The sequence below is a fragment of the Diorhabda sublineata genome, chromosome 1 (assembly GCF_026230105.1).
Source record: "Diorhabda sublineata isolate icDioSubl1.1 chromosome 1, icDioSubl1.1, whole genome shotgun sequence".
NCBI lineage: Eukaryota > Metazoa > Arthropoda > Insecta > Coleoptera > Chrysomelidae > Diorhabda > Diorhabda sublineata.
This window is the reverse complement of record NC_079474.1, coordinates 22,855,086-23,143,443: the sequence shown is the minus strand read 5'-3', so window position 1 is coordinate 23,143,443 and position 288,358 is coordinate 22,855,086. Positions and strand designations below refer to the sequence as shown.

The 288,358-nt window shown below is 32.1% G+C and overlaps 7 protein-coding genes across 16 annotated transcripts; 3 read left to right on the top strand and 4 right to left on the bottom strand.

Moving 5' to 3' along the window:
- The first annotated feature begins 26,055 nt into the window (after positions 1–26,055).
- Positions 26,056–26,939, top strand: LOC130443388 (39S ribosomal protein L43, mitochondrial). Its single transcript, XM_056777963.1, has 3 exons — positions 26,056–26,255; positions 26,309–26,415; positions 26,474–26,939. The coding sequence occupies exons 1-3, from the start codon at positions 26,119–26,121 to the stop codon at positions 26,782–26,784; spliced, it is 555 nt and encodes a 184-aa protein (XP_056633941.1). The 5' UTR covers positions 26,056–26,118; the 3' UTR covers positions 26,785–26,939.
- Positions 26,940–32,527: 5,588 nt separating this feature from the next.
- On the bottom strand, positions 32,528–121,732 carry LOC130452380 (glycerol-3-phosphate acyltransferase 4). Of its 4 annotated transcripts, none has more exons than XM_056791625.1 (9): positions 121,411–121,732; positions 104,468–104,701; positions 99,897–100,142; positions 68,588–68,821; positions 50,369–50,484; positions 48,224–48,406; positions 42,555–42,722; positions 40,070–40,166; positions 32,528–39,310 (listed from the first exon to the last, which is right to left on the bottom strand). In XM_056791625.1, the coding sequence occupies exons 1-8, from the start codon at positions 121,561–121,563 to the stop codon at positions 40,079–40,081; spliced, it is 1,422 nt and encodes a 473-aa protein (XP_056647603.1). In that variant the 5' UTR covers positions 121,564–121,732; the 3' UTR covers positions 32,528–39,310; positions 40,070–40,078. The 4 variants fall into 4 exon arrangements, with proteins under 4 accessions (XP_056647603.1, XP_056647601.1, XP_056647602.1 ...); XM_056791623.1 differs by lacking the exon at positions 68,588–68,821 and adding an exon at positions 97,876–98,112 and having other exon boundaries at positions 121,411–121,676; XM_056791624.1 differs by having other exon boundaries at positions 32,528–40,166.
- Positions 121,733–121,951: 219 nt separating this feature from the next.
- Positions 121,952–122,650, top strand: LOC130442510 (ATP synthase subunit e, mitochondrial). Its single transcript, XM_056776677.1, has 2 exons — positions 121,952–122,119; positions 122,259–122,650. The coding sequence occupies exons 1-2, from the start codon at positions 122,075–122,077 to the stop codon at positions 122,448–122,450; spliced, it is 237 nt and encodes a 78-aa protein (XP_056632655.1). The 5' UTR covers positions 121,952–122,074; the 3' UTR covers positions 122,451–122,650.
- Positions 122,651–128,191: 5,541 nt separating this feature from the next.
- Positions 128,192–131,272, bottom strand: LOC130449783 (tubulin alpha-1 chain). The gene is made up of 2 exons (XM_056787789.1): positions 131,030–131,272; positions 128,192–129,672 (listed from the first exon to the last, which is right to left on the bottom strand). The coding sequence occupies exons 1-2, from the start codon at positions 131,030–131,032 to the stop codon at positions 128,323–128,325; spliced, it is 1,353 nt and encodes a 450-aa protein (XP_056643767.1). The 5' UTR covers positions 131,033–131,272; the 3' UTR covers positions 128,192–128,322.
- A 17,334-nt stretch (positions 131,273–148,606) lies between these two features.
- On the bottom strand, positions 148,607–170,400 carry LOC130444179 (NHL repeat-containing protein 2). Of its 2 annotated transcripts, XM_056779237.1 has the most exons (7): positions 170,018–170,344; positions 168,002–168,168; positions 165,883–166,501; positions 164,152–164,385; positions 163,858–164,069; positions 158,632–159,031; positions 148,607–158,563 (listed from the first exon to the last, which is right to left on the bottom strand). In XM_056779237.1, exons 1-7 carry the CDS (start codon positions 170,148–170,150, stop codon positions 158,520–158,522), a joined length of 1,809 nt encoding a protein of 602 aa, XP_056635215.1. In that variant the 5' UTR covers positions 170,151–170,344; the 3' UTR covers positions 148,607–158,519. The 2 variants fall into 2 exon arrangements, with proteins under 2 accessions (XP_056635215.1, XP_056635205.1); XM_056779227.1 differs by having other exon boundaries at positions 148,607–159,031; positions 170,018–170,400.
- Positions 170,401–170,420: 20 nt separating this feature from the next.
- On the top strand, positions 170,421–190,224 carry LOC130444163 (uncharacterized). Of its 3 annotated transcripts, none has more exons than XR_008909920.1 (5): positions 170,421–170,587; positions 186,448–186,839; positions 188,267–189,123; positions 189,250–189,479; positions 189,600–190,224. XR_008909920.1 is itself a non-coding variant. In XM_056779212.1 (3 exons), exons 1-3 carry the CDS (start codon positions 189,074–189,076, stop codon positions 189,692–189,694), a joined length of 375 nt encoding a protein of 124 aa, XP_056635190.1. In that variant the 5' UTR covers positions 187,565–189,073; the 3' UTR covers positions 189,695–190,224. The 3 variants fall into 3 exon arrangements, 1 of the variants encoding a protein (XP_056635190.1); XR_008909921.1 differs by having other exon boundaries at positions 170,476–170,587; positions 189,691–190,224; XM_056779212.1 differs by lacking the exons at positions 170,421–170,587; positions 186,448–186,839 and having other exon boundaries at positions 187,565–189,123.
- LOC130444137 (scoloptoxin SSD552-like) lies at positions 183,788–287,140 on the bottom strand. 4 transcript variants are annotated; one of them, XM_056779199.1, is made up of 8 exons: positions 287,054–287,140; positions 232,328–232,458; positions 230,783–230,904; positions 212,666–212,750; positions 210,147–210,316; positions 202,922–203,022; positions 199,522–199,616; positions 183,788–184,772 (listed from the first exon to the last, which is right to left on the bottom strand). In XM_056779199.1, exons 2-8 carry the CDS (start codon positions 232,443–232,445, stop codon positions 184,693–184,695), a joined length of 771 nt encoding a protein of 256 aa, XP_056635177.1. In that variant the 5' UTR covers positions 232,446–232,458; positions 287,054–287,140; the 3' UTR covers positions 183,788–184,692. The 4 variants fall into 4 exon arrangements, with proteins under 4 accessions (XP_056635177.1, XP_056635162.1, XP_056635170.1 ...); XM_056779184.1 differs by lacking the exon at positions 287,054–287,140 and adding an exon at positions 270,714–270,876; XM_056779192.1 differs by lacking the exon at positions 287,054–287,140 and adding an exon at positions 268,845–268,849.
- Positions 287,141–288,358: the final 1,218 nt, after the last annotated feature.

Here is a 288,358-nt window from a genome sequence, read left to right as displayed (position 1 = left end):
AGACCGGCGTAAGGCCGGTCATGACATATGCATAGAAACCAGAGCGGAGAACACAACCACTAAACGGCTCCTAAGAACAACAGAAATGAGATCAATAACAGGACATACGTTACTCGATCGGAAGAGAAATGAAGAAATAAGGAACATGTGCGATATTCAGGATGTAGTAAGATGGGCAAGGAGCCGCAGAAGAGAATGGAGAGACCATGTTGACAGAATGCCAAATAAACGATTAGCAAAAATTGCAAAGGAAAAGAAGTCTACGAAGGATATTATCTTGAATTTGGAAAAGCATTTCAGATTCTACCTTATAGCGTCACAAACACAGTAAATTCTCTCGATGTTTTGTTTTGTATTTAATTCAGGGGAACGTGGTGGCTATGCAAATGGACCTCCCTGATCAATCCACCTATTATTATTATTATTATTATCAAAAAAATATGGACCTACTAAATCATTACCCACTATTTCTGCTCACACATTAACAAAATAGATGTTGATTTTTTGTTTGAATTGTACCGTGAGAACTTTCATCTTCCCATAAATGTAAATTATGCTATGAATAGTTGTCGTTATCACGTTAAATTGTAGTAGCATTTTGTGTACGCTAGTTGAAGGATCAACATCAACCAACTGCATCTCATGCATTTTGCTCCTAAGCTGATGTTCGTATATTTCGTTGTTGACCTTCGCCACCTTTTTTGGTAAGATTAAAAAAATACTTTATGAAAAATAATGGAAACTAGTTTACTTAATTTATGGATACAGATCTGTTTCCAAGTAATGTTTGATTGTGTTTTGTACCTTCTCCTTTTGGGAATATCTTGAAAGTTTGGTATATGCCACACCGGTAAACACAAGGAATGATTGATATAATAGATTCCCATTGTGACGCTATAAGACAGAATAATGCTCTTCTAAGTTCAAAGAATTATCCTTTTTAGACCACACCATCTGAAAGTTATTCGTTCTGTATTCATTTACATACCCAAAGTTGCGTTTTGAGAGTTCCATGCAGTTAAAGCGACAGTTCCGTACTGCAAAATACTCTGGAGTAGACAACTTTAACTTCCTTTAATATGACTCTAGCCATTTCAATGTGGACAGTTTCACTTCGATGATTTTGCATTATCTTAAATTTTTAATTTTCTGAAATTATTTGTTTTATCCGAAGGTTTGTTTTAATTAATGAATAACAATGAATGATGATGAAAAAGAAAACATCAGCGATGAAGAGTTACTCAATTCGTTCTCAATTCGTTGCCGGATACATCTGGTGCAAGGTACTAAAAACAGTATGAGCTCTTTATGAAGTGGTGTCACCAGAAAAAATTATAAATAAAATATTTATAATTCTCTATTATTTATTTTCTCTCCTCATTGCAATTAAAAAAGTTTTGGATCTTATGCGTCGTCTAAAAAATGTTGTGTACGCCGCGGCTGAAATACTACATTGTTGGACTCGTCTGTTGCTCGCCTCGCTTCGCTCGTCTCGAAATTTTCAGACTGATCCAACAAAGCCTAATTCGAACATTTATTATAGTTTTATTATATTTTTTTTTTATTTGAAAGTTGTAGATGCTAACCAACTAAATTTTTCTACATTTCAATTTTTTCCTTATGTAAATAACAAGATGTTCGATAGAATGCAGTACAATTAGAACTGCATTGGCATGTACAACGATCTAAAATTTACACATCTCCTAAACCATAACTTTCATCTAGTTGAACAAGGAATACCTTTTTGTTAAAAACTGAACTGTTAACCATTAAACATTCGCCGCTCCTGGCCGTCAAATACTAGTGTAGAATTATTTATTCTTTTATTCACAAATCATTTAATCATCCATCAAAAATTCATAATATTCGAATGTATAATTTGGAAAATATATTTGAATATAAGTTCTAGTTTCGCAACTTTGAAGGCCTACAACTCAAAAACGAGGGGTCGTATAAGAATTTTTTTTCATGTCATCTACTCACTCACTTACCGAGTTTTTTGTATCAAGTTCCGGAACACCCTGTATATGTATACAATATACGAGTACATGTATTCAATAACATTACAGTAATTATATAATAATCTAGTTATTCAGTTGATACGTCAAGTTTCAATTATTCTGTTATGAATTGTTCTCCGTGGAATTTGTATTATCTGTAATAGTGTATAGTAGTGCATCTCTAATTAGTATTTGACTAAACTGTTTGTTAATTAGATTCCTATTATACTTGCGATTCCGTTATAACAGATAATGTACAATTGAAAGTGATTTCGCGTATGAAATGAGACTATTTGAATGTAATACGTTTACAGACTATATTCAATAAATAAAACAAATTGACTCTTCGGTATTAGCTGAAGACAATCAAATAATTATCTAATAGCACCAGAATAGTACATGAGTTTTGTAATCTAAAGTAGTTAAACGATCCTGCCCAAAATAAGTAATGAGAATTACAAAGGTAGCTTCATAGATACTTAGTCTGACCCAAAGATAGCAGTAGTTGTTTGGAAAATAATCTATGAAGCATATCTTTCGAGTTTTAAGATACCAACTTTCTCAGAATTTGTTAGGCGGGCAACAATAGTGAACTTTTTCAGTGGATTTGAAAGAATATGGAAAATTAGTCCTCATTATGTGATACAATATTGTTACTTGAGAGGCTCAACCAATGTCGTATCTTTCATTTACAAAATAAAATATTGAGTAGAAAACTTTAAACGAGGCCGAGTCCACTACCGAATGGGTGAAGAAAACACACAAAGCGATATTGGTCTAGCAGACATAGAATGTATTTAAAAAATTGCAGGAAATTGTATATTATCTGAAAATTTTGACACCAGAAAGCTGAGTGCCACGTTTGCTTACCATTGCCAAAAACAGCGTAATGAATATATTTCGATTTAATTTCTAAGGAAGTTTCACGGTAGCAGTAGGTCAAAGCAGACGTCTTTTTTTGTTTCATAGACACGAATACGTTACACATTCAAGAAAAAAGTCAAAAGAATGGATTGGAAATAAAGATCAAAAGAAACATGAAGACCGTTTCATCTACAGGCAAGTTCATGGTATGGATTCAAGAGAATCAAACACAAACTCCTGAGCGAAAACGGCCGCATATGGATAAAACGAAAGTCTCACTGTTATTACTTTGTTCGATATTGATTAATTGAAATTTGAATTTCTGTATGATAGAGCTATTCTTCAGATTTATTCCTATTGAATCCATATCTGTTTAAAAAGTGCAAAGAATAAGTATTGCTATTTAATTAGCGAAACAGCTCATATTAAAACAATTCATAAAACATCCCCAGAAAAAGTATGTGAAGATGGAAATCTTTGTGTTTTCTCAATTGAGAGCTTACTTCTGGGACCATCGTAAGATAGCCAGAGCCAATAGAACGGGTTCTTGTAACCCACACAAATGACATATAGGTGAAAAAATTAAGATTGAGGCTTATTTTAAGTAGAATTTTTTCCATTTCCTTCTTACTAATACTTACAGTTCCACTGTAAATATTGCATTAATAAACATAACCACAAATTTTGTCATTGAGTGAGGTTACTGTAGTTTCAAGTTCACTGAAAGTGACAATCTCAGTAAACAATTAAATTGACCTAGGAACAAATACTCTTCTACAATTAATTGTTACAACTATCGAAACGAATATATACATGAAATTTGCAGCTTCATCCTACAACACTTCAAATAACTGGTGTAATGTATGCCAATATGACATGTTGTGTCTGAAAACACCTATGCTATGCTTAAATAGATTTAACAAGATAGATTAAGATACCGTTTGGCAGCATTAGCACCAACAATATATTACATAATAATTTGGCTGTAAGAAAAATTTCATTTAGCTGGAATCTTCACAGATGATGAATCATGAATATCCGCATATAATCCTGAATCATAGCAGCATAAATATGAATCTTTCAAGTCAAAATAAAAATCCAAAAAAGTCGTTCGTCAAAGAACCAGATCAAAGCAAATGGTTTCCTGTTACCTTAGCATTATCCGTCATATGACTACAGTGAGGTTGAAACAACTTGAAATGGACATCTTCAAATAGAACACCACCATTAGTTTTCTACAAGCCATTTGGAAAACAGCAAAAAGAAAGCGAATCATTCTTCGTCCTAACAATATAAGCCAATAGACCGCTGCTCAAAAATTGGATTTTCAACTTGCCAGAGGATCGCATTCGTGGGCTATCCTTCATAATTATCATTTTTTTTTCGCACATTATTTAAAATTTATAAAAGAGATATTTTATTAACAATAAAAATATCAGGAATACTTATTTTATCATGGTTAGTACCCAAATATAAATAGCAACCCTTGTACTGAAAGATTAGTATATCCGCTAAGATAAGTTTTTCATTCAATAACATGAAGCACTTATAACTTGAAATGAAAAGTGACATTAGTGGCCACAACCCGAAACCAACACACGAAGTTGATTAGCACAAGCAAATCAATCAAAATTATCCGAAAATATCTACCTGATCCATAATAATTCCTGACTATAATTTGGATAACAAAAATGGTTAAGAATTGATTGAGCTGATGTAACTGACCAATAAAAAAAGGTCTGTGTAGCTTCTTAAGAATGACTCAAGAAAAATAAGTAATTTAATTGAATTAATTTGAATAAAATTTACGGAAATTTAAATTTTATATATCAGTATCAAACTATTAAGGATCTAACAATGAGACGAATTTTCCTGTGTAGAAATCAAAGCAGCAGTTCCTTTCGAAAGTATATGTGCTTTATTTTCCAAATAATTGTAATGATGTAAAATATAATTACATTGTACGGGCTGGAAATAAGCGCAAAAATGATTGATAAAAAGTAAACGTACACTGTAACAAAAGCAAACCAAATAATATGTTCAAATTGTTCTCCACTGTATAATTAACAATTACTAACTACTGACAAAAACTTATTCAATCTATTTTCCACTTTTAGTTCTGAAGACAGCGGATTGAATAATTTTTTGGCATCGAAGATGAATGAATTTTTTTACCAGATCAGAAGGGTAATTATGAATGGGTCCCTCAGTTGAGTTGTGAAAGTCTTTGCGAACCAAACAAACGGATTCTAAAATTAAAAGAGCGGGGAGAGTTGAAATTTTCTAATTTTACTCAAACCATACATGTAACCATTAGCTGTTTTTTGTAATTTGAAGATAGATTCGAAGAGGTCCAAACTCCAAGACCTCTAAAAAGTCAAACCATAGTGAATATGCGAGTTGTTTAGACACAAATTGAATGGGAAAGCAAGCAGATGATAATTTTCTGCCAAGATCGTATTAAGTCATTGTTTAGTTTTAGAGGTTGTAAAACTCTTTTGTAGGATAAAACTAAGTTTTCTCAGTGGTCAAACAAAGCCCGTTCGCGTCAGATCAGAACTTGATAGTAATGAGATTATTGCCGATGGTAGAATGTAAGGCTTGTATATCTGAACCACTCCACATAAAGTGAATTTACTATTAATTCATTAGTCTGTAACAATTAATGAATACCAAAAAAAGAATTGGACCTACAACTGAACCCTGCGGTACACCACAGCCAACTGCTAAGTTACTCGAAACTTCAAAATAAGCTCGTTCCCGTTTTTTTATATATATACTCCATTTTGTTAATCAGAATTTCATGATCAACACAATCAAAGGCCTTAGCGAAATCACAAAAACCGAAGCCATGAAAAATGTATTATAAGTGCGATATATATTTCATTAAGAACAGATAATAATGCAAAAGGACAATAGTTACTAGTGTTTTTTTTTCACCACCCTTGTGCAGCGGAACAATTATAGATGTTTTGAAACAACTAGGGAAAAGCCCCTTTTAAAAAGATTCGTTGATTAGACGACGTAAAATGTAAATCATCACTTCTGGGAAATTTAAGAATAACTTAGTTGATAAACCCATCGATGCCGCAGGAATGCTGAGTATGATTTGCTCCAGCTCAAATCTACCTACAGGTCCAAGAAACGAGGAAAGAAAGAGCATCACGAATTGGAGATATTTTATAGCTAATATTCTTACTAACGTTCACGAAATAATTGTTAAGTTCATCTGGGTCGAGGTCTATAGTGTTTGATGAACGCGTTTTGTTCCTCAAATTATTGATAATAGTTCAAGTTTTTTTCGAGGAATTCTCAGCTCTAGAGATGCGATTGTTGAGTTTTAATAGTTTTCCGTTACGATACAATAATTTTGATTGATTATCAATATAATTGAGTATTTGAGGATAGTCTGTGAAGTTACATTGAATTAAATCGGGTGATCAGTCCACTGTTCCTCTTCTTCCGTTCTTGATTTAGAAATTTTCTTTCGAAAAAATTGGACTTAATTTCGTTTATAAGACATGTCAGTTCAAAGCATCTTCCTCACCTAATTTTGTATAATTTTGGTAATCACATTTTAGTGCTATCATAATCATCTAAAATTAATTCAAGGTTAAGACACGCTTTATATGTATTGTATTTTTTTTTCAATATTTGATACCTATTAATACCCAAATTTTTAAAGCTAGATAATCCCTGCTTTGTTTAATTTAATTTAATTGTTTAATCAATTAAGGTAAACCGCTGCATCTCAGAAACTGATGATGACACCATCGATTTATGAATTTTAAACTGTTTATCTCTTATATGTTTGTGTTATTATTAATTAATTGAAGGTAGTTATTTCATTATGCAGGAATATTGTCTTTCCTCGAGTTATATATTTTGTTTTATCGATTTTTTACAAAAAACCATAGATAGTTCGAAGAAACTTGTTTCATATTCGCAGCCTCAAAATGTTTATAGATTTTTGAATGCCCAACAAGCTCAATACGATCTTAAAATACCCTTTAACCGTTTTCAAGAAAAGGTAGCATCCGCTTAGTCGGCTTCAATACTCTAAAACTAATTATTGTAGATATTGAGTTCATATATACAGCCACCCAAAGAATCTATTGTGTCTCCCTTCCTCCCTGGGATATTGGGGAATCCAGTGTTCACAATTGATCCTCTTAGAAATCTTCGTCTCCTATTTCATACACTCCCAGGTCTTCAAGTGTTCAATGATAGGACTCCTGTTAGTATACGTAGGTTTTTTTTTACTTAGATTGATGCATTCAGCAGATCTTCTCTTGTTATAGTTTCCCATGTCTTTGTCTGTCTTAGACCCTGTAGGTCTAAGACAGACCAATTAAAAAAGTTTAATTTGCTTCTTCAAATTCACTACGATTATTTAAATTTGCAAAGTGTTCGTTAATATATTTGTAGAAGAAATAATTATTCCTATACCGGATTTCATAAAATGAGATCAACTATTGCGACATTTCAAGCCGTTAAAGAGAAAGCAAGAATGAAATTTATCGACACAATAGATTCTGAGCTCAATATTAAAATAATTTCCCTGGTAAATAATTGTGTAACTTCTTGTAACTTACCCTCAAACTAGATGATATGTGGGAATTGACAGAAGAGCAAATGGTAACGTAAAAATTAACAATGAAAAATAAGTGTATGTACATAGAAAGAGCGTATAATGTGGAAGAGAATCACAATTCGATAATTATTGTAGAATCAACCATTGTTGTCATTATAAGCAAATATCTATTGTGTATGCTATGTTCAATAATAAACTATGTATAACTATCTAAAACAGTTCTTTAACTAAAGTACGTGTATATTATGTTAACTACAGTAAAATTGGAATATAGTGATGGAAGTAACAATAACTCAAAATTTTACATTGAAAAAAAAACTATAACCGACTGGGCTATTGACGTGCGACAACTTTTCGAGTTGTATTCATTGTCATTTATTCTTTTAAGTTAAGCACAAACATTTCCAAAGCTGGGACTCATAAAAAAACTCCATATTTCGTTTCTTAAAGCTTTTATTTAAACTATTTGATCATAAAATGTGAATTACCCAAAGGTTATTTATCTTTAGATATCAATTCAAAAGTTATAGAACTTATTAAAAATATCGAAAAAGCATTTAATAAATTTATTTACCAATTGAACGCGATATATATTCTCACAAACCGAAACTCATGACTCGAAGTCCTAAATCAAACTCTTTCCAGATTATCCAGGGATGTTATTATTCATTCAATAAACTACAAATTAAGTGGGGTCATGCAACCCGTTGTTCAGGAGTATACTTCGTAATATAAAATGAAATCTAAACAATTTCCATAACTAGATACCAACAAGTTTCAGCAAGTTAGAAATCAGAACAAAGATTTGATTAAATCAGTTTAATTAAAACAGACTCAATATTAATAAATAGGCTAGGACTAGAGGTAATGAAACGAAAATTGCGACATTAGAAATGAGTTTTCTGATCTACTGATATTATGTCACATGATTTTCCCTTGTTCTATATAGCCAGGGCTTGGCCCACCATCGCCTGGGTGCTTTTTCCTGCCCATCAGATTCCAAAAGCAATGCAGCAGCCGACTACTTTTTCTTATTCACTTTACCTACCTTTATTATTTTAATTTTCAAACCACCCACAAAATACAAAATAAAATTTGAGGTTAGGAAATTATTTACTTTTTCTTATGGAATTTCGAGTCTTGCGTAATATCTAGCAACGTACAATATTCGTTAATGCAATATTTTGATCTGCATGCAATTACTTGCTTGTTGAAGATATTGGCGCTCCAGAGCCCCCTAAAAATGAGGGCTCTTAGTAAAGGCTTATTCAACTTAAGTCAGAGCGAGGTACTACTACCTAAGTAGGATGCGTTAAATAATATATCGTAATCAGAGACATTCACCGTTTATAAGGAATTGTGTGTTTTTAACAATATTAGTAAATTAATAATAATTATATGACTACATCTTCCACAAATTGATGCTCGATTTCAAACACCCACTGATTTTAACTGCTTTCTATAGCTCACCCGTTTAATCTTCATTCGCAAATGATGTCTCTTAACTATGTCGTACGATAGTGCTGTGAAAGCAATATCAAAATAACCTTTGTTCCCAAGTAATATAATGTGATATTGAGACATTGGTGTAAGGAGGAGATGTAAAAATTCAATCGCGGTACTTCAAGAGACCTCTATAAGATAAATTCGCATAAATTTCATATTGCATGAACATTCGGCTGTCAAAAATATTTGTTCGCGTTGGAAACTGCAGAATTTGACAACTGCTTAAAAAAAACTCGCGTCGATTGGTGTAAAGGTGAAAAAATTCAATTGCGGCGCTTTCAAAGACATTTATAAAATCGTAACAAGAGACAAATCATGAATAAAGCCAATAAACCCGAAGCTAAACAACAATCGCCTGAATGAGTCTTCTAAAGATGAGCCAAATCCAACAAAAGTTATTCGCCCACGAAGCACTTCGAAGCCAATGGTCGCCTGTTTTTTCGGAAAGACATGTCTCCACCGCTTGATTTAAGCAACGTAGAACGGTGAATTCTGAATGGTACACCAGCATTTGTTCACCAGGTGTGAAGTGCTGAAGAAAAAATCAGGAAAACCAATAGCAGAAGACGAATTATTCTCTAACAAAAGTTATGTGTTAAAATAAGTTCAAATAAAAATATTTTTGAACAATCCAAACGTCAAATTGTAATGTCAACGTTTTTCTAGGCCTGTAGAAGCGGTTGATTCGTTCAATTCACATGTTTTGGAGGTACCTCAATCAAAATCAATAAAACTATATAGAATTAGTGGCATACTGCAAAAAAGTGGCAATTAATGATAGAAGCATGAAAATTGGTATGTTGGGCAGTAATGCCAAAAAAAAATTTTACATATTTTGACCCTCCGGAACAAGAATATGTCATCACTTTCGAGACCCGAACTTGAGAAGTGTCCCAAATTTTAAATTGAAAATCTCTCCAATTGCCGATTTTTGTCAAAATTACGTCAAAATTGCGGTTTTTCTTCAATAGACCGAATACATTTTTCAAGATCGAATTTTCAATACGATATTCGAGTAGTAGAGGTCAAATATGTTATTTTAAGTTTTTTGAATATTTTCTTCTCTGTACAAAATGTGAGGAATTTTGAAGCATTACAAATAGTAGATATAGTGACTAGAGAACTCGAACAATGAGCCTATTCGTTATTGAGCCTTGTACTACATTTTGTTTAGCATTTAAGGAGCCATAATTTTTGCTTTTTTTTAGAGCATATTTAACGAATCTTCAGTATTGGGATCGATTTCAAAATTTCCATCGTAATAACCTGTTCTTAAAAGAATAATTTATTGTGTAGGTGTAGTATTATACTGAAGCGAGGTCCTTTTGATCACTCTGCAGGGGCGCGGGGAAAACAAATTTGGAAATAAAATTTGAATGTTTACGAACGAACGTTTATTCAAATTTATTCCCTTCCCTTTCAGAAAATTGACCCCTGCGTCGATCCCTAAGTTTAAAAGCTTCACATTTACAAGCTTGAGACTGAATTAAATTTAATAAATTCCCTGAAAAAAAAAATAAGATATATGTAGGTAATATTGTGTAAATACCGAAGAAAAAGCTTATCATGAGGTATGAATAGATACGAATATAACTATGAAACATACTTTTATATACAACCGGAAATGGCAAATTGCACAAAGAGTGGTACAATACAGATTATCCTTAGCACAACCGCGTTCATTCCTTGTCTTGAAGAAGGAATGATGGGAGAAGGAATCGATCCCAATACTGAAGATTCGTCGAATATGCTCAAAAAACAAAAATTCTGTCTCCTTAAATGTTCAGGAGGGTCAAAATATGTAAAATCGACCCTATGAACGTCAAAATTGATAACTCTGATAATATATATGAATAACTGACTTTTTCACGGGGGGGTGAAACCACAAAAATCGACGCCCTGCCCCTCCTATGGCAAATTTCGAGGGGCTTCCGATCTCTAAAATTTTCTTTTGGCATCACTACCCAACATACCAAATTTCATGCTTTTATCATTAATTGCCACATTTTCTTTAAAATTCACTGTTTGCCACTGCAGTAAATTATAAATATATATTTTCATTTGTCTATCTCAAAACTTAAGTAACAATACTCGTATTGGATATAGATTCACGCTAGAAAATAACAAATCTTATTCAGTAAAAGTTAATATTAAGATCAGATTGGTAAAAGCTGATATTTGTTTTCTTAAATCATGCCACAGGTTAAGTGCTATTCCAGGTTTTATCAGTAGACGTGAGCAAGAGTATAGTTTCAGATAGGGTTCGTGAGTTTGCAAAAAGGAAATGGCTGGATCTAGAAATCAAATATATATACAGTATTCTTAAAACAGACTTCACAAAAAACTAACACATAAATTAAGCGATTTGAAATTTGAAAACTGGTGTAAGTTTCAAAGAAACATGTTCAGAGTCATTGATTCAAAATTTAAGAAGAAGATGTCTGTTTTAAATAAGATATTGAAACCACAGCCCAAGAATATTTCTTTAAAGCCTATCAACATTACTGAAAAACTTTTTCTCCAGACGTTTGACATAAAAGAGATGGAATTATTGAATAAGCTTTTGGGTTTTGCTGTTACTAGCGATGGCGATCTGGACAAATTGATTGGATATATCGAAAGTTCTATTCAGTATCTTCCTTATAACGACATAGAGTAAGATCCGAGGGCGATCAGACAAGAGGATTTTTGTAATGGATGAAACCTTAGGTTCTTAGTAGTGTCTTGTACTTAAAATACCAGTGTGTTTATGGAGTTTGCCGAGTGACACCTGGGCAGGTACCAGGTGGGAAAGGTAACTAAAAATTAGAGTTATTTGACGTAAATTTTAATGGCTCATATTTATATATATATATATATATATATATATATATATATATATATATATATATATTTTGTAGAATATTATTCTAAACTAGTATCATGAAGTCTCAGACACTTTTCATGGACCAAGACTCTTGTCAGACGCTTTAAAGCTCCACAAAAATTAAATGAATTTTATTTATTTTTTAATGTCTGACTTTGATGTATGTTATTAACGTAACTACTACAAAGTTATATTTCATCAATCAGACAAATTTAAATGACCAAACATCCCCTAAATAAAAATATTATTCAACCGGGAGTGCGAGCGCGAGAGCACTATGCGCATGCGTTTCAAAGTAAAAAATTCAAATGTATTAAAGATACTTACTGCTTTCAATCCAAAATTTTTGCATTTTTACTTCAGTAAAGTGATCTTTAATGTTAAATTAATAATTGATAAATATTGAACTAAATTTATTTATTACATGTATTTGAAATAATGAATAGATTAGGAACTATTTTGTTTTATAAGACATTATTTTTATTTTATTGTAAAAAAGATACCAGTTAGAATAATTTTAAGAAAAAAAAAACATAATTATGATTAATTACAGCCATATCTGTGGATGATGTCGATTTTATTACGGCTACTTATCAAGCTTTTTAAAGCCATTCCAAGCTTAATATGCTTTGACGTTTTATATTTACCATTTAAGATAGAATACACAGCATCCTGGCTCAAATATTCAACTACTCGAACACACCTAAAATTGTTTTTTCTTTTACTTTTATTTCCTCCAATAAATTTATGTCTTTTTGTCTTTTGGTCACAATATATACATGTCTGGACTTTGTCAGTTGTCATATCACGTTCAAATAAATTATTATGAGTGAAGGAATTACTATCACACGCAAAAGTCGCACAAGGTTCCTCGGAAATCTGTGATACCGGCTGAACTGATTCAGATTCAACACTAGGTTCAATACTTGGCTCAGGTATTGCATTAGGTTCAGACATAGTATTAGCTGGACTTGAGTTTGATACTACATCTGAATCTAAAGCTGTAGAATTATTTGTTTGATTTGAGGTATATTGTACACATGGATCATTATTAATACTAAGGTTACTTGGTAGCCTTGATGTCTATGTTAATGGTGTTTTCTTAGAATCACTCGATAAATTTTTTTTAGTACTTTTTGGATATTCAGGAGTGTCAGAATATTATTTTTTTGGTAAAGCAGTGAAATTTTTATAGCACTCTCGATGATAACCATTGTTATACAAATCCTCTGGTAATTTTAAGTCTTTGAATTTTAGGTTATGGATTATTCGCTGTTTTAAAACTTGTTTACATTTTTTAAAAATTTCATTGGTAAATAATATTAACTTGTCATGAGATTGTTTGCAAAATATACATGTCAATTTATCTTCTTCCATGGTTTTCACTATCACAAATCATTTAATATCAGTAACAAATTACACGACATAAACAACAAAAACATGTGCTCTTACAGACTCAAACTGCACTGTATACTCTAAGTCGTGCGCAATAGGCACACATACACACACAGTAGAGTGGAGCAGATTGACTTAAATGCATTCATAGTGCTCTCGCGATCGCACTCCCGGTTGAATAATATTTTTATTTAGGGGATGTTTGGTCATTTAAATTTATCCCAGGTGTCACTCGGCAAACTCCATAAACACACTGGTATTTTAAGTACATGAGACACTACTAAGAACCTATCCATTACAAAAACCCTCTTGTCTGATCGCCCTCGGATCTTGGACTAATAGAAGTTGTGTCCGCAAAGCGTGCAGAAGTCAGATCTCGAAAAATATGTCTATTAAGAATAGAAATCCATCGGTGAACAAAAGAGATTTGAATACTGTCAAGAGTTTGAGGACGAAATATTGTTTTTACTTAAAAGCATATAAAGGAAACAAGGTTGTTAAAATGGATAAGGAGGACTATTTCGTGAAAGTGGACGGCCTAATCTAAACAGGACCAAACACCAAAATTTCAAATGATCCGCTAAATAAAATGATCACACAAATGTGGGGGAAACACGTAAAAATTATAAGAACCTTGTCAACGACACACTCAGGTATAAGTTACCCGTAAGTAACCCAACGCTGTCAAAGCTTTCTTGCCTTCCTAAAATTCACAAACCTGGGAAAGCAATGAGACCTACTTCTTCAACAGCCTGTACACCTAGTTATAATTTTTCCAGAGTTTGAAAACCTAATTTTAATCTCCTATAATATAAGTTCATTATTTCCCAGCTTGCCGATCCCGTAGACCTAGGAGTACCTTAAGGACTTAGTGAGATCTAATAATCTGGAAGCTGATGTAATCGAAGAATATTTACAGTTAACGTAAATAGATCAATTCAATTGACCGTCATAAGTTTAAGGAATCTTTATGTAAAACCACTTTTATCCAAAATCAAAATGCAAAACAAGAAAAAATTGCCCTAGTACTTTTCAATCCTGAGATTGATAGGAATATTTAACAAATTGGTATATAAATCTAATAATACAATAAAACAATTGTTGGATAATCCTAAGGATACAAGACAAATTTGAAAAAGAGTGGTATATATGAAATTTGCTGTGGTGATTGTTGCTGGAAGTATATTGGGCAGAATAAGAGATCCGCTATTGTCTGATTTAAAGAGCACATAGCTCATTTAAAATATGGACAGACCAAAAAATCGGGTATTGCCGATCACGCTGCCAGTCATAATCATGACATGAGTATTAATAATGTAATGTAAAATTGTTAAAAAATGTATCCAAGCTAATTACTTACAACCTACTATAGTTTAGTAGTATAAATGTGAAGATTCCCGCCAAGGAGGATTTCCCGCTGGAATTAATTAATTTCGCGGGAGAAGATTTAGTGGTAGAAAAATTCAGTATAAAACAGATAAGTCAAGTTATTATATTTCAGCACTTTTATTTTACCTTCATTCTCTGAAGACGATAACTTGGTTATCGAAACGCGCGTCAGACAGTGTAATTGTGAATGTTGGTGTAATGTTAGTGTAAACAGTTTGTACAGTCTATTCAAATGTGTCTATAGTTTAATCTCTAATTCGATAAAGTCACGTGTTAGTTTCGAAATGGGTCGTGACGAGAAACAAGCAGTGCGTAAATACTTACGTTTGAGAAAACACAATTTCATGAAGATTTAGTGGATTCGTTAAGAGAATCAGCAGTATAAGACATGGTGAAAAAGTCGTATTATGTGTTTAAATCAGGTAGATAGTCGTGTACGTACAAGCCAGCATTCAGGAGTTCCACAACCTCTAACACAGGAAAATTCTGAAAAATCCATGTTCTCTTGCTGCAACATCGACATATGACTATTAAACAAATAATTGATATACTATATAGTACCTAGATAATATATTTACTACCAAAATTAACATGAAAAAAAATGCACGATATGTACCACGAATGTTAACAGATGCAAACAAGCAAACTTTAAGAGATATTCGCACTGTTTTTTTAAAGCAGTATAGACAACACAAAGAAGATTAGTAACAATAGATGGGACATGAATAAATCACTACCGGAAAAATTCAAATGTATTTTGGGAAAAGTAATGTTAATATATTGTTTGTAAAAATGAGCTATAATTACAGTTGCCGATAATACCAAATTTGTTTCAAAATTATGTAGGGTTGTGAAAGAAAAACGTGGGGTAAAGTTGAACGAAAGTATATTCTACATAAGGATAACGTACTCAGTCAGAGGTCCGCCATTGCAACTGCTGTAAAAGCCCAAACAGTCTGCCAATTAGTTTGGCATTTACCAAATTCTCCAGATTTGCCACCAGTGATTTATGTGTTCCCAAAAGTTGAAGAGAATTTGTGTGGTAAGCGATTTTCTTTGAAAAATGTGAGCGGTTATCAGTGGTTTGCAGATTGTTCATCTTTATTCTGACACGCATTATAAACAGTACAAAAATGGGAGAGTGTACCAATTTTAATATAGACTATATTGGATACATTTATCAAACAAATCATAATTTTCAGAGGGTACATGAATATTGTCTTAAGTATATCCTACTTAAGTAAAAGCCATTTTTATGAGAAGAAATTGTCCTAACTTAGCGTAGCTATCATTTTTTTGTACATATATCACATATGTTTGAATGAAAAGAGATTCTCGTACTTGCGAATCTTCTCCATAGGGTTTTCGAAGAGTATTGCTACGTCGATGATAGTGATTTGGTGGCTAGCTTTATATCAAGATCACTATATAAAGATGCAAGATTCCTGCCTCACCGATTGTGCCGATACATTTGGCGGATTTCACTTACCTGTCTTAGATATACCCCGTGTTTTTGTATGTGTTAACTTCAACGGAGACTCGTTAGTTTCTCTGTTGGGTAAACAAATTTAAATTTTAAAATTATCTAATTATAATAAACACATTTAATTAATAACAAAAAACCAACTACTTTTCCTTTTTTTAATAATTTCCATTTTAAACGGCTCTAGCTGTGAAACTATTGTAAACACTGAAAATTTATACAGGGTGTACTGTTTATGAAATATTGACAAAGTTATTTAGGAGTATGGGTTCACTCTGTATACTTGAATTGACTTATGCAACTGGCCCAATATTCAAGAACTTATATTCAATATTTCATGTGAACCAAACAAAAATAGAAACATTAGCAAGATACTATGAATTTTGAACAAACTGTATAATATTATTTTTGTCGAATAAGTACATAAACTAAAATTAGGGAAATACCCCTAAGTAACCTACAAATTGTCTTGCAATAACAGCATCCCCAACCATGTCTCACGGCAGCACTACAAGCACTACAAAGCATTCAAGGAACAGAATATGATTGGGCATCTACGAATGTTAAAGGTAAGTGAGGTGTTCATAGATATAATGAATAAGTCGACTGCAATCAACACAACTACCGCAATGCAATGCCAAGATATTCATCCTATCTAAAAACTAGTATGGGAATGCATCGAATTTTTCAACTCTCTACGAGCAATCAGCAAAGTTACTTTAATATGGGTACCTGGAAACGACATGAACAAACTCAAACAACTTCTTTTATATGACCATAACCTTCAATATGTTTCCCAAAAAGCCATCCAGTGACGATCATAAAAAAGTTGGGAAACGAGGAGAAATCAGAAACATGGAGTTAGACCTCTAGTCTGAAACAATAGGAGGGATTTTTATCTGTGTCAAGCAAAGTTACTGGTCTACTCACTGGACACATCCGATGAACTACCATCTAATGAAAAGCGTGGTAATTCTATACAGCTCTTGTGAATGCAGGGATGTCCATTCACAAAGGTTACGTACTAACTACTTCTTAAAGCTAGAAAATTTAGGCCGCAAGCCTCCAGGCAGGTAGTTCAGTTTGCAGAGTCGTTGCTAAGTACAAAATAAAGAATTTATATGAATTAGAATAGTGTCATTGTAACATTATTGAAGATTTGAGTTTGGCGAAATAGAAATTCGCTTATACCAATTTTCTTCAGGTAGGTATCTACAATCGTTATAAACTTCCAAAAAGTCAAATTTCAAGTATAAAGTTCAAAAACATGTACACCACAGTTGCACAGGTAAAGTAATTCCATTGCCAATTGATTGTTCACTATCAAAAAATTTTTAGAAGCATTTCCATGTTCAACTGACAGAACAGCTTCGAATATTTGTCCCTAAACACACACAAGGAAAATAACACTCACAAACTCGGTCGTCTGATATCGATCTTTCCGCTTCGATGTTTCGGTTATTAAATAAGCTAACCGATGGAATGTTAAAATGGTTATAATTTGTCCAAATAGACGTAAATTACCAAACAAATAAGTTTTGGCATAATGTATCAATGATAGAAAAAATATACATCAACTATTATTTGAAATTCATTTCATTTCTAACGTGGCAGTGATTGATAGTTGGTTGAGAATATCTTGCCGGTATTGAGGCTTATATTCGGGCCAACACCGAATTAACAACCGACACTAACCTTGGGTGACGTTGGAGCTTATGTTAGGAGTTAACCGACCATTATCGGTTTTTTGGAAAAGAACAAAAGTGCCTCGTCTTTCATCTCGTTGGTTGGATATTCGGTCTCATTAGATTTCAAGGCATTTGAGCATGCGAGGTGAATAATTATTGAAAATGCTTTTATATTAGATAAATGAACATAGAGAAACCAATTTTATGGAATTCGCGAATTTCTCAACATAAGACATTGATACTGTGGTAGACTTAAGGCAGCATGTAGAAGTGAAATATCAAATTGCAATTACTACTACTACTACTACTACTACTACTACTACTACTACTACTGTGGCTACTCAAATCCAAGTTGATTTTTGGCCAACAAGTTACCTCCATAATTTTGTATCCTCAGACATGTCTACTTCTCCACCAAGTCTCCTTAGATCTTACACCTCAGCTCCATACAATAAATCTGGCTGTATTATGACTGTGTATATTCTTATTTTCGTATTTTTTGACAGCAGTTTACTTTCAAGTAATCTCGATAGGCTCCAAAAACATATACTGCCTTCATTTGATCTCATCTGTATTTCTTCTTCTATTTTATTGTTACCGTTCATAGTAAACAGGTGCGCTGTCCTACTTCGGCGTATAAGGAACGGCCCTAGGGTGGCAGATAGGGGAACGGTCGGTGGATCTGCTAAGGCAGTGCTCCCGGCTAGGTCCGATGGACCCGCTGACCACAAGTAGGTGCTGCCCTCCATTCAGATTGGGGGTTGATCATAGGGCTTGTAAAAAGACATGGTTACGAAACACCATCAACAAAATGCGTCGGATAGGGATGGATTATATAGAATAATATTGCAATTACCGAACTTAAAAAAAAGTCATTGATGTCCACTTATAAAATATTCAGCTAACAACTAAAGGAATTCATTTTATATGGTGCATCCACAGATGAGCTGTATTGTTACTGACTCGTCCACGACATGGACCGTGAAGTCGGTTTTGTTCGATTATGTCAATGGATTCTAAAGCTTGCTGAACTCCCTGGGTATAAATTTCCAATAATGGTAATAAAGCAGCAAAGTTTTGAATTGTTTTTACAACTTATTTACACTATGCTATGGCCGTTTTTATAGAATCAATATTTAGGAAAGCCTTTTTATTTGTTTACATTCTAGAACCGAACTATTGAGAAATCCGTTTTGTATAAATGGGCACTTGTTTATTAGTGAGGAAGTCAGTAATTTATTTGATGTCATCCCAAACACATCTAAATAGAAAAGTAAACGGTGTGGTTAAGCAAATTAACACCTCAAGCATAAGATAAGTGTTTAGTAATAAGTCTTAGTGTATAATTTAGTGAATAGTTAATAGTTTAGTGTACTTAGTGTTAGTCAATAAATAAATTAAGTAAATGAGCTAAATTCACCACAAAATTAGTTTGTATTCCACACAAAACATTTCCTCTTCTGACATCTGATGTATGAAGCAATATATTGACATCATTGTGCGGATACTCTATTAAAACCCATTCTGAACATAGTCAAATTGCTTCAAACGTTATGCTCTACATTTATGCCAATCTGTGAAGCCGGCATTAGCGTGTCGAAAGGTGCATTATTATATATATTAAAGTTTTTTTCTTCATCTGTAAAAAATCAGCTTTCAACCACTATTGATACACTTATAACAGATAATTACTTTGAGGGTGAACTTTTGACATGATATAAACAGATCTCTAATAAGGTAAAATCTATTGTTTCAGTGTATATCTCTATTTATCTTATCAAAAATTTCATTGTAGAAATATATGTCATTATTTCTCCACCAATCATTTCAGTGATGATTTAGTCTGTCATCGGTGGCACGGGAGCAAAACGTCTGTACGTGAAAAGAATAATGAGGCCAGATCAGTTATTACAAAATTCGCAGCTCAGAGAATGATTTTCAAATAGGGAACCATTCACTTTCACACAAGATAGAGCTCGACGTCACACAACTCAATCTCGATGCTGGGTAATAGCCCCGATATGAACCCAATTGAAAATGTGTGGGAGTTGATGAAAAGAGAAGTGGATAGAGAGGCGATTACCAACAAAACCTAGCTCGTAGAAATCACCATCCTGATGATGGTTATGCTAGACAGTTAAATCTGGCATTGATAGGTACAGAATTGAAGCTTCAATAGGGGCTAAAGGCGTGTAAATGTATGGTGTAAATTAATATTTTCCTAATAATTTGGCCAGGGACTGTATATCTTTAACCTTAAGACGATTATGGTCCAGTACAATTTCGTGAACTTATTCGATAATATGACTTGTTGTCGCAATTCCCGAACGCTATCTATCAGTCAAGCTGATATGGCCACGTTTGAATTCAGATGCCTGTAATTTTACGGTCGTAAAATCGTGACTATTTGACAAACAGAAAATAAGCATTCAAATTGGCTTAAATTAAAATAAGAATCTCTCAACACATACGCGAATATATTTCCCAATGCTTATATCTTGAGGTTGGTGTCGGAAAACTCTCGTAAGAGTTTAGTTGGTTATAAATTCATTTCACTGTACGTTTTCAATTGAGACCTGATTGTCAGTGCACAGCTAAATTACTATTTTAGTAATAAGAGTAATTATATTCGTTAATTGCCTCTCTGTATATCTAGTGAACGAATTTGATCAATTTAATGATCTTTGTCCTTAAAATTCTTAATAGGTAACAAAAACAGTCAGTGAATTAACTACGAACAATATGAAAAGTGGGATCGCGCAATTCACGCGTCGTTAGCCAACCGTTAATGCAAGAGGCCAACCCAGACGGATGGGTATGGTTCAGATGGGTTATCTAATGGGTGTATGGACCGGAAGTTAATGGATTTAATTGAATTGCTACCGTCAGTTTTATTGTTATAGTTGATGTGTTTTATTTTCATTGAAACACTAACTATGCCTTTTTGACGTAACTGATCTAAAAATACATTGCATGAGGGCTAGTTGATAAATGACTTACATAACAAAGCAACTAACATAAAGCAACTGAATTTCATTTACATATATTTGTGAATAGAATTCGCGATTTTTCTTTTACGATCTACGTCTTATTATTCAATGTATTTACTTACTTATATTGACGATAAGCGATCAATTTCAACAAGATATTTGGAACAAAATAGATGTTTTATAATATGTATTTTCACAATACTAATACTAGGAGAGTGATGAAGTTTTTTCATGATTTCTTATTTATTGCCCTAAGCCCGAGTAAGAGAATATGATACTAAAGGTAAGTCTCATATTTAGGTTGAAATAACATTATGTTTAAAACAGTTGTAGCATGTTTCAGATAAGATAGATACGACCCAAGCACGAAAAAGGAATGTGCTTTAATAGGAAAAACAACAATGAGTATTACATGCTGAAATATAAAATTTGTCGAAAGATAACGAAATAATTACATAAATAAACACAATATAGACATGAACTGATGACAAAGAAACTACAGAATGAAATTAATTTAAAGATATTCTTTCGGTCGGAGGCTACTGGAGTAATGGTGCATGAAAAATTAATGTTAATATAGTTATCGAAAACAAAGAATTAGGAACAGATTAGTGAAAATAAAATCGGGAATAAACTGCAGTAAGAGTTACACTCATGTTATCCGCCTCGAAATAGGATGACAAAAAATAAAATTATGTAGTTATTGAGATCAGTGAATCAAGCAGTTTATCGGAATTTATTTTCGAATTCGAACAAATCAAAAACTTGTGCGATATTATTTAATTCAGTATAAAGGTAAAAAATGGATTCACACAATCAATTTTCATTATCTATAAGAAAGTCTATTAGTACCTGCGACTCTAGAAACATGTGCTGTAGCAGAAGATATATATGGGAACATCTGAGAGCATCGAGGTACGTGATGTCACGTAATTTCGAGCGATGTATCTCTGGTGTGTACACCTACTAATATGTTCAATAATAATAAACAGCTCACGTAAGTTCACGTTATATGACGGCAACTTTTACACATGTCATCAATTTTTACACACCTGACATGCAAACTGCAAAGATATATATAATCGATCAAGGCCAATGGTACGAATTGAAAAAAATTAAATATATAAACCAAAATATAAAAATTGCAACTAGAATGAATGGTAAAAAGTTATGGATATAATACTGTATTATTCCTGCATTTTTCAATCTTGCACACAATCCCAAATGTTTAAAAAGAGCATTCTACATAAGCACATCTTTCAAACTGAATTTTTTAATTGCAATTATATTTTGCCTCCCCTCTTCTTCGTGTGCTGTGTCATTTGTCCATCATATTAACTCTCATTGCTTGAGAGAGATTGACGAAGATTTTTTTACCATGATGTTGTGCGCCAACCTATACTTTGTCTACCCATTACCATTTTGTCTTGGATTACCAAGTGAAGAAGATCGCACTTCACAGGGCTGCATATGTCCAAAGTAATCTAATTCACTTCTTGGTATAGTGTTGACTATTTCTAAAGTTTTGTTCATGCGCTCAAGAGCCTCGGTGTTACTAACTCTATCAACCCAACTTATCTTTCAAATAATGCTATAAATCCATATCTCTCTATAGTATCGACTATATCCAAAATTTTGCTCAAGAACCTAAAATGTTTGTAGCTCTATCCTCCAACTTATCTTTAAAATACGGTGACAAATCCACATTTCAAACACTTCTAAACCTAGCCATCTAAAAGCACAGGAAAGACATCCTTATGATAGTACTATCCTCATATGCAGATCAAGGTTAGGATCATGGCTGCTTCCCAGGTCCGTTAATTTTTCTACTTGGTATATGAATACCCTTTATTGTTTCGTTATGACCATATATTCAGTCTTCTTTCTACTAAATTTTAGTCCGTTATTCTGGCAAGCTATAACAGGACGGCCTATGAGCCTCTATAGATCTTCAAACGAGCTGGCTGTTTAAAGAGTCTCATCAGTCTCCTGTATGTAGGCAGAAAAACGGACTGGTTTTGCGCGAAGACTTATGTTCCAGAGGAGTCAAAAATTATTCAATGTTGATTTAAGAAAGTTTTATATACAAGAAGTGTTTTCATCCAAGGTTTCCAATATATTAATAATGTTGCTATTCAATTATTTACTTTTCTTACTGTTATATTACCTCTAACATTTGGGAGATGTCGCCACTTTTTATATAGATACTATAGTGTCACGTAAACAATTTAAACACAATATTCATCAGATACGTTAAGGAGGCTCTAAACTATCAAGCGGTTTGATCAAATGCTGGAGGCTCCAATTGATGAGCGCTTCAAACCGCTTGATAGGGTAGGGTCTACTTTAAATCAATTTATTTAGTTTCTATAATAGTCGATTGTGCAATTATAATGAGAGCCTTGTAAAGAAACTTAAGTTTAAAATTAAAAACAAAAACACAGGTAAACTCCAGTCATCGAGACGAGTGATCGTTCCAAAGACGAGTTCAACAAATGTAGAATTAAAATCCCATTAAAGTCATTAATATAAAAACAGGTGAGAAATTCAATTACAAATTTAGTTTGCTGATAACCGGTTTATAACTGTCTGATTTTTCTATGTATTATAATATTTATGTTAGAATACCAACAAAATGAAACAACAAGCAATTGTTAAATGTTCAACAGTATTTAATCACAGGAATACTGGACTTGAAACAGATAAAATGATTTTGACCTCCAATAAACATGCAAAAAGAAAATACTTTGCGTCAACACCTAACGATGCCGATACAAAAAATCATTGTTACAGAAAAAATAGATGGTCTTCATTGTGGAGGTGATTTTGGGGAAATTCTTGATCTGTACGAATTAAGTTGCAAGCGTTTTCAGGAAATTATTTATTCTGCTATCAACCATACAGTCACTAAGAACCGAGATGAAGATCCTAAGAAGAATAACAATATACGTACTTACGAAGGGTCAAAAAGATAATAGAAAACAGAATATACACACCAAGTATTACAGTAGGTAGCTCGGTCCAATCTAATAATCCAATATATTAGAAGCATAACTGTCCTTTTGATGAATTGAAATTGAAAAAAAAAACTTACTCGCTCCAGAGTTGAACAGCTTTGCTTCCACAGTATCATTTTCCTTTCCACTCAATATATTTATACTATATACTTTCACGCTAAAGTATATTTATCTAAGAAACAAAGTGAACCAAATTAATGATCAGTGTGTGATCAGCACGTGAACATCCAGGGCAAAACGTGGTGCGGCATCGATCCAAATCAGAGGCGATGGGACCGTTTTTATTTGTCTATTGCGTAATTTTCTTAAACATATCTGACACGGAAACTGATGATTAAGTTGTTGAAATTAGCTATACTCCGCCGAAAAAAAGAGCTTCATTTTAACGCTTGCTAAAAACAAATGATTGTGAATATTTAAAAAATGAAATGCAAGAAAAGATGACAAGACTGTTGATGACGTTACATCCAAAAAGGGAAATATTTCGGCAGTGTCTTCTTTAAGTTTCTACCTAATCACTCGTGAGTACATTTTTCTCCAAAAATGAGATACATAAAGTGGACAAAGTTCTTAGAGTAGTTATAGAAGGTATGGACTTATCGGATTTTAAAAGATCACCATTTTATAATTTATTAGAAGAAATTGGTTTTCAATACAAAAAACGACGTAGGAACAGTCTACAAAAACATGGCTGAGCATACTAAAGATAAGGTTTGGGTGGACTCTTCCATATAATTGTCAAGCAAGCATTTTTGGATGGACTTTCCGCCGAATTAAAAAACCCATCAGGTAGGCAATATTTATTTAAGCTTTTATTTAGTATCAAATGTCTGTGTATGTATGTGTGTAATCAAATCTAAAAAGTTCATTTTGATCGACTTCCATCGATAGCACTATATTTTCTCTTCTTATGTGATCAAAGGTTATCTCCAAAACTATAAGCATAAATGAAGTTTCATTCAAATTAAAGCTTATTTCTAAAGAGATTTTTTCACTAATATTTATTATTAAGTTGACTTAGATAATTTCCATATTCATTACAATTGAAGAAAGCTCAATTAATAGCACATTTTACGTTTGGTTGTATTCATTTCAATTTAGGAAAAGGACAGAGAATAATAATTTGTCGCGCTGGTAGTGAAGATGGTTTTATGCCAGATGCTTTATGGGTATTTGAATCCAAAAAACCGGATACTATCACGAGGAAAGGGTTTTCGAAAACTCTACCCAAGCTTGAAAAGAATTGTGTTGTCGTATTAGACAATGCTTCGTATAACACGAGGAAAATTAATAAGATTCCAACAATTACAACAAGGGAAGCAGGTATCCAGGAATAGCTTACTTCTAAAAATATCGATTTTGATGAAACGATGGTTAAGGCAGAACTGTTAGGTATTGTCACAGAGCATAAAAATAAAAGTATTTTACGATTACCGCCCCACCATTGTGAACTCAATCCCATTGAGTTGATCTGGGCAGATGTGAAACAATATGTTGCAGCAGAAAATAAAACATTTGAATTTTCTGATGTTAAAAATATTTTTCACAAAGACACGAAGGCAATTACACCTGATAAGTGTATTCAACATATCCACGAAAAGGTTGAAACCAAAATGTGGTATGAGGTGGAATATTGAGGTAAAAAATGAAAATTTTTTTTCATTGTTTCAAAACGAAAATTTGGTAGTTTTCAAATGAATGAATAAAATATTATTTATAATTTATATTATTAATCTGCTTATGAAACCGCAAATTATTTCTTAAATGCAGTCCTGTTACAGGCTCGGCTTTGGCGCTTTCAGCCCTGATCAAGTGCTCTATGCATGAATATGTTTTGATTTAATGTTTTTCTTCGATAAATAGACTTTAGTCCTAATCTACCTTTTTTTATTTTACATTAACTATTTCTATTTGTTGTTCTCTTATTGTCCCTACTATATTTTATTTGTTAGATTTCAATAAATTCGAATACTGAATGATTTACTCATTTTTTTCTAGAATCAGTGTACTAATTAGTTTACTACTATTACAAAATACAATTACATTTTCTAGACACTGACCTTCAATTTCCTTAGATTAGTCTAAATATATTTCTATTTCAAACTGACTGAGCCACCTATCCGAGAAAAGCTGAAATAGCAGTTGGTGATTAAAAGAACTCTATGTTAGAGTTCACATAATTTTAAAAATAGATTTCTACTTGGTGTAAAACCACATAGTGTTAACAAATGATATTAACATCATAAATATAAATTTAGAAAAAAGAAGAATAAGGTTAATTGGGTTGTCTAGAAAATTTATTTAATTTATAAAAGAATTTTATAAAATGTCTAACAGTACAATATTTTTAAAATCTGGTTTTATAAATGTTCCTCTTCAAAATGGTATGCGCAGATATGTAGGACAACTCCAAAGAGTTGTATTGAAATTTTGTAAAAATCATGGATCTAGCAGGGGAATGAGGTATATAGTATAATAAAAAATTCGTCAAATATAACTTATCCGTTCAATTTCAGGGAATTTATTGAAACAGATTTGGTCGACTTTGCTAAAAATAACCCTGGAATTGTAGTATACTTAAAACCTAGAAGACATCGCACAGCAGTTATGAAAGCAGAATATTGTATTTTTATAAAGCTTTTCCAATTTCTATCTTTGTTCTTACTTTTTAACTTTTTTAGTAAACGGAGAAACACAGTGGTTGAGCTGTAGAAATTTCACCAGAGAGGAAGTATATAAGTGGCTTGAATTATTTAAAAAGCAACAAAAGGTGCATGAAGGTACAAGAATTAGAAAATTATGGCATACCGAAAATCCTTCCATTCAAGGTCCTTGGACTCCTTTCACATTTAGAGATCCAAAATTGAATTTGGTAACATTTCCAATTGAACTGTCTAAATGTGAAAATATTAGTTTTGCTCAAGATGAGTTAGTGGAGTTGTTTAAAAAACAAAAAATTCAAGAATCAGAAATAGTGACAGCTTCAAATTAGTCAATGTATAGTACTGTATTTAGTTATTAATTAAAAACATAGTTCTATAAAATATATTTTACTCTTAGTTTATAGTCATTCACATATAAGTAAAATCAGTAGAATAACTAGAAGGAATCACATATACTGTGAATTTCCTCTATTCCCACTTAACACCACCCTAATTTATTAATTCCCCTTGCACCGGTAAGATGGGGTATCACATACCCCAACTATAAAATGCTATAACAATCTGCTAATATACACAAGTTTTGCGAGTCCATGAGTATCTTTCATTTTATACTTGTTAACATGCTTATTTCAGTATACAGAGGACTGTTGTCGGAGATATATGTATGTTATTATCATGTCTACCTCATACTCCACTGTAGGTTTGGTGTTTTTTAAGGTTTTTATGCCATACCCCACCATACCTTCTATTCATCATCTATTAGCAAGTATTTTTTTATTTAGTATTTCCTATGAAGAGGAACAAAAGTGTCTATTGAAATTATGGGAAGAAACAGAACATTATTTAGATATAGAATCGGGCTCAGAAGCAGAAGAAGACATGTAAATGAGAGATCTGCAGGCTCAGACACCCAACAAGAATTAACTGAAGACATGGATACAACTGAATCAGAGGAATATGATAATGATTTTATTGGCATAGATGGCTCTACGAAATACAAAAACTATAAACAAGACCTGAAAATATAATTACTGATTTGCCAGGTGTGAAACGTCCTTTTTGAGATCCCAAAGAACAGATTGAGTGGTGGCATTTCATTTTTACAGATGCTATGCTATCAGATATTACTACTACTACCAAAAACTAGGCAAAAAGCTCTAAACTGTGATTGTGCAGACTCACAACATTTGGTAAAGGATACGACCTCTCAGGAGCTAAAAGCTTAGCTGGTGCTCTGAAATCCAGGAGGAAAATTGGATGATTTGTGGTCCACTGATGGCTTGAGAGCTGATATTTTCAAAGCAACAATGTGCCAATAGAGGTTCAGTATATTACTGCAATGTTTATAATTTGATAACAACGAAAGCTGAAAGGAAACATTTGGATAAGCTTGCCCCAATAAGAGCAATATGTGACATGTTTGTGGAAAATCGCCTAGAGCTTTAAAATCCAAGTGAATAACTTACAATTGATGAAAAATTTGAAGCATTTAGAGGACGTTGCCGGCCAAGTATGACATCAAAATATTTGAGATAGTTGATGCAAAAACATTTTATGTTTAAAATCAAGAAGTTTATGTTGGTAAACAACCAGACCAGTAATTCAATTTTAGTAATAAACCAGAGGACATAGTTATGAGACTCAGTAAACCATTTAAAAATTCTTGTTGTGATATAACTTTCGTTAACTGGTTTACAAGTTATCCCCTTGTTACCAGATTGCTCTGTGAACATAAGATAACATTAGTGTATACACCATGAAAGAATAAACAGGAAATTCTATCACAGCTTTTAGAAACAAGTAAATGAGATGTAAATAGTTCTATGTTCGCCATTCAAACAGATGTAACTCTCGTTCCTAAAAAAGGGGGAAATGTATTGCTTCTTCAACATTACATCATTCAGATAAAATTGAGAGATCTTCAGGATATAAATGCTTACAAGAAATTATTACTTTTTATAACTTAACAAAAGGTCGGGTTTATGTAGTTGATGAGCTTTCCAGCAATTACAACGCCTTTGTAGTTGTCATTTCCAATTCAGAAGCAACCTCGAACTGACGCAAATTTGTGGTGAAATTGAGAAGAGATCTAGTTCTTCAACATTTAAAACTTCGACAAATGAATTTAAGACTTCCTGTCATTTTAAGAAGAAAAATCGTTTTACCACTGTGTTCAATGTAAAACATTTGTTTGCTTAGACCGCTTAGAGCATTCAATTATTACTTCTAATACATGTTTCTCAATTCATGAATGAACAATAAAACTTTTCAAATATCTGCTCAGCATATCTACTTATTTGTTTCTACTTTCTACATCATACCACTACTCTACTTTCAAAACAAATACAATCGCATACCTCCCGTATAGTAAAAAAATGTTACTCTGCCGATGCCGGTTAATACAAAGTTTTATGTAGAGATTACATCTATGCTCAGAATAACCTTTTATTACATGTTTTACAATGTGCCTCGTTGGCGTTATGCAATAAAGCTTAATAAACAATATTCATTAATGCAACTCCCACCATGTCTGAAAAACACCATAATATAAAATTTTTCAATTCCCTTTGGTACTATTTGAATACCCTGTAATGGCTGGTCATTTTGAAAATTCAGTGTGTTATAGTTCTTCCAATATCAATTGCAGAAGATAGTTATGCAAGGAACAATAAATATTTCATAAATACGCTCTTCACTCATACAAATTAAGAAATGAAAAATAATGTTTACTCCCCATATAAAATTCTGTAAACTTCTAAGAAACCGTCAGTCCCCGTGGACTCATCAACTAGGAATTATTGAAATTACCAAAACATCGATACTTATTTAAAACCATCGATAACTGCAAAACATCGAAAGAAAATCATCGATTGAAAAAACATCGATGTTTTGATAACATCAAACCATCGATACCCATCCCTGTGATATCTAGAACTATTCACGATAATGTTGTAACTACAATGTTGTGCGTAGACCTACGATTCTCCTAGCTATTATTTTGCCTTAGATTACTAAGTAAAGAAAATCATACTTTACAGGGTTGTGCATCACATTACCAAAGCATTTTAATTTACCTATATAGTGCTGACTATTTCTAAAAATTTGTTCATGCGCTCAAGAACCTCGGTGTTAGTAACTTTATCGACCCAATTTATCTTTAAAATACGCAGATCCAGATCAAGGTTAAGATCATTGCCACACAGGATTTTAGTAGTTTCATAAAACTTGCTCTCGATTTGGCTAATATTGCTAGGATTCCATTTATCGATTATTACGTTTACAGTTACGTTGATTGTTCTACTTGATCTATTTATACATTAGTAACCATGATTTCTCCTTGTCGTACATTCTATTGTTTAGGTATGACCATATATTCAGACTTCTTTGTATTAAGCTTTAATCCGTAATTCTGGCAGACTATAACGAGATGGTCTATGAGCCCCTAAAGTTTTTGAAACGACTAGATATTAATATAGTATCATCAGTGTAGTGTATATTGTTGATATGTTTTCTATTACCAAGACACCTTCATGAGCATTCTTAAAACTTCGAAGAATATATCTCCAGAATATAAATTTGAAAGCAATGAAGATAGAATACACCCTTGTCTTATTTCAACCCCAATTCATTTCGGAAATTAAATTGAGTATTTTTGATCTCCTTTCAAGTTTTTCATACACTTTGTTATAGATTATTCTTAAATTTTTTTTTAAAACTTGGCTCATGAGGCTTATAATTATAAAGTCATTGCATTTTGTTGCCTTATGCTTATTCTGAATAACTACATAAGTGGACTTCAACTAATCTTGTGGAATAATGCCAATTTCCTAAACATTAACAAGATTTTTGAAACTTCTATACCATCTTCACCGAGCAGCTTAAGCAATCCACGTTCCAAGTCAGAGAACATCGCTTCCCTGTGTGCCACCAATTCAAATATCATAGGGCCTTGATAACTGAAGATAATGACGTGACAACGGAGATCAAGGCAAGAGTTGCTGCGGGTAACAGATCCTTCTAGGCAGTCCAGAGAATGCTCAAGTTTAGAGGGCTCTCACGTAGGTGAAAGCTCACAATTTACAAGACAATAATCCGTAGTCACATACAGATGCGAGAGATAGACTATGATAACAAAAAATGAGCGGATTTTGAACTGCTGGGAACTTAAGATCCTACGAAAGATTTTTGCCCTATTTACGAGAACGGTACGTGAAGGATCCGGAGGAATGCTGAACTGAGACAGATGTATGGCGTTCATCTAGGGATCGCGTCGGAAGTGGCTGGGACACGGAGAGAGGATGCCTTCTGATCGATACCCACGCAGAGTTATTTAATGGAGTTCCCGAAGGACGGCGACTGAGAGGAAGACCGCTCCTTGGCTGGTTGGAGGACATTGAGGCGGACCTGATCCAGCTAGAAGTTCAACGTTGGAGGCACCATGCTCAGGACAGAAAGGATTGGAAGTCGATTGTTGAGAAGGCGCTGGTTCTCAAAGGACCGTGGCGCTGGTTCTCAAAGGACCGTGGCGCCGGTTGAAGAAGAAGAAAGAAAAACAAACTTGAGCTTCTTATGTAAGAATCGTAATTGTTTCCAAACCGATCTATTACTGCACACTCTTGTATATACCATGCTGCCCTGGCTTCCCTGGATTTTTTCTTATTATTCTCCTGTATTCTATCTTATTGCCCTCCACTTTCTTGCCAATTTTATCAGATAAGGGTATGGGCAACATGCTAGTAAAAGATTATCAACCATTTTCAAATATTTGCATTGCGCAAATAACAATGATTTGAATTCCGCTGACAAATTTTCTAAATTGCGCCCTCTTATGGATAAATTGAATCAAAAGTTTATTTTACACTTTGTGCCTGAACGTGATTTGATTCGGAATATGAAATATGGAGTATTAATACAAAGAGCGGTTACCTTGTAAACTTTCTCTGCATATCAAGGAGTCGACCCCTACATTGATGTTAATTTGTCGCCAGTCCACATCTCCTTTTATTTCTATGTAGGAAGAAAGTATATAAAAAAAACTCCGTCGTTCTGTATTTTTTGACAATTTGTTTACCGGATTTAATCTTCTGTATTATTTAAAGCAAATTGGATATTCACATTCAGCCACCAGTACAATAAGGGAAAACAGAATTCCAAAAAGTTGCCCTTTAGCATCAAAAGCTATTATGACGAAAATGCCAAGAGCTACATATGACTCAGCTCTTGAGAAAGACAATGGCGTAAAAAAAGAATTGTGCACATAGAAAGGCCACATCTTATTGCAAGGTATAATACTTCAATGGGCGGTACCGATTTCGGATATCGGATAGCATTATGTGGCAAGAAATGGTGGTTCTGTTTAGTCACCTGGTTTGAAGATGCTACTATCCAGAATAACCGGTTTTTATCCAAAAAACAAGAAACCATCTAACACAGCTTCAATGTAGAAGAGAAATTGTAAAAACCTATTTAGAGAGAGCTCGAAATCCCTCAAAGCCTGGAGGCCGTCCACGTATAAGTAATTCTAGCAGGTCTTTTTGTAGAATATCAGATTAATAATACTGGGCATTTCAAATGAAAAGAAGCAGCGTTGTGCTGGAAAAGATTGCAATTCAATAATGCTTACTATGTGCATTAAATGCAATGTAGGTCTCTGCAAAAATTGTAATATTCATTTTCATTCCCAATTTTAAACTTTCTGTGTTGCTATGTTATAAGTAAATAATAGTTCTCTAAAAGTGAATATTATACTACATTAGACAGATATCAAATATTGTGATTAAGCTAAAGACTAGCGTTGCCCTATGGCAACATAAAGAAACTAAGGATATGTATGTTTTATTTTGTTATATTTATGTTATTTTTGGTTTATATTGAACAAAACTGCAAAAAGTCATTAATTACTTAAAAACAAAAAAGTCCGTCCTTTAAGTAAATTCAACGCCCACAGCAACCTTTCAGATTACTTTGGAAGCGCTCTGTTCACACGATTATGATTATAGGATCAAATACTCGAATCATGCACCATATTTATAAATAAAAATAACAGGTTAATGCCTATTATTAAAACAACTATTGCAGTTTGACAAAATTTTATTATACACAATACAAAACTAGAAAGAATTATCTTATATACATTTTAATAATAAATACTAAAAGCCCAGTTATAAAAAAATTATTGTAAGGAGACTATTTGCTAAAAAAAGACTCGTGCCACATCCAAATAATACAAAATAAATGCCTTCATCAGTTTTAATTTTCATTAGCCTATGCTTTTTCATTTTTCCTCCGCCTTTCTCATTCGTTGAAATGTATATTATATAATATCCATGTCTTTTGTTATTTGAGTGAAAATTTTATCTCCTAAATAAGAAATGACCATATGTAGATTAGATATATATTTTCTAGATATTTGGTATACAAATACAAAAATTATAATATAATGTTTTATGTAGAACTATTACATGATATGAGTTGTGATTATTTTCTACTGCATAGAAGCATCTCTTTTTATCTTAATGTGAACTGAAAATCCGATTTCATTTCACTTTTGCTCATACTACAGAAAAAGGTAATCAATTCGGGAAAATTGGGCTTTTATGAATTATTTGGTGAAAAATAACCTAATACATTTTACTGGTATGTATTAATAGGTAGTAAATAGTTAAATGATTTCTTCTTGATATGTATATGGAAGATAACAAATGCAAATGTGGGCATGGTTTTCCACGAATAGTGAATGTTCAATTTCCTTTACCATTATTTCAATAAATATTATTTCGCTGTTTTCAAAAATAAGTCGACGTAAAATAATTGGCGCAGTTGGTAGGGATGTCCGACAAATAATAAAAAATTTTCTTCTCGGTTAATTTCAATCAATAACAGTCAGCAATAGTGAATTTTTCTATTACTCCATATTTTCTCTAATTGTGTAGTATACGGTAAATATCAGAAGTATCAAAATATTTACAAGACAAAAGCACCAGTGATTTTGAAGACTGACAATAAATATGAGCTCAACACCACATGAATTTTTATAAACATTGACAAATATCATGAAAATATATATATATATTTGCAGATGACTACTTATTATAAAGTGGTAGATGAGAGACGAAACTTACAAAATGCACAATCCAGCACTAATGTTGTGAGAAGACCATTATTTATCATAAAACTTCCAAATAACACATTGTGTTGAAATAGTTTTTCACATAGGTATATTTGAGCAATCAAAAACCTACGTATTTTCTAATTATCAATGACTAAAGTGTTATTCTCATAGTAATCACAAATCCATTTCTCAGCATCTAAGTGCAGGATTCTATATCAATAAATTATGAGTAGATCAGAAATTATCTTGTGACTTTTGATTCCTTGTTTTGTATACAATTTGCATTTGTGATTATTGGTAACAAATGACTAGTAGTTGTTCATATATAACAAATTTAAACATAAATAATTATTAATAAAATACAAATTTCTACAATTACAAAAACATAATGAATCAGTTGCCGCAAGGTATGAATGATCGATAAAATTATGAATAATATATACCTAAAATTACAAAAAATTCACAAGTCATAAAAATAATTGATGCGGATATATAAGAAAAAAAGGAACTTAATCCTCCTTGTCACATTTATCCAACAATCATTGATTTCAAAAAAAAGATAAGTATGTACAATGTGAGTTGATATGACTATTAGAGCAAAACTCCAATACAGATACAAAAACGTCTATTATAAAGCATACACCATTCTAATTTCCCCCCAGTCATTAAATATAATTAAATATGTAATAAGTAATTTGAACTGATGTTAATATGAAAAAACTCTTTAATTAAGAATAATATGTCACCTCTACATAATTTTTCACATCTATTTACACCTCAAGACAAGGTATATTCGTGAAGAAAGTTCCGTTTCAGTCTCCACGGCAACACAGCTGGGCGGCAATCGCTCTATCTTTAGCATGTATGCATTGGAATAATCGGGTTGATTAGAAATACCGACAGTGGAATTCGTTTTCTAAATGCGAGAATCATTGAATCAAGTGAAATTCATAGACAAACTATGGGGTGTACGACCACACATGAGTAGAAGTACAAATTTACCACTAGGAAGTTGAAACTTCAGCTTATCCCACAATGATCCTCACGTTAATTCCGTTGAACACGTGTGTGTGTGACAATATAGGTTGTATACTCTTCAACTGTAAGTATTCATTAAGACTAGCCGAAATATGGGACCATACAAATTAGAAACCTGATTTTAAATTAACCTCAATAATGTGAAGCAGTAAGGTAGTAGGAGACAATATACATTATTAAAGAGTGTAGCAATTCATTTATATGATTCATAAATAACTTTGTTGGGTTTTTTATATAGGGTCACGGGGCAAACGGTGGCTCACGCACGAAATTCACACGACTAGCGCTGCGGCTTTTCCCAGCACATACATCCCCCCGCATGTAATCCCCTCTCGATCAGTTCTCGCGTTACTACTCTCACATGTTGACGTACTACATCTGCTTTTGTTGTGATGTCACGAAAATATTTTAAAAAAGTAAGTTGGTACTTTGTTTATAATTGATTAGTTACATCAATTATTCAGACCATTTTATTTCCTAACTCTAATCATGTTTTCTTCGCTGGAAATAACACAAATTGTTGCCTCAGCCTCAGTGAGTCACGATCCACTGTATAATTGTCAAAGAGATGTCATTAATACATTTGTAATTATTAATTTATCAAAGAATGGGCAGAAGCAAAAAGGTAAGAAAAATAGGAATTTATTCAGAAGAGTAAATGAAGAAGGCGATAATGCGATAAAGGCCGGCTCAAATATCAAAAAAATATTCCATTCTTTTCTCTTCATTACAAAGGTATAGCAGGAAGTAAAATATAACCGTCAGACGCCCAACTATTCCATTAGAAAAATATTACGGCTGAACATGAGGATAAAAAATGCGCTTTAATGTTTAATGGTCCCGCAAACTGTAGTTTGGTAAGGGCATCAACATTCATAAAAGAAAGTCAAAATATTTTTTTTGTTAATATTTAAAATGTCTTCAATCGCAGTCTAGCATTTGCAGATGGTACTCTCATTTATGATGTGAATGAAACTGCTACTGGTACTGTAAAAAAAATCGAGAGTATTAGCTCCAAAGAGGCGAAGGAATACATGTATGTATACATGCACAAGTGACCAGCGGTGAAAAAAGTACCTTCGTTACTACATGTAACCTTAAAAGTGCAGGTGGTGTTACACTGTCTACTGCATTAGTCTTCCCACGTGCGAAAATAAATCCTCGTATGAAAATTGAAACATCACCATGTTTTCTTATTCTCGCTTCTCCATCAGGGTGGATGAATTGTTTCTTATTATTAAATAAATAATTTCTATTTTAGTATCTGAAATACCTAGACCCATTGTTAACCATAGGGTGCTCCATTGTTCAGCCACCAATTTTTAAAAAATCTCATTCACTTCGCTCTCTATTATTAGTATCAAATGCATTAAGATTATTCTTTCAGAGAAATAATCATTTAATCGAGATACTAAATTTGAGGTCAATCAGATTCATCATTTTTGAGTGATGAGGAATAAAAAAAGTGACCCATCGTTTACCCGATAACCTTACACTATATTTTTAATAAGGTTCATAAATATGCTAAAAAACATATTCATTTAAAAATATTCAAAAATAATTATTTCTACCATTAGGTTTGAAAAAAAAGAGTTTTATGAATAGTAGAATTATGTGTTAATTTTTCGAGTAAGTTGTAGGAGTATTTGCAGAAATACAGTAGAATAACTTTTGTAAACACAATACCATTTACTGAGAAATGGATTCCAAAATGAAAAAAATCATTGGTATTAAAATAAAACTAACCTTATATGTAATAATATCATTACCAACTTTTTTACTAAAATAAAATAGGCTGCACTGTAAGTTACAGAAATTATGTATTCATAGGAAATCTGATTGTAATAGTTAAAATAAGAATCAATGCAATACATTAGAAGATCAACATTAAACGATAATAAACAATGTAGTGGTACACTTATTGAAAGAGAACAATGTGAAAGGAAACTGTATGTGTTAGTAGGAACGTCATTAGCTCTCACTAGATGTCACTAGAAAGAAGTTTAATTAAAGACATCGAGAAAAATGGGAACAGTTATAAGTGAGAAACAAATAGATTGTGTATAAAATATTTGGAAATATCAATATTTTAAATATGGAAAACTTATTATTTCCACAGAATAGTGTCATTGTCAAAATCCTAATAGAATTAATTTTTTAACCACGTTTAACACTTAGTATGAGGTATGATCAAAAGATATTCAATCTATTTAGTTTTTGGTGCCATATCCTGAATAATAAAACTATGAATAGTTCTGCAAGTAGAATAATTGCCTATGTTAATTTATCAGCTTATAAAAATATTTGCATATCAAGAAAGCAAGCTTCAGTTATGTAAATATACATATACCTACTTCTTAAATTAAAGTAGTTTTCACTTTAGAATACAATAATTATACACATTGTACATACTAAAAAATCTGTTGTCAAAATATCACGAAATATTTTATTTAGAATGAGGAGACTAGATTTAATAATTTCAAGGGCGGATTTAAGTGACTATTTTAATATTATTAAAACAAGAGAAGAAAATGCAGTGAATATACTACAAATTATTCTTAATTATTTTTATCAGAAAAACTTTCAATTTCCGTTTTTTGATTGGTGAAATGTTTAATCTACAATACTTGTTATTATAAGTTGCAGGGTATCTCAAAATTAACGTAACATTTGAATTTGTCGCCTTATTTTACATAAATTATTGACAACCCAGAACAAGGACAACTCACATTTTAGGATTAGTACAAACGAAGCATGAGACGATACGACATGTTTTCATTATTGTGAAAATCTCAAACATAATGAAAATTTGGCGGCTTTACTTCAAAACTTTTAGAAAAAATTATGATCAGAACAATATTGCCACGAACGTGTCTCCACCCTGGACCGGTCCTGTCTAGTAGTGAAATTCTAACAATCGGCAAAAGAGAACGGAGCCTTTGACATACATTTTATAAGCCGCGGAATCCGTTTGATGTTTGTTTTTATTATAGCAGGCGGTTTATTTAGAATGATTTTTTTAAATAATTTTAATAATTTTTAATAATTAGTTTATAATGAATAGTCGTAGTGAACAGAACGAAATACAAAGTAATCGAAGAATTTAAATAAATTATTAAGTTAATAAAGTGATAGTGCTAAGTGAATTATTATGAATTAGTGTATTGTATAATGTTTAAATAAATTGAGAATGTAAGATGCAATGTCTATTAATTCACCTCACGAATATAAATCGTATAAAGTAGAAAAACATAACAGTATTTCTGTTTATTTTGGTAAAAAATATGCAAATTCAATGGCACTTACACTGTTTTGACCAATTTTATAATTTTAAGTACTTTTTAAACAATCTTTCTTTCATAATTAAAAACTTTTTAATATTAATATATAATAATAATTTAATAAATTAAATTCGATGAAAATTAAAACGTTTATTGTCTCTCCTGTAAAATCAATAATCTGAGACTTGCAATGGTTGGACACCATAAAAATATCATATAAACTATAAAATGATTCAATTATTGCATGAAACATTTCCTGGTAGTATACTCTCAGAGTTTGATAATCAGAATTAGCCCTTTAGATGGCGTGATTCAAGACCATTAGATTTTATGGAATTATCTTGATCCAAATGTCTATATCACCAAACTCACACAACCAAGCATTAGAGGAGAAAATATCAACATTTCATCAATGAAATTTATCCACAAAAGTGTCATGGAAACTTTAGACAAAAGAGTTGTATGTCAGCAAAGCCCCAGATGCAATTTATCTGGTGTGTTATGAGAATCTAAAAACTAAACATAGCGATATTCATTGAATTCGAATCTTGCGTTGATTTTGGAATACCCATTTATTTCCATTTTCCAGGCATCTTGAAATCGCATCTAATAAGTCGAAAACTTATATGGTTTATCATAGAATGCCCTTGTTTTCATAATCAATTGCATTAAAAAATTATTTTCAACACATAGTTATCATTTTTGATAATTTTTAAAATATTCTAAAATAATCAAAGGTAATTAGAAGTTATATTTATCCTAAGTAATAGATTAATAAATATTTTTTAACGTTTTCTGTCTATCGACAACCATGCAATTTATTTTCTCCCCTTAATAATTTATTGAAAAATTCAGTTCAAATTCAATTTATTTGTTTCACCTTATTTTCTATTATATTATTTATTTGTATTAGTGAAATTGGTATAAAATCATCTATCTAAAAGTATGAAATGAAAAATCATATGTAAGAAAAATATCATGAAGCGATCGAAAATTACCATTTTTACTTCTAACAATCATTTACTTTAACCTTGATCATTCACCTTTTTATAGAAATATACAGGATGTCTGTAAATATAATTTTTTCTTTCATTCACAAACTAAATAATATAATGAAAAAACACAATCACAATAATGTCTTACAGCTACGTACATTAAAAATGTGTATGCTGAAAAATGATAAACTTTATTATTTTTATATTGAATTGAAGCTTCATTCAGTTCATTAAGTCACCATTTATTTTCATTATACATTGAATTGATTGTAAAATATTGTATTATTAACACTAAAATCACAACCTTGGTTAGTTATTATAAACATCACAAATTATTGTCTTACATCGTAACTAAGTTAGTATTTTGAAACTGAATGCACTGTACTACCAGGTCACCAATAATCACTTATCATGAATATGAACCAGCAACCTATGGAAAGCAGAGAGAATGGTTGTAAGATTTGGTAAAGTGGTAGTGAATCATGTGTCCAGTTTACATTATAAAAATTAATTTTGAAAATATGGTTGCGAGATTTAAATGTTTTTCTCTTTAATGAAATTTTCCTTCTTTTAAATATGATTCCTGTGATTTTCACTAACATAAAAATAAATCTGCGTTTTGTTGTGTTTTAATCTCGCACGTTTTAAAGACAAACCAGGTTTAAATGTAATTTTTCTATGTTTTAAACTATCATACTATTTAACAGAAACCAGAGACACTCTTGCAATATCTAGGACAAAGGTATCGTCGTTCGAACACAAAAAACTTTGCATAACTAGTGCATAATTTTAATTTTTCACTCTCCTGTTTTTGTTCAACAACAATTTGTCTTTAAAGGTGTGATATATTATTATTTCAACTAGTAATTATTTTCAAAAGAGGTTAAACAATGTTTTAACATATGGTTTATCTATGAGATTTTCAATTAATTGGTTATGTTATTTAATTGGCAGTAAGTACTAGAAAAGATAATCTCAATTAAATGAATAGAATAATAACAAAAATCCTGTCAACATTCATAAATAAATAAAAAATAGCTAGAATTGTAATTAATTTTTTTTTGTAATATGTATCATATTTCTTTAATTCCGCCCTTGACTGGCTAAGAAGGAAAACTGACGAATAAAAGTAACATGTAAACTGTTGTTATGCAATTTAAATATAATTTGTAAAATTATTTAAACAGACTTAGTTTGTTTAATCAGCCTGCAATCTTCTAGAAAATTCTTCTTGCTGCCTCTCTTTCCACTCTTTCTTCGCTTTTACCCTCTTCAGTTGACCATCCCTTAAAAACATATTTATTAATACCAAATCAACTTTCAACTTTAGAGTAAACAAACTGATTAATGTCAAAATGACCTTGTGTGACATTTTCTTGGAAATCGTAGCTTTTGAAAGGAGAAGAAAGGTTATTATAATTGCTTGAAATACATTAAGAGGAAAGGAAATCAAAATAGTATATAAGTCTTTCCAATGTCACTATTAGAGATAATTGCCAAACATAAACCAGTATTCCAATTGTTTTTATGCATATAATTAATATTGTACTTTTTCAGGATGAATAGTTTTTTTAAATTCCATGAATTTTTCTTTATTTAACAGTATCTTTCTGCCTTTTACCTATATGCGAGATTGAAATGTTTCAACGAACCAAGCTATGTAACTTCTCTCAGTTCAATAACAGTATATAAACTATTATATAAACAATTGCGGAAAAATAAATAGACATTCATCGGGAATTTTTGTATTTTGAATGAATAATTAGATAATGGGGTAACAGAAGTTCAGACTGGAAACAAACATTATTTTGTTTTTGATAATCTACCTAAATAAAACTTGGTACGGCACCAATGATACACCCGGTAAAGGACTAGAACTAGTTTGAATAGTACTATATTGTTTCCTTTTAATAGAAGAAAGCCCACTTCGCATTTTACAATTTTTTTAATTAATTTATATGCTATGAACCCCAAAAATATAATAGAATATTTTCGATATAAACTGGTAATTCTCAAAACGGGTTATCAGTATCATATTTTGAAAAAGACTGAAATAGGTCGAAACATCAATTTTTATCTTAACCAAAAGATCAAAGCCGCAAGCATTCCAACAAACATGAGTCTGGAGAATTGTTTAATAAAGTAAGATATGTCTCCAAAGATTCAAAACTACGCACCCAAGTAATAAAAAATGAATAGGGTGAAATTATAAACAACGACAATGGTATAGCGGAAGTTTGAAAGTATATTGTTAAAAACTTTACGAAGGTAATTTAGAACAACTGACAGAAGAAATAACTACCCCTCAAGAGCCTGATATACTAAGATCAGAAGTTGAAAATGCCTTAAAACTTCTCTGAAACAAAAAATTACCAGGTGCGGATCAAATGACGGAAGAGGTCTTAAAGTCTCTGGACAAGGAGAGAATAGAAGTATTTGACAAAATCTATAACCTTATATGGAAAACAAGACAATGGCCTGAAGATTGGGGAGAGTCGCTGTTTATTCAAGTATTCAACAAAGGTTCGCCCTTGCTGTGCAGCAACTACAGAACCGTTTCTCTTATCTCTCACACTAGTATGCATATCTTACATAACCGCCTCAAATCATTTCTTTTGTCACTGCTTTTAGAGGAGTAAGCAGATTTTGTACCAGGAAAAGGAACTATGGAACAAATATTAAATGTCAGGCAACTTATTGAAAAAGCTAGAAAATTTTATATTTCCCTGTATCTTTGTTTTGTAGATTATCCAAAAGCGTTTGATAAAGTTAACTAGAGCTATCTTTGGATCATAATGAAGGAAATGGAAACTCCAAAATACGAAAGTCAGAATCAACGGGGTTTACTCGGGGACCTTCAGAACGGCCGCAGGAGTCAGACTGCGTTTATAGCGAATACGTCATGAGAGAGGTTCTAAATGAGTGGCAAGATGGAATGTCGGTTGGTGGAAAAAGGATCAATAACCTGCACTAAGCCAACGACACACTGATCATAGCGTCAACCATACTAGCAATAACAGAAATTATGAGCAGTCTGTCAGTTATTAGCGGAAAATATGGCTTAAAAATAAATAAATCCAAAAAGTAAATAATGATAGTTAATATACAACAATTCTCCATAAACATCAGAAATTGCATGCTACAAAGTGGTAAACAATTAATGCTGCAACAGTTGAAATTTTGTTCTCGATTTAGAATTTTTCCATTTTTTTCTTATGCCGCTCACTGTATAAATATATCGAAAACCAGAAAAATTTACACTTGATTTAAAGTTGATTTTTAACAACCACCGTTTTCTGTTGATAGACTACTTCTGTTTATAGATTACTCTTGCGAGTATCATGGACAGAACCAACGTATCCATATTACAAGAAATTGGTCTACGTACAAGACTGCTAACCAAAATAAACCGTATGTATCTGCAGTGTCGGGAAATATAGCTAGAAGATCAGGGGAAATAGAAGGCAAACGCCCAAGAGGCAGATCTCCAACTTGATGGGTAGACCAAACAAAACCCTTATCAAATATGAGACTGCATTATGCCGAAAATATTGCACAGGATAGGCAAGCATGGAAACAGTTGCTGAATCAAATATAAATGGTGTCACTTCATCCTTTGGAGGATAATGGAATGGTTAATATAAACTTTATATGAGGTAGTTTGGTTAACTTACCACATTAAATCTACTAATCCTCCTTGTTTTGCAATTACACTTTTCACCCTATTTGCAAAGTTTATAGCCGATTCATCTTCTCGTTGATACATAGGAGGCAGATACCAAACATCACATACTATGGCCCAGCTGGTCATCATCATATATAAGTACTGTACCATTGAGTACCTGTTAAATAATAACAATTTAGAGTTCATAGTACGTTTCCGATTTTCCAATAACTTTTATACAAATTAAGTCACAGGGAACTTTATATAGTCTTACCATAAGTAGAACCAGCCCCTATCATGTGGCTACGAAAATGTGTCTACTACTTTACTATAATTAATTTGTGAAAATGAACATAAATTTTAAGTAGCATAACACGTTGGCGTTGCGGGTTAGTGCTGAAAACTTTAATGAGTTACTTTCACTTATACAGAGCTCGATTCAGTGCCAAGACACTCTGATGAGAGATGCATTAACAGCAAATAAATAAAATTAGAAGTAACAGTATTGTTCTTAGCAACAGAAATGAATTATCTCAGAAACATTCCCGCTCTCTATAAAATTATACGAATTTTAATATATCCTCTTTGTAGAATTTTTTCGGTAATTTGTGGCAGAATATTTATCTACAAATATATAAAAAAAATTCCCACCAAGTTTGAGCTCTTAATATTAATTTTAAGTACTTACAATTTGAATATAGTTTTAACATTTAACACAATTGATAAATGCAATTTTTTACAGATTTTAAAGTTTCTTCAACATACCCTTCAGATATAAAATTATTGCGGAGAACATCCTCAACATGTTGACATTTTTCCGTATTATTTTTGACATATAGCTCTTATCAAATGGTAAACAGATTCTTACGTTTCAAATGAAAAGCCGTGAAATGGATTAACCGCATAAAAATATTAGGGTAAATCATTTCCGAAAAAAATGTTCATCTTTATATATTACTTTACATATATAAAAAAAATTCTCACCAAGTTTGAACTCCTAATATCAATTTTAAGTTTTTACAATTTAAGTATAAAGTTTTTCCATTTTGAAATGCATGCAAAAATTATTTTTTCAAATTTCTAATATTCACTTTTTATAATAATACAAATCAGTTTGATAAACAAGGTGGGGAATTTTATGCTCTTCTAAAACGCTTTAGAGATTTTTTGCACTGGTTTACCAATAGGAGAAAAAAAATTTTTTCAAAAACTGTGCTTTAACGACTCCTACTGATGAACCAGTCCGAGTTACACAAACAACCTCTAAAGCGATTTCGAATTATTGTAAAAAGTGAATATTAGAAATTTGAAAAAATTATTTTTGCTTGAATTTTAAATGGAAAAACTTGATATTCGAATTGTAAGATTTTCACCACCAGGCAGAAGTATCCATGAAAAGAAAACGTAATAAATATATGACAACAGATTTTGTTAATTCAATCCAAGTAGCAAATTGAGGAAAGGAAAACTTTATTAATTTAGAAATAAATAAATTCTATGAATGGAAAGATTCTTCATGGTCACAAATAAAAAAACATCCCATACCTTATTTAAACGATTTAACATTTATTTCTTTTAAAAAAGCAACGCCTTTCATAATATCCATAGATAATTCAGCCCCCGACAGAATTTTAAAATTAAAAATTGAATGAAATTGAGTGATAATATAAAACCACGTGAAACTGCAAGGAGAATAAATAACCACAGATAAAAAAGAGAACATTTTTAAAGAACTGTGTCCCTTAATGTAAAAAGGGAAAGCAAGAGTTTTGGTTCAATTTGGATCCAATGACAATTTATTATTTTGAATAAGTTTATTGTATGATCTATTCCTGTTTACAATATTTTTCTCTGTATTGTTTGCAGCTTTAAGTACTATAACAAATCTTTATTAAAAAATTTGGAGATTTTAATTGTTTGTCATCTGATTTGATATTTATTTGCATTGAAAAATTACAATTATTGATTTAAAATGTCAAGTTTTTATATTTTCTGGGTAAATATCATTTTTAAACAATGTAAAAAATCATCTAGAATATATGTCACACAGAAAATAAATAAAAACTAAGACGTGCAGAGCCAGGAGCGAGGTGATAAGGGCGATAGAAAAACTAAAAATAGAATAGATAAAATGAATACGGAAATGCTGAAGTACTAAGGAAATAAGGGAAAGAACTTATTATACAGAATATTACAGGTAGTATAGAGAATATGCAAACAATTCCAGAGTAGTGGAAAATAGCAATAATAGCAGCTATCCACAAAAAAGGAAGATATATAGGCAGCATTTAGAACCAATATATCAACACAAGATAGTTTATTCACTTTGAGGCAAATATGGGGATTTATGTTGCAGCAATCGATTTAGAGAAAGCCTTCGATAGTATAAACAGAGAAAATATATGGGAAATAATGAGGAATAGAAAAGTTAGTAAACAACTGATAAACATAATTAAGAATATACAGTGCTTTTCAGTTAAAGTATCCACCTTTAATAACTTTTGTAATACTGGTATTTAGAAAAAATCCAAAAACACGTCAATTTATGTTGGAAGGGGCAAGCATTATGGCATATTTAAACTTACTGGAAAAGCCACCCCCTCACCCCTAGCAGCATTCCCTTTATTTTTTTAAATTACTTGTCATATTTTTTATGTAAAATTTGGATACTCCTCTTTGAGCTGATTTCAAAAATGTATAATACTTGTAGGTTAAAGTGGTTAGTTTATGAGATAAACAATTTTTCTTTTAAGAGCACAAATTTTACTTATTATTTACTCTCATCTTATTTGCCTGTACTAAAATGGGTTGTACAACAGTTTAAACTCTTTAATCTTTTTAACTGTGCTATTTATTATGAAGTTACAATAAGTGTTCAAAATGAGTACCATTCACTTCCATACAATGGTATAATCTATTTTGAAATGCCTCTCTGACATTGCTTAATACGGCTGGATTTAATTGTCGACATTCATTTTCTATCCTCTCTCGTAAATCATCCAGAGATTCTGGTTGGGTAGCATAAACTTTTGTTTTTAAATACCCCCATAAAAAGAAGTCTAGGGGTGTTAAATCCGGTGACCTAGGTGGCCACTCCATCATCTGCCCCCTTCTACCTATCCAAAGAGCGGGGAATGTTTCGTTTAAAAATTGTCGGACAGGCATAGCATAGTGTGGGGGAGCTCCGTCTTGTTGAAATACCAGTAAATCTTCGGAAAGTTATCATCATTTTCTATTATTGTTGTAATACGTGGGTCAACCCCTTCCCTGAGTAACTCAAGATATGATTCACCATTTAAATTTCCGTTGATGAAGAAAGGTCCGACAATGTGGTCACCTAGGATACCACACCAAACGTTTAATTTTTGGGGATGTTGTGTATGGAATTCACGCATAATATGTGGATCACTTTCAGCCCAATATCTACAATTATGCCTACTTACTAAGCCATTTAATTACTATGAGCATTCATCAGAAAAGCAAATATTGTTTAACAATTGCGGATTGTTATTGATAATTTGCGTCATTGATTCGCAAAACTCTAGACGACGATCAAAATCATCTTCATTCAACTCGTGCACCAACTTAACTTTGTATGGGTGGTACTTGAATTTATGTAGAACTCGGAAAACTGTAGAAGATGAAACACCGATCGCTCTACTTATTGTTGACAACGATTGGGGTTGTTGAGCCTCTAAGCTGACTTGCCCTAAAATTGCCACTTGGATTGCTTCGTTATTTACGAGTCCCTCTCGCTTATGCACTTTATTGCAAACAGACCCTGTTGTGGTAAATTTCTCCATCAGTTGAATTACATACTTATGAGTTGCATGTCTTCCGTCATGTAATTCGTTAAATATTCTAGCAGCAGCTCTTGCACAATTATTATTTTGGTAGTATAAACCTACAATTTCAATTCTTTCTTGCAAAGAGTAAATCATTTCAGAGAAACAAAATAAATAATGTATCAAATTACACTATCAATAGTGACTACAAATTCTAGTTGACAATGTCAAACTTTAATTTGGTTTTTTGTTGTTTGGATTTTTTAAGTAGAATAAATAGCACAGTTAAAAAGATTAAAGAGTTTGAACTGTTGTACAACCCATTTTAGTACAGGCAAATAAGGTGAAAGTAAATAATAAGTAAAATTTGTGCTCTTAAAAGAAAAATTGTTTATCTCATAAACTAACCACTTTAACCTACAAGTATTATACATTTTTGAAATCAGCTCAAAGAGGAGTATCCAAATTTTACATAAAAAATATGACAAGTAATTTAAAAAAATAAAGGGGATGCTGCTAGGGGTGAGGGGGTGGCTTTTCCAGTAAGTTTAAATATGCCATAATGCTTGCCCCTTCCAACATAAATTGACGTGTTTTTGGATTTTTTCTAAATACCAGTATTACAAAAGTTATTAAAGGTGGATACTTTTATCTGAAAAGCACTGTATATGAGAAAACAGAGAATGTAGTACTAGTTAGCGGGAAGACGACAAGCAGATCTATTACATAAAGAGGAGTAAAAATATCTGAAGAAATAAACAAAGAAAGAAAAAAAACACACAGAGGATAAAACAGATTGGGACCAATCTAACTAAATGAACTAATGTATGTGGACGACCTACTAATCTTCGTTACCACAAAAGAAGAGCTACAAAATAGAATACAGAAGTATTGAGTATTGAGATGAAGCAATATTTGTACATAAAGATACAAAAGACAGACATAACAAACCAGAAGAAATAACTGTGCAAATACAAGAATTCGAAAAGTAGAGTGTCGAGGTACAATTATAAGACCAGATGGAAGAATTGACGAAGAGGTAGCCAATAGGGTATATAGGACAATATCCACCCTGTAGTGGTGTAGGAGTATTATTTAGCAAAAAATAATAAAACATACGAAAACGAGAATTTACGAATTAGTACTAGTGCCTATGCTGATCTATGGATGCGAATCCTGGGTGTTAACCAACAAATTAAAGCAAAACATAACAACATGTGAAATGAAAATACTGAGAAAAATAGCGGGGGTGGAGAGACTCGATAAAATAAGGAACGACATAATCAGACGCAAATTAAACGTAGTGAGTGCATAGCAAAAAATCGAACAACAGTTGAAATGGTTCGAACATATGGTGAGAATGAAGGAGAACAGAAAAGTTGAAGCGATATGGGAAACGGAAACAAACAAAAAGAAGGAAGGAAATGGAATGGAAAAATAGCAAAAAAATGGAAAAAAGGAGACTGAAGTGCACATTTTATTGATCAGTTAGTAGTGCATTGAAGCTTTTAAGTTATCTCATCTTCAACTGAATCATTTCCTTTGGCTGTAAAGCATATTAATGAATAGTTTTATTTAAACGCAAAAATATAGAAGGCAAATTTGAGTTAATCAACATTATGATAAATAGCAGCGGATCAAAAATTTTATGAGAAGGAAATCAGATTGGTGACGTAAGAATAAAACTAAAACAAAACGATGTAAGAGTCATAATTTAGTATAAAAGAACCAAAAAGTATTATGTATATATTATTTATATATATATATATATATATATATATATATATATATATATATATATATATATATATTATATTATGGACGCACTGTATATATCTATAAACCCTGGAAGAATTGAAATTATTTTTATTATTGTACAAAAAAGTTTAATCACCTGCTGCTATTCCAAAAGGCATCTCCAAACCTGGGGTCGTATTTTATGGCTACTGGATAAATAACACTGCCGACTTCAAAACTTCCCTTTTTAAATTGCATGACTGATGTATTATTAATACAAGTTCCTTCTGGGAATATGAGAATAGGTGGATTTTTGGGATTGCTCACGTGTTCTCTTAACCTGAAAAATTAAATTAAAGCAACAATTTACAAGCACCAAGTCAATTTGCAAATATTCTGATTGAGGAATAATGCTTCACAATCGCCTATAAAAAAAATTATTTAATTTCAATTTTTTTAGACAATGTTTTCTGTTAAGTATATAGAAAACTTAATTATTTACATTAGAGTAAACAGATCATTCAATAAGTCGTGTGACTAACTAAGAGAAACACATTTTTTTGTCAAAAATCGATTTCATTCATCAACGTAATCTCCTTCAAGAGCAATACAATAATTCCGAAGCTTCTCTAACTTCTCAATGCCTTGCTTGAAGGAGAATTGGTCTATACCTCGAAATAAGCTTTAGTTTCAGCAATTGCTTCTTCATTTGAGCTTCTTACCGATGAGAACTTTTTTGTGATCAGCAAATAGCCAGTAGTCACTGGGGGCCAGATCTGGACTATACGTTAGATGAGGAAGCGATTCAAAGTGTAAGTTTTTCCTTGATTTTTATATTCAAACGATCCAACAACTCTATTTAGTATTCGCTATTGATTGTCTCTCCCTTTTGGAAGTAGTCGATGAACAATATTTCATGCGCATCCCAAAATACTAAACCCATAACTTTCCCAGCTAATTGTTGTGCCTTTGGAAGCTTTGGACGTCGTTCCCCGGTAGCAGTCCACTCAGATGATGATTCCGGAGTGAAGTGATAGATCAATATTTCATCCATTGTCACATATCCAGAATTACCCGATTGTTGGCAAAAGTTTTTGGGAGTTTTAGACGAAAGATGTGGCCGAGAGAAAGATTTGAGCTTCGTTAGTGTAGAGCTTTGACGTGAAGAATCGCCATCATAATATGAGAATAATTGAGACGGATTAGCAGCAGAAGTTTCGTAATAAAAATATAAGCTATTGGAAAGATTGAAGTAACCTTCTTTTTACAACGAAATATCGTTGACCATTAACTCCTATTCAAGATATACAATCACCGTAAACGATTCTAGCGACAGTCGTTTGAAACAGCTTGTGGTATTTGTACATTGTTCATGGAAATAGGGGGGCACTGGTCTTTTCTTAGAGTGAAAGTCACTTGGATGAATTTTGTTTGCTCAGCCACGTTTGGATATCATTTAAATATGCTCTACTATGGTGTGATGAGGTCTTCACCAGTGACAAGTCCTCTTTATCCGTTTTGTAGGTCTCCTGGCCAATTTGTTTTTAGTCTTCTACCACCTTGTTATTTTATAAATGGATGGAGTAACGTGTTTCCATAGTTAGCCAGTTCAAGATGTTTCGTGCTTCCTTCTTTCATGACATCTTTGACAAAACCCACACTTAAGTTTTTATGTAAGGTTAGGTTCGACCCATGCCATGTTGCATCAGCTATCATGAGAAGTATTATGGAGTGTTAATTTGGATTTTCTACCAATTAGTCAGTATAACTCTATTACTTTCAGTTCGATTTGCTTGCGCTTTTTAATGATATGGTCTTTCCATGTAAGCCTTGTGTCTAGTTGCATGCCTAAGTACTTCGTGTTAGTAGCTTGTGGTATTTGTACATTGTTCATGTAAACAGGGGGGCACTGGTCTTTTTTTAGAGTTAATGTCACTTGGGCGGATTTCGGACCATTATTGGTAGTATTATGAACTTGATTATGGCATTAGTTATTCAAGCACCACGTTTCATTGCTTTGAGAACTGTACTCAAGCCACAACGTTGTCTTTTAACGATGATATAAGACAGATTAGCGACAGGATGGATATTATTGGGGAATAATTTATTCAATGTAAGGATACTGCAGCGAGTTGGATTGAATCCTCTCATTACCACTTAACTGGGTGTTGAGAAATATAAAAGCAATTATACTATCTGAATATACGCAGAATTAGACCTTCTATTATAAACTCTATAAATGAATTTGTTATAGAATATATTGTTCTGAAATATTGTAACGAATGCAAAAATTATGACATACCTATTGGCAACAGCACTTCTATCCCTAGTTTCAGATCTTTCAAACCAGATATGCGGGGAGGCTCTTGCTAATGCTCTTTGGAATATTCCCAAGAAGCCACCGTGGCGTTGACCTATCTATTGAACGTTAGTAAATAATATTAATTTTTTCGAACTTATATTTAATATAGAGCTTTTCTTCCACTTTATAAACTTTTTTCTTTGTGCATCTTGAATGGAGAAAGGAATACATTTATTAGTCCCGTCAAATTAGACCAAAAAATAAGAGTGAAGCTACATAAATTCCTACCAAGCTGAAAATCAGTACAATTGTTTAAAATATAATTTAAAATAAAATTTGAAAGTTCCCTATCATTCCCATGTATGGAAAAAATGTTATTCAAGGTCAAAAATGTTGTAAAAGCTATACCTAAAGATGGCAGTGGATTCTTAGATCTCAAGAAAAATTAAGGGAATATTTAGTCGTCCCCAAATCAAGGATACAAACTTTGAAGGAAAGATGAATTATCTGGAAAAAGTCGCCTGGAAATGTTTTCCTAAATTTCCTAGGAAACTATAAAGCGGAAAATTACGACTCAATGAATGAGCTTATAACTTCATAAAAAGCTTTGCGATGTAATATGTCTTTAAAAATCAGTGGCGTAGCGTGCTTTGGAGGGGCCCTGTATCAAAATTAGTTGGGGGCCCAAATGAAGGGTGAAATTTGATCACAAAATAAACAAAAATGCTTGGTTTAAATTAAAATAAATATTTATTGATTATAAGTTATCGCTTCCTCCTAGAAATTGAGTTAGACCAACAATTCAAATTGAATGTACACTTTTCTTGCCTTTTTTCGGCATATCGATTTATTAAATCATCTATAGCTGAAGACGATTTCAGTTTTTCTAACATTTCTGCCTCTATAGACAATAGTGACAAGTCTGATATCCGTTCCTACCTCATCGAAGTCCTTGGATAATTTTTTATCAGTTTTAATTTTAAAAAACTTTCATCTGTTGCGGTAAATTTTATCAGCAAAAATTCCATGAGTTCCTTAATGGAATGAATTTTTTGAATTTCAGATTTTCAGCATGTTTTCATAGCAATTAATTGTTCATAAAGATTAACTAAGAGATGTCTTTACTGTATTTAGTCGACAGTTTTTCGGAAGCATTTTTTATCTCTTCGTTTGAAGAAGATAGGAGTTTCTCCGGTTGTAATACCTTAGAGGCTTCTGTAGCCCGGGAGCCACGTATCATTGATACAGCTGATATGGCGGTAGCTACGCTCCTGTTAAAAATACATATCCTGCACTCTCATCTGGATTTATTCCCCAAGAATTTGGATGCTGTGATTGATGAACAAGGCATCAACACATTTCCTTAATAGAAAAGTCCAGGAATGCTAGCAGAATACTGTTGAAGACTTAAAAGGAACCTACCAGAATCCAAACATTCACAAAAAATATAGGGGTATTTATTGTACATTAAGGGAGTTTTTTATAAAAATATATGTCACAAAGAAACATTTTGATGTGACAAAAAATTTTAAATTTTGTTGACCAGTGTTATTTAATCGTATTTTCGAAGTACTTCAACAGGTACATTATAATACTGTGTAATAATTCTTAGCAAAATATGCCCTTTGATTTGTAATCGGAACCATTTGGTTTTATTGGTGTATTTCATGAGCAAACTAGAGAGATTACATTTCATATGTATTGAGAAAGTAGCAAAATCATTATATGAAGTCCTCTAATATATTTTTATATATATTTTAATATAATAGCGACGGAATTAATAGCATGTAATTATTCTTCATTCATTTTTGTCAACATGTACATGGTATATCAGGATAATTTGGGTCCTATGTATATTGAAAACTGTTGTAAATATTTATCTGAACATTTGTGTAGGGCTCTTTTCAGTTAAAATATTTTTCTACAAGAAAAATTTCGACATATCAAAATTTGTGTAATTTTTCAAATAGCAACCCCATTTTTGTTAAATATCAGTGTATTCTGAAATGAGGGAAGTTTATGCTTATAACTATGTATTCAAATTAAAAGGTTCTTGTAGATACTTGAAAAAACAAAAATATTTGATATCTGAATCATTAGTAGGTCTTTTTGATATATTAATAAAAAAACGAACGCTCAAGTGCCAACAAATAATATTTAATTATAGGGTTGGTAACTAAGAACTTTGTCACGTGATACTGTCACATTGATGTAACTTTAGAAGCAAGTAGAACGTCAGTTTAGTTGTGGGTTAATTTTAAATGGAGTGCAGAAACGAACATTTTCGGCATATTGTACTTATATGTGAAGTTTATGGTGCTGATTGCTCAACAAAGCGCACTCGTCAGAATTGGTATAAAACATTCCGTTCTAGAGATTTTTACCTCAAAGATGAGCAACGTTCTGGTCGGCCTACTGGAGTTGATGATGACCAAATCAAAGTTTTAATTGAAGAGGATCGTCATATAACTGTTCGAGAGGTTGCGAAGAGGCTACATGTATCGCACGCAACAATTCAAAAACACTTGGGCTAGTTAAGAAGCTTGATATTTAGGTACCTCACGGATTGAAAGAAATTTATTTAAAACAAAGAATCTACATTTGCGATATGCACCTCAAACGAAATGAAACCGACCCTTTCTTGAAAAGCAATCTTTTTCTATTGTTAACAACGCTGGATAGATATTTTGTATACGACTCTTAAAGAAAAAGTCTATTGTAGTGATATCGACGAATAGAAAGGCCATGGATGGGAACCATTGTTCGCCATCCAACAATCCTCAAAAAATCTTTTGCACAGGTGCAATCTTATGGTCTGGGACTTCTTAATGTTTATGCTGCAACTGATTCCAGTTGAAATCTAATCGATTCAAAACAATTTTCTACAATTTTGAGATAAATTTGAACAAAAATAAACAGAAAATAGATTTTTTAAACAACAGCCTATCATCTGTAAGATTACCATTTAAATTTTTGTCATAAAAATGCACCACAACAACACAGACATGTGATGCCATTTGAATTTATATATAATTCTCAATATATTTTAATTCGACGCTAATTTTTGAATCCCCTATATATATATTTTAATTTCCAATAATTTAGAAAGCTTCATACAGGCGTTATACAGGCAAGACTTGGTAATTTTTGACTTGGCTCTCTTTGTTTCCCGAAAATTAATTTGTTTATGAACAGCTGCACTCATCGAAATTTTCAAAAAAAAATTGAAATAACTCAAAACTGGAATTCTTTATACACGTTTCGAATTGATTTATATTAAAATGCACTGTCAATTCTGAAAATACAATAAACAATAGAGCACTGCTTCTAGATAAAAAAAAATCAAATAGCATCTGTAAAGTCCTTCAGACAAATTATCAGAAAAATATTACTGGTAGTTTTCGATATACATGTCAACTCAAATAGTTGTCTATCGTGAATAAATTTATGAAAAGAACTTAGAATTAGATCGATGTCATTCACATGTATTTGCAATAAATTATTGAGAGGGATAAATGTTAAGAATACGTTTAAGAAGTAGAAAAAAAGCTTCATGCCTATTTTCTGTTGTAGAATTAATTCCACTAATTCATTTATGCCATCAAAAAGTATATACTTATTTAAGATTTTAGATTTCAAGAATTTGAACAAACAATTCAATTGTTTTAAGTCAAGCTCCGGGTATTTTTTTGCAACATTCTAAAAAATGGATTTTTTTTTGGAATATGTTCAGGGGTGTTCCCTGATTGTAAATTCAAGTGGGCTTCATGGAGGCCGCCATCTTGAAAAACACGTTTTATGGAAAATCTCGCGAACAGCGAAATTTCATATAAATGTTAATTGAAGAAAATTCCAAACGACCCAAAATATATACACTAGAATCCCGCTAATCCGTACCCCGTTAATCCGATTTTTCGGATAATCCGAACTGTCTATCGGTAATCAATTATTTTCATTTTCACGCTTCTCGGCGGTTTACTGCAGCAGCTATGCTCTCGTCGGCAAGCTTCCCGTAGGTGTAGGGATCTTGTGCCCTCCACTCATCGATGACTGAGTCGTTTGGTTTCCCACAACCGGGAATTCCTCTCACCATTTGAAGCAAAGGACCATGGTTATAACTGTCATCTGGTGAGTCAATAAAGTAAAGGGAAGTCCACAGTTATAAGTAACTGTATTCCATCTTTCACTGTCACTTTCTTGATTTTTTCCATTAAAGTTAAGTGTAGAACCTCCTTCCATAAGTGTACGGAGAAATGTCTTAAGATTGGCTATGTTCATTGCCTGGAGGCCATTGGCTATATCAGAGCTGAAGCATTGGGTGAGAGGAATACAGTATTGATTTCGCCACTTGAGTAGGTGCTATCTCAATGAACAAAATTGCCTTATATGGCAAGTCCTCTTCTTTATTGAAACGGTCAACAGCCTTGACTACCTCGTTGTGGAACCAGAGTTTAAATAGTCCATGTCCATCCACGCTCGTGTTTGATTCGTGTAGTAGACCGGTAGGTACTTTATTTACCTACCATCATTAATGGTAATTTATGGTTTCCGGCGGTATTACTACATGCCATCAATGTTACTCGTTCCTTGCTTATTTTAAGCCCGGGGCCAGGTTTCCTGCTATAAAGCTCAACTTTTTTTGTCAACGCCTTGAAATTTAAGCTGGTTTCGTCAGCATTGTAAACATACTGAGGAGAATATCCTCCTTCAATAATAATAGCAGTAAACTCAACCAGATAAGCTTATGCCGCAGCTTTATTTGAAGATAATTGCTCTCCAGTTATTGTCAACTGGCGGACGCCATGAAGAACTTTCCAACAGTTCAACCACCTATTGCTTGCAGTAAACAATTGATCTCCATTCATTAAATTGTTCAGTTGCACAGTTTTTTCTTGTACAAGATATCCACTTACGGGTGTGTCTTTTTCTTTATCTTGGACAAACCATAAATAGAGAGCTCCATCGACTTTGTAGAACTTAGAAGTTTTGGATGTTTGGCTAGACGATGATGCTGTGTAGAACTGTTCTAGCTTGGTACGGTTTTCATAGAGAAAGAATATGTAGTCAACCCTCGAACACTACAATAAAAACTGGTGTAAGTAAACACGGTTAGATAACATTCGAATACTGTAACTAAAACAGTCGCAGATAAACCAGCTATAAAAAAATGGAAAGGAGGAAAAATGCGCGCGACACACCGTCGATGACTCAACGCATCGTCTATCGTCAGAAATACTTAGTTACATGCCACGTTTTGTCAATTCTTTCCGTTTTTCCGTTCGTCGAATTCATTCCTACGCATGTTTTTGGAATGCGAAGAATTATAATTATAAATGTGTACAAAAACAACTTTTAATCAGAAACTTTTCCCAATGAAAACGATTGTTCGGTTAATCGGAATTTTTGGAAATTCGCACCGGCCCCTGTCCCAATTAGTTTTGATTAGCGGGGTTCTAGTGTACTACAACTTATAATATCGTGGGCATTTTGCGTGCACTCGATATTTACAGCGTTACAGCTCCTAAAATATAAATGTTACGGGAAAAAGTTTCTAATAAAATTTATAGGAAATTTCATACTCTACAAATTCAGATACCGGCATTTTTAATTTATCATGAACCGTTAACTATATATTTACCAAAACCCATGTTGCAAAAAGTTTGGAGCGCTATAAATAAAAACCTTTACGTTATAAAAAAAGTTCCAAATAAAAAAGATGGTAAAAATTCTTCCACAATTTTCGTAGCACAATGCGCGGTACGCGCAATATTCGTAAAACGTGTTTTTCAAGATGGCGGCTGACGTGGGCGCCCCTCATGACGCCCACTTGGATTACATTCAGGAGACACCCCTGAACATATTCCAAAAAAAAATCTGTTCTCTAAAACTTTTCACTATGAACTTACATTTTTTACTCTGGCGCTTGGCCTAGCTGTAATATCCTATAAAAAACATTTAGGGTTGCAAACTTTATAAACAATAATCATGTTTTGGGACCTAAGTTGAGAAGATGGTTTAATGAAGCTAAAAAAATATATTAACTTTCTATTTCTCAGTAAAATACCAAAAGTATGGTATGAGTAACTAACTTAGAATATATAGTCATTATATACAATCGAACAATAAGTCCTCGGTCTACCAGATAGTGGTCAGCACAAATCACATTTTTAAATTTTCCCTTGAAGTAGCATTTTACAAACGACAGATGTGATATTTGAGATCATTTCCTCCAATAATCACATATATATTAAAATCATCAGATGAAGAAACTGCCAAAAATTTTTAGGCAAATTTCCACATTTGCAAGTTGCATTAATTTTTTACACGCAGAAATTCAATGTTTTAAGGAACTCAAGTATACAAATAATCATTATAATGCAATATTTGGTTGTTCAAATAAATACCAAAAAAAGGAACCACTTAAATTTTTTTCGGTAAGTTTTCATCTTCATTTAGCAGATAATATATAAATAAAGACATTTACTGTACCCAAAAATCGAAAGTTTATAAAAGTCTGGTTGCAGATGTGAGGCGTGAAAATTTCATCTTATCATGAGAGCCATGTTGTTCCTTCCTTCATTGACTCATTGATTACCTATGAGAGAGGAAATTTTTGCAGGATAAGCTATTAGAAGAAGGTGATGCAAAAGACTTGGATGAAGACACATTTTTTATACATAATAATAAACTTATTAATTTTGTGTGATATAAAAATATCAATCTCATTTATACACAAGTATTTTTTCCTTTTTTCGTCTTTTAGTAGAGTTTAAATCCAGTAGTATCCTGCCATCTTGTTTCTACTTTATTGCTAAAATGTTAAGTACTCATTTCTTTCATTCTTTATACCTTAAGAATGCAAAATAAACAGATCGACCAAAAATCATTGGAAATATTTTATTTTTAGTTTTAAAGTCAAACGGCGCGACGCTTTTACATGGAGTTTTTCAACGAATAAACGCTACTCCTAAAAACTCATTTTAACATTATCGTACACCTTGATGTAACTTGAAAACCACTTGGTTTATCAAAAAAATATATCCTCTATAAACGCTATGCATTGAAAATTAAGGAGCCCATTGCGTTTTTGAAAATTCATTTTTAGTGGAAACCGCGGTCACCAGCAGAGCTGCGAGAAAGGCTTAGATTTGCGTGGGTGGCCAGTCATTAAACGACTCAGTGGTTCCGACGAGCGCTTAGGATCATATTAGCTTCCGGTACACTTAAGCTGAGGCAAGGAATTTATGAGGGAAGCTCAAATCATGATTATAACAATATTATTAATATCGATAAATATTTAATAAGTATTAGTCTTTTAATAAGGTGACCATATTTTTTTATTTCAAATTCGGGACGGGTACTTGTAGCGGAGGGAGTAGTATTCAATAACTTGAATATATTTTTCGAATTTTTTTAACGAAAATTATTCATAACAAATCAAATTTTTTTAATCAGAATTACTGAGTACAAAAATATATATTTTTCTGTACTATGGATCTTTTTCAGTGGGTCCTTTCGCTTTGAAGCATTGTATAAAATCGTGTGCAATTTTTTTCATAATTAACTTTAGTCATTTTTTTATACAATAATAATCTTTTTGTATCTCACCATTGAATGTACATTTTCTTTTTTTAGAACCATTTTTATAAAAAATCATTCACTATTTCATTTATGAAAAAAAATTAATTGATTAACTTGCCTTACAACAAAAGCAAATAAAAATCACAAACTAAATATTAACTTAACCTTAAACTTATAAACTTAAGCTGACAAAAACATGACTAAGCATAATATCCAACTATTACGATTCTTCGTTTCCTCTTCCTCCTAACGCTCTGATACACGATGTGCTTACGCAGGCATTTCACTAAGCACTCACGACAATCATGTTTATGACCACGATCTTTCAAATTCCACTTAGCCTAGAGCGTAATAATCGTAAACCCAAGTGGAATGGTTTAAGAGGCGTTTTAAGCTTTGAGATGAATATTAACGAATAGCAAAACGGAAAATATAAAGCAAAAGCTTTAAGAAGTTATGTTGTAATTTGTAAGTGAATTTTTTAGTGAAGTGCTTAACTGATTTAAATCAAAGTAAAATCAAAATTTCTTCTGCGGCGATAGTAAAATAGTCACAAGAATGCTTCAAAAGTAGTTATAATATGCCATACCGCATCAAATGATGAGATAGCTTTCCATGGTTGCAATCTATGTTGCTTGAGTTTTGAATTCCGCTAATTCTTTCAACGCCCACTTCGATCCACTTCTTGACAAGGGTCTTCGTGAACGTTACTAATGACATCATGAGGGACGCTCCTGCCGCGATCACAACGGAATCGAATGCACCCTTGGTGATTCTGACGGGAGCTTATGATCGTTTTACTGTGGCCTGGAATGCCAAATTGTTGTTTTAATCTGACTTAAGTGCTTGGATTTTCAAGTGAATATTATTTCGGTTTGACTGAGTAAGGTCCAAATTTAAACCCTTTCTCGTTCTCGTTTTAAGTACTTAATAGAACGTGTGTATAATTTGGGGGTGAGAAATATCTATAATATTAGTTATAATTTATATCCTAATGTTAGATATTTACAGATTTATTTAATAATGGATATTAAAAGCACTACTAGTTCCGATAGCAAACTTGAGCCTAAAAATGAAAGAAATGTTTTAAATTTTCAATTATGTCTAATATGCAAACATGAGTTGTCCGATGTTTCTTGCGCTAGTCGGAATTATATCTACCCCGACGAAATTATCATAAGGTGATTGTAATACATGTCACATTTTTAATGGAATGGCATTGGTTCCTGGTCTGGGCAAACCAGTTAAAACTGAAACTTTTGGAGGCTAAGCAAACATCTCAAAATTCATTGTATTTACAAATGTGTATAACGCTAATTCAATAAAGAGTTGTACCAGACGGAAAAAAAGCTTCAAGGAAACACTAGAGCAAGGCCATTGAGAATCCAGATACATTATTACCTAAGTACTGGCATTTGTTTATTCAATATTCAATAAAAAACAACTCACAAATTTTCTAAGAAAACAGTCGATCATTCAATAATTCAAAAATTAAGATTCTTAATAGGGTACTTGCATTTTTTAAAAAGTATTTATTTTTCTTTTTACTTTGTAAGTTCTTGATATCAAATAATGTCATAAAATAAAATATTTAATTAAAAGTGAAAAAATAATGTCTTTCATTGGTTTTCAATTGTGATGTCATATGTTTAATAAAAACATTGCATTGTTGTCTGCTTGCTGATCACGAGGTTATCGATGCCGGCAACGTAGCGTGTAATGTTATAAAACAGTTTTTATTTAAATGTTAAGTATAAATAAAACATTTTTTTATAAAGTGAATAAACCTTTTATATGTTAAGTTCTTACATTATTACATAATCACGTTAAAAAGCCCAATAGACTCAATTACTCTAAAAATATTAAATTAAGTTGAATTTGAATCTTACTTCCATTGAAATGATCCTAACAACAAAAATAATTATATCTCGCAGGATAGTCCAAACGACCAACACTTTCAAACCATTTTTGTTGTTCTATGTTCAAATTTCTTGGCATTATAAAAAAAACTTTATCAGGTGTTTTAGTCGTGGTATTTTTATATCCCGGCACAAAACACGATTTATATACCATCTTTCCATTTTCAGATTAATCAAAATTTAATAATAACGCTTATTTTAGAATAACCGAGATAATAACTGTCGTTTTTACTTTGTATTAAATGTTTAGTATTCATTTTATACCTGTGACGTTACGCAATATGACGGCCTTACTGAAATATTTAAACTACCTACAAAATTTTTTAATGTTCAATAATTTTTTTTCTCTATGAATATTTATCGAAAAATTAAAAAAAATTATAATAAAAGTTGTATATCCAAAACTATTTTTTTCTCAAACCATGCAAGTATCCTATTATCATTTACAAGATACATTGTTGGAAGCATCGCACGAAGAAGCTGATACAAGAATAATATTTTATTTGTTAAAACAGACGGATATTGTGGATTGTAAAGATATGGAAGTTATAGTTCTACTAGCATATATCAAAGGTTTTTCTGTCCCATTATCATCTCCTAGCTAGAGTATTTATATATGACGAGGTTATTCATAATGTTGTTGAATTTGTAATTTGGTTATATACAACAAACTATAATATAAAAAATTATAAATACGCCCAGAGGAATATTGCCTCGTCTAAACCAAATTGCCCCCATCTTTGGAAAGCCTGAAGCAACATTGCCGACGTGTTCATTATCAAACTAAGATATGGCTGAACAGCACTACACCTACCCTAATTTTACTAAATTTTTATAATTTTGTTCCTGTAGAAAAAAAAATGAATTGTATTGGTTCCTCCAAATGTATACCTCAATCTACATGTGGGAAGGGTGAAATAATTAATCCTGAACAAAATATCCTTGAAGATCATATATATGATAATGAAAGTTTGGGCTAAATAATCACAGTAATAGTTAATAATTAATATATATATATATATATATATATATATATATATATATATATATATATATATATATATTAATTAATTAATTCTTCGCCGTCTTCCGATTCCCAGCTTCCATTTTTCTCGATCTTCCCAAAGATCTTCTTCCAATCCTCTCTCTCGAATATCCTTCTCGATACCTTCTCTCCAACTTAATCTTGGTCTTCCTCTCTTTCTTCTTCCTTGTGGTGCCCAATTTAAAATTTGTTTGGGTATGCGGTCTTAAGGCATTCTTTGGACATGTCCGTACCATCATAACTGATTCACCCTAATGTCTTCCGTAATCGTGTGTTGCACCTTCTTGATCTCCCTGATTCTGTCGTTTCTTATTTTTTCCAGTCTTGATATTCCTGCCGCGCGTCTCCAATAATCCATTTCTGTGGCTTCAAGCATTTTGACTGTTTTTTCTTTTAGAGGCCAGACTTCGCTACTATATGTTGTTATACTTTTTATTATGCTATTGTATATTCGATGTTTGTTTTCCTTGGATAATTGTTTGTCCCACAATATACTATTTAGTTGTCTTATTGCTTGTCTTCCTTGGTTATTTCTTTGTGCTATTGCTTCATCTAATCTTCCATCATTAGTGATGATCATGCCTAGGTATTTGTATTTTGTACAATGACTTATTTTTTGTTGTGTTTCTTCAAGTATTAAATTTTGTTGTTCTCCCGTTAATAAAGTTAATAAACGTAGAGGTAATTTTATCATAGATTCAGATGTTATTATATTCACGGAAAATGATAATAATTTATAAAAATTTGTAGAATGATTGTCAGAAATCACTCTTTTAATTTTTTTTCTTATTTTGTGAGGCTGCTTCATTCTAAAAGCAGTTATGGTATAGTATACAAATAATTAGTATTTTTTATATAATTATTAATTTTATATTCTGTAATTAATACTAAATAGGTGGTAGTGCTGGAAACATGATATAATTGATGTTAAATACAAAAAAAATAACGAATCATTAAAAACAAGGTGACCGGATTGGTTGGGACAGCTCCGGATTTCCACCTTGCGTCCCGGATGTTTCTAGAAGCAATATTTGCCCCGGATTATTCCGAATTTTTGAAAAGCTTTTTTTTCAATATTTATTTTAAATATATTTCAATAAGAATTATTTTTACAAAATTTGAATCGAAGAAATTGTGCATATTAAAATACACGACACGCTTTGAACCGTTTGAAGCATACAATGAATTCTCGAATTTGCGCATCCTAACGCTAAGAGTCACGATGTGTAGCATATAGCATAGAAAAAGATCCATGCTTCAGAAAAATATAAAAAAAAATTTGTACTCATAATTCTTTTTAAAAAAATTTAATTCTTTAAAAAATACTGATTTTCATTATATCCTTAAATAGTATTTATGAATAATTTTCGTTAAAAAAATTCAAAAAATATATTCAAGTTATTTAACTACTCCCTCAGCTACAAGTACACGTCCCGAATTTGAAATAAAAAAAATGTGTGTGTCAGCTCCGACGCACGACTGGAGTTTACTCCTCAAGTTCGATAGTCTAACCAGACGCAAAAAGAGTTTATTTAACTTAAAAAAGATTGGTTGATTGCCAAAATATTTTGGGCTTCCTTCATTAATTTTTTTTTAATCTGTAAGCTCGCTGTCTCTCGGCTGGAGTTTTTGGAGGTTTAGATTTTTTCCTAGTCAAAAAATATTAGAAAATTAGAAAATTTATAAATGCATAATTATAAAAATTTTAACCGACTTTAAGAAAATTGATAAAAAAAGGTTTTTATAAACATTTTTTTTTAAATTATTATAATTAATTTTTTACTTAAAATATAATATTATCTTAATAATAATCAAAAATGGTTATAAAAAGATAATTATGTCACTAAATCCTTTACATACATAAGCTAAAAAATAAATCATATAAAAACATTATTATAATGAAAAAATATTGTCGATTTTTCTGATAATATTATCGAATTATTGACTACAGTTGTTAATATTTAAAAATTATTTATAAAATAAATCATAATAACGTGGAAGAATTTATAGACATCGACAAAAAAATTAATTTTTGGTTAGGTTAGAAATTTTCTATTTTATGTGGATGCGCTCGATAATTCATATTGGGTTGATTATCTAATTTTATGTGTTGTTTTCAAATATATATTTATATGAACTACATCGATAATTATTAAAATTTATTTAATAAATACAAATTGCACATGCTCATATATATAATACATGAATTATAACGTACTTTGCAACCACGTGTTTGTTAGATGTTCCGGCAATATCATCTACACCTCTTGCTGCCATAGTTATTTGAAAATACTTTCAGTTCACTTTAGCGGGACACAATGATAATAAAACTTCACAATGACAGTAATATAAGTATGTTGACACTGACAAATTAGAAAGTTGCGCATCATAGGGTGCGCACCAAAAACGTAACGAGGTCATTCATCGATAGATTTTACTTCTCACATTTTTCTCATACCGGGCTCCTTATATATGCAAATAGATTCTTAAGGAGTAAACTCCAAAAAATAGCTTTAAAAAGTAGCTCCTATGGAAGTGTAAAAAGTGTAAAAATATATTCAAGTTATTGAATACTACTCCCTCCGCTACAAGTACCCGTCCCGAATTTGAAATAAAAAAATATGGTCCCCTTATTAAAAGACTAATACTTATTAAATATTTATCGATATTAATAATATTGTTATAATCATGATTTGAGCTTCCCTCATAAATTCCTTGCATCAGCTTAAGTGTACTGGAAGCTAATATGATCCTAAGCGCTCGTCGGAACCACTGAGTCGTTTAATGACTGGCCACCCAAGCAAATCTAAGCCTTCCTCGCAGCTCTGCTGGTGACCGCGATTTTCACATTATTTTACATTTTTCTAGTTAAAAAAAAATATTCATTAAAAAAATTTTTTCAAAAACGCAATGGGTTTCCATAGCGTTTATAGAGGATATATTTTTTGATAAACCAAGTGGCACCATAACGTTAAAATGAGTATTCAGGAGAACCGTTTATTCGTTAAAGAAACTCTTTAACTGTTCTAACATCAAATTATTACAGGCCGCCCCATGTTGCTCTTAGTTAACAGAGTTAACAGTTAGTATTGTAAGTCCATGACAGTGTGTTAGAGTTTTTTAGAATGAACAAATTGAACATTTGTTTAACAATGGAAAACATTAATTCCTTGTTTTGAGTAAGTTTCATTTTTCAACCTACAAAAATACTAAACGTGAATGTACCAGCTCCACGATCAGGTCGTTCAAACTAGGCGGTTACACCATAAAACATAAAATATAATTCGTAATGGAAAAGTACTAAAGATAAATTGAGAGGTAGTAGACATCACGAAGATATCATATAAAAGACATGAAAACCACGTTTCCTCAAAATAAACAACGAATTAATAATTTATTTGAGTAATGGAGTGTTTATATAAAATATTTTTTTGGTTCAATATGTGACCTGGATTCTTTACTACACATCTGACTATTTGGAAAAGAGAGAAATAATTATCAGTGACTATTACTGTACACTCTGTCTCATTTTGGGACACTTACTCGTGAAACTTTCAAAGCCACAAACAGAATTATACCAACTACTTTTGTTCCTGAAATATAAGGCGAAAACAAAAATGTTCACTTTTGGTGATGTTATTATTTCTCAGGTCCTGAAAAAAAATTAAAACTCTACTTATAATAGATATTTTTACATAAAAGACAGTGACGTATTTAAAAGGTTTTTAGAGCATTATTTTTAACATTGGCAAACACTTGCTATTTTTTAAATAGAGCACCCTGTATATTTTAATTTTAAATCATTTTTCTAAATACATTGATGTATAACAACCTAATGTTCAATAAATTTCATTTCTATATTTATGTTTGTTTATTCAATAGTAGACCATGAATCTTTTAATTTATGGCTGCTATTCAAAATCCTCCATTTTTAAAGAAATAAGAAGTAAGACCCAAAACTTCCCGAAAAATAGAGGACGAGGTGGGAATTTCAAAATCATAAGTGCAAAAAATTTTAAAAAAGCATAAATTTAAATCGTATAAGGTAAATATTGTTCTAGCATTGCATCCTGATGATCCATGTAAACGATTGGAATTTTCAAATTGATTTTTAATCAAAAGTAATGAAGATTCGGATTTGGCGAAAAAGGTAATATGGTCTAGTGAATCCCATACAAGCAGCAGACAAAATACAAGGAATTAGTATGAAGCTGAATAGACTACCACTACAACAACACCAACTGTGATTATTGGTGTAGTGGTGGTGTAAACAGTGTATTCAGTATGAATATCACCAATGATTCCTGAAACTCCAACTAAATTGGTATCAAGAAAACCAACTTATTACTTTTGAACGACAGCGACAAGGCCGATTTGGTGTTAGTGTTTCATGTTTTGTATTGGGCACTCAAATTGTATATACAATTTTTGAGGATAGCTTAACTGCCCAACGATACCTAAATATATTACAAAATAATTATGCCAGCGTTGCGGGAGGACATACCTTTGGAACGGCGACATCAGATATATTTCCAGCACCTGCTCATAATTCAAGGGTAGTTAGAGAATATTTAATTACTTATTTTGGTAGACGCTGGATTGACACTCACGGGCCAATCAGATGGCCCTCGAGGTCATCGGATTTAAGTATTATAGACTTCTTTATATGGTCATATGTACTTTATAAGATTTATACACATCAACATAATAATATCGATAACTCCGAGCCTTAACCGAAGTAGCATTCAGAAACTTACAAAGGCAACCCTTATGATTTTAAATGCCTTAAGGCGAATTGAAACTTTATGTGGTTTAAGTATAACACAAAATGGACGACAGTTTGAATAATTGTATTAGATTTATATGTTTTTTTTTTGGTTTTTGTAATTCACTTTCTAATTTGATTCTTATAATTGTAATTTTTAATGTTGAATATGTACCGATAAATTTTTGTTTTGAAGATTCTCAAGTTCATGTTAAAGAGTGATATTTTGAGTTTGTGTTTAAAATATAATTAAATAAATAGGTTTAAATCACATGGCGTTTTAAGAAAGTAATAATTAAATGCATATGTGAAAGAATTCATGGCATACTATTAAATAAATACATAAATATTTTTCTGATTTTTGAAGCTGAAATTTATTGAAGGTTAGATTGTGATATATCAATGTATTCAGAAAAAATTTACAGTGTGTTCCATTTAAAAAGTACCAAGTTTGGGCCCAATCTTAAAAACAGTGCTCTCAAAAATTGTTTGAATACGTCACTGACTTATGTAAAAATATCTATTATAAGCAGTTTTCATATTTTTTCTATCTTATTCAGGACCTGAGAAATAATAACATCTCCAAAAGTGAACATTTTTGTTTTCGCTTTGTATTTCAGGAACAAAAGTGGTTTGAATATTTCTGTTTGTGGCTTTAAAAGTTTTACAAAAAAGTGATAGAGGGTCGCTAAAACGGCATGTCTATATCTTTAATAATAGCTGAGATACAGTGCAGTCTCAACCAAAATGGAACATAATGTACATATCGGACCAATTAAAAAGGAAATCACAAACTATTAGTCATTTGACATTTTTTATGGTAAACGTACTCAGAACTTGTTGTCAGAGCTTATTGACTTGTTTACTTGAAACCATCATCATGATATGAAATGGAATTAAGCTGCGAACATTTTCTTTTGATGATTTTCTACGACTTTTGACGTGGATTTAATCAACAGTAGTGTGCTAATCAAATCGTTTCGACTTCTGGTGATAAAGCACCTCCTTCAACTTCGTGTTTCGGTGGTTTTCCGCATTCAATCGTGGTGGCACTTTACTAAAGGATGAATTTCGTGAAAGTCATCAAAAATCGGCTGTTACGCCAGAAAACATCGATGCTGTGAGTAAACTAATATTGCACGATTGTCATATGACATATCGTGAGATTAAGGTATACTTGGGCATTAGTTCCACTCGCCTACATTCATTTGGTTGTCAAAAAAAGTTCTTCACGTCATTTGACAATCGCTCGATAAAAAACTTGAGTCGATTGGTACAAAGATATGCTGAATATATTTAATTGCGTTCATGTCGTCACCGTTCCATTAGAGAAAGTTAGAACGATCAATTCTGAAAAGTTGTTTGGTCGAAAAAATTAGGAAAACCAATCACAGAAAACGAATGCGTGCTACGACATATCAGTTCAAACAAAAACGTTTTTGAACAGTGAAAACCTCGAATTGATGGTTATCCGCCATACAGTCCTTATTTGGCACCCAATGATTTTTCCTTATTCCTGCATATAAAAACTTTTGCGACGTCAACGTCACCTAAAGAAGCGGTTGATGTGTTCAAATGACACGTTTTGGATGTACCTCAATCGGAATTGAAAAAATGCTTCGACAATTGGTTCAAACGCATGCAAAAATGTATGCTCTTAATGGAGAGTATTTAAAACATTATAATTATTTGTTTATATTTATCTATCTAAAAACTTGAATAGTAACCCTCGTTTACTGCAATACAAAGTTTCTGCAATTCCCTAGAAATCTACACGAAATAAAGATTTTTGTCTATAAGGCCGTTACTTTTTGATTTATTTTTTTAATCGATCCAATAGAGTACTAATAGTCAATGTTCATTAATTTGCTTTTTCCAAATAGTCAATGATTCCTTCATCGTGCCCAGTCTGCACAGACAGTGGCCTTGTGTGTTGTGGTGAATCTACAACACGGTTTCTCTTAACTTCTCCTGAATCACATGCAGAAAAAAACATTCTCTGTTACCAAGAAATGTACTAATCGTTAAAAATGATAATCAAAATCACAGAATTAAACTTTCAAAACCACTACATAGTCCAGATTTGGTATCCAGTGACTATTACTTGCATTTAGATCTGAAAAAAATTCTCTAATGAATTAAATATCAATGAAACGACTATTTTCAGGCACAAAAATTGCTTTATAATAATTAAAAAAAAAAAAGAATCATTATATCACTCTGAGAGTAAACTATCTTTATGAATTTCGCTAAGAAGCTGTTTTGTTTCCTAAACCGGGGACTTATTGAACGATATTTTAATAAGAAACCTCAAAATTTGAACAAATGACGATTTCAATAGTTTTCATAGTATATTTTACTGAGCCAATCAAGTAAATGAGGCCCTAAAGGTCCCGAGAAAGCTATACGTAGTAAACTAGTGGGTTTATGCAGTAAAATACAAACATTGAGTGTTTTATTTCCCATGTCCTTTCCCGTTTCTAGAAAAATTCACAAGAAATAAAATGTATGTTTTCCAGAAAAAATTGAAAATTTGAAATTATCGATATCAAAATAACTTAGTGATTGTATAACTATACAAGAAATAATTGATTTGATAAGTGATTGATACAAAAAGGTCCTTCAACTTAATTCCTTAAAGCCACCACCAACATAGTTTTGTATCTGGAATTTCATTTATCTATTGCTAAGAGTTTATCTATTATTATCTTTATGTCATCAAGTTAAAAGCCCTGTTGGTTATTACTGAAATAGCAATATTGAGCTAATTAGTTAGCAATTACAGTAGATTTATTGCTACTAGTTTACGATTTAGATTCAATCAAGTAAAATAATCAAAAATCAATAAGTATATGTACAAATTTGATGGTAAAATGTGAAAAATGATAAACTTTGACACAAAAACATACCAAAGAATAACAATTATCACACATGAGTATAAGCACATCAATGGGAGACGTATGATTCGCTACACAAATCCCATTCTTCGGCTTATTTTCTTCATTATGATAAGTGATAACAGACGAAATAGCTCTTGATAATATTCCAAAGCACATAATGGACACGTACTTGTTGAGCATAGTCTTGAAGTCACTAGGCTTCACGTAACCAACCAAAGCGGTGCACAAGGTAAGCCAAAATACCTGCGAATATTGCAAAATAAGCGTGACCAAAAAAAAATAATTTAAACATAAAATAACAACACATAGCAGTCATCAAAGTAATCATCGAACACATATTTAAAAATCTTTGTCAAATCAATTGTCGAGTGTAATTTATATAAAATCCGCCAGGTCGACCTGGGTCAGTAATGGCGAGTACTTTTTTCACAAACGTTCATATTATACAGTGTGGAGCACCTAAGCGGAAAACGTTACAACTACCAAATAAGGTAATCGAAGTTATAGAGGAATTCGTCGAGTTTCTCAGTCATTTAATGAAAATTTTGTTCTCAAATTTATTTTAAAAATTGATATTAAATATTCTGTTTAATAATATTGAAACAAGATAAATAATGCTTTCAATATATTTATGCACAACGTCGTCCAACTACCCGACTGTATAATAATAAATACATATTTTTTCACTTACGGCATATTCTATTCATAGAAATAGAACTTTGAGCAAAAGAAAATATTATTCAAATACAAGAAAAACAAGTTGAAATATATAGATATCTCGGTGTAATAATAGAAAGACATAAATACAGGGTGTTTTTGAATTAATGCGACAAAATTCAGGAGTTGATTGCTCGTATGAAATTAAGATTGGTCTTTCCTACAACAACATTTTCTCAGCCTTTCCTTTCCGAGATATGACCCTTAAAAGGGAGTGAAGTTAAGTTTTTTGTTTTCCAAAATTTCAGTATAGCTAGAAACTAACCACGGGTATTTTATGAATATTCCTGTTACATTATGTATGGTGAAATTAGCAACCCCAAAATTTTTTTTCTACTATCGTGCGTAAAGTACGTAATTTAGAAACACGAGTGCGTAAAACTTTACGCACCAGTGCATAAAGAAACTTATTTTAAGCAGTAGTGCGGAAAATACAATTATTTATGCCACAAGTGAGTAACTAAGTTGGAACTTCTGTAACCGTTGGTGATATTCATTCTGAATAAACTGTTTACACTACCCCTACACCAACCATTGACAATTACAATGTCTGACGCGCATTTCGATAACCAAGTTATCATCTTCAGAGATTGAATGTAAACAGTGTAATTGTGTTAGTGTAGTGGTGGTATAAACAGTGTATCCAACAAGTGAGTAAAGTAATACTTTTTTTCACGAGTAGGATGGTTGGACCACGGCAATTCCTACCAGTTAAACTTTAGTTACTTTACACACAAGTTTCATACTAAATTTTTTCAACGTACAAATTCGAAAAAACAATTATCAATTTTCATTGCGTAATAGTAATATTAAAAGTACAACAGCGAGCGTTCACAGCCCATTATTTTGATAAAACAATTTTATAATTGTGTTAAAAAAATGACACGTTACGGCACTTTTTTTAATGCAAAAGCGTGAAAAAATGTGTCGCTACGGTACTTTTCACGCTTTTTGACTGATTCAGAAATTACATTCTTTATGAATGAAAAAAAAACGTGAATATTATAACGGACGTAGAAAAACGTATTATTAATGTCCCAGGTTCAAGGTGCCGAAGAGAAGAGTTCACAAATTTAATAACACAAATTCGTCTATTGTTTTGTTATCTTCATCAAAATAATATATATATAAAGGGGGCAAAGGGGAGAAAAGGAATAAGTAAACTAAAAATAAGAAGGCATGAAGAAACAAAATATGTCGTAATCCCTATTCAAGCAGTCATACACTAAACGATAATTAATAATCTCAGACTATGGATACCGCTTTTAAACTTCTGCACTTGTAAATGTAAATATCTGTATCAAACAGTTCCGCTTCACTAAATATAGTGCTTTTTGAATCCTATGATCCTGGATCATATAGATCACCTGTAGATTGCAGATTAATTAACTAGAATGATCATCAAATTCAAGCCTCGAAGCGACGTACAAGACCTTTAATTTTTATGTGTCTAGAACTAATTTTTTAATCAAATTGCATATAACTTTGAATTAACCTATTGAATTTCTGCATACTTTTTAACCATGGATAACAATATGTAATTCTATATAATATATAATTGAATAAAAATTTGGTGAAATATTGAATATCGCTTAAAATAATTGGAATGTTATATGAAGCATAATGTTCTATTTTGCATTTATGTTATTTTATTGTGGAGCAGCGCAAAATTTAAAATCAATTTACACATATTTTAAACAAAATTGTAGTAAGATCTTTATTATCATGGTTGTTCTAATAAATTGTCATTAATCATCAAAATGTATTTTGATAAAGACCGAAATATATCGAAACGTTCAAAACGTTCAAAAACCAATTTCCAATTAAAAGAGATCTAAATCAAGGCGTATCATCATCCAAAAACTAAAATCTAATTACACTATTAAATTTCGTTAGTTGGTACTAAGTGTATTATTGAAAATGAAATATTTATCAAAATTGCAAGCTTCATATTAATTAAAACAATCGCCCTCTCCATTTAGATATAAATAATATTGATTTATTTACTTTGGAAGAGTTTGAAAGAGTTCTTCTCGTCAACTTCGTATATTGATAAAGCTTTTCTTATTGACGAAAAATACTATTGAAGCCAATGCTTGGTTTAATAAACATTATTCGTACTTTATGTCAGAAAAATAAACAGTGGAAAAGTGGTTTGCTGAGTTAAACCAGTCGAAGTAAGCACTGATAACGATGCACAAAGTGGACGTCCTAAAGAGGCTGTTTAGTTTCATATGTTAATTTTTTTTTGACATTGTATGTTTATATCTCCAGTTTTTCTGTATTTATAGATCTTTATTCAGTTCTATAATAGATTCTAGATGTTTAATGATTATTATTGAGAAGTTATCAACGTTTTAAGCACTCATCCGGATTTTACACTAAAATTTAATAGCAATTAAGCTATTTTTATATTGAAATGTAAAAAGTATGGTAACCCGTCAATCACGATTCGAAGAATTAATTATAGATAACCATATAAAATATAATTTATTGATTATCACGAGAGCTCGAGTCCTAAAAACAAAAGTAAACAAAAATAAACAAATATATTTCAAAACATAAATACAAATTAATTAATATTAATTGATAAAAAAATAAATTTATTTAAAAAAAATCAATACATAAAATCAAACAACATTTTTTTGTTATTTATTTTAATTTTAGCCATTTTGTCAAGACAGTTTGCTTGTGCTAAGTATACTTTGAGTGCGCCTTAAAAAGAATAAACAGCTCTATTTCAATCGCGAAAATACTACTTATCTCGCATGAGTAATAAAAATAAATAAATTAGTTGAATTTCAATTAAAAAACAAAACAACCCGTTAGTTGAGCAGCTTCAATCTCTTAAAAAGTATCTAATCATATGAATATGACCCTATCAGTTCTATCATTTACGAATGATAAAAGTGGACGTGATCTGAAAAACTTTCGAAACATTTAGATCATGATCGGAAAAACCGGGTCATAATTTTCAAAAGGATCTTGCGTAAACAAAATTTGTTGTGGTTACGTGAAAAAAGAAAAACATTTTAGTCCATAATGAGCGGAAAATATCGTATTGGAAGCCCGATTCAGACTCTCAATAAAACTTATCGAGGGAACGCGAGTGCGAGAGTGTGGACGCCTTTCTATTGCTCCAGTTTTCGGACTCGAGTCAAATGAATAAAAATAAAGACTTTTTACTACCAACTTCGACTGAAGTTTCGAAAACGGAAACCAAGCGAGTGGCTTCAAATTTTTACCCTAGATGATTGTACCCAAAAGGATTTTTGGCGTTTCACAAGGGAAGGGGGTATATCGAATAATGATTCTTGTGAATAATTATGAATTTATCTATTTGTTTCAGCTAAAAGTCTATTTCGTTTAATAATACAGCATCAGGAAGGTCAATTGCCTGTTCTTTTGGGTCACAACTGAATTTATTATTACAGTTTATCTGCTATTGTTTAAGGTAAGTAAACTCTCAGCTCAACACTTTTTCTTCGTGACTTTACTATAGTTCAGAATATGGTTTAAGACACATTAATGAAGCTTCAAGTGCAAATTTAATCAAAATATGGATTAAGCGTTTTGAAGAGCCGGTTCCACGTTTAAACTGGACGAACAACAGGACTCAATACGAGGAAATCCGTATGTGTCTGCTCGGAAGCGATCGGCGGCTTTGAACTTATCGAAACAAAGTTTACAGCGAATTTTGTTGGATCTTAAACTGCATCCTTATAAGTTCCAGTTAACACATGAATTAAAAGATACCGACTTTGGAGCAAGCAATTATTGTTCCTTTCTTCTTTGAAGATTACGAGGACGAGACATCCCCGTTAACACCAGCCGCTATGTTGCGATGTTAGAGGGATATTTGACACCAGAACTTGCGAGATCATGAATAGCGAATACTAGAACTTGGTTCCAACAAGACGGAGCTACCTGTCACACATCAAATGACTCTATTGCGGCTTTTTCCTGCAAGACTAATTTCCAGAAGAGGTGATATCCCTTGACCCCCACCTAGCCCGGACACCTCAAACTTCACGTCTACATGAACAATCCGAGTCACATCAGTCAGCTAAAGGAGAATATCCGCCAGAAAATGGCAGCAATCCCCCCCAAATTTATTGACAAGAGTTTTCATAAATCTGCGTTCGCGTTTAGAGGAGTGCCGTTCATTTAGAATTATGTTATTTTTAAAAAATAAACTTCATTAATTACCTAATCATTATATCTTTTATTTTAACAATACCTTATGTATTTATTTAACTTATATAATAAATAGACGTTCTATTGCGCCACCCTGTATTCCAAATATCTTCAAAATTTATGTGTAATAAAAAATGGAGAGATATAATTTATTTACATTAGAAAAGAAATTCAAAAATCGAGGAAGTACTCTACTTTGGTGTAAGGAAAACGGATTTTTATCAGTAACTGAAAATACGTGGTAACACCAAAAATCTTTTTAGATAAAATAATCCAGTGTGTGGTGCAGTATCTGATAAACATTTGAAATCAACCGGTGGGTTCCAGTTTTCGGACTCCCACCCAGTCCCAACTTCGACAGGAAGTCATGCCTCTGGAAGCGGATTTTGGCATTAAAAGTCAAAATCGAAGTAGAAAAAATAATAAGAAAACTGTTCAAAAGTGTATAGATACCGATGGAGATATTATTAAAATTAATCAAAATATTTCGGATAATAAGTTAATATTAATTAGTTTTTTTATTATTATTATTAGGTCAGAAATAGGTATATGTCGGAAGCACCTAAAATTTATATTTTTAGTTATCTTTCCTCCTCACAATATCAATTTTATATCAAAATAGGAAATATTCTATGATTTATATGATCAATGTAATCCATCTATTCAATCCACACTGTATAATTTTATATTGAAATGCGTCGTAAGTTTTTTCTTTTAATTCATATAAAAACTAATTTGCTTTTTACATATTTCATGTGGAGTTTTTTGTTGTATACGTTTTATAAATTTTAATTGAAAAAATAATGTGCTAGATGACGTATATTGAACCAAAAATATAGAGGTAATTGTTTCAGTTTAAATATACGTCGAACGGTTGAAAACAGTGACGCGGACGGTATTTTGATATTCTTGCATAAACTTCCCAAAAGCTGAATTTTTACATTATACTAATGAAATTTTGAAAAGTTTTTATCAATCGCATATATGCCAAAAAAAAATTCCAAGAAGTGAAGAAAACCAAAAATAAATTCTGTTTTTTTTAGCGAAGCATTTGTACCCCCGCCCCCGTCCCGTTTCAATGGACACAATTATTAAAATTTTCAATTTTACTGAAAATAAATTTCTTATTTATTAATCAATGACATACAGGTCTATTTAAATCCATACACTTTTCCATTGATTGATCCTCTAACTTTTTCATCCTTTCAATAGTTGCAGTCTCTCTCCTTCAACTTAAACAGGAAAACTTACCGTGAATTCGTGAATTTTAGCCATGGCCATCGCAGAAGTTGATCGCACAATGTTGAAGATAGTCCACAAAGCCTGGTAAATGTTCATTCGAATGCGCTTTTGGCTCAAAGTCAGCACTACACGCTCAGATAGCGTACGTATGCATAATTCTTCTATCAGTATAAGGCAAATGCGTTCTTTTGACATACCGATAGCTTTTTCTATTTCTTTTACCTCAATCAGACATTCATCTAGAACCATTTGATGAACTTTTTCGATGATATTGCTGGTTGTCGCAGTTAATGGCCGTTCCGAATGTCTAGCTCCTTTTTCATTTGCGTAGGCGTGATGTTTTTCAAAACCAAATTTTTAATGACAGCTCTGTACTCAATTTTTTCCATTTTCAGAAAAATATTCCTATCGACCATCTTAAACACTGAGGTTGAGGTGGGAAATTGTAGAGACTACCTTCTTATTATAATGAAGAATTGTACACATATTGTGCGAAAAATAGGTGGAGGAAAAATATTGGTACAATCTTTGTAGTTTCCTTTGAACTATTTTTTCATGTTTGGTAACCTTAAAGTGGAACATGGAGATACCAGTTATGCAAAAGTAAAAGTTTACTTCGACCGGGTATTACATGTTACCAAATCTATCTAAATTATTGCGCGATAGAGATAACGAAATACGGACGCGCATTTGTGATCCTCAATCCGTTCTATCAGGTAGTTATAACCGCCATTTTACTTTACCATTTGTAATATACATTCTATATGGTCGACACAAGTAACATTGAGCTTAACTGAATAATAAAAAGTTCATGGGTTGGCGTCATTTTAGGAACCGTCCAATCGATATGTTAATGTTTGTTTAAACATCCATGATTGCCAAAAAAATGTTATCGTTAACTAAATAATAATTAATAATAAATTTTTTCCACAGATTCCAGGTATGCTACACCCCCTTGGAACCGCGAACAGAGAAATAAAGTTGGGCCCTCCACAACTGTCTCTCAAAAATAGGCTTTAACATCATTTAATAACGTCACTGGTTCTTCTTAAATCTAAACGAATTCTCTCGAGAACAAGGACAAATTTAGAGAAACCACTGAACTTAATTTCTCTAAGTAAACATAACTAATAATAGCAGCCGCTATTTTCAGAGAGTAAAACTTTAGAATCGGTGCACTCGATGTTTTTTCTATATAGCATATTATTAGGAAATTTCCGCATTCAATGCTTACGAGGATGTATTGAAAAATTCTTAGCCTACTATAGAACCAAAGAAAATTTCAAGGACAAAAAATTTTATTACTCAACATATTCTCCTCTTAATTGGATACATTTATTACAGCGAACCTACAACGTTTCTAGACCTTTCAAAAAAAAAATCTTTCTTCTTGCTCCGCGAACCACCATAGCTTTTATTACCTCCTCGTTGGAAAAAAATTTACGAACTTTTAAACTTTTTTCATTTGAGGAAAGAGATGGTAGTCGGACGGAGCCAAATCTGGTGAATAAGGGGGTGTTTTAGTAATTCAAACCGTAAATCACGAATTTTTTGCATGGCAACATGAGATTTGTGTGCAAGGGCGTTGTCCTGCAAGAACAAAACACCTTTGGATAGCTTTCCGCGTCTTTTCTCTTTAATTTTTTCCCGTAGAGTGGTCAATAATGTCGAATAGTAATCTCCAGTTATTGTTCTGCCCTCATACAAAAAATCAATCATGATTACTCCATGGCAATCCCAACAAACTGAAGAAAGAACTTTTCCAGCAGATTTTTGGACACGAAACTTCTTACGTCTTGGAGAACCAGAGTGTCGCAATTCCATCGAATGTTGCTTTGTTTCTGGATGTACCCAAGTCTCATCCATAGTAACAATTCGCTTTAAGAAGTCTATATCGTTTTCAAATGCTTCTACCCTTGCACCCTTTTAGTCAACATTTAAACATTTGGGGATCCATTTTGCAGCAATCTTTTGTCCAAATTGACATCAATTATATGATGAGCGGGTTCGTATGAAATATTCAGTGCTTCAGATATGTTTCCAATTCGACGGTCTGATAAAACCATGTAATGAACTGCATCGATATTTTCGGGGACTGACACAGAAACTGGCCTTACCGATCGGTCATCATCTTTAATGGAAAATTTACCTCTTTTCAAGCTTGCAGTCCAATTTTTCACGGTCGCATATGAAGGACGATGATCACCAAGGGTATTAAGCATATATTCGTAAATCTGCTTACCTCTTAACCCTTTTACATACAGGTACTTGATGATGTCTCCATACTCCAATTGTTCGATTTTCACAATTTCGGTGGACATCTTTTTTCTTTTAAATTATTGCGTACTTTTTTGACGTCAAACTTTACCACTGATAAATATTGTTCGTTTCTATGGTAACGCAATATTTTGTTTATGTATGGAACTGGTCTAGGCTAGGCTAAATATCAATGCACCCTCGTATCGGAATGTCAAAAAATTTAATTAGCTGCGATTATCCCAAATAACTAAACGGCAACCGAAAGTGTCTGAATTTAGAGACGTTATTATTAATTCATAATACGAAATTTAATATTCGACGGCTGGTCAGTAAGTGCGAGACTTCTCAATTTTCTAGCTTAACTGAAAGGACATCAATGCTCCTATTGCTTGTTGGCTAGGCAGAAACAGATTTGACTACAACAATGAAATGAGCTGTTTATTTAAAAGGTTTATCATTTTTCTTTGTCCTTGGTTACATTTACAATTCAAAATTATGTCAGTGAAGCATTTGGGGATTACTATATTCAGAATACATAAATCATACTGTACACACAGAAAAAAATCCGAAGAAAAATTACCGTATAGAATACCTGCTGGTTCACCGGTAATGTGTAAAATAAATAAATCTTAAGACTAAACTAATGATAGGTAAGCCGGTTAATATCAATAAATCTTAACAGACTTACTTATCAAATAGCGGACAAATAAAACATGTTGTATTTACTTGAAATAAATTTTATTATCAACTTTAAAATCACAAAAAAATAACAGGAAACTTAAAATTCTTTTGTTTGTAACATAAAATTACAAGTATCTTTTAACATAATATAAGTAATTTTGTAATTGAACTTCACAAACAAAACAATTCTCTTTATAACAAAAAGTAGGTCTAATAGGCATTCACAATTTTAAGTAAAACTAGGTTTTATTTATTCTTACACGACAAACTATTTGAAGAGCACAGAGCCTTACTTTTGACACAGGAACACTTTTTAGAGTCACAGTTTTTTTTGCAGCTACATTTCACAAAGCCCTGTCCTGTCCCCGTAGATTGAAAAGTCGCAATTGTACGGAGTTTCGTTTCCAGATTGGGGACGTTTTCTTCTTGCAGTAATTTCTGATGGCAAACAGTGAACTGTTGTCTTGAATACAATGTCTTGACAACGCCTTGCTTTGTGCCTAGTTGATATAGATCGTCATCAGTTTTGTGTAATACTACAGCCAGTATATTGCGAGCATCACTACGACCTCTATCGACTTCTGGAACAGGAATGCGTACAGAGTACAGAATTTTTTTTCAGAAGTTTTAAGCATTTTCTGAGCTTGTACTATCAAATTCTCTTTGGCTCTGATACGGTTTTCTATCGAAAAGGCGTTTTTTGCGCATAAAGGACAAGCAACTTTGGATCCAAAACCTTCTGCAATATTTTCTTCCGGAGCAGCACAAATAGTATGAATAGGCATATTGCACATTCTGCACGAATGACCACCTGTTGTCTCCTCGGAACAAACACAGCATATAAGTGCACAACTCAATGACTCCTCTCGTACTGATATCAAATTCGGATCATGTAACGCTTGATCATTTACCTCACAAGGAAGATTTTCGACATTCGTAGGCTCAACAACATTCTTAATAGTATTTGGGATAGCCATGTGTTCATCATGCGCACTTTGGACATTTGAAGCTTCCTTACCGATGTTAAAACTATCGAGTGCAGCGTTGTTGATTTGGTGCCTGTAGAGGTTGAGTGTCAGCTGTTTCAGTTTCTGATGTCTCAGCCGCATCTATTACAGATTCTGAAGATGACTTCATCACTTTTTCTAAATCTTCTTCGCTCTCCAGGTTGTGAGTATCCTCAAAAGGTAAAGATATGCCAACTTTTATTTTCGACCCAAAAAGAGCTTTATAAGGTGTTCTTTTGATTCCTGAGTGAAACGACCTATTCTTCATGAGTTGTACAAATCGTAGACCATCACTCCAACGTTCGCTATCGTTATCTTGCATCCAAGTTGTAAGCATGTTTTCAATGTCCCAATCAGTGTAAAAATATCCAGTAAATTGTACGCTACTTCCTCAGCGCGTTTTGTTTTCAGGGCTCTTAATATGACAAACTTTGTGAGATGATCCTGATAGACCATTTTGAATTTATAATCCCGGTCTGGATGAGATTGATAGTCTATCAAATCTACTTGACAGCGAGAATTAAATTCTGTTGAAAGTATGGGCTTCAAGACAATCCCTTTTTTTATTCCTTTTTGTTTTTACTGGCAGGGTTCGCAAAGTTGCAAAAATAGTTCAACATCGTGGCGAGTTATATTCTTATATCTTGAAGAAAGCTCCTTCAGCATTCTGTCTCGTCCTTCATGGCCGATACTTTGATGTGCGTCGTGAAGTATTTGAAATAATTCAGTATCAGCAACGTAGTATATAATATTGTTATTTGCAGTAGCATCCACAGGAAAAATCAACTTATCTTTCTGACCAACAGTTATAACATCATAATGCTTCAATAACCAGTAATCCCGAGAAGCCTTTTTTTCAGCCGTTTTTGCATTTTTTGTTTCTTCTATCAATTGTTCATAACGATTTTTTTCAATAAACCTGCGTTCATCTCAGCTATTCGTTGTTCGGCCGCCATTTTTTAATAAATTAAATTACTTTCCTACCTGACGAAAATTAGCAAACATAATAACTATGACGCAAATAGCTCAATACACGTGTTAACAATATCATCGCACGTCGCGAAATGAAATGGAGAAATGCGGCTGTTTGCTTAAATAGTGTCGCGGTATCCTTTTTCTCAAGTGGCGGCGGCGGCTCCTTTGACCTGACCGGCCAGCCGGCCCGCCGCGCCCGCGCCGTCACTTGTCAAAGGATTTAATTTTATTTGCAAAGGATACCCGCATGCGGCGTACACTCGCGAGTGAACGGTCATGCTAAAACGATTCACTTCCATTAATGCTTGAAATGGCGCCTCTAGGAAGGGTGTCAGGGTTCTATGAATCTTACCGTACTTATTTGTTTGTAATAAGCACAATTGCGTTCGAGTGTTACATTACCTGCTGCAAGTTTGGCATTGTATAGAATAGCTAGGTAAAGTGTAAAATAAATTCTATTTCATACTTTACCTGCCCGTTTTAGGTATTCTATACATTGCCTAGGTATTGTATACAATACCGGATTATACACATTGCCGGTAACAAATACAATAATGAAAGTAGTAAGGTTATGAAAGAAAGGAAATTTGGAATTCCAAGAAAACACTTTGGAATTTAAGGGATCAGCCTTCAGTTGGATGACACATAAATATTGTTTTAATAAGATACTTATGCAAGGAAACAGTCAAAGGATGAAAAAGGTCGTGAATTTTTGTATGCGCGGGTGGAAATACACATGGCGTGGTGACCATAATACCACTTTTTGATGTCACAGGTCATAATAGCCTCCCAACGAACTGCAATTCATCATAAAACATTCTATGATTAGATTATTTATCGGTCGCTATAGGAGTTTGAATTGAGAAAGAAGAAAACTTCGTATCCATTACTGACAAGTGTTGTGCCATACTGCAATTCAGGAGGTACAAGTTTGTATCCATACCAACGTCACGATTTTGAATATGCTTCAACTTTTGGAATGTTTCATATCTTTTAGTGTTGTGATTTCGCGACGTATTCGATTCAAATGAAAGTTGTCCGATACAATTTGGTCACAAACAAATTGTCAGAATGTGATCGGCCCAATTGCAAGTCGTATTTGGTTCTACTCACAATCTGTGACCGATTCAACCACAAAAAGTTTAACACTGTTTTAGTTTTCGATAATTTCATATAATATATACGGGGGCAGTTTGACCGTAGAATAAATAGCCTTTACCATAATCTCTTTATTTATCAGAAAGTGCTTTGCATAGTTCAACAAACTTTTCTGCAATAATAGTTCGGCATCAAAACGTGTCAGCAAATCTAACAATTTTCTTAAAAATAAAGATTACATATTTGTAATCACAAAACACAGTGCCCAGAAAGAGTTTATTCTTACTTGGGAATACATTATTCCTTTGATTTGCGTGATTCCTTGTTTCTGGGATATAATGTTTCAACTGCTGTTACATATTGGCGGAAAAGTTGACTTGCGGATATGTTTCAATTGTTAATGCGAGCGCATTTTTGACAAGCACTAATCAATCGTTAAACTTACTTTGTAAATTGCTTTTTCATATTAAAGCTTTGAAAATATTGCAGATTTATCAACCATTTTTGGAGTGGTTACAGGAAATGATGGCCACGGACGTTCAACATCTTCCGTGTTGATACGGCCACTTTTAAAAGCAAACAACCACTTACAAATGTAAACAAACATGTACCAGAAGATGTTGTTTGTCGTGAATTCAGGAAACTGCGAAATTCGAACTGGGTGGAAATGATTAACAGAATACAGTAGATATTCTGTGTTGTAAATTTAAAAAAAAACGCGAAAATAAATTAGTTCAGGCACGTACCGTCGAGGGCACTGGCATCGAAAATCTGCCGTGTTGAATCTACTGAATAACAACTAAGTTTGCATTTCTTCTTAGGGTATGTTCTGCGGCGTTAACAAAGTAGTAGTAGTAGCAAATAAACATCTTTAATTATAAAAATAGTCCTTGTAAATTAATTGGATCCAAAAGAGAATTTTTACCCTATACTAAATGGTTTGGAAAAGTAACTGGAATTGAATAGATTTCTGATTCTTACCACGTTCCTATATAATTTGTAAATTTCATTACTTTGAATCAATAATACGAAAGTCTTTCTTATTCAAGTCATGTCATTTTATAATAATGCATTATTATTCAAAGCATTATTTGGTAGGTAGTTAGATACAATACTGTCAAATGTATAAACTACATTTTTTACCGTTGGAATATTTATTTTTTGATAAACAGATAAGATGCAACTATTACATATTACAGTTTTAAGTAATGACAATAAGTAAGTATGTACTTCTGAAAATACATGGCAGAGATTAGAGCTGGATTAATTATTTTGAAACCAAAATAAAAACATAATAAATCCCTCTCTTGTTCAACACTAATAATAAATAATCTTTATTGGATAATTGTAAGGAAAATAAGTTTTTTTCTCTTTAAGCCTTTCCTTCATGTTATTGCCGTTAGTTGTACTCGAATTTTTCTATTTCTAGTGAATTCAAATGTGAGAGAAAAGAAAAAATATTTGTTATGAAGCCTGAAATTTCTCTAAGTTCTAAACAAGTTTCACAGAAGTACCTGGCCCAAAAAGGAGAAAATATTAAAATTTTGGAAAAAACATACTTATTTTTCAACGATATATCCATGTTCTATAAGTTCGATACCCTCTTTATGATAAGACTCGCCAAGTTCTTCAAGATAGCCATTAACTGCTTACATCCCCCTTTTCACCTTGTTGGTAAATCTTTGATCAGCAAGACTGCGATTAGAAAATAATCCGAGGGAGCTAAATCTGGCGAATAGGTTGCCAATTCAACTTCTTTTCATTGATTTTGGTCATTACAATAACGGATGTTTGAGCTGGTGGATTGGTAGATTGTCTTGATGAAACAACACTGTCTTCTTAGCCAAATGCGGCCGTTTTTACTTAATTTATTCACTCTAACGTTGCAAAAGTTCGCGTAATACACGCCGTCAGTAGTTGTTCCTTTTTCAAGATAGTCAATGAAAATTATCCCAAAAAACCGACGCCATGACCTTGCCTGCAGATGGAACCGTCTTTGCTCTTTTTGGAGCCCATTATTTTGATTGTTCTTTTGTTTCGGGTGTGATAAATGCACATTTCATCCATGGTTATGAAACGGCGCATTTCCATTTCTGAGGAACATTGCCAAACACTGAATGGAAACATCTTCACGACGTTGTTTTTGTTCCATTGTGATCAAACGCGACACCCATCTTACGCTCAGCCTTCTCATGTCCAAATTTTCAGTTAATACGCGATGTACCACACTTTTTATATCTGCTAGCTCACGCATGTACAGTCGATGATCATCGAGAACCGCTTTGTGGATTTCCTTCAACATTTTCGGAGTCTTCACCTCTATATGATCGATCACTGCGGTGCTGGTCTTCGCAGGTCGTACGGCCTCTTTCAAACTCTAATATCCGATAGCTAAGGAGTAATCTCACCCAGAATAGGATCTAGTTCAGCTTTTACATTAGTTGTATGTAAATAAAAGTATTGTATCACATAACGATTTCCATGTTCACTGAAAACGTTCACTATTGATAGATGCCAAACAAATACTAAACAACGTGGCGTCCTCAAACTTAAAACATATGCTATGTGTACTTTCTATACAATGGTATTTTTGAAGCAACTTCCGCCATCTCTAGGTTAGTCTAGGTACTTCTGGGACCTCGTATTAGAAGGCTCCCTGACCTTAATATCTTTGAAATTCATCCAAATTATGTCTGTATTTTCTCAACAACCACGCCACCACTTTATCAATATTGTATATTATCCAAACAAATTCTTGAGCATTTGTGTTGAGGTTTACTTTTTTAAATACCGACACTATCCATTTTTATGCCATATTGACTCTTTGGAAATTCAGTTCTTAGGCGTCTATATTAGGTGACAATGATGATGATAAACAATTTTTTTGTTTATGAATGGCTCAGATATCAGTCATAGGATATTCAAATCTAGAAAATGAAAAGCTTCCAAAAAATAGTAAACTATATAGGGTATCTTGCTTTAAAAAAATGTAGGTGTATTCAATATGATATCCACCCTATACAGATTTCATTTAGGGAATTGGTATCTCGAAACAATTCAGTTCATTTAACGCAACTTTTGCATAAAACATTTTCATGGATTTCTATTTGCAACTGAGTTGAATGAGAAAAATAATAGTGAAAAATCTAGTACATAAAAATTCATAAATCAACTATCTAATAATGAATATAATTTTTATTGATAATTGTTTTTCTCTAAATCCTGATTCTCAAAAATTACGCAGGTAATGTTTTGATATTTATACGGGAGTTGTTCGATCTCTATCTGCACTTATCAATGTAAATTGATTAATTGAAAGATTTTGGCCATTTCGGACACAAAAAGAAAAAAGAAAAACGGCAATTATTATTTGAAAGAGTTAAAAGGGACACAGCGTCGCTGAAACAGTGTATAGACTAAACATGTTAAAACTGTTAAAAATAAAAATGATTATGGAAAAAATGTCTTGGACATACTTTTCCAATGATATAGTTCGATCCAATTCAACTTTATAAACTAACCACAAAAAAATTTCCTCGTGATATTTTTTTTAATAATATTACTTTCGAGGACATTAAGTAAATTGATTCTAATAACAAATACTTATTCCAGCTAATCACTCTTTAATTTGATCTTGAATGATATACTGAGGAAAGTATTATTGCGCTATTAAGAAATGATTGCAATCGTTACCTCATAATTTTTAAAATTGAACCTATTATGATAACATGTTTCAATCAACGTATTAAAAAAACATATTTTTCTTAAATGACTTCTTACTTTTAACTTTCATTCATTTGACGATAAACAACCAATATCCCCTATTTATATCAACTCTATTGAAGTTAGATTTTTGTTTTATTATTATAAATATCAATATTAGAAATTTAAATTTCCGAAATTATAAAAATAAACTGATAAATAATTATCTGCTGTGTAACATTTTGTTAAATTTCCATCTAAGTTTCCACTAGTCGATACTGCATCTATCTGTATTTTTTATGATACTAATAATGCTAAGGGGATATGAAATCCATGGGATTATAAAAAATTAGGTATAATTAAAGTAAGTATAATTACTTTTTTGATGAAAAGAATTTTAGAAATATGTAGCTGCCAGCTCTCAAGGTTCTCGGGTATCAACTTTGACAAACAAACCTATAACCCGATCCAGAAAATCCATAAGTTTCTGCATATGGTTTCAGCAACATGGATCAATGCCAAATCACCAAATTAATGTCCGGTAGTACCTGAACTAAATTTTTTCCCATTCGTTGGCGCGGATCGATAGAATGGCCAGCACGACCTCATGATCTGACACCATAAGACATTTTTGTGGAGATACGTCAAAAGTATTGTATACAAAACTAAACCCCTAACTTAGATGACTTAAAAAGACGAATCGCACTGATGATTAGATCAGTTACTCCTGAAATATTGAGTAACGTTGGAAGACATTCCTATACCAGTTTAGATTATTGCCAAGACATTCGCGGCTAAAAATATTAAACATCTCCTACATTAACAACAATGTTTCTTGTGTTTTTTTACATTAAGGAATAATCGTACGAATTTATGAAATATATTTGTTTTAATTTCAATTTTTGTAATAAATCTGAAAAAACTTGATATATCGGAAACAGTTGGATTTATGTAGGGAGGTGGTAGGCAAATTTATTAGCCAAATAACCAAAATGTTAACATTACAACAATTTAAAAAAAACATGAGAGCCAAATCAGATTGTTTAGTTAACTCTATTACACTAAATGAAACTAAACTTCATACTTAATAAATATATATTAGTGCGAACTATGAGCTTATATCTTCTGGGAAAGTTTGTGTAAGTCAGGTTTGTACGTTGTTGTTTTTAACGGTATGATTCCAAGTTCTCATCAATAAGACGATTTCTCAGTTTTCTCTTGATAATTTTCATGCTTGATGATGATTGTTCGCATATATGAATATATAGAACCAAAATAACCAGGAATACTATTCCAAGCGTTAAAAATGATCATGTCTTCCTTCTCCAGATCATTCAAAGGAAACCACTTGTGTTGTGAACTAAGGTCACATTTATTTTATCCAATATTTCCAATTCAACACAAAGATGTTTGTATTTAAAGAACCATACATCCTTGTTTTCAAATTCACCAATTTTATTTCAAAGCTACCAATGTCAATTTCAAAAAAGAAAATTTCAATTCGGTTTACGTAGCATTTCGAGGATTCGACTGAGAAATGCTTCCTTCATATTCAAAATTATTGTTTTGAAATGGTGTTTATCAAAAGATTAATTATTATCTTGGGAATTCATAAGGTCGGAAAGTGAAACAATGTTTTTCTTTGAAATCCTGGATAATTCCTTCTCGAATGTTATTACTTTTTTTAATATTGAAAAAATTAAGTTTCCTATCCATACCTATCTTTCAACTTGAAGATATGTTCATAAATTAAAATTCTTCTATAAATCGAGAACATGTATCATCAAAATAAGATATAATTTTATCATCATCTCAAGATATTATTACAGTTTACGTAGATATTTGTGACAGAGCACATGCGGCTCTGGAGCCGCACTTTGCCGACCAATTATGCGCATTTAAGAATAAACATCGACGGGTTCAAGCGCGAAAGTCGAATTTTTCGTCGAATGAAGAATTTAACTAATACACAAACAAATATTTCCATAAAATGAATTTCTTGGAAATGATATCAATTCTCAATCTTATTTCTTTATATGAAAAATTTGCTATTCCTCAATAACTTTTCATTTCACAAGTTAACTCTCTCTCTTGAATGAAAATTCATAATTTCAAAAGACCCGGGGTGGTCTCGAACCCTCTTGTTCAATTCCAATTGACAACAAAGAAAAAATTGTCGTAATGACAAGAAATTTCAAAAATGGGAAGTAAAAAAAATCACCCTAGCAACGATCATACTCATATTATTCATTAAATACGAGGCGGTCCAGTTCAACGTTTTGTGCTAGAAGAACTGAAGAAGAAAACTTTGAACTTGAGAAAGACAATTCTTCAACATCACCCCTACTTGCATGCGAAGTTCGGACCCTCTAGTTAAATTTTTTCTGGTCGAAAAATAAGAACAAAAATGACCATAAAATGGAGAGGGGTGGAGATGGAAAGTTTCGACCTTAGAGAGGAAATCATCTCGCAACTAATTGAACCTACATGTGAAATTTCATTTTTCAGTCGCTTTTCGTTTGACCTGCAGAGGTGAACAAAGGTCAAAAACCACTTTTTTGCACTGCGACCCCTCGAAATATTCATTTGTTTTCAACCAAACTCTAATAACATCAATCCGCCGCCAAAAAAGCCATGTATGCTAATTTTGAACCAAATCGGACCCACAGCAATTGCTCGAGAGACGAAAATAAGAATTGTAGCTTAAACAGATATATATATATATATATATATATATATATATATATATATATATATATATATATAAACTACAGACACTTGGAAAACCATCATAACCGTGTTCGGGAGGTCTCAAAACATGGGAAAAATGATGTGCCCCCCATTTTTCTTCTAGTCACGCCTACCGTAATTTTTCCTTTAAAAATTCGACCAAAAACAATAATTCAATACAGAACTGAATTCATGTTAAAATGTAATGTTTAAACTTGGGAACAAGTTCTCGAGCTGGTGAAAGTACATTAAATTCCTTAAAAAAGCAAATCGAATTCAATCGCGATTAATTCGAAACATTTTTGAATAGATGAGATGATGAGAACTTTATATAATACAGTGCTTTTCAGATAAAAGTATCCACCTTTAATAACTTTTGTAATACTGGTATTTAGAAAAAATCCAAAAACACGTCAATTTATGTTGGAAGGGGCAAGCATTATGGCTTATTTAAACTTACTGGAAAAGCCACCCCCTCACCCCTAGCAGCATCCCCTTTATTTTTTTAAATTACTTGTCATATTTTTTATGTAAAATTTGGATACTCCTCTTTGAGCTGATTTCAAAAATGTATAATACTTGTAGGTTAAAGTGGTTAGTTTATGAGATAAACAATTTTTCTTTTAAGAGCACAAATTTTACTTATTATTTACTTTCACCTTATTTGCCTTTACTAAAATGGGTTGTACAACAGTTCAAACTCTTTAATCTTTTTAACTGTGCTATTTATTCTACTTAAAAAATCCAAACAACAAAAAACCAAATTAAAGTTTGACATTGTCAACTAGAATTTGTAGTCACTATTGATAGTGTAATTTGATACATTATTTATTTTGTTTCTCTGAAATGGTTTACTCTTTGCAAGAATGAATTGAAATTGTAGGTTTATACTACCAAAATAATAATTGTGCAAGAGCTGCTGCTAGAATATTTAACGAATTACATGACGGAAGACATGCAACTCATAAGTATGTAAATCAACTGATGGAGAAATTTACCACAACAGGGTCTGTTTGCAACAAAGTGCATAAGCGAGAGGGACTCGTAAATAACGAAGCAATCCAAGTGGCAATTTTAGGGAAAGTCAGCTTAGAGGCTCAACAACCCCAATCGTTGTCAACAATAAGTAGAGCGATCGGTGTTTCATCTTCTACAGTTTTCCGAGTTCTACATAAATTCAAGTACCACCCATACAAAGTTAAGTTGGTGCACGAGTTGAATGAAGATGATTTTGATCGTCGTCTAGAGTTTTGTCATTTATCAATAACAATCCACAATTGTTAAACAATATTTGCTTTTCTGATGAATGCTCATGGTCATTAAATGGCTTAGTAAGTAGGCATAATTGTAGATATTGGGCTGAAAGTGATCCACATATTATGCGTGAATTCCATACACAACATCCCCAAAAGTTAAACGTTTGGTGTGGTATCCTAGGTGACCACATTGTCGGACCTTTCTTCATCAACGGAAATTTAAATGGTGAATCATATCTTGAGTTACTCAGGGAAGGGGTTGACCCACGTATTACAACAATAATAGAAAATGATGATAACCTTTCCGAAGATTTACTGGTATTTCAACAAGACGGAGCTCCCCCACACTATGCTATGCCTGTCCGACAATTTTTAAACGAAACATTCCCCGCTCGTTGGATAGGTAGAAGGGGGCAGATGATGGTGTGGCCACCTATGTCACCGGATTTAACACCCCTAGACTTCTTTTTATGGGGGTATTTAAAAACAAAAGTTTATGCTACCCAACCAGAATCTCTGGATGATTTACGAGAGAGGATAGAAAATGAATGTCGACAATTAAATCCAGCCGTATTAAGCAATGTCAGAGAGGCATTTCAAAATAGATTATACCATTGTATGGAAGTGAATGGTACTCATTTTGAACACTTATTGTAACTTCATAATAAATAGCACAGTTAAAAAGATTAACGAGTTTGAACTGTTGTACAACCCATTTTAGTACAGGCAAATAAGGTGAAAGTAAATAATAAGTAAAATTTGTGCTCTTAAAAGAAAAATTGTTTATCTCATAAACTAACCACTTTAACCTACAAGTATTATACATTTTTGAAATCAGCTCAAAGAGGAATATCCAAATTTTACATAAAAAATATGACAAGTAATTTAAAAAAATAAAGGGGATGCTGCTAGGGGTGAGAGGGTGGCTTTTCCAGTAAGTTTAAATAAGCCATAATGCTTGCCCCTTCCAACATAAATTGACGTGTTTTTAGATTTTTTCTAAATACCAGTATTACAAAAGTTATTAAAGGTGGATACTTTTATCTGAAAAGCACTGTATTATATAAAGTTCTCATCATCTCATCTATTCAAAAATGTTTCGAATTAATCGCGATTGAATTCGATTTTCTTTTTTAAGGAATTTAATGGGTAGCATAAACTTTTGTTTTTAAATACCCCCATAAAAAGAAGTCTAGGGGTGTTAAATCCGGTGACATAGGTGGCCACACTATCATCTGCCCCCTTCTACCTATCCAACGAGCGGGGAATGTTTCGTTTAAAAATTGTCGGACAGGCATAGCATAGTGTGGGGGAGCTCCGTCTTGTTGAAATACCAGTAAATCTTCGGAAAGGTTATCATCATTTTCTATTATTGTTGTAATACGTGGGTCAACCCCTTCCCTGAGTAACTCAAGATATGATTCACCATTTAAATTTCCGTTGATGAAGAAAGGTCCGACAATGTGGTCACCTAGGATACCACACCAAACGTTTAACTTTTGGGGATGTTGTGTATGGAATTCACGCATAATATGTGGATCACTTTCAGCCCAATATCTACAATTATGCCTACTTACTAAGCCATTTAATGACCATGAGCATTCATCAGAAAAGCAAATATTGTTTAACAATTGTGGATTGTTATTGATAAATGACAAAACTCTAGACGACGATCAAAATCATCTTCATTCAACTCGTGCACCAACTTAACTTTGTATGGGTGGTACTTGAATTTATGTAGAACTCGGAAAACTGTAGAAGATGAAACACCGATCGCTCTACTTATTGTTGACAACGATTGGGGTTGTTGAGCCTCTAAGCTGACTTTCCCTAAAATTGCCACTTGGATTGCTTCGTTATTTACGAGTCCCTCTCGCTTATGCACTTTGTTGCAAACAGACCCTGTTGTGGTAAATTTCTCCATCAGTTGATTTACATACTTATGAGTTGCATGTCTTCCGTCATGTAATTCGTTAAATATTCTAGCAGCAGCTCTTGCACAATTATTATTTTGGTAGTATAAACCTACAATTTCAATTCATTCTTGCAAAGAGTAAACCATTTCAGAGAAACAAAATAAATAATGTATCAAATTACACTATCAATAGTGACTACAAATTCTAGTTGACAATGTCAAACTTTAATAAAAAGTAGAGTTTTTTGTTGTTTGGATTTTTTAAGTAGAATAAATAGCACAGTTGAAAAGATTAAAGAGTTTGAACTGTTGTACAACCCATTTTAGTACAGGCAAATAAGGTGAAAGTAAATAATAAGTAAAATTTGTGCTCTTAAAAGAAAAATTGTTTATCTCATAAACTAACCACTTTAACCTACAAGTATTATACATTTTTGAAATCAGCTCAAAGAGGAGTATCCAAATTTTACATAAAAAATATGAAAAGTAATTTAAAAAAATAAAGGGGATGCTGCTAGGGGTGAGGGGGTGGCTTTTCCAGTAAGTTTAAATAAGCCATAATGCTTGCCCCTTCCAACATAAATTGACGTGTTTTTGGATTTTTTCTAAATACCAGTATTACAAAAGTTATTAAAGGTGGATACTTTTATCTGAAAAGCACTGTATATATAAAAATTGAATATATTACATTCGCCTCTTTCACCGCATTCGTTATCGCAAACAATTCCTATCACTAAAAGGTATAATTATATTTTATCAATTTCGATAGAAGAATCAATACAAATGAAAGATTCAATTATTCACAAAGGTTTAACAAAAGGACCACAAACAACCTATTTTATAGACGTTTCATGCAGATGCTTTAAGGTTGAATTATTTTTGAAATTCAAGTTCAGAATCCTAGATGGATCTTCAGCAAAACTATACAGAGTGAGTTTTATGTATGGAACGCCTCAATTATCTCGGAAACGGCTTGTACCAGTTTTATAAATTTTTGTATACAAGCGTCTTGTGATACGACCGGTATTATGGTGGTATTTACATTGTTGTCAGATCTTTCCTTTCTCCAGAAAAATAATTAACTTTGTTATTTCAAATGAATATTTTTCGCTTTTCGAAATCCTTAAGAAATACTTATATAGTAAGTAAAAATAATACATTTAGGTGGATGGCTATGACTGCTACAACAACAAATTTGACGTTTCAATAAATTATTATTGTTGGAGCTTCATTGATATTTTAATGATAATAGTATATGGTGATGGCGTAGAACATCATTCAACACCATAACACACAACTCCATAACAAGGTCTACTGTCAGTAAAACTAGTAAAACGTTTAACGAAACTGGTTCATTGAAAGATTTATCTAAATCAGGGCACAGAAAAACTGCATCAACTGAAAACAAATCTTTAGATATTTGTGTCCTGCTAGAAGACGATCCCCACATGAGTACTAGGCAAATATCCTGGTAACTTGATATTTCGCAAACATCCGTAATGGAAATTTTACGTGATACTAAATTCCATCCATACAAAGTAATGTTGGTTCAAGAGTTGTCAGAAGAGTTTGCAGACCAAATAATGAAAAATGTTACAATCAACACGATCCAAATTGTTATGTTTTGCGAGTATGAGTATTAATGGAAACGTAGTGGAAAGTGTAGATACTGGACACGTAACAATCCTCGTTGGATGCGTGAATCTCACACCCAATATCTAGAAAAACTGAATGTGTATAGGCTGAAATAATAGGCGAGAAAACACCAGTTTCATTAAACTTACCATAATACCGGCCGTATCACAAGACGCTTGTGATACGACAAAAATTTATAATAAAGCCGTTTCCGAGATAATAAAACTGATAGTATATCAAGTTGACGAATTTGAGACCAAACTTTTATTACTGTTGGTTTTGCTCGTGTTTTTGTGTCCTTTTGATTATGTATAGTGTTAAGCTTGGTTTATGCAGCCAAAATTAGAACTAAATTAAAATTAATATTAAACTAAACTGTCTTGTTGTTAATTTTTTGGTTTATGCAGTGAATTAAGGATTATTATAAATTACTGGTCAACCAATAGAAATTCCCTGTATGGGTCCTTTTTTTTTATACAAATGTCGAAAACTCCTGACACTATCTATCAGTGTTCCATCGTCTAAAAGATATTGCTACCTTTCAGACATTACCTTTTTATATTTTTTTGGTATCAGTTTAAAAAATAAAACACCGCGGCCGAAAGCGGCCAATAACGCCATAACCAAACGAAAAAGGATGTTATAAACAAAACAATACCACCAATACAGACTGATCGAACTTATTCTGTGCTCATAACCTCACATAATTAAAGATTTGAAAAGTTGGCAAACTCTTAGTTTAATTTTAATGTACTGTTAATTTTCTGCATAGACCACAAGGACCATTTCAGTATCTTTCAACAAGTACTGACAAATTTAAATTTGCCAGTATTTCATGAAGGATGTTATATCAGTAGTTCAAGTAGAGACCCCCAATGGACGGCAATTTGGTTAGAGCAAATAACATTGTTGTGATCCATCTGAATATAGGTGATCAGGTGATCTACCCTATAATTTGAGCATGATCATGGGGCCCGTCAATTGGCCGCCTAGATCGTATGATTTAACGCCTTTGGACTATTTCTTGTGGGGCCATGTTAAGGCTAATGTCTACAGGGATAATCCCGCAACGGTTGACGCACTAGGATCCAATATTAAAGCATTTATTCGTGAAATACCTGCCGATATGTTGGAGAGAATTTGCCAAAATTGAACCTATCTAAAGCGGAGCCGCGGCCAACATTTGCATGAAATCATCTTCAAATATTAAATTATACTGATCGTTCTATCGATTCCAATAAAGATTTCATCAATTTTTTCTATCGTTTTTTCAAAATCAAATTCCCTCATGTAACTGATTACTATTAATTCTCATGAGCAGCGTAATTGATAGCTTACTGAGGTTTGAGTTTTTATATCTTTGGGAATTTCAGAAGAAAAAAAATAACTTATTGGTATTAAACTGCGTGAGTGGGTAAATTGTTGATAACTGCTCAATAATACTTATTAAACATCTAGAATCTATTATACAACTAAATAAATATCTTGGAAGAATTAACATACAAAAAAATAATAGAAATCAAAAGTTTTTGTAGTTCATGTTTTATATTTGAAATTTCCATCAAAAATGAACGCGACGTTCGGAAACTAATCCAAATATCGTACTGGGTTAAGATTCGCCATCAGCTGATAGGTGATCTACCTGACCTCAGATCATAGTCATAGTCCTGACATAATTTATAATATCAGACGTGAATCAAGAACGACATACGGTAAAACCTTTGATTTGATTTATTTATTGGCAGATCGAATCGATATATATTTATAAAAAGGATTACAGGAGGAGAAAAGGAGACATTACTGTACTACAGATCAAAAAATCCAAATAGATGTTTCAAAAAAATCGTCTTTTACTTCTTCTTCTTCTTCTACTTCTTGGAGATCTGTCGATCTGTTAATTCTGAAGGCCTTGAGTCGGACGGGTTGTTTTCTAGGGCTATTCTCGGAAGTCTGTTCTCGTCCATCCGCCTTGCATGGTTGTACCACTGCCTCTTATGTTGTATTCCCCATCTCACAATGTCTTGTATCCCGCATTGCTCTTTGACATCTGTATTTCTTACCCTGTCTCTTCTTGTTTTCCCCACTATTGTTCTCAGTGTTTTCATCTTGTTGGTGTCCTCGCGGACTTCCGTGCCGCACGTCATGATGGGTCTGATACAAGTCTCGTAGATTCTAATTTTGCTATCTTTGAGCATGTATAGGTTGGATCAGACTATATCTCGTAGGCATCCTGATAGTGCGGATGCTTTTACTTGCATTGAATAAAACATTTTCTTTGGTTTTTCGGATCTTTCGTATAGTTCGTGATTGTATTGTGTTAAAAATTATTATTAATGAATTATGAATGAATAAATTCTTTGTTGAAGTAATGGTGAGGTTTTGTTTTTAGATATATTTTAGGCATTTATACAGTAAATTTCATTGTATAAAAAAAGAAACTATATTTACGAAACTACTAATTAAAAAAAAATAGACGGAGATTTTACTGAAACCGAGGGAAAATTTTAAATACCGTTATAAAAGAGGCTTCCAGAAGAACTGAAAACATGACATTTACTAGATGAGCTTTTTGATTTATTGATGATAACTGACCCATCGATTTATTTAAAAAATTGGGATTGATTGAAAAACGTTTGTTAATAATTTCTTTTGACGTTACCATGTACTTAATTCTGTCAGATCAAAATTATTCAATTTTCCGATCATAGAAATAAAACTTTTGAAAATTTACAAGTATTCCAATAAAAAACCTATTAATTTCCCTCATCCCCTAAAATTTATGCACTACTAAGCTTTGTACAAAACATTAACAAAATTCAATTATAACCACACAACATTTTCCAAAAACTTTCTAAAACACAGAATAATACCGATTATAATGGGTGAGTAATTTATAATGGAATAAACCTGTATCTATTACATACAATCACATTAATAGCATGAAGTAGTTCGTTTTGATGGCTCCAAAGCTCCCTAAGCTCAATAGTTGAATACTGGACATCTCTATTAAAATAGCTTTCGGAAGGGAAAAAATTAAAACGATTAACTTAAAAATAGGAAATTGTGTGCAGACACTGAACTCTATAATAGCAAAATTAGTAAAAATTAACAGGGGGAAAATTGAGAGATGAAATCTTTTTAGGAAAACAAGCTTTCAATTCTACCTCTGGTTGATTGTTGTTTGTATTAACCTTGTTTATGAACCTTAAAGATATAATAATTAAAGTCTGATAAGGACAAATTTTGTTTTTTGTTTCTCTAAAGGAAGACTTTACGGGGATGGTTCCAGAAGTACCTGGCCTGATCTAGAGATGGCGGTAGTTGCTTGAAAAGTATTATATGTATTAGAAAATACACAATCTATACAGTAAATTTTGCATGTTTGAAAACGCCACGTTGTTTAGTATTTGTTCGGTAGCCATCAATAGTAAACGTTTTCAGTGAATTTGTAAACATGGAAATAATTGGTCATCGTTATGTGATACAATACTGTTATTTGGAAGGCCTTATCCCAGCCAATATAAAAGCTGAACTAGATCCTATTCTGGGTGAGATTGCTCCTTCGTTATCGGATATCAGAGTTTAAAGGAGGCCGTACGAAATGCGAAGACCAGCATCGCACTGGTCGATTATTTGAGGTGAAGATTCCGGAAATGTTGAAGGAAATCCACAAATACTGGATGAACATCAACTGAACGTGCACTAGCTAGCAGATATAGTAGGTATTTCAAAAAAAGTATGTTACATCGTGTATTAACTGAAAATTTTTGCGCCGTTTCATAACCATGGATGGAATGTGGATTAATCACTTCACACCCGAAACAAAAGAACAATCAAAACAATGGGCCCCAAAAAGAGCAAAGACGGTTCCATCTGCAGGCAAGGTCATGGCGACGGTTTTTTGGTATGGGCGTAGGATCAATTATTTCATTGACTAAAAAGGAGAAACTATCAACAGCGAGTATTATACGAACTTGTTCGTTTGAGCGAAGGAATTAAGCAAAAACCGACGAATTTAGTTGAGAAGAAAATGTTGTTTCATCATGGACTAGCTCACATATCAGTTATTGCAATGACCAAAATTAATGAAATCAAGTTTAAATTGATACCTCATGCACCCTATTCGGCAGATTTAGCCGCTTCGGATTATTTTCTGTTTTCAGACTTAAAAAAATGCCTCGGTGGTAAAAGATTTTTCAACAAAGAAGAGGTGATGACGGCAGTTAAGGGCTATTTTGAAGAGCTTGTAGATTCTTATTGTAAAAAGGGTGTAGAACTTATTGAACATGGCTGGGAAAAATAGGTTACGTTGAAAAATGATTTTTTTTTGTGTTGGCTTTGTTGTGCCAGGTACTTTTGGAACCATCTTCGTTAATTGAAACGAACTAATGTAAAGGGCCAATTTTCAAACATTCTTGTTGGCTTTCAAGTGCTTCTGGTTTATCTGGTTCCAAATGCTCAAATGTCTCTGGTTTCTCCGTGTAAACAGGTGACTTCACTAAAGCCTTAAATAAAATTATCCAGTGCAGGGCCGGATCAAGATTTATAAGGCCCGGGGCTAAAATAATGACGGGGTCCCCTTAAAGAATTCGGAAACCCGAAAAAATTCACAAAATAATATCAATACGTTAGATTTGTTGTATGAACACATCAAAAAATACAGAATGATTTCCAAATGATGGGGCCCTCTTGGACATGGGGCCCGGGGCTATAGCCCCCCCAAGTCCCTAGCGTAATCCGGCCCTGATCCAGTGGTATCAAGTCGTTGGGACGAGATGGCTAATTAACAGGACCATTTCGTGAAATTGATCGATGTCAAATGTTTCTTTAAGTAAATTGATTGTTTCGCACGCCGTGTGGCATGTGACTCTAACCTACTGAAACTACATACCTGCAACATTAAATGCCTTCTAACTGAGACACAAATCGGGTAGTGATTATGTCTATGTAGCGTTCACCATTCACTGTGTCATTTTAAGGTTTGTTCCAACCTGCTAGTCGGAACCGTACTTGGAACGGTTTTGGGAAGCGTTTATAGATATTTTCTGCGCAATTTCCGGTTCTTGCAACAGTAAATGCTATCAACCAAGAAAACACCGTCCCAGAAACGGTTCACAAACGATTGGAACACAAAACAGAATCGTTCGTATAACGGTAACCGCCCGGTTGGAACATGTACCATGGATCGTGTTTTGATGGGGATCAGCGTATATAAAGATACTAAGTGGCAATTATGCCATCGGCCCATAAATCGCTGGGTGTAATGGTATTTCGAAAATAGCTTGCGGATTCATCGTCCAAAATTCGCAATCTAAAAATGATCAGATCACTGAGCAATATTTTAAAAGGAAATTATGGATCTATGGCAATATTTTCTTCTACTGTTCAAATAATGGATCATCGTCGACGGCAATCGCTGTTTTCAGCTTCTTACGGGATGCACACTGTAGATTAGAGTGAACGTATAGCGATTATCAACATTTTTTTTTAATTAATCGCTCTGATTACTACGAAACTCGGGTAACGCGCGATTAATCGATTGCTAATTGCTCCAAATTTAGACTAATCATGATGAGCCAGATCAAAATAGCTTTAAAATGGATATGACCTGCCAAATTGATTGTTACAAAGAATGATGGCGCCAAATTAAGCTCCGCGCCTCTAGAAAAACATCCATAATTAACGTCTAGTGGTTCACCTACAAGTATGCAAATAATTTCTAGGTTTGTTTGAAAGCAATTTTTTTTCATGAGATATATTTTTCAGTCGAACAACTATTTGGGTACGAAATTTGATACAAACTATAACGAGCCCACATATTCGTTACCATAGACAAATACTCTTTTATTGCAAACCGTCGACATTGCCTGTTTTAAAACTCACCAACGCATAACAGTTATCCGTCGATAAAATCATAATGTCAATTGGGGATGTATGATTTGCTACACAAACCGACCCCCTAGCAGGTCGCCATTGTTTGTTGTGTACTGTTATTATTGCTGTAACACTTTGAGAAAGAATACGAAAACACATCTTGTAAAATTTTTCGTTCAACCACCTTTTCAGAGATCCACCTCGAAGTATCGACATAGAAAATGTTGATATAAGTAGTATGGCGATCTAAAATGTTACTAAATGGAAGGTGGCGTGTTTGACTATTGTTAAAAAATCATAAATAATTCTGCAAATGTCAAATTATATCAGATTGTCGTAGTTTTTTTGGAAAATTTCTGGCGCTTACTTGATTTTTCATAACTTAAATTATGTTAGAAATAAGTCGTCTGTTAAGAAGGGCAGAACTTCACAAAAAATTGAAACGCAGATTTTTTTATCGTTTTACAATCAGTCCGTTAGGACGTTGTTTTTACATTTCCAATACTGTAATACTGAACATACTGTTTACGCTACCACGACGTTTGTGCATGGAAACTAGGGGCCCGTAATTAGTACATCACCAAACGGCATTTCTGGCACTCTGTACAGGTCGGATATGAAAATGCGAAAAATGGGCTGGAAAACCTCATATGGTACACAAGTGAAAACTCTGTACGCTCTGAACGCTCTGAACGCCGTAATAACGCCAGAAGTTTTGGAAGTCGAAAAATCCCCGCCAGAAAGGACCGAAAGTGCCGGAAAATTCGTCCGAAAAACCTGATGTGGTACACGAGTGAAGCATTGTGGAACGTGAGGTCGGACTCTAAACTAGAAGTGGTGTAATAGCGCCAGAAGTTTTGCAGGTCGGGAAACCCTCACCAGAAGTGACCGAAAGTGCCGGAAAATTCATCCGAAAAACCTGATGTGGTACACGAGTGAAGCATTGTGGAACGTGAGTTCGGACTCTAAACTAGAAGTGGTGTAATAGCGCCAGAAGTTTTGCAGGTCGGGAAACCCTCACCAGAAGTGACCGAAAGTGCCGGAAAATTCATCCGAAAAACCTGATGTGGTACACGAGTGAAGCATTGTGGAACGTGAGTTCGGACTCTAAACTAGTAGCGGTGTAATAGCGCCAGAAGTTTTAGAGGTCGAAAAATCCCCGCCAGAAAAGACCGAAAGTGCCGGAAAATTCATCCGAAAAACCTCATGACATACTTTCGGTTTTGGCTCAAATAAAAATTATTTTTGCTGGCTTCATCGAAACTAACTGTTTGTGCTTCCCAAATTTATTTATATTGTAGAAATGTACCATTTGTGACTATATGTTCCTATGATGGCACATGAACTCCAATTTAGATTAAATGGAATTATGACATTGATTTTCTTGATTGAAGTCAAATATCTATCATTTCTTAAAGAATTAAGCTGCCTGAATGAGCTGATGAAAAGAAATTTAAAAATATCCCTCTCGATTTCAAATATTTGGAATTTTCTTCGAAGGTGCCATCACAGGCACATTTATACTATAGACTAACGACTATTTTGGAGAAAAATTATTTTGGAAAGAAAATGTCTTGTTTCTTAAAACTTTTCAGACAACTTTCGTATTATTATTCTGCAACTAACTTCCCTAAAGTACAAATGTGAATAGTTTTTTTTCTCTGTTATTGATTTTACCGATGCGGCAACCAAAATCAGGGAACCTTAATATCACTAGTACATTTGTGAATATATTTCTCATTTAGTGAGATAATAAAGTGTACTAATAATTAACACGACAGTCGAGCACCTATAATCTAACTAAAAATGGATTAGGTTGACTCAGTTTCAGTATTAATTCTAATTTACTAATACCACATGTCCATTTTCTAAGCTGTAGTATGACAACCTGTATTTAACATTTGCAGTGTTATTTTTGAAATAATTTGAAATTATAATAATCAAATTTACTAAACTAATAAAAAAATAAGTGTGTTCAGCCGATGATATAATAATTCATATTAAGACAAAACATCAAATTTATTACTTACCCCGAAACAGCAAATAATCAGTCTTAATGGAAATAAGAAGAAATATCTTATGAAAAATCCACCCAGCCAAAGGAACGTTAGTTTCCATGATATGAATTCGTAGCCCCTATTTGTGCGAATCAACAGATTCCAATTTTTCAGTTCCTCGGCCTCGAACCTTGAAGTCACTTGATCTTCAATTATCGCTTCAACTCCAGCCTTTACATATTCAAATACATTTGACAGATCGAAGTCCTTATACTTCTCCTAAAACAATGTGTGTATAACTGAACATTGACCAATTGCTTCAACAACCTTGTGATGCAATGATTATATTCGACAATGTTATTCAATTCATTTTACTGGAACACTAATCGTGTTTTTAGAATTTATTGCTTTCAACATTTTCAAATGGAACTAGCGAGGACACTAAAAATTTGAAATTATTTTTGGTACACGAAATACTTTTAAATATCAAATACTGATAGTATTAAAAATTCATCACAAATAATTAAATATCGTAATGAGGGAAAATAGGTTATTCGTCTTTCCCTTTAGCTTATCCTTTTTCTATTTGATTACACAAATACACTGGTCTGCAAAAAAATTTAATGAAGCATCTGCACGTCCTGAATTCAAATATAACTGCTGTGTTCTTCCATCACCAACGATTTTCGGGGGAGCCCCGCACGTCTATTTTTACCACTTTTCTATAATAATAATAAACTTAGGGACATTGATTTATTTAAAGGGTAAAAAGAACTATTTCAGCCGGAAATCATTATAAATAATAAAGATATGTGCCATTATTTGATGCTTGCTTTCCTTTTATACTCTGAGGTACAGCTATCTCGTCCCATAAACCAGTACTCCGTCAACATACTTGCATTCCACTTCCCTAAAAATCTCTTCTTATCTTAGCCATGTTTGATAAAACCGTTCTCCGTGTTCATCGGAGACTGCTCCTAAATTTTCAGGGAATAAATCCAGGTGAGAGTGAAGGAAGTGTACTTTAAGACACATACTACATCCCATGGTCTTGTACGCTAACAGCAATTCCTCGTTGTCAGCGACTTAATCATCGCTTTTGTATTTACCCACATACACACACGTTTTGAAATGCAAACCAAGGACGTTTTTGATTTTTTACTACTACCACTGGCCCTCAAAAATCCTTGGCTTCGTCCACCACAAACCTCCAGTCACGGTCCAACGCTCGGTGTCTCCACCTCCTCAAACTTAGCTCCTGAAGATTCTCTCCGACATCATCCAACCATCATTTGCGCGGTCGCCCAGGCAGTCGCCGGCCCTCGGGTTTCTGTCGGTATGCTTTGAGCATCCCCGCTTCTCAGGTATACGCTCTAAGTAGCCTAGCCATCTGCAACTGGCCCTCTTGACTTCTGTCACCAGGCTGGAGTCTACATAGAGCCGATAAAGCTCGGTGTTTGTATGGCAGCGTCACACGCTCAGTTCACGCTCCCTTCGACTGAGTAGATCAAACTCATACTCAAAGAGCAGAAAAAGTGAATGATTGTGCAGATATTGTAGAAAATTCAGTTATAACTTCAAAATTCTTTGACAAATTTCTCTGGATTACATTATTTGGAAATCGGAATTTGGAAGAAAAATTAGTGCCACGATTGGTATATTTATTTGATGCTGATATCCCGATAAGAGACACTTGATTTCATGAAAATTGTGCCCTTCCCATTTTTGGGAGACCTAATTGAGAATATCTCGATGCTGTATTCTCAGGCAGATAGAATTAACTCGAAAATATCAGATCTCAATCTTTTTTGAACTTTTTAATGGGGTTCTTCGAAAGCACAATTTTTAAGACAAAACTGTCAGATATAAAGGAGGCAAGGCACGAATAAGAAAATTCTATAACTTTCTTTATGTTATTAAATAGTCAATGGATATTATCAGTTTCTTCTGAAAACTTCCAAAAGATCCACCAGAATCAGCATTAGTGGGGCGTACATATGTTTTATCATCCTACTGAGAGCAACGTACGAGGATGATTTCAGAAGTACTTGGCCTGATATAGAGATGGCGGTAGTTGCTTGAAATATACCACAGTATTAGAAAGTACACAATCTATACGGCATATGTTTCAAGTTTGAAAACGCCACGTTGTTTAGTATTTGTTTCGTAGCTATCAATAGTGAACGTTTTCAGTGAATTTGTAAACATGGAAAAAATTTGTCATCGTTAAGTAATACAATACTTTTATTTGAAGGCGTTAGATCATCCATTATAAAAGCTGAACCAGATTCTACTCTGGGTGAGACTGCTCCTTCGTTATTAACAGTAAAAAATTGGGTAATTTCAAGGCCGCAAGACCTGCGAAGACTAGCATGATCAGTGGTCCATCAAATAGGGTAACTGCTTCCAGAAATGTTGAGAAAATCCACTGGTACTGGATGATTGTTGACTGAAAGTGCACGAGCCAGCAGACATAGTTGGCATTTCAAAAAGTGCGGTACATCGCATATTAACTGTAAATTTATACAAGAGAAAGCTGTGTGCAAGATGGGTGGCGCGTTTGCTCACAATGGAACGGAAACAGCATCGTGAAGATGTTTCCATCGAGTGTTTTGCAATGTTTCACAGAAATAAACTCACAGAATTTTTCACCGTTTTATAACTGTGGATGAAAGGTGGATTAATCATTTCACACCCGAAACAAAAGAACAATCAAAACAATGGACTGAAAAGGAAGAATCGGCAAAGAACGTTCCATCTGCAGGTAAGGTCAAGGCGTCGGTTTTTTGGAATGCGTGTAGGATAATTTTGAGTGACTATCTTGAAAAAGGAGAAACAGCGAGTTTATGCTTAGTTACTGCAACGTTTGGGCGAAGAAATCAAGAACAAACGGCCGCATTTATGTTGAAAAAAGTGTTGTTTCATCAAGAAAATGTACCAGCTCACACATCCGTTATTGCAATGGCCAAAATTAATTAATTAAAGTTTAAATTTCTACCTTATACACCTTATTCGCCAGATTTAGCCCCCTCGGTTTATTTTCTGTTCCAAGACTTGAAAACATGGCTCGGTATTTAAAGATTCTTCAATAATAAAAAGGTGATGTAGGCAGTTAACGGCTATTTCGAGGAGCTTGGCGATTCTTATTATAAAAAAGGTATATTTTTTTCCAAAATTTTTGTGTTTTCGTTGTTGGGCCAGGTGCTTCTGGGACAATCCTCATACTTATGTATGTAGAAATGCCATATCCGTTACCAACAACTGTATCAATTGTTGGTAACTGTTTGTAAATTTATGAGCTTTGTAAGAACTGTTTTAAAGATATGAAATATATGGGTTTAATTATATAAATTCTTTAATGACAAAAGTAACATTATCTTGAATATGTATATTGTATAAGAGATATTTTTTATTTAAAATTAAATATGGAATGGTTCATTGATACAAGTATACAATATGAATAAACAGTAACACAATTTTTCTATAGTTTGTGGTAAAGTTGTACATTTTTGAGAAACTGAGGTAATTTGTTCAGAGTTGTTAAGGACTTAATTGTAATTTAGGCTAAGCTGAAACTGTTGTCTTTCGAAGGTATATTTGCGACACTCGGTCAAAATGTGCCTGTTGGTCTGCCTTCGATGCCAATGTGGGAAGGTAACCAAATTAAAGTAACTTGGACAATAGGATGTTCGGTAAATATATTTTGGATGGATAAAATAGAGGCAAGTGAGTCTGTGCATATGGCGACGAGCTTATAAGGTGGAGAGATTGAATTGATGGCCTGTAGAATGCTGAATAGTTCGCCTGTGTGAACGTTACAAGTTGATGAGATTAGGGAAGATTTTATGGCAATTTGTGACGTTGTAACATATTTCATTTGTGGATGCATCAGTGTATAACACTAAATCATAGTGGTTATTCGTTATTATAGCATTACAATTGTATCGTATCTCATAAGGGATGTGTTGAATTTAGGAATGTTGATAGTCCGTGGGGGAGTAGAGGGACAACTAACCTTTCTATGAGTATATCTCTATTATATGAAATAGATTATCCACGGCATGCAAGTTATTATTTCAAATCAAATTCAGTTTTGCTTCAGATATATTATCTTCTGTTTTTATTATGTATAAATAACGTTAATATGGAAAACAAAACATATGTACCGCCCGTGTGCTATCTCTATTGGATCTTTATTAAGACTTTAGAGGAAATAAAATATCAGTGGCCTCAGCATAAAACCAAGTTTATTCAAAATCTGTTCAGTTACAGTGGTAAATTGAGAAAATATTGAATCACGTCCCCACTATTTTATTTTAATAGTTGATCAGTAGACAAAAAGTGTTGCCAAAGTTATTAAAATAATAGTTTTGATACATTTAATATGTGAATTACTGGGTATGAAGGCTTTAAAACTACAAGATGATGTTAACAGTATTTCTTTTTAATAAAGTTTGGTACCGCAAGTCTCTATGTCGAATAGTTTTACCAAAAGTTCTCTCAAAAGTACAAATAAAACAACTTAATGTCGAGAAAACTATTAGGATGCAATTCTTGAAATCTAAAATATATCAAAAATAGTTGAGAAAAATCGATAAACTCACTTTGTGCTCTTTAATGGCCTCTTCAGTCTTAGTTGTAGGTGGTTCGGGTACGAAAATTAATCCTTCATCCCTGCTAATTAGATTATTCCTTCCACCATTCACAAAACCATTTGTTAATGGAGGATTTACTAATTTTTCTGATGAAGTTATTTCTTCACTATACCCTTCATCTATATCCTCCAGTGATTCCTTTTTTCTATGCTTTAAAGAAGATTCTATGTCTTTTCTGCCATACTGGAAAAAAAGTTTAAATCAAGTTTATAGAACCAAACGTGTTGGAATGTTTCACCAAAAATATTTTCATACAACAAGTTCACGTCTTTGTTGATAATACAAAATTGATCTATAAATATAGACGATAATCAAAAAAGAAATAGTTGATTCAATCTTCATCATACTTTTTCCCTCTCGATAAAAACTCGCTTTATACTAAACAGCGGATGTAATTCGAATATAACTAATGAAGCCACAACAATAATTTAAGTTTGGTGTACTTAGATATGGGGGAAGAGTTCAATTTAACAGGACGTTTTAAGGGATCTAAACATCTGCTACTACAAATCATTAATAAAAATATTGTAACTGCAATAAGAATTCGAAAATTTTGAGTATTCTAGAAAATAGGACAATTAATAGAAATTCATTGACACCAACTACATATTTACTGTATCCGGATAATCAACCCCTGCTTTGTTAAAGACTAATTTTGTAACTAATTGTAGATGACAAGATGTGGAAGAAGATTATTGATATCGAAAGAGTAAATACCAATAATTACCACAGAAAAGTTACTATAGAAATTCAGAACAAAGCAAAATATATTGAGAACAACATAGAAATAATTGAGATGGGGAAATACAAGGTAAAATCGAATTTGGTAAGTGTTAAATTTTATAAGTTTTCTTGCAACAAAATTTGTGATTTAAAGTGACAAACAGGGTATTGTAATGTACCGTCGAAGAAGATTAAAGAATAGATGAGCCTTCGAAAACTTTATTTCGCTACCAAGTTGATGTTAAATGTTAAAAGAACACGGGCGTGCCAATAACCTCTTACAGTTGAAAAGAAACGAGTAGTAATCATGAAAAAATAAGGTTTCAATATTTTAGGAATATATTCATTTATTTTGTATTTGTAAAAATTGAAGATTTGAATAAAAAAAACTTGCAAGCCGAGAGCTTTAATCGTTTTATCGAGGAATAAAAATTTTCACTGGGGTTCTTCTGTTACGTGCCAAAACAACACTCAGCAAATGTTATTAATTTTTTAAGCATGCCAGTTAAGAACAATCTGTCAATCATAAGCCTTAAAAAGTGTGAAGAAAATTCAATTATTTAAAATAATGAGATTTTATTGTAACACATTATATGGATAATTCTCATGAAATCTTGAAACTTCTGTACTAGCAATTTTTAGAATAAACCTAACCGACTTAAGGTGTTTTCTTTTCGAAAGAGCATCATCAAGGCTAAAAATGTTGGTTATAAATTTGGGATCCTATGAGCATTTGTGAGGAATAAAAAATATGTAGTACTCTGAGAATCATTCCCTCACTATGTCTCAATATCCAGATTATAAGGTTGTCTAAAGTTTTTATTTAATAGTTTTTCAAAAATATGTTTGGAACTACGACTTGGAAATACAACAAAATTTCAAAATTTCTCACATAAGTAGGTATTGAGGACTTTGGTAATATCCGCATTAGTTTTTGACAGTTGGTAGTACGGTTACTTGTTTGGAATGGCGAATTAACTTCAAGTTTATTAGAGTTATCGTTTATGTTGAGAGATTTGCAGGTTATGATATATTTTTTCACACCCACACCGTCATTTTCTCATTTTGAATAAAAGTGAGGGGATGATGATTTATGAGGTAATGGCTTCTACTAGATCCACTCGTTTTTACATTTTTGCTTATTGAAACTTTTTAATTAACTTTTTTTTTTTATTTCATAATTTGAAACTTAATATAACCTAGCCGAACTTTAAGTATATTTGAAAAATAAATAATACGATTTCATGAAAATTAAATATAATTATCATTTCCTACCCTCACTCGTCATTCCCTCACATTTAAATCGTCGAAACTCATTTATTATGGGTTTCTTATTGGGAACGTGGCAATGAAACACCAAAGTGGACTAACTTTAATATATTTTCTGAGCTTTCGAATACTTATGTATTCGTGGTGGTGGTTTTGAAGTTTTAAAATTCAATATTCAAATTGACGTTGATAGAAATATTCCTATTTCTAGAAGATCAGGAACAATGGAACGATTAATCATAGAAGGCAAACGCCCAAGAGGCAGATCTCCAACTAGATGGATAGACCAAACAAAACCCTTAATAAATATGAAACTGCATCACGCCGAAAAGATTGCACAGGCATGAAGCAACTGCTAAATCATATATAAATGGTGTCACTTCATGCTTTGGAGTATAATGGAAAGAGGAGGAGTATTCTGTTTAAATTTGGCAGACTCCGTCTACTACAATCGGTGTGATTTTCTTATTGGCCTGGAATGTGTGTCATTTAGCGTGTGCTGTCACCAACGGTTTCAGAAAGTCTAACTTATTATTATTTTTCACTTTTGTTCCAATACTAATTTTTAATTCGAAGCATGTTACGAATTGGTTTAATGTTTGATTTCTAATACAAATTATTATCAATTTTATTGTCGTATAAATATTGCTTATAAAAATTTTTGCGTGTATATTTTAAAAGGTAATTTTGTTATTCATTGTAATTTTTTTGTGTATACTTTATATTTGGATTTCATTTTAATTGTGTCTGTATTTAGTTATTTGTATGGTTGTTTCATGGTTTTTCACAAGATTTTGTCTACAAATTGTGAACCAATTTTTTGACAATAAAGCATTTCTCTCACTCTCCCAAAATGTTGCTTAAAAAACAAAAAGGAATTTAGAAGTAAAACACATTTACAGAGAATTTATAAATCAAACACAATTTATCCGTACAAAATCAAAACTTTTCACACTTTAGAAGGTGTCGATGAAAGGCAATTAGAATTGTGTTTGTTTTAAGTGAAGCCAATTTGAAAGAAAAAAAAAACAAGAATTTAGATAAATTTATAAATAATTATTCGTCGATATGAATGCAGAAAATCAAAAAAGTAAATGTTTGGTATGCCGTATCATACAATCTAGGAATCTTTATTAAAGTAACGTTAAATTATTTGGGACAATGAGTTTGGCATATTGAGAACAATAATTTCATCTCATTATCAGCAAATGTAAAACAGTCGAAAATATATTATGCCATACTCCCAAAATTATAATGACTACCAAAACTACATAAACTTGGCATATCTATTCCTTTTATCATATTAATTAATCGTTTTCTATATTCTATATCAAAATAAATAATTAATATGCGTAAAATTTTCCCAAATTCCCAATAAATATGAAATATTTTCATGAAATATACTTTGTTTATACATAAATAATGCAATTACAAATAAAAGCAATTTCTACAATAAGCTTACAACAATAATGAAAAATACTGGGATTATTGTTAAAAACGCTCTCAATGTGTGAGGGATATGGAATAAAATGCCCCAAGCTTTACAAACTATTTTTTAGTTTCATATGCTTTGAAACCACGTTTTTTTTTAATAATATTTATTTAATTATATAATACTTCCCTCGTATAATGGCTTCGCTATAAACAAAACTTGTACCGAGCAGTAACGTCTCTCAATCCAAAAGTCAGTTACAAATAAACAACCTGACAAACAAATAAACTCAGAAACAGGTAAAGCTAATATAAGCGTGTTGAAAAATACGGCGGGTGTAATTTGGGCGCTAACCATCCTTCTTTACCTGTCTGACCAAGAAGGGTAGATAATCCGACATGTATTTTCGGCGCTAAGAAGTGCAGGTAGGTCGAGTCATAAAATAAGCCAATAGAGGGAAAGTTGATAGATTTTTAAGTAGGTTAGGTTAGGTTAGGTTATGTAAATCTCTTATTTTATATGTAATATGTACTTAAGTACTAAATAAAAATATAAAGAAATATAAAATTTACTTTATTCTGTAGAGTGTTACAAAAATGTTGTGAGGAAATTTTATTAAGGGCAGATTTTTCATTTAAAAAAAGTGCAAAGTAGCCCCCTAAACGGTAAATAAATTTTTTCAGACCTTAAGTGATAATAGGTCATTTCTCTTATAGGAAAATCTAAAAATACAAAAATATATCTTATTATAAATGTCGGTGATTTAATAAATAACTGTCTTGGCGCCTAGTTTACATGTTGTAAAAAGTACATTAATCCTTTAGCGCCCAAATTACATCCGCCCGAAAAATTGGATAAGATTCAAAAACTTAGAAACTTAATAGTTGTGCTATCGAAAATCTTGAAAAAATTGTCTTATAAAAAATCGTACTCTATTATTTTTCAGTTACGTGGATGTCTTAATGTAATAATTATACTTTAATATATTAGATGCACCTCGTATAGCAACGAAGGTTTTTTCTCGTGAATAATCTTTAGGTCTATTGTAATAAAAATACAATATTTATTAAAATAGATCTAATAATAAATAGAATCTAAAATACGATAAGATAATAGGAATATCATCAACGACTGTCTCTAGGTTAGTTACAACGGTTAACCTCGAAATCTCATTTTTATTTATAAATTTGAAGTAGATATCGCGAGTAGTCTTGAGTCTCAGAATTCTGCATGCTGTATACGAGTGTTCTTACTTTTTTTCCAAAATATTGACTATACACTTTTAGACGAGAAGGAACCCTTGAATGTACTTGTCTATTCATAAAATTATAGCTCTAGAAGAGAGATTCTAATTTTCCTTGTTAGCCACTTAGAAATCATTAGTGGTTTCAGAGGATCCTCTGCTGCTGTAGTTCTACCATAATCCCAACACTCGTCAATAAATTTGAAGATCAGATTTAACGATTTATAAACATAATTAATTCGCAATTAATAAATATGTGTTTTGGGGGACCATTGCAAATGACAGTTCGTGATAATCTATAGCGGAAATGACAGCTAAAGACAACAAAAGTTGAAATATTACATAAAATTTATGAAAAATGTAGTTATTAAGTATTCCTGAAAATTTTCGAGTAAAAAAGATGACAATACCACTTTAAATCATTCAATTAGTTTCTTTTAGATATTTTAAAACGCATTTTTTCTTTCTTACATTTTCCTATAGTCTATTTTTATGTTGGTAACAGTAATAAAACCCAATTTCTAATCCAAATCTTAGTACGATCATTTTAAATATTATTACAGAATAGTCTACGAGGGCTTTACTTAAGTTTTGAGATAGACAAATAATTATAATTGGATGCGTCTAGTAAAAATTTAAAATAAAATTTCCGACTGTCTCCTGGTTTTTCCAGGTTGGTTTTCACATTTTCCTGATTTAAATGTCACGAATTAACTACACTTTAATGATGTTTAGTTATTTTGGAAAATACAAGTATAATAAAACAGCCAAGTTATTTTTTTAATTTAACTGAATTTTGCTACAAGCTGTTTTCAGAGTCTTCGTATTAGTTAGGCAACCATAGATACGTGAACCCATAAGAGTGCAGTTACGAGGGAGGTTCAATATGTTGTTTCGATTGGATGATGCGATTTTCGAGATCATTCGGAAGGTTTTAGATCTATACCAACACCAACATGCTATGCCTGGTTGCCTCACTCAAAATTACCGAAAATCCCAGGTTTACCAGAAAATTCCCGTCGAATCCACGATTTTTCCCGGCTCTGCGAAATACCCGTCTTTTTCCCGGTTTTCAAGGCTTCTAGACATCCTGATATAGCTTTATTGTTTTTCAAAATATTCTTCTTTAAGATCAATACACTTTTTAATTAGTTTGACTCAGTTGGCGAATCATTTTTTCAATTCCAATTGAGGTACCTTCAAAAGATGTAATTTGAACGCATCAACCTCTACTGGTGCAGGAAAACGTGATCTCGCAATTGATTTTTGATCTGCGGGAATGAGAAGAAATCATTCAGTACTATTCGTATTCTCCAATTGGTATCTCTGATTTTTTTCTCACAATTCTGGCAAATAAATGCTGGTGTACCATTTAGAATTGACCGTTCTACGTTTGTCATATAGAACTCTGGCGACATGTTCAGTTATTTCGAGAAAACAAGCGAAGTGCTTCGTGTGCGAACATTTTTTGTTGGATTTGGCTCATCCAGAAAGACCCATACAGCCGATGGTGATTAGTTCCGAATTCATATTTATCGATCCATGATACGTCACCTGTCACGATTTTATAGACGTCTTTCCAAGCACTGCGATTGAATTTTTTCCGCATTTTTTGGCACCATTCGACACGACCTTTTTTTGAGCTTTTGTCAAATTATGCGGTATCCAACCCGAACAAATCTTTTTGATAACCGAATAATCATGCAATTATGAATGTATACGAGTATAACTAATGCCCAAGTATGTCTTAATCTTACGGACCAATGTCATAGAAAAACATTGCATGAAAAAGTTCGCGATTTAACTCCATTTTTTGAACAAGATCAATGTTTTAAGTATCTGGAAACAACTCAAATAGCACTCGTTTGTCAAACTTTATGATAGCAAGTAATCGTCTTCAGGAACTGAATGTGTGATTGTGAGTGTTGGTTTAGTGGTAGTGTAAACAGTGTGTTTAGTAGGTATCTTTTTGTTAATAAAGGTTAGAAATTTTGTTCTCTTTCCAATAATCTCTTCCCAACAAATTTCACCTAAAATAAGATTGTGAGTTTCCATTTAGTGAGGAGGTCTAAGTTGTATATTCTTAACAGTTTAGTATAGTTGCAGCTTGGAAGTTGCAGACTATTGTGAATTCTAGTGTCATTATGGAAAATTTGAATGGACCGCGTAAACGCAGTAAATGTAGAAACATCAATATATAATTATTGTTTTAAATAATTTACAAATATTTTGAAAAGTGTTGTTGACACAGTGGAAGTGAAAACTGGGAAAAGGCAGTAAATCATACGATTAAAGAAGAGAAAATTTTCTTATTTTAAAATACTTGTTGCGACAGTTCACCTGCTGATTTCGATTCTGATTTGGATTTATGGGAAGTAATTTTATTTATACTGATGAGTTTTTATATTACTATTATTTATGAACGTAACGTTGTTTTAAAGTCAAAGCTTAAACCATTATACCTTTATAACACTATGTTCTTAATATAACTTTTGGAAAAAAATAATTTAGAAAAAATTGCACTTTTTTACCTTCTGCTATATTATAAGCAGGTAATTAGAAAAAATATAAGTGAACACCGAGTGTATTCATTATAAAGGGTTTTCCAATAAGAGGTGTTATTTTGAACAGCCCGCTATTTCGGTAAATGTCACTTTTGAAGCTGTCATTTTTTGACATTTGACAAGTAGAAACTACGCCATTAATGAAAATGGAACGATACACGCTTCAACAACGCATTGAAATTATTAAAATTCACTATAAAAATGGTGAAAGTTTGGCAGAGACGGTTCGTTAAACTAAAACATTTTTGCGTCGACGTGAAGCACCTTCTCGGACCGCAATACAGAAATTGGTGGAAAAATTTGAGCTGTTGGAACAAGTTTGTGATGTGAAGAATAAAACCCGTGCACGTCACTCAAAAATAACTGAGAATATTGCTGCTGTAGCCCAAAGTATTGAATAAAACCCAGGTTTGTCCAATCCTCGTCGTTCTTTGGAATTAGCCATTCCACAAACGTCATTACACCGTATTTTGCATAAAGACTTGGGTCTTAAGGCCTATAAAGTTCAGTTAACACAAGAACTCAAGCTGGCCGATCATCAACAACGTCGAGTCTTTGCTGATTGGGTCCTTGAAATGCATGAAAATGATCCAGAATTTCATCGAAAAATCATCTTAACTGATGAGGCCCATTTCCACCTTGGTGGTTACGTCAATAAACAAAATTATCGAATCTGGGGCTCGGAAAACCCAAGAGTTATTGTTGAAAATCCTCTCCATCCTCAACGCGTGACTGTTTGGTGCGGTTTATGGTCTGGCAGTGTCTTACTGGCGTTACATTTTCGAAAATGAGGCTGGAGCAACAGTTACGGTGAATGGATTGCGCTATCAAGAGATGATTAAGGATTTTTTATGGCCGTTTACTTTCAACAAGACGGCGCTACGTGCCACACAAGCAACGAAACCATCGATCTTTTACGGGAAAAATTTCCGGACCGTGTTATCTCTCGAAGAGGTGATCACAATTGGCCACCGAGATCTTGAGATTTAACACCTTGCGACTTTTTCCTTTGGGGCCAACAAAGAAAGATAAGGTCTACGCCAACAGTCCAGCATCGATTCAAGAACTCAAAGATGGAATTCGTGAGGCTATCGAGGACATAGGCAGCCGCTTTGCAATTTGGTTACGGAAATTTTCATGAAAAGGATATGGTCCTGTATCTCAAAAAATGGCTATTTATACAAATGTCATTTCATTCGAAAGCACTTGAAGTATTATTTGAAAAAACTGTCTACTAGGGATGTGATACGTCTATGGATTAAGAATGCTTTATAATTCAGTTACTCTCTCATTCATTAAAACAGACTATAGAAGGTGGAATATTTCTAAAAGTGAATAAAAAAGCAAAAAATACACATGGAACTACAACAAAATACTAACTCCTTAGAGAGAGACTGACAGATTCACTAGCTAAGTGAACATTATTCATATATTAGAAATATTGCGAAGTTTAGTATTCAAGTGAATTTTAATTTCCCATATTAATTTTAAAGTAAAATTTTTTTTTATAATTTTCATATTGATAAAAGATATAAGCACACCATGATTTGGATTGAAAATGTCTCTCTTAGCATTAACAATAGAAAGCATAAACACTACTTGAGTTTAAATATAATCTGTACCAATTTTTTTATATACCCTCTACAGTCCACGTGATATATGTAGTAATATTCACGGTCGAAGAGTCTGTGATCATTATTTTATTGACTGCTGTTTAATGAAGGTCATCGAACATGAACTGGATTCAGATAATAAAATTATCTGTTTCGAGTGATTTATATATAATGTGCTTTAGATTATTGACATGAATTAATAGTACATTTACCTGGATAAATGAAACCAAAAGAAGTGTCATTGATGTTCTATGTATTTTTATACAGTATTATACAGAGTGTTCCGGAACTTGATGCAAAAAATTTAGGAGTGCATAGATGACGTGAGAATAAAATTTACTCACACTATAAAGTTGTAAAATCCGAACTTATATTTAACCATATTTTCTAAATTATAGAATGGAACATTGTGAATTTTCAATGGATGATTACGTATGATCTTGTAGTATCGGAATAAATAATTCTACACCACTACCTGAAGGCATTGCCCTATGTTTAACAATTGGTAACTTTCACAGGGACAACTGTGCCTCTATGACTTCCGACGTGGGTTAATCCTGCTACTGGATTAACCCACGTCGGAAGTCATAGAGGCAAAAGGCAAAATGTCTTTAAAAAAAATAACAGAACCCCATCATGCAAAAAATATTTAGTTGCAAAGCGCCTTTCTTTGATAGCGGCATTTCTCCGAAATATTGTTTTCTTATTATTACAACATTACCAAAATAGTGCGTTGAGCGTTCGGACGAATATGGCGGCGTAAAAAAGATAATAAATAGGTAATAATAAAGCCGCTTGCCGCAAAAACGACAGAATATATTAATAGGTACTAATAAGCGGATACCCTAAGCTCGGCCCTGAGTAGCAGTATGCCGATCAACTCCCTTCGACTTTAGGTGATAAAGCACCATCTCTATCCACCGTGTTTCATTTGTGTTGCCAGAAAACGTCGATAATATGCATAAAATGGTATTGCAAGATCGTCATGTGACATACCGTGATATTAAGGCATACATAGGCATTAGTTTCACTCGAATACTCTCAATATTGCATGAACATTTGACTGTCAAAAACATTTGTTCGCGTTAGATTCTGCATAATTTGACAATCGCTCAAAAAAAGTTTGTGTCGATTGGTGCAAAAAAATGCTAAGAAAATTCAATCGCGGTGCTTCTGAAGACGTCTGTAGGATCGTGACAGACAACGAGTCATAAATATATGAATATGAATCCGAAACTAAACAACAATCGACTGTATGGCTCTTACAAGACGAGCCAATTCCAATCAAAGTTTTTCGCGAAACAGCTCGGAGCAAATGATCGCCTGTTTTTTTGGAAGACAATGCAAGCCCTTTCACTCAAAGAAAAACGTTTTTAAACAGTCAAAACATCTAATTAATTGGTCATCCACCGTACAGTCCATATTTGGCACCCACAAATCACAAATTACGAGGACAACGTTTTTCTACACTTGAAGAAGCTGTTGATGCGTTCAAATTACATGTACGGAGGTACCTCAATCGGAATGGAAAAAAAGCAAAAATGTATTGATTTTAATGGAGAATATTTTGAAATCAAAGTCCAACATGACCCTGGTACATTACTATATAATACCCTTGTATTCAGCTTGAAATTTCATTTACGGTTCAGGAAATATTGGAGATTGCTTAACAATACACTCTTCAACTAATTTATTGCAAAAAATTACAAAGTTTAATGCAATTTTTTACAACCGGTTGGACGAGTCTTCATTTTCCGGTAGCATTTAGTCAAAACGTACCACGTATTAACCATAGCACAAAAATTTGGACTGTTGATTAGTTCGTGACTAAACGCAGTACTTTATGGTCGAAAGCGGCAACAGATTGTCCTCACATTACAGACGGCTCAAATTAGATAAGATGCCAATATAACATCAAAAGCACATTCGACAGAAAAGCGAGAGTAACAGATGTACAAAAGATTTGAACTGTTTTGATGTATTTATTTAATTAATTATGTGTACAACTCATTATCAATTTTGTTTGCTTGAACCTACTTAAAATTTTAAAATAAATAATACCAAATTACTCTCCACTTCAAGGTCGATAGTAAAAAAAATTGCTTCAAATGGATTGAGCTTTATTCGCAACTAACTCACTATCAAAAAAAATTTTACCAAGGTAAGTAGTGTTGTCAAACTTTCTCTCTTTTCTAAATATGTATTGGTTTACACGGTTTGTTAATTAGTTGGGGAAAAATTACAAGGTACGGGCTTGAATCGGTTTGATTGTAAAAACCTAGTTATGCAATAGCTTCTCAACAAATTATGTAAATACATTCGTAAGTAATTTGTACTGCACGTCACTGGTATTCTAATAATTCAAAAAATATTTTGTTACATCTTGGTATGTCACTATGGATATTTTTTTAATATCGAAGATTTTACTATAGAAGAGCGATAGGCAATGACTGTTCTAGCTTTAGGAAATAAAGCCAATAATCCTGAGTTTATACTCCTCTTTTGCAAAATATAGGTATCGAGCAAACTTTGAACTCTTAGATGAATTTTTCTCAAAATAACACTCCTGTAACAGATTGTATGACAAATAATTGGCCTGAGCTAAATGCTCAAAGTCTGTTGACAATAAATTCAAACAATTTTTAGACCTAGTCAATTGCAATCACGAACAATTTGGTTCCTCCGAATTCGTAATCAGCAAATGTTTATTGAAACTAAAACATGTTAGAACAACATATTCCTGTTCGGAAATGCCACGGCTAGGATATTTTTTTGTAACTTACTACAATAGCCAGAAGAAATCCCGGAGTGGCATGAGGCAGCAAAGAATGCTTCCAATGGGGTCATTAAAAGAAAAAAAGGAAACATAATTTGACAAGTAACGTGAACAATCATATATTTTATTCCAAAGGGCAGTTTATCAAATTATATAAGTTGTAAAATAAATTGATGGCACAAAACGTATCGTATTTTTGACTTATTGTTAAAATTCTATATATTAAAGATAGAAATATGTGCCAAGAATTGCTGATACCAGAGGATAATTGGTTTTAGAGACCATAGAATGTTATTTGAACCATGGAAATTTATGGCTGCAGCTCAACAATATTAAATCAATCAAATTTATGATGGGAAGAAATCACCAGGAAAATTTATCACATTAGATTTTTCATATTTTCATTCCATTTTAATATTTTTTATACTCACTTCTAGACGGATTGTTAGTAGAATTAGGCTTGTAGTAAAATTCTAAAATTCGCCGGAAACGCGGCGCCTTTGAGGTACATTGGGAATACCCGGAATTCGTTTGATGTTTGTTTTATATAAGTTTTTTATATATCACAAAACTATTGACCCCCCCCCATGCCCCTTGTCACACGATGTCACACTTCGATGATACCCTCCCTCCCCATTAACGTGTGACGTACTTTATGGATGGCCCCATATCTCAAACGGTTTAAAAATTGTGGCTATGTAAAATGATTCTACTCGGTTTTAAATGTTGATGAAATATAACACCATATACTTTGTTATTAAATGTTTTTGAATAATTGAATTAAAAAGTGCATTTTTGAGAATTTTCAAAATTTCTCTGTAAACAGATTATACGTTGTGATTCTGAAAATAGTAAACATTTAGATGTGGGCTCCACCCCAAACTTACTCCAAAAATTTTTTCCCACATATAGGATTGTTTTTTAGTGCTCCGAAGGTACTGTAAAGGTGAGAGAGCACATATTTACCGTTCTTTTACTTTTTACCGTATTTCCTTTATTTAATATTACTGGTTTCAAGCACTTGACAATTAGTAATTTCGTGGATCCTGATTTCGGTGCATACACCCAAAACGTAGAGCGAATGCGACGTGATGCACATTATAAATTACCAAAATATGACCGCCATGATTATCACATGTGTGATTACATAGCGTAATTTCTGTTTAGATTTAGATTATGCTAACCACACTGATCACTTACATACATTGGCTACAACAATTCGCAATTTTCATATTAAATGTATTTGTTAATTATTCTGTAATTGTTGATAATTCGTAATAAAAAATAAAAAAAACCTTTAAATGATGTATAAAGAAATCATGAAACAGTAAACAAAAATTATGTTAAAGATGAAAAATAATTTTTTTCCGATGACCCCTTAAAGAATATGTTTCCCCCACCTTAACTTATTTTACCCAATAAAAGGATCTGAATGCAAGAAAAAATTTTTGAAGTAATTTTGGGGTGGCGCCCTACTTAAGTATTTACCCTTAAAATTTGGTGAGAGGCTGCTGGGAATTGAATAATAATTTTTAAAAAGGTTTTATGAAACTATTAGACTACTTACTAAAGATTTCTTCACCAAATTACATAAATCATGAACTTAAAATTAAATATTTAATATTACATTTTGAGCGAAAATTACTCATAACTCGATGATTTGAAAAGTTTTTACTTCTTTGTATATCTCTGACAGTTATGAGCCAGTCTGTAACTAGTGTCTTTAGAGTTAACAGTGTTATGAGCAGTGGTGATTATAAGTGGTGTTTACCTTTCTTTGGATTCATTATATTGTGTGTGTCTGACTGTTGATTTAAGTTTTTGAATCCAAAGGCCTCTTCAAGGACAAATACTGACTGCAACTACCTTTTACAACTTCTGTAAATCAAACATATCAAAAATAAATTTCTTTTTTATTTCTAAAGAATCAGCAGAAACATTCGCCAACATGTTGAAACACGCATTGAAAACCTGTATACTCTTCCAGGTACCAGAGGTTTTCACAACTTTAGACACTTGGACTCTTCTGGAACATTAGAAACAAGTCGAATCAATACTGATGAACATCCTAGCCTAACGTACAATTTAAAGAGAGGATGGACTTTAAATGTGAAAGAAGAAGACTTTAACCACTAATTGCTATGAGGACAGCCTTCATACCTAATTTCGTTAAATTCTGTGGGGGTCAGGTTTATACTCCGCGTTGATTGTTAAAATAAGTTGTATTAAAACTCTTAATAAATAAAAATTTTAAAATATTAGTAAATAATTCCAAAAGTTATCTTTTCATATACTTATAAACGACATTACACCTTTTATATATTAAACATAAATATTTTAATAAAACTATTTACATTTATGTTTATTATGCAGTATTTTGATATTCTGTATTTGTGTACTTTTCAAGTATATTTTGATTATACATCAGCGTTTTTCTGTATATCACCAATTGATTATACAAAAATAATCACTACTATATGTGAATAAATTTAAAAAACAAAGATATGTCTAAATAAATCAAGTGTTAAATTTTCAGTTGCAGGTTGAAAATCTTGAATTTATATGATACTTTATCTCTTGTGTTTACATACTTTTTACAAACAGAATGGTATTTTTTCATAATAAAGAATAAGTGGGATTACTGTTATCATGATATTAGTCAATTTCAATCTTTGGAAACTACCTTTGACAATAATTCTATATCACTAAAGTTAGCAGAGCAATATGAGCAGACAGAAAAAACAATAGTTTTTGAAAAATTGGCTGTTCTATTAGAAAAAAGTCATTTTTATCGGGACATCTGCGAAAAAATAATTGTTTCTACAGCATTTAATTAGTATTCATCGATAATTTAATTATACAGGCATTAACGAGGCCACACGAGTCTATAAGCTTCTGAAACTCGGAAAGTCATTTGTTTCGTGACGTCCAAGAATAGGAGAAATGTTTTTTACAAAAATTTTTTGTTATCATTGAGCAACAGAGTATTTAATTGGCATTTAATTATGCGAGCATTCTACTTAAATTATCTATTAATTTTGCACATTTAACTTAATTCTTCTATGTGTGACACTCACACTGGTATATGAATAAGTAAATATATTCTACCACTAATAGATTGTTGCTTTGTATTTAATTGTATTTCAGTAATTTATAAACATGTAAATATTGAATATTTAATTTCATATCCTCAAAATGCTTAAATGAAGAATAATCATGATCATATTTATTAGTTTAGGTAAATTAATTAAGAACTCTTGATATATCACTTCAGCTTAGACAAAATATTGATTCATTGATTGGAATTATTGTATTGTATTATCTAGACCATAAATTGTGATTATAAAAAATTACTTTGTTTCATTATCATAATATCTACCATATCAATGACAGGACAAACTCCAATGATCAACTTTGTTGATGACATTCAGTGTTGGAACAATTAAACAATAAGCTAATAAATATTATTCAATACATTCCAATTAATCTTAAGGCGTGGAAAAACCCCTGGTGCTTTAAACTGAATGAAGGGATTACTCACAGTACACATGGGAATGACCTTTGAGAATTCAAATAACAACTTTTTCAAATACCTATGTATGAACTTGTGAGAATGTAATAAAACAAAACAAACGAATATCTATTTCTTCTATTTTTAAAAAACAAACTGGATAAACTATTCAATAAGAAAACAGTCAGGGAATATTTAAACAACTAATCAAAGAAAATATAAACCATAGAATTCTGCCAAAACCAAGAGCAGATATAGCACTAGCAGTCAATTATCTAAACAATCAAATACAGGATCACTCCAGAAAATCCACACCTGAAATACCGGCACAATGACAACAACAAAACTGTCCAATTAAAATTAAACAAAAAATTGCTGAAAAAAAAATTGAGTACAACATGGCGACAAACTAGATATCCACACGATTAAACACAATAAAAAACTGCCCCCTGCGAACTAAAAAAACTTATTAGTGACCTGAAAAACAAATAATTCAAATAATCCTTATAAATCCTGTCCAGCACTACTAAGCTCGACTATTCATTATGAAAAGCTAACAAAAAATATCTTAAAGAGCCAATTTCCCTAATCGTAAAAGCAGACAAATCGTGGGGCTCGGACAGATGAATTTGCAAAACGTTTAGAGAAAGTCTTCCGACCATTTCCATTACACTTAAGTCAAACAGAGGACATAGAACTTCCTAGGAAAGGTATTTTTAATACAATGACACATCTTGGATACGCCCCCTTAAAGAACCTGGGTATCCAGTAAGACAAAGGACTCACCTGGAAAACACATATCCTTACTAAAAGGAAACAGTTAGGAATTGAATTTAGCAAACACTATTGGCTGCTAGGACGTAAATTCAAATTCTCCTTGAAAAATAAAATCATAGTTTATTCCAGTAAATCTCACCTCGAGATTATAGAGGGGTTTCAGTTTCATCCATTGGACTTGCCTTATCATTTACTATTTCTCATAATATATATATATATATATATATATTCAATATATATATATATATATATATATATATATATATATATATATCAATATATATATATATATATATATATATATATATATATATATATATATATACAGAAAAAAATGTTTTCAATAAAATATTATTTTATCCACTCACAATGAAAGAATACAGAAAATTACAAATTTATAAATAGTAGTGCATATGTCAACAGTTTTTGTGAGGACTGTATTAAAAAAATACAGGAAGTGAAAAACCCCTTGAAATTGATGTTAAAAATAAGAGTTTATTTTTAGAATACCTTCAATATTGTTTAAAAGACATACAGAACCTACCACATAATTATTCAAACCAGTTCGTTGTTGTTGAAAAAGAATTTGTAAACATAAAAATATAATGAAATTATTCAAGGTAAACTAAAATCATCAGGTACTTTAAATAAACAGTCTGGACACAACTAGACAAAAAAATTTCCAATGAAACTCAAAATATATCAGTATTAATATTATAAATGAGACTACTTTTAAAACACAACTTTACCAAGGAAGTGTTCATAACTCTAAGTATCACAAGTAACAGTATTGATGAAATACCTAGAAGTTTATTACATTCAGTACATATTCATAAATCGCGTTTTAAGTTGAAGGGAATAAATTTTTAGAGCCGGTATAGGAAATTGTCATCAACTAATCTAATTCATTTAGTTTTACATAATAGAACTGCTATTTTGAACTAACTAACATGGTGCGAAGATAAGTATTTGTATGTTACTCACCTCAAAAATCATCAACAATGTTTTTACATACAATCTTCTCACCCCTAAGCTTTTACCGATAGATGCTAGAAATATAATACACACTAACAGCATCAAAAAGGGTGTCAAAAGGATAGATCCTGTTATCGACACTATAGTTAACATTAGAGCCATTGTTCTTATAAATGGATTTTAATTTTCCGGGAACTATATAATGTCAACGAGTGCTTCTCAACTCGATCACTAACCTAACCGCATCTTATCAGAAATTTAATTGAACATAATTATATTCTCTTACGTGAGCATGCGTTTCATTAAAACTGATTTTTGACATAACATTGACATGTAATCTTTATGCATGTGTCAAATGTTTCTAGCGAATAGATGAAAATAATAGTAAATGAAGTACAATATATTTGTTGAATAAGTATATCCATTTTTATTCTTTCATACCCTGTTAATTTCACGTATTCCTCTGATATTCAATTTTTAGTTTCTTTTTTCTAATGACGTGTAGATGTATAAACAACAAGGTGAAAGGCTCATTATGTATAACTGACATTTAGAACAAGCCTCGGTGGTTGTCTACCCTCCAGTCTAAATTCACTTAAATTGATTTGTCAAAATTTGAGTATTTGACTAGTCGAATATTTTTTTTTCTAAATTTTGAAAAGTAACAATTAAAATGTCTGCTTTACCTGCTCCAGTTCGTGTATCGCCGTTGATTAAGGTAATATAGTTTATACAGTTTAAGTGTTATAAATAATAAAAATTCATACAGTTTATTACATAATTAACCTTAACCTAACTTTTTGCGAATTATCAAGTTACAAATGGAAAACTAACACATACTATTGTTATTTTTCCAGTTTGGAAGATGGAGTTTTCTTGCCTTTGGCATTGCATATGGGGCCTTCCACCAAAATAGGCTGTCGAAGAAAGAAGCTGCCATTAGGGAAGTAGAATCTAAAATTAAAGCAGACCGTGATGCCAAACTAGCTGCAGAAAAGAAAATTGCAGCTGAAAAAGAAATTAAAGAACTAGAGGCATTGGCTAAATAAATATTTACATAGGTTTATTATTTTGTTCTATCAAAATAAATAGAAGTTTTATTTAAATTTCCTTTATATTCATTTAAAAATATATTATGTAAACCAATATGACTAGGTCAATAAGATGGCTTTGGTAAGATGATGAAATCCATAATTCTGTTTTATAATGTAGCTCTTAAATTATTCATATTAATAAAAATCATCATGTTTTGAACTGAAGAATTTCATTATGGATTCCTCATAAAAACTATATTGGAAGCTAATTTGCTAACAGGGAAGTATTAATAATAAGGTACTGCCTGCTTTGAAGAAATTTTACAATCAATATTTAACAAACTTGTAATGAATTCATTCATTGACTTGATTTTCACTTTTTTACTTGATTCTGTTGACGACCCTGATAAAAAAATGCAATGAACAATTTAGTATTCAGTGATAATTCATTGAACTATTATTACTAAGGGATAATATTAAAATAGTTTGTACATTTCACTTAGTGGGGGCCCGTGACTTATATAAGGGCAAAGTCGTTAGATGCACAATGGCAAAGAAAAGTCTCAAAAGTAAAAAAATAGTAACAAACAACATTGTTAAAATATAATTTATGATGATAGAAAATCAGCAAGGAATGCAAGTTATTACATTTTTTTTTATTTTCACTCTGAACCGAATTTTTCTGAAATTATATATACTCCAAATGAGAATATGCATTTATTTGATCGAATCATTCTTATGATTTCTCACGTAGAGGCCTCTCTTACATGATAATGTATTTGTTCTTCATTTGAGACTATTGTTGGTTAGTCCGCCGCAATTTGTTCTTACCGAACTCACTGTTTACACCAACACTCACAATTACACTACCTGACACGCGTTTTGATAACAAAGTTATCATCTTCAGAGACTGAAGGTAAGACATTAACTTGGTTATCGAAAAGCACGTCAGACAGTGTAATTGTGAGTGTTGGTGTAGTGGTAGTGTAAACAGTGTATTCAGTATGAATATCACCAACGAATCCAGAAATTCCAACTTACAAGTTGTTCCTTTTATCTTTATATCATGGTCCTATCTTAGGTCTTCTCCTGCGACTTTTAATGTCTCGTGGACACCATATTGTATTCTTTGTGGTGTTGTGGTTTTGATTCTGTTATTTTATCAAATACTTAACATGAATTGAGTAAACTCAAACAGATCCGACTTGAAATTTGACTTCCTCTTTATTAAGTGCTGCATCGATCGCGATTCCAACTGATGCACGATCGATAATTAACTTATATATGTGCTACACGCAAGCTTGGAAGTGATCCTTTTCCTCTTAAGGTACGTTTTGCTCGGTGCGATTTATACAATGATCGTTTAACGATAATCGTGGTACGATTAAACGTTGAACGATCATTCTTGTTAACAATTTTGCTCGGAGCGTATGTGATTCGTTAATTTTTCACTGGGCGCATATTTTAATACGCGGTCACATTAAATATTATGTTGAAAGTTAAAATCAAAAAATTAAAGTGAAGATTTTTCGTGGCCTTCCCATAGTTCTATCGAGTGGTGAGTTGTCTCGTGCTATCCTTACTATTCTTTCCTCGCTCATTCTACTTATGTGTTCGTCCCATTCGCGCTTTCTGCTCAATACCCATTCGTTAATATTTTCCAATCTGCATTTTTGCCTTATGTCGTCAGTACGTTCCCTGTCTAAGAGCGTTGTTCAAGTAATTTTTCGTAGGACTTCCATTTCTCTTGTTTCCAGAAGCCTTTTTGTTTTTGCTGTATCAGGCCGAGTTTCTGCTGTGTACGTCATTATGGGTCTGATTACAGTTTTGTAGGCTCTTGATTTGGCCTCAATACTTATGTATTTGTTTTTCCATATAGTGTCGTTCAGACATCTGGCTGCTCTTGCTGCATTTATTGTTTGCTGCCTTACCTTTGTCTCGATATCACCATATCCGGATAGTTCTATACCCAGATATTTGAATTTCATTTCTTGCTGGATTATTTTGTCATCTACGACCAGCTTGCATCTAAAAGGCATTTTTGATGTTGTCGGGCTTTTTGTTTTGGAGGCAGAATCCATCATATTTAGAGATTTTGTTGTGCAATTAAAGCGATATAGCAGCCTTGGGGAGCACAGCATCGCACAGTATCGTAATATTGCGGGCACCTATTTTGTATCCGTTCAATCTGCGTATTTGCATTATTATTTCATTCATAATCATGTTAAAAAGGAGTGGACTCAGTGAGTCACCCTGTCGTATTCCTCTTTCGACGGGGATTGGTTCGGTGAGATCTCTGTCGATCTTGGCCTGAATTTTGTTCGCGCTGTATAGATTCTCTATGAGTTTGATTTAGGTATGGGGTACTTGTCTGTGGTAGAGTAAATGTACAACATCCTCTAACTAAACCCGGTCAAACGCTTTTTGCAGATCTATGAAACACATTTAGACTGGTATTTTGTTGTATTCGAACGACTTCTCTACAATCTGTCTTATAACAAACACTGCATCAGTGCATGATCTTCCCGTTCTAAATAGCGATAGTCGTTCGGAGCAAAACAGCTCCATAAGAAATACAAAAAAATAATGCTCAACGATAATCGTAACAATCGTAACGTACAAAACATACCTTTAGATCTTCCATCACCTCTGCGTACCATCTTTTCCTTAGTCTTCCCTTTTTTCTTGTTCCATCGTGTTTTATGTCCATCATTTTTTTGTTGCTGTAAAATCTGGAATTCTCTGAATGTTGTCCAGCCACTCTAATCTTTTGGATCTTATTATTTTGTTTAGTTTTGCTTCTACAAATAAATTCCATATTTCTTTATTTGCTCTTCTCAGTCTCTCTTCTCCCTTCTTTTTCACCCCTTAATATCCACCTGAGCATTTTCCTTTCTCTTCATCTGCTTTATTTGAATCCACGTTTCGTCTCCGTAGCTCACTGTTGGTATTATTATTGCTTTATGCGGATATAGCTTCGCTTTATTGAAAACATTCAGGGCTTCAATTTTTACTTTTACTTCCTTCATTCACTTAAGGAAATCAAAATCAGCTAAAACTTTTTCAAATGTAATGTACTAGTTTTAACTTAAATATTGATTATACAAGGATATATTGAAAAGTTCACAAAAAAAAATGTTTCTTCTTGCTCTGCAAACCAGACCTCTACAGCTTTTATTACCTCCTCGTTGGGAGAAAATTTACGACCTTTTGAACTTTTTTTCAGTCGAGGAAAGAGATGATAGTCGGACGGAGCCAAATCTGGTGAATAAGTGGGTGGGTTTTATAAATTTAATAAGCAGAATTAATTATTGTAACACACAGAATTATTCAAGTTATAGATCATTGGAATACATTTCTACTAGAGATTTTACTCCCATTTCCAATTCAACATTTTCTATATCAATTAATTGGAATCCAAACAATAATGTAGTCATAGGCCCTCACTCTTTTTCCTCGGCTCCATTGAAAGATTACCTATTAACTAGAATAAAAAATGTCATTGGCAGCTCTTAAATCAACATCAATTTTTAAGGACTGGAATTGAATCTGTAAACAAAATTCACTCTTATTCTACTAGACTATATCAGTATAATTGCTTATTTATTTACATTTTGAATGCATGGTATATAGATTTTATTATTATTATTTATTATAAATTATATCGAGTAAAAAATTAGTGTGTGGATTACATTGGTTCACTCACTATCCATTGGATTTTAAATATACATTTCATTTAAATTTTTGAACAAGCCGAGCACAATGAATTTTCACGGCCGTACCATCCTTTTCTCGAATCAGTTCAGCCCATTTTCGAGCTCCTTTAACTTCGTTGTAGATTAAACTAGAAGCCTCTATTTCTAGTAATCAATCAAGCATTGTAAAAATAGAGAATATTTCAAATTTCATTCAATTTGAATCAGTAGTTTAAGAATATACGAGTAACAAGTGAAAGTTCTTAATTTTGTCACTCACCAATTGACCGAATCAAAACTCAAGCAATTCTAGTAGACATAGACAAGCTGCAAATTTTGAATACAATTAGTGTTTAGTATATAAAGCACGTAAAAACTGAAATATTTCTCAATTTAAGTCCAGTAGATGTAATAGGCCAGTACGACTATAGATATAGTGAAATGAATGAATGGGAGAGAGATAGTGTGATGTCACAGTGACGCAGTGTGATACACCAACTGCATAAATATTTTTATAGTTCCATATGATATGATATATAAAAAATAAAATAAATGATTAAAGATTAATGGTTCTATCGGTATAGTGAAAAAATAGAGGTTGATCCGAAAAATATACATTACATGTTTACGAGTTCGGTCCGGTTTAAACTAAATTTGATATTAATAATAGAACTTATGTTTACCGCGAAGAATTTCCCTTATGTATAGCATTTGCTATAACTATACACAAAAGTTAGGGTGACCAGATTTGCCTCACAGAAATAGAAGTGAAAAAATATGACTTTTAATTATTATGACAGGTACAGAAACGAGCGATTTTTAATAATTTTTAACATTACACTTATTTATTATTATTATTGACCATTCCACAACAAAAACACCCTCAAAAACATTGGCCGTGAGCAAAACAAAGCAGAAATTGTAGGTTATGATCGTATTCTTCTTAACCTGCTTGAGACTGAGCCATGCAGCCAGAACCATAGACTCCAAATTTGTAAATAAAGGTATATCATATTCTGTGTAGAAAACATAGAATATAAATTTTGGAGTAGAATGGTAATGTCGATTCTGTAATTTTTACCTTGTGACTTCGTACTTTAACCAAGGCACAAAAAAGAGGACAGTAAGGCAATATTTGCAAAAAAGAAAGAGGACGCGAAATTGGCCTCAAAAAAAGAGGACGTCTGGTCAACCTACCTAAGTCACAATAATGCGCTGATGGATATCGGTTCTGCAGTATTCACATCAGTTCAATTTTACATTAATTAATTAATGTCGACTTTGGAAGTATTAAAGCGCAGGAATCATTAATTGGTGAATGCAATAGACTAAGAAGCATTTACCGTCCAAATTTATCAAAAATTATAATATCAAAGCCTCCGAGAAAAACCCCGAAACAGGAGTGGGCTTTAAGGAACTAGGAACACTGTAGCTGAGGCTAAAGTAGTACCGAAAAAGAAAAACTCTAAGACTTTAAGAAAATTCGTTGTTGGTATTTAAGAAATAGAGAGAAGTAAGATGCAATCAAAAACAAAACTTGTAAATAACCAAGTCCCGCAACTCAGTTTTAGAGTAACAAAATTTAACTCGCAAGCATTACGTATTATAGTAAATAAGTTTATATTGATACGATATTAATATGAACAAAATTTTGTAAACCCAATCATTTCCTCGATAACATTTTACTTGTTACAATAATTTAAATTCATTGTTTTTGAAATCAACAAGTATTACGGATTTGAACTCAAACAATTTAAAACTAACTGTAAATTGTTTTTTTGAATAAACTGAAACTTCTTCAGAAAGTACTTTCAAGATTATTTTTACATTTGAAATAACAATATTTTTTGTCAACAGATTAAATACATTATTTTTAGAATTATTCCTCCTAACATGATTTTAAGCAAAATAGTTATCTACTTCAAAATAATTTATTAGAACTGCATACCTTACACTGCAGTGTATTGCTTCAAAACGTTTTTACCTATTTCAGTTTTCTTCTATTTTACTAGTTTGAGAATGAAATAAATTATATTTAAAACCAAATAATAAAACACATGATGCTTGTAAAAAATCTGTAATTAAATAAATCAGACTTGAATTATCGTTTCAAAAAAACAGAAAATGGAAATATAAAAAAGGAAATTTAGCTTTCTTGTTGTAAATCAAAGTCAAGTTCAGAGTGTAGCTTTCTAATATTCTTCAGCGCCTTCTCCCTCTCCTTCTCCAGAGTCCATACCAACTTCTTCATAATCTTTTTCAAGTGCAGCCAAATCTTCACGAGCTTCTGAAAATTCACCTTCTTCCATACCCTCACCAACATACCAGTGGACGAAAGCTCTCTTGGCATACATAAGATCGAATTTGTGGTCCAATCTTGCCCAAGCTTCAGCAATAGCAGTGGTATTGGACAACATGCACACAGCACGTTGTACTTTAGCCAAATCACCTCCTGGCACGACAGTAGGTGGTTGGTAGTTGATACCTACTTTGAAACCAGTAGGACACCAATCGACGAATTGGATGGTACGTTTAGTCTTGATAGTAGCAATAGCAGCATTAACATCCTTTGGTACTACATCACCTCTGTATAACATACAACAAGCCATATATTTACCATGTCTTGGATCACATTTAACCATTTGATTAGCTGGTTCAAAACAGGCGTTGGTAATTTCAGCTACAGAAAGTTGTTCATGGTAGGCTTTTTCCGCAGAGATGACTGGGGCATATGTTACCAGAGGGAAATGGATACGAGGGTAAGGAACCAAGTTAGTTTGGAATTCTGTCAAATCGACGTTAAGGGCTCCATCGAATCTCAAAGAAGCAGTGATTGAAGAGACAATTTGACCAATCAATCTGTTCAAGTTGGTGTAAGTGGGGCGCTCGATGTCCAAGTTACGTCTGCAGATGTCGTAGATTGCTTCATTGTCGACCATAAAGGCACAGTCAGAATGTTCAAGAGTGGTGTGGGTGGTCAAGATGGAGTTGTAGGGTTCCACTACTGCAGTTGATACTTGTGGTGCTGGGTAAATTGCAAATTCTAATTTTGACTTTTTGCCATAGTCCACGGATAAACGTTCCATTAACAAAGATGTGAATCCAGAACCAGTACCCCCACCAAACGAGTGGAAGATCAAGAAACCTTGGAGTCCAGTACATTGATCGGCCAATTTACGAATTCTGTCCAAAACCAAATCAACTATTTCTTTGCCAATTGTATAGTGACCTCTAGCGTAATTGTTGGCAGCATCTTCTTTACCAGTGATGAGTTGTTCTGGATGGAACAATTGGCGGTATGTGCCAGTACGTACTTCATCCACTACTGTTGGTTCCAAATCTACGAAAACAGCTCTTGGAACATGTTTGCCGGCACCAGTTTCACTAAAGAAAGTGTTGAAACTGTCATCGCCTCCTCCAACAGTTTTGTCTGATGGCATCTGACCATCAGGTTGAATACCATGTTCCAGGCAGTACAATTCCCAACAGGCATTTCCAATTTGGACTCCAGCTTGGCCAACATGGACTGAGATACATTCACGCTGAAATAAAAAAATCATATAAAAGTCTAGAATTATGTAGATTCATTTATAGAGCTGATAATATAAACAAAAATAAGAGTACTTTTTGTAATATTGAATAACAAGGGAGATACAACAACTTGAAGGGACAAATTGACCATTGAAAGATAAGTATTGCACATTTCATGATTGGATAATTTTTCTAGTCACTTTGCATATAAAAAGTGTCGCTCATATGCCTTCCTCTATGAGAGTATATATTTATATATGCTGTACGTGTTATACAGGATATATAAAATTTGATAATGTTATCAAAAGACAATTCAAAAAACATGGTTTGCAAATTCTATTGGAAAGAGTTGATACAGAAAATTCAACAAAACAGATGATTGAAGAAGTGGATCATACGCAGCCATACCAACCATTTCAAACGAAATCAGTAAAAAGCTAATTTGGAATTACATCAAGTTCTATTTCCATTTACAGCATAATTTGCAAGTTAAAAGTTTGCCATTTTTTACACATATTTTAGAAGAGCAAACAGTACCTGGATCATCAAAAAAAATTAATAACTATTCTTAAAAACCCTCTTCCTTCAAATATCTGCTGAACAGTTTTGATAAGACAGTTAATATTTTTAAATATATAATTTAGGTAGTTTTGAATAGTATTCATGGGGTTTTAAAAACTTTTTGATAATTTGGGGAAATTATTTTTAAAATCGTTTCTTCAGTCTTTTCTATACAAAAAGAAGTTATTGTAAAAATTTGATAGATATTACATTTTTGTAATAACCCTCACCCACCTTTATATCCCTTATATTATAGAAGAGTACACGTACAAAATAACAGTAGCAAAAAATTATTCTTAATAAAAGATAAAAAGTTGATTTCAAAAGCAGATAATAGCATTATCTTTCTACCACAAAATTTTATGTAAATTTTGCACAATAAGTGTAATCTATTTGAGCTAATTATCGAATACTTATTTGAGAGATGATAGAATACGAATAACTCTAGACGTCATTCAGACACATACAATACTAGAAAGAAAATTTAGCGTCTTTTGTAAGTTTTTTCAAGCTCCTCGATAGAAAAACGCCGTAAGGTGGGCTCAGCATCGGTACATATTTTTTTCAATGAAAATTTTATATCAAAAAACTTGATGAATTGAAGCCCTAGAACCGGAAGCAAAGTCTGCAATTGACGTTCATGAAGGAATTTGTAAAAAAAATCGTTAAGCGAAATGCCGGCATACAAAATGGCGTAGCCACGTCATGCTTGTACACCTTTTATTGATTAAAAAGGTTTCTTCCAATGAAAAATTTACTTCAAAACGAAAAATTATATAATAAATAATAATTTATGTAAAGACTTACCATTTTGAGAGAGTTTTATGTTTTTCACCACAAATGAAATAAAATTCAACAGACGTTTAGATGAGCTAGTAATGCAGCTTTCCAAACGAACTTGAGAAAATTTCTGTTACAGTTGCTATTTATACGACAACTGACGTCACTAGCCAACGCAGTGCCAACGCCTAATTCTCGTTGCTTTGATTGGCCAAGAGTTGTCATGTGAACGTAACGGATAAAAGGGTCGTTATTTTCTATCCTTCTTTGATTCGGAACGTGAATATTAAAGATTGTGTCTAAGATGACGCGGTACAGCAGAACTAGAATATAAATTTAGAAATTGTCTAAATTTTTATAGTAGAACATCTTATTACTCAAAATTTATCGAAAAAAGAGTATACATGAAAGTAGATAATAACTTGATTACACAGTAATGGGTAATTTTGTTTTGTTTGTATATATATTTTCACTAAATGTCAAGAACAGCACTTGATATAAATTAGCTCATTGCTGCTAAATTTATTAACTAAGAAACTGATAAAAAAGCTTTTTAAGATAACATCCCCTTAATATTTTCTGGTTATGTTATATGTCTTTCTAAGTTAGTATATTTGTGCAAAACTGAAAAAACCGAGTTCTGAAGTTTCCTTTAAAGTTATCAATCAATTTTATGCCATAATGCTACTACGGGCTAATAGAAGATCTTACAAAAAACGTATAAATATTTTACTATCCGGCATTTGTCGCCGTAGCCATATTCATAATTTATTGAATTTCAATTTCCTCTAGAATCCGCAATGAATCATCGCAGCTGTGAGAGGATATAGGAATATCAAATAATTAAAAAAAAATCAACCAATTTTCAATGTCTTAAAAAACAACACTTGAGAAAACATTGACAATAATGTTAGGTTTTCAGACAAAATCATTGCTTTGATAAATTCCACAAGGTTTTTGACCACGATGTTTATTCTTGCGTGACTAAAGAAAAGCCCCTGTGTGTTTATTTATAGAATTTTATAATAGAACAGGCTGTAACTATCACCGTAGAAAAGCTTTCTCTTCAATATTATATACCGTTATTATCACTCATAATACCGGTAAAATTGTGTATAACCTTTATTAAATGTATTTTAATTTTAAAACATATCTAAGTATTTTATTGTTCCAAATGAACACACGTTTCTAGTTCACTTAACTAGATAACTATATATACCATTTATTCCTAATGAAAGAATGCAATCTACTAGATATACTCGTATGAATACCTACCAATAGAATTACCATTATGGGTATCTTCTATAATGATATATTCAACTTTACTGCAAGTAGGTTTTTGAAATGGATGGCTAATAGGTATTGTTAGTTCTTATATTGTTCTTTTCATCTACTTACAGTTTGAGGTTTAAAAAAATTTTTTTTTCATTATAGGTATCGATTTGTATAAATAATAATCTCTATATAAAAGTAATTTAATTAAATCAATCCGATCAAAATATAATGTAAATGTAGAGTGGGAAAAGGACTAAAGTTTAGGCACATTCACTAGAATTATAAGCACACAATTTATATAGTAAGAGTAGTGACAACGTGTTTTATAAATTTTTACGATTTGTGGAATCCAAAACTAGCTATATCTGATAATAGTTTGAGATATGTTAATACAGATCAACAACTTGAAAATGTGTGTTTATCGTAGCAATGTATGTAAAGGTGCTATGATAACGTAATAATTTTCCTTAAATGTCCCGTTCTGTAAAATGTATAAATACGGTTATGATTAAACTAAATTGTTCTGGCGGAGGAGCACAATAAAGTCACATTATAATGTTTATTGTAAATAAGTTCGGCTTGACGATTTCCTTTTAGATTGCGTTGTTCTGTGAGGTACACCAAAGTTGTTATACAATATATATATATATATATATATATATATATATATATATATATATATATATATATATATATATATATATATATATAAGGTTACAACTGATATCACCGCCTTATATGGATAAACTTGTCATGTAAAAGTGAGGTCATCTTGTTAGTTAAGCAATTATATTTAAAATACAAACAAGGAGCAGCCTCCTCCTCCTACCTTTTTATTAAATCTAAAGATTAACTTTAAGTGGGTTTACCAATTTCTCGGTTGGTGTACTTCATATATACATCATGGGAGTGTTTTTTGTCTTCTTGAATACTCACAATCATATGGTATTATTTAATTATTATACAGAGTGTTATCAAATTATGTCAACTATTTGGTTCCATGAAAATATTGCTTGTGCAATCGGTCTATAGAATAAATAAGAAAATTCCTGTAATATACATAGGATGGTATGAATGGTAATTTTAATCTCAAACCTTGTTATTTGGAAAGTTTTACTTCATGTGTCAAGGGACACACAGTCGCTATGTCTTTAGTAGGGTTCCGAGTCTATTTCTGATTACTTCAATTACATACAACCATAACATACTACAGATATGGATTGCTGACTGTGTTTTGGCCAGATCAGAGAGAAATTGTATTCGTCGAAAGAAATGCAAACTGTATGTACAAATCGTGCGTTTGTTAGGACCTAGGAGTGAATTAAAAAAAACAACCGATCAAGGTGTAGAACATGAAATTGGAAATACTTGGTGTTCGAAGTGAGAGTGAATGAGAATGAGAAAGAGACTATGAATGCTTAGTTCAGTACTTGTTAAACCAAATCAATCCAGAAAACCAAACGCTGAAGAAACATTATATGCCTCAGAAAACTGAAATTCCCATCAGTAGGAGAAGATATTTTAGAAAGCATGGTCAGGGAAGCGAATGTTGAAGTTAGTGACCTGCTCCACTACAAGGTGGTTTCAACGAGTAAAAAGTAGAATGGAGAAGTACAAAATTACACGGGAATGCTGATGTTCTTTCAAGAAGATATTGCAATACTGATTGTATTCATTTTTACCGGCCATAACAAAAAGATATCGTGATGTACAACAAAATTGTAGAACAGCTAGTATGGAGTCAGAAAGTGCTCAAGGATGAAGAACTTGATGATAAAGACATCGGATCAGTTCTGGGTTTAAAGGAAGTGGACAATGTCTCAAAAGGCAAAATATTTTTCCGCAAACTCTTGCTTTGGTATGTTACTGAGAACGATGCGATTCTTTGGCTGTGCAGAATGGAATATTGGAGAGTATATGAGTAGATGGTGCTTATACCAGGAGGAAGAGTTGCGCTCAAGGAGAATCATGGTAGTACTATTGAAGTGCACTTTAGAGTGAGTAAAAATATTGAGAAATTGAAGAAAATATTTTATTTTGTTGGATACAACGATGATGTAGCAGATTGGTGTCCTAGATATATCGAGTGCTCATTCAGTAAAGGACCCAGAACTTGATCACGGCGAACCATGAGGCAGTAAAATGTGGGCTACCTTTCGAAGTGATAGAGATTTATATGGCAGGATTTTTTCTACGAATGAGGAGAGATGATGGTTATAACTTGAAGGGGTCTTTTCAGTGAATAACTGGAAATGTACGCACCTATCAATCAGGAGACAATAACAGTGAGCGTAGACTTTGTGGAGAGCTTGTTTAGTCGATTCGGTGTATCTTTGGAACTACACTCCGATTAAGGGAGGAATTTTGCGGGGCAAGTGATCTAGAGTGATAATTTTCTCGATGAAGTCTTATCCGAGAAACGTTACAATATATTGAAGATGATAAGCGAACATTTTTAATCCGGATCTTTAGTTCCGGAACGCTTTCCTGTCCAAAAAGGAAGTACCGGAACGACGTTCCGGAGCGTTCCGGCTCGACAACACCACTCTATATCATTATTACAAATATCGGCAGAACGGTGTATTCTACAACTAACTAAGATGGATATTATCCACAACGATTCAAATGAAGACACGGGTCTCAGGCGAGCGTTGTAATCATCCGAGTAAATAATTGCTATTACCCATATGCTCTACCATTATTCAAAGATTATTAAAAGTTCTTGGATCCTTATCTTTCGGAGTATTTCATTGGAAGTATTTAATTTATTTGTCATATATAACTTTAAGTAGTTATCTATTTGTTTTTCCATATATCAAAATTTATTAATACGAATTTTTCGTATGGTCTTGGCACATAGTTGGACGAAAGTCAGCATATATCTTGTATGTCACAGTAAATTATCTAATAGTTTTTCTTTTAGTGTTGGGTATGAATGTATTACTATTCCATTGAGTGCATTTTATTACTACGACAAGCACGCATTATCCCATTATCAATGCAACCAAAAAAGTTGCACTTGCGACTATTTTTCTATATTAGTTTCATTATTAAATCTTAACATTGACTATAGCTTCCACTAACCTAATCTAACCACAATGACGAAGATTTATGGTCTTTGGAAAGCTTTTGTAGAAAAGGCCAAGAGAAAGTTTTCATAGAAAAGTTACTTTATAAATATTCCTCCACTCCACATTTTTCGGATAATAAATGGAAATATATTGCTTTTACAATTCTCACTTTCACTTCTATCTGAATTCATTCTGAAAAGAAATTATACAAACTTATAATGCAAGATAAAAGCAATTAATATTTGACTTGTTTAACGGTTGGTAATCTCATTCAGACGATCGTGCAGGGCCAGTGGATTCCAAAAATACGAAGAATTTTATTGGCCGTGGATTCCGAAATGCAATCCCAGGTGTGTAAAATTAAAATCTTTCTTCAATCAATATCTAATAGGAATGTTTATATTATTCCATAGACTTGGTGAAGAGAATTTTAAGGAACTTTTATGAATACTTCAACCTGGCAGCACATCTGTAGATAATATTGTTAAATAGTTCTGTAAAAACAAATATTAACATTTAGATTTTTTTATAGCTCGTTACTTATATTGTTTTGATTGTTGGCGTTCTTTATTTATAAGAGTTTGAACGAAGATAAAATTAAAAACCGATAACGTTAATTAGCTAACTTTTCTTCCAAACATCCTTCTGAATTTTGCTATATTATGAAACCGCGATAAAATCATTATGATATTATTTAACCTTGATCTTGTGTATTCCATGTCATTCAAATATAATGTCGTCGTGTATATTGAATTTATTTTGAATAGCCGTGTAATATTTATTTATAGAAAATGAAATTAATATATTTTTTTCAAATAGAATTTTTTATAGATTACAAATTTCATTGAAAAACTTAATAAACTTATTGATTTTTGATATCATCTTAAGGAGGATTTATATGCGCCGGATCTAGAAAGAAAGCAGAGGAACGTGCCCTAACGATGACCTCTTGGTTGATCTCCGCGTCCGTGTTAATTCAAACGTTAATTTGTGATTCTAAACTAATCAAATTAGTTATTTCGTTGTCTTTAATAGTTCTCTACTTTCTTAGTATCAACAAAATAAGAAATTCGGGTATAACGACGAATAAGGGACAAATTTAATTTCGTCGTTAAACGCAAAGGTAAATAAATATACATGGTTTATAGTAATTTATTGATAAACATATGTTTTTCACACTGTCTCTTCTCGGAATATTTGTAACTTAACCATTTTAACTTTGAAACTTTCACACTTACTTACCTAATAACTATAAACTAATAGTAAAGACAATGTAAACAACGTCGTTATAGCCAAATAGTATCTACAAGTAATTCCACTGTATTTATTGATGATAAAATTGAAGAAAAAATACCTTTTTTAAAAACAAGCTTTTAATATTTGTTAATAAAATGAACTAAAAAGTTGAAAATAAACTAACTCTAATAAGTTCATAATTATATATTTTATTTTCAGCTTTTTAGTATTTTTTATTTGGGATTTACTGTTTTTTCTAATTGCTTTTATTAAAAATCTCCTGTCGTTTCAATTTCGCCTTCTCTAAACGTCGTTTTCTTTGTGTCCTAATTTCTTTTGTGTTCATGTTGTACCCACAGTCCATCCCCCCAGAGGTCCACTCTAGACGGATAAGGGCTTCAGTACAACAGGACTCAACCTGGTCGCAACGTTAGTGATATCAAATGTTTATATACCCTCATACGAACTTTTTTTTTTTAAATTTGTTGGAGTTGCATATTCACGCCAACCAAGATACTCGTCAATACGAATCAAACGAGCGAGTCGATGGGGTTGTGTTGTTTATTGATTACGGAGCTCCTATAGCCACTTTCACCATCTTCAGGGCCTTGTTACCATCTAGTAACAAAGTACTCATGAAAATGAATCAAACTCTATGGTCTTCTTCCCCATCATCAGACCCTGGTTACCATCTAGTAACAAAGTACTTGTAAAGAAGAATCGAATGAGTCCAAACTCTATGGGATTGCGTCGTTTATTTGATTACGGAGCTCCTTTGGCCATCTTCCCCATTATAAGATCCTGGTTACCATCTAGTAAAAAAGTAATCGACAAGGCGAATCAAATGACCCATGAATCTCGATGGTTGATGGATGAACTCGATTGGTATGCGACGTTTTTTAATACGGAGTTTCTATGCCCATCCTCCTAATCATCATCAGATCAGCTCGATCTCACAATAATGTTGCATTGTCATCCGATTTATACATACATGTAAAATTTCAGTTCAATCGGAGACCGGCGAGTGGGTCAAATTTAACTTGCAAGATTCGATTACACACAGCGAGAAAGGTGAAACTAAGTAAAAGCATGTGATATAATAAAAAATGGCGAGTTAAGGCGAAATCAATTTAATGTATTTAGAAGAACCGTCTTCTATTGTGAATAATTTTACTGGTCTATTTCTCACAAGCGCGGTCCTAGCTTTGGGCAGTCCTTGGGACTCCTTGACCATTACCCAAATGTTGCGAAAACCAAAACAATAATAGAAATCTGATTGTAGAAAAAGTATTATTTTTTTTTATTGTTAAGTTTGAACAATTAGCTCATCAATTATCAATAATTGTATAATAAATATTATAATTTTATAATCTTATTCGGTATAATATATATAAACGGTATATATAAACAATTCATGATTGCACTGGGGTTGCATTCACCGCCTCTAACGGCGGGGGCTCTGTTACTGTGAATAATAATTAGATTTAGACAAAATTTTCGTGTGAGATCTGACGATATAATAAATGGAGTGCAAAAACTTATTGAAATAAAATAAAAAAACTTTTCCTCAAGTTCCTGCTTGCTCCTGCTCAAGGCCGGCTCTGATATGTCACATTTCGAAATGACTTTGAAGTCATTAAGAGTTCGAAGCAAAATGGAACCTTATAATTATAGTTTATATCTTTCTCTAACGATAGAAAATGTCCGAGATGAACACTGTCGGCGCCATTAATTAAGTGGTTCTTTTCTTGTAAAGTAACCGACATCCTATAAGTCTACGAGTGTTATTACTCAAGTATTGGGATATGGCAACACTGATGTGAATATAGGTTTGTTCCAACCTGCTAGTGGGAACCGTACTTGGAACGGTCATCAGATGTGTTTATAGATATTTTCTGCGCAATTTCCGGCTATGCTCGGTTCTTGTAACAGTACTTGCAATCAACCAAGTATCGAAAAGACCCTCTCGGAGACGGTTCACAAACGATACCTAAGTCGGTTGGAACACAAATAAGAATCTTTCGTATAACGGTAACCGCCTGCTTGGAACACATAATCTCTATTGCGCAGAATCGTCACCGTACCAAGGACGGTTTTTTGATGGGTTCGTACGAACCTTATGTCAAATCTGACAATGTCATCAAAAAATTTTTAATTGTGAATGTACCAGAATGTGTTATCATTCGAGTGCTATTTAAGTTATTCACATATACTTGAAACATTCATTTTAGTTAAAACATGTAATTAAATGGCCAACATTTTCGTGCGATTATTTTCCATGACTTTCGACGTGGATTGAAACAACATCAGAGTGATTAACTCGAGTCGACTTTTGGTGATGTAGCACCATCTCGAGCCATCGTGTTCCATTGGTTTTCCGAATTCTATCGAGGTCGTACTTCGCTACAGGACGAATTTCGTGAAGGTCGTCTACAATGGACTGTTGTGCAAGTCGATGCTGTGCGTAAACTGATATTGCAAGATCATCAAGTGTCATACCGTCAGATTGAGACAAACTTGGACATTAGTTCCACTCGTATATATTCAATATTGCATAAACATTTGCCAGTAATAAAGATTTATTCGCATAAGATACCGCATAATTTGAAAATCGTTTAGAAAACTCTTGTGTCGATTGGTGCAAAGAAATGCTGAAAAAATTCAATCGCGGTACTTCAAAAGATGTTTATAAGATTGTGACAGGCGACGAATCATGGAGCATATGAACCCGAAACTAAACAATAATCCACTGTATGGGTCTTTCATAACGAGTAAATTCCTACAAAAGTAGTCTGCGCACGAAGCACTTCGAAGTAAATGGTGGTTTGTTTTTTCGGAATAGCTGGACTGTTTGCCACTGTTCTATCAGCGCAACGTGAAACGGTTAATTTTCAACGGTACACCAGCATTTGTTTGCCAAAAGTGATCGGAAAAATCTAGGAAACCAATCGCAGAAGACGAATCATTCTACACCACGACAATGTGATCTCTCACACATTAGCTCGAGTAAAACCGTTTTTGAACAGTCAAAACATCGAATTTATGGGTTATCCGCCTTACAGTTCTTGTTTGACACCCAATGATTTTTTATTATTCACGCAGATCAAACAAATTGTGAGGTCAACGTTTTTCTACACCCGAAGAAGCGGTTGATGCGTTCAAATCACAATTCTACTTCACTTAAAAGAGCAATTACCAGGTTTACACATTTTTATACATAATTAATTAACTTGTCATTAATCTTTTCCATTTTTTCAACGAATAGCCTATTTCTGTAGAAGTTGAGTCTATGTCATGGAAGTATGAAAGCAGAAAATGAGCACTTGAGCCGTAGAGAGAAGCGTGAAGTATGATTAGATAAAACAGAACGTACTAGTCTTGATCTAGTCTTGGTACAGATCACATCTTTTAAAAATACATTTAACGATATGTTTTCAACTTAAAAATGGTTCAGTGTTCAGTTTGAGTGTGTTTTAGTAATGGTGCAAAAAAAATAAATAAGAAAATTGCTCAATTATTCGTTTAAATTCAAAGCCCGGAAAAGTTACTGAATAGTAAGGGCCGTAATTTTACTTATTTATTTATTTTTACCTATTATAATTTATATTTTTTCTCAATGTAAGTACGGATCTGTTTTCGAGGAGGGAGTTGCGAACATAGAGATATTATATCTCTATGGTTGCGAAGTGGCGCTTGCCTTACCGGACTACAGACTTCACTTGCACGCGCCTATAAGCTCACTTATGCGCGTTAAAGTGTAAATCAGCTAAGAAAAGGCCAGACGCGTCATAACTGACAAAGTCCGCAATAATTTCCTTCTCTCTTAGGCCCATTCCATTTATGTGACAGTGGCGTTTTTTACGATTGTAATAGACTGGCAACGCTGCACGTCTGCCACATGGTCCAAATCAGAATTCGAAGGGAAGTCGTCGCGTAACCATGGATCTCTTACCATTGCGAGTCCCTCTTCGATGTTGCCAAGCCTTTACTTAGGAAGGAAAGTATGGTAATATTATAAATAATTTGAGCTTATGGATGCGCAGATGCATAACCGACCGAACATCGGACATTCAGCATTTAGTATTGTTCGTTGTTCACTAGATAGTGTGATTTATTGTGTTCGGTGTTATTTTTAGTCTGTGCCATAGTTTATTCTACAGATAGCGCTGTTTTTGAACATTAGGGGCAAAATCGTTTTAAATAATGTCCGCAAAAAAAGTTTGAAAGCAAGGTCTTACTATACGCAGCCAAGGACGAGAAATCATAAGCAATATTATTAATTTCATGAAAAAAGAGGCAGATGAAGGAGTTACTATTCCTTTGAAAAATTACAGGTATGTAGCAAGATTTTCAATCGCCGAAAAAAATACGTTACACTAAAAAAAGAAAGCTGGATCGTATCTAGCCAGATCAGATAAAATCTATAAGAGATATTATATAATTGTTTTTATTAGTATTATAAAGTCATGTACCTACTTAGTTTAAGGTTTATTGTTTTTACTATTCAATTTAAAAGAGCAAACGTGCAATGCTAAATTATAATGAAATTACAGGTTTTTTGCAGAAAATTAATGACCGGCAAATCTTGACAGAAGCAATAAGTGTAAGCAGCTTGAATCGGCTCCTTAAAAAAATTGGTTTCGGGTAATAATTTTGATTTTAAGTTGTCCATTATTACGATAATTAAAACCTTGATGTCTATCACAGTGATCCTACTGTAATATATGTTTAAATCTTTAAAATATATTTTTTAATCTAATAAACGTTGCTGCATTAATTTTCATTTAAATAAAAACCTACGCCACTGGTATATCAGTCTGAAGAGACAGAGAGGGAATATTCGAGGGAAGTGAGGCAGACGATTACTAGTCGATGACGCCTGTGGCTTTTTCTTAGTTGATTCGTACTTTACCTATCTACCTATTACCATGGGCTGTGTAATATATCTTGTACCTTTACATATTTTTTATTGGAGTTTACTTCTTAAAAATCGATTTGCATATATAAGGGGCCCGGTATGAGAAAAATGTGAGGAGTAAAATCTATCGATGAATGACCTCGTTACGTTTTTGGTGCGCACCCTATGATGCGCAACTTTCTAATTTGTCAGTGTCAACATACTTATATTGCTGTCATTGTGAAGTTTTATTATCATTGTGTTTCGCTAAAGTGAACTGAAAGTATTTTCAAATAACTATGGCAGAAAGAGGTGTAGATGATATTGCCGGAACATCTAACAAATACGTGGTTGCAAGGTACGTTATAATTCATGTATTATATGTATGAGCATGTGCAATTTGTATTTATTAAATATTTTGATAATTATCGATGTAGTTCATATAAATATATATTGAAAACAACACATGAAATTAGATAATCAACCCAATATGAATTATCGAGATTATTGACTATTGTAAAAAGTTTAATGTAAAATATTTCGTCGATTAGTTATAATAAATGTATATGAAATGAATAATTGAATAAATATATACTTTTATGCAGTATCAATCTTTTTTAAGTTAAATAAACTCTTTTTGCGTAAACTCCAGTCGTGCGTCGGAGCTGACACACACAATTTTTTATTTTGATTGGACTTGAACATCATTCTACCAATCAAAAAAGAAATTGTCGCTTCAGACTGAATAAAGGAAGGTTGTACTTCACCGTAAAAAATAGAAGAATTAGTGACACAATTGGCTAATTTGTAAATGAATGAGGGCAGTTTTATCGATTGTGTATGCTATGAATCTTTATATATAAGCTCTATACCAACTATAGTTCGATATTCATCAATAAATGAGTGCTTTTATCTATTTAATTTTTAAATTGGATAGTGATGTTTTTTTTATACTATTTCAACACGAATGCTCTATATGTAGTAGGGAAAAGAATGGATAATTTTGTTGTTCCATCTGTATTCTCTATTGTCACAAACTTGCTGATAGTGAAGCAAGTCATGTCCTAATACGTTAATCGAAGTTAAAGTTTTATTGATGCGCCAGCTGTTCAGATTTTTTGTGGCGGTCATTTATTTGTAATTTTTTGTGATCTATTAACACGTTGATCTTTATATAAAGTCGATTTCTAAGAACGTTTTATTTGTTTGTTTACGACAAATTATATATTTCGAGTAATCAAATATTCTAGAATAGATAGAAACCGGAAAAATATTGGGGGTGTGCTCAGTAAAAAAATTTCGTCACGCCATCCGTATCCAAAATAATAGAGGGCGATGGTTCGTTCGGGTTCGTACCAAGTAGTATCGAATCTCAACTTTTTCAATATTAAATTTATTAAATTTCAAGTGACCTCAACATAATTTTACAACAAACTTACTGTGGATAAAACTCAATACTGTGTACCATTTTCGGAATATTTTGATTGAAAATTATGAAGTAATAACCGATCCTGGTATGAAGTAATGACGATTGTATTAATTAAACAAAAAATCCCAAGATGAAAATTTAGAAAAAAGCTACTAACATAAAATAGAATTCAATTAAAGTTAGTGTTCCAAATGTTCTCCGTTTTCACGAATACACCTTTTTTCTAAAGAATCCATTAATCTTCTAAGCGCTTGGGAGTCAGCCTTGAGGTCATTAATGTGACGTTGAATTCTGTATTTCAATACTTGAGGTCAAATTACCTCTGTAGCATGAACTTGTTCTTAAAGATTCCACCAAACTGTGTAATCCTAGGGATACAAATCGAGGCCAATGAATCGGAGCATCTGCACCTCTACCAATCCATCGATTAGGAAAATGGTTACTTAAGCAATGACAAATCCTTCTATCAAATATGCGGTGGAGTTCCATCGTGCATAAAAAATAGAGATCTTCGCTTGTTTAGCGTTAAATCCAGGTACATGTCACCGTTTAAATGTACAGGTAGAATGTGATTTGTTACCTAAAGTTGCTGTCCAAACATTAACTTTAAATTAGTGTTGGTAATGTAATTACCACCAATTACCCTTTTGACATGTGGATTTTCATCACAACAGTTGCGTGTATTATGGTAGATAAACATACCTTGTCGCGTAAAAGTGACTTAAAAAGCGTAAAAAGTATACATTTTAAAAAATTTGTATATCCTTTCTTGTAATGTTTGACAAAATCCACTCTAACCGGTAGATCGTCTGGCAAGAGCTCTGTAATGATAAGGATGTACCTGTTGCTCTTTAAGTATCCTCCAAGTACTTGAAGAAGACGTATTTGTTTGTCTTGCCACATTCCTTACGCTAACTGTTGGATTTTGATCAACTAAATTTGAAATCATATTTTCTTTTCAATGGTTCTTGGCCTACAATAGAGTTTCCTAACACATGACAGTTTTCCATGGCAACATTAGAGAAAATGCTATTGCCATGTAAAATTGAAAGTTAAATAATTATGGGTACTCAGCCATTGGGGGCTTTAGTATGAAACAAACAACAGTTTGAGTCCGGGAACCGCAATACATGATCATGAAACTGTTGTTTGTTTCATACTAAGGCCCCCAATAGGTCAGGGCCGATACTTACTGAACTTTGAAAAACAAGATCTTATATTGATTAGACTGGATATTTGTGAAACGTTACAAGAAACTAAGCCCTCAGTCCCAATTTTTTTAAATATATCCCTTTTATCGATGGGGTCTCATTTACATGACAAAAAATTTTCAATTCATATAAATGCTTCATAATTAATAATACTAACAATTACTAAACTTAATATTAATATTTTATACCAGCATCGATTATTACTTCATAATTTACAAATCAAAATATTTTAAAAACAGTATCGAGTTTTATCAAGAGTACCTTTATGGTGTAAAATTATATGATTTCAAGTTCACTCTAAATTTTGCTTTCAATAAATAAATAAATAAATTTTTTGTTCAATACTACTTGGTACAAACCGTGTAACTAGCGCCCTCTATGAGAGTCAGACATAAAAACAAATTAATTGCATGTATTAGCTTCAAACATATATTCGTATAAAATTTTACTACAATGTTGCCACTAGTTGCGGCATAATCGTAAAAAATGTGCAAATTTTTTTTTTCTTCAATTCCCTTCATTTTGAATACGAATGGGGTTACGAAAATTTTTTCAGTTTTCTATTTATCCTAGAGACGGGATAACCTTTTATTGAAACACCCTGTATAAATAAACGATTATAAAGCAGCAGCCAGAGGGAGTATGTAAACAATTTAATATCATAGAGAAAACATCGGGGTAGTAGAAAGTAAACGATGAATTTAATATAAATTAGTGAATACAAAAATTGCGTGATTAAGATTCACCGGGTGTACCTATAAATTCATTACTCCCGTTTTGTGAGCAAAAACGGTTTACGTTAATAAAAATAACGTTACATTGGCGTGAGGTGTAATACTGAAGGCAAACTACTTCGTACATGTGGTTTTACTATCTCAATACCGTGGAAAGTGGGCAATAGATAATCCTTATTGTGAAGATCGGCAATTTCAGTACTCTAGTGTAGTCTGTGTAGAATATAGGAAGTTCAAATCATTGGCCACTTTTTCGGTAATAACACTAACCACTGATCGTTTATTTAAGTTTTCCAAAGAGAATTATTCGTTGCAATACACATCCCCCTCTTGTTTTACATGATCGAAACATTTTTTTTTGATAACAGAAAAATATTTGTGTTTTGTTGATTAAGCACTAGTCTGGTTTAATTATAAAAACACAAGAATTTGAAAAATAAAATATTTCTTGAGTTGTGTTCCGTAGTCAAATTAGAATCCGGGTTACTTTAAGGGTCGAATTGCGTCCCGAAGACCTTCTAATGAATTTGATACCTACTAAATACTGCTGTGAACTAATTATAATTCCCAGGATTATCAATAACTGAATATTGAATTCTGGTTAATTATTTTCTTACCTTTAATCAGGTCAATTAACACCTAGCTGAAAATTGGTAAAATTGCTTAAAATATAATTGAAAATAAAATTTGGAAGTTCCCATAATTTCTGTACGTGGAAAAAATAATATTCAAGGTCAAAGGTTCGCGATTTTTAGCAAAACGGTAATTTATCATAACAATACCTTAGAAAAAAATTGTCTACAAAAAACCTATTAATATATTTTTTCCCACGAGTCACTGTTTCAGAGATATAATGATTCAAAAAGTTTCCACGCCCCTTATGAAGTAGTGTACTTAGAGCGTTTTTTAACATAGTTCCCGAGTAGGCCTATTCCACGGGTTTGTTTTGATCATGTTTGAAAATTGTGAAATTTAATCGTCCCAATCGTAACTTTCAAATTCTGCTTATCGTTCTGAGTGCATGTCAATTGCGTCAATAGCGATGTATCGCATGTCGCCTCGTTGGAATCAAAGGATCCTCCACTGCTGGTGATTCAATATTAGAGCAGGACCGGCCAGAATACAAAATGGTCCGACTTTTTTGCAACCACATTTAGCATTGCATCATTTTTTGCAGTTCCAAAACAATGTGTTCGTCAGTTTTTCCGGCGAAGGTGGAAGTAAAGTGAAAGGGTTCTAATGTATTGTTAATCAACTTCCAACCCCAGTCTGTAGGATGTAGTTGATAACCAAGCTCACACTTGAACTTGGTAATATATCCGAAAAAAACGTTGATGAGTAGCAACTGATGTTGGAGGAAGATAAGCCAATTGAATTTGTTTTTTACTTTTAGTATTTTTAACGAAACTTCCATATCGATACTTTTCTAAGTAAGTAGTTTTTTTAGAAGCTCCGTACATAGAAAGAAGAATGCGAATGCCGTTGGTAATAACTTCTTGTCGAGTTGGATTATTGTTTTTAAAAATTTCAGCACATTCAACTAAGTCTTTGAAATTCAGATGTGTCACGGCCAGTTATTGCGTGTAAGTTTTAAGCAGAAAATAGTTTTTTCAGTTGTAGTCCGAGCAGTATAAATCTACATATTCTCAACAGTTACAATGACCGATAGAAAAATATTTTAACATACTACAACTCTAGATATGTATATACGTGGCGAACTCATGCATATTATGATGATTACAACTTTTTGAATCGTTATATCTCAGAAACGGTGACTCGTAGGAAAAAAGGATTGACATTTGAAAGTTTTTTGTAGATAATGTTATGATCCACAATTATTGTATGAGGTATTTTCAAGATGAAATCTACCTTTTTGTTGATAATGGCGAAAATCTCATTTTTTTACCTTTGAACTTGAATAAAATTTTTTCCATACACGAGAATGATGATGGCGAGAATACCTTAGAAAAATTGAGAAATTTCGTGAAGAAAAAAGAAAAATTTACTACCTGGATGAAGCTTCTTAAATATGGTGGCAATGAATTAATAGACCAAATGCATATCATGTTCAACAAGATATACGACCAGAGAAAAGTACCAGAGGAATGGAAAGTAAGCATAACGATCCCCGTCTTTAAAAAAGGGGAAAAGAAAGATCCAAATAATTATAGAGGGATCAGCCTCCTAAGTACGACTTCAAAATTACTAACAAAAATTATTGCAGAAGAAATCTCAAGTAGCGGCATGAGCGAAGAACAACAGGGATTTAGAAAAAATAGATCAACCATAGACGCTATATTCATCTTAAGACAGATTGCCGAAAAGGCTATAGAGTACAATAAAACCGCGTTTATGTGCTTCATAGACTTAACAAAAGCATTTGACAGAGTGAGATTACATGACGTCATTGAGCTACTAAAAAAACGAGGCGTAAACCAAAGGACAATAGACATCATTCGGGACATGAATAACGGAAATAGCACATATGTAAGAGTAAACAACGAACTCTCCAGTAAAATGCCAGTATCAACAGGGATCAGACAAGGAGATAGTCTCAGCCCAATACTCTTCAACATTATAATGGACGAAATCATAAAAGAAGTCAAAACGGCAGGCAGAGGATACAGAATGGGAAAACATGAGTTTAAGATAGTTTGCTACGCTGATGACGCGGTTGTGATATCTGAAGATGAGGATAATCTGCAAAAACTGCTACACAGATTTGAAACAGTTGCAGGAGAATTCAATATGATCATATCGAAACAAAAGACACAATCCTTGACAATAGCGAGAGAACCAAGAAGATGCAAACTGGCAATTTATAATAAAAGTGTAGAACAGGTTATGTCTTTTAAATATTTAGGGGTTAACATCACGAGCAATAGGAACTTGAAACAAGAAGTCAAAACGCAAACAACAGCAGCATCTAGGATATCAGGATTCCTTCGAACCGTGATATGGAGGAATAAATTTTTAAGTATCGAAAGCAAAACTCGGATATATAAAACTTGTGTCAGACCAGTAATGACATACGCCATAGAAACGAGAGCGGAGACTGCAACTACTAAGCGGATTCTTAGAACGACCGAGATGAAGACATTACGTTCAATCACAGGGAAAACACTAAGAGACAGAATAAGGAGCAATGAAATTAGAAGAATGTATGACGTTCCGGATATAGTGAGATGGGCCAGAACTAGAAGAAGAGCATGGAGAGATCATGTCAATAGAATGAACAACGATCGACTGGCGAAAATCGCAAAAGAAGAGAGACCCAATACAAGTAGACCGTAGACCGCCTGGAAGACCACCAAAGCGCTGGTATGAGAGCTGGTCCTCGCAGTCACAACTTAGGCTGCCTCTTTGAAAACACAAGGCACAGTCTTAAAATAAGAAGGAGAAGAAGAGAACCTGGATGAAGCATAGGTAAACGCTGGGCATACTAACGATAAGATTTGGGTAGACTCTTCCATATAATCCACAAGACAAGCATTCTTTGAAGGACTTTCCACCGGATTAAAAAACCCATCAAGTAAGTAATATTTCAAAAAACTATTTAATAAGCTTTTATTTAGTGTTAGATTACGGGACGCAACTAGTGTGCAGCGGAATTTTCAGAAAATTATGGAATATATTAATCATAAAAGAGCAAATTGATACAAACTTGTAATTATTTTATTTTTTTTTAATTCATGTATTTACTAATCTAAGAAACATTTGAATTGTCAATTCATGTAAAAAAACCCAAATGTATAATAGAAACAAAAATTTATTAAAATATCAAAAAATATGTACAATAAATGTAATTTATACAAATCAAAAGTAATATATAAAAAAAAAGTTAAAAACGACAAAAGTATTGAATTTCCAAAAATTAAATAACAGGATAACTATTTACTGTTCATTGTAAACAATTGGATCCATTCCCATATTATGTGCGTAAAATGGTCACACTGAAATTATATAGTCAAGATTTTCATCTCTATCATTATGATTATAATTAGAACGTGGACTTTGAAACTAGAAGAAATTAATTTATAAGTCATACATTATAAGTATTGATACAGGTCATCAATTAGATACGTATCTTCAATTTTAACTACTTTATTTAACATTTCCTTAATCTTCAGAATATAAACCATCGATAAGATTGAAAAAAAAAGTTATGGTCAAAAAATTTACTATAAATATTATGCAATAATTACTAATAATCTAAGAGTCCTCATCAAAATTTTATCCCGAACAGTCAAAAGAATAGAATATTAGTATTTACCATTGCCAATAAGAAAATGTCCCCATAACTGGTTTGGCTTTCTTTCATTTATGAATATAGCCCCTCTATGATACATAAAATATGAATAAATGCTTAACTAAATCTTGTTCGGATATCTTGGCAAAACTTTTTTTTTTTTCGATTTTACCGATCACCCAAAGTTTGAATATTCACATATACAAACAAATATTTCTACTTAGTTCATACTTTTTTTTTATAATACCTGATTTATTTCAAACTAAGCTGATAATATCAGCTCCCTTGTTTTCACTTTAATATGGTGGGTCAAATGAAATTATAACCTCAAGGATTCGTTCAGTTCATTTATTTTAACCCAAAATGCACTTACCAATACAAAAGTAAAATAAAAATAAATTGGCATATTTCAACCACCAAATGTTACACGGTGTGTCTGAACCAAAGTTAAATGAAATGGCTCAACACTTTGGTACACTTGGAACAGATATCGAAAGTAGATTACTTATAGGTCATAAAAAATCAATTTCCAAAATAATCTGTATAGCCCTTTTCAAAAAAAACTGATTTAAAGAAAAAAAATTTTTTTTTCGTTTTATTGACCAGAAATAAATAAAAAACTAATGAAATATGAAATATCTATCAAAAAATGCTTATTATTATTATTACGTATGAAAACTATAAGTACAGCCATTACTATTCTCTTATTACATGGTTAATAAAAAATTAGAAAAAGTAAATAGTCACATTGAAATTGGCTGCTTCCATTCGAGCCGGTACAAAGAATAGAAAAGCTGTTGAACCAGGATTGAAAAAGAAGCTCACTACCAAAGCTCATTCAATAGATGAATATTTTTCTTACAAAGAATTTCCTCTTGTTAAAGTGAAAGGTGATGAAGTTACGAATACTCCTTTAGTTGTAGTTTATTGCAATGATGTGCCAGGGTTTGTTGAGTATGTGAGACAAGAGCGCAATTTATCAGAAGACCACTTGAAGTTAGGTATTGATGGAGGAGATGGATTTTTAAAAATGTGCCTTTCAGTACAATCAAAATCAAATATGGAATTTGAAAGTGCAAATAAGAAGCGAGCAAAATACATTTTTAAACAGGAATTGCAGCAAATAAATTCAAGGATTCTGGTGTTAAGCGATTATTTATCTTAGCAGCCGTTTCACAAGCTCAAGAAAATTATGAAAATGTGCAGCAACTTTTTTCAGAATTGAATATTAGTCCTTTCAATGGCACCATAGCGACTGATCTAAAATTGGCAAACATTTTGGTAGGTATTATGGCACACAGTAGCACATACCCATGTACGTACTGTTACGCAAAAAGTAATGAGCTTCACACCTGTGGTGATTTAAGAACTGAGGAAAATGTTTTAAATAATTATGAAAAGTGGTTAGCTGAAGGAAAAGGATTGAAGAGCCTGGCAAAAAATTATTTTAATTGCATCCACCCCCCTCTAATCACAGCATCTGGAGATAAAACATTCCTGGAAATAATTCCACCCCCAGAACTGCATCTCATGCTTGGTGTGGTAAATACTGTTTTTACGCACATGTTGAAAGAATGTCAAAGTGAAGCCGAATCTTGCCACGTTCAGCGTGAAGTTACACACCAAGGTTCGGGGTTCAATGGAAATGCGTGCAGAAAACTTCTACAAAATGTTGACGTCTTGCGGAGTTCTAGAAATCTTGCTGTATTAAAATACGTACAAGTGTTCGCTACTTTCCATAATGTAGTTTCTGCATGTTTTGGAAACAGTCTAGATGAAAATTACGTGAAGTGCATACAAAGTTTCAAAAACAGCTATATATCTTCAGGTATTAACATCACTCCCAAGGTTCATGCCGTTTTTTTTCACGTTGAACAGTTCTGCCGCAAAACTCAAACTGGGCTTGGATTTTTTAGTGAACAAGCAATGGAATCGGTGCATTTCGATTTCAACGCTTGGTGGCTCAAAACTAAAGTTGATGTGCAAAACCCTCAGTATTCTACAAAATTGTTAAGTGCCCTATGTAGTTATAATGCATTTCATGTTTGAAAAAGACTATTTACTTTTTCTAATTTTTTATTAACCATGTAATAAGAGAATAGTAATAGCCGTACTTATAGTTTTCATACGTAATAATAATAATAAGCATTTTTTGATAGATATTTCATTAGTTCTTTATTTATTTCTGGTCAATAAAACGAAAAAAAATTTTTTTTTCTTTAAATCAGTTTTTTTTTGAAAAGGGCTATACAGATTATTTTGGAAATTGATTTTTTATGACCTATAAGTAATCTACTTTCGATATCTGAAGCAAGTTCCAAAGTGTTGAGCCATTTCATTTAACTTTGGTTCAGACATACCGTGGTTAATTACTAATTAAAAAACAAGTCAATATACCCTCAAACTTTTTCATCGTTCAGCAAATAACTAAACTGAGTTATTTCCGTAAAACAAAAGTTAACACAATTCTCTCTGGTCCCAGAAGTATTTTACATTACTTAGGTCAAATTTTTTACTCGATTACCCTGGTTTATTTCAGATTATGGTTCAATATTTGCATGTATTATATGCAATTTGGAACTACAAATTTGATGTCTTTGTATAGTTTTGTAAATAATTTATATACATGGGAATAGAAAACAAATCTTATATTTCTGTAAATAACTTGTTCATTTTATTTTTATTTTTTTTTCAAAACAATTTTTATTACAGAATAAGTGACAGTCAAATGTGTTTTAACATTGGTATCAACTGAGTAAAGATTTTGTTAGTTCAAAAAGTCCTATTGCATTCTGGGCATATTGGCTGGTCTCATTTCATGCATTTATAATTTGTCTTCCTCTCCATTGATGCTGGACACTTGGAGAAGGTTTTCCTTTTTTCTAGCTTGTCACTTGTTCTCATCATATGCTTGTATGGTAGCCTTGATGTCACGTGGTAGATTTGGTATTTTCAACCGTCTGGTCATATGTGGTTTCATGAGCTCAATTGCTACGTCTCGTACGAATAGGTATCTAGTCACAAGAGGATAACCTCGGAACGACAGGTATAAGATGAAGGAATTGATGCAACTAATATCTAACATTTGATAGAATATTGCGAGGGGCCATCTTCTGGTTGTTCGACTGGACGAATATATCGCACATTTCATGTCCACCCCTGCTTTTGTTTTATTGTAGTAACAAACCATTACAGGTTTGTTTTCTCTGTCCCCTGTTGCAATACTGTGGTGCATTGATGACATCAATATTATATTATATTTTAGGCACAACAGAAAGCAAAGTTGTATTGCCTGCAAATCCATATAGGGTTCACCCCACTTTTCTGTTTGGAGATGATAAGAATTCAGTAGATACTTCCTTTTTATTTTTTTTTATAGTACCCACATACGTTAGTGATCGATCTCCATGGACATCAACATACTTAATACCATAAACAACCAACAATAAAATACGATATGTACGGCATGAAGGCCCACAGCTCGAGTATACAATCTTAGGCTCACAGTCAACTGAAGGTTACAAATAACAATTGGCGGGACGAACCATCAGGGATGCCAATTTCGAAGAGCCAAATCTCCCGTATGGTCTCAGAGACCGGTGATAGGGTTAAAGTGTTAATACTGCATCATCTGATTTGAGTAAAATTAAATGGGACCAGAACTGAATGAGCTACACTTAAACAAGCTCAAGTTATCTGACTTTCCATGCAAAGATAACGCTATTAAATAGTGATTCTCTTTATGCCTGATACCGACATTAAGCGGCTCAGTTATTCGACCAGTCTAGTACCACGTATTTGTCTAAGTATCAAATAATTTTTGGATTATTCTCCACTTTTCACTCATAAAAAGTATTGCAAAACTAAAAAAAATGTTATTGTGCTTTTTGTGTGGTCATGGTAGTGGAATTGTGAAAGAATTTAATGAAGTGAAATTTGAAGAGGCTGGACGTATGGTCATATTTCGTAAGGCATTTTGATTTTCCCGAACATTAAGTGATGCTGGATGTCATTCTGACTGTTATGGAAAATTTGTTATACAAGACTAAAAGCGATGTACTATGAACAAAATTTTGAAAGAATATTATGTTCAGAAGATGTAAGTATAATCGCAGAGATATCCATAATTTTATTTTTAATTCCTTTTAATGTTTCTACTCATATGCGAGTTCAAATGTATGTATATAAATATGTAAAAGTATTAAGTCTGCATTTACCAAAATGGATACTTTTCAGGAAGAAGATTGTTAATTCGATGATTATTTATCCCTAAATTTAAATGTAATAAATTTGAAAGGTGTTGTGGGTTGAGGACTCAAAATAAAACACTCTAAGCATTTTTTACAATGCCAAAGTTTAGATCTTTATCAAGGCTAAAAACCTATGGTATATTATAACTCAAACGTTGAGGAAGATAAACAAGTAATAAAAATTGTGAAATTAAAAGTAAAACGATAATCAGATAAGTTTCTTCAAATGACTTTTTGCTTGTTCTTCTGTTTTATACAACAATGTGCATGTCATACAGTTTGTTTAATTCTTTGTCTCATATTCAGTGTGACCTATTCATTTATATACACATAAATAGATTTTTATATTGTTACAATAAACTTATCCGATTATCGTTTTACTTCTAATTTCACAATTTTTATTACTTATTCTTTCTTTCTCTTATCTCTTATCTTTCGCAACGTTTGAGTTATAATGGACCATATATTTTTAACCTTGATAAAGATCAAATGAAAGATTGAAATGTTGGCATTTCAAAAAACTCTTGATCTGGTCACTCACGGTACTGCGGCGTCGTACAATTTCATCGCATCCAACTAAATCAAATGCAATTGGATCGTGTGTGGCCTTGCATCCAACTAAATCGTACGATTTGATTGCAGGCAGAAAAGGCTGACTGCAGCACAGCAGTGTCGATCGGATCAACATTTAAGCCGTATGAACGATTTGTTTAAACTTTTCTTGTTTTAAAATTTGTTTTCTCGTAACTATAAATGTCGAAAATGGCTTGTGAGGAAAATTTATTGCGTGAATTTTTTAAGTTGTACAAGGAACAAGAGAGGAGGAACATTTTAATAAAAAAAAATTAGAGAGATTAATAAAGAAGCAAACGAAGATTTTGGGCACAAAAATTAATAATTTTAGAACATCTTATGAAAGAGAACTAAAATTAGTAAAGAACTCCGGAATGGGGACTGATGATATCTATAAACCGAAATTATGGTATTTTCTAAATGATCAAAATGTACCCAGAGCAGCGATTTCCAACCTATCGGACGAGGAAGAAGTAAGTAAATAATAAATATATATGGTCACAGCTTTATTTTGCCACAGAACGGCCCCTTTATTGTTAAAATATGATTTAAAATTTTCTCTTGTTATTTTTGCAACCTAACCAAGTATCAGCGGATTTCTGGTGAAATTTTGATGATCAAGGTCGATTTTCTTGAAAATTGGTATGAAGGTAGTATTAATAACCTTCTTCTTCAAAATATACCCTGTGCCGAAGGGTGCTTTTGCCCTGGAGATGAAAGCCACCAATAATCTCGTGGGTCGACAGATTGACTAATTTCAAGCAACTTTTGGTCTACAAAGTTTTTTCTAAAGATGATACTTTTCGAGTTATTAATGATTAAAACTGCTCATTTTTCAAAAAAAAAAAAACGTATATTTTCTACCGTTTTTCATTTTTTCATTTCATTTTATCAGCAAAATCATTAGGAAGAAAAATGTAGCTAATAAAGAAAACAAAGAGATTCGAGCAAAAAAATATTAGTGATGATGAAATATAATATATGCAAAATTGTTTTTTATATTTTTTTCTAAATAAAAATTTTTATTGTTAAGAATATTTTCATTTTTATATTGCTTATGTTAAAATATTTTAATTGCAATTTTCAAATTTTTGGTCATTGAAGGTGGGTTTCACAAGGGTTTAAATATTTAAAAAGCAATACTTCTTGAAAATACTGATTAAATATTCTCAATTCAATATAACTACACTTTGGAATAATTTTTAATAATAAAAGAATTTTTTAACTTTTGATTAGGGGATGATTTGAAGGGATTGAGTGAATCTGATTGATCAAAAACATGTTTGAGAATGAAAATAAAAATTTTTTTTGCAATAAGGGGTAATTTACACCCCTAAAATATAAAAAGTCCTTCATAGAAAAGGATGCGTAGAGCTTGAATTCAAATTTTCATGAAAATTGAGATTATAAAAAAAGGTTTGAATGGTACTACTCTCAGAGGATAGTCTCTGGAGGAGTTGCATGAGTCCGATTAATCACAAACTTGTTTTAAAACATCAACAGATCCAAGAATAATTCATTTAAACTGTATTTTACTCAATTGCATGCTAAAAATGAAGATTTTTATTTTTTTTACGAAAAAGAGTAGTTTTCGCTCCTAAAAAATGAGCACCCTTCGGCTAAGAAATTTTAAATAAGGGAGTAAGTGGAGCTTGAATTCAAATTTTCATATAAATCGACGTTGATTAACAAAATTCCACAATTTTGACGTTTTTTACCGCTGGTTCCTGACCTATATACCTCTAAAATCATTTAACATACACCTTACAACAATACCCTGTAGACATATACAGTGTGTAGAAGTAGTGACACAAATTGTAACCACACATTAAAAGGCAGAAATATTTTCATTAAAATGACACAATAAGTTTAAGTATAGTGAAATACAAGATGATTTAAAATAAAATTATGTAGATTTTTGTTAATGTGAAAGGATTTGATTTACATCGTAGATGTCGCCAGATATGTGCATATGCTTTAAAATCACCTACATTTTTTTTAAGGGAAAACGTTTACTTCTTTGATCCGTATAATATTTACTGTTTTCAAGATATTTTAATTTTACTGATTGACTATGGTCCTCCTTTGATATAACTACAAAGTTCAGTATTTAATTCATATGGAGCATGTGGTAACATCTACGAGTCAAATAGGGTACTTGCATGGTTTGGAAAAAAAATATTTGATCAATATTTATTAATAGAGAACATAATTATTGAAAATTTAAAAATTTTGTAAGTAGTTTAAAGATTTAAATAGGCCGCCATATTGCTTCAACTGTTCAATGTTTTTATTAAACCTATAACGGCACAAAAAACCAATGAAAAATTCTAGCGATTTTCAATTAAATATTTTCATTTTTCACTCATTAACAAAAATCTATACATTCTTTTCAGTTTAATATAATGTATTTCATTAGGGAGCAAACTTAGACTCAATATTATCACCAATATAATTTTATAAATTATATATATATAAATATTTTTATAAATTAATTGAAGATGAAAAGATTTGAGGGAAAAAATGTGATCTGAAGAAAAACCTCAAAGCCTATGAAATAGAGATACTTGTAATGTGTAACTCCGGAATTCAAGTAAAAAAAGTAAATTTAAATATTATCTTGTCATACAATTATAGAATATCCAGCTTCCGTACGTCTTTCAGATTATACTTTTTCGACGACTTACTCAATATGTGACTCTATTAAATAGAGAAAACATTAATTCGTGTAGGTCATCGAAAGATTATATGAAGTTGTTGAAATAAGATACTGTATTGAATCAATTCCATAAATATCTATATAATACACATATTGCGGTGTTTCTAGCAACAACAAAAAATGGTAGCTGAGAATAGAAATTAGATGTAAATTCATGATAGTAAATAAAAAAATTAACTCCTTATAACATTCTGTATCAGAAAGTAATTAAGGTAATTTTATTTTATATGAAAAATATTTTTAAGAAATATTTTCAATGAAAATGGCTGCTTTTTTTAACAGCAACAAGGAGTAATCGTTGTAGTAGATTTTAGAGAATTTTTCTTTCAAAGAAATTCTTATAAAGTGTCATTAACTGCAGGATGGCCCCATTTGGTCGTAAAATGTACACTTCAAATTAATAACTAATATAGGGAATCATCAGCTTAATTATATTTTTTCATTCTCTCTATTTAGTAGAATTCTAGAGAGCATCTAAGTGAAAGTACTTTTGCAATAATTTCTATTATAAAATTATTTGTCACATGTATTCCATATCTCAATCGTAAGAAAATATTTACTCTAGTTTGAAACTCTTTTTCGACATCCTACAAATAAATTTTATTTTGAAATCATTTGATTTTCGTTATGTACGGATGTGTTTTTCGATCGCTGTTATCAATTTTGATACGTCAAAAATAAGATAAAAGTGAAGGAATAAAAAAGACATTTTATCGGTTGATGATAAAGAACAAAAACTGGTTATCATATTCTCAGCAACGCCAGACCCAAATACTGAGGAATGGATACCACTACACCAGTTTGGATTTAGAAAGCACTATAAAAAAATACTATACATCAGTGTTTTTAGACGTTAGCCACGCATTCAACTAGATTTGCAACACAGGCTTATTTTATAAAATCAAAAAATGTCTTCAAATGACATACATCAAACTGTTAAGCGTTAGAGGGTTCAGAACAAAAATTGATGAAAGCACTTCAGACACTCATCCATTAAAAGCATGCGTACCACAGGGGAGACAAAATCCGCCCGAGTGACGACTGTTGCTTTCTTCCAACTCCACACATTTGAGTAATAGCTGTAATAGACGATATTTATGACAACGATATGATATCTGTTGACGTTTTTTCTTTGTAGTACATTCTTGTTTGTAACATATTGTGTTCATGAAATACAAAGCAATCTCCTGTGAAGAAGCCACATTTCGAATGTCTCCAGTTGGTTCATCACCCTAAGCTTTAGAGTCCTCGTCTTTAATTCATACAGCATTACCGACCATATATAGCATTCAACTTAACTTTAACTATAAGGAATTTATTATATCGGTTAATGACAATCCTACTGAGTTTCAACTATTTCTGTAAATAGCTTGAAAATTCGATTCTTTTTTAAAGCTTTCCATATAACTATAACTTATTTTTGAATGAATTAATTAAATTGAAAATATATTTTTGTATTATAAATCCTGTAAAGATTTTAGCTACTCAGTAAATAATGAAAATAAAGCAATTTCAATATTATAAACACAGAAAATCGTTTTACCCCTTTCCCATGGATAATTATTATTAATTAAAAATCTTAATATTTTTTAATTATTTCTCATAATATTAGAGCACCTTGATGTCACTCGAATTCATGACCAAGTTAATATTTTCTGTAACATTACTCTTACCAGTTGCCTCAAACTTTATTGGTATCTTGATGAGAAAACATTTTGGTAAACACGTATCAGTTGTACAAGTGAGTAAATCAAATAAAAAATCGACATATTGTTCCTTATAATTGATATGATTTGGCACATTAATTGTAGTTTCTATGTGAGTGAGATCTGTACCATTTTTGGGAACAGAAGACCAAGTAACATCTGGTAAATCAACCATCCAATTCTGTGGAGCTCCATTCGTAAGATTTAAACCCTTTTCCAAATTCAAATATATAGAAAAAATTATTTTACCTCCAGTCGAATTTAATTTAACGGGTTTACCTGTAATAATTTCATAAGAAGAGTTTTTGATCTTTTGTTTGTTTTCTTCTAGAGATTTCAATTCCAATTTTTCGATTTTAATGACATTATATTTATTATTTAAATGCAAGACTTTTATTTGGTGATTATTTGTGTCAGTTATGTAAAGTTTTTTGTTATCAATGCTGATACATATACCAGCCGGCTCTTTAAAAGTGCTAGTAGTGCCATCTATAGTATCTTCAGCAGGAACAGTTATCGTAGAAACTGTGTTTTCGGTTACTTCCACTCTTTTTAATTTATGATTATAAGTATCAGTTACGAATAGAGTTTTTTCATCCTTAGTAATGCAGACACCAAGCGCATGTTGTAATTTAGCATCAAACAATGTGCCATCTTTATCTCCAAAAGCGAAGAGATTCTGTAAAACAAAAATACTGTATTATCAACTAATTTTACGACATAAACAAATTTATTTAACAGTGTGAATCAGCAAATACTCAAGTTTGCATTCGTTCTAGCTTGTAATTAATGAATCAATATTAAAATTAAGTTCTGTGTCTAAGAAAATACTAAAATCTGTCAATGATGAGATTAAAGTCACTTTGAAGACTGTTTACCAGTGGCATGAGTGATTCAGAAGTAAAAATGAGTTAGTAAAGACAAGAAACAGTCGGAAGGAGTTTAGACCTCTAAAACAGATCAAAATGATGAAACATCTTTGGTTGAACAGGTGATTTTGTAATCGAGAACTTAGTAGAGAAACTAAAATTTCATAATGGTCAGTACAAAGCAAATTACAAATGAGCCAACAAGCGTCAAATTAGTTTTGTCATCAATGTCATAGTCATTATTTTTTTCAATTGTGATGCATAGTGTGATCACAGCTTATTCAAAGGAGAACATCCAAACTACCGCTTTCAAGAGCGGGTATTAAAATATGTAAATAAGGAGATCCCCAAGCGGTCCAATGAATTTTTTCTTCATCATGACAACGCTTCATACCACAGATTAGCTGCTAAGTCTTCTTGTAGGTCCATAATCGCCTTACACATTAGATTTGGTTATGTTATCCTAACATTGAGTATGTCACAATGAGTAAATGAAAGAATTTTTTCAAAAGTGGGCACAGCCCACAATTTAAGTATTTTCATCAACAATTTCTCAACTACATGGCCAGGTAAGTGTTATTAAATAAATTGACACTTAATTAAAAATATATAAGTAACAAAAAAATGAATTTCATCTGAAAGTTAACAAAGAATTATTATAATTATACATTTAGTTCTTGATTGCGTATACCACTTGACTTCAGATAATTCTATGACCGCGCGCTCTACGCCCTTTATCTCGAAAACAGTTGAAGGTATAAAAAAATGTTAAATACAAAAGATATAGAGAATTGAATTCTGTACAATATTGATAATAAATACAAATAGCGTATAACCCATAGAAAACGAGATATTTGCAAAAAATATAAAACGCACCATGAACTGTGCAGTAACCTCACTTCTTCAAGAGATCTTACACAAATTAAAGCTGTAGTACCATAACCCACACAGATTTTTATAAAGAATCTTCAGACGAAGATCAGCATCAACTTTGACAGACAAATGGAATACAAGTTTTATCTTCAAATATGAAACTCGTGAGCTACAAGGACAAATCCTTTTCCTTGTGAAAAGTGAAAATCTTCTATGAAAGTGAAGATTTCCAAGAGGTGGCTATAAACAAAAGAGGGAGAGAAAATGAGTCTACCTACAACCAAGTTGTACCTATCTATTTATCAGACTATGCTAGATTTGAGGAATTAATTTCTATTTAAAATCCTCGTTCTATGTTGCTCAATATTATTTTGTTTATTTTTATGTTCTTCCTTACATTAAACGGAGATTTACTCAAATTTAAACACAATATTTGTGGACGTCTTTTACTTCAAACACATGGGTTTGATATTTTGTTATTTTCTTACATTAAATTAAAATAAAAATAAAGTCATATTTTGTTTTATTCGTCCTAACTTAACAAGTCTAAATAAAATTAATATCAACATTAAAAAAATCTTTTTAAAACTCTGTAGATTTTACATTACATTTAACACACTACTAATCAGTAAGGTGACTTTATTTTTTTATTTCAAATCCGTGACAAGACCTTGTAGCGGGGGGAGTTATAATAAAAATCATTTTGGTAATTTTATACTTTCCCGGTCCCCTCGTTTTTTGGCTTTAGAAAATCGAAAAATCATCCGATTTGGATGAATTTTTTTTAAATCTTCGTTTTTACGGCGGATCTATGAGAAAAATATGGAAATAAAAAAAAATGAAAACTTATATTGGTTAGGGTGTGTGCTAAAAATTCAGAACGGATGTTCACATTTGGTCTGCTTTTCAAACAGCCCCTTCCCCTGCCCCTCACCCCACTCCCTATTCTCTTTAACAGTCGTACAATATCATTTTTTTAATGGTGAAAATTTTCAATTTTTCAAAGTTAACTTTTAATATTTTTCACTTAATTCCAATAAGTGATTTTAAGAATGTTTTTGTTCATATACCTTTAATGTTTACTTAATGAAAACGATTATATGTGAGAAAAGGTCATTTTTAAGAGGAATTATCATTATTTTTAATTGTTAAAAACATGATAAATCAACAATTTTGTATACATTTTTTTTTCAATTTGTTCGTTTTATTGTGTAGACTATGAAAAAAAAAAAATATAATAACTTCATTTTATTATTTGGAAAAAAGTTATCGACAATTATAAATGAAAGAATGCAATTTCATGAACATTTAAAGCCCCGAAACCTTTATAAGTTTTCATTTATTCCCATAATTTTTTTCGTGAATCCGCCGTAAAAACGAAGATTTAATAAAATGTATGGAAGTCGGATCATTTTTCGATTTTCTAGAGCCAAAATTGAAGGGACCGCGAAAGTATAAAATTACCATCAATTTTTTAAACAAATCAAATTTTTTTAATCAGAATTACTGAGAACAAAACTTTTTATATTATTCTGAACTAAGGATCTTTTTCAGTATGTCTTTTTCACTTTGAAGCATTGTATAAAATTCTGTACAATTTTTTTCAATTAATTTTAGTGAGTAATATCTCTTTTAGTCTTATTTTAAGTCGAGTATTGTCACTTGTCTGAAATCTATTCATTAAAGAAAATATTCTTTCTGTGGAGGCATTTGTGCCAGGCAATCAGAAAAAGAACTATGCTAATTTTCGTTAATTTGAAAATGGAACTTCACGATTATTGAAGTAAGAGATCATTTCAACCCATCTTTGGATTGATGAAGTTTGGTTATTTTTCCATTCGACAATTTTCTCTTCCATAACGTATAGTTTCATATAAGCATACTAGTCGTATATATCAGTTTCAGATATTGAATATTGATAAATATTGAAAATAAAAATGTGGAACAAAAAGCAAGGTAAAAACCCAGGACTGTCCCAGCCAATCTGGGACGTATGGTTACCTTACTAATCAGTAGAGATATCTTCAAACTATATGTGCAGCAAATTTGGTACGCCTAAGTACCGAATTAAATGATCTAGAAAACATTCCATTTATAATCGTTTTTGTATTGGCTTTTTTGTAAAATTAGCATTTATGATGTTATTGCACTATTGAAATAGGGATGCAATATAATGAACTTATACAATAACAATATTAAATCTTCTCAATATGTCAAAATATCAAATTGAAATTCGAAGTTACTTTCAATATTTATAAAATGATTTGTCGTCCCATTTTGGAGTATAATTTACTCCTAAAATTTGTTATAATTATGAAAAACTGGCAAAATATTATATAAAATATGTGAAACAAGCCGTCTCTGGAAAATAACAAAAATGAGATACAATGATAATTCAATTAATAAACCCCCAAACAGACTTTTTCACATTCAAAATGGAAGGAAACCTACAAATCAAAGACATAATAAATTATTTGAATATTTTTCTTTTGAACAAAAACCAATTTATTGAGCTTTACATTAAGAAAATATCAGGAAACGCTCAAAGAAGAAAACAAGAAGGAAAATAACTATTTGAAGAAATCCCACAAATTGTTTAATTTATTTATTACTACAAATCAATGTTTAGTAGCAGTAGTCATAGGAGTGGGTCGTGTGTTTATGTTTCATGCCTTGTGTTTTGATTTGACTTGTTTTTGATTTTTGTTTGCATCCCAAGTTTTATAGATGTGTTAGTTTTTGCTCCACATGTGTTGTTTTGCTAAACATGACCTTGTTTAGTTAGCAGTGATATTTATCTATTATTCTGATTAACTAAACTCCTGCTCTCAAGGCTCTAATGGGCTTGAGAGATAAAGTACAAGAAAAACGCTTCAGCAGAAAACTGGGAGACATATCAAGAATTGCGAAATCTTGCATTTGAGTCAGTCAGAAGAGAAAACGAGGGTATCTTGAATTTCTGGAAGGTCTGAGTGATATAAAAGCACTTTGAAAGAGGCTTGAGAAATATGAATATTTACTCCAATTTAAGAACATCCACAAATCTGCCTACAAGCTTGCAAAAGGTCAATGAGATCTGTAAGTACTTTCTAAGCGTATTCAAAAAGCCCCTGTTATGTCAGGAGAAGATTGCTTTCTACAATAACCAACCATAAAATGGTTTAGCTTTGTTATGGAGTCTCCTGAGTCAGTTCTTAACCATGTATTTGTGATTAAATCAAATGCAGCTGGAAATGATGATCTTACCTTGCGAATGCTCAAACTCTGCTTGCCTATAGTGCTAAATCTCTTTTATGCATATTATAAATTCTAGTCTAGAGACTGGCTACTTTCGACTGAGTTGAGAAAGATTTGCGTCCTATAAGCTTGTTACCAGTACTTTCAAAAGTCCTCAAACGAGCAGTGCAAATCCAAATGAACTCTTTTTTACATGAAAATAATATTCTTTCTGTGCATCAGTCAGGATTTCTAGGGGGTATAGCACAGCAACGGCAATGTTAAATATCACTCACCACATAATAAGAGCATTAATAAGGAGAATGTTGTCATATCAGTCTCCTTGGTATTTGATGTGTTTGATCATGATCTTCTGTTTGCAAAGCTGAAGTATCTGGGATTTGACGAAATATCTTGTAAATTTTTTTAATCTTACTTAAAATGAGAGCACAGATCAGAGCGGATACAGCAATAAAGCTCAAAATAAACCTTATCGTAGTTTATGTATATACATGAAAATAAAATAGAATTCAAATCAATCCTTTACCTGTGGATTTCTGTCTCCACCCACAACAGGTGTAACTTTTCCATCAGCTAGAGATAACCTTCTAATGCTGGAGCTTTCACTGTCTGCAATATAAAGTTCCCTATTTTTCTGGCATAACGCAAGTCCCGACGGTTGTGCAAAACCAGCAGAGTTGGGATAACTGTTATTTTTATTTTCTTCTCTACCAGAACCAGCGATATTTATACATGTTCCTGGAAAATAATGGACAATTTTTTACTGACTAGAATTGCAACTGGATAAGTCAAATATCAAGAAGTTGAGGATGAGAATCACCTGCCATATATTTTTTACACTTCCACCAGACTGTATCTTCAAGAAACAGTGCCCAAATTTGATGTGTACCGGCCATTGCAATTATAAGTACGTCTCGTATTGGTGGATTGCCATCCGGATGAAATGTGAGGTCCATATCTCGTGTTCGGTATATGCATAAGTCCCAAGGTGATGATATAGATTGCAGTGGACCCTTCTGACCTCCAATTTGATCGTCACCCTGTTTACCAGTACCTGAAGAATTTTTTAAATTTCAATTTTTTTGTTCACTAAAAATAATATGAAAAACAGACAAAATAATATAGTCTGAAAAAATATTTAGAGACCTGAAAAACAATCATTATTTATAGCAAGGACTTATTGAGATCAAACAAATAAAATGAGAAAGAAGAAAAAAATACTTCAAATCAGTGTTTTTAGACGTTAGCCAGACATTTGACATGGTTTGACACACTGACCTATTATATAAAATCAAAAACTGTCTTCCAATTACAAAATTAATGAAAGCACTTCAGATAATCAACCATTAAAAGCAGGTGTACCACAGGGGAGCGTCTTGGGACCATTATTATACAAGGCATATCTACCACACCTTTGCCAATAACATGGTCATATTAGCAAGCAGACACATCTAAATGACATCCAAACATGGTTGAGCAAACAAAATCCGTCCAAGTGACCTTCACTCTGAGAAGAGACCAGTGCCCTCCTGTTTATATGGACAATGTACAAATACCACAAGCTACTAATGTTGCATGCACCTAGACACAAGGTACACATGGAAAGACCATTTCATTAAAAACACAAACAAATCGACCTGAAAGTAAAAGAGCTATACTGACTAATTGATAGAAAGTAGTTTTGTCAAAGGTGTCATAACAGTGAGAAGCACATAACAGCATGAACAACTGGCTAATCATGGAAACACGTCATTCCATCCACTTTAGAACCACAAGACTGTAGAAGAGTAAAAAGAAATTGTCCAGCAGACATACAACAGTGAAGAAGATCTCATCACACCATAATTGATTATATACTCTGAAGCCAACCCATTAGCTTAAAGTATATGTTTTGATTGCTAATGACATAGAAATTAAAAAATCTAGAAAAAGTTGAAAAATCTGTTCTTTTATCACACATACTTGACGATAGTTAAAACTTTTATACTGGAAACATAGATTTACTTAAGGGTAAGTTAAATACCTGCCAAATAAATATATACCACTTATACACATTTTCTCGACCACATCTAATTATGAAGGAATTTGAGTAAAAACCTGAGTACAAATCAAACAGAATCATGATTTGGAAAAACCTAAATTTTAGGAGATAAAATGAGAATATCAGTTTTGATTACCATTGTCAACAATAAGAATGACAAAGCAGATGCAATAAATGGAAGGCTTTCCAAAGAAAGAACATTAGGACTTCTCAGAAATTTATTGAAATTGACAGTACTCTTTAAATAATCAAAGATACATAAATACAGATCGATAATTATGAGAAGTACTTTACGTTTGTAAAACTTGGATACACAAAAGAGAAGGTGAAATGTGAAAAATACTCGCAGAATAGCAATAGAACTGTTTTCAAAGACAAAGATAAAAGGACAGGCAGAAAATTAAATGGTTAGAAGCATTTACAATTGATTTGTATAATAAAAAGTATATTTAAAAAAGTTGAAAAAATATTTTTATTTGAAATGGCTAGGTACATTATGATTATGCTTACCGGCTACTGTCACTACAGTTCTAGTTTTAAAGTCAATTTTTCTGATAGCATGATTCTCAGTATCAGCCACAAAAAGAACATCTTTGTTTTGAAATGTCAAGCCTTGAGGATTGTTAAATTCTGCATCTTCAAAATTACCATCTTTAAAACCTAACTTCTTCCCACCAATTTGTTCCATAACAGTTCCATCCTCCTTTAGTACCAATATTCTATTATTACCAGTATCAGATATAGCTAATATCTCATGATTATTTTCGTCCAAAATATTTGTAACTTTGCCTGGAAACAATAGAGGTCCTTTCAAATCTGGTAATAAATGGTATGCTGATTTAATTGGTAACTTGTGGTTAGAGATCATTCCCTTGTCTTTATAAAATTTCAAAGTGTTTTTGATATATATTATGAGATCTTTTTTATGTCCTTCCCCAGTAAGCATCACAATGGGATTGGCCGATGGGCCTAATATCAACAAAGTAGGCCAGCAATGTACATCACAGTTTTTCCACATTTCAGAATTGGCATCATTGACTACTGGATGAGATATATTGTATCGTTGGACAGCAGCCAAGATGTTGGATGATATTTTTTCATTCTCAAATTTAGCACTATGAACACCAACCTAAACAAAAATATGTTTAATTAAAAATGCGCTTTTTAAGGTTTAATACACAGCTGAAATGATTTTTTCAAGGATTATAAAAAAAGACATTTACTATGTACAATCATGACATATGGGGCAGTAGTTTAAGGTCCTAAAAATAGTTTCAATACCATGAGAAACAATCTTTAGAAGGTACAAAGACTGGCTTGTATATGTGCGACCGGAGCCATGAAATCTCCCACCTCTCCACATAGTACTGGAAAGCATGACAAAAAAACATCACTTAGAATATTCAGAGAAGGAATCACCAAATAAAAACCGTCTCTAAATAAAGACCATACTTGGGACATGCCTCAAGATGATGCATTAAAAAGTTTAGAATTGAGAAACAATTTAATTCAATACTAAGGTGTAGAAGAAAGTAGGATCAGAGCAACATACAAGAAATGAATACAAATACCATTAAATAGTACTCGGACGAATCTAAAGCAGCAGACAGAACCGAGATAGGATGTATGGGCCAGGAACCAAACACTCTGAAAACCTGGACAATATACCAAGCATTTTCAAGCAGAAATTTATGCAATTGAAAAATGTTTCAAGTTCAATTTAGAGAGACAAGCAGCCATTAGAGCTTTAAATTCCAACATCATAAAATCTAAACTAGAAAAATTGATCAAGCTAGGCAAGAAAAATAAACTTGCCTTACAGTGGATTCCAGAACTAACTATGGGACATGAACCCTTCTGTGGTATCAGCTACAGAACAATAAAAAAAGCATTGGAAAAGAAGGTAGATAGAAGCAAAGCCAATTACTGGGAAACATGCAGGGACTGAGACAGGCGAAGACTCTTCTGGGAAACTATAACCAGAGCAGATCTGCTAACTGTATCAACCTGAGTAAGAGTAATTTGCGAATACTAACAGGAGTCCTATCGGAGCACTGTTGTCTCAATGGGCATCTAAAGACTCTAGACTTAGCAGATAATGTGGCATGCCTATTCTATTGTACAGAGGACGAAGCCTCACTAAGGAACTTCAGAGCACTACACTTATGAGCGTATGAGATAGAAGACAAAGATCTCTGCTAGTTACAGATATCCCACATTCTAAACTTTCTAAAAGGAGTAGGATTAACATATCAGCTGTAAACACTGGGTTCCTCAGTATCACAGCAAGAAAAGGGGACAGCGATAGATCCTTTGGGTCACAGTGTATACAAGACCCCAATATCTAAATGCATACATACTCAAGACAATGACTATGTAGAATAAAAAACCATTCCCATTCAGAGCAAAGCATAAGGTATTTTTATCATGAAACATAAAATTAGTAAAATATTAGTAATCTTTTTTTCTGAACAACAATCAGATACTTTTTGTTCAGCTTCAATATATGTTGTTTTCTTTCAATTGTATGTCAACTATAATATTTTTTAACATACATTCTTAATTTCTGTCTCAATAATTTGCACATAATAACCAGAAAACTTATTTTTATTTTCTGTGGTTTACTTACTACAACCAAACCATCTTCTACAGAAAACTTGCTTTCAATTTCCCTTAAGTCTGGAATAATGTGCATGCAGTTAATGCAGCAATAGGTGAAGAAATCCAAAACAACTATTTTTCCATGTAGGTGTTTGGCAAATGATAGGGGTTCACTGGTATTAAACCATTCCAATCCTGAAAATATAAAAATTAATACTTCTAACCTTATATCTTATAATCCTAATTATTGGATACATAGTGGTTACATTTGTTGGATAGCATTCATTTGGTGTGTAGTACTATCAGCATGGGAGATGTGCCGCCTTTAGCTTACTTTGAACATTAACATTTTTTTATTTATCAGTATGATTGTCATTAAACCTCTGTCTTAATTAATCTGATACTTATAATTACAAGAAATTCAGAACATATTCTTTGATATTTCAAGTTTGTATTAACTAAACTTGCTAATAAAAATTTGTTTATTCTCTTTTCCTTCTTACAATTCGGATAATTCATTTAAGTGGATTTATTCTTAAAGAAGACAGTCAATATTCTAAGAAACTTAAGACTATCTGCTTAGCACTATTATTGAAATTTACAATACACCATGTAGGTATTGTCTGGTTTTCTTATCTCATTATAACTTTCTTCTGCTACATCATTTGTATGCTATCATTCATATAATAAAACAAATAATATAGCATATTATAACAAGCAGTGAATCTTTTTTACCACATATTTCACCTTTTTCTTAATGATTATCTCCTTAAATTCTTCCAAAGGGATTTTATATGTCCATACAAAATATGTATACTTTGGAAAAACTGGAGACTCTAATATAGGACATCTATTTTGTAGATTATTTTGTGTTTTGGAAAAATTCATGGAATTATTTTGTGAAAATGTGTGTCAGAATTGGTTTTATACAGTTTAGGTGATACATAAGTAGATGTGCTATATGTGTTTGAAAAGGCTGAGGTTACTGCGTTGATAGCAAGCTTGTTTTAATTGAGAAATTTATGATGGATATTAGTCCATAACGTTGGCCATTTGGCTGTGTGAATATTGAGATTCAATTAATCAACATACAATATAAAAAACTATAGGGTTGAGATTTTCTGCAGCCTATGTTCAATTAGTTCAATATTATAAAAGAATAAGAGGAAACAAGAAATCATCCATTTAGTTGCAATTTTATATTAATATTGTCAGTTAAGTCGTCAATCTTGTAACTCCATAGCATCAAATTTCATAGTAGACACAAAAAAACTTATTGAAAACTTGACCTGTTTTTTTAAATAAAGCATTAAAATTGTGACCAGATATTAAATTTTGAAAACATACATGAAGAAACATAGTTCAAGTAAATTAATAAGGAGTGCTGTTAGCTTTAAACAAAATGGAGGTCTTGAGTTGAGAGGTTTTCTATTTAAACTTTTAAATTGTAACTGTGAATTTTTTGAGTCTGTAAAAGTTTTTCTGATAGATGCATTCATAAATTATCTATCCAAAATGTTGATATAAGAAAAAAATAGAGTTATATAGTTTGCGATGTAAGCCATATATGTATTATATACAATCTTTTTGATATTAAATATGCAAAAATAAGATAGTAAGTAGAACACATGAAAGATGTACAACAGAAATTGTTGTTTCAGATTTACATACAAATTGAAAATATATCATAGATCAGCTTGAGATATCAGTATATAATGGAAAAGTTTCTTTCGTTTCCAACTTAGGTTAGTTGTTTATAAAGTTTTAAAGAATAAACACTATAATGTTTACAAATGACGTTGTTGTCAATTTGGTGTTTAACTATGTCATTTTTTATAAAAAAAAAGATTGGATCAAAACTGGGAATTTGGCTTTAAACTATTGAGATTGTTTCAATAAACTTACAATGAAATTATATTGATTCAGACAAATTCAATAAAGTAATATCTTGAAAATAAGTATTATCCTCGCATTATATAAAGCTTTGTTACTAGAAACTTATTTTGGAATTTCTGTTATCTCAAAAAGTGATGGACATACTTACCTGGTGCAAAATCCTGTACAGATGCATATTTAACATTCCTCAAGTATTCCAGTACACCTTCATCTGCATTTTTAGATTGCTCTATAAAATTTCGCAGTTTTTCGTGGGAATAATACAAGTAATCGGCACTCATAATTCTTCTAGGGAATGCGATTTTTTATTATTTAAAATAGTAAATAGTTTCCGAATTATATTTCTTAGCCAATATAAATTAAATTATCACGAGATAACGCAAAGTGAATATTTATATTTTTGTCCTAAAAAGATATTCTCTTTTATAAGCGTAAATGATGATAAATAGTTAACCTAAATGATATTCCCTGACAGTCCTTATTTTAGTTTGGATTATTATCACTTAGCGCTGTTGTTCCTCTGTTGGCAATAAATATTGTTGGTAAAATGCATTGTTGTCGATGTCAACGTCAACCTAATCAGCTTACATGTTTAAATTTGAAAGAATTGGCTGTTACGATTTCATTATTCCTATTTCAATAATGGTATTTACTTGTTATGTACATAATTGTTCTTTCAACCGAAGAACAAATGCGTACTTTTTCTAAAGACTTTAAGGTAAGTTTAAATGTATAATATACAGAGACTTTAAAATATAGCACTATTGAATCAGCATATTTACATCTTTATTGTCAACATGCAAAGTTTCGTATTAAAAATATAATATTCTGATATATGTATATGTATAGAAACTAGGTTCCACATTGAAAATATGTGACAGGTTGCTCACAATACTATCAAGCTTTGCTATCGCATTATTTAAATATTTTAAAATGATATACTTAAGACTAAAGTCAGCATTATCGGTTAACACTGCTGGATTTAATTCCCGATCTGATCCAATGCCTGTATATACTGTTTTTGAACCCTTAGGACCTAAAAGGCTTGTGGCTAAGGAAGAAACCCTTTTTGTCGGCATTAAATACTCAGGAAGAGTTGTTTAAAATATCTTGAATGCTGTTCTCCATTAAGTAGTCCCAAACACTTTAAAACCAACAGTTTATGTGTCTCTTTGGATGATTAAAAGGTTCTCCCTTATGCCTTATGTCCATATCTTTGGCTAACTTTGTGACACTAGTCATCAGGGTTTCTTTGCTGGAAACCCAGCCTTGGCTATCGCCTTTATCCATTGTACTAGAATTTTCTCATATTTGGAGGTTAGAACTGCTGTAGGTATTTTTGAATAATATCTATTTACTTTTCTTTTCCCCCTACTGGAAAGAGAGGGAAAAAATTAAATAAATAAAATTAGCGTGCTTCATTAGTAGTGGGAAAAATATAGAAAATTATTCTTTTGGAAAATTTAACATAATAGCAAGCTTAACAAAGAAAAATAACATTTCTTAGTAGTGGAATGCTCTGTTCACATATGGAGCAACTCTTATTGGGTGCGCCAATAATAGGACATCCTCCTCTAATCCTAGAGAATCTACTTTGAATAACATTTAATACTCTAAAAGTAAAAGGGTTTTTATATGTGTACCTAATCATTTAATCTTAATCTCTCTCTCTCTCTCTCTCTTTTTTTATAGGTACCATTACCTTACTTTATACTTGGAATAAACTAGTACATACAGTGCTTTTTCTCTCGCATAAGAAAATATATAACAATTAACAATTATAGAATGGGTATTGATTACCCTTTATATGACAGGTTGTAACTTACCACCCTTGAGTGGTCATAATTTGTGCCAACTAAAACATGTATCTTGTTGACTATATTCATGAAGTTTCAACTACAAACAGGAAACAACTTCAGTTTTTTATTTCATCAACAATGCCAAACTAATAATCATTTATAAAAATAGACTAATAATGTGGGATATGAATATTAATAGAAGAATTTTTGGAATAATGAATTATATACAACATTTGGATAGATTTTTTGTCCTATTTTCTCTATTTGCTGTAGCAGTCTTTGTTGACACTATAAGCAAAAAAGATAAGTTGATACCTACATTTCTAAATTTAAAATTATCCCATATAAAATAGTCGCCTGCAGCATGAATATCAAAATCACGTTTTATTTAGATTTATTTTTCAAATCATATAACTATCTATTACCGAATCAACTACTCTAATAAGAAAATTAGAAAATGATTTAAAAAACATAACAGTTAAAATAAATGAAGTAATTCCTATTAATATTTTCCAAAAATTTAAGGAAAAAGAACTGAATCACTTTTTAATAAATGCAGAGAAAAAAATTTAAGAAAATTGATAAGCTAATATTAAAACAACAACCTATTGCTGAAAATGAAAAATTTCATATCAAAACAAATACTATATCAAAAACACATGGGATTTCAAAGATACAAATATTCCATTCTTTTTCCGATATGTAGGTAGATGATTGCATTACTGCCGTACCAAAGAATCAAATTGAAAACATAAATGAAAAATTCAATTCTTATCATGAAAAACTTCAATTCACAATCGAGGTTGAGTTAAATAATAGAATCAATTTTCTTGATGTCACATTATATAAAATTAACAATAACATAATAACAGAATGGTATACGGAACCAACTTGGTCCTCAAGATATTTAAACTTCAATTCGTGTCATCCTATGTCATAAAAAAGATCAGCTGATAGATCTATTTAACTATCAGATATTGAATTTAGATGCTTAGCTACTCAAAAAGCAAAAATTGCATTGAAAGAAAATAATTATCCGGAAAAAATGATAAATAACATATTCAAGAAAAGGATAAACATACAAACACCAAAAAACAAAGAAATTATATTATATATCAAGTGCCTTGTACTAATTGTGATGCTGTCTACATAGGGCAAACATCTAAGTATTTAGAAAATAGGCTAAGAGGTCATCAATACGATAAAAAAATAGAACTGCATTAATGAACTATGAAATATCAAAAAAACATAAATTCAATTACAAAGATTCAAAAATTCTGGAACCGGAAGCTAATACACGAAAAAGGGAATTTTTAGAAATGGTTCTCATTCATAAGAACGAAAAAGTTATAAATTATAAAAAAGATCTTAATAATTTAAGTAAAATTTATAGCTCTATTTTGTAAATTGTAATAAAACTACAAATAATTAAATTGATTACTGCTATATATTTGAGATGTAGGGACCAAGGAAAAATAATTTTCTTCTTATTGGAGCAAAGTTGATTTTATCCTTATTTTGATATTCATGATGCAGGTGATCTATAGATCAATATAAAATTGCAAATTGTCAGTGCCAATATAATATTTTGATAAAGACTTAAAGAAAAGTTGAAACGTCAAAATTTATCTTTCTTTTAAAAATTATCAAAAAAAACTAATTTTAAAACAGAAGAGACCTAAAATCAAGAACATTTATATGCATTAATATTTCGAAGTATTGATATATTGTTTTATATTTTTTATAAAACAATATTTTCTGATTCTTCTATGTTCATTAGGCGGTTATACAAATTGATGATTTGTTCATAATTTCATGCGAAAAGTATTGAATTAACTTAATCTGAGAACCTAATAATAAATTCTGTAGGAAAAAAAGATTTTTTATACTTCATTGCTTGGGTATAAAGTCCGAAACCCACTAGCAACACGCCACTCCACGCCATATGTCAAATATATGTGCATATGTTTTTCCATTTAATTCAATTGTCTGCGTAGACACTCAGCCCACCGCACGCCACGCCATCCCACGTTGGACGACTCAAAATTCTCAGATGTAACCGACACGTGTTAAGATGTGTGAATGCCCCTCACTTGCTTTTGTAGACCAGACTATAGAAAAGTTTCATTGCACTGGGTTTACATTAAATATTGAGTCCAAAAACAATAAGAGTTGTTAATAAAAAAAGTTCGACAATTTGAATTCTTATTTAATATACGTTCTGAACAAAATAGAGATTAAAATATGCGCGTGTCGACACGTGACGTGTTACAAATGAGTACACGATAATGTACCATTCATGGCGTGGCGTAGCGTGTTGTTAGCGACCTTAAATCGTTCTCGATTAGTAAATGTTACTTACATTTCTTATAGTAGTATAAATATCTATTATTGTAGTATTCTTTATTACTAGTTAATTTATGCTATAATTTCTGAAAGTTATCAGCAACTTATGATTTAGTTTTTGGGAAGGTGAGGGCGCAATAAAAATAAACTTTATATTTCTTGCAACAGCCATGCTATAGCAACTTAATTTACTTTTTGTCGTTTTAATAAGGAAGTGGTAACCAATAACTTGATTGTAGACAAAGTTGATATGGAAAATGAAAGTTTAGGCAATGAATTTAATTTTTATGAATTTTTACACTTAATTGCTAAAAAATAACATGACTTAAACACTAGGTGAAAAACAGTAATAATGTAAGACTGTGTTGTAGTATTTAATAGTACATTGATGTTTTTCCAACCTAATGAAATTTACTTAAGAATTACACCAACAAATTTAGTTGAACAAACATCAAACCAATAAAAATATTAAAAATTATAAATTTTGATGATTATTCAATATTGTGGATGTTAATTAGTGGAATATGTAATTGGGATTTTCTGACCGAGAAAGAATTATCCGAATTTATGATGTGTCTCGACTAATAAAAAAAATTGTGAATTGATATATTAAAAGAGAAATGGTCATTCAAATGGAAAAAAGTGAGAAGTCAGAAGCCTGCATTTCTAGTAACTGAGCAAGCTTTGTCAAAGTTCTTAATTTTGTCACCATATGACTGACCGATCATCAAAGGCACTTCCAGTAGTCAGAAGTCTCAAATTTTGAATACAATACTGTTTAGTGTATAAATCAAGGTAAAACGGGACATGATGAACACTTTTGCAACGCTTAAACGGCAAGCTGTTTTCATTGTTTTTTTGTTGATTTGTAGCTTTTGTTTTTTTTGGTCGCTCCAGACAACTGTTTTTCAAGTTTCTACAAAATTTGAGATATATGAATTTATCAACGAAGTCCCTTTAATTTGAAGCGTAGAATCCAATGGTAAATAGAAAAAGTGTTTAGATAGCGAAATTCGGCACCATTTTCTGAACATCCTATATAAATTTTTGTCAAGGTTTTCACATATTTTGAAAGCTGTAAGTGTTATTTGTCCAAATCCCAAAAATATTAGACCTGACTCACTTAAACTTAGAAATATAATTTCTGCATGTGTCCAAAAATTTCTAAAAAGTGAAATAATTAAAAAATGGTGGACTTTAGGCATACTAAATTTTGCGCATATTCCAAAAATTTAATGAAAATGTTTAAAATAACGAAGTTTGGGTCCAATTTCGGTATTTTTTAGCTGAAACGAGCATTTCGGAAAACCCATGCAAGCAAATTTTCAGAACACTAGTCGCAGTACTTTTCCATATACATATCGATTTAGCTTGTCGTTAAGGACCCTGTATAGGGAAATCAATAAGTGTCAGAGAGACGGCGAAATCAATGAGTGTGAGAGAGGCGTCACAGTGACGTTGAGTCTCGTGACGTTACAGGAGGCCTGTATAAATAACTTTGTAATCCCATATGATATGATATATAAAAAATAAAATAAATGATTAAGTGCAAGTAGAGGTTGATCCGGAAAATACGAAAATAATTAAAAAAATATCGATTACATTTAATGAAGAACATGTTTACGAGCTTGGTCCGTTCAAAACTAAATTTGAAATGATTTATAGAACTTATGTTTATCACGAACATATGTATAACATATGCTATAACTATACACAAAAGTCAGGGCCTAAGTCTCAATAATGCGCTGATGGATATCGGTTCTGCAGTATTAACATCCGGTCAATCTTACATGGCACTTTCAAGAGTTACATGTCTGAACGAGTTACACCTAATTAATGTCGACTTTGGAAGTATTGAAGCACAGGAATCCTGAATTTGTGAATACAATAGACTAAGAAGCATGTACTGTCCAGATTTTGTCAAAAATTGTAAAATCAAAGCCTCCGAGAAAAACCCAAACTCACAGGGAGTGAGATTTGAGGAAAACTGTAACTGAGGCTCAAGAAGTAGTATCGGAAAAGAAAAAGAGGAAGACTACCTACAAAATTAAGATAAGCTCATAATGCAGAGAGTGGGCTTTAAGAAAATTCGTGGTTGGCATTTAAGAAGTAGAGGATACTGGAAAGAAAAAAAAAGGTCTATCTACAAAAAGAAATGAGATGCCATCAAAAACAAAACTTAGTTTTGTTAGCCTGATTTTGCAATCGCACTAAACAATATTATTTACTGTAATATGTATTGTTTGTGAGTTACATTATGTTTTTATGCGATGGCAAAGTGAAACTATTCTATTTAAACATAAAAGATTTTTAATATTAATGTGGTCACTATAAGATGTTGTTAGATTAGTTAATTACGTAATAACTTAAGAAAGCAGGTTCCTTAAGTAGTGACTGAATCAATCAACCGACTTGGTATTTCATGGATCTCACAACTTTTTACGGTAAAAGAACTGAGTTACAAGACTTGTATTTTTGGCATTATTTATATACGCCTCTCCATACTATATTTCTAATAACTTTCAATTCCACAATAGTTTATATGTTCATCAATATGTAGGTACTTCTATTTTTATTAAATGTGAAATTTCATGTTAACGCTCAACGCTAGCTTAGTGCGTCATATGAGGTCGCGTGGTACTATTTTACTGGAGCGTCATCTTAAATAATTCTTACATTCTTAAGCTTTTTAAGTCGGTGTTACCAGCTGTTTACTAGTGTTCTTACAAGTGAAATGAACAATAAGATAATAATTTATAGTATTTTATCAATCAATTTTAAAGATATAGTACATTAATCGATTAGACTATTGACTGAGATGGTTTTTGTCCAGCGTTTTGAAGCTTGATGCTTTCATATTTGACGCTGCATCAATTTAATATGGCGTTCCAGTCAAGTTTATACCATGTTATCTCATTTAACGAGTTGTCAGCGTTGAGCCTTAATATGAAATTGCGCCTTAATGTATAGTTTATTCAGCAGTTGGGATATTGTGATAATTATTTTGTAATTAAGTTCTTTTAAGATAAAACTTCAATATACAGAAGAAACCCTCAAAGTAACAAAATTGTAGATAATAGTAATAGGTAGTAATTAGTATATAAGTCTTATATGAGTCCACAGCAAAAATTAAATCAGTATGCAGCATGTCCGGAATTAATTAATTATTATTAGAATAGAAGTCGTTTACATGAGTAGATTTCCAGTAAATATGCCCTCAAATTATTGCGGAAGGCCGGAAAAGATGATTTCGATTTGATTTCATTTGGCAAGTGATTGTGCATTTTTTTGCATTGTAAAATATTGAGCCCTTAACTAATTATGAACATTAAGTAGGTAGTTAAAGGTCGTGTTCCGCGCTCCGTGCAACGATCTATCTGAAATAGGATAAACGTGCTTACAAATTAGGCAAATTGATTCAAAAATGAATAAGGAAGAAATAGTCAGAATTTTTGATCTTTTAATAAAGTCTCTACAGTCAGCCCTGCTGTTTAGTCCGTTTAAATATCTAACAGCCCTCTTGTGTAGTTTGAAGATCCGCTAAAATTGAGTCGCACCACACGTACCCCGGAGGAAAAGGGCATTTTGGAGATGCGACTCAATAAGATAATAATAGACTGTTAAGGAGGTGGATAAGTTTCGTTCTTTGGAAACTGAAAGCAGGAGGAATTCTTTAAATAAGGTGATTAGGTCACTAGATATAGTACTATGAAGTGCCGTGAGATCAGGGTTTCTCCAAAAGATACTAGTGTCGTCTGCAAATAGACATATTTTATCACTGATTTCTACATAGGCGATGTAGTTTATAAACAGAAGAAACAAAATAGGGCCCAGTATTGAGCCTTGGGGCACTCCACATTCTATTGTCTTGCTAGAGTACATCGTTGTAACAACCCTTACAAGCTGACTTCTGTTGATAAAGTATGACTTAAACCATGCGGGAGGTGTTCCCTGAAACCGTAGTACTGCAATTTGTTGATTAGAATATTATAATTAACACAATCGAAAACCTTATGAAAATCACAAAAAGTTGTTGCAGTGGAGTGATGGCTGCTTAGGCTAGAGTAGACATTATTTAGGAGGGAGAATATAGCATCATTTGTGCATTTGTTACTTAAAAACCTAAATTAATGGGGAGTAAGTATTTTATATTTAAACAGAAATGATATAAGCCTCTTTTTAACCATTCTTTCTATGATCTTAGATAACATGGGAAGGAGTACAATTTTTTTATCTCCTCCTTTTTGCAGAGGTATAATTATTGCCGTCTTAAGGCAATTGGGAAAAGCGCCGTTTTGAAATGAAACGTTAATTAAACTAGTAAGGTGATTAAATGTGCAATCGGGCAGACTCGAAAATATTTTTAATGTAAATCCATCAGATCCAGATGGTTATTTATTTTTTATGTTATTAATTGTACTGCGAAACTGTGCTATAATTACGGGTATAAAGAAGAAACGGATTAGTTACGTTTTTTTAACTAAACACCCTACATTTATAGCATATTTGGGATCAGCTTGATTTCCCTATTACAATTATATAGGGTTGTGATGTATTTTACGGGGTATTCAAAACGTTATAACTAATTTTCCATAAAAATCCTAACAATTTCAATGACCTATACAATTTAAGAGACAGAGTCTCATACATTATTGTCTCATTTTTTTTGATCAATCACCCTTGTATTTTATGTAAGTATTAAAAAGTAGTACCAGCATACTTCTTTTTTTATCAAGCATTCCCTATACATACAATTATTAGTTCTTGTGATATTTCGTTTTTTCTGAGCATAACAATGATTATGTGCCAATATCTAATCATTTAACAATCAATTGTGAGTTGGCTTTGAATTATTTATCAAAAACTGACATTTTACTATTGCTGTTTGATATTGTAAGGGTCGAATTTCAATATTACAAACACATCATAAAACGAGTATATTACAAATAAATTACATGAATGAAACTATATAAAACTATCCTATTTAGTAGAGTATACGTACACGTCTTAATTATCACAATAGGTGTTTATAATTGATCAAATTTCGCGAGTTATTGTGTTTTTGTTAATATTTCATTATCATTTGGAATGTGTTCTTGATAAACTATTTGTTTTACCTTCTCCCATGGGCGTAGCTAGGATTTATAACAGGGGGGGGCAAATCATGATCATGGTCCATGGGCAAAAGGCAAATGAAAACAAAACTTTGAAATTTTAATTATACATAACATTTTTCTTGAGTTTAAACTAAATTTATTCAAAAATCTTCTATTCTTCACTATAAAGTCCTGATTTTCCTTCAAAAATTTTCGATGTACACTCACCCTTCGTAGTACTTTCCACAGTAGCAGTAGTGGATGGAAAAGCACTCAATATTAACAGTGCGTGCCTTGTTGGAGGGAAAAAAACATTAGCTTCCTCCAAAAGTGCAGCCACTTCAATGTCCTTTAATTCGTCTTCTGCTAAATTCGTCTTCTTCCACATATTGTACCACAAATCTAATTCTGCAAAGACGTCATCCAACTCATAAAATGCTATGAAAGATTCTGCATTATTAATGAAATCTTTTGAAGCCATTCTGAGCATGCTTAAAGGATGAAGATGAGTTAAAGGAAAAGGACACAGGACACGCAAATAATATTATTTAACAGAGCTTATTAATTGATTTTAAAGTGTTCATAAAAGCAACCAAACGACCACAACAACAAACAAAATATATAAAACAGACATCAAAAATATATGCCGAGCAGAAAAATATGTATATAAAATGATTCTTTTGGACATTAAAGGAAGTCCTCTAACGAATGCTAATTGAACGTTTTGGGAAGAGGGCGTATAAGTAATTGTTGGGATTATGGATTAGGTAACGGTGTATTTATGATAAAAACTAAGTACGTTATAAATTGGAAGATTATTTTATTTCTACTAGAGTTTCGGAGGTATGTTCTCACAATGTTAAGGATCGGAGAAAACTGTCTATTTATTACGTAAACTCAATATATTTTGGGTTTGTATTATCGATTTTATAAAATATCTGTTTTCTAAAAGTAGCTCATTTGAAGACAAATAGACATCACATTCTCTGGCAAATTTTGACTTGGTATGGATAAATTCGAAGCAACAGTTTTATCATAAGTTTGATGTATAAGGTATCCAAATTTCGCTACTTAGCATTCAAATAGACTAAACTAATAAGTTTCCTCATTCCCAATGGAACAAATCGCGCAACTGATGTTTGAAGCATTTGACAACGTAGTTGCAACGCGTTGCAACTACGTTGAAGGAAGTAGTCTGAGTTTTTAGAAATATTCTGACGAATCAGATCACTTAAATGAGGTGAAAAATTATTCTAGATGTGATGGGGTAGATGATTTTTGAATGGAAATTATAGAAAACAGTAATTGTAGTGGTGGAACAACTTTTTCCAATAATTTTTCATGGAATTGCGAAATCGGGAGAGGATTTTGTGTCAATAAGGAGATTTTGGTTGAAAATTCATAATAAGAATCACTTATAGGTTAAAGATTAATGTAAGATTCTTCACAAAAAATTGGTGGATTAAAAAGTGTAGATATTTCAAAATCTATGATACTTTTTATGAGAATTTCCTATTCAAGATATGGCGCAGTACAAAAAGATAAAAAAAAATCATAATATTTACTGGAAATTCAAAAACAACTTGAAAAACAAAGAGAAAAGATGTAAACAAAAAATTCTATAATGACCTTCAAAATCTGTTTGGTGCAGTAGAAAAAAAGAATTAGCTAAATTGAAAAAATAATTTTTTAGCCTTATTTTACTTATATTTTCTAAAATAGATATTCATCGTAATAATAGGGTAGTAAACTTACGAAATTTCAACCAGGGAGATGGGAAGAAAGATAGGAATTTGATTCTCAATTTCTATTACACACCCTGAAACCTTAGTAATATTATAGAATGTATTCGTAAACCTCACTTTCTTGAGACTTTTAATTCCTTTTAAACTTTTTTTCAATTGAGGAAAGAGATGATAGTCAGACGGAGCCAAATCTGGTAAATAAGGGGGGTGTTCTAGTAATTCAAACCGTAAATCACGAACTTTTTGCATGGCAACATGAGATTTGTGTGCAAGGGCGATGTTCTGCAAAAACAAAGCACCTTTGGATAGTTTGGATAGTTATTGTTCTACCCTTATTCAAAAAATAAATCATGATTACTCTATGACAATCCCAAAAAACTGAAGCAAGAACTTTTTCAGCAGATTTTTAAGTCTTGGAGAACCAGAGTGTCGCCATTCCATCGATTATTGCTTTGTTTCATTTTGCAGCAAATTTACATCTTTTGAAGCTTGCAGTCCAATTTTTCACGGACGCATACGAATGATATTGATCACCAAGGATATTTAGCATAGCTTCGTAAATCTGCTTACGTCTTAACCCTTTTAAATACAGGTACTTGATAATGTCTCCATACTCCAATTTTTCGATTTTCACAATTTCTGTGGACATTCTTTTTTCTTTCCATTTATTGTGTAACTCTGGTTTACTTTTTTTACGTCAAACTTTACACTAACACTTCTAATAATTTATTGTTCGTAACGCAATATTTTGTTTATGCATGGAACTGGTCTAGGTTAACTAGATATCAATATATCCTCGTATTAGTCATTCTTATAACAAATATAATCAAAGTTTCAAATTGAATTTTTCTGTTAACTATTAGTAGTTAATTTATTTAATGTATTTAAATAGTTTCACTTCTTTTAATAATGTGAAAAATTCAGATAAAACAAAATTGATCTAATACTCGATGATTATTTTGTATTTTATGCAAATTTACAAAAACAAATAACCATTGTCTATAAGTATCGTTTTTAAGAATCTGCACATTTTCTGCGAAATATCAAAACTAAACTAAAATATTGCCAAATTTACATGCACTAAAATATTAAATCCTTTAACATAAAGATGATCTGTTACTTTCTCAGGGCTGGTTTATCAATTGTAATATTTATCCTGTTGTTAATTATCCGTTGGATAATATTAACATGCAGATATGCAGATTTCTATATATTATCCACAAATTTATTAACTGACATATTAGGAATGTTGGAAATAGTGACATTTTTTTGCTAAAAAAATCGATTTTGTTCATCAATGTAATTTTCTTCAAGAGCAATACAATAATTCCAACGTTTCTCTAACTTCTCGATGCCGTACTTGTAGAAGGATTTGTTTTTTTCCTCTTTGCTTCTTCATTTGAGCTGAATTTCTTACCGGCGAACATTTTTTTGATATCAGTGAATAGCCAGTAGTAACTAGGGGACAGAACTGAAATGTACAATGGATGAGAAAGCAAATCGAAGTGTAAATCGTTGAATTTAACCATCGTTACTATCGACTTGCGAATATGTGCATTGTCTTGGTGGAACAGTGTTTTTTTCTTCGACATATGAGGCGGTTTTTCCTTGATTTTTGCATTCAAAATACTGAAGCCCTAACCTTCCCAGCTTACTGTTGTGTCTTTGGACTCTTTGGCTACAACCCTCTCAGATGATGACCGTATTGATTCCGGAGTGAAGTGATGGATCCACGCTGCATCCATTGTCACATATCGACGCAAAAAATATGATTTATTACATTTAAATGTGGCCAAACACTGCTCTGAATCTATCTCACGCAATTTCAATTTACGATTAGATATAACCAATTTGGGAACTTTTTTTATGTTTTCTGGAATAACCACCTCAATTGGACGATCAGAACGTTCACCATCATTGGTGTCTGTTCGACCACGTTTAATTCAGTAAACCAATAACAAATGAGTTTTTTCGAAAGAGCAGAGTTCGGATAACACTTTTAAAGCCATTGCTGAGCTTGTACAGTATTTTCTTCATCAAGAAGCAATGATAATTTAACGAACGAAATTGTTTTGAATCCATTGTTTTGTCAATAACAAAAGTAGCTTTACATAAATGGCTGTCGCTTTTTTCTGACTAATCGAAATGTCATGAAATTTTATATATAGTTTTTTGAAAGTCGGTACTTCATAAACGTCATATGGATTTAACAATAGCAGCGCCATCTATGTATCAGTCACACGACTTGTTGAGTGATGTAATATATTCTTAGCTATCAAATTTTATTCAAACTATGGTTCATTAACTAATAAATGAAATAATTTTTATTTTGATATGATGGATTTTGTTGATTATTTAATGGATAGTGATGATCATATTGATGTAAAATAATTTCAATACGAAAAAAGGCCTTTCAGATCAGTTCTTTTATTTTTTTATTATATTCTTCAGCTTGTTAGGAAGTCTCAACAGTAAATTTCTCTCTTCGAAAGTAAAATTGCAGCTTCGCTTCTCTAGTAGTATTTTCCCTTTCTTTATATTGTGAAATAGTTATCTCTTATTTCCACCTGTTAAATAAGCAAGTTAACTGGAAGATAGCCTATAGAACAGCAATTTGAGGATTGGCATCTGAATCTAAATATTATTTTATGAAATATATTTGGTTTCTGGCCTGTGTAAGCAATCCCAATTTTTACTGATTTCTTTTGAGTGAAATTCATTTTACCCAACAAATAAAAGTAGTCCCGTTGTCGAAAAACCCAATTTCCAATAATAACTGATACTTAAGACTTATTTCACGGATAAATTATGATTGATAAACCGGGCATCAATTGCTTATATGTACTGGAAGGAAGATTTTAGAGTTAGAATTTTTGAAATTGCTATGCTAAGTCCTTCTTAGATTTTTTACAGATTAGGTAAAAAAAGAAAGTTTAAAAAAATAAATATATTTACACATTATACAAATAGAATAGATATTTATCTTATGAACATAAATAAAAATATGTACAAAACAAAACATTTTATACGATTAAATTCATTTTTCTAAAGCTAAGTGACAATATAATGATTCCACTAACAGAGTCTTGATAATCTTTCTTAGAAATGTATTACGTATAATTTTTTAGTAAATATTCGAAATTATTTTTATTATAAAATTCCTCTAGTATAGTCATTACAGCATATCCTAAGAAGTATGTTTTATTAAACAAATACTGCTTTTCCAAACTTTAAATTCAAGTGATTAGTATTATTGGTAAATTATATTGAAAATTATTATAATTTAAATTTTGTCTATTGGTCTAAATAACGCTTCATTTTTTTGAGTGAAAAAGTTTGGGAAAAGAGTAATTTCACGAACAAAATAAAGTTGACTTTCAATACAAATCTCATAGAAAGTTTTTTGTATAACTGCCCTATTTTGATAATAAATTGAATGATAGTATTTACAATAAAACTAAATTTTGACATCACTTGGAAGTTGAGTATATTTATCCTCAACTGATGTATAATGTACCCCTTAGAGCGCTTGTAGACGTCCGGTTTTTTCACCGGACAACGGACCGTTAACAAACGGCTATCTTTGTATACATATATTTTTTACCTGATGAATGTTACCTGGGACTGCGCTAGTTAATAGTCTTGGTACAATTTATATTGTAGTACCATATTATTTATGATAATCGTTAATTCTTCAACAAATCAAACAATTAAAAATTAAAATTAATATGGATTTCGTTATGTGATATTAAAATACGGGTAGAATACTGGGCAAAAGTTATAACTATGTAATACCAATAATTTGGACGTTTCTTCATCTGACTATCGTACCAGATTCTATTTTCTTCCAAGGTAATTAGAGAAACCAAAGAAATACGTGTTTGAAGTTGATGTTGGTTTTGCTGCTACTGGTTTATCTGAAAAAGAAATTTAAATAGTATTTATGGATCTTGCAAACAATTCTGTAATGATAAGATTCTAGCTGGGTGCGATACAAATCGTGACTATTTGAAGTAAACGAAAGGGTAGTCCGAGTATATAATACAACTCGTGACGAATTCATTAAGAGTATTACCTGGAATTTAGTACCTAATCCAATTTGTTAATTTGGAAAATCCAAAAATTAAAACCTAGAATTTCTATATCTTTCAAAACAGTATATGAAATGAATTTTTAAAATTTGAGAAAGCTATAAGTTGTAAAATTTCATATAACATAATACTGCACACTTGCAATTGGTTAATATTCTACCCCCAATATTGCACTCACCCTTTGTCAAATTAACATAATAAATTCGTTGCTCCGTACTTCATTCTTCTTCAGATAACGTGGTGTGGGTGTTTGTGACAAGTTAAAAATGGTATTAGTATTAGATTTTATGCGAGAAAATAAAATTCTTTGGTGTTGCTCAGTAGTAGGATGTAAAGTAAAGTGCCATACCGATGGAGTAGTAAGTTCGTTTATAAACTTCTATGTTCTATGTTTTAAGTATCATTTGTTACCAGCGTTACCCTAATAATATTTATATACACACTTCTTTTGTTTCTTCAATAATAATATTTATTCTGTTTGCTTAATTATAGAAAGCGACAATATGGTGGATTTTGATCTAGACCATAATCTTTTGACAAATTTATAAAATTTAACTATAAAAGATATCGCTTTAAAATTACCGGAAACAACCCAAAATTATTTAACTAATAACATAATAACATTTGGATCTAAAATAAACGTTCAACAACGTCCGTTACTGCTTTTAAAAATGTTCGTGTAGCATTTGAAAAATTAATATTATTATATATCCTTCTCGAGTTATTGACCTTGAACTGGCTATTCACAAAGCCATAATCACTGTTTGGCCATTATCAACCGTATTTGGATGCAGATTTCACCTAAACCTTCTGTTTCAAAATTAGTTTTTTTTGATAGTTTTTAAAAGATATATATTTGAAATATGTTGTTGTAAGTGTGAGTTCTATAACTTTTATAAATTCATTTTGAGGTATTTCTGTATATTTTTCAATTTTGTCCCATTTTATCATTAATATATTTTTCACAATGGTAATAGGAATATTTGTATATAAAGAAACCACATCTAACGAAATAAATACCTATTCATTAGGAATTTTGATACTTTTAATTTTTTTGTTTGAAATCTCATGTGTTTTTGATATAGTATTTGTTTTGGTATAAACTTTTTTTCAAAATATCTTACAAATAATTGGGTAATGGGATAACAGGAGTTTGGATACTTGAAACAATCAGTCGAAGGGGAATGTCAGGTTTGTGGAGAAAAATGAAAAAGTTATGTTATAAACGTTATAAAAGTTATAAATGATAAAAGAGATCTAAATAATTTTAGTAAAATGTAGAGCTCTATTTTCTAAATTCTAATAAATTCAATATATTTGAGATGTGGAAACCAATGAAAAATTAATTTTTCTTATCGGTACAAAGTTCTAAGTTGATTTATTGTCAGTGTCAATATCATATTTTGATAAAGACTTAAGGAAACGTCAAAATTTATATTTCTTTTAGAAACTAACTAAAATACACTATAAATATATAGTTTATTTTTGTTTTGGATTTCAGATTAAGAATGCTGAGCTGCATTCTCTTCCGTCACGAGTTGTTTAATCTTCATAACCATGATCACATATTGGCACATTGTAATATAAATTAAAATTTTATGCCTGGTATTAAAATCACGTCCTTCCAGTCTTATTGGCAAATAAATTACATTCAAAAATAAACTGAAGAACACGTTTTAAGCAATAATCAAACTAAAAAGTGAAACTTCTTGGCATAATTAAAAAATTATTGATGGGAAAATTAATGTCACCATTATAAAAGTGCGGGGTGCTTTCTTTGACATTTTCTTACTTTGAAAATAAGGTCAAAGGTAAATTTTTTCAGTTTTTACATTTTGACTCATTTTGATGGATCTTCATTGAAGGAAACTATCCTACATGCAAAATAAGATGGTAGGTGAAAAAATATGTGGCTAAATTTCATATATTTACTATAGTTACTGGGTTATAATACCCTTGACATACACAACATAATTGAACATTTGAAAGATCAAAAGCACAGTCATTTGCAATTAATATAATAATTATTGAAAAATTTTTCAATTTAAAAAAGTAGTATAGATTTTTCTATCCCTTTGTAATTAATTGTATTCAAATATCGTGAATTATTTCTCATTGTAATAAGTGGTTATTATGATGCGGTACTTTTGGAAAATAATCAAATTTAGAGGAGAGTATAACGATTCTTATAATTGGAGGTTACTGTAATCGAAAAGAACTTATTTAATGGCAAGTTTCCGAATCACACCCCCAAATTACAAGACTTGAAATATGCAGAGTTGTGAACTTTATGTGGAAATGGGTTCAACCAAAAATCGCACTAAAACTGACCGACCAAAAACTGAAACTAGTGAGATGAGAAATTCTTGGAGGTTTAACAAAGTATGTTAGAAAATTCATGTACATACTTCGTCGTGTTTTGACAAAAATTTTAGCCATTTTGGACGGTTCATTTCTGTTAAATAATCGAATAAATAAGTAAAGTACGAATCAACTAAAGGCGAGTTTACACGGTGCGAGCTAACGGGTCAGTTGAGACGGCAAGTAACTGTATGCCAGCTATTGTTACCGTTTAAATGGATCCGCCGAGCTACTGTCTCTTCAAGGATGGGCAGCTACTGAATGCGAGTAACTCCAAGATTTTTTGATTTAACTGGCCACTTGCCTTCCCCCACGAGACATTAAGCCAGTAGCTCGCATCCTATCCGTTTAATTTGAACGGCGAGTACAGTACCTTGCTAGACAGTAGACGCGATGCGACGGCGCGCTCGCCGAACTTCTTAAAATGGCGGAACGTTGGAGCGGCCAAGAAAACGTGAAATTCGTTAACCTGTATCGAGACCAAGAAAATTTATGGAATTTGTTCGGTTCGGAATATAAAAATAGAGATGCACGGAGAACTTCGTTACAGCATATTGCTAAAGAAATGAATATCCCAGGATTCACTGAGAAAGATGTAACTAAAAAAATTAAAAATTTGCGTTCAACATATAACCAAGAACTCATAAAAATTGAGAAAAGTAAGAAAAGTGGTAGTGGTACAGACGACATTTATAAGCCTTCTATAAAATGGCCAGAAAAGTCAAGGTTATTTCTAGTTTCACTCTAGCTGGGATAGCTTTACGCATAAATGTGTCACTGCGTTGAATACCTGTAGCAATTAAATTTAAAAGAATTTCGAACTGTGAAGGCGTCAATCGCATAACAGCTTGATATTCACAAGGGTCCTGATAATATAGCTCTTTCATAATCATGCTTGTAGCTCCTGAGGATTTATTTTGCAACCAATTTCTGACCCAAATCCGTCTTTTTCTTTTCAGATCACTTTCCATTTCTTTAATCAACTCATCACACAAAATTAAGGAAAAAGATTGTATTACCTTGCGTATCGCAATTTTTACTTTCGACATATTTTGTTTGTGACCCGCAAGCTCACTGCCTCGCAGAATTTTGATACCGTACAGCTACTTAACTGGGTGTAAACGGGTGAGCAACTGCATATTTTGGTCCCCACTCGCCAAGTACAGCTACTGTTTACTGACCAGCCCAGCAACTGGCACTGTGTAAACTACCCTTAAGAAAAGGCTAGACGCGTCATACCTGACAAAGGCCGCAATAATTTCCTTCTCTCTTAGGCCCATCCCATTTATATGACAGTGGCGTTTTTTACGATTGTTCGGTATTTTTAAGATAGAAATGCAAGTGCTAAATAGACTGGCAACGCTGCATGACTGCCGCATGATCTAAATCAGAATTCGAAGGGAATCGTCGCGTAACCATGGATCTTTTACCATTGCGAGTCCCTCTTCGATGTTGCCAAGCATTTACTTAGGAAGGAAAGTACGGTAATATTATAAATAATTTGCGCTTATGGATGCGCAGAAGCATAACCGACCGAATATCGGACATTCAGCATTTAGTATTGTTCGTTGTTCAGTATTTAGATAGTGTGATTTGTTGTGTTCGGTGTTATTTTTAGTTTGTGCCATAGTTTATTCTACAGATAGCGCCGTTTTTGAACATTAGGGGCAAAATCGTTTTAAATAATGTCCGCAAAAAAAGTTTGAAAGCAAGGTCTTATTATACGCAGCCAAGGACGAGAAATCATAAGCAATATTATTAATTTCATGAAAAAAGAGGCAGATGAAGGAGTTACTATTCCTTTGAAAAATTACAGGTATGTAGCAAGATTTAATTCGAGAAGTAGGTTGAAGAAATGCGGAATTTATACATTTTTATACAGGCACCTACTTATTGAGTGTCATATTTTAAATTAGAATATTAACATATTTTGATATTTCAGGGAAAGAGTACTAGCTGCTACTGGGGTGTCAAAGTCTACTTTTCAGAAGATATCAAAAGAAGCTCAAAAAGTTGAGTGGGGAGGGCCAAGCACATCTTTTCAATCGCCGAAAAAAATACGTAACACTAAAAAAAGAAAGCTGGATCGTACCTCGCCAGATCAGATAAAATCTATGAGAGAAATTATCTACGATTTTTATGTACTGGAGAAGAGACTTCCTACGTTAAAGTGTAAGAAATTGTTTTTATTAGTATTATAAAGTCATGTACCTACTTAGTTTAAGGTTTATTGTTTTTACTATTCAATTTAAAAGAGCAAACGTGCAATGCTAAATTATAATGAAATTACAGGTGTTTTGCAGAAAATTAATGACCGGCAAATCTTGACAGAAGCAATAAGTATAAGCAGCTTGAATCGGCTCCTTAAAAAAATTGGTTTCAGGTAATAATGGCTAACAGAAAATGGATTACCAGCAGACCCCAAACTAACAAAACCAGAACTATACCGCATTTTTGAAGAAAATAAATTTCGCTTCCACATAAAGTACAAACTAAACGAACTGTTACAACAACATGGGCACCGTGTACTACGTTTACCTCCTTATCATCCAGAATTAAACCCGATCGAAAAAATCTGGACATTAGTAAAAAATTGGGTAGCTGCGCACAATACAACATTTAAACTGTCCGATACGGAGGCACTCGCTAGGCAAAAATTTGAGGAGGTATCAGAACAAGAGTGGTATAATATTTGCCAACATGTTAAAACATATGAGAATGACCTTATACAAAAAGAGCACATATTAGACCACACTCTAGATCACTTAATATTTACAGTAAATACGGGTTCATCGGAAGAAAGTGAGGACAAAAACAGCGAGGATACTGATAGTTCATTACAGGATGAACTAGGATGTTCGTCTCTAGTTTCGGATAGCGAATAATGTTTTTTTTTTTTAATTAACGACATAGATAAAATATTACACTCAATATGTGCAAAAACTGCGTTTATTATAAACATACCATGCACACCAAACCTCTATGCAATAAACAGTTGCTATTTCTATAAGATACTGTATATATATATATATATATATATATATATATATATATATATATATATAATTAACTAAGTAATATTCTACTGCAATATATGTTTAAATCCTTTAAATATATTTTTTATTGCGAACTGCATTAATTTTTATTTAAATAAGAACCTACGCCACTGGTATATCAGTCTGAAGCGACGGAGAGGGAATATTTTAAAGTGAGGCAGACGATTACTAATTAATGACGCCTGTGGCATTTTCTTAGTTGATTCGTACTCTAGTTGCCAAGATTTTCCAGGAAAGGAGAAAAATTAACTAACGTGCTATTATCAAATATTTGTTCTTGAAAGTTGGTATGGCTGGATAAATGGAAGACATTGTGTTCGGATACTTCACTATCATTTATGACCAGCTGAATTCATATTGATATAAGAGTGTTCGGGTCGGCCAAAAATTGCGACAACCAGAGATATCATCGAAAAAATCAATCAAATGGTACTACGATATTAATACGCATATAATGTTATTATGAAATTTATTTAGTTTGAAAAATAATTATTTTTGTATAGGGTTCCAGAGATACTGTTTTCAATAAAATATAATTACCGTAACGCATATTAAGAATGAGTTTTTCAAATTATTACTCACTTTATTCTTTTTTTATATTATCATTTAATTTTTATCTTGTAATAAAATATTTTTATTTTAATAAAAATTTGTGCATTTGAAATTATTTCAAAATTTAAATAAAATCCTTTCTGTTCCCGTTATTCCAGGATTTATTTTTTAAACCAAACTATAGCAAACATTCGATAAAGCTGTGAAAGTATTGAATTAATGCTATTTATTTAGGCATATATTATTTTTTGCAAAATCTACTTTAGTATGTTAATTCGACCCAATCATAAATAAATTCAATAAAATTCAAATATATGGAATATGTTTGTTACCGTTAACATCCTTTTAATAATAAATTGACAAAATGCCTGTCAAAACTATATTGAATAATCGATACGTTAAATGCAAAATAGTAATTGCTTCATAAAGTGAATCGTTTTAATATTTCCGATAATTGAGGCTGAAATATTCGGTTAGTAACCAGCTGAAATATTTTAATATACAGTGCTTTTCAGATAAAAGTATCCACCTTTAATAACTTTTGTAATACTGGTATTTAGAAAAAATCCAAAAACACGTCAATTTATGTTGGAAGGGGCAAGCATTATGGCTTATTTAAACTTACTGGAAAAGCCACCCCCTCACCCCTAGCAGCATCCCCTTTATTTTTTTAAATTACTTGTCATATTTTTTATGTAAAATTTGGATACTCCTCTTTGAGCTGATTTCAAAAATGTATAATACTTGTAGGTTATGTGGTTAGTTTATGAGATAAACAATTTTTCTTTTAAGAGCACAAATTTTACTTATTATTTACTTTCACCTTATTTGCCTGTACTAAAATGGGTTGTACAACAGTTCAAACTCTTTAATCTTTTTAACTGTGCTATTTATTATGAAGTTACAATAAGTGTTCAAAATGAGTACCATTCACTTCCATACAATGGTATAATCTATTTTGAAATGCCTCTCTGACATTGCTTAATACGGCTGGATTTAATTGTCGACATTCATTTTCTATCCTCTCTCGTAAATCATCCAGAGATTCTGGTTGGGTAGCATAAACTTTTGTTTTTAAATACCCCCATAAAAAGAAATCTAGGGGTGTTAAATCCGGTGACCTAGGTGGCCACTCCATCATCTGCCTCCTTCTACCTATCCAACGAGCGGGGAATGTTTCGTTTAAAAATTGTCGGATAGGCATAGCATAGTGTGGGGGAGCTCCGTCTTGTTGAAATACCAGTAAATCTTCGGAAAGGTTATCATCATTTTCTATTATTGTTGTAATACGTGGGTCAACCCCTTCCCTGTGTAACTCAAGATATGATTCACCATTTAAATTTCCGTTGATGAAGAAAGGTCCGACAATGTGGTCACCTAGAATACCACACCAAACGTTTAACTTTTGGGGATGTTGTGTATGGAATTCACGCATAATATGTGGATCACTTTCAGCCCAATATCTACAATTATGCCTACTTACTAAGCCATTTAATGACCATGAGTATTCATCAGAAAAGCAAATATTGTTTAACAATTGTGGATTGTTATTGATAATTTGCATCATTGATTCGCAAAACTCTAGACGACGATCAAAATCATCTTCATTCAACTCGTGCACCAACTTAACTTTGTATGGGTGGTACTTGAATTTATGTAGAACTCGGAAAACTGTAGAAGATGAAACACCGATCGCTCTACTTATTGTTGACAACGATTGGGGTTGTTGAGCCTCTAAGCTGACTTGCCCTAAAATTTCCACTTGGATTGCTTCGTTATTTACGAGTCCCTCTCGCTTATGCACTTTATTGCAAACAGACCCTGTTGTGGTAAATTTCTCCATCAGTTGAATTACATACTTATGAGTTGCATGTCTTCCGTCATGTAATTCGTTAAATATTCTAGCAGCAGCTCTTGCACAATTATTATTTTGGTAGTATAAACCTACAATTTCAATTCTTTCTTGCAAAGAGTAAACCATTTCAGAGAAACAAAATATATAATGTATCAAATTACACTATCAATAGTGACTACAAATTCTAGTTGACAATGTCAAACTTTAATAAAAAGTAGAGTTTTTTGTTGTTTGGATTTTTTAAGTAGAATAAATAGCACAGTTAAAAAGATTAAAGAGTTTGAACTGTTGTACAACCCATTTTAGTACAAATAAGGTGAAAGTGAATAATAAGTAAAATTTGTGCTCTTAAAAGAAAAATTGTTTATCTCATAAACTAACCACTTTAACCTACAAGTATTATACATTTTTGAAATCAGCTCAAAGAGGAGTATCCAAATTTTACATAAAAAATATGAAAAGTAATTTATAAAAATAAAGGGGATGATGCTAGGGGTGAGGGGGTGGCTTTTCCAGTAAGTTTAAATAAGCCATAATGCTTGCCCCTTCCAACATAAATTGACGTGTTTTTGGATTTTTTCTAATTACCAGTATTACAAAAGTTATTAAAGGTGGATACTTTTATCTGAAAAGCACTGTACTATATAACAAACCAATGGCTTGCAACATTTATAAGATATAAAGTGAAGACACCACAGTTTTTGAATAAAATAATGAAAGAACAACAACTTCACTGACAAACTGAATTATTGTTTATTCGTGACAGTTTGCTGTTTTTGAATTCTTAATTTATTGATAGTGATTCAAGGTGAGATAAAAAATATATCACGTGATGGACTTGCAAGTGCTATTAACACTCATGGAAATAGGTGTTAAATAAGTTTAAGTGGCACGCTAAAAACGCATGAATCAATTTACGAACATTGGCACGGTATCGAGCCAAAGAAAATATGGACAAGGACGTTTTTGAGTTAGAGTCGATTTACTAAACCATAGCGATAATTTTTTTTTTTTGATATAATTATTGTATAAGTCAAGCTATAGCGCGTTAAAAGCAGGAACAGTAATACTCTATATGGTAACTCTAATCATGAACAATCAACATTGGCGGCCGAGTCCCGATTTTATCGGTTAAGTAATGATAGTCGTAGAAGTGTGTATAGACACCCTGGTGAGCTATACGCTTTGTCAATGTATTTTGGATAAAATGGGTATGGGTGGTAAGTGGGTATGAACCTAGTTGTGATTTGGTCAGTCGTAGCAGGTTAGAGCCTCACAGCATACTTCTAATCTAGACAAACGGCTATCCACATCAAATGAATCGAGTCCAAAAGAAAGACATAAATATAATAAGATATGCAGAAATAATCCAGGCAATGGGATGTAATAATAATAATGTTAACAGATTATGAAATGAAAATTTTGCTCTCTTTATTGTCTATCCAATGTTTTATGGTTTATATCATACATTACAAAACGTTTTTTATGGTAGGGAAGCCCATGATGCTAAATGGGGAATCACTCGAGCCTCATAGAGACCTATTGCGTTGCAAAGCTTACATGTTAAAACGAAAATAAGTAAAAAAGGTTTGGCACTATCGGCGCGTCCCAATTATTTCTTGACAATTCTCATAATATTTTGTTCATGTAATGATAAATGACCTCAAATGACATGAATTGACGTCCATTGAAGCCAATTGACGTTTATTGTTATTTTATGTTGAGCGATGTCTTGTGATGTCTATTGAAGTCGATTGATGCCGATTTACGTCAATTGATGTCATTTGGCCAATGAGATCACATTTTGGGTAATTTAATCAATTTTTTCCTATTAACGCTCAAAATTTCTCTCGTTTCGGTACATCTACAGCTATAGAGGAATTAAATGTAAAAACCCGAGTTCCCTACACGCTTCCTGTGAAGAGATATCGTTGCCACCGACAGACTGACAAAACGCTGGTAAAAAATGTGATAAAGAATATTTGCTGATATCAAAATCCAAAGTTGTTAATTTATAAAACCGGAAACCTTTGACTGATATGTAAGGGGTTATCCAATAAGAGATGTTATTTTGATATTCAAAGAAAAATGCCATTTTTTGAGATACAGGACCATATCCATTTCATGAAATTTTCCGTAACTAAATTGCAAAGCGGCTGCCCTATGTCCTCGATAGCCTCACGAATTCCATCTTTGAGGTCTTGAATCGATGCTGGACTTTTGGCGTAGACCTTATCTTTCACGTGGCCCCAAAGGAAAAAGTCGCAAGGTGTTAAATCACAAGATCTCGGTGGCCAATTGTGATCACCTCTTCGAGAGATGAAAGGTCCGGAAATTTTTCCCGTAAAAGATCGATGGTTTCGTTGCTTGTGTGGCACGTAGCGCCGTCTTCTTGTAAGTAAACGTTGTCCAAATCAATACCATCCAATTCCGGCCATAAAAAATCATTAATCATCTCTCGATAGCGCAATCCATTCACCGTAACTGTTGCTCCAGCCTCATTTTCGAAAAAGTAACGCCAGTAAGACACTGCCAGACCATAAACCGCACCAAACAGTCACGCATTGAGGATGGAGAGGATTTTCAACAATAACTCTTGGGTTTTCCGAGCCCCAGATTCGACAATTTTGTTTATTGACGTAACCACCAAGGTGGAAATGGGCCTCATCATTTAAGATGATTTTTCGATGAAATTCCGGATCATTTTCATGCATTTCAAGGACCCAATCAGCAAAGACACGACGTTGTTGATGATCGGTCGGCTTGAGTTCTTGTGTTAACTGAACTTTATAGGCCTTAAGACCCAAGCCTTTATGCAAAATACGGTGTAATGACGTTTGTGGAATGGCTAATTCCAAAGAACGACGAGGAATGGACAAACCTGGGTTTTCTTCAACACTTTGGGCTATAGCAGTAATTTTCTCAGTTGTTCTTGAGCGACGTGCACGGGTTTTATTCTTCACATCACTAACTTGTCTCAACAGCTCAAATTTTTCCACCAATTTCTGTATTGCGGTCCGAGAAGGTGCTTCACGTCGATCCAAAAATGTTTTAGTTTAACGAACCGTCTCTGCCAAACTTTCACCATTTTTATACTGAATTTTAATAATTTCAATGCGTTGTTGAAGCGTGTATCGTTCCATTTTTATTAATGGCGTAGTTTATGCTTGTCAAATGTCAAAAAATGACAGCTTCAAAAGTGACATTTACCGAAATAGCGGGCTGTTCAAAATAACACCTCTTATTGGAAAACCCTTTATCAAGAATTTACTCTATTGATTATTTTTGCACAAAATGTGCAAAAAATGTTATATAATGTATATATTTTCACCGATGGTCAGATATTCTAAGGGGCCTATAAAAAGCTCTACTAATCTGTGATTTTGAAAACTCGAGAGTGTCAGATTAAGATATATATATGGTCCATCTTTATGTCCTAGACCTGATGACTCATAATCTGATGATTATCTAGAGGGATTCACCTAATGATACAAAAAACATGTTTTTTTTTCAATCATTGAACTTACTTAATTGAAAAACTCAAGAATAGCATGCAAATAAAAAATACCGTTTTATTATTGGAAACAGGTACTAGCAACCTGAATGCATCATCTAGAAGGGCACACACATAAAATGAATATTTAACAGATATAAACTAAATAAGGTTACAATAATAAAAATAAATTGAATAACATTACAATATACGATATATATCAAGTGATACGCGAAATGAAATTTTTGCACTGTACCAACTAAGCATAAGTTGAATAAACTTAGATCTTAGTCACGAATCTAAATTGAAATTATATCTAACAATCTAATAAATATTGAGATAAAAATATCTAGATGCGTATTTCTCTAATGTGATAGAGCACCATGATATAGACGATTTATCTCACAAGTAAATTATATTACACTATATCTCAGTAGTTTTGAAAACTGGGTACGTAAAAACATATAAGTGTGTCCTAAATATTTATTTATCAATAAAGTTTGAAATAAAGAAAACAAAATCTCACATTTTGAGCTTTGTATTTTTGTTTGTGACGAAAAAATTTATTCTCACAATTATATCAATACTTATTTAACTTCAACTCTAAACAACAAAAAGAACGATAAACAACACGATTGATATGCAAACTACTTGTAGTCCAAAAATCGTTCGTCGCATCCTGAATAGGTGCATAATCAAGCATATTCATTACAGCGGTCCTAAATTGGTTACTAACTGATTCGGAATCGAGGTCATCGGGATGAGGACAGAAACCAGAGTGAGAAAATAATAGATAGGGAAAGAATGAGAGAGGGATAGACGCATCACGTAGCTGCACGTATTAAATTTTATCGAGGGCTTTTTGATATTTTGGCTATTGAAAATCGTCAGGCTATATATTTTTCGTTATCTTTGAATTACTTTTTTTTTAAATTAGCCACTCTCGAAAATGTCGAACAACTTTGTTGCCTTCCACTTTTTTTGCGTCACTCGTAAATTGTCAGATTAGTGGAATAAATAATATTTAGTATGGAATTAAGTCACCATACCGTGATCTGCGCGTTAGAGAAATTCTGATGGTCAATTTTTCTTATGGGACTCATATTTGGTGGAGGTACTTAACCAGATACAAGTTATCCCCCTGTATATTACTCTGCCGCGCTTTAGTAGATCCCGAAATCACTGCTTGGGCTCCCCTACGATTGGTACAGTTAAAACCCATAATATTGCCGACATGTGCGTCCTAATTTGCTTCAAAACATTTTAATGTAGATTTTTCTATTTCGGTATGCGGTACAGGTTATTTTTAAGTAATTTAATATGAAAAAATACCCCCAATACCTGAGAAATGCCTTTATAATCCTCGTCATTACATACGGCTGCCAAAACTGTACATTCACAAAAGAAAACATCGATAAAACAAAAAAAAAACAATCAAATCCAAGGAAAGACAAATATTAAACATCAAACTGTCAGACAGGAAAAGAAATAGCTGGATCCCTAACATAATAAATGTAAGCGATATCTCTAGACAGGTGGCAGAGTTAAACGGAAAATTCGTTAGATTTTTCTTAAAACAAAAATACGGTCGACGAAATAAAATATTAATATACCGGAGATTGTGGAACTATAAGAGGAAGACCAAAAATGCATTGGTTAGACCATTTGAAAAAGCTCACTGGATCAAAATGGATGTAACTATCCCAAGAAAGATATTGAATATTTATTACAAGTCTGCTTCCTAACTTAGAAATGGAGAATGTTAGATTTGACAACATAATGTACAACTTTCCATATCTTTGATCAGTAGTTTGTTCAAATGAGCAGCTTTAACCTCCATTACAAATTTGATCTAGTATTTACAAGGGCAGGTTGACAAGTCCGTCACTTTAAGATGTTTTTGGAAGAACAACTACTTGTCTTTTTCAAGGAAATGTCCATTACGCTCTATAGATTTTGTTTAACGTTTCTCCAATTTGTTTTATCCCTTTTAGAAAAAATAAGATAGGTAGATTATATGAAACTAACAATTTCTTGGGAAATTTCATAGTTCAAATCCAATTTATTTCCGCTGTGTAATTTTTTTCGGTTTGGACAATCCGTTGGTTAAATCGGAGTTAAATCCGTTGATTTTGAAAGAATACATATATGCACTCTTATATTGTCAAATTTCCTCAAAGTAACACTTAGTTGGCGTATTATTCACTGATGTTTGGGGTCTAGTATACACTTCATTCCAAAGGATCTATCGTGTCTCCCTTTATTGCTACGATACTGGAGAACCCAGCGCTTACTGCTGATCCATTAATCCCAGTCCTTTCGAATGGTGTAGAACGTGGGATGGCTTTAACTGCCAGAGATCTTAGTTTTCTATTTCAAGCCCTCCCAGGTGTAGTGCTCTGGAGTTCCTTAGTTTTTCACACACGAGAGAATGTGGATAGAGGTTTCGTCCTCTGTGCAGCAAAATCTACACGCCGCATTATCTGCTATAATTAGCGTCTTTATGTGTTTGTTGAGGCGACAGTGCCCCGATAGAACTCCTGTTAGTATTTGTAGATTGTTCTTATTTAAGTTGATACATTCAGCAGATCTACTCTGGTTATAATTTCCCAGAAGAGTCTTTGCCTGTCTCAGCTCCTGTGGGTTGTCCTAATAATTGGTTTCGCTCCTACCTACCTTCTTTTCCAGTGCTTTTTTCATTGTTTTGTAGTTGATGCCACAGAACGGTTCGGGTCCTATGAAGGGCTCAATTCCAAGTAACCAACTGCTGTTTTGATCTCTGGTATAAGGCGATGTATTCATGTTCTAGCCAACCATTAAAAATCATGTTTATAAAATATTAACTTAATCTTGAGAACTCATAAGAGCTTGTCTAATTGTATTTCAAAATTATAATTCTTTAGATTTATAATTTCTAGCAATTACTTAAATAATTTTTGCTTAAACTATATGGCCCGAGTTGCCCTATGGCAACATGCATTTATATTATCAGGATCAGAGTTAAAAAATTGAGGTGAAATAGTTTTCTGATCTAATTCGCCGATTTCTCCAGGACTATTCATCATTGTTAAATAAAATTGTTAATTTTGTCCTTGTTTAGTTTTTCTATATATGCTGGTCTGGTCATTATTATTCAATTATTTACTCTTGTATAAACAAAAAATTGATAATTGACTTTTTTTATTAACTAACAAATAATAAGGTGAGAATTAAGTATATTATCAGTAAATTTCTACGTATGTATGTAAATATACTCACTGCAGAGCCCAGAGAATCTAATAGATTCGGTTAATCCATTTTTATTGCAGTTTGGGTATCCTTTCGCGTAGGGCGGTTGCCCTAACACATTTCCTCTGGGAAAGGAAAGAAAAAATTCTATCAGTTCGATTCTCACGTTTGGAAAATTTGATTATAAGAGGGATTCACTTTACATCGTAATCAAAGGTCGTGACTTATAAAAAAGTAGTAGAAGTTTTTATTGAAAAAAAGTTCTTTCTCGACAAAAATCGTTAGTATTTAGAGGCGAGTTTTATTTCTAACTGAACTTAAAATACAATTCTAATGAGTGTTCCATATTTGGGTAGCAAAGCTATAGCTATTTAAATTACTACTACATTTTTAATATATTTTCTTATTGAAAAGTTAAATATAATATAACGGGTACACAGTCGCATGCCATCTGATAACGATGGACATAATTTAATGTAATGGAGAATATTTGGTAAACAAATATGACAGACGGGAACGTCGAATGTCTGTCGGCTATTGTGTTTGGCTTGAGAGTTAGTAAGCGACACTAGAGTAATCAAATACTTGCGTCTAAGAGGGTTGATACCAGAGAAAATGTCTGTAAGTACTCATAAGCGCTGCCACATACTAACATGTTAAAGTACATTATCTCGTGTTGGAAGAATATGTGTGACTATTATTCAAATGTTTGAAGATGAAGGATGCAGTATGTCTGCTCATTGGACACCACGAATGATACATAGATTGGCATTCTTTTAACGAAGTAGGACAAAATAAACACAATTTTCTTGCAATATTAGTAACAATATACGAGTCATGGATCCATCAATATGATGTAGATACAAAAATGTGATGAGTTTCATCACCGTTGAAAACATTCAAGACGTATCCATCAGCCAGAAAGGTCGTGCCAACTGTATTTTGAGGAGATGCTAAGGGGCAATTTTAGTAGATTAGTTGCCAATGGGAGGCACAATTACATTATGCTAACTCAGTTCCAGAATTACGTGAGATGATAAAAGAGAAACGCAGTAGGAAGTTACGGAGATATGTTATTTTGCACCAGGATAACGCATCCAATCACAGGTTCACCAATGCAATTTTCTGATGATGATTATATACTTTTATATAAACTTTTCCATCGGGACCTTCTCATTTTTCGGTGATCGGTAACTATGGTTTGGAGGACGAGAATGGTTAAATTAAGTGCATAGACTTAAAAGAAGACTAAGTTGGGAAATAAATTGATGTAGAAAATATTTTGTTTCTTTGTTAGTTTGGAAACTTTTCAGACAAACCACATAGCAAAGGCTGATCTTTTCATCTAAGCTAAGTCGTTTTTTACATTCCCAGTTTGTGAAGTATGTTTTAATATTTCACGTTTTGATATATCTCGGGTACTGCAATAAAAATTTAACTAGCACTATTTTATTGTGATAGTCTTCAAATGTGAGACTATAAAATTACTTGGGACTGGTGCTAAAAAGGAGAATCTTCAATAATATATAAACTGGCAGTTTTATTTCTCAATTTACAACGTGAAGAGAAAGTCTTAAAATTTATAATGTTTTTTAATTTATATGATATTCAGTTTAAGACAAATTATTTATACTGTTTGAGTATTTTTCATCAGTTGTGTGACTATTCTAACATGCAACACCAAGATTAATGATGACCAATGAGAAAATTAAAGGTTTAACTGCTGATATTTTGACACAAAAACGCGTTGAGGGAGTTCAAATGACTACGTTCTAAGCAAGTTACTATAATGTTGTTGATCTAATATAATTTGGAGTTCGATACGGATATTTGATAAATTGTGGGAGAGCTTATAAAAATCGTTATTTGGTTTGGAAATAACATCCGAAGAAAAAAGCGAAATAAGAGAATCTGCCAGTAATGATGGTAATCAGAATATATTGTCTTTTTGGAAAAATTGGAACATTGAGTTTTTTACCCAAAACATAATGAAATATATTGGTGAACGAAAATGTAACCAAGTATTTTTATAAATAAAATATATATAATTTTGAATACACCATCCAACTATTCACTTATAAGCGAAATATATAGAATTATAAAACTGATGAAAATGGTAGTATTGAAATAATACTATCAATTAGGTATTTGTTGAGGTTTGGCATCTCGAACTAGCCTTAATTAACAGAGAAATACTTGGATGATCTCGAAAAACAGTGTTAGATTACACAGACCTAACAAAAAATCAATTTTGGAAAAGTTTTTCAGTTTAATAGCTGAATCTCATTAATTTTTGCGAAGAAAATCCAAATCTGGTCTTAGTTCTTGCACCACTCAGCTTTGAACGAATTTACTTCTTATTATAAAGTTTGAAATGGTAGAAATACTGAAACATTTACATAATTTACATGCTTTCCATTGACTGCAGGCTATATCAACTAGAATTGGCTTTTACTATCTTTCTCTCTTTTCCTTGTGTAGCTTTTCTGCAATTAGACGCTTCCTGAACTTCTCGATGAAACAATCATCATGCTCTCTTCCAGCGGCTTAGGTAGCGCTTTCCATCATGTTCTTTTGAAAACGCTTCACCTTGTTCGTAAAGTAATCAAGCGACTATTAAGCAATCGAGTTTTCAGGCTCATAAAATAATCTAATTTCTTGAACTTCTTTGATGTCATTGTTGATTCAAAGTCCAACATCATTTGCTAGCGTCAGCCTTCATCTAGTTTAGCTTTTGACACGGGAAATTTGTCAGAGATACTTGAAACATACACTGTATTCAAGTTAATCCGTCAAAAACTATTCACAAAGGTGAAAATCGCTGGGATCAAAATCAGTGGGGTGTGTGATTAAACAACTCCCAGTCAAATTCCGTTGAAAAAGCCGTCTTTATGTGGACTAGCATTGCCATATAGGAGCACAACACCTGCTTTAAGCTTTAAGCATTCCACGGCTTCGTGTTTTGAATGGCATGTTACAATTTTTGCAGTGATTCATAGTATTGGTAAGCTTTTACTGTTTTACCAAGTGGGAGAAAGTCGATGAGCACAATGCCATGAGCCATTCCTATTCCAGAACACACCGTTCACATCACTTTCTGTTTGTATTTCGCCTGGACCGGATATCTAATATGCAGTCAATGCATTGACTGCTACTTGGTATCCATACAGAAGTGCGAAATCCAAGTCTCTTTCAGCACTTATCGTTATACGGCTGCAAATATATTTCAGAATTATAAAGGAAAGGTTTAGTTGTCGCGAACTCTAAAGATAAAAGTCTTCTGTAAGAATATAAATAGCTTGAGATAACGAAACTAGGCTTATGGCCAAAAACAGTCTAAAGTAATTCTCTTTACATTAAATTTATAATCTATAAATGGAAATATAGTTTAACACCAGAAAATAATTTTAGTGATAGACGAAACACTTACCCTGGACCGTAATTGCAAACATAGTTCTTCGTATATCCTTTAGAAGAATCATAGTAAAAAGAATATCCGCATCCAATTAAATTCGTTTCAGCCCATATAAGCTGGAATTAAAATAAATGATGAATCAATAAATAAGTACATCAATAAATATTATCACAAACTGTACAAACCTATACATTTTGGATAAATAAATCTTCTCCACGCAATTTAATAATTTTCATATCGTCGGTTTTTAGCATAAAGTCAGTTATTCGTACAAACATGATTTTGCGATAAAAGGGGGTTGAAGTTTTCACGTTGATTATGTAAGATATCTTACTATTAATAAAAATTGTGATTTGCTCAAGTAGGTAATAGTTATTGGCTATAAACTTTATAATTATTAGAGAAGTAAATATTTTTACATTAATATTATGTAGGATAAATTGTAAAGTGATGATTTTATACTTTACTATTCCTACGCAGATTATGCAGTATTTACAATAGAACTAAAAAGGAACTAGAGAAAAGGTTTCTACTCTTTAAAAAGAAAGGAAAAGAATATGGACTACACATAGATAAATAAAAGACCTAATATATGGACATGGGAAGGGATTTGAATAACTCCAACCAATTAAAATCATGACAGAGCAAAACAGGGAGTTAGTTTTGATAAAGTCCATGAGTTCGAACATGACAGTGACATGAAGGAGATGAAACCAGGGAATTTTTAAAAATGCTGGCGTGAGAGAACAAAACGTTTGGAGCCCTAGGAGGACTATTAAGATCAAAAGTTAGTTCAAGAGTCACCTAGTTACGCGAGTGCGAACATTTGGCTTAAAACCTTTATATGGAAAATCTCTTTGATACTTCCGTGATGTGCTCAACCATGTAGGCCTACAAACTTGTATGGCTCTGGATTCAGTTCCAGATGTAACCTTAAGTTTTCTAATTAGAGGCAGAAATGTGGACAATAGCGTTTTTCTTCTTCAGTTATCTTGTATTCTTTTCTACGCATCATTAATTTCATCACGACTTTTAGGGTCCAACCAAATGACCGGATAATTTCCATAAAAAATGAAGAAATTCCAGCACAATGTTATTTGTCGACTCAAATTCAATTTTTAAAAACACAAACAAAATAGGTATGTACTTGGCAAGTGTACGAATAATCGTGATCCCTTTGACTCGAATATGATGATGAGTGTTTTAAGTATCTGTGAACAACTCAAATAACTCTCGTAGGAAAAGGAGTTCTAAGTACGTTCACCATTGAAATGTCAAAATTCATGATGGCAATGTTAGATATGACATATTCACAACACAATCATGTTTGCGATTTAATGCCGTTTAGGCAGCTGGTTTCAAATTATATCAAATAAAATATAACATTTTTGTAATTGCTTATGTACATTTAGTGATTTATGTATTGAGTAACTTTAGCTATTTTGAAATGTTTGTACATTTAAAAAAATGTTGAGTTGTTCAAGTGCTTTAAGAAGCGAAATATCACGTGCCCAATATGATAAAATAGCAGTGATCCTAATAATTGGTGAAACTAGATAAAATATTCATTCAGCAAAATGCATTTTTAATTGAAGCTTTCCTGATCGCCCCAATACGAGGACTTATTTTGGGGCGTTTATTTGAAACTTTGAAACAAGGGAGAGTATGAATGATGCAAATAAATATAACAAAAAAATTGATAACGTGGCAAACGTAATAGTAAATCTTACTAGTTCAACATTTCAAGTTACATCTACCTGTTATTTCAGTTCAAAAGAACATAGAGTGTTGAAAAAATAGGCATTTCACCCATACAAATTTAAAACCCAAACGCAAATCCTCACATGAGATACGTACTAAGGTGGATGTTCTGGCACATATCCTGGACCCCAATACTAACAGATCCGCTAATCTTCAACATTTTAGGAGATGAATTCGGTAATTTAGGAATCATATTTGGGTTGGGCCTCATCCTCACTATTGTGGGACAGTGAAAAGGTATTTAAATGAAGAATATCCTGGTATACGAATTGGACGACGAGATTTAATGGACCTCATTCCTTTGGATTTTTCTCTGTTGCGGTATTTTGAATCGTTGGTAAAATATGCAGCTATTTTGTCGGATATATATACAAAGTGGAATATGAAGCAAGGAAACTCATGTCGAGCAATCTATACGGTAGATTCTTCAATCTGTGATTAATATTATACATGAAAATTTGAATTCCATTGGTATAAAACGTAAGTGTGAAATATTGAGATGTCATTCTTATATTTACAATGTTTGTAAGTCGAAAATTGCATCGGCTGTTCCTCGAGAAGCGTGTCGCCAGAGAGTTTCTGTTGAAGATAATGTTAAATAACACGGACCAAATAACAATGATAGTCTGGTGTTCGGATTAGAGACCGCTATAATGAGATGCAACAATATCGAAACTGGTCAACGGATTACGCCTCTCTCCTTGTAATCGTAAGTCATTAGAAATGTCGATAAACAATAGGGGATGTGTTACCTGTCTCTAATGGGCAAATGGTGACAGTTTTAACATTTAAGGCTACCATCTAAAATTATAAATTTTTTCATTTTATTTCATACTAATTAGCCTAGTGCGTAAGGCATAAATCTAGTTTTAACCTTTCTGAAGTTGTCAATACTTTATCAAAAATGATGTATTAGTGTAGTTTTAGCAATACAATTCGTATCATATATCACGAATCATATTTAACTTCTGTTAGATAAGAAAAAGTAGATAACTCAATTTATTGAATATTAAAACAGTCTAGCGAATGAGTAGAAATGATTAATAATAGCTACTAGATTTGAACACCATTTTCTGTAATACATAGTGTAACCCTGAGCTTAAATGATGGTCCAACATATCTTATAAGGTTATGTATAATTGCAGCAAACTCTGTCCTAATTCGAAATTGCACATCATTGGGAGTAGTACTATACACAATATTTCTCACGGGCTCCTATAAAAAGATATTTATCAAAATCAGATCTGGCGATATGGGTGGTCAACTGCATGGATCCTTCCATCCTATTCATCTAATTGGACATTTTCATTTAGAGAATGCGTCATCTAATAGCAGCCATATGTTTGTTCTAATATTTGAGGGAATACGAGGATGTATTGATATCTAGTTAGCCTAGACCAGTTCCATGCATAAACAAAATATTGCGTTACCATAGCAACGAACAATAACTTATTAGAAGTGTCAGTGTGAATTTTGACGTCAAAAAAGTAAACCAGAGTTACACGCAGTAAATTAAAAGAAAAAAGATGTCCACCAAAATTGTGAGAATCGAGTATCCAGCCGTCATCTAGTACCTGTATTTAAAAGGGTTAAGAGGTAAGCAGATTTACGAAAATATGCTTAATACCCTTGGTGATCAATGTTCTTCGTATGCGACCGTGAAAAATTGGACTGCAAGCTTCAAAAGAGTTAAATTTTCCATTGAAGATGATGACAGATCGGAAAGGCCAGTTTCTGTGTCAGTCCCCGGAAATATCGATGCAATTCATGACATTATTTTATCAGACCGTCGAATTGGGCTAAAACGGATATCTGAAGCACTGAATATTTCATACGAACGCGTTCATCATGGCGACACTCTGTTTCTCCAAGACCTAAGAAGTTTCGTGTCCAAAAATCTGCTGGAGAAGTTCTTGCTTCAGTTTTTTGGGATTGCCATGGAGTAATCATGATTGATTTTTTCGTTATAGATAGAAAAATAACTGGAGATTACTATTCGACATTACTGACCAATCTACGGGAAAAAAGTGAAAGAGAAAAGACGCGGAAAGCTATCCAAATGTGTTCTGCAAGACAACGCCCCTGCACACAAATCTCATGTGGCCATGCAAAAAATTCGTGATTTAGGGTTAGAATTACTAGAACACTCCCCTTATTCACCAGATTTGGCTCCGTCCGACTATCATCTCCTTCTTCACATGGGAAAAAGTTTAAAAGGTCGTAAATTTTCTTCCAAAGAGGAGATAATAAAAGCTGTGGAGGTCTGGTTTGCAGAGCAAGAAGAAACATTTTTTTTGTCTAGAGACGTTACAGGTTCGCTGTAATAAATGTATCGAATTAAGAGGAGAACATGTTGAGTAATAAAATATTTTGACATTGAAATTTTGTTTGGTTCTATAGTAGGCTAAGAATTTTTCAATATATCCTCGTATACTTCAAGAGATTCCAAAATTCAACAATTTTAGGAATTTTCGACCATTTAATTAAACATTACAAGAAGAGTAATCTATTAAGTGACTTCCTATAATCTGACTAAACTTATTACTAAATATTATGACTATTCACTAGTTCATTATTGTGAAAAGTAGATTTGTCTGTAAATAACGCAAATTTGAAAAAGTTTGCTTTCTTCGCAAATCGATCAAATGCCTATGAACAAAAGCTTATTCTGTGGTAAAAGTCGTGTCAATACTCATGCAGCGGAATATTATACGGATGGTATTTGTACTTTCTAAGAATTCACTGGTTTCATTTATAACTGTATCTGTAGCTAGGGCTGAACTATTGATGAACACGAAGAATTCATTGTCTTCGTCGGTAATAACTATCATCGTTTCTTTTGCTTCGTGTCACCAATACTCACGTAGCATTGAATTTTGCCAGCACTGTTTCAAATCTTTCGCGAATGGTCTGATTTAGGATATTTTTGAGCATATGTCTATCCTTTAGTAGAGGAAGTTTTCATCGTATTCACCTACGATAAAAATGATTTTCTGAAGACAATATTGTAGCAACTTTTAATACAATATTGTATATAAAATGACTGGCTCGGACATGAAAAAGGCCTTCATATGTTACATTTAGCATGAATTGACACTAAACGACTTGATGAAACATTACCATTAAGAAAAATCCAAGTGAGCCTGAAATGCCGATAGAAAGAGAAAGAACATCGGTATACCATTCTCTTTTCTATTCTAATTGGATCGCCATTACGTCGCGGTTTCGAGAGGTAGGTAAAGCAAAGGTATCGGAAGAGAGTAGAAAGGGATAGAGATTTGCAAATCAATGCTTTTTCTTTCTTTTTCCAATAGTACAATTTCACCTACATACCGCTCTGTACTCTATGAGAAAACTCGTTGTTTTTAATAAAGTGCTGATGATGTCAAAACGACTATAGATAGGTATAAGAAACTCTAAAGACCTACTATAGAAAATGCTGTTGAATATATAAGGAGAATACAGGACGCTCTATTTGAAGTATAAAACTGATTGATGTTTGAATTGAGCCAAAGTGAAATGATAGAATAATAAACATCACCTTTAATAGACCAAGTTATCTTGAATCGCGTTATAAATTCTTCATCTCCACAAAATTGGAATGTCTCAAGAATTACAAAAACCTGTTGGTGTATGAAACCCTATTCAGTTGACTTAATTTTTTATGTAGCATTTAAAAATGTCGTTTGATGTGGGACATCATTTATGGTTGAAAATTGTTTTAGATTATGATAGCTGTAACGAAAAATAAGTAAGTAAGACAGTATAAGCTAACCAATTGCTACTATTATTTGATCTCAAATTAGATAATCTATTCGCAATATTATTGTTCTGATTTAGCTCAAAACTAATGCTTCAATGTCTATTTTATTAATGTAAGCATTTTTAGTATTATTAAAGAGGAGTTTTCTCCAGGAAACAACCACAACAGTGTAATCTTTTTTGATGTTGTCATGCATATTGTTTTTTCAGTCGAGATAGTCATATTATATTGTTTTCCTGTGAAAATAACGTTTTTTTATAATTTTTGAAGATCAATATCTTTTCGGCACATATCATGGCGTAATCGGCATAGCTTAGGATTTTAATTTATTTTTAACCCATTCCGTAACCTTTTCGTGAAATCAATGAAGCAAAGGAATGCTCGTTTGTTATATTCTATGAATTTTTCAAACTGGCGTCGTAGGATAAATACTGTATATACGCAGAATTATCCTGACCTGAGTCTATGCTCTTCATATGATAGTAGTTCTAGTATAGTAATCGAGATTGTGTTATTGATAATGTTTAAAACGAGTATCGTTGTTGTATTCAGCAGATTTATCCTCCTGCGGTCAGCCTAACACTGTTTGATCCACGTTTCGATGTCCAAGTTATCGTCTTCAGAGACTGAAGGTGAACTACTGATCTATTAAGTTGGAATTTCTGGAACCGTTGGCGATATTCATACTGAATACACTGTTTACACTACCACTAGACCAACACTAACAATTACACTGTCTGACGCGCGTTTCGATAACCAAGTTATCGTCTTCAGTCTGTTGGTTATTGAAACGCGCGTCAGACAGTGTAATTGTTAGAAGTCTCCCACCAATTTTTTGGAAAATTTTTCCCAATATTTCCTTTATATCTGACTAACTACTAAATAGACGCACTACCAACAAAAGTGTGTTTACCGGTATTAAATCCAGACTATATCCTAGTCATGAAATGGGTGCACCATATCTAATCCAACGACCAAAATGGTCATACATTTTCTCGAACTCCCAAAACTATGTGTGGAGCGTAAAAAACAAAAGTTGAGTTACCTCTGGCAATATCTTGTGAAGTCAAAAATGGCAACGTTACAATTTGATATTGATTTTGTAAAGTTGGAAACTATCAACATTTTTTTACTTTTTCAAAAATATAGAGAATATTTTAAAAAATGTAACTGTGATATTATAAATTAACAAATAGAATTAATTCCAGAATTAGTATGAATGCATTCAAAATTTGATAATTTTCTATAGAGTATTCTCTGAAAAAACTATTTTTTAAAATCTATGCCCTCGTATTTGATGAGCTACAAATATTTGTAGCTACAAAGATAAATATCCCTTAATAATCCAACACAAGCTCGTGAAAAAAATCTGTATTGTTCGCTTGAGAACAAAATAAATTATTGAAGCTGAGAATATTTTGCCCTATGGGGATACTTAGGGTATCTTTTCCCATTTATGCTCTCGAATATCTTTTCTGATCGATGCAACACGTAGACGGATAAAGTAATGGTTTTTTAAAAATATTCTTTTACGTAAACTATCTACTTTTTCGAACTTATATTAATAGCTCAATTTCAGAAGCTTGACTTGACTTGTAAAAAAAGAAAACACTTGTGTTTTATTTGATTAACAAATTTAATTTGTTAATAATTTTGAAAATTTTGTCAATCTATTTGTGAACTAATGAAAATGACGTATAATAGATAGATATTCACCTGCGTATAATGCCCAGTGTTTCCTCTTCCAATAGGGCCAAAATGGAAGGATTTGTATTCGTTGAACCATTTGCTGATGGCATCCGCAAAATCAGGTTCAGTATCATAGTATCCACCAGGTGGTTTAGTTGTCCATGTAGTTGCTATATTTTGGCCCACAGGAAATCGTGCTAAAATATTTTTTTTTTATATATATTTCTTTTAAATTCTGTATGGAATGTATTTATTAGACTTATTAGAATTACAGCAACAGTTGATAGCTAACTGCAGATTCAGGCTTATGAATTATTCCTATAATAATTATTTTAACATTTAATTCACACACAGGTGAAATTTGAAGATGGCTCAGAAAAAAAATTTATTGGTGATATAAACTCCTGGACAAAATTAACGTACCTCTTTAAGTAATCTAAAACTAAGTTAGATTAAAATAATAATGAACACCTATAAATTAGTCAGCATAATCTCAATTTGCATTGCCATCAAAGTTTGTTTTTGCTGGAAATGCATAAATAACCTATCATACCTCCAAATTGAAAAAAAATCAGTAAAAGAGAATAAATGCATACGCGTCAACCCTAACACCAGTCCTCCTTCACTTCTTATCAATGCATTTATGCTTCCCGGAATGCTTGATATCAAATGTTCAACAAAAGTTTGCGGTATATTCTGCCATTCTACAATAGCGACCTTTATGAGTTAGTTGTGTTCAGAAACTGGACGACTCTGATTCGAATCCTCTTTTTGATATAGTCCCATAGATGTTCTATACGATTCATATCTGGACTATTAGGTGGACTATTGGCCATTCACAGACCTCATATGTATAAGGACTAATACCGTACGAGCATCAAACCAAATTCCTCCCCAAAAACATTTTAGAGCCACCACCAAAAGGCACTTTACGAGAGATATAACAGCTGGTAAACCTTTCTCCTTGCCCTCGCCAGACACGCTAACGTCCATCTGGAGCTTTAAGGCTAATTCTAGTTTCATTGGAGAACCGAACCCGTTTCCAATCATTGATGGTCAAATTCTGATGTAGACTTGCAAAATTTAATCTTTAAACTTTGTGCTCTCCGGTAATTAAGGGTTTTTTGGCTGGTCTTCTGTTGCTTAATCCTGCTTCATGTAAACGCCTTCTAGCCGTTCGAAACGATATTTCTGATAATTCATTTTCACGTTGTATCAAAAACGATCATCAACTTGATTAGTGCAACGTTTTCGCCCTTGTCCTGGTCTTCTATGGAACGAACCCGTTTCATTATATCGCCCCACTATGCGACTGATGCTGGAATGATGTCTTCCTAACAAACCAGCAACATATCGCATTGAAACATGCATGTAATAAAAACAATTACAATCAACAGCTTGCTTCTAACAGAAGCTTTGCTTTAATCAGCACTTTTTAAGAAAATGTTAACATGTTTTGGTCTAAAACGAGATTTAATACGAAACAAGATCATGTTATAGTATAGTGACAGTTATTATTCAATAATAACTGTCACTGTCACTGTCAAACAAGGTCCATGGCCAACTTGTCCTACCCTAAGTTATCAATAAATATTGAGAAAAATATGTGTTGTGCGTTAATTTTGTCCAAGAGTTTATTTAATTGACATATTTTACTTAAATAAAAAATAAGGAAGTTGAAAAAAGTAAAGAAATTATCGTAATTCTCTTAAAAGATTTATTACATTTTGACGAGACTAGACGAGAATATGTCTTTTCTGATAGTTTTCTGAGACTCGTTGAGAGGAACTCATAAAATTAGAAGTTCCTTCCTCATTAACACATGACATCCTCACTTACATCTTACTTACTCGAGCCCAAGGGAGATGTTTTCGATCCAAGTGCTGATCGAACACATCTCAAAAAACATCTAACTTGCTTTTTAGATACTGTCGTTGGGTTCAAACTGATTTTGGCAGCTATATTCAAATATATCATTTAAAACCTATGTAAAAGAAACGACGAAGAGGTACTTAAAGCTGTATACGTGATCCTATAAGTCATCATCAGTGCACAATATTGAGTTACATTAGACATCATTTCTGGTACTGTGCTTCCTACTGATTACACGTCTAAAGAAGTTCGAAAACTTAGGACAACACATGTAATACAATACATAAAACAACATTGTGAGCACTATCCAAGAAAAATACCACTGACTGATGTTTTAAACAGGTTTCTAGCAGCATCAGATCATGTGATTTCTACTCTACTAAACAAATTTATTAAAGAAAAAGCCGATCCATCCAGAAGTTATCTCCCTGTTGTCTTCACACGAAAAAAGGTCCGATTCTAAAGAAATCTCATTAAGTGGCATTTGAATTTAAAAATTATTATGAATTGTTTTGTGATATTTTTACATTTTTAAAATGGTAAATATGATGATTAAGCAATTAGTATTCCTACTTTTTGCAGATTTTCGAGTGTTTTTGGGCCAATGTACAATGTATTTATTAACTTAAAGATTAGTTCTCTTGGATGACTATAATTTTCTTTGATATACTTACAGACGTCCCTTTGGTGATCATGAGTTTCAGAATAGCATGTCTGGGTCCATTTTTGAGCTCGTTCGGCCAGCTCCTCGTCCCATTTCTATGAAATAAAATATTCCTTATAATAAATAATATCACTCTAACGTCACCAACAGTAAACATTATATACTCTATTCTCTCTTTCTCACAGTTGAAACACATAAAAACACACAACAAAACGTCTTGTAACTAATGAAATACATTCTTAAGCGTTATTATGTTTGACCTCACACTCTTGAAAATCGTCGGCGTTGCGAATATTCTGCGGTTTCCATGTTACCTGATAAGCTCGTTTACCAGTAAAATGGCCGACGACGGGGATTAATGCAGTTCTACCCGCTTACTCAAATAAACAAACAATCTATTACACACTCCGAAGAGCTGTTTGTATGATTGAGTGCATTTTGCTTCTTTCGTTTCAGCCCAAACCACACCCTTCTAAATCCACTACAATTCCAGCCCCGCAGAGAAATTTTTTTCCTAAAATATTATTCACCTATATGAATAATGTCCCCATTCCATTCATAAACAATCCAACGAACCTCCCTCTTTCAAAAGGACAAAGAATATTAAAGAGTTCTATTCATAAGGATTCATATATTTTGTTTATTGCAGCTGTCAATAAAAAAACTATTATTTTCATTCATAATTTTAAAGACAAATTTCCATAATCCGTGCATAATCTTTGGTATATATGAGAATAGATAGATGCAAATATGATATCTATCTTATTTTTTAGACCTTTTGATATGTTTATGTTTCTCAATCTTCTTGATTTTAGGTCCTTTCTGTTTCAAAATTGTTTTTTTAATAATTTTTGAAAGATAGATAAAATTGACGTTTCGACTTTTCTTTAAGTCTTTATCAAAATATTTATTTTATCTAGTATATAAATATAAAATTGATTGATACCACTACATAAAAAAGGAGATGACCTAATGTACGAAGTCTGTAATATGCTTATCGTCAGTTGGTTTGAAAGGATATACGAAAATCATCCAGACAAAGTTAAGGAATTACTTTAATAAGGAAATGGAGCAGGAGCTTAGTAGAAAGGAGTCGTATTCATTCGACTAGATAGATCGAAAAATGGTATGGGATAGTATGAGGAAACTAGAAATAATCAGAAAAATAACATAGAGATGGGAATAAAACAAGGAGATAGTCTTAATTCTCTTCTATTAAAAGAGAGGAACTAAAAAATGCAGACAATAATTTACTACAAAAACATAGAACCGATAAAAATAGACGGATTACTAGCAGATACATTTAAGAAAATAAAAGAAAAAGTATACATATGGATAAAGACCTGAGAATTGTTAGTAAATATTGAGAAATGCAAAAAGATGATAGGTTAGTGAATCAGAACAGAGAACATGGGAAAGATTTAATAATGAAAGGATAAATAATAGATAGAGTGGCCACTTTCGAATATCTAGTATTTCTTTTCACAGAAGATGGAAAAAGAGATATAGGGAAAAAAGAAAATAATAAATAGGAGAAGACATAAAAACAAAAGTATACAACTCGATAACTGTACCCACATTAATTAATATAAGGAAGTGAAACTTGAATAATTTACAAAAAGATACATAGTAGAATAGTTGTACCGGAGATAGAACAAGTGAAGAAAGTAGCAGGGAAAACGAGGATGGATAGGAGGAGAAATGAGGTAATTAAAGAAAAGCTCAAACACTAACAAATAGGAAAGAAAATACTTGAGAAATGTTTTTATTGGTATGGAAAAATAAAAGAGTAACACCACAGAGTCTAAGAAGAAAAGTGACAGATACAAAAATATATAAAAAGAGAATGATATGAAGACCCAGGAAAACTTGGCTACAACAAGAAACGCAGAAAGGGGACAGACAAAGGAAAACATTCCAGCAGATCAATCGAGTAACAAAGAATCATATAACATCTCCATACTCTGACACTAGAAAGGACATAAAGAGTTCTAGAGAAGAAGAAGAATATAATAATCATTTTTAAAAGATATTACGAATTTCAATAACAAAGCCTATTTCAAAACAGCAATCAAAGTTTAGTGACGTCACTCCTGCTATGGCAACTTATTTCAGGTTATGGTTGTAAGAGTGAATGTTATTTTATGCGATTTCAAGTTTTCTTCTTGTTGTTATTACTGATTTAGGTTTTAGTGGTATTCAAAATTATGAGGTATACCTTTTTTCAGAAAAAGTTTTCCTTCATATCTTTTAAACTTTATCGAATTTTCAACTTCGTTCTCCGATTATGAAATTAAAAATATGTTTTAATAAGTATAGGGTAAGTACGTAATAGAAAATTCTACAACTATTAACTTAGATCCAAACGATATAAGATTAATCAAAAATATCTATTACAATCAAACGGCAGTAGTGCGTGTTGAGGACATGGAGACAGACGAAATCGAAATTCAAAAAGGTGTTCGCCAAGAATGCATTCTTTCTCCACAACAATTTAATCTATATTCTCAGTTTGTATTTCAGAAAGTTCTGGAGGACATGAGTGGGTAAAGATCGGAGGAAAATTAATCAACAAATTAAGATTCGCCGTTGATACTGCTATACTGGCTGAGAATGAAGAAGATCTTCAAATACTATTAGAGAGAATCAAAAAGATTCAAAGAGAGTGTAAAAATGTAGGACTCACTATAAATATAGAAAAAATACAAGTACCTTGGTTCAGTCATAAACGATCAAATGGATCCAGACGAAGAAATCAAGTTCAGAATTGAAATGGCTCGGAAATAATTTGTCAAGTACTCCTCAATGTTTGCAAACAGAAATCTAAACCTCCACGTCAGAATAGGATTCATGGAATGTTATGTGTGGTGCACTGCTGTACGGAGTGGAAACCCGGACCTGTAAAGCTCAAATGATAAAAAAACTTGAAGCATTTGAGATGTGGCTCTATAGACGCATCCTGAAAATACCCTGAGCTTATAGAATCACCAACGATGAAGTACTAAGACGCAATGGTCGCAAAAGAAAGCTGTTGACAATTATCAAAATAAGAAAAACATCTGACACAACTTACGCAAGGACAAGTACCTACTGTTACAGAACATAATGCAGGATAAGAGGGAAAGAAATCCTGGCTCCGTAACACAAGAGAATGAACAAATCTCAGCGTCGAAGAATTGTTTCATGTTGCGAGAGACAGAGACGCATTTAAAAACGTGGTCGCCAACCTTCAATGAGACGACGGCATGAGAAGAAGAAGATGAATAGGGTAAGTTACTAACGTGTTTTTACATACAATCAGGTTAACTAAGCATATAAAAAATATATTCATCAACGTGCATTACAGCATCGAATAATGGTCTTTCGAAAAAAATTTTTTCGATAAATTACACTGTTTTACTTCTTTAATATATTTGTGGTCCATTATACATGCAATTCTTTAAAATGAATGCAAAAATAAAATATTGCATGTTGCCTATCCAAGTGAAGGGAATATTTCATCTGAAATCTCCACTGTCGAAAATTATCATACTTACAGTAGTATATATTTGCTCTCTGACAAATACTATGACAAGATATTTAAGTAGGGTAAGTATTTAGCTATAAATAATACAATAAAGTAACAGTAGCCATTTTGTTTTGATTAATCTGGAGTTTTTGTTTTGTAGGGCGTCAGATTACTGGTCAATTTAATAGAATGTTTGTATTGATTGACAAAATTGATCATATCTCAATAAATGGATAAGTCAAGAAGATTTTTCAAAAAAGAACATATAAGAAGGTCTAAGAAGTAAAAAGAGGAATTCCATTATTCGAAACTGTGGACTTCCTCTGTTAGTAGTTCACTAAGAAAGAGTACTGCTTTCTTCTTTCCAGCTTCAACAGACTCACTACTCACTACTTCCATGTTTCGTGTCCCTTTCCTTTACTTAATCAAAAACATGACGGTATTAATGTTGATCGATAGCTCGACCTTCTATAAACCAATAAAGGTACAAAGTACACTCTCGCATGGATATCGAAAAATAAAAAATAATCGTCATTGATTGATCATGAGGATGAGATCTTTCATTACATGGATTATCGCTTTGTTTTAGGATCATAAGTAAACAATCAGGATCAAATTTTTATCAATTTCTACTGTTATAGCTATTGCATAATTACTTAATCGACAGTTATGATTGAAATTACTGTTTTGGTATGGAGGAGATACCCGGACAAGAATTATTTAATACGACTTTTATTTCATCTATCGACACTTAAACAACATAAGTACATGCCATAAATTTTCACAGTTAGATGAACAAAAAACCAATTTTATCGCAAGATACGGAAATGCAAAAGAACAAATAATACATAGAGTTACCAGTTTTGAATATCTGGCAGTCATTTTTACAGAAAACGAGAAAATAGATATATAGATAACGAGCAAAGTGAAAAAAGCAAATCAAATATAATATGCTCTGATTAAGACAAATTTCAGGAAATAACAAATAGCCAAGACAAAATTGAAAAACGTTAATATATACAGAAATGCTGATTTGTTTACTGTAGCTGGAGGCATTATATTCGTAATAGAATATTGCAAGGTGGCATCTGTTGTTTTTTATTACTCAATTCTTGATCCTCCTTAGTTTACATTCAGTCTCTGAAGACGATAACTTGGTTATGGACAGTGTAATTGTTAGTGTTGGTGTAGTGGTGGTGTAAACGTATATTCAGTATGAATATTGCCAACGGTCTTGGAAACAATATTATGGGGAGCTTTTGCAAGCTAATTTAATTGGAAAGAAGGTAAGATTATTTTTGATCAAGTATTTGTATATTTATTAAATGTATAAAACTACTTCGAATTCTGTTATAAATTGAATTATCATTTTAAACGAATAAGTGTACGCTAAATGATTTCTTTCATATTTTACTGACAAGGGATTCTATTGCCAGACATTTTTTTATATCAGAACAATTTTAACAAAAGAGAGCTGTTCATCAGTTTTGTTAATAAAAGCGCCAGCTTTCATTTTAGTCTAAAAATAGATCGTTTTTGTGTTTTTTTCAGTGCCTAGTATAACATAAATGAAATAACTCAATTGTTTGTTGGTTTTATCAGAGACTGACTAAAATATTTTTTGAATTTGTTGAAAGTATGAACCGGTCGACATACATTATATATTGAAGCTTAAGTAGATACAAAAAAGTATCATTGAAGCGTAACACTCAGAAAAAATAATTTTTCGATCTTGAATTTATGTTAATATGATCTTGATAACAGCAATTAGATAATTACATTTGAATAAAATATTACCATTTGCTCTGGAAACATGTATTTGAATACCTCCAGACATCTACTTGAGGTGATTAATGTTTATGATATAGTTCTTCCAATATCAACTGCAGAAGATAGTTATGCGAGAAAAAATCAATATTTTATAAATACGCACAGTTCTCATACCAAATTAAGAAATCAAAAATGATGTTTACTCCCCGTATAAAATGGAATCTTAAACATAAATGCATTTCTATTGGCCGAAGCTATCGGAAGCAAGCAGAGAATTGCGTACTGTTATTAAAGGTTTAAAGTTAGAGAAAATTTATTATGTTGACAAGCTGTGCAAACTCTTCTCAGACGACCTCCTTACTATTGCATATTTAGTTTTATAGAGTTAATTTGAGCAAACGTAAAATCAGAATTACGAACATGTTATTAGTTTCGACAACTGAGTGAAGAGGTTGTTGAACTCGTAAAGAAAGTTTTAGCAGCAGACCGCCAAGAGATTTGGAAAAACTGTGTTGAACATGTTATCTAAGAAGAAGATGAGTATATGGTATCACCCTCTTTACAACCTGTCATAATTCAATCAAATGATGACCCTAGTTCAGACGATTCTGACTACCATTATTATTATAAAGATAAAATTTGGAATTGCAATGTTTTTTTATTTTGTTTTATTTGCAAAGAATTTATTTTCCTTTATGTTTTGTGTTTTGAAATTTTGTTTTCTAGAAAAAAAAAAACGAATGGGGTACCAAAAGGGCTCAGTTCACGTCTGGTACCTTGTTTAAACCAGGTAAATTTTACTCGTCTATTTACGTTTAACAATTTAATATTCAGTTGTAGCAAGTTAACGGGGTATAAAAATATTTTCAAAAGTATTTATGAAAGTAATAAATTTATAAAATGAGATATCTACGCCTATAATAGATCAAATAAAATTGTCGGCAAGTGTTTTGAACTTGGTATTAGCAGAACTATACTTTGTTCCAAATAATTTGAATGAATGGATGAACTGGGCTAGATTATGTGAAAAGTAATGTTAATTGGACATTCTCCTTCCAATTATATCTCACAAATGTTCGATGTGATTTAAATATAGTGACCAGCGCAACGGCAAACAAATAATTGTAGAAACCCCACAGTTCGACGTAGACGGGTGTTATCTTGCTGTTAAGAACTTTGGAGCGCCCATTTAGATTAGACAGTTCTCTTCCAAACTATTACTTCAATAAGCCTGCGTATTTAAACGGCAAACTAATATTATAGTACCTAGAATTTGAAATGATGGGCAAAAACAGATAATATAAAAATGAACGCACTGTGCTCCCGATTCAAAAGTTCATCAATCATTTTGCTACTTTTTCGAACTTAACTGTCACATATGCCCTTCTTAACTTTTGTGTTTCTAGTCTTCTTACATATGAGAATTGGAAAATTTTTGCTAATATGTACCATTATAGAATGTCTAGCAAATTGTTTACGTAATTTTTGGAGATCTTATTCGACACTAGTAAGGAATCATTTTTGTTACTCATATACAATGTTTCTCTTTTGGTGTTGTCTCTTTACTGGATGCTACTACTCATTCAAATTGCATTCTATTTTTGTTCAATCTTATTAACCCTTCTAAATTCAAACCTGACTAATGTTTCTCAATTAACATAGTTTCCCCTTGGTTTTCACCCCTTCTTCTCTATTTTGCTTGTGACCATTAAATGTATGTAATAATGTATTAAAGGTATACTAGTTACCTTAAATACCTTAAATTTTATGTAGTGGAACAATTACCGTTTTTCTCAACTGAACTTTTTCGATTTTTGCGTCGAATCTAATATTTCTCAAATCCTTCCATATAACTACATTCCAATTACTTGATATATATTCATTCCTTGGGTTTGTGGAGTACTATTTTTCATACTTCATGCGGTTTCATTCTTATTACAAGTTTTTTTACTGGAAATAAGACACATTCGGGTAGTTTTGTTTACAATTCCTGATTCCTCCTTCTTTTGTAGGTTGATTATTGTTGCCTTTAGAATTGTCTTTAGATATTTATGCTTATTATCCGGTACTGTAGCTAACTTTTTGCAGCTTCTCAAGAATGTTTTGCTAACTGCAAATGATTGTGGATAAGTGGTGTTTTTAGTTACATCTTGCGTCTATTGGTAAGTAATTACGCTGTGTTTTTATTTTTTTCAACATAACCTCTAAGCTATAAAATTAATTGATTGGGAAAATGCATCCTCTTGCACCTTAAAACAAAATTACCTCATATACCTTGGAACGCGTTCCATGGTACAAGAGGTTAGATGGTAAGAAGAGAGATCGGGTAAATCCTGGTTCCTTGATAGAGGCCTTAGAGGCTGTATGTTATGAAGATCCATAAAAAATGAGGTTCAGGGAAGCTTCCAAAGTGTTTAAGGCTAGCCTCACCACACTCTTTAGAGAATCATAAAAATTTAAAGATAACAGAAGAAATTATAAATATGTGGTAAATTTTGCAGGGGCCTAGAAAAACAATATGCCGTTACTTGGGATGTAGAGCAAATTGCTGGTGAGGAGTGGATGCACGGCTTTCTTAAAAGACGTCAAAACGCTCTATCAATTCGAAAACCCGAGGCAACAAGTCTTAGCAGATCGACATGTTTATTTTTATATTATTCTTGAACAATTACGATTTACATTTGTCCATTGAATCAGTCGGTTCTAGCCACTTAGTTTAATTAGATATGGTTCTCTTAGAAACTGTTACAGCCCAAGTGTAGAGTCTTGGATATTTCGTGATGGAGAAAAAACGTTTGACATTTACTCAGTAGCAGAGGTACTAGAAACTGCTTTTCTTCGAGCTTTCACGCCCAGCAATATTTTAAATTGTTTTAGACCTTCCGGAATATATCCACTGGACAAAGAAATATTTTCAGAGTAAGATTTTATGGGCTCCTGCGTAACGGATCGCAATTTGTAAAATGACGTACCACAGCCCAACCTTTACTATTTCTGATAATCAGACTCACTCGTTAACCTCAAATAAATTAGAAACAACAAATGAACCAAGAGCTGGCCCGTTTAAAAACTCTACCATTTTAACCTTTAAACTCAAATGCAGAAACCCTCGAAAAAGGAATTATTTCACCAGAAGAAATAAAGCGGTTTCCAAAACCACTGGCCAGGAAAAACATAAAGAAAGGGAGAAAGACTAGAAGAACAATGATAGCAGCCGGTATCTTAGAGAAGGATGAAATCAGAAGAGACAAGAGGAAAAAAATGTTTTTGAGTTTTTACAATTGGTTCCTCATAATTTCGTTTTTAAAATCTGTTATTTTGTTATTCTTTTCATTGTCTGTTTCAAGGTACAAGATGTTGGTTCCAAGGTATATAACCACATGTACCTTGGATACAAAGTTTGTGCTACCCACTCTTAATGCACAACTTTTTTAAAAATTTAATTGCCGAATTTGATACAGGAATGTACACAAATTGAATTGACTAATTCAAATTCTTGCAATAATTATTTAAATATTTTCTGTGTGAAATTTAAAAAAAAATGTTTCAAGGTATAACCGTCTCCCTTACTAGTGGTCAAATATTTTTGCCAATTTTCCATAAAAACAGTATCTGATACTGATGGCACGTTTAAAACATTTGACACTAATATTCATAATAACAATATAATATATAACTAATTTTTCTCATGGAGGTACTATGATCATGTCCACAAACAACGACGTTTCCGAAATAACATAGTTGATATATGATATAATATCTGTGAAAGTATTCGAATTTTCTATCGTCTACCACAAGACTTATGACTTCTATATAGTTTATAGAACACCTGACACTGACGTGCATACTTTCTATCACAAACTACTGACCTTACTGGAGTCCTTACCTCTAAAACACGAACTAATTCTTTAAGGCGATCTCAATATTGATTATTCTGTACTGTGTGTGTACTGATCATTGCCTTCAGTCAATTTTTGATTCTTTTGGTATGGTCATGTATATAACGGCACGAACCAGAATAACTAAGACCAGTTCTAGTACTATAGACTATGTCGTGTCATCGTATGATCAAGAATCCACCGACTGTACTGTCTTTAATTAAGATTTCTTCGATCATGAAGAAATGTCAACAAAATATTCGGTAAAAACCAATACTAAAAATGCTTCTCGCAAATTATGTCGTATCATTCCTTCCCAGTTGTATTAAAAATAAGCAAATTAAACCCTGGTCCACTAAAGGCTTATATATATCTCTAGGGAACATGCGATCTTTATCTCACCTAAGGAAATTCTCGGATAGTGTTTTCTTCAAAAATTACGTGACACTATACAGAAAAATTTATTATTAAACAATGAACTCTGCCAAAGATATTTATTACTCGCCAAGTCTCGTGACATGGTTCATTGTGAATGATCTAAGAAATAAGGCTTCATTATTGAGCATAACCTCTACTTCACCTGATAACCTCAATAATCACTTTGTGAATATAGCCAAAAATTTATCAAATTCTATAATTCCTTTCATGATCCGTTTTCATATCTCCCTGATGCTAATGCTAACTTACACAGTTTCTTTTTTTTGCCCGTAGTTTTAGCAGAGTTTCGCAGTACAATTAATAACATAAAAAATAAATAATCCTCTGGATCTGATGGATTTACATTAAAAATATTTTCGAGTCTGCCTGACTGACTTTAATTTACGTTTCATTTCAAAATGGCACTTTTCCCAATAGCCTTAAGACGGCTATAATTATACCTCAGCATAAATATAAAGAGAAAAATCAATTCTTAGTGCTTGTTGTGGACAATTACTTGAAATGGGAGTTACATATTGCCGCCTTATCTAAAAAATTAAGTTCCTCATGTTTTGCGCTGATATCAGTGTCCAAAGAACTGAACTTATTCACCTCCTTAACAGTTTATCATGCCCTTATTGATATGCTCTTCCCTTCTAGGGTACGTGTAGAGCGACTCAATTTGAGCGAATATTCAAACTACAACAGAGAGCTGTAAGATATTTACTCGGAGTAATCAGCAGGGCTCACTACTGGGACTTCTTTAAAAAATTAAAAATTCTGACTCTTCCTTCCTTATTCATCTTTGAATCTGTTTGTCTAATTCGTAAGCCCGCATCTCCAATACTTACTACTTCCATTCTAATAATAATATTTAGTTCCGGCCCTGCTGCATACTGGATTAACTTTTGTTATGGACTGCTATAAACTAATTATTACCTATAATTTTGTTACTCATTGTGCTTTTCTCCTGTATATTGGAATTTGTATCTTTATTTAGTTATTTTTATGTTTGTTTCTCAGTTTCTACAAGCTTATGTCTAGAAATTGTAGATTTTTTGACAATATAGCATTTCTCTCTCTTTTCTCACTGTTCTCAATTTGTTTATTTTGCTTGCAAATGCAGTTTATATGCTAGATTATTATTTCTTGTCTTTTTTCAATGCACAGTTTCTGTTATGCTTAACAAAGTTGGAGTTGAGTTTGTGCAGTTGTTTACGTAAGTTTTCACTGGTGCACTGATTATGCAGCCGACTAATTTCATTTTTAATTTGTTATTCTTTTTGATACTAGCAGTGGTGCGTTGCAGCTATGAGCATTTTAAATGCTACGCAGTTTCAATGTACATTGAAATAAGAGAGAATGGGGGATTTTAGATATTTTGAGAATATATGTAAATTTTGTTGATTATAAGAAAAAAATCGGAGAAAAAAGCCTGGATCCAGTACTGTTGATATACCTTTCCTCAATTCATTCCCAATGTGTCCTAATTATCTCTATTTCCTTTGTATCCTGTTTTCCGTAGATTCAAAGATAACGTCACGAACTGGTTGCATTTCATGAAATAATGTGCATATCCCTTGTGTCCATACTACCGCCAGCACTAATCATTATTTCAATTTCACTTTAATTTAAACGAGGATTTGATAGATCACTTCCAGAATAGGGAATTTCACTTGTTTATTTACAACAGTATCTAACTAATTACCAAAAAAATCGACTACTTCCAGCATGGACAAGTAATTTTCATTTACTTTTCGTTTACTGTAGAGGTTCACTAATCATATGCTACTGAGAGAGAGAGGACAGGCTCACTAAAAGAGAGTTTGATCCTACTGTAATTTACATCTAATGGCAGACGGTTGCCGTGGATAGAACAAGAGCATAGTACTCATTGGAATGTACTGCATATGGCTTTCCAAATAGAGACAAGAAGATGCCGTGCCTTCTGATAGAGTGGTAAAATTGAATAGGTTATTGAAATATGGTGAGTTATAAGTCAGAAACCGAAAGCTATTTCCGAAAAACGCAATATTTTTGAGTTAATTCAAGCTCATTCGATTGGAAACAAACGAACTCAGATGTTTTTTAACTCGCTGGAACATGAGATTTTTTTCTCAGGAATACAAAACGGTTTTTGCCAAGCAAAAGTGAGTTGTATTTTCAGACTGCTTCAGTTATTCAAAAAAAAGTTTGAATTGATCTGATATGCAAAAGTTGAGCGATGTTTATCAACTTATCAAAAATCAGCTTGGTATCTCTTGTAAGTTTCTTGAACAGCTTAGTTGTTATAAAACTATTTCCTCGGATTAAATTTTTGTGCAACTGTTTCAAAAAGGATAAAATTCAATGCCGAATGTTGCAGAGAGGAATAAGTTAATTTTATATAATTTTGGATAAACATTGAACTAAATATTGTATTATGTTTCCTGTACAAATATTTTATAGTACTCGATATGATTTTCATGGCAGTTTATTATAATCAATATTAACTTATTTTATTTAATTTGCAGCTGTCAGTACTAAACACGGCATTTATTTCAGAGTATATTTATATATACATAAAGAAGGAGATAGGTAAAATTATTTGGACCATAAAAATATCTACAAACCATCACAGCTTGTTTTATTATGTACACCGACAATAAAATGCTCATACATTATTCGAACATTTCTATAGTTTATATGAATCATGTTACGCAATTATATTATTATCAACCATTATAACAAATATAACATATATTTATGTGAAGTAGTTAATATTCAATAAATAGAATTTTATTTCATGAATTCATATATCGTTGACTATAATTTTGGGTTATTTTATCCAGGTGTGGGATATATGTACTTTTTTACAGTAATGGAAAATTGATTATACAAAGGGAGAACGAAAAGTGATGTAACTTTTTTAAATTATAATGATTAAATTTTGACCAGTTTATATTTTTGTTCAATAAAGGCAGTATTCTTCGGTATTCATAACATTTTGCAATCTCATGTACATGAATTTTTTATGCTGGACCCATAAAAATCAATCAGATTTTCTTTAAAATATCTCGTGATTGCATTTTGGACATTGTTTACATCTCAAATGTCATTTTTATTGTTGTAAGAAGTATTATTATTTTGTAAACAGCGTAGCAACGTTGCTTTGATTATTGTTTCATTATTCCGCTAGGCCATCGACGAAGACGGGAACCACTATTGAAAAGATTTTTAACGTTATAAACCTAAGTTTTGTAAAAATATTTTTAACGTTATAAAAACACACAGTGTATTCAACAGACATCATATTTTCACATTTTTTATCTCCTAGATCGGAATAAATGAGTATCCGAGGGTGCGTATCAAGCGAGTATTGTAATCCCAGTTTATTAATTTTTCCAAAGTTCGTTTTGCATTTGTTGCAGATTTTGAAAAACGCCGGATTTTCTTCAATTAAAGATTTTGCGCATACTCCACACAAACACACAATTTTGTTAGAATATAAACCGGGCTTTGCACCATATCGTTGGAGACAGTCACTAGCTTTTGTGTTTGGGATTATCATTTTTGTCTTTAGTGATTTAGCGATCATAAAGCGGTTCTCTATAGTCCCGTTGAAGCAACACGTTTCATGATGTAGATTGGTTGGCGTTGTTCTCTTTGGACAGAGTATGCCACTCTTTTCTGTCGCTGCAGTTCTTATCATTCAGATATAAGATTCTCATTAATTTATATCGGGATCTACTTTATTATTTATTTGGCAATCTTCCCTCCCCCATCATTTGCACGTACCCGTACCAAATCAACTGCTTTTTCTTAATATATTCTATAATTGTTTTTTACAGGTTCATTCGCTCTCTTCTTGTGTCATTTTTGATTCTATCTAACCTTGATGTTCTATTTGCTCTTCTAGGGCCTCCAATTCCGTGGATCCTATTTTTTCTATATTTCTTTTTTTATTCTCAACGTTTCTGATCTATTTACCAACGTACTTCTATTTGTTGTTATGTAAATTTTGATCGAGAAAATGAGCTTAAAATTTGTGTAGCTTCTTTCCCTTGTTGCACTCCGAAATTATGCTTTAAAGGAATTCGAACTGTCTACATAGTCTAACCCTATTTATTTGCAGTCCAGGGTCTCCTCGTCTTCTGTCTTTGACATATTCATATTAAGACTTCATTATGCATATTCGTTGTCCAGTTTTCTCACCATATAATCTGCATCATCCTCGTCGCAAGCATTTGGTCGTCTGCGACAAATAGAGTTATTAAACACTTATCCTCTATGTCAATTCCCAGTTTCCTGAATGAAGATTCCAAATAATGTTGGTGATGAACTGTACCCTTATCTCAAACCTTTCGAATGCCAGAATGGTTTCGATATGGTACTTTCTAGCTTGAGTACAACCACAGCAAAATTCATTGTAAAGCATTTTGAGAACACAGTTTTCCAAATAAAACTTTTCAGTGTGTAATAATACAAAGCACCTTGTACAATTATGAAGAATTTTGAGGACATATTTTTCCATTTCAGTCATTTCAGATTCACGATGTGACTGAAATCTTTCCTGATATTGGGAACTGTGTTTTACTCTCCCAAGATATATTTCACTGTTTCTACTATGGCTATTAATTATATGGTGAGTATACAGATTTAGAGTTTTTAAGGGCCTTTGCATTTGAATAATGGCACCAGTTTCTAACGTTTACTTTAGGATTCGTCTATACGTACTGTCCCAATCTGTGCTAACCAAACCAAAATCACCTTTATGTCACAAAATGTTTACAATCATATATATTCACCCTCAAGTTGTAAATATTGTATATATTTCCAAACTCTAGAACATTCATTTTTCAAATTACAAAAAATTCAAATGCACGAGTTCGCAATAAATTGTTATGTCATTCAAAAGACAGTACGTCAATAAAAAATATCGTGAAGCAATCATATATAGGTGGCATGAAAAACTAGAATGGAATTATGACAGTTCAACTAGTAATTTAAAAAAGGCCGAGAATTTGTTTTATAGTATTTAATCTGAATGTTTACATCATACATATTTTGTTTAATAATTTCGTTCTTTTTAGTAACAATTTATGTTGTACAAATAAATCGTTATGAAAACCCATAACTAGTGCAGTCAATAGGATTCGTGAAATAGGTTTTGCAGCATATCGGTAAAAATTGTGCTTGATCTAGGTGTTCCAAGATTGAAGTTCGAATTATAGAGAGCCAAATCTTTCAGTAGCTATGAGAGACGAGGATCACGAAAGAAGAAAAAACTTCAGATTATTTGTGCATTATCTCTCAGATTATGAATATCAAGTTTCTTTTACTTTTCCTTACATTTTTCCTACTGTGTAGGGAAAGAGACATTTACTTATAAAAAAATTAAAAAGACCTCACTTATTCTACCAAAGTTGTATTAAACCTTTTTTTAAGTCAGAAATACTGTTCTCTCGTATTAAACCAATTTCATCTCGATGAGCTTTTCGAAATTGATAAAGTAATGAGAAATAACAAACCAATTCAAGTTTTAGGAATACTTTCAATAATTTGTACATGTTTGGTATAAATATTGTACTCAAACGGAAGTACCTACAAAAAAAATCGACAAAAAACAAAAGAAAATAAAGAAATTGGAATAGAAGAAAGATGTTTAGAAGAAAAAAAAATTAATTCTAATAAAGCAGGCTCTGTATATATACTTTGGGTACATACTACCGGTCAAAAGCTTTTTCTCATCTTATAGTTTTGTTGATACCGACAAGTGAAAATAATACAATCAATATACATATATAAATTTTGTATTCATCGATGTAACCCCCTTTTGTTTTCATTATTTAGTTGCACAATTTTGGTATTCTCTCTAACAATTTCGACAAATAATTGTCGACTATTTGGTTTCAATCATTTTTCAGGATATTTCAAAGATGTGAAGTGGAAGTTGAACAGTTTCTTCTGACTTCCTTGTTTAATTTGTCCAAGAACGATCCAAGCGGTTTGATATTGGGCGACTGTGACGGCCAAATCATTACTCAAAGTACATTTTTCTTCTCTAATCTTTCAAATACTCTTTAAACAGCTAAGAGAAATGCTTGGGATCGTTGTCATGCTGGGAGATAAATTTTATGCCGATCGAACGTACTGGCTATAACGTACTACATCTTCCTTTAATATTTTTTTATAGCCTCCTCCCTCCAAAACCATTTTAACTAGACCTCCAGTCGTCTTTCTTAGAAACATCCTCAAACCATCACTGAGCCTCCGCCCTGTTTTACAGGTGAAATTACACATGGATCCAATATCCGTTCTTACTTTGACACTGCACACAAACAATCTTTTCTTAGATCCGAAAACCTCAGACTTTGAATAATCACTGCAACCTCTTAATTTTATTTTTCACTGCCAATCTTCCAAAAAAGTCCGCTTATTTAAATCTCCTGCTTACTGTGAAGTACTCAAAGGCAATCCCTAGATTCATTGATCTTTGCTGCTATCTCTATCTTAATCGGTTGTGGTTTTTCGTTGTCGCCCAGAACGTCCAAACATAAACACCAAAGAAATAATGCATAGTTAAAGAATAATAAATAAATCAGCTGGTATTTGCAAGTTTCAACTTGACACACTCTCCGACAAAATATGAACATGCGCTCGTATAAAGTAAACAAATAACGGACACTATTATTTTTGGTTTATAAGGCACCGTTTCGACCATCTCTTAACAATATGATAGAGAAATTTGTCAAAGTGTATTATTTTAAAATTTGATTGAATATATTAAGGGATGTTCAAAAGCTTTTGACCGGTAGTGTATGCGCAACTATAAAGGTTCAAAATCTGTAGCAGAAATATATATTTTTGCAAACAGAATGTCTTTCTAAAAAATACTACAAAATAAGGTTTGGTGGTAATATTGCAAGGTTCAATGTGATACCTGTCAGAGTTTTTTGTTTTTTCTCAAATTTTCAATATATTGCAGTTTGTACTGACTACTAAGTAGAAAGTTTATCAGGCACATTAGGATCTGTTATATTTGATTTGTGGAACAACTAACTCAATAAAAAAATGGACGCACAGAAAGTTGTAATTATGTAATCAGTATAAGAGATGTAATTTAATTAATTTATACTCGAGAGCTTCTGAGGTAACACTCTCCTGTAAGGAAACTATGTAGTTAGGAGATGTGGCTTGGTTTTACTGAGGTACATTTATTTTTTGCCACAGCGGTATTAAAGTTCTGAAGGAACTTCTTGGAGTGATCCAGCCAGAAAAGGCTTGTCTTCCAGTTCACATTATAGAAAGGCGCAATAGAAGGCGTGCATGATCCTTTTCGTCGAGTGCATTGATCTTTTCATTTCATTTGATTCTTATATTAGCCGAAACCGATACTAAAACAACTACACATTACTTTTATCTAGCCGATTCCAAGGCTCTCTCATGTTTTGAATCGATGACATGGAAGATCAGTACTTTGGTAACTGTCTGATTACGAGAGATATGTGTAGAGATCCCCTTTGCTTGTTTCTGAACTTCGTGTATTTAATTAAATGGCATTAATTTTGAGCATTTGAATAGTGCCTTGCTTTTTCCAGTCTTTTTTTTGACTTAACACTGTGAAAAAGTTCTTGGGTGCGTTTATATTTTTTATAAGAAAAAAAGAATGTTAAACTGTTTTTCACTTTCAATTTCCTTTGGAAATGTTTTGCAAGAATCGGGATCTTCGAGATATTTTAGTTCTTGTTTTCAGAATATGTTATTAGAAGTGTTATATAATTTGTCACTGAATAGGTGATAAAAATGTCGAGTACTGGAATCTACCAGGCCAACGTATAACACTCATTCTCCTAAGCTATCTTTAACAAAACTGATTTCTATAGAATGAACAGGGCAACCGGTATGCTGAAAGAAATGAGTCTGTCAAATCTTGAAAGGAAGCTCGTCAATAAATATTTGCAGAATTTATGAGTAAGTATGATAATTCAGCTTTCTTAAGCTCCTAATTGTAGACAATTGTAGACAAGACGTGATAAGTATAGTTAAAACCAATCATACACTATTTCTCTATTTTTATTTTGATCAATATGTCTTGATAACAATCTAGAAGTTTTCTGTAACTTTATAGTTTTCTTCATTTTATAAAAGAATAATAAGTTTTTCTCCCTGCTAGAATGCAAATGCAACTATTGAAATGGCTATGTAATATCCAAAGTTTAGTGGTAGATATTTTAACTTTTTCTCCAGGAATACATTGGAACTCAGCTGAATTGACTATAAAATTTATTTTGTGTGGTGAATATCGACGACCTCATTCGATAACGTTATGTTGGAATTGGACAATACGTGTAGTAACGAAATAATGACCTTGATCGTGGAGTTTATTTGATGAACCAAACTACTCATCTAATTGTTTAAATATTGATTCTTTTAAAGTGAATACCTAAGATCAATATTATCATAATTTGATTGTTATGTTTAAAATCAACAATGTATCCGGATCTCGTTGTGTGCCATCATTTTCGTGAAAAGCGATGATTTGACAATGAAGTAATTTATTTGAATTGCTTACCATTTCCATCATATTTGCCGCTGGTGGCTGTCCCCCTATTTGTCCCAACGCTATTGATTGTCTCATTGCATTGTGTAAGTCCAATATCAATTGTTTATCGTAGTTAGATATGCTCCTTGTTCCTAAAAGTTAATAATAAAGATATTATTAATGTCATGAACAGAAATTACAATACTAAATAGTATGATATCAACTCTAGGAGTATATCCTGGCCCAATAAAGAAAACACAAAAACTTTGGAAAAATATATATTTATTTTTCTAGCTTCATACACTTTTCCAACGATGCTTAATAAGTTCGATACACTTTTTATAATAAGAATCGTCAAGCTCCTCAAAATAACCATTAACTGCAGACATCACCTTTTCACTGTTGGTAAATCTTTGATCAGTAGTAATTTAAATTTTAATTAATTAATTTTGGCCATTGCAATAACGGATGTGTGAGCTGGGACATTATCTTGATGGAGCAACACTTTCTTCTTAGCCGTTTTTGCTTGATTTCTTTACTCAAACGTTGCATTAAGTTCGCATAATACTCGCCGTCGGTAGTTTTTCCTTTTTCAAGATAGTCAATGAAAATTATCCCACGCGTATACCAAAAAAACCGACGCTATGAGTTTGCCTGCAGATGGAACGGTCTGTGCCTTCTTTGGAGCCGATACTCCCTTTCATTGTTCTTTTGTTTCGGTGGAGTGGTGGACGAATGTTTCATAGTTATAAAATGGCGTAAAAATTCGGCTTTATTGCTGCGAAGCCATGCCAACTACTAGATGGAAACATATGGTTGACCACAGCGATGCTGGTCTTCCCAGGTCGCACTGCCTGGTTCAAGTTCTGTTGCCCAATATTTTACTGTTGATAACAAAGCATCAGTTTTATCCAGAGTAGTAGAATCTAGTTCTTCTTTTATATTGGCTGAGCTAACGCCTTTCAAATACAAGTATTGTATCACATAACAATGACCAATGTCTATAAATTCACTAAAAATGTGCAATATTGATGGTTGCCAAACAAATACTGAATAACGTGGCGTCTTCAAATTTGAAGCATCATTTTATAGATTCTGTTCTTTCTAACACAGTAATATTTGTTAAGGACTTGTGTGGCTATCCTCGTAATCACGTGCAAGTCGATTAAATAATATGTATGCTTTTTCTAATGTAATTCTAACTCCAATGTAATATTTTAATTTGTTGTATTATCAGCAAATACTAAATATAATAAATAATTTTCTAACCAATCTAGTTAAAAGTGGAACCCTTATCTGAGTTGTAACGTTTACATTTTTATATCTGACGAACAATTTAACAGAAAAATCGGTATAACAAAATTTTTTTTCTGTTTTACATTACTTTCGTGACATCCTAATTAAGCTCTTAACTATGCAAATTACTCATATTTCTATTTTATTAAACAATAACTTCCATTAGAAAATATAAAAGCGACGCAAATTGTAATATCAACGTGAATAATTGTATATAAAATTGGAACAATACAGACAAACAATAGTTGCAGAAAACAATTTATCAAAATTAGAACTTACTTAGCATTGTTCTTTCACATGCTGCCGCATCCCCAATCAGTGTCAAAGCGATAATAGCTATTAATGGTTGAGCAAGTTTTCCAACTGTTGTTCTCGCTTCTATTTGACGCCACCACATATTGTTATTGTTCCTGAAAATAGAAAGGGACGGTGATTATTTTCCGCACGCAGCCCAGAAAAGATCCGCGTTTCATATTCCAATAATCCTTAGATTTTTGGCCGACAGAAAAGATATTTATTTGGTTGTATAACTGATGTTTAAATATACGAACGGAATTTCGTATATTTATATAATATAGATTTCCAGAAAAGGTTTATTTAAGATATAGATCATTTTTGTTCCATTTAATTAGTAAGTACTTTGTTTTACATAATATCTAGATTTTGAGAATTTAAGTCCTCATTAAAAATTATATATTTATATGAAAAAATCAACTGATGGACCGCTAAGTAGCGATTGCAAATAACGATTCACAAACTTTAATTAGCTCTTGAATTTAATCCAATTGAGGAACACTAAAATATGCTGCTAAATCTTTCAATCGCAGAAAGTTTAGAATTTTTAACACCAAACACTATGGCGCTAACAGGACAGTAATAGTATTAAGCAGCCTGCAAAAAATTAAAGCTTCTAAATATATGTTCCTAATTTTTTTCGTAAACTGAAATATGCAGCTTTTTTCTTACTTAGTCACCATATAATTAGTAGCAGCAGTAATATGAAAAGCTTCATTTATTTAGATTCAACTCTGCAGGATATGTCGAATATCTTTGATCAGTATTTTCTTATTAATCACTTACATCTTACAATGGATCGATTGAAAATCCGTCCGATGCATTCACTAAAATATCTCGAATCAGTTGTTACTTCACCTAAATATTGAAATCAATGACGGAAAGTTAGCAGGCATACCTCCATTGCCATAACCTCCTAATCTGTACTTCAAGTTGCTGACTAGCTCCACTCTCTCACAGCGCATTGTAATTTGTAGCATAACAGCCAAGGACATTCACGCGTTCCAGTTTCTTTGTCAATAAGATACAATGAAATAATTGACGCAATGTCCTTAGCAAAGATACGTGACCTGAAAAGTAGAAACAAGTTCTTGAATAATCATAATTTTTTCTTGTTCCTTGGAACTACTTTGCTCCATCTTTTTCTATAAACTAAGTTTTATTCCAACAAATAATATTTCGTACGCCATTCGTATCCAACTAACTTTTTTGTAGATTATTCATATTTCGATTCTTTATTCCAACTCTCCTATTGTGGAGCATCTGTTTTTGTTACCAAAATAATATCTTTTAGTACAATCGATCTTCATTTAGATTCTAAAGCTGTGTTTTGCTCCCATGATAATATTATATAATTTATATAATTTCAGTATTTTCCGTATTTATTTCAATGTTTCTTTTTCTATTGTGCTTTCGTTTGGATCTACACTAGCGGTGTCCATACTTCCGTTGAAGGTGGACGAACCCTTCTCCATTAATTGGAAGCTTGTTTTCTTATGCAGGTTGGCATATCGAATTTGTTGTTTAGTTTTTAAAATTATTGCTTTTTTGCATAGGACACAGTTTCACGATACAGACATTTTTCATTTTTAGCCTAGTCTTTTTTATTTATTTTAAATGGGCAATAAATATTGTGCGACTTTTCATTGGAAGGTTATTTAAATGTAGAATTAAGATACAATGAACTTCAGCTATATTTTTGAAGCCAACACATCATTGCATTCATTTTACCAATGTTTAAAAATGAAACGTAACACCTATGGTTTACTAATGTGTTTCATATCTATCATATGAAATGTAAATTAGGATCAATATTGCTAAAAATTACTAATCTGATATAACTCAGTTTGGCTAATATTGTTGTTAGTTAATAAATTCAGATTCTTTTTGAATACTTTCAAAATGGGATATTCCAGTGCAGAACAAGAATTATTTTCATATTTTTTAAGCACGGAGGGTGCAAGAGAAATAAGGATATGTTATGAGCTACTACCTCAATCATACATACAATAAATGTTCAATAAGATAAGTAGCTTCATCAGTAATATCTATTAGTGAAAAAGTAACTTATCTGAAAAGAACTATGAGCTTAGGGCGTGGGAACAAAAAATCCATACATTTTCAATAGCTTAGCAAGTAAAGTAATCTATACGACGTTTATGAAGTACCTACTTTCAAAAGACTATGTGTCAAATTTCCTGATATTTCGATTAGTCAGAAACACGTGGAAAAGCTACTTCTGTTATTTACAAAACAATGGATTCAAAACAATTTCATGTGCTAATTCATCAATATTTCTTGATGAAAAAAATACTGATTTATCGAAGCAATTGCTTCAAAATTGTTATCCAGACTCTGCTCCATCGAATAGAACCATTTTTTATTGGTTTGCTGTATAGACACCCATGATAGTGAGCGTTCTGGTCATCCAATTGAGATGGTTACTCCAGAAAAGATAAAAAAAGTACACAAATTGGTTATATCGAATCGTAAATGGAAACATGAGAAAGTCTTTTCCAAAGTGGGTTTATTCACAAGTGTTTATGATTCAGAGCAATGTTTACACGTAATAGATTTTTTGCGTTGATATGTGACAATGGATGAAACATGGATCCATCACTTAACTCCGGAATCAAAATGATCATTATCTGAGTGGACTGCAGCCAGTGAACCAGGTCCGAAGTGTTCAAAGATAACAATGTTAGCTAGGAAGGTTATGACTTCAATATTTTGGGATGCGCATGGAATATTGTGTATCGACTATCCCAAAAAAGGAAGAGACAATTAATAGCGAATACTATATAGAGTTGTTGGATCGTTTGAATGCAAAAATAAAGAAAAAACGGCCTCCCATGTCGAAGAAAAAACAACTGTTTCACTATGACAATGCACCGATTCACAAGTCGATGGCAACGATCGTTAAATTGAACAAATTACACTTCGATTGACTTCATTTTATACCGTATAGTCTTGATCTGGCTATTGTCTATTCGCTGATCTGAAAAAATACTCGCCAGTAAGAAATGCAAAAGAAAAATCCTCATACAAGCACGGCATTTCTTTGTTAGTCATACGACTTATTGAGTGATGTGTCAGCTATTCAATATCGATTCTAATATTTCAGCACTTGAAAAAGTCCAAAGAATACGAATAAAATCATAGTCTCAATTTCCTACGGTTTGTAGAGTGAGGCAGCATAATATTGTTCAATTTTAATAAAACAACAATGATAACATTTCCATGTTATGGACAATGAAAGTATAATTTTCGAAATATTGATACCCCTATTGTACCATCCTTCCATTAGTGTTTATATTGTCCAAATCACCTTTGAATAATTTATTGTTCATAGACTAAAGATGGGTGTGATAATTATAATTGGTGAAATCTCCTTGTTGTGACTCAAGTTTTGGAATATAAATTAATAGAACGTTTATTAAAAAATGAATACGATTATTAGGAAATCTAATATTGATTTCTAAATATATTAAACAAATTTATGATTATGTTATTATCGTTTTCATGGTCAACTTAACCATTAATAGAAATAATATTTCTAATAAAACCAGGCATAATGATATGAATGAAAGTTACAAAAGCTAAAACTAACTTATTCAGACGCTACATGAAAATTTATATTTTAATTGTTATTAATTTCTTAGAGTAGAGCATTGAGTGGATAAAAAGTATCTCAAGTTAATTGTTTCTTAACTCGTTTGATTTATTAATGACCATAATATTTATGTTTGATATACACGAGTATGGTGAAAATATTATTAGAATATAATTCAAATATTTTTGGTTTCAACCCAATTCACTTGCCTATATACAGTCAATTATATTGATAAATCGAGGTATTATGTAGAAGTTACATTTTTAGATACAGTTGAACAACTGCTAAAAATAGAAGGAAAATTATTAAAATTTCCTACAATATCTTCAAGATTTGAAGTTACAGAATGAGCAATATGGTTTGTTGTTTGATGAAATCAAATGGTCACAAGTATATTTGTTGTGATCAATTATTAGTCTCCATTTATAGCTTTAAGAGAGTGATGGTGACTTGCTTGAGATCGAAAGCAACTTGGATATTATCTGTATATTTGTTCAATGTTATCGCACTCTTATACAGTTGATCTGCAAGTTTATTTCCCATTTTATCAATATATAGATAATATATTTGGAACTATGACACGAGGATATTCTATACAATAGTGTATAGAGGCGAGTGAGTCTGAACGTATAAGTATATTTTGAATTCACCGGTATGTACGGTGCAAATTGATGAGATTAGGAAATAGAAGCTCAATGTATATAGCTAGACAAATAAAAACAAATATTCATAATTGGATATGGCTTGATTGTTTTCCAAAATATTCTTTATTAAGTTCAATACACTTTTGTATTCGTTTGATTCACTTGTCGAAGTATTTTTACATTCTGATTGAGGTACCTCCAAAACATGAGATTTGAACGCATCTACTTCTCCAGGTGTAGAAAAATGTTGACTTCGCAATTTATTTTTGATCTTCGGGAATAAGAAGAAATCATTGGGTGACAAACAAGCACTGTACAGCGGATGACCCATCAATTGGGTGTGTTGACGGTTCAAAAACGTTTTTGTTTGAACTAATGTGTGAGAGCTCGCATTGTCGTGATGGGGAATGATTCATCTCCTGCGATTGATTTCCCTGATTTTTTCAAACAAACAAATGCTGGTGTACCATTTAGAATTTACTGTTCTACTTTACTCTTATGGAAAAGTGGCTACCTATTCTCTTGAAAGATCCATTCAATTGATTGCTGTTTAGTTTCGGGTTCATATGCATAGATATATGATTCGTCTCCTGTCACGATCTTCTAGATGTCTTTAAAGCCCCGCAACTGAATTCAATCCACACGAGTCCGATGTCAATCTTCATGATGATAATGTTAGATTTGACATATATTTACATCAGTATTGCCATTTGTCAAAACTTAAGTAGTAATCCTCGTATATAGCTTTCACTAAACATTGTATTCCTGCCAAAAATATCATTTTAGCATTAAATTAGAAATGGTATTTATTATTGTTTATTATATCTCTATTTTTCCAATTAAATCGTTTCAAGCTGTATTTTTATTGTGATAGATGTGTTGATATTCGTTTTTTTTGGTTAATGGGGCATTAAGGGGACGTAGATGAGAAAAAGGTAGTGGTCTTTGAATGTAGTGAGTTATTATGGCCCGTATGTAAGCTGTATATAGAATTGAGAGAATTAGATAGTAGGTGGATAATTAATTGCATTTGTTGATGTTTGATTCTCAATAGAGGCTTATTTACCTTGAAGAAAAGGCATTCTGAGGCGCTAGACCTTGAGCCCGTAAACAAGAGTCAAGTCAAGAGCTATATACCATATAATATATAAATAATAAAGCAGCAATAGTTTTATTTAAATCAAATTAAATATTTCTCTTCCAGAACTCGCTTTTGCATATATAATTCTGTAACATTTCTCGAAAATCCATTATTTATCTTCTTTTTCGGAGTATAAACGGCCCTTGAAATCAAAAACTCGATATTCCTTTTGATTTGTAAATAGAATTTTTCAAAATCTTTTAGAAAACCCACTGAAACTCTTTTTCCGCGTGTCTTTTAGTTCAGTTACCCTATAATAGACGGAAAGAGAGAGAGAGGTTCGTTGGGTTTTTTTGGATGGGTTGAGGACATTTCTTATGTTAAGGCAGGGATTTCTTGGGTTTGGCCCTGATAAAGGAATTACTCGTCCATAGGGCTGAGTTTGTGGTGAATAGCATCCTGATTTGTGCTGCATTAGGCTGCAAAAGGAAAAAAAAACAAGCGAACAAATTTCAAATTTCAAAAAAGTTCAAATATTTGAAAAAGGCAACAGCACAAAAATGAGCGACCGATTATTATATTATATATTATTATAGGATTATTTTGTTGGAGATTGGAATGATTTCCAAATATTGATGTTGCCTTGGATACAATAATGAAAGGTTTTTTTTTCGAGAAGATCGAGTCTTTTATTTACCGTGAAAATTTCCATAAACGCCTTTTACATTGCTACAGACGCTAAAGAGTTTACATAAAAATCTTAAAAGGAATAGGAACTTTTTCAGCTTCGATATTATTGACAGCTATAATCTCCCAACTCACATTATCATTTTTTAAGCCACAAATGGTCAAATGTGGCCAAGGAAAGCTCAAAGAAGAGATAAATCAGCATCATTTTGATTAAAGAAATGAAGAATTACTGATGAACCAACGTTATCGAACAAAAAGGAAAGCAAAGAAAACAAACAAAACATTTGTAAGAGCCAAGGAAAACACAGAATGGCTGTACTGCACTAATTTTTATTCCGTATTTTTTTTGAGAGTACAGCAATTATTCTTTCAATGACACATTCTCTCTGTCAGCTTAGAAAAGTATCCTCGATTTCTAAAAAAGGCCTAGACAAAGGAAGTATTGAAGTAAGTTAATCAGAGCTTCACCAAAATGAAGAAAGAAAAATGATGACGAATATAATGATTGTCTGTGTTATTCATATTTGTACTGACATTTATGAAGTAGAATCATAAATTAGACTCAAATTGTTTGAGTCTATTTATCATTGATAGTTTCCTTTATATAAATCTAAATCATTAATAAAAGTTCAAGAATTTTTGAATCTCTATAATTGAATGTATGTTTATGACCTTCATTTTATAAAAATATGTAATTAAACTGCATCAAAAAAATAATGGAATATTGAAAAGACATATTCAATTATAAAAATTCAAATATTTCGACACAGAATTAAATACAAGGAAAGAGAATTTTCACATACATAGAATCGAGGAAACTGTCCATGATACAAAAGACAAAAAATAATCAAAGTGTAATTCATAATTCTAGTTTATTAATTTCAATGCAACTATGAGGTATGATAATTAAATGGAAAAAATCTTTGATTAAAACAGATTTTATATTTTGTATATTTTTACCTGTTCAAAAACCTGTTTACTTTTATTCAAAAGAGATAAAAAATTTCCTGACAAAAACACATGAAAAAGTCTATTGTCATTTTTAAGGTTGTTTTTGGAAGTATATGAATTTGATATTTTATAAAAAATTTATAATACGGGTATTCTATATTAATTAATTCTTCAATGTGTGCCCATACATCCAATTATCTAAAAATTTTAAAATAGTAATACATCTACCTATAAGATATTTTGTTCTGTGTTTTCAATACATTTAAATCAAGATAAAAAATATCCTCTTACAAATATTAAGTGAAATATCACTGTATTAACTTAAGAATAAACCAGTCAGACAGTTTTCCTATTCAAATTTCAGAATAGACAAGTTTTAGAATATAAATTGCTAAATTAACTGTTTGATTAATGAGAAACATAGTTTATAGGTCTGAGTATTCTCACAGAACAAGTATTGATTATTGAAAAGTGCATTGTGTTCCTATAAACTAGTAGCTTCTGCATTTAATCTTTGATAGTTCTTAATATTAGAAATTATTTTAAATGTTTAATCAATTAGGACAAATATGAATCTATGAAATTAAAATAATGAGTTGTAGCAAAGAATATTTGTGGAAGTCATGGAAGAGGTATAATATGATCAATATATTTGACATTGTTACGAACTAGTTTCCTCTCCGGAGCCGGTCTTGCCTGGATGTAGTGGAATTCTAAAAGTGGGCGGAGGCATGCCGCGTTTGATCTGTTTTTATATAAATTTTATTATACGAGCCCCGTCCCATTTCAGTTGACCCACTTAGAAAAATTCGAAATTATTAAACTTTATTTCAAAATGCCAAAAAGTAGCTGTTAGTAAAATGTTTTAAACTTTTAGTTTTACATCGAAAATAGGTTTTGGATGTATATTGTCAAATATTTTGAATGATATTTAATATGATGGAAATAGATAGATCTTGTTGATAATAATTTTTTATGCATATACAAGGGTTCATTGTTTCCAAAATAAATTGTGTTCAAAGTTTCATTAGGTCTAAAATACGCAAATAATAATGTAGGCTGTGTAAGTCATATTTTCACAAAATGTTTTTTTTAAGTGACAGATAGATTTTTGAAGTAAGAAGGTGAGTATAATTTTTAAAATGTGTAGAGGAAAAGTTATTGATGGAAAAATTCGGTTTCGGGATGTTTCAAAAGTATGTAATATTTATGCTTTCCTGATTACATTTGGTTTTTGTTTTTTTTTGGATTGTAATTATAACATATGTTGAGAATGTTGAGAAAATATAAAGTGCCAAAACGAAACAATTTGCCGGTATTTAATAGCTGAAAAAGCAGTAGGTAATTATTAATTTTTTTCAATTGGGCCAACCGAAATGGGACGGGGCTTGTAGCAGTTAGTTTATTTACATCTTTTGAACTTATTTCTAGGAAGGTCTATTCACATATTTGTTTTGTTTCTCTGTTTTCTGGAAGTCTTTCTTTTGAGATATGTGATGAATTTGTGTAGCGCAGTTTAGTTAATTTATAATAAATAGTCATAGTGAACAGACCAGAATAGAAAGTGATCGAAGAATTCAAATAAATGATTTAACTTAGTTAAGTGTAGTGTTTAGTATTTAGATAAATTAAGAATGTAAGGGAGAGTATTTATTAATTCATTGCAAGAATAGAAATCGTGTGAATAAATAAGAAAAACATTACAATACATATGATAAAAAAAGGAAGAAAAGTTTATGAATTGGTAGAATAATACCCCTAACAAGGACAGCATTCGCAAACTAAATTAGGGATTACGATATTCCAATACATTTGAAACGTAACATCCAAAATAGTATATTATAAGTAGCCACTTAAAGCTATAGGAACAAAAAATTTCGGAGTAACTTAACAGATTTATGGAAGTAGTGTGCTGAGTATAAAATTGGCAGACAAAAAGGTGAAAACAGTCATTATAGAAGAAGTTAGAAAATACCTATTGTCTGTACGGAATAAAAGTAAGCTAGATAAAATTATTAGATGTCATCAACAATTAATAATTAATAACAATATACTCCCCTCCCCTCGCCACACACCTTTCCATACGTTTTATCCATTGATCGAAGCAGTCTTCTTTGGTGAGTGCCTTTAGGAGCCCTGCCGTTTTTTGCTTTATCGCTTCCATCGACTCAAATCTAATAGTTTTTTTATTTGCGTTTACAGCCTCGGCAATTACAGCAATTAACGAGAAATTTGAGATTGATACGTTGCTCGTGTTTTTCGTCACACATGGTTTTCGGCACGAGAAAAAACACGTTCGTTTCAAAGCGCTACTGCACAAATACTATAATAGTGACGGAAACGTGTTTTGGGACGTGCGTAGACAAGATATCTAGATACCCAACGCACTACTTGATTTTCACATAAACTGTAAAGGGCGCCTTCTAGGCGCGCGGTCTCGTTATTTAATAGCCAGACCTTGTAACTTATATATCATATATAAACTTGTGAAAGTTTCGTTTTGTCTTTGTTGCTTGGAAGTTGATTTTTCACAAATATAGCCAGTACCGTGATCATATTTTTCTCGTAAATCATAAAGAAAATTTTTATAGCGATTTTACGGTACTTTTCGATACTCTGATGAGGAGTCATTACCCCAATAAATGTGTTGGATTGGATGTTTCTTCAAAGACGGTAGCAACAACTGTTTACGAAATATCCTAGTGGATGCATCCTACACTACTTAACACAAGTGTGATGAAAAAAATATATACGTTTTAACGATTACAACATATGGTTCTACGGATTCATTTTATCATTTTTGTTTGTTTTTAAGGGACAGTAGACCAATAATAACTTGCTAGCTTATCTTGTAAATTTCCGATAAACAATCAAACTACTGTTTATCTGTCAAAATATCAATATAATTTCTCACAATCACCCAGTTCTTGCGACGCACGGATACAACGTGCAGAGTCAGCTTAGAAATTTCTTCTTTTAGGCCCCACAAACACAGTACGCATTCAACATGCTTATATTACATATCATATAATTCTATATCCTGAAAATAATACTTATAATTATTTGAAGCAAAAAAATACCTGATAAGAGTAGCTGTCATTATACTAGGATGTATTGATATCTAATTAATCTAGACCAGTTCCAAACAAAATATTGCGTTACCATAGCAACGAACAATAAATTATTAGAAGTGTCAGTGTAAAGTTTGGCGACGTTAAAAAATGTAAACCAGAGTTACGCAAAAAATTAAAAGAAAAAAGATGTCCACCGAAATTGTGAAAATTGAAAAATTGGAGTATCGAGCCATCATCAAGTACGTTTATTTAAAAAGATTAAAAGGGAAGCAGATTTACGAAGATGTATTAATACCATTGGTGATCAATGACCTTCGTATGCGACTGTGAAAAATTGGACTGCAAGCTTCAAAAGAGGTAAATTTTCCATTGAAGAGGATGACCGATAGGGAAGGCCAGTTTCTGTGTCAGTCCCCGGAAATATCGATGCAGTTCATGATATGATTTTATCATGGGCTCCAACGGATATCTGAAGCACTGACTATTTCATATGAATGCGTTCGTCATATATCTCACGTCAATTTGGACATGAGAAAAATTGCTGCAAAATGGATCCCCAAATGTTTGAATGTTGACGAAAAGCGTGCAAGGGTATAAGCATCGCGCTTGATCTGTGCTCGATTTGAAAACGATGTAGACTTCTTAAACCAAATTGTTACTATGGATGAGACTTGGGTACATTTCTACGATCCAGAAACAAAGCAACAATCTATGGAATGGAGACACTCTGGTTCTCTAAGAACTAAGAAGTTTCGTGTCCAAAAATCTACTGGAAAAGTTCTTGCTTCAGTTATTTGGGAGTAATCATGATTGATTTGTTGGATAAGGGTAGAACAATAACTGGAGATTATTATTCGACATTACTGACTACTCTACGGGAAAAAATTAAAGAGAAAAGACGCGGAAAGCTATCCAAAGGTGTTTTGTTCTTGCAGGACAACGCCCCTGCACACAAATCTCATGTTGCCATGAAAAAATTCGTGATTTAGGTTTTGAATTACTAGAACACCATCCTTAAGCACCAGATTTGGCTCCGTCCGATTATCATCTTTTTCTTCAACTGAAAAAAAGTTTAAGAGGACGTTAATTTTCTTCCAACGAGGAGGTAATAAAAGCTATGGAGGTCTGGTTTGCAGAGCAAGAAGAAACATTTTTTTAAAGGTCAAGAAACGTTTCAGGTTCGCTGTAATAAATGTATCCAATTAAGAGGAGAATATGTTGAGTAATAAAATATTTTGACATTGAAATTTTGTTTGGTTCTGTGGTAGGCTAAGAATTTTTCAATATATCCTCGTAGCAGTCAACGTGTTATAAGGTTCTGCTTACCAACTAAGTATTGAAGTGATTATAAGTATATTTTAAAGTGTTGTTTCAACGAAATTTTTATTCTAATGGTGATTATATGTTTTTAACAAGGTTGTATCTCAAATATTGGTGACGTTATTAGGTCAAGTGAATGGTTATAGATGTAACCCGATATATTCAATTAATTTATTATTTCCATACTTATTATATTATATACCAATCTTCATATGGTAATTCGATAAAAAAACCTCCAATGGAATTTTAATTTTTTTTAAGGATTTGGTTTCACTCATGAGGTGTTTGTTGAGACAATTGATTTATGTTGTGTACAGGTATATTATCATCAGCTTGGTAAGACAATGTACCTTTATCCATATCTGCCTAGCAGATGGCCTCTTTATTTCAGTTCTACTTTTATGCCTAGAGTCGACAATAAGTTTGGTTTGTACATATTTTTCTGAGGAACCATATTACAAGCAACATCAATTCCTTGAAACTCCTTTGTAAATTGCAGTTAGCGTATGAAGATAAATGAATGTTGAAATAGACAAAGTGGTTTAAAGAGTGGCGTGAATTCATAAGGAGGAGGAATCGGCAACTCTTACTACTTGATTTATTAGAACCGTCTATTAATAGTACACGAGGATTAAGATATGGTGTTTCAGTTTCTAACTCACGAGAGGAACGATTGCGAGAAGCAATCTGAAAGGATTTATTGTGCTGCTTTCAGATAAAACTTGCTTATTTAAGTATGACATCGAGACCTAAAAATAGAGACAGCATTGGGTGGAAATTAGTGAGGAACGTCCAACAAAAGCACAAAAGCGATAATGTGCTAGTTGCGTCTATATACAATGTTTATCGTTTTTTCGATATACAGCTCCAGCCTATTCCTCATTGATTATGCAAGAGTTTTTCGGCAAAAAGGATTCCAACGATGCAACACTTACCGTTGGTTCCCTATTTTCGTGGTTATAAACTGGTTAACATCATACGATTATCAAGCCTAAAATTGTGAAGCAATATTTGAATTGTTGAATTGAATTGAATCAAAACCATGAAAGATTTTCAGAGTACAACTGACAAAATCTAGATTTTTAGAAGCTTCTGCTTAAATTTTTCTGAAATTTTTTATAGGGGAGTTTTCCGAGAAGCATGTTTCTTTGGGAATATTCACAATTTTCCATGACTTCCAGTTATATTAGAATACAACTTCATTCGAAACAACACATTTCAATTATAGTGGAGCACAGGCGGGTATTTCGGGATTCACTCCAGCGTGGCATATTAATATAGAACGGAGGGTACCTCTTATCTTGCTGAGTAGCTCTACCATGCTTTAATTTGTTTAAAAGCATAATACGTCTACAGCAGTCATCGGATTAGTGATAAAATGATCATTAGGAATAGTTATGCGTACTAAATTATACTAGAGTAGATTAATTATGTTGAAAAGTATATATTTAGAAAATCAGAAAATTTTAGTATACAAAGTGAAAATGAAAGTATTAGATACACATTTAAAAAAAAGGTTGCAATGACGTTTTCCGGTGGAAATTTTTTAATGTGATATATTTTTCTAGAATAAATGATGAAGGAATAAGTGAGATAATGAAATCTGTCAATTCCTACGAAATGTATTTACAGTCGTTCATAAAGATAAGTTAAGTTTTGTCCTTCTCAACATAACATAATTACTCGAATGAAAAGAATTATTCGTTCAACGTAAAAAAAGTTTTTACGAAAAATTGGATTTTTGTGGTAAACGTCATATTTGGGAACAACATAGCTGGGACATCAATTTATGAAAATTTCACAAGCTTAACTGTTTCAAAATACATTTTCAAAAACTTGCCATAAGCTTAGGTCACTTCAAAATTGTCAATATTTTGATTGGAGGTCATTTTAGGACATTACTAACTTCCTCTCTGAATATTTGACGTTATTCAATAAATTTATTTATTTCGAATTTCTACAGTTTAATGTGAACTATGATGCATTGCTCACATATTTCCATGCGATTGTTTTTTATGCCATTTTATAAATCTGTTTTCCTTTCGCAAGAAGAGGAAAAATCATAGGACCTTTTATTCTTTCTCACATAAATTTTATAGTCCCCTAAGTCCTCATAACTATCGAGTATAGGTATTTGTCTTTTCTAATAGAAATGGTTTTACTAATTACTCAGTGTTAGGTCAAAAATTCTGAATAACCGAAGCGGCTGGATCTCCCTTTTTCAAGTTACAAATTCCAAAAGTTTTATATATGATTTAATTTAGAATTTATATTTGCACTTAAGCATTTGATTTTAGCCGATTTTTCAATAATAATGAGAATTTAGATAGCTATAATAATCAGAAACTTAACTTTTCACAAGTTTCTACAAAAAGTTCAAGTCAAATAAGGTTATCGTTGTAAAGACCTTCTATAATTATCGTTGAATCTATTAGTATTGTGAAAAATATTAAGATTTAACAGAAATTCTGATGATTTTGTTCTTAATCTTTTTGTGTAAGAATTGTTTTTTGTTTTGGTGAAATACTACATCTATCAAAATTATCATACAAAAAGCTTGATGCCTCCTACTTTGTAAATCGTGACACCGCCATGCCACTTGGCATAAATATTGTTCCAACTCTACCCTAATATTTAAGATAGAGCTTTCGAATAGCTGATTTTCCTATCACACAAGAGTAAGCTTATAAACATATGTCGACACTCGAGATATGTTTATAAGCTTATATATTTGTCTAAGGGCCTTGTTAGACAAATTCACGTCGCGAGCAATGAACACTTATTTTCTGCACTCGTTGCATAAATAATTATTCTTGGATATCAACGTACAATGTAAAACCATCAAAATGGTGGTGATATATGAAAAAATAGTAGAAAAAAAGGAATTAATATTTTATAGTATATATTATATTATATATTATATTTATTGTACGAAGATTTAAGACAAAATTTCATTTTTCACCGTACGTATTAAGTGAAGTGTTTTTTCAAAACTAATTTTCTATACATTACTGAGAATAGTTTTAGAGTCAAATTTTTTTTGGGCCTTTTTATTTAGATAAGTAATCAATAACTTTGCCAACCATAGGATAATAAGCCGTGCTCATGCACTATTGATTTATAGAAGCTATTTTCCGAGGATATATTGAAAAATTCTTAGCCTACTATAGAACCAAACAAAATATCAATGTCAAAATATTTTATTACTCAACATATTCTCTTCTTAATTGAATACATTTATTACAGCGAACCTATAACGTTTCTAGACCTTTAAAAAAATGTTTCTTCTTGCTCCGCAAACCAGTCCTCCATAGCTTTTATTACTTCCTCGTTGGAAGAAAATTAACGACCTCTTAAACTTTTTTTCAGTTGAAGAAAAAGATGATAATCGGACGGAGCCAAATCTGGTGCTTAAGGATGGTGTTCTAGTAATTCAAAACCTAAATCACGAATTTTTTTCATGGCAACATGAGATTTGTCTGCAGGGGCATTGTCCTGCAAAAACAAAACACCTTTGGATAGCTTTCCGCGCGTCTTTTCTCTTTAATTTATTCTCGTAGAGTGGTCAGTAATGTCGAATAATAATCTCCAGTTATTGTTCTACCCTTATTCAAAAAATCAATCATGATTACTCTAGGTCTTGGAGAACCAGAGTGTCGCAATTCCATCGATTGTTGCTTTTTTTCTGGATCGTAGAAATGTACCCAAGTCTCATCCATAGTAACAATTCGGTTTAAGAAGTCTACATCGTTTTCAAATCGAGCACAGATCGAACGCGATGCTTCTACCCTTGCACGCTTTTAGTCAACATTCGAACATTTGGGGATCCATTTAGTAGCAATTTTTCTCATGTCCAAATTGACGTGAACTATATGATGATGAAATATTCAGTGCTTCAGATATCCGTTTTAGCCTAATTCGACGGTTTGATAAAATCATGTCATGAATTGCATCGATATTTTCGGGGACTGACACAGAAACTGGCCTTTCCGATCGGTCATCATCTTCAATGGAACATTTACCCCTTTTGAGGCTTGCAGTCCAAATTTTCACGGTCGCATAGGAAGGACATTGATTACCAAGGATATTAAGCATATCTTCGTAAATCTGCTTCCCTCTTAATCCTTTTAAATACACGTAATTGATGATAGCTCGATACTGCAATTTTTCGTTTTTGAAATTTCAGTGGACATATTTTTTCTTTTAATTTATTGCGTAACCCTGGTTCACTTTTTGGACGTCAAACTTTACACTGACACTTCTAATAAGTTATTGTTCGTTGTTATGGTAACGCAATATTTTGTTTATGCATGAAACTGGTCTGGGTTAACTGGATATCAATACATCCTCGTATATATGAAATCTCATGATTTATTGTACCAAAAATCGTTATGAAATTTGTGAAATCAATTAAATTCCAATAAAAATACTATTACAACATTACATTAGTACAAAATAAAAATTCTGAAGCATAAAAAAATTGAGTTCATTAATTCATTAAAGAAATTGTATTATTGAATCATGTATTGTCATCGAAAGTATGAGAAATTTCGAGTCAACTAGTAGATTAAAAGTTAGTGACAATTTGATTAGAAAATTCCATTTAAATAAATAAACAAACGAACAGAGTAAGTTGAATAAAGCGGTGAGAATGTAATGAAAATCTTGGTGTTCCGTTTTTGAAAAAAAAGTTGATATCAATTTCCAAAAAACTGGAAAGTTTTTATGCGATTAGTTCCTCGGAAAAGTTTTGTTTACAAATTTTCATAAAAATGTTTTCAATATTTTCAATATTTTCCAATATACATTGATTAAACTCATCGGGCTAATTCATTTAAATAATTTTCATAGTTCATATCATGGAAACATTATTTGTCAATATAACTAAAAACAACTCATTACAACAACATATTTTGAGAAAATTAACATTAATTTAATATTATTTGAGTTCTTCCTTGAATGTAAAGCATATTCCAACTTGCGAATAAACATAAATTTCCTCTTTATCTCAAAATCCCAAAGTAAATAAATTAAACTATTTGGTGGTAGCTGTTGTTTATATTTCGATATTCTAAAATAAACAATTGTTGGCTGGGGCTTTGGGATAATTATTAGTTTATGTAGAATCTCCAGTGGCGTTGTTAATTATTTTATCTTTTTCATTATAGGACAACAGAATAAATGGTGGTTATAAAAATATTTATTACGTGCACTTAAATGAAAAACACACTGTTTTATACGAAATTAAGATTGTATTGAAAAGCTCATAAGCTAATTTGATCATTATCAACTTTTTAACAATTTATTTATCTTGTCGTGGACCCTCCTGGTGAACAATTAATTAGAATATGTCATCAGAAATGGCTCATTTGAGGACATTCGAAGTTATGTACTCATGAAATGGTCTTTTTAATTGTTTTGAGGTTATGTATCCAAGGAACAATTGTTTGACTCTTTGATCCAAGAATTGAGAAGTTAGTATACGATGTCTCATCCAAGTTGAAATGAGTTTTTATAAAAAAACCTTTAAGAGTAGTAATTTTTCTTACCCCTCATAAATATAGATGATTTTGTGCCGCTTAGTATGAATATGAATTTTTCACATGTTAAATTTAAAATCACAATATATAGCTGCATAAGAAAGAAACTGTTCATTTATACAGACTCAGAAAGCTAAGGTTGTAACTAAGGGAAGAGGAATCAAGGGCAATGCAAGATCAATCGAAGCTACATTTATTTAATGTTTATATAACATAACACGAAAAGTTTTTGTAAACAATCACTGATATTGACAAAAAAATGTTTCACTACAATCGCATGTAATATTACTAATTACTATATCTCTGGAGCAGTTTTTCACAACCTTTTTTATGCCATGATCTACCTTAGCTTCTTTAAAATTCTTATGACTCATATACATAATATTTAATATAACGAAATTGAATTATCAAAGTAAATTTTCAAACTATATAATAAAAATCGGAGTTTCGAATTCCAAATAATTTCTGTGTTGAATTTTGGCATATGATTTGTAACGAAAGCTATGCAATCGCTCGTTTTATATTAAATATGAGTTTTGATTGAATTATCATTTTGAAATTCTTCGAGCTCTTCTTTATACTATATAATTGATATATCAGACAAGTCCATCAACATTGTCTGCATTATCTATGTTGGAAAATCAAATCACTTAAGATGGAAAAACCTTCCTCTCAAATCATTCGATAGAAGTTTGACAATGACAAGTAAAACGGTATCAGTGACTCAACACCTTTCGAGCCAAAGGTTTTTAAAGATATCGGTTAAATAACTCACAACTGTTTTACTATCAATTCTTAGAAGATACCGAGTTCTTTAGCAGAAGTTTAAATCGTTCGCCGTCTGTCGTAAGGAAGTGGGGAAACACTGCTCTTGAGCAAAAAAAGAAACTTTTCCGCTTGCTTGATTCATAAAATTTAGTGGGATTAGCAGAAAAAACAGAAAAAAGTCAAGTAGGTTGATAATATTTTACATATTTTAATATAATTTATGAATTTCCTCATATATTTCAAGCGTAGAAATAATTATATTATTATCAAGTTAATCATTACGGATAGCTAAAATTACGATTATTCCAGCACCTTTCCTGATATTCCTGAAGCACCCCAATCCAACTTTAAATTTAATTATGGAAAAGTAGGCAAGTATCTATTATGGAAAACTGCAACGACCTTTTCTGAAAATATCTTGCTAGCGTATTTGTCAGAATAAGCAAAAGTAATGAAACCACCTACACTATTGCCTATTACTTAATGTTAAAACCGACAATTTACATACATGATAATGTCGATATTAAAGAATAAAAAAAATGATGGCTACAAAACCAGTAAATATAACATTTTCATTTAAAAAATATGAAAAAAATTCTTGAATCATACGCAAAATTTGCTGGAGGATATCGATGATTTAAACTTATGAAGATAAAGACTTCATGTTTAAATGAAAATCCCAGATTCGAAAACCAAAAGAAGCCACATATTTACAATATCTAATACCGACTTTAAATTTCATTAGTACCAACTATATAGATTATACGTCGTACTACAAGAAATACCGGTGCTTTTGGCGCCGAATTGAGCCTCACGTCTGATTTTTTCGTAAAGAAGTAAAAGGTCGTTACTATTACCAGGTTGTTGGGATGAAGCCTATTTCAATAATTCCCACGGATATGGTTATAAATTCAAACCCTGAATTATACGCTGGTTACTGCTCAAGAAGAACTTCAGCTACTGTTTTAAGTAATTCAGGTGCCAATTTAATCCAATTGAAGCGACGTGGAGTCTAGAAATACTCAAGCGTCGCAGAAGGTCCTACAGGTGATGCTATTAGGAACAAAATTGACATAGCCCAGAAGATTTTGACTTAATCATGTCCATCTACATCAGTTGTCCAACCGAATTTTCAATTCACAATAATAGAAGAAATTTCTATGTTGGATTGCTACTTTAGTTTTGAGATATAACAAAAATTATGTGAATATGCCAAATCTGACATTTCCATCATACAATTTGACATTTTTGATGGTGAACGTATGTTGTCATACGAGTGCTATTTGAGTTGTTTACAGATACTTAAGATTCTTCATGGTCAAAAAATGGAATTAATCGGTAACATTTTCGTGAAGTGTGCTGATAAATTTGCTTCGATTTTTGGCGATGAAACACCATCTTCAGCCACCGTGTTTCGTTGGTTTTCCGAATTTAATCGTGGTCGCACTTCGCTACAGGATGAATTTTGTCGTCCAAAATAAGCTGTTGAACCAGAAAACATGGATGCTGTGCGTCAACTAATATTGCAAGATCATCATGTGACATACCATGAGACTGGGACGCATAAAATGACAACGGTTCAAACAAAGCTAGTTACGATTGGTGCAAAATTCAATCGCGGTGCTTCAAAAGATGTCTGCAAGATAGTTACAAATAATAAATCATGGATCTATGAATGAACCCGAAACTAAATAAAAATCGACTGTATGGAGCACTTCGAAGCAAATGTACGTATTCGTTTTAAAACTCAAGTAGCAGCTCTTGTTTAATGTAAGAGTACTCTCTTGAATAATAATTCATTTTCTATTACAACCTAAGTTAATATAAAAAAGTGTTTTCTTTTCCAAGATTTAATCTGTTTCTTAAATAACAATTTTGATATTGGGATTTATTGAGAACTTAGCATTGCAGACCATTTCTAAAGATTGATTTGTGTTTTTAATAGATTATTCCTGTGGAAACAACGTTGATCATATTTTAGAGAATTGGATTTACCTCTTGACCATTTTTCTCGATATTTGGCTTCTTGAATCCAGTTTGAAGATATTTTTTCAAATAGTCTGTCAATCGCGTCGGCGAATGTCCTCTGTTGCTGTATAATTCATCACTGGGACGCTATCTCAAATCGATATTTTCACATTTATCCTTCATGTTTCTGTATTGTATCGTTCGCACTTTGTCCATCAATGGCCAGTAATTATTCTTAGCACTCGCATCCCTGCCGTCTCCAGAAGTCTTTGCTGAGTCTAGTCTCGTTTCAGTGGTGTGCATCATTACCGGCATTATAATAGTTCTTATAAATTCTAGCCTTTGTTATTACTATTTGGATGAGTAGCTTTGTTGGTCTGTACGTTTGTAAGTTTTCAATAGTCTTGGTATCCTTTGAAGCGACTTACTTTTCTTATATCTCGCCGGGTTCACTAAATCTTATTGTGTAGCCTTTTGTTGTTGCCTATCGAGTCAGTTATAACTTATGTAACTAATTCTTATATAATGTAAAAATTAGATACTAGTATGAAGTCATCCCATAGGACATTTCGGGTAAAAATTTTTGCTCCGTTTTTTGTGAGTAGACTGAATGTTCTAGATTTTCTTTAATAAAGACAAAAGACTGAGAGTAGCCTAACAGGCAGTAGAATAAGAGTAAATTATTCAAACCGTCGCTAGGGACTAAGCTCTGGTCACGAGAGGAGAATATAAATGAGTGAATAGTGTGTTTCAATTATCAATTAGGTAACAAGTATACCGCGTGTTTGAAATTTATTCTTCAGGGGAAATAACCAGTAAATATATTTTGAATAAACAAAAGCAGTTCTTCATCATTTAACGTTTTTTTTTCAAGGTTATTCATTAAATAAAAATTCAACTCTTGATGCTGTATAGTAGTGGATTCAATTGAAATCAAAAATAATACATTTTTTTTATAAAGGGACATTTTTATATATTGAAAATATTGGGAAAAAACATGTACCTGAGTTTAGTGTGTTAACCTGAGAATTTCAATTTCTTCAAATTGACAATTTTACGCCGTCACTGTATGTAAGGAAATGTGCGCGTTTCATGTCGCCGTCTCGGCAACATATATATCCATAGCCTCGTGTATATTCCGAAATGTATCCTGCTCCATAGTCTACGATGAGAAGTACAGCTCCTATCGCTACAAGATTCAATTTTCACAACGTAACACAGTTAAGAGACAGGATCGTGTTTGGAATATTGACTTTACTTGCTCATAAACTCTGGATTTGGGACTTCCATATCTCGCTTTCTCTTGCTTTCTTATCCAGGATTGGATTCAAGTGGATCGACGAATTCAAATGTATTTTTTTTTCTTCAATATATTTACGAATAATTGAAATAATTGGAAAAATATTGGATTTAATGGATTCTAATGAAAATTTGATTATGTGTTTGTTATTCAGAGTGTTTTAAAAAAGGTCATCCCGTCTCTAAGACAGACAGAAAACTGTAGCTGATATTTGCTTGTTAAAACATTTTCGACATCCGTATTCACGATAACAGGAGATGAGAAAACTTATCCACATTTTTCACGGTTTTAACGGACTTACTGTTAACATTGTAATGACCAATATGTTCTAGAAGCTGATATGACCGGTAAAATAATGATAAAGTTATTATTCTCAAACTAGTACGTATTAATTGTTTTTTGTGATTATAAATCGATTATCGATAAATGTAAATCTAAAAAAATTGAAATTAAAGACATTCCTTGATATATTGAATTAGATATTGTTCAAAATGTTGAACACATTGAGATGTTATTAACCTTAAGCGGGTGTAAAGGAAACTCTAATGAAACTTTTATGCAGAAAAGTTTCTAGAAAAAATGTACTAAGTAGAAATACCTCTAAGGACATTGAACGACGTTATAAACAAACTGGGTATAAGAGACCAGAATTAGGTGATTTATACTGGGATTTTTTGTTGAACAATCATCTACTCCAGATATTAAAAGATTTTACGCTAAAAGAACGATGCTACTCCACGGCACATTGATAGAAATTATCGTAATTGGTTAATTAGCCATTTTCCGAGTATATTTATTGTTAGAGGTGTAGAAGCTCGTGAAATTTTATTCCTTTGCATCTCATACTTTGGTTGTATCTTGAGAAAAGTCTATGCTACAAAGGTCAATTCACTTTAGACGTTAGGATATAATAGATGGATTTTTTATTAATAAGGATATTCGTAAAAACGGAGGATATTTTGGACACTTTCTTTCACTGAATTTTATTCTATATTCTTAGCCTTCATTTTAATTTTCTTTATATGATTCTCAATTAATAACTTCATCATTACATTACCAGCATCGGTTATCAGATTATAATTTTCAAATCAAAATATTCCAAACACGGTACACAATATCCAGTTTTATTAAGACTACCTTTTGAGTGTAAACATGAATGATGTTCAAAATTTTGATTATTACCTCTAATCTTAAAGAAAGTTATGTTCAATACTCCTTAGTACAAACAGTGTATCTAGTGTTTTCTATTAAAGTCAGATTTATAAAAACCAATGCATGGGAGGTATCGGCACCCAAAACAAATTCGTATTAAATTTTATTGCAATGTTGCCAGTAACTTCGGCAAAATCGTAAAAAATATGAATACCCATTTTTTTTGTTCAACGTTCTCTATCTGGAATACCGATGACGTTTTTCCGTACAAAGAAAAATCCAATTATTTTAAGTTTTTCACCCATTCCAGATATGGCGTCACTTTGGATTGAAACACCCATTACCTATTTACAGGTACAAATAATTTTGCTGAATTGGTACAAACTGAGCTTTATGTATTGATACATACAAACAAAAAAAGACGGTAACATAAAATTTTGATCAATCTTCTTCAACTGTCTTTGGCTAGCAGTGTACTTATCCAAACGTTGAATTCATCAGTACTCAGTATCATGGATTCAAACTATATAAAACCGATTTATGCAGATTAGAATGATGAAAATTTGCTGCAGACTTGATCGTTCAATACAGAATCGGTTCATATAAATTCATTTCATATGGATTTGATTCATAAGTGTTTTTCTAAAATTGGTCAAAATCACGTGAAATTTTCCATGCAGCCTAGCGTCTACCCCCGATTTTTTTAAATATCATGTTTGATCAAGTGATATATCATTTAAAAAACATTAAGTTTCTACTTAATCTAGTATATTAAGTAATATTTGTTGGAATAATATTTCAGAAACTTGTTATTTCACGGAATCAACTAATTATGCCTTCGAAATGACATATATAAAATGATCAACCTATTTTCAATGGTTTATTTTAGATTTTTTAATATTTATTGAGTCATATTTCTGTCAATAAGAAATAATATGACAATGCGATTCTCTAGAATGATAAATCATACATAGATGGGATTGATGGGAAATATTACCAATTCAATGACGACGAAATGGCAAGTACAATGATCCCAGTGCCAGTAGCAAGCAACACAATTTGAGTTTTGCGGTACCTCCGCTGTAAAGGAGCACTTAAGAAGGTTTATAAAAATTTTATAGAGAAAAAGTTTATAGAAATTTTTGACATAAGCCCACAAAAAACTACCACAATTGTAAATAAAAAAAAAGAGCAGAGAAAAGTTGTTTCAAGACAAGCGAGGTGGTTTGGCGAGACTCAAATACAAGGACACGTGTAATGTCCGAGAATGTATTAATACTTTCCCGCGAGTTGAAAGTCATTACAAGTGTGGTAAGTCTCAGAAAGAGTTCGTTAGTCCTGATTTGAACGTTCATCGTCTTTCTATTGCTTCCAAAGAGAAGTACCCCAGCTCAGCAATCATCTTCAAGTTCTACCGTTCTGTGTTGTTTAAGGATTTTCAGAAGCCATGCATGGATACTTGTAAAACCTGCTATTTACTCAACATTAAATTAAAATGTACCGACTTTGAACTTGCTGAAAAAGCCAACTCTATTGATTGTTCTGAAAGCACTCTTCCAGGAAGTAAGGTCTGCACAATTACTATAGACTTGCAGTAAGTTTTCAGCTTACCCCAACTTACCCACCGTAAGGGATTCATAAAGCAGACATGGATGACGGTATTATATGTGTGTAGCATGAAGGCCAGTCTGGAAGAGAAGGACACCAGTTGGCTTCCTGCATATTACGAGCGTTGAACACTGAATTGTTCCACGTCCAATTCGTTATTTATATTAAAGCAAATCGTGGTTTCTGAGTTTATAGAAAGATTATTTTTCCGTTGGAATACCATATAGATTCGGTTTATATAGTTTGTGTTCATATAAGTTTAATATGAATTCAATCCATATGGACCAGCTTTTACCCGCGGCTTCGCTCGCATCGAATCCATTAAATAAGTATCAGAAATCATTATAATAGAAAAGAACGAACTCTGTTGCTAGATTAGAACCTGAGATATAGATCTTTGAATGTAGAAAAATTGCCACATTGAATGTCCGCGCCTAGCTCCTCTCGGACTCAACCGATTTAAGGAAAGAAGGTGTTTAAGCGAGTGTTCTTAAATCAAAACGAAGTCTCTATCTTGAATAGAACCTGAGATATTGAGGATAGAACGTGTGTATGTGAAAAACTCCCATAAGTAATGTACAGGGGGAAATCGCGTAATCGAGTATAACTTGAGAATGGTGAAAATTAGATGAAATCCGATGGTTGATGGCTGATCTGTGCATCAATAGCTTTTATTGAAAAAAAAAATTAAGCAAATCGGTTGGGTAGAATGCCTGAACGGACTCGGAATGGAAATCATCAATTTTTATAATATATAAGATTCATTTCATACAGCTACGATGCATTGACGAGATCTTGATTTACATAGATTTGATTTTGATGCTTTTGATTTATACAGATTGATTCCACATAGATTCAATTTAAATCGACCTCCTTTATAGATTCGATTCAAATTCAAATTGATTTTATATACATTCAAATAATGTAGATTCAGTTCATATGAAAGGCTTCTTCTGGAGTTGTTTTCATCTGATTTCTCGTGACATTCTAAACATGGAAAAACATGAAAACATTAGACACACTCGTTCTTAAACTCCGATTAGTTTTCGAAAGTATCCACTCTTTGTTTGTCGGAAAAAGCAGCACGAACGAATTCAAAATGGAGCCTAAATATACTTCTGATATCTTAACATCAGTTCAACTTACTTTGACAAAAATTGTCACAATATATAAATTGTTTGCAGTCGTTGAAAATGTGCTAAGCGGCTTAACAGCTTTTGTTCCACTCAGGAAATTAAGGGGAAAGGGGAAGTAGATGGTTGGATGTTGTCAATTACCCATTCTCAAGTTGAACTAGTATTTTTATAATTGCTATCTCTACAAGCACGTGTGGAAATATTTTAATATGAAACTTACTCATTGATAGAACGTAATATGAGTACATTTATACATTCGTGTGCTATTATGCAAATAACAGAACAGTTGGAGCTATGTATATTGAAATTATTGATAGCCAAAAATCAATGATAAAACAGCATGCAAATTACATAATGCAATTATTATATTAGCAGAAATTATGACTCACACAAGAAATAGGAAACAATTTTATATATTGTTTTGCTTCAATCAAGGTTATTTCCATTAATTGCATTTTGTTTTTTTCAAATATTTTTTCAAATAGTAGTTATAAATGCATTTTACGTGATCAATAACTATAAAAGTGAATTTCAGAATGAAGTATATATAAACGATTGCGTCAGACCTCAGTTGTTACGTCCATTCCGATATTTTACATTATAAAATTGCGCATTTGCACCAATGGTGTCTCTCCAAAATAATCGCCACTTACCCCAACGTAATATTTTTTCATTATGAGCACTTCATTGTTACAATTTAACACACTAATATGGAAAGTATCTGGAATCCTCTATTTTAACTGCAGTAAATCCAGTCCTGTTATTTCGTTTCCTATTCGGTGCTCATACATTTTCAAGCCTATATACATACTCACACACATTTTTTCTATAGATAATATCTCCAAATATACGTGAGGAAAGATATTTATTACCTCAAAAGATAACATTTCTCAAAAAAGGACACATGGACACATGGACATTTGTCCCAACTATACAAAGTAGAATTATGATTTTAAATGATGGAAACTGGACTTTTAGCTGATCACGCATAATGAACGAGATTAAAAACTGGAGGTACCTATAGGGTCATCCAGGAAGTATTTGTCATTTTTTACTCAACAAACTATTCACTGCTATAGTATATTCAGTATAAATATCACTCACAGTTTCAGAAATTCCAACTTACAAAGCATTGCGATTTGGTATTGTGGTGGTAGAAACCAATTTCTATTAAATTTACTAATTACGGGCAAGATATATAATCAAGACAGTGTAATTGTGAATGTTGGTTTAGTAGTAGGTACTACCAGAGCGCGTTCAGTATGTATTCTCGAAGTTTCAGGAAGCTACGTTGACGTTATATGAAAGCTGGCGGACATGTACAACTGGATGCTTTTCTAAATTTCGCGACACAAGTTTCGAAGAACATAGTGACGCATTATCCTGGTGAGTCTACCGATCATCTCTTGTTCAAAACTGTGGCTGTATTCTCCCGAGTTCAGAATTGAAGAAAACAGTCAAAGTTGTCTCAACTTTGACGTATTTCTATGATCTTGGTGAAGCTGTGAGTGTTGCTATGTATCTGTATTGTATTATTATTTCTTAGAAATATGAATTTTCTTGATTTTTTATGTCGTTTGATGAATAGAATGTTTCTATAGGTTAATCTGTTTTGACATTACAAGTAAATTCTTTCAATAGTTCAGTTCATGTAATGATTTTTCAAGATTTGACCTCCTCACCCAATTTATCCAACTCGATAATTTTGGCACAATTTTGCTAATGTTTGTATGATAACAGTAACAATTTTTCTGAATATAATACAGACGTTATAGTTATTGCTAGTTGATTTACGTGATAAAGAGTTCAAAGACGTCGAAATAAGTAAAGGATCACCCTATATAGTGAAATTCGAAAATGTATGGGATATGATGGGAAAGACAGTATCCAATTTGCATCATTTCCGCACACTTCAAAGTTATTTGAAACGAGGCGCCACAAGCAGACATGGACCACCTCCTGTCATATTATTAATTTTTATTTATTCTATTTTAATACAATAAACAAATAATGTCACTAAGTATATTTTATATGAAACTTGTTATATATTCTAGATCTATCATGATAAATTTGCAGTTGTTGGTAAAACATGATAATATTGTGTTTATATTCCTCAATTTGATATTTACTTTTGTGTTTTTAATACTTTCATTTCGTTCGGCTCTTTTCAACATTACTTTCGCTAGAAAAAGTTACAGAAATACATAGGGTTCAACAGCAAACAGAGCGAGAAGTCCTTTGTACTCATCTTATTTATTTATTCACTAGGATGGAACCAAGCGCTTGGTATATTAATGAGGCTGAATTTAGTGAAAGCAGATAACTGAATAAACTTTGACAAAAGCATTTAATCAAACAGAGATTTCCAACTTCGAATCGGCACCTCAAGTTTGTGTTTAACGAGGTTTTTTGTGTTACAAAGTACTTTACTTGTCGGAATCATATTTTAACATGTAAAATTAAACTAAAAATAAAATGATAAGACGATCCAAGAGGCCCAACAAAAAGATATGAATCAAATTTTTCGTTTAAAACAAAAACTACTATTTTCGATACTAAAAAGATTGTTAGGTACGAATGAACAAATTGTAATATTCATTTAACTCAACACTTTAGATTTGAGATAGACAAATAAAAAGAAATATTTATAATTGGGTATTGCTTTATTGTTTTTGAACATATTCTCTATTAAGATAAGTTGCAGGTGTTTCAATCAATTGTCGAAGCATTTTTTCCATTCTGATTGAGGTAGCTGTAGCACATGTGATTTACACATCAACCACTTCTTCAGGTATAGAAAAACGTTGACCTCGCAATTTATTTTTGATCTTCGGGGATAAGAAGAAATCATGCCAAACATAGACTGTACGGCGGAGATTTTGACTGTTCAAAAACGTTTTTTTTTGAACTGATATGTGATAACTTGCATTGTCGTGGTGTACAATTATTCCTCTTCTGTTCGTCTTGAAATACATACAGTCGAATGTTGTTCAGTTTCGGGTTCAATGTATAGATCCATGAATCGTCGCCCGTCACAATCTCATAGACGTCTTTTGAAGCACCGCGATTTAATTTAATTTTTAGTATTTCTTTGCCCCAATCAACACGAGTTTTTTGAGCGTTTGTCAAACAAATTTTATAGACAGTCAAATTTTCATGCAATATTGAATGTATGCAAGTGAATTTTTTAATTTTCTTCTAGTAATATACGATAAATCAGTGGTTTGCATAGATTCAACTCTTTTTTCTTCAAGAAGCATAAGAAATACTAGAAAATCAATGGGGAAAATGAATTAACCTCATTGGCGATTAAATTGAAAATGAAATTCATATGTTTGCCATATTTTATTGTGAATATTAGTCTCTTGCAGTCTATTATAACAATATTCTTTCCTTCGTCGGCTTTTGAATGAAAATATCTCTCCAAAAATTATTGACAATATTCAACTCTTAGTATGGTGAAGCAAAAACTTCCAATGGGTCCAAACAATTTTTTAAGGTGATCTTGATACGGAACTTCTAAACTAAAATTCCCATTCAACGTATCTATTCCTTTCATGGCAGAAGCTTCTGATGGAAGGCAAACGAATAAATAGGCTCTAAAGAACTTGACAAAAAAATTTAAGTTTACCCTCGGCCTTTAAGGACGAAAACTTGGTTATAGAAATACATGTCAGTCAATATAATTATAGTATCAGTCCATTATGTTTTCAGTATCAAAATATTTGGATAAAAACTGAAAATAGCCGAAACGTCTGGTTCTCCTCAATATTCAGGTTCATCTACTCTTTTCTTGTGTCATTTCATATGCGCTCTAATCTTGACGTTCTATTTGCTCTTCTCAGGGCGTCCATTTCCATGGCTTATATTTTTTTATTTTAGTTGTTCTGTTAATCTCCACGTTTTCGATCCATATACCAACGTACTCCTGATCATTGCATTGTAAAACCTAAGTTTTCGATGTTATTCTATTCCAGTAGACCATTCAGTGATTTAGTTATTGTTCTTACTCTGTTTATTCTACATATTATTAGATATTTATAGTTCTCACATCTCGTCATAATTTCGTTGTTTTCTAATTGTATGTCGGTAGAATCCTCTCCAAGTACTGTGATTTTTCTACGTTCATCTGCAGTCCCAATTTTAGGTATTCTTCCTTTGGTTTGCGTACCATGTATTCTAAATCATCTCTGTCATTTGCACATATTACCTGATCATCTTTAAATTGGAGTATAAATAAGTCTTATCGTCAATTTTTTCCCCATTTCTTTGAATTTCTTCTTCCAAGTTGCTAGAGCTTTTAAACATATATTTTGAAAAGTGTTGGTGAGATGCAGCATCCTTGTCTCAGGCCTTTGTTGACTGCGAAGGATTCCGATACTTATTTCCATATTTTTATATAAGTTCTCGATGGCATTTGTGAGAGTATGGTTCATGTTGGTTTTCTCAAAAGCTTAATTTCAATATTGGTATGTTATCGTAGGCCTTTATATCTATATCTATAAACATTAGGTGTATTGGTCTATTTATTCCCTTTAATTATATAATGATGAGCTTGCTTTGCTACTTAGTGAGTAAATCAAAGGTTTGAAGGCTAGAAACACATTAGCATAGCAGTTCCCAGTCTAGTTTTTATTGTATATTCTCTATATTGTATATACTCTCTAGTTTTTCTCACTAAATATTTTCACCTCTAATACCAAAGTAGTTCATAAACTATACTTTTATTGAAGATTTAGTTAGATATCAGTATAAGTTATTACAAGTTCCAGCTATTGGTTGGTGAAGCATTGTATTATGACTATAAGAAGAAAATATTTAGTCTTAAGTTCAATTCATTTGGAAACTGTTGAATCTTCACTCGAGTAACAATGTGGAAAGGAAATTAGAATACGATGAGCTCACAAAATTCTGGTTGGATGCTTGGTCTATAACCTCTGGGAAAAGCGAAGCTGTCATTAGTTAAATTCAAAGGAGACAACGATTTAAGCAATACGTGTCTCAAAAACAACTCGTATATTATGGTAGAAAACAATCACAAAATACAGTTATAAAAAGTCTTGTTAGTACATAAGTCTGAGCTACAGCAATAAGAGGTAAAGAAGGGAGCCAAAAATTTGATGTAAAAAAAGAATGAAATGTGTTTCATAATGTTGAGGAGGAAGAAATAATATGAAAAAATCAAAAGAGTAGATTCTTGATAAATATCAGAATCGGTCAAAGCTTCCGGTTCTATGAATGGAAGTCTTTTGATTTTGATATTTGTCAATGTTTTTTCTATTTTTCACTAGCGTTTTGTTCATCCGTCTGTAGCAGCGATATCTCCTTACAGGAAGCACGTAGCAGCCTGGGTTTTTTTTATTCAATTTATATATAGCTGTGATGTGCCGAAACGAAAGAAATTTAGGCCGTTAATTGGAAAAAATTAATCAAATCGATCCAAATGTGATACCATTGATCCTATTGGCCTAATGACATCAAATGACATACATTGTCGTGAATTGATATCAATCGAAATTAGTAGACATCATAAGACATCGATCAAATGTGCAATTTGAAGTCATTTGAGGTCAATTTTCATTTTATAATCCAATTAATAGGAGAACTGTCAAGAAATTATGAGGACAAAATTACTGAATAAAAGAAATTATCGATATTTCTCTTGATTTATTTTTCATGGACACTTCGTTGTATAAATAAAGATTTTTGTTAATATCTACTGATTGCTAACGGTAAAAAATTCGCTATGATCTCTATAGCTCGATTATTTGGTAAACTTGAATATTCTAGATCCTGAACATTATAATAAAATGAAGACAATAAATGAATCAGTCCTTAAACAGTAAATCATCCTGTATTTTCATTAATTCTTGCGATTATGTGATGTTTCATTAAATGGAGAACCATATTTTTACATAAAATATTTAATGCATTTCTAATTTTAGATTGATGATGGCTGCTTGATCAAAAAATATTTAAATACTGTGCAAAATTATGCTAACTCCTCTCTCATTAAATTAGATTATACTTTATATTGAAATACAGAAAATATGACATTGTCGAGTTAAATGTTATTGTGTAATTGCTGAATACCCAACGACAATGAGATTGAAGACCAATAAACCATAGAAGGAAATCAGGAAAAAAATTTGTGAATGTATTTCTGAGAACGTTGTATTAATATAACGAATTTGTAATATGTGATTATCAAATACAAGGCTATATTCTATAAAATACACTGGTTGTTGCGGTTGTAAAAATATGTTAATTTCAATGTAGTTATCTGCAAACATGGAAGAATTTATTTTAGTTGCTATAAACACAGGAAATTTATACATTAATTTATGCAAAAAACGAATTTATTGCCTAAAAAATTTTGTAAATTAAATGCAATACGTTTTTTTGATGTTTTTCTTCCTATTAATAGGGTGATATTTCTTTTATTGAAATTCTTTATGAAGACCTGTCAAATTTCGATTTTTCGCATAATTTTGGGTTGCTTACTTCTTTCCATATTTTGAATAGTAATCTCTTCTGCTGGTTTTATACAATGAAGTATACCATCAGTTAGCTCAGTTGGGATATTAGAAAGTTTTTCGTTTGTTGTCAAGCATTGCCCACCTAATGTCTTCATTTCTCAAAGCAGGTAATAGTCACTGGGTGCTAGACAAGAATTAGAGAGCTGGTGGTTAAAGACTTCCCACTTGCACTTTTTGAGAAGTTCTTTTGTCATATACCATCTTGCACTTTCAATGAAATCAACAAGAAGCAGATCCTTTTGGTTCCAAGGAATCGATCAAATTTGCTTGGTTTTTTGGGGGAGTGCGTTATTGGGATTTATTTGGTCTCTGGATTGCCATATAGAAGAAGTTTACTTTATTGGAGTGAGAAACGTTAGGACTGACGTCATTCACATTTTTACGCCAAAAACTCGAAATTTGACCTGTAAAGTTACTTAATACATTCTTACAAATACAACTTAGAAAATGTGTGACATGTAAAGTATTCTAATATTCTGATATTTTTTATTTTGAATAATATGTAAAACTAACTTGTTAACGTTTTTGGTAACAGCAGTATCCGGAAAGAAAAAAAAAATCATAGACGGAAAGAAGTCTTTTTTTCAATTTGCTATAACGGTTTTTCAAAATGACTTCTCCATTTAATCTTCACTCAACAACGATATCGAAACTCTAAAAATATCTGTAGTTGTTTCTGGTCTACTTCCGTAGAATGGTTTCAAAAAGCTCCTTCCAGTCAATTTCTAAAAATTGAGTTTCTTGTTCTACGACTAGGACCGAATAAAGAAAGTTTTACTGAGCCTTGCAACATTTTCGATAGAGAAATGTCAACTCAACCCGTACTATAGTTTATAGTTTGTTAATTTTAGTGGTGCAATTATTTTAAATAAGTGAGGTCCATTCGGCAGATGGAAATTTGGACCAAAATATATCGTATAATCTTCTTCTTTTATACTATAAAATCTTTGATAATATCTATATCTAGCTTGATATTACTTCTTAAGAATTGATCCATCTAAAATTTCTGATAAAAATTCCGAAAACTAAATTTTACACTTTATCTATCGAACAATTTTTTGATTTTTGTATTTCAATAAAACCGATTTTGTATGAAAAGACATTATATATATATAATATATCAGATGAAAATAGACATTGAAACATAATATTTTAATAAATTATAGGTTTAGGTCTTTATTAACTCAAAACTAATTGCAACATGGATTGCGACAACATCTTGTTCCTTTCATTTCAGATATTAGATAAGGCTTTCGATCATTATCGCATACATTTCTTTTATTCTTTTCTATTTCTGTTCCTTAATTTGCCCTATTAATTTTTTATTCCTTTTTTATTTTCAATGGCTATTCCTGCTTCCATTAATTTTATGGATAAATAATCTGTCTTTATTCTTTTCCTAAAAATTAAATTACTTCTTTTTTATTTTTTCTATTGGCACTTATTTTGTTCTTTTATTATTTTCTTCTGTATTCTGTCACACTCAGTTTTCTCGTTACTCTTCTTGCTATATTTTCATTGCGTTTATTTTGTTCCATTCTTCAATTTTTTGTCTTGTACGTTATAAATTATTGTTCATATTCAATTTTTTTATCGGCTTTCATTAGCTTCTGAATTTTATTTTCATGATTCTCTCTGTATTAAAATCACATCATCGTCATATCACAAGCTACTCATTTCTTGTAATTAGATATTCAGTTTTTTAAATCGTAAGTACTCTCGAAATTATAGAAGAGTATCCCTCACGTGAATCACAAGAATTGATATGGTTAATTTTAATAGAAATATGGGAATTTAAATTCACATAGTTCATGGTTATATCATTAAATATCTCAAGGTGAAGGAACGTGTTAGTTTGATAAATAAATATCCTCATTTTTTTTTTATTTAAAATTAACGTGCTCGGCTACTATGGCCACTTGCACGGGAGCGGTTATAATACATTAAATATGAAATGGTTCATTGATACAAGTATACAATATGAATACACAGTAACACAATTGTTCTATAGTTGGTGGTACAGCTGTACGTCTTTGAGAAACTGAAGTAGAGAGGTAATTTGTTCCGAGTTGTTAAGGACTTCATTGTAGTTCTGGCTAAGTCGAACCTGTTGTCTTTCGACGGTATATTTGCGACACTCGGGTAAAATATGTTTCATAGTTAGGTATGAGTTGCAGCTGGAGCAAAATGGTCTGGCAGTAGTAGTCATAAGATATCCATGAGTAAGCCTTGAATGGCCAATTCTTACTCTTCTAATCGCAGTTAAGTCTTGCCTTGAGAGACCAGCGAAGATAATAGGTTGGTTTCCAATTGAACGCTGTATTTGACGTAGGGATGTGTTAATAGTGCTGCCATGTAACTCTGGATTTTCTTTTGAACTGTGATTTTAAATCCTTTCCAATAATTACATTGTCGGTGACGGTATATGTAGCTGCAATTTTTGCCTGTTTGTCTGCTAGTTCGTTGCCTTCGATGCCAATGTGGGAAGGTATTCAAATTAAAGTAACTGCTATTCCTTGGGATGAGATAAGCTGGTAGGAGTCATGTATTGATTGGACAATAGGATGTTCGGTAAATATATTTTGGATGGATAAAATAGAGGCAAGTGAGTCTGTACATATGGCGACGAGCTTATAAGGTGGAGAGATTGAATTGATGGCCTGTAGAATGCTGAATAGTTCACCTGTGTGAACGTTACAGGTTGATGGGATAAGGGAAGATTTTATTGCAATTTGTGACGTTGTAACAGAGCAGAACTAGTCATATTTATCGTTTAATACTTATTTCTAATTTTTTATTGTCCATTCATATAATGTTAGGTTAATGTGGACGACATCCTCGCCTAAATTACAGCTCTGATACAACATATAAGCTCATAACAAACCATTTAGACTTCTCAAGTGGTTATTAACTGCTTCAGAAAATATTAGAGACGATGCATATGCATAAAAAGTGCAAATAATCCCAGAAAATTATCTCAGATATAAAGAATATTATTATGTTGAAATGAGCTTCAACAACTTTGCAAAATACTTCAAACAATTGTTATTAATTGCGTTATTCAAGGGCAGATTATTATGATTAATTCTCAGATAATAAGGCGAATTCTGGATCTATATAATGCAATATTTGACAAACCTCATTGAGCGGGGTTTGTTCAATTTGATGTAGTTTATGCTATTTTTAAATTATTTGTTTGTAGCGATAGGTAGTTTCCTCATCAAACTTGATCGATAATTCTTCTCCAAACCTCTGGGAATAATAAATAATGGTCATTATTCTTTATTGAAGAGTTCGACACCATTATACGTTTAAAGATAAAATAACTGATAATTGAATATTTTGGGGTTTTCTTTTGATTCGTTACAATATTTTCCTGTCTATTGTAAAACTATTGATAACGCTTTACTAATTAAAGAACGAACCTGAAATAGAAAATCGACTTTATTTGTGAAAATGAGAATAAATTGATTTTTTATTCAATTTTGGAATTACAACTGATTCGTCAAACCTTTCGATCGTCTGAACACGTAACCTATACATCACAATTTGTGTTTTTTTATTACAATTGTAGATAACATCATCAGAAAACAAATCAATGTTTAGCTCTTTTTGATATTCTCACGACACGAAACGTAGAAGCAAAACCAAGAGCTCTAGCTAGCAGCCTGTTGTATAGCGGCATATAGCGACTATAAAATATTCAAATAGTGATTATCCATAGTCATTATTAATTAATTAAATGTTTGTTATAATCCAATAATAATGTAACAATTTCAAAATATTTCAAACTAATAACATTTCTGAAATTGAATGGAGAAGATTACACATAGAAAAAAATTGTGATTTTCACGAGTTTGAAATTAGTGATTGTTAAATAAATCTTCCGATAAGTTAATTCAATAACCAAGATTGTTGTATTTCGTTTGTACGAGTTTGTCCAATAAAAAATAAGACTTTTAATTATTAAATAAGTTTAAAATCAATAAACTGAACAAAAAAACAATTATCACAAATCGTGATGAGTGTTTTGTAAATATATCTTAGTTCCACGAAAATTGTCGCTATCAATAATTTAAAGGGACTCAAGTAGTAAAGTAGTCACATCACATAGCTATGGTAGTAAAGAATAAAAATGTAATGAAATAAATGTTGGAAGAGTTAATGAAAGAAGGCGGCAAAATGGGTCTGAAAATTAATGCTGAGAAGTCGAAGTATATGAAATGTAGCAATAATATAGAAGAAATAAAAGACGGAGCAAAAAGCAAAAGCGAGAAAGAGAGAGAGAGAGAGAGAGAGAGAGAGAAAATACAGCAGACTTAACGCGAATAGCAAAAATTCTGAGGAGCAAAGAAATAATGATAACAGAAATATAGGAAACAATAATGAAACCTCTCTTTTCACTGAGACGATGGATATAAAAAAGTATAAGGTATAAATGATGCTGAGCATGACAAGAAAAATTAAACGTACCGTTATGGGGAAACAACAAATCAGTTTCTAAAACAGAGAATATGGTAGAGATAATAAAAAAGGAAGAGTAAAATTGTTGGGACATACGTGAAACTGGACTAGATCTGGAATATGCATTCCGAAAGAATGAGGGTGAGAAACTAGAAACAAATTGCTAAAGGTAGACAAAAATGGGAAAGGATAATGAACACGTTGATGTTGTGATAAAACAGGGGCTGAGCCTCACTAGAAAAGGATTCCGCAAAGCTCGGAAGAGTGGCCAAGTTATACATAAGAGACATGATGCCATTGTAGGTATATATAATAATTTTTATTTTTAAAGTACGCTAATGGGCCGATTGCTGCTCTGATTTTGTCCACATACATTAGAAAAATATTTTAGGCGTGTTTTCCAACGGACTGATGACAAAAATGAATAATTATAATAATAAATAAGTAATGATGTATGCACGAAATAAAAACACTTTGCTAATTGAATATAGTGTGAAAATGAGGATCAAATGTTATTTGTGACACAGCTTTATTCTGGAAAAATAAATAATTCATCAAACACATACCAAATATAGAGGCTATAATAATGATAATAAGTGATAAGATATATTTACTTAACTATAAGAGAATAATAAAACAAAGAATGAAATTCACCAGTATTAAGGTCGATTCATAAACTTGACTTTCCGACTGCCGTTGACGTCGCGGGTGACGTTGGCCGTTTGACGTTCGTAGCAAATTCTACACCTTATTCATAACCTAGAAGTTGCTGTCGTTAACCTAAAAATTTTGTTGTTCTTTTTAATGTGTGTTCTGCTTTTTGTTGTCGTGTATATTTCTGTTTTTGTTTATAATCCAATATTGATGGACGATATTATGGAGAGTAACGAGGAGTTTTTTTTATTGGGACAAACGTGATAAACGCAAACGGATGAGATTAGCTCTTTTCTATTGCTACGAACGGCCGACGGGAAAAGATATAAATCATCATCGGCAGACCGATCGGCAAACATCAACGTTAACGGCAAACGGAAAGTCAAGTTTATGAATCGGCCATTATCCGAATAAACCGTTTATATAATTGATATAATTTTCGTTACTATTCGTTTGAATCATTTCTGAAGAAGTAGACTCTTTTCCCAATATCTTTACTTTAATCATGGTATGGATGACATATTAATCTATTTACTGAATATTGAGATGTCTGCCCTATGTGAACAGCACTACAAGAATTAAAAGGAACCTTTAATACAACATAATCTTTTTTATTTTTTGTTGTTCTAGTTTCTAGTCAAATGTTTTCATAATATATGATGCCCTTTTTGATCTCATCTGTTCCAATATAAAACGATAATGGAATATTTTTGAGACTAAGCCCAGTCTCTAGTAAAGTACAATCAAGAGTACTGAAATAATCAAATGATTCTTTTGATGTCACCAAAAACAAATAATTAATAACATGAGAATGGTATACAAAAAAATTGTTTGTCTTGACATGTTCTCTTATCAAATCCGTGATATCAATTTGATTCATAGAGCTACCCAATAATCAGATAATTAATTCACGTTTAAAGCAATTCAAGAAGAATAATAATTATCTCGAAGAAGGATAAACTATATATTCAAAAAAAAGATAAGCAAATGATATAATTAATTTTTGAATAATTTCTATTTTAAATATCAAAATGTGATGGACCTAACTTAACCAAGTAAACAAAGACTTTCTCAATAGTTAGACGAATTATTTGAGTCAATATTTAATAAGAAAAGTTTTGGAGGATATAATACATTATTCGAATATTGCAACAGTCTAATCTTAAAACATAAAAATTTCTATTATATAAGAGGTTGCTTGTAGAGGTTTACATAGGACAAACATCTTGATATTTATAAAGATTTATAAAAAATTAAAAAATTATAAAATAGAAAAATGCATTAATAGTCCACAAAATAAGTTTTATTTTTTAGGAATAGAGCATAAACATGAAAATGGAAAATATTTCAAGAATTAGAAGAATAATCAATTTTAACCAAATTTATAATTCTATTCGATACATTTCAACTATAAATTGAATGGTCAATTGCTCTTTTTTTATATATTCTAATTGGAATGTATATATGTTGCGTATTTTTTGGAAAATACCGAAGATAAGTCGAAACATACCTATATGGAAAATAAGATTGATTCACTTTATACGTGATTTGAAAATCTTATATATTTCACATTTATTTAGGAAATCTATTCACTTTGATAATCAAGATATCGAAAAATTGAGTAAAGCAAATTTAGAGCAAAAAATTACTATATTTGAATATTATTTATACAAACTTTGATTTCCATCATTTGAATGATTCAAGATCTTTTAAAAATAATCTATCAATTTTTTCAATAACATTAATAGCTGAATACAAATTTTCTTAATCAGATAAAATTTATTTATCGAAGAAAGCAGGGAGATTTTCCTTTCTATTCATTTTAGTTTATATTTTTAAAGACTTTTAGAAAACAAATGTAGTACTCACCTTCACAAAATTAAAAATCCGACCAAAAAACTTGATTTTATCACAAAGTCACAATTATATCTTCTATCTTTTTTACTTGTTGATTAACTACATACGCGACTGATTTAATAGAATAAACCACATCAAGATATATAGATTTTTTCCCAACTCGAAAGTATCTCGTCGGTCGCCAATCTGTCTGCTACCATTGAGCTACCTGGGTTTCCGATTATATATTGTGCGAAGGTAGCCGTGTTAGGTGTCAAGGATAAAATCATCGAACGCGGTTCGATAGCATCGCTCGATGTCTTTTACTTACTTCTGTATAATAATGAGGTTTTAAATTATATTGAAGTCACAGCGATATGCACTTGCTTCATACAGTGTACTTCTTTGGTATGTATGATAAGATTCATGCAGCTAGTGACTTTATTCTCGTATTAATCCTTGGCAGAAGTGTATAGTAATGGAAAATAACACAATAGAATGTTATAAAATATGTTGTGAAAAATTGATTAACATATTTTCGGTGTAACATAGATATGTCAATGAAGAAGTAATTACTTGAAATTTCAACAGTAATTTCGATCCATAAGAGATTAATTAAAAAACGCACTTAGTATATCTTTTGCCTTTGATCATTTTATAAATGAGTTTTAAACAGATTTTATGTGATTCGCCAATTAAAATGCATAAATTTGTTACGCATCACGAGATTACTAAAAACACCAAAAACTTCAGTTAGTCCAAGAAGAATCGGCGCATGACTAGAAGAAAAATGGGGGGCACATCATTTTTTCCATGTTTTGAGACCTCCTGAACCCGATTATGATGGTTTTCCAAGTGTCTTTAATAACTTTTGTAATACTGGTATTTAGAAAAAATCCAAAAACACGTCAATTTATGTTGGAAGGGGCAAGCATTATGGCTTATTTAAACTTACTGGAAAAGCCACCTCCTCACCTCTAGCAGCATCCCCTTTATTTTTTTAAATTACTTTTCATATTTTTTATGTAAAATTTGGATACTCCTCTTTGAGCTGATTTCAAAAGTGTATAATACTTGTAGGTTAAAGTGGTTAGTTTATGAGATAAACAATTTTTCTTTTAAGAGCACAAATTTTACTTATTATTTACTTTCACCTTATTTGCCTGTACTAAAATGGGTTGTACAACAGTTCAAACTCTTTAATCTTTTTAACTGTGCTATTTATTCTACTTAAAAAATCCAAACAACAAAAAACTCTACTTTTTATTAAAGTTTGACATTGTCAACTAGAATTTGTAGTCACTATTGATAGTGTAATTTGATACATTATTTATTTTGTTTCTCTGAAATGGTTTACTCTTTGCAAGAAAGAATTGAAATTGTAGATTTATACTACCAAAATAATAATTGTGCAAGAGCTGCTACTAGAATATTTAACGAATTACATGACGGAAGACATGCAACTCATAGGTATGTAATTCAACTGATGGAGAAATTTACCACAACAGGGTCTGTTTGCAATAAAGTGCATAAGCGAGAGGGACTCGTAAATAACAAAGCAATCCAAGTGGCAATTTTAGGGCAAGTCAGCTTAGAGGCTCAACAACCCTAATCGTTGTCAACAATAAGTAGAGCGATCGGTGTTTCATCTTCTACAATTCAAGTACCACCCATACAAAGTTAAGTTGGTGCACGAGTTGAATGAAGATGATTTTGATCGTCGTCTAGAGTTTTGCGAATCAATGACGCAAATTATCAATAACAATCCACAATTGTTAAGCAATATTTGCTTTTCTGATGAATGCTCATGGTCATTAAATGGCTTAGTAAGTAGGCATAATTGTAGATATTGGGCTGAAAGTGATCCACATATTATGCGTGAATTCCATACACAACATCCCCAAAAGTTAAACGTTTGGTGTGGTATCCTAGGTGACCACATTGTTGGACCTTTCTTCATCAACGGAAATTTAAATGGTGAATCATATCTTGAGTTACTCATGGAAGGGGTTGACCCACGTATTACAACAATAATAGAAAATGATGATAACCTTTCCGAAGATTTACTGGTATTTCAACAAGACGGAGCTCCCTCACACTATGCTATGCCTGTCCGACAATTTTTAAACGAAACATTCCCCGCTCGTTGGATAGGTAGAAGGGGGCAGATGATGGAGTGGCCACCTAGGTCACCGGATTTAACACCCCTAGACTTCTTTTTATGGGGGTATTTAAAAACAAAAGTTTATGCTACCCAACCAGAATCTCTGGATGATTTACGAGAGAGGATAGAAAATGAATGTCGACAATTAAATCCAGCCGTATCAAGCAATGTCAGAGAGGCATTTCAAAAAAAAGATTATACCATTGTATGGAAGTGAATGGTACTCATTTTGAACACTTATTGTAACTTCATAATAAATAGCACAGTTAAAAAGATTAAAGAGTTTGAACCTTTGTACAACCCATTTTAGTACAGGCAAATAAGGTGAAAGTAAATAATAAGTAAAATTTGTGCTCTTAAAAGAAAAATTGTTTATCTCATAAACTAACCACTTTAACCTACAAGTATTATACATTTTTGAAATCAGCTCAAAGAGGAGTATCCAAATTTTACATAAAAAATATGAAAAGTAATTTAAAAAAATAAAGGGGATGCTGCTAGGGGTGAGGGGGTGGCTTTTCCAGTAAGTTTAAATAAGCCATAATGCTTGCCACTCCCAACATAAATTGACGTGTTTTTGGATTTTTTCTAAATACCAGTATTAGAAAAGTTATTAAAGGTGGATACTTTTATCTGAAAAGCACTGTATATATATATATATATATATATATATATATATATATATATATATATATATATATATATATATATATATATATATACTGAAAAATGAAATTTCACATGTAGGTTCAATTAGTTGCGAGATGATTTCCTGTCTAAGGTCGAAACTTTCCATCTCCACCCCTCTCCATTTTATGGTCATTTTTGTTATATTTTCTTATTTTTTTGGCTAGAAAAAGTTTAACTAGAGGGTTCGAACTTCGAATATAAGTAGGGGTGATGTTGAAGAATTGTCTTTCTTAAGTTCAAAGATTACTTCTTCAGTTCTTCTAGCACAAAACGCCCGAAATCATTTTGATCGTTGTAATTGTTGAACTGGACCGCCTCCTATTTAATGAATAATACGAGTATGATCGTTGCTAGGGTGATTTTTTTTACTTCCCATTTTCGAAATTTCTTATCATTACGACAATTTTTTCTTTGTTGTCAATTGGAATTGAACAAGAGGGTTCGAGACCACCGGGTCTATTGAAATTATGAATTTTCATTCGAGAGATAGAGAGAGTTAACTTGTGAAATGAAAAGTTATTGAGGAATAGCAAATTTTCCATATAAAGAAATAAGATTGAGAATTGATATCATTTCCAAGAAATTCATTTTATGGAAAGATTTGTTTGTGTATTAATTAAATTCTTCATTCGACGAAAGATTCGACTTTCGTGATGGAGCTCTGCTGCTCACGGCTTTATTTTTTATGCGATCCACTTAAAATTGCCCTACTGATGATATCAATGCATGTTGCCATGGAGCAACCCCGTGCCATATAGTTTAAACCGAAATTGTTTGCACAATTACAAAGAAATATTTTTTTCCTATGACTTCTGATATATTGCACACTCATTTTTACCTAAGGAAGTAGCTTATTTTACACAATTTTGTTAGATACAGGAGCAGATCTTGCTGCATTAAAACGCCACGGAAGATAGAAATCCTCTACCGTGACTGAGTAGTACATAGATGACTCTGCAGCTAATAGATTAATGAGTGCTAATAAAATAATGTATGCCATTAGTAACACTAGCACATTAAACAAAGAAGCTGCAAATAAAAACATTGAACACAGTGTTGAACAAAATGCTAGACAACATACTGACACTGCACAATCCAAAAACAACGCAAGTTTGTGTACTTCATCTATACAGCAACAAGAGGCAATAAACACAAATTTTAGGGATACCAATAATGCAATATTACAAAATCCACTGCAATTTAGTAATTGTTATAATAACAACTCAACTTTAACATTTAAGTTAAACAAAATCAATAATTATTATTTAGTTCTTGTTAGGTATCCAATATAGTTACAAACAATTTATTGTTCTATTGGTTCTTTTTCTGCATCAATCGCGTCTTCAGGTGTAGAAAAACGTCCAGTCATTTATCTCGAAGTGCTTCGTGCGCGAACTAGATTTGGCTCGTCCTCAAACACCGATAGATCCATCAATCGTAGTCTGTCACTATATTACAGATGTCTTTTGAAGCACGGCGATTCAATTCATTTAGTACTTCTTCACACCAATTCGTACGAGCTGTTTTTTGAGGGATTGTTATCCAACGCGAACAAATCATTTTGATAGCTAAATGCTCATGCCATATTCAATATATGCGAGTGGAACTAATGCCCAAATATGTCTCAAATATGTTACATGATTATCTTGCAATATCAGTTTCCGCACAACATCGATGTTTTCTGACCCAATAGCCGATTTTAGACGATCTTCACGAAATTTATCTTGTTGCGAAGTGCGACTACGATTGAATTCGGATAACCAGCGAAACACGGTGGGTCGAGATGATGCTTTGTCAAAAAAAGTCGAAACTAGTTTTTTGGCACACTGCTGTTGGTTTAATCCACGTCGAAAGTCATAGAAAATCATTGCCCCATTTAAATCCATTTTTTGACCAACATAAATGTATCTGTAAGCAACTCAAATAGCACTCGTATCTAGGTTAAAATGTTTTGTGATTTTACAGCTTTTAACATTTAAGAAAAGGATATTTATGTGCCAAGAACGAATATTATGATACAGTGTATTTCAAAATTTATATTCAAAACAAATTTGCACTGCGAAGAAAGTTGAAGAAAGGAAAATAACGATTGAAAGAATTGAATTTTTGAGATTTTCTATGAAACTTGTTGTGTGATGCGTAAGCTATGTAAGAACAAGAATGAGGCGTGAGTGTCACAAAAATTATACTCGAAATGAGAGAGGCAATTACCAAAACTGCTATAAAACTAAGATAAACAATGACATTAGAATATTTTTGAGCACTTTTTATTTCAAGTTTATTAGAAAAATAAATTATGTGGTCTGTTGTACACAGAATAAAAAATTAATTATTTCAGAAAAATATTGCCCTAAGAAGGATACCTTTCATTTTATTCGTGCCTGGTGTAACTGACATACCACAAATTGCAAGATATGTTAGCACAAAGACCAACTGCTGTTGTTCCCGATTTACACGTACAATATGTTACATTTATTGGTTATTTTTTATTATTTCTGTCCTCGTACTGAAATAAAATAGAATGCTTAATTGTTGCTCGAGTCTAAACGTGATGTCAATGGAAGAAAGCTGTTTCTAGAAAGATGATCTCAATTCAATACCGTAGGAAAAGATAAACCAATGAAAAACAGTCAGTGACATCACTAAAGAAATAAGCTAAACATATCTAATTTGTATCAGACAAAATACTTTATATAGTAACTCTGAAATCAATCTTTTCAACTGTTACTATGGTTATTGGCTTTTTTTAAAATGCAGACATATTGTATCAAAATTTTTGTTCTTAGCTACTTAAATATCTGGATACATTTTAATGGATGAGTGGAAAAATCACATAAAAAGTTACATAACAATAGTTTATTCTCCAAACAAAATATGTCATAGAACAACTTTGAACTTAATTTTCTTTTACACTCCATACTAGTACAAAGACCACAAGCAAAAAAAGAATTCCCAGGTATAGAATGACATTCTGATAACACCAGGTTATCATATATTAATTATCACGTTTTTCCTGCAGGAATAAATCATGCGATTCACTGTATCGGGTGTCCCAATAAGAATGGGTCTCGGCCATATCTCGGGAACCGTTCATAGTACAGCTTCGGGAAAAAAAATTGTAACAAAAGTGACCTCGACAAAAACCTGGAAATTATTTACAGAGTTGTAGGTCCACCGCAAGAGGGCGAAATTGAAAACCAAAAATTATAAAATGAATAATTTACAAACTTTGTTAATTAAGATGCATTTAAACTATGATTATAGTATTCTTCAAGAAATTGAGCGTATATTTGATTTTACAAGTTTTAGTCTATCTCTTCAAATAAGAGGTGGAGGGAAGCGGTAACTTTATTATGAAAAAATGCATGTGAGTCCAGTTCTACTTAACCTATATATGCAAACTTAGTCTTTTTGAAGAGAGCTCCTTTTTACCAATGTAAGAGTCTTGTGTCAAATTAATAAACCTAATAACTTGTTCATTTACGGGTCATTGCGATTTGTGTGCATTAAATTCTTCTAAAAAACGAAGAAGCACTTGATATGATAGGAATTAACTTTGAATGTATGAGAAATGCAACTGTTTCGGCTAAGAAGTTTCCCGGCGACAGCATAAGTAATATTGACATAATAATTTGAACTATTATTAATAGAACAAGGAAAGACAAATTTTGAGGAGTCAAAAAATGTTAAAATCGTTCAGTCAAACCGGAGTAATTTATGTTTAAATGCTTAAAATTTACACATTTCTTAAGATATCTCGTAATACGAAAACGATATCGACATGCGGTTTTCGCTACTCTGTTGATAATTTAGTCTACTTTTGTATTTCTTAATTAAAACTGCATGATCAATATTTTTCAAGGAGAGCTAGATTTAAAAAAATAAATAAATAGCGCCCTCTAGCGTATACTTTACTCATTAGTATGTTTCGAAATTATAACTCTTACATTGGTAGAAAGTAGCTCTCTTCAAAAAGACTATGTTTGCATAGATAGGTTAAGTAAAACTGGACTTATAGGCGTTTTTTCATAATAAATTTCCCGCTTCCCCCCACCTCTTATATGAAGAGTTAAACTAAAACTTGTAAAATCAAATATACACTGAATTTCTTGGAGAATACGATAATCACAGTTTAATTGCATTTTAATTAGGCAAAATTTGTAAATTATTCATTTTATAATTTTTGGTATTCAATTTCGCCCTCTGGCGGTGGACCTACAACTCTGTAAATAATTTCTAGGTTTTTCTCGAGGTCACTTTTGTTATAATTTTTTTCCCGAAGCTGTACTATAAACGGCTCTCGAGATATGGCCGAGAGCCATTCTTATTGGGACAAAAAGATATGTAAAAACCTGCAGAAAAATTTGTGGTGCTTCAACTAATCCTGGTGAATATTTGGTTGCGATTATTAAACTGGTTGATATGGATCGAAATGTGAGCTATCAATCACGATGTCACGTGTGAAGCAGTATAAAAGCATTTAGAAAAGGCTGGATAAAAAAAATCTGTAACTTTATTGAAATCGGTGATTCATTTTTAAAACGCAGCCATTTTTCTAGAGTCTGGCCATGAATTGAAATAAAGGAATAAGTCTCAGATTTATAGATAATTTGGTGCTGTGTGTACGGTCGGTTTAAAAAAGAATGATGTTCTGAAAATTATTCAAACCGATCCAATTACCAGATTTTGGAGTAAAATTGATCAGAAGCAACTGATGGAGTTGTTCAATGGATTCATACATCTCAACCTGGCAGAGATAAATATTAATTTTTGAAATCATCAGCCTCATTTTCAGTTTTGCATTATTCAACAAATTATCGTAATACTTTTTGTTTAAATTTGATTTTGATTTCAAATCGTATATTTGGAGAGAAATATCACAAAAAAATGATCAAAGCCTTGGAAATGATCTGATTCAAAAACAATTAATATTATGTATCATTATTTTGAATATTGCTACTGTTATAACTTTTTCTCTATTTATAATAAATTATTATGCTACACATACCGAATTTTGATTTTATATTCATTCATTCATCTGGCACTCCTACAATTTATCATTATATTTCACAAAATTATGAGATAAATATCTTGGGATTTTATTTACTTGTGTACACATTAACAAAGCAACATTCTTGTCTATCGAAATGTTGGCACCAAGTATATCGCACTCTTTATAGTAAGCTACCTTAAAATTACGTACAAATCTTCATCATTAATTCAGGCAACATTAACTTTCCCTATGTCAATCAAATTATTCAATAACTCAAAGTGACCTTGCTTGCATTGATATCACTTCTCTAATCTGTACTGAATTTATTCGAAATCTTGCATCGCTCCTAAGAAAAAACGTTGATGGTTAAACATTTTCTTAGAAAAATTTCTTAGTGTCTATATTTAACAAAACTATGAGACTGCTTTTGGATGTCATGTATCCTTAACATTTTCAATCAAAGACGGACCGGGTGATACTTGCAGTACTCGGATCCAATCACTACGACCATATGAAAATAAAAGTAGATCCAATTAATGATGCTTATGATAGATGTGAACTCAACTATCATCATTCCAATATATAAATAGTAATAAAAATAAACGTAGAGACTCTCGGTTAGTTACGCCTTCTTATGAATCTTCAAACAAAAATTTCAAGGCTTTCAAATGAATTGACGATAAAGTTCTGATAAAAATTATTTTGCTCAGTAGTGTTAACAAGAGAGTTCAGTTGGAATAGTGTGTGAATTATTACTTTTAGTAAAAATCAACCTAAAAAAGATTGAATAAATAGTAACATTATGTTACTAATGAAGTAATTTTCTACAATAGTTTATTTTGGATAGCGTATTTAATTATCACTTGTTTGGTAGTTTTTTCAGTATAAAATGCTTGTGTTATTCCACCATAATGTACAAGGTTCAGCGAAGAGTATGAACAATAACTCGACGGTCCTAGAAAAACATAGTGAATTAATACCCGAATAGTGATATAGAACTAGTTTACCTAAAAAAAATTATTGTTCGTAACCGTAACCTAATACCGGGAGCAGCTGAAACACATTCATCGATTTAGAATAAGTATTAAACCTTTTGATTGCTGCACGTACCCATTCTAGACAGATCTCCCTGCAGAAGACTGTTTAGAAATTCTACCAAATCTTTCTCGGTTAATTGATGAGTTTGCATAAGCATATCTTGTGTTTTTGCTACAAATTTGTTAGTATCTTCCACGTGGCTCTTCTTTAAGACTATATGATCACTTTTAAATTTAGCAGCCAATCTTTCTCCTGTTTAGATTTAAGCCGAAGAGTCCTCATAATTTCTTAATAATAGTTCTTTAATTTGTTTACTAGCAATTATCACTGTACGATATGTGAGTTTTCCCATTCCCAAAATACTTGGAATAACACAGGTTCATGAAAATGTAGTATTACTTACAGAAAAACTAGAAGTACAAATTCCAAAATAGAACAAAATGTTGATTTTATTGTTTTTCTCTCTCAAACTGCTACTATTCTTTTTCTGAAAACTTTTAGACATTTTTCAATATAGAAAAATTTCTTTTACTTCAAGATAAATGAGCTGGATGGGAAGTCCTATATTTTTTCCAGCTTTCTTATTATTATCGTTCTTCACATAGTGTGATAATATCTCCAATTTCAATCTCCTGTCAATTGATTGTTTGATCAATAGTTTTATCCACGACTGTTGCAAAATATACCCATTATACGACTGCTTGTTCGACTTTAATAACACCCATTAATCACGGCAGTGATTAATGAATCATCCCTCACTGTTTTCTTCATTTAGCTATATTATATTTTACATGTTACAAAAAAAGGTTTCTTAAATTTTATCATGTAAAACACTACTAATTATTTTTACGTATAGAAAATGAATATACCTAGACCAGATACGAAACCGAGAACTCTATTTTAAAAGCATGGAACATTAACGCTAAGCTATCAGCGACATGAATGTCGGGATATAGGAAATGGAAGTGGGAGTTTTTATAATTCTATCATGTATAAAACTACTAAACAATTTAAATTTAGTTCTGTACACACACAAAAAATTTAAAAAGCACATTTTCCTAGACCATTAAACCCGGGACCTGCAGTTTGAAGGACGGAGCATTAACCCTGAACTATCAGCTACATTGAATGTGTTAGTCGTATATCAGTTTTTGAAGTCAACATTGTTATGTGTTTAGATTTTTCACAATTTTAATATTTTATGTTAAATTATGTTAAAAATCAACTCAAAATGGATGTAGCTCTTCTTTCCTAACAGCAGGAATTAGAGAAGCTGCAGTATGTGCCTCAATAAATTTAATTTCAAAAAAGTAAAGGAAAGTATATAATATAGCATATGAATATTGAACTGGCAAATATATTGTATGAAATATTTGTTAGAATATAATAAAATTGTTTTTAATAATGTACTAAATATTTTCCAATAAAAAAACTTCAACCAAAATATTTAGTAGTCCTAGATAAAGTAGAGTATTCTACTCGGGTATAATGATTTATTATTCACTCGGTGATTTATGCAGTGAACTTCACCTGGTTAAAAATAACCTACATTATACATTATACACTCACAAATATCTTAACGGTTTTTATAATTTGACGCATTATATCATTTTTCTGTGAAAAAACAATTGAAGAAACCAGGAAAAATTGTGTCCAGGAAATTATTCTTTACCATGGAATTACTGGCCACAAAAACACGGTGTAACTACATTGAGAATGATGTCCAATTTGTCTCCTTTTAATTAGTAAATGGTCGCCGACTAAAAATAAATGAAATGGCTAATTATAAAAGTTGATTGTAGCATTTACTATGAATCAATTGAAATTATGGATTGTGTATCAAATGAAATTTACAATATGTACTAATTATTTAATTATATGTGAACTATTGAGATAGACAGTGAATCAAAAATACTTATATATTAAAAACTGGAAATTTGTGATTGTGTCATATCTATAGTTTTGTATAAGAAATGAGATAGTTATAATTTGGGGAAAATATATGAATGCCAAAACAACGTGGGAGAGCTCTTTAGTGTGCTATTTTTTGTCAACTCTCTAGTTTTTTGTACCTCTTGAGTCAAGAAGTGTTATTTAGTGCGAAGAATAATATTTGTGAATTTAATTATAAGCAGGCTAGTGAGTTTCGTTTATTGGTACCAATAAAAAAAAATAAAATAAAATAATACTGTTAAGTTTGATGACAAATTTTTGATGTTTATTGTGTTCAGCGTTATATTGTTAAATTAATTTTAAATACTATCTAACTCTTCATATTTTATTCATATTAAATAACTAATGCCAAATTAGTAAAGTTTAAATGACATTTATTGAAAAATTAAGTAAGTAAGTAATACTAAATTTGATGGCAAATATATTTAATTTATATATGTCTACAACATAAAGCCAGAACTCAAAGACAAGAAGAGTCTCTCATGCTACCGACTGAATTTAGAGGTAACCGAAGTATTTATGTCGTGTTAGTTACACTCTTTATTACTCAAGAGTGGTCAAACCGATTTGGCTGAAAATTGCTAGGGAGAAGAATATAGAATACTTTTTATTTTGTTTCCAAGAGATAAAACGTGTTAAAACAAAACGCAGCAGACAGGAAAACAAAAAATTGTCATTCAAAACAACAGTCTAGCTGTTCATTTGTTAAAAATGGTATTAAAAAAAGCAAGTGACTTAAAATAACAAAACGCAACTGAGATTAAAACTAATGATTCGGAGTTTCCATCAATGTCGCGATCAACATGATTCAATATTTCCCGACAAAGCCTTAATGCAACTAGGATTCGAAACAGCAATTCTCAGATATCAACAAGTAGATAATTTTCGACGCATAAGAAGAAATTTATGGAGTACTGATTTGAATCGAGTAGTGGATGTTCGCGAATATTGTGGCGCATTGAAGATTTTTAATATCTACTCCGCAGCATTAGCTATTGCATCCTAATAACTAACTTATTTATTTAGATATGCTCACCAGCTCAAAGTTTAAGACTGATCATTGGCTTCATAGTAATCATGCTTGGAGACATTCACCAACCAATACTGTGTAGCGGAACGCGTTTGGTGGTAAGTAAATTGGTGCAGAATGTGATTTACGCGATGATGCTCAGAGTAAAATTCGATGGTGAGGAAGTTTACAATCCGAAGATCCTAACCGATTGGTTTGAACGACTTCAATGTACGATCCGTTTTGCATTTGCCATGACTATTAACAAATTATAATGCCAATATTTGAAAGTTTGTGGTCTGAATCTGGAAAATCCATGTGTTAATGGAATGTTCAGGGTGGGACCACCATCTTCTTTATTTGCTCTTGCGCCTGTCATCTATCACAAAGTACTTCAATGCACCAAAATACCTGGCTATGAAATGATCATTAAATTATTTGATTTTTATTTATTTATTTATCTTTCTAATAAGAAATTGATCTTGATAAAATCCAAATTAATTCACATAAGTGAATTTTGCTGAGATAGCTAGTTTTATATGAGCTTATATCTTAACAGGTAAAAAAGCAATAAGTAAATGTTACCAAAAATTCAAAAAAAGAATTATTCATGAAAAATAAAACAAGAAAAATATCAGTAATGGCATTTATTTAATAATTTTGTTTTAATCATTTGTCGCCAATTCTCATAATAATTTGTTTATGAAAAATATGATTGAAAAATAAAAGTTACAATTTTTATTCTAGCTTCCCTCGAAGTTTCTGAATCAATGTTATATGTTGCTTCCAAAAATTTCCAAATTCGGTGGTTGTTGAGAGGTCCTGGATAGAATCTCCAAAAAGTATGATATTATCGTGGTTTAGGAAAATTTTAAGCTGATCTATAGCAAGTTTAAATGAAATTTTGTATGCGAAAATTACATTTTGATTGATTTAATAAATTCTCTCCTATTGATGCTCAAATTTTCTTTCGTTTCGGCACATCTATAACTAGACAGGAATTTTATGCAAAAACCCTGAGCTTGCTATATATTTCCGGAAGGACAAAATGCGCTAAAAAGCTAACTGTAAGGGGGGTTGCTTCACGAGTGGTTCATGCAAAATATTTCTGTTGGTATGTGTCATCACAGAAAAAATGAGTACACAATTTTATCCCATAAACAAAAATACAGACTAAACAATGGACTTGATCCCAAAAGTGTGCTCGCAAGAAAACAAAAACTGTTTTTTCGCTACAATGTTGTGAAATTTCAAAAGTACAATTTTTATCGATTATTTAGGAATTATGTGTATTTTGCGCAACCTCCGAGATATTGCTAATCACAAATGGATATCATCAAATAAGTAATAAAGAGCTATATAAATTGCTCTATCTCAGCAATAAATATTGGTATTGTTATACCATATAAAGTTTATAATATCATTTCGATCTATCAGAGTAAATACTATAAGAGCTATAGATTGCAATTAAATGTAGTTTGAGTATCATAAACAGATTTGATACGTTATCATTTACTAAAATACCGATGTTATATCCGAAACTAGAAAAATCGAACCACCAATAATACGATCACGGGTGTTTTTTTAATTTAGTCTTTATTTCCCAGTTGAAAAATGATGGTTCAAATGAAGTTTTTCACTAAAAGTTGGAGAGTTGCTGCAGTTTTATTGTTTTTATATGGAGAAAGCGTAATAATGTAATAATAAGTTACTTATACGCTAACCAAGCCCAAACCTGAGGTAGCAGTCTCTCAGTCGCAGATTAACGAAAAACTTAAGCTGAGAAAAAAGGAGAACAAGGAAGAGGCATGGATCTAGTTATATGTCTTCAAACAAGTAAGAGCCTTCATAGGCGAGACAAAGCCTTTATTTAGAGTGGGTGGTTGAAATACTACAGCAAAGAAGACGGTGGACAAAGATTCAAAGATTATCGTACATATATGCAGAGCACGTGGAAGTTGATTGCTATAGATACAATATGTGTTGTATTGTTGATCTATAGTGCCGGATTCGTGTAAAAGAGGAAGAAGAGACTCCGGGATATTGCAAAGAGATCACCCAGGCAACTAGGATCGCCCAGGCGACCCGATTCTTAATAGAAGAAGTTCCTACAGCCTTAAGAATTCCCTCAAATTTTGAATAATCATGCAATGTGTAGTTTATGCAGTAGATACTATCCAAATGATCAAGTTCCATATCATTAGATTAACAGAAGGAGCGCCCATGCCTCAAAATTCGAAAATAGGGCTCGACACGAGTTTACCTCGCTTTCGTTCTGGACCACTTAAATGTAATAGTGTACATAAAAACTGTTGTAAAAGCTCGTTGAGCGAATGGTATTTTATATTATTTAATTTTGGAAGCATAATTTTTCAGAAAATTTTGTTAGAAGGAAAAATATATTTTACGGTAGCACTGTGGCAGTATATTTAATGTGCATGCAGTTGCTTTATAAGTGCCTTTTGAAAAAATAACCTAGGAGCTGCTGTATACGCAGCAAACGAAAATATTTTTGTTTGGGAGGAATAGAATTTTCACAAAAATCGAACAAAAAATATAAAAGATTACTCAGTTCCGTTCATAAGAATTACTCTTTTTGGTTTTTGTCATATTATTAGCTACAATGATTTCAATATTATTATTAAATCACTCCATAATGTTGAGAGAGTGCGGACACCGAGGTGCTTAAGGTAATTCAGAGTAATCCTTTACCTTCTCCTTGTAGTTAATAGGAGTTGTGGAACAAACCACAAACATTTACTCTCAAGAGAAGTTTGAAATACCTCTTAAATTAAGTAATGCCGAAGAAGTCTATACTGAATAAGAGACAAAATATTCATTTTTAGTTTTGTGAAGTTATATAGGTAGAACTACTTTAGTATTAATAAAAGAAGTTTATAATATTTGATTTAATTATTCTAAATAATTTAATAGAAATATCGATGTAAATATCTGAATTACGATTTAATATAATTTGTGTACAGTTTCTTAGTCATTCAACTGGCAGGATTGTATCTAATTGTTCTCAGCAAACAGGTAAGGCAGTATTATAGAAGATTCTTGTTGTTGCTAAGTTGACATAGCATTTTTTTATACTCATGTGAAGTTTGAGTATTCTCTTTCAGTTTCCATTGCTCTCCATTATGTCACTATGTTTAGAATTATTTAGTGCTTCTTGGGTTGACAAAGAATCAGGCTTTTATCTTTTTACGAAGTGCTTAAAGAATTATATATTCGAAATTATATATTCCATATCAATATAGTTGGATTTATAATTTAAATCTGAAACTGAACTCAATTATTCAATTTTAAAACTTGTCAAATACACAGAGGCACTTTTTTTAGTATATAGAATGAATAAAAGAGAAATATTGATCCTGAAAATTCGAGTTAAAGAAGGGTTTACTCTGTTAGTGTCTTATGGAGAAGTCTACTTTCAATATGAAGAGTGGACAACAGAAAACTGCTCGATATTTGGTATTCATCATCATCATGCCGTTCAATCTCTTGGATTATAGCTAGCGCTTTTGGCGCCTACATATCCCTTTATTGAGGTGGATTACTTCCCTTGTTCTTTTGTTATAGTTTTTTGTTGGCACTGGATTGATTTGTCAGCTTTCTCCACTCTTTTTTGTGTTGTATTTGGCTTTCTTTTCCAGTCAATTATTTCTAGGATTATGGTATCCTCTTCAATTTGGTTTCTCCATATATTTCTTGTTTGTCTCTGCCTATTGGCCATTGGGTTATCCTCTTCATCATGTCTGTAAGCTTCCTTCTCATGATATGTCTTGCTCAATTTAATCTTTTATATACCTTATTATATTTTTCTTCTCAGTTCTTCTTCTATTTCTCTATTTTTCTTCAATATCCTCTCTCCATCTCCTGTAAAATGTGGTTTGAGTATAGTGGTTTGATGTTTTATCTCTATATAAATTTGTCTCATATTTGTTTTATATCCTTCTTGGTCTATATTTTCTAATTTCTTATTCAGTTATTCGTTCTTTTTTCTAATATATGTTATATTTGCCTCTGATAATCTCTTCTGTTTTATTATTCTCTTTTATCGATCCATCTCATTCTTACTGAATACACTGTTTATACCAATACTCACAATTACACTTTCTGAAGCGCGTTTCGATAACCAAGTTATCGTCTTCAGATACCGATTGAAAACTGTTATTCTTGATTATGTTTTCTTTGTGTTAATACTTGTTACTGCTAACAATGCAGTTTTTATTATATAATCTTGTAGTCCTTTCCATTGTTTTTCTATATCCTGTTTTGTCAGTTTGTTTTCGTATGTTACTTTAATTGGTATTATTTATTTTCTCCTAATGCTTTAAAGCATCTATCTCCCATCTTTTTTGCTGTTTTGCTGTTGTATTTTTTGGTTAGCTTTATATTTTTAATTGTTGCTATTACTAAATAGTGGTTTTCCTGTTTTTTTGTTTTGGTATGTCAATTTTTTTGTAGAAAATATAAATATAAGTTATGCCGGAATCCGTTTAATACTCTTAAAAACTCACCTCTTTCCACTTCCTGACCTCAGATCGCTCGTAAATTATTTTTCCGTTCAATTTTTCAATTTCTCACTTACTAAAATCCATTTCTTAATACCAGCCCTGCTCTTAGTTTATTATTAATCATTTCGCTTAAACTGCTACGCAACTATTAAGATTTGGAATAAACTTGTATGACAATAAGGTGAATAATATTAATTGTACGAATGCTGTATAGGATTTCACACAAGTGCGATTGTAAACATTAAACAAGTCAAAAGTACCATGTCGCTTAAATCGTTATTTCATTATAACTCCCGTTATAATGTTTCTTTATTACTCGGTTAATGTTGAACTAAAGATTAATATACATGAGGTATATGTAAGAGCGTGAATTCCATTAAAATGGAAATATATTGTTACTTTGTATTACGTGTATCTATTAAACATTATTAAACCTCAACAATAATAAATTATTATTATCTCGAGCGTTTCAGAAAATACATATAAAATTGGTTTCATTTTGAAAAATTGTATTTATCTATACACTGATAAGTTGGATATAATATCCGTGACACATCTCTCAATAGTTAGCTTTAGCTAGGACGGTGGCTTTACTTGTGGGCAATTAATAAAGTTGAAAGCTATTTATCTAATACATTTTCGGTGATTTCACAATTTCTTTTAATGTAAATTGGCTTTGTGATGGCCCAATCTAGTAGGGGAAGCAAGCCGGAACGCATGCCCTGGGCGATCTATTTAGAGAACGAAAAATTCAAGCTTCGCAGACGAATAAACAACTCATAATTAATGCAACTACAATGTACTTAGAAATCGTAGAGGTTTGCATTCGACAACCGGTATAATGGACAAGTGAAATGGTTCTCATATTTAAGCTGGGTAGCCTGGGACTATGACTAGGATCTCCAAATTTTGTTGTAGACAATTCAATTATTATTTAATATTCATAGCCTAATGTTTCTGGAAGGAAAGTTTAGAAAAATCTTTCTCTGTGCTTTTTCTTTTCCACTTATAAACGAATAAGAGTCAATTTAATTTGTCAGACATTGATTTGGTTGTTTATTCGCAAGATTCATAGTTATAAATAGTCATAAAAATAGTATCAGTCAGTGTCAATATCATATATCAAAAAGTCTGGGAAATAAAGAAAACCGTAGATTCAGCGAGCTGGAGAATTAGCTGGTATAAAATATTCTATTTAGTGAAAATTGGATTTACACATTTTTACATTATATAATTTATTCAAATATTCATTATCGTTTAGCTAAGAATGCGAATATCAATTTTTCATAATTCTCATCGTAGAAGAAA

What these genes read in the sequence shown, in the direction of transcription:
- LOC130443388 (XM_056777963.1), top strand. Translation starts at nt 26,119, where the DNA reads ATGTCTAACAGTACAATATTTTTAAAATCTGGTTTTATAAATGTTCCT. An exon ending in GGATCTAGCAGGGGAATGAG is followed by an intron (nt 26,256 to 26,308) that starts GTATATAGTATA and finishes GTTCAATTTCAG; the next exon opens with GGAATTTATTGAAACAGATT. An exon ending in AGTTATGAAAGCAGAATATT is followed by an intron (nt 26,416 to 26,473) that starts GTATTTTTATAA and finishes TAACTTTTTTAG; the next exon opens with TAAACGGAGAAACACAGTGG.
- LOC130452380 (XM_056791622.1), bottom strand. Translation starts at nt 121,563, where the DNA reads ATGGCTCTAATGTTAACTATAGTGTCGATAACAGGATCTATCCTTTTG. An exon ending in AGGCCATTAAAGAGCACAAA is followed by an intron (nt 100,143 to 104,467) that starts GTGAGTTTATCG and finishes ACATTGTTTTAG; the next exon opens with GAGAAGTATAAGGACTTCGA. An exon ending in GGATTAGTAGATTTAATGTG is followed by an intron (nt 40,167 to 42,554) that starts GTAAGTTAACCA and finishes TATGTTTTTAAG; the next exon opens with GGATGGTCAACTGAAGAGGG.
- LOC130442510 (XM_056776677.1), top strand. Translation starts at nt 122,075, where the DNA reads ATGTCTGCTTTACCTGCTCCAGTTCGTGTATCGCCGTTGATTAAG. An exon ending in GTGTATCGCCGTTGATTAAG is followed by an intron (nt 122,120 to 122,258) that starts GTAATATAGTTT and finishes TTATTTTTCCAG; the next exon opens with TTTGGAAGATGGAGTTTTCT.
- LOC130444179 (XM_056779227.1), bottom strand. Translation starts at nt 170,150, where the DNA reads ATGAGTGCCGATTACTTGTATTATTCCCACGAAAAACTGCGAAATTTT. An exon ending in TAGAAGATGGTTTGGTTGTA is followed by an intron (nt 166,502 to 168,001) that starts GTAAGTAAACCA and finishes ATTTTTGTTTAG; the next exon opens with GTTGGTGTTCATAGTGCTAA. An exon ending in GTGGAGACAGAAATCCACAG is followed by an intron (nt 159,032 to 163,857) that starts GTAAAGGATTGA and finishes TTTGTTTTACAG; the next exon opens with AATCTCTTCGCTTTTGGAGA.
- LOC130444163 (XM_056779212.1), top strand. Translation starts at nt 189,074, where the DNA reads ATGAAAAAAGAGGCAGATGAAGGAGTTACTATTCCTTTGAAAAATTAC. An exon ending in ATTCCTTTGAAAAATTACAG is followed by an intron (nt 189,124 to 189,249) that starts GTATGTAGCAAG and finishes TTGATATTTCAG; the next exon opens with GGAAAGAGTACTAGCTGCTA. An exon ending in GAGACTTCCTACGTTAAAGT is followed by an intron (nt 189,480 to 189,599) that starts GTAAGAAATTGT and finishes ATGAAATTACAG; the next exon opens with GTGTTTTGCAGAAAATTAAT.
- LOC130444137 (XM_056779176.1), bottom strand. An exon ending in ATGTGAAAGAACAATGCTAA is followed by an intron (nt 230,905 to 232,327) that starts GTAAGTTCTAAT and finishes ATTAACTTTTAG; the next exon opens with GAACAAGGAGCATATCTAAC. An exon ending in ACACTGGGCATTATACGCAG is followed by an intron (nt 203,023 to 210,146) that starts GTGAATATCTAT and finishes TTTTAATTCCAG; the next exon opens with CTTATATGGGCTGAAACGAA.